Source organism: Triticum aestivum, chromosome 6B (assembly GCF_018294505.1).
Source record: "Triticum aestivum cultivar Chinese Spring chromosome 6B, IWGSC CS RefSeq v2.1, whole genome shotgun sequence".
NCBI lineage: Eukaryota > Viridiplantae > Streptophyta > Magnoliopsida > Poales > Poaceae > Triticum > Triticum aestivum.
This window is the reverse complement of record NC_057810.1, coordinates 489,347,898-489,556,922: the sequence shown is the minus strand read 5'-3', so window position 1 is coordinate 489,556,922 and position 209,025 is coordinate 489,347,898. Positions and strand designations below refer to the sequence as shown.

The 209,025-nt window shown below is 45.4% G+C and overlaps 1 protein-coding gene and 1 pseudogene across 1 annotated transcript; one reads left to right on the top strand and one right to left on the bottom strand.

Annotated features, from left to right (window-relative positions):
• Window positions 1–79,405: 79,405 nt before the first annotated feature.
• Window positions 79,406–203,030, bottom strand: LOC123139283 (uncharacterized; annotated as a pseudogene).
• On the top strand, window positions 86,851–93,475 carry LOC123137628 (bifunctional dTDP-4-dehydrorhamnose 3,5-epimerase/dTDP-4-dehydrorhamnose reductase). Its single transcript, XM_044557443.1, has 2 exons — window positions 86,851–87,501; window positions 92,691–93,475. Exons 1-2 carry the CDS (start codon window positions 87,052–87,054, stop codon window positions 93,141–93,143), a joined length of 903 nt encoding a protein of 300 aa, XP_044413378.1. The 5' UTR covers window positions 86,851–87,051; the 3' UTR covers window positions 93,144–93,475.
• Window positions 203,031–209,025: the final 5,995 nt, after the last annotated feature.

Below are 209,025 nucleotides of genomic sequence, written 5' to 3'. Positions count from 1 at the left end.
AGGATGCACATGAAGATGGTCAAGCTCCCAAGTCCATGGATGAAGAGAACCAACAGAACAAGACGAGGACAGCTTCCAGGCCCCGGATATCCGGCCCCTGGAGCATCTACCCCAGACGGAGCCCAGCCGAAGCTACAGGCCCCGGACATCCAGCGCACCGGGAACGTCCGGACATCCGGCTCACCCCCGAGTAATCTGGCGCACCATCATAAAAGCTGAACCCCTCCAGCCCAGACATCCGGCTCGACAGCCAGGACATCTGGTGCCTCACGAGAGCCCAGAAATCCGGCCCGACGCCCGGACATCCGGCATCCCCTGTCTGCGCACAGTGTAGGGCCGAGCCCATGTACCCCCTTCGCCTCCTAGACTATATAAACTTCTCCTCCACCCTCTTTCTAGGGATAGCATTGTGATAGCTCATACTTTGAGATAGAGCTTTGCTCATCCATCTGGATCTACTCCACCGCGAGGGACCGACACCTCTTCGGAGAAGATCCACTTTGGATTCAAGACCTCCTCTTGGAGAAGACCCACCTCAAGACCTCCTCATGGAGAAGAACCGGTTACCCTATGTATCATCCCTTGTTGGATTCGGATCTTGTATCTCTTTGTGTTTCGAGGATCTAGCATATGTGTGACCATATTCTCGTTGGTTGAGTGTTTTCTCTTGTGTTTCCCTTGTGTTCCCCTCTCGTGTTCTTCATGTTCTTGGTAGGATTCCCTCCAAACGTGAAAGATCGGGCATCTAGGGTTCTACCCTACATCATCTTGGTATCATGAGCCACATTGATCACGTTTTTGGAGCGCCTACCCTTTGTTTTCTATCTTGATTTTGTTGTTTTTCGTCCTAATCCGAAAATCCCCACAAAAAATAGACCCAATTTTTTTTGTGATTTGTTGGTGTGATGAAGTTTTGTTGATTTGATCCATGGATTTGCTTTGCCACGTGTGGATCTAACTTTCCCCCATCTTCTCCGCAATTTCCATCCATTAAATCATCCGAATTTTGCCCTGGAGTTGCCCTTTTCCCTGCGAAATTCATCGTGTTCGTCCACGGATCCACCGCCCGGACATCCGGCCCGTGACCCCCGGACATCCGGCTACCCCGGACATCCGGCTCCCAGGCCCGGACATCCGGCCCCTGACAGCAACAACTCCATCCACCGCCCCATTTTCTGCCAAACTTTCACCAAATTTTTCCCCGGTGCCCACACATATTTCCGCATACCACCATCACTTCCGCATACCACCACGGCTTTCCGCAAGCACCACCATCGCTTACCGCTATCACCTATAACAATTTTGACCCATCTTGGTCTTTGAGAATTTGAGTTGTGGTTCCCGTGTCCTATTGTGTTTCGGCTATATAGGTACGGTTCCGCATCAACATCACCATCGCTCATCTTCGCCAAGGACGGTAACCTTGACGACATCTTTGTCTATTCCATGCCATTTGCATTGATAACCACATAGCCTTACTTTTGCGTTGCTTACCCATCGAGACTAGCCTTTGAGTATTGCCGGCAACGTGACTTGTGCATGATACGTCTCCAACGTATCTATAATTTTTGATTGTTCCATGCTATTATACTACCCGTTTTGGATGTTTATGGGCTTTACTTTACACTTTTATATCATTTTTGGGACTAACCTACTAACCTAAGGCCCATGCCGAATTGCTGTTTTTTAGCCTATTTCAGTGTTTCGTAGACAAGGAATATAAAATGGAGTCCAAACGGAATGAAACCTTCGGGAGCGGTCTTTTTGGAACAAACGCAATCCAGGATACTTGGAGTGGACGTCAAGCTGCACACGAGGGTGCCCGGCACGCCCCCTGGGGGTGGGCGCGCCCCCACCCTTGTGGGACCCTCGTTGCTCCACCGACGTACTTCCTTCGCCTATATATAATCATGTACCCTGAAAACATCCAGGAGCACCATGAAAACCTAATTCCACCACCGCAACCTTCTATATCCACGAGATCCCATCTTGGAGCCTTCGCTAGCGCTCCTCCGGAGGGGGAATCAACCATGGAGGGCCTCTACATCATCTCCAAGGCCTCTTCGATGAGTTGTGAGTAGTTTACCACAAACCTTCGGGTCCATAGTTATTATCTAGATGGCTTCTTCTCTCTCTTCGAATCTCAATAGAAAGTTCTCCTCGATCTTCTTGGAGGTCTATTAGATGTAATTCTTTTTGTGGTGTGTTTATCGAGATCCGATGAATTGTGGGTTTATGATCAAGTTTATCTATGAGAAGTATTTGAATCTCCTCTGAATTTTTTTATGTATGATTGGTTATCTTTGCAAGTCTCTTCGAATTATCAGTTTGGTTTGGCCTACTAGATTGATCTTTCTTGCAATGGGAGAAGTGCTTAGCTTTGGGTTCAATCTTGCGGTGTCCTTTCCCAGTGACAGCAGGGGCAGCAAGGCACGTATTGTATTGTTGCCATCAAGGATAAAAAGATGGGGTTTATATCATATTGCATGAGTTTATCCCTCTACATCATGTCATCTTTCTTAATGCGTTACTCTGTTCTTATGAACTTAATACTCTAGATGCAGGCAGGAGTCAGTCGATGTGTGGAGTAATAGTAGTAGATGCAGAATCCTTTCGGTCTACTTTTCACAGACGTGATGCCTATATACATGATCATGCCTAGATATTCTCATAACTATGCACTTTTCTATCAATTGCTCGACAGTAATTTGTGCACCCATCGTAATACTTATGCTATCTTGAGAGAAGCCACTAGTGAAACCTATGGCCCCCGGGTCTATCTTTTATCATATAAGTTCTCCATCTACTTTTATTTGCATCTTTTACTTTCCAATCTATATCATAGAAATACCAAAAATATTTATCTTATCTTATTATCTCTATCAGATCTCACTTTTGCAAGTTACCGTGAAGGGATTGACAACCCCTTTATCACGTTGGTTGTGAGGTTCTTGTTTGTTTGTGTAGGTGCGTGGGACTTTTGAGGAGCCTCCTACTGGATTGATACCTTGGTTCTCAAAAACTGAGGGAAATACTTACGCTACTTTGCAGCATCACCCTTTCCTCTTCAAGGGAAAACCAACGCAGTGCTCAAGAGTTAGCAAGAAGGATTTTTGACGCCGTTGCCGGGGAGGTCTTCGCTCAAGTCAAGACATACCAAGTACCCATCACAAACTCATCTCCCTCGCATTACATTATTTGTCATTTGCCTCTCGTTTTCCTCTCCCCCACTTCACGCTTGCCATTTTATTCGCCCTCTCTTTCCCAATCTTCTCTCTTTTGCTTCTTCTCGTGTGCCTGTTTGCCCTTATGGCTTTGCTTAAGAACACCGACCTTCATCTTAGAAGGTTGGAAGAGATTGAATTAAACATTAGAAGCTTTATGACTTTACAATTTGAGCATAATAGTTTCTTTAGAAAAGAGATTAAAGAACAAAAAAGCTTTATGGAGTACATGAACAAAGAGCTTGATGATATGTCTAAGGAATTTTATGGTTCGAATTCTCAGATTCCTTGTCTTAAAAAATCAATAGCCCAAATTTCTGATAAGCAAGCCACCTTGGTCAATAAGATGGCTGCCAAACCAGAAGGGTTAGGGGAAAATAATGATGAAGATCTAAAAGTTATTGATCTATCCCCTATTAAATCCTTGTTTTGCAATATGAATCTTGATAATGATGGAACTGGAGATGAGTCAACTTTAGTTAAAAGGCATCCCAATGATTCGGAGTTTTTAGATCTTGATGCTAAAGTTGGTAAAAGTGGGATTGGAGAGGTCAAGACTTTACATAGCATTGAACCCACTATTATGGATTTCAAGGAATTTAATTATGATAATTGTTCTTTAATAGATTGTATTTCCTTGTTGCAATCCGTGTTGAATTCTCCTCATGCCGATAGTCAAAATAAAGATTTTACCAAACATATTGTTGATGCCTTGATGCAATCTTATGAGGAAAAACTTGAGTTGGAAGTTTCTATACCTAGAAAACTTTATGATGAGTGGGAACCTACTATAAAGATTAAAATTAAAGATCATGAGTGCTATGCTTTGTGTGATTTGGGTGCTAGTGTTTCCATGATTCCGAAAACTTTATGTGATGTGCTAGGTTTCCATGATTTTGATGATTGCTCTTTAAACTTGCACCTTGCGGATTCCACCATTAAGAAACCTATGGGAAGGATCAATGATGTTCTTATTGTTGCAAATAGGACTTATGTGCCTGTAGATTTTATCGTTCTTGATATAGATTGCAATCTTTCATGTCCTATTATTCTTGGTAGACCTTTCCTTAGAACGATTGGTGCAATTATTGATATGAAGGAAGGGAATATTAGATTCCAATTTCCATTAAGGAAAGGCATGGAACACTTTCCAAGAAAGTAAGTTAAATTACCTTATGAATCTATCATGTGAGCTACTTATGAATTGAATGCCAAAGATGACACTACTTAGATCTATTCTCGCTTTTATGCCTAGCTAGGGGCGTTAAACGATAGCGCTAGTTGGGAGGCAACCCAACTTTATTTTTGTTTCTTGCTTTTTGCTTATGTTTAGTAATAAATATTTCATCTAGCTTCTGTTTAGGTGTGTTTTCATGTTTTAATTAGTGTTTGTGAAAAGTAGAACCTATAGGATAACCTACGGTAATAGTTAATTTGATTCTGCTGAAAAACAGGAACTTTTGCACGCACGAAAATAATTTTATTAAATCACAGAAACGTGATTTTGCGTTGATTATTTTTCTGTAGATCAATAGACAAATTTCCCAGGACTTCCTATTTTGGTAGGATTTTTAGAGTTCCAGAAGTATTCGAAAGTTACAGATTGCTACAGACTGTTCTGTTTTTGACAGATTCTGTTTTTCGTGTGTTGTTTGCTTATTTTGATGCATCTATGGCTAGTATCGGGGGGTATGAACCATAGAGAAGTTGGAATACAGTAGGTTTAACACCAATATAAATAAATAATAAGTTCATTACAGTAACTTATGTGGTGGTTTTTATTTCTTGCACTAACGGAGCTTATGAGATTTCCTGTTGAGTTTTGTGTTGTGAAGTTTTCAAGTTTTGGGTAAAGATTTGATGGACTATGGAATAAGGAGTGGTAGGAGCCTAAGATTGGGTATGCCCATGGCACCCCAAGATATTCAAGGATAACCAAAACTCTAAGCTTGGGGATGCCCTGGAAGGCATCCCCTCTTTCGTCTTCGTCTATCGGTAACTTTACTTGGAGCTATATTTTTATTCACCACATGATATGTGTTTTGCTTGGAGAGTCTTGTATGATATGAGTCTTTGCTTTTTAGATTACCACAATCAGACTTGATGTACACACCTTTTTGGAGAAACCCACATGATTTGGAATTTATTAGAATACTCTATGTGCTTCACTTATATCTTTGGAGCTAGATAATTTTTGCTCTAGTGCTTCACTTATACCTTTTAGAGCACGGTGGTGGTTTAATTTTGTAGAAATTGTTGATCTCTCATGCTTCACTTATATTATTTTTGGAGTCCTTTAGAACAGCATGGTATTTGCTATGGTTATAAAATTGGTCCTAGAATGATGGGCATCCAAGTTGGGTATAATAAAAACTATCATAGGAAGTGAATTGGATGCTATGATCAATTTGATGCTTGATATTTGTTTTGAGATATGGAGGTGGTGATATTAGAGTCATGCTAGTTGGCTAATTGTGAATTTAAAGAATACTTGTGTTGAAGTTGGCAAGTCCCGTAGCATGCACGTATGGTAACCATTGTGTAACAAATTTGAAACATGAGGTGTTCTTAGATTGTCATCCTTATGAGTGGCGGTCGGGGACGAGCGATGGTCTTTTCCTACCAATCTATCCTCCTAGGAGCATGCGCGTAGTGCTTGGTTTTTGATGACTTGTAGATTTTGCAATAAGTATATGAGTCCTTTATTACTAATGTGAGTCCATGGATTATACGCACTTTTACCTTTCCATCATTGCTAGCCTCTTCGGTACCGTGCATTGCCCTTTCTCACCTTGAGAGTTGGTGCAAACTTCGCCGGTGCATCCAAACCCCGTGATACGATACGCCTCTATCACACATAAACCTCCTTATATCTTCCTCAAAACAGCCACCATACCTACCTATTATGGCATTTCCATAGCCATTCCGAGATATATTGCCATGCAACTTTCCACCGTTCCGTTCATCATGACACGCATCATCATTGTCATATTGCCTTGCATGATCATGTAGTTGACATCATATTGTGGCAAAGCCACCTTCATAATTTTTCATACATGTCACTCTTGATTCATTGCCCATCCTGGTACACCGCCGGAGGCATTCATATAGAGTCATATCTTGTTCTAGTTTTGAGTTGTAACTCATGAGTTGTAAATAAATAGAAGTGTGATGATCATCATTATTAGAGCATTGTCCCTTAAAAAAAGAGAAAGGACAAATAAAAAGGCCAAATAAAAAAAGGCCCAAAAAAGGGGGACAATGCTACTATCTTTTTACACACTTGTGCTTCAAAGTAGCACCATGTTCTTCATATAGAGAGTCTCATTTGTTGTCACTTTCATATACTAGTGGGAATTTTTCATTATAGAACTTGGCTTGTATATTCCAATGATGGGCTTCCTCAAAATGCCCTAGGTCTTCGTGAGCAAGAAAGTTGGATGCACACCCACTGTAGGTGTCAAAACCGGCGGATCTCGGGTAGGGGGTCCCGATCTGTGTGTCTTAGGCTAATGGTAACAGGAGGCAAGGGACACAATGTTTACCCAGGTTCGGGCCCTCTCGATGGAGGTAAAACCCTACTTCCTACTTGATTGATATTGATGATATGAGTAGTACAAGAGTTGATCTACCACGAGATCGTAGAGGCTAAACCCTAGAAGCTAGCCTATGCTGATTATGATTATGATCGTCCCTCTAAGGACCAAACTCTCCGGTTTATATAGATACTGGAGAGGGCTAGGGTTTACACGGAGTCGGTTACAAGGAAGGAAATATAATATCCGGATCACCAAGCTTGTCTTCCACGCAAAGGAGAGTCCCATCCGGACACGGAACAGAGTCTTGAGTCTTGTATCTTCACGCTCCAACAGTCCGGACAAAGTATGTAGTCTGGCTGTCCGGATACCCCCTAATCCAGGACTCCCTCAGTAGCCCCTAAACCAGGCTTCAATGATGATGAGTCTGGCGCGCAGTTTTGTCTTCGACATTGCAAGGCGGGTTCCATCTCTGAATACTCCAAAGTAACTATCAAACACTTAGACCATGTCCGGATCTGCAAGATGATCTTCACATACCACCTTAGGGAGCATAGAATAAATCTGATCTGCTGGCAATCTTTGTACGTCGTGCCCTTGCATCATGGCCTGGCCCAACATGAACCGGTTTTCCTTAGCCCACCTCGATACATGTTGCGAGGCGGTTTTACTAGCACGCCCTGCCAAAGCAGAGATCGTGTTCCCTTTATTACGAGATCTTCCATCAATACGGGCGTGCGCAACCCCACGACTGTTGGTATGACTCCGTGTTTTTAGATAAGTCTCAAGTGGTCACGCTAAGGACTCTTGATATTCACCCCCTTTATAAAGGGGCCGAGGCCTATACCTCTTTTCCACCACCCCTGCGCCTTTTCACCTCTCGAGTTCTAACACCCGAGACCCAAGCTCCAACACCCCGGATCTTCCACTATGTCCGGATCCAACCTTCAAGGCCGGTGGGTGGCCTCCTCGATCAAAGAGGAGGACATTGCGAGGCTTAGGGAGGTCAGATATCTGACTGCCGACATCCATCACAGACTTCCTGCTCTAGGGCAGGTCATCCCTAGTCCCGAGCCTAATGAGAGCATCGTATTTGTTCCTCACTTCCTCCGCGGCTTGGGCCTCACCCTTGATCCCTTTGTGAGGGGGCTCATGTTCTATTACGGTCTATCCTCCATATCTCGTCGTTCATCATTGTGTGCGAGGCTTTTCTCCACGTCACTTCACACTTCGGCTTATGGCTCAAGACCTTCAATGTGAAGCCGAAGATGATCGAGGGGCGACATGCGGAGTGCGGAGGAACGCCAATGCCCCATGGCCAGAGGGTTCTTTCCTAGAGGTATTCGATTTATGGCAGCGGAGGTGGTTTTACGTCACGGCTCCCAGAGGCACAAAGTGGGTGGCTGCCCCCGACGTCCGCTCAGGCCCTCCGTCACAACTGGCGTCATGGACCAACGTAGGACGGGATTGGGGGTCTGCTAGTGATGTACCAACACTGCAGAGCCGTATCCGGGAGCTTCTTGAGAGGGACATTAACCTCGTCAGCATAATTCAGGTCATGCTAGTCCGACGGATGTTGCCATGCAAACGCCGGCCTCTCCGGATGTGGGAGTTCAATCCAGAGGGTCCGCAGACTATTCCGCACTTCTTTGGCCTGACGCTCGAAGGGATGTGTAAATTATTCTTGGGACCACAAGTAAAGTGTCCGGACACCATCGAGGATGCGGGCCTAAGCTGCAATTGCCTAGATACCCAAGTAAGTAACCCCGAAACCGGACACTTCGTTTATATTTGTCATAATCATCATTCTAAAAATCCTCCGTGGCCAGGAATGGCTCAACAAGGCGGAGAGAATCAGGTGTCCGGCGCCACTTCCCGAAAGGTCGCCTAGTCCCACCATAGCCAAGATGCTTGGCCGGGTGCTTAGCAAAATGCCCTCAGGGAAAGACGAAGGGAAGAACAGAGAAGCCGAACTTCACACACTGTGCATCCAAACCGGGGGAATTGCTACCTCCCCAAAGGAGGATAGTCGGGGAGGGGAATCTAAGGCCTCCTCCCCGTGCGGGAAGAAGAGGGCCGCCTCCTAAGACTTGGAGACGGAGATGCCCAAACAGGGGAAGAAAGCGTCACCAGGGGGCCCTGCCCCGAAGGGCGCCCTCACCACGTCATGCCCGCCAACAAGCCAGCCCTCAACCGAGCTATAAGTTAACCGTAAACTCGAAGGTACTGCTTTTCTCCAAGTACAATAACTAGGATCCATTCTGTGCAGTCCAGCTAGTAGCTCTTCTCAACAGAGTTCGTCTTCAGGGGACCTCCCTCCGGAGATGATGGAGAGACCCCACCAACCTCTCCGCCTCATGAGGCGGGCGACCCCGAGGTGTCGTCACGGAGGAGTCTGGATCTGCCGAAGCCAGAGGCTAATCCTTCGGCCGCCCTGAGCCCGGAGCGTTCGGCTCCCACGGGGGCGATGAGAAGGGTCCGACACAGGTCGGTGTCTAGGAGGACACATTGACGGGCCTTCTGGAGCGAGCTGCTCTCTTGGAGGAGCACCGTTCATTAATGAGCACGGTGCTCAAGAAGATTTCATCTGCCACAAGCGGTTTGAATGAAGCATTTACGAGCCTGCTCAGAGGCTTTGAGGTATGTAATGAAAAATACATAATTTTTTGGCTATGAGGCACACGCTAGGTTTGCTCCCTATGGATAGTAGCCCCTGAGACTCTGGTTGCCCGCCCTAGGCGGCAAATGGAGGATCATATTATGTAAGTAATGATTGCGCTGTATATATGCGCAGGTGTCTAAGGATCCGGCAGCCGACCAGTCCGTTGAAGTTGCCGAACTGAGGAGGCAGATTGGAGTTATAGATGCCGACATCACGCTTGTGAACGAGCGGCTTAACGAGTCACAAGGTATGTGATCTGCTTTCCTTTATAGGAAAAAGTAAAATGAGTATAATATTGATGTGATATGTGTGGGCTGCAGATGGTGCTGCTGCCGTGGAAGCCCTGAGGGCGGAGCTTGCCCAGGCCAAGGAACAGGCTCAGGATAGTAATGCGGCTGCCCTAAAGGCGGCCGAAGAGTTGAGAGCCGAACAGGCTGCTCATCGCCGAAGCGAAGACAAGATAGCCGAAATGGCTGTGGAGTTAAAAAATGCCGCCGACCGGTATAAGCTCCTTGAGAAGGAGAATCGGGTTAATTCGGCTGACCTAAACAAGGCACTTAATGCGGCCAAGGAGATGCGGACCGAAATCAGGGATGTGCGGGAGGAGCTTCGACAGGCCGGGAAAATCGCGGCGGGGAACCCTACTTACTGCGGATGAAGTTTTTGGATCCGAAGTATGCTTCCCTAGATCGACGCTGGATCCTGCAGACGCGTATGCAGACTTGGCGAAGAGTACATCTGATGCGGCCAAGTTTTTCGAGGATCAAGGTGATAAAGAAGTGGAGAAGCTGTTCTGGTCGCAATTCAATGCTCCCGTGCGCCCATTGCCATTGAGTGAGAAGATGGCTGCTGTGGCTGAGCTTCATAGGTTGTCCGGGCTTGCAATGTGGTCTGTAATAGACCATCATTGGCCGAAGGGTCCTAAGCCGGACAGTTATTTTTGTTTGGTGCAACAATTCCTCAGTGCCATATCTCAGATTGATGCCATGAGGAGGTCAGCGTGTATAGAGGGTGCACAGATGGCACTTGCCCGTGTTAAAGCATATTGGACAGATATGGAGGCCACCATTATTGCGACCCAGAATCCGGCGGGAGGCCAGGATCCGGCCGAGCACTACTTGGAGCAGGTAACAGAAGGTGCTCGTTTGATAGAGGCTCTGTGCTCGAAGAATGTCATGTTCGAGTGACAAATCATGTCATTGTAGAAACAATGTTATTTTGATTATGAGGCTATATTTATACTTTGTGCCTGAAAGTATTATTGTGCCTCCTGTGCGGCCGTTTTTATGTATATGTGTAATCTGAAAGTTAGCAGTCGTTGGCTTCATCCCCCACGCATACAATGCGGGGGTGTTCACAAAAAATATGCGTAATCACACTTGATCCAACGTCTTGGTCCGTTAAGGAGGTGATCGCATGTCGAACTAGGCAACCGGACTATATAGCTGTAACACTTTCACTTAGCCATAGGAGTTTGACGGTGGGGCTACTATGTAGCCCCTGGTACCTTCGCGTGCATCCGAATACGGGCGCGTGTGTATATGATCGAGAAACGGTCCTTCGTTAATGCGGAGGAATCCTAAAGATTCCGATAGGTCTTCGAGTGGTTGAACAGTCTCTCGATATATCATGACAATCAGTTTTTGGCTTTCTCTACTGAGGTGCTCATCCAGAATAACCAGGGCACAATCGCAGTAGTTCTCCTTTTGCTGCCTTAGCCGATAAGAACGGAACGTAAGGCGGCAAACCCAGGAGCCGAGCAACCCCAACATTTGACCAAAGACATGATTCGGAGCTGATGCATATAAGGCCAAATTCACGACCCTGAACACTCCCGAAGGTATTCGGACTTTATGACATATAATGGGCTAAGTAACGCCCTTTATTATGAACCCTGTATTTCCAGGTACGTGCATTAGTCTGTCGTGGTGAAATGCCAATAACGGCAGTATCCTCTGTGGGTGTAGTACCCATGGGATGTATAAACAACAAGAGGCAATAAAAAAGGTTTACACAGGGGCTTAATCTAAAGAGAAACCTGTGAGCGGGGCCCTGCTGCACGTCTGCGCCTTTGTCTCCGTTGTGCCGTGTCCTGGAAGGGTATCACACGAATGGTGTCTCTAAAAAGAAAAACTCATGTAGAAGAGCATAACATAAGCGTGCGATGGATAGTAAAAGTGTAAGACATTGGCCTGTTAATAAGGTAAAGTCAACAGTGGGGTTGTATTAAATATCTATAGCCCCTGGTGTCCTCTATAGGATTACGTACATGGTGCCCTAGCTCAGGTTTATCCGGGCTGCCGGACTCGTCTAGCCATGTCCATGGTCTTAACGACCAGCCATGCTTTCTGGTATTGGAGGCTGCTTAGAGTCCGGCTGCTAGAGCCGTCGCGTATTCCTCCACGCGTGAGGAGCACTTTGTGTTTCCGTTAACGGTGATGACCACGCGTGGACCGGGCATCTTGAGTGTGAGGTAGGCGTAATGCGGTACTGCGTTGAAGCGGGCGAATGCCGTTCTCCCGAGCAATGCGTGATAGCCGCTTTGGAGGGGGCGATGGTGAAGAGTAGTTCTTCGCTTCTGGAGTTGTCGGGGGAACCGAGTGTTACCTCCAGTATGATGGAGCCCCTGCCGTGGGCTTCAATGCCTGGTATCACCCCTTCAAAGGCGGTGTTGCTTTGTCTGATTCTGGATGGGTCTATCCCCATCCTGCAGACAGTGTCCTGGTATATTAAATTGAGACTACTGCCGCCGTCCATGAGGACGCGAGTGAGATGGTATCAGTCGATTATTGGGTCGAGCACCAAGGCAGTCGATCCTCCGTGCCGCATACTAGTCGGGCAGTCCCTGTGATCGAAGGTGATCGGGCAGGCCGACCAGTGGTTAAGTTTGTGGGCGACGGGCCTTACAGTGTATGCATCTCTGAGTGCGCGTTCACGCCTTCTCGTGGGTGTGTGAGTCGCGTGGATCATATTTGCTATTTTTACCTCTGGTGGGAATTTTTTCTGTCCCCCAGTGTTCGGCTGGCGAGGTTCATCCTCGTCTTCACTTGGTGTTTCCCTTCCCTTGTGTTCGGCGTTTAATTTGCCGGCCTGCTTGAAGACCCAGCACTCTCTGTGAGTGTGGTTCGCAGGTTTGTCGGGGGTGCCATGAATTTGGCACAGTCTGTCCAGGACTTTGTTCAGGCCGGACGGTCCCTCTTTGCTGCCTTTAAATGGCTTTTTTTGACTGGGTCGAGAGCCCCTGAATCCTGCGTTGACCATTGTGTTGTTCGGACTCTCTTCCTTGTTTTTCCGTTTGTTTTTATTGCGCCGTGGCTTCCCGTTGCCATCCTTGATTTCGGATGTACTTGGGTCGCTGGTTCTTTTACGGGCCAACCAGCTATCTTCACCTGCGCAAAAGCGGGTCATAAGGCTTGTTAAGGCTGCCATTGTCCTCGGCTTTTCTTGGCCGAGATGTCTGGCGAGCCACTCGTCCCAGATGCTGTGTTTGAAGGCTACTAAGGCTTCGACATCCGGACAATCGACAATTTGATTCTTCTTAGTGAGGAATATGTTCCAAAGCTTGCGGGCGGACTCTCCGGGCTGTTGAATTATGTGACTTAAATCGTCCGCATCCAGAGGCCGGACATAGATCCCTTGAAAATTGGCCCTGAAAGCGTCCTCAAGCTCCTCCCAACTTCCAATTGAATTTTCAGGGAGGATTTTCAACCAGTGTCGAGCTGGTCCCTTCAACTTGAGGGGAAGGTATTTGATGGCGTGGAGGTTGTCCCCACGAGCCATGTGTATATGCAGGATAAAATCCTCGATCCAGACTCCTGGGTCTGTCGTTCCGTCATATGCCTCTATATTCACAGGTTTAAAACCCTATGGAAATTCATGGTCCAATACCTCTTCGGTGAAGCACATGGGGTGAGCAGCCCCTCTGTATCTGGACGCGCTATGGCATGCCATTGGTTGTTTTTGTGTTCGGTGCTGATTCCAAACAGGTATCCGATCGGTATGATCGTTTTGGTGACCATAGTCCTGCGCTGGGGTGTGTCCTTTAGATCCATAGATGGACCTAGCCGCGCTGGGTTTTTTATCCAGGAGCTCGCGTAGATCGTGTGCGGCATCGATAGCTGCTCTGTTGCGGTTATGAAGTGGTTTGTCTGGCCTACTGGCCGTGTTGTTATTTGGTGGAACGGCCTCATCGTTGAATTCTGGCAGTAGCTTGTGTTTTGGATAGCTCTTTGTGTGGCGATCGTCGCCGTACTTTTCTTCAGTGTCTAGCACTTTATTCCATCTGCGGTTGAGCATTTCCTGTGGGGTCTTTAGCCGTTGCTTCTGCTTCTTAGACTTCTCGTAGTGGCCATAAGCCTTCTGTGGAGGTTATCTCGTTCCAAGCGTGTTTCCGGGATGATGAATGCATCGTCATCCGGACTATGTTCTTATCCTGGGGTGGTTTGATGAATTCGACCCTCAGGATCATTGTGATCGGGCGTCTACTCCGAGCTGTGTTCGGTGTGACCTGGCTCATCCTGCTCCATTGCTGGGTCCATATGGTCGTTGTTGCCTTCAGAGTTGACTGGGGTGTCGATCTTTCTGGCGCTTTTATCGCTATTTTTACTGTTGTTGGACTTGGAGCAGCGTCTGCGCCGTCATTTTGGCTTTTGCCCGGGGGTTTTATCTTTCGGATTGTCGCCGTCCTCCTCCTTAGGCTTATCCACCATGTATATATCGTATGACGAGGTGGCAGCCAGTGCCCCGTTGATTCTGAATCGTCTCCTGTGCCGACGTCCATACCATCGGTATCATCTGAGTTGAAGTCAAGCATGTATGATACATCGTCGACAGTGGCTATGAAGTGGGTGGTGGGTGGGTAACGGGTTCCTTCTTCACCTTCTTCCCACTCAAGCCGGACATAGTTCGGCCGAGAGTCTCCTAACAAAGAGAGAGACTTTAGCGAGTTCAGCATGTCGCCCAAGGGCAAGTGCTGGAAGATATCCGCGGCGGTGAACTCCATTACCGGAGCCCAACCAGGTTCGACGGGCTCAGGAGTGCGCGTACTGGAACCTACAGCCGGATACGAGTCCGGGGATCTGATGTCACAGGCTTCTTTGGAGGTGAGGCTTGTGTTCGGCTCTACCGCCGATGAGTGTGCGGCCTGCGGGACGGGGTCCATCCACCCATCCTTCGGCAACGCAATCTTCTCCGAATTTAGCTCCGGGGCTACTGCAGGGGTGATATCCCAAGCATTGTCCGACAGCAGGTCTAAGCCGTGCTCATCGTGATTATCCGACGCTCCTGGCGCAGGCCCGAATCCTTTGAAGATCAAGTCTCTGCTGATATCAGCCATGCAGTTCAGGTTTCCAAACATGACCTAGTGGCCAGGGACGTAGCTGTCGATCTGCTCCAGTTGGCCAAGCGAATTGGCCCGCAGTGTGAAGCCGCCGAACACGAAGATCTGTCCGGGAAGAAAAGTCTCGCCCTGGACCGTGTTATTGACGATTGAAGGAGCCATCAAGCCTTGCAGCGACGACACAGAGGAACTCTCAATGAAAGCACCAATGTCGGTGTCAAAACCGGTGGATCTCGGGTAGGGGGTCCCGATCTGTGTGTCTGTAACGCCCTCGATGCGGCTATATCTCCCACGTGTCGAAGCACGACTTAGAGGCATAACCGCATTGAAAGCAATGTCGCAAGTGAGGTAATCTTCACACAACCCATGTAAAACATAAGGGAAAGAGATACATAGCTGGCTTACAATCGCCACTTCACACAATTACATGAATTAAGCATTACATCAACCAAATACAAACAAGGCCCGACTACGGAACCAAAATAAAAGAAGAACCCCAAATGCGACAAAGGTCCCCGATCGACCCCAACTGGGCTCCACTATTGATCAACTAGAACGGAAACAACATAAAGGACAAGATCTTCATCGAGCTCCTCCTGAGCTTGGTTGCGTCATCTGCACGGACTTAACGGCACCTGCAAGCTGGTTTTGGAAGTATCTGTGAGCCACGGGGACTCAGCAATCTCGCACCCGCGAGATCAAGACTATTTAAGCTTATAGGAAGGATGGAGTAATGAGGTGGAGCTGCAGCAAGCGACTAGCATATATGGTGGCTAACATACGCAAATGAGAGCGAGAAGAGAAGGCAAAGCACGGTCGATAAAAGTATGATCAAGAAGTGATCCTATAGCAACCTACGTCAAGCATAACTCCAACAACCATGTTCACTTCCCGGACCCCGCCGGAAAGAGACCATCACGGTTACACACGCGGTTGATGTATTTTAATTAAGGTCAACTTCGGGTTTTCTACAACCGGACGTTAACAAATTCCCATCTACCCATAACCGCGGGCACGGCTTTCGAAAGTTCAAATCCCTGCAGGGGTGTCCCAACTTAGCCCATCACAAGCTCTCACGGTCAACGAAGGAATAGACCTCCACCCGAGACATTCCGATCAGACTCGGTATCCCGGTACAACAAGACATTTCGACAGGGTAAAACTAAACCAGCAACACCGCCCGAATGTGCCGACAAATCCCGATAGGAGCTGCACATATCTCTTTCTCAGGGCACACTCAGATGAGCGCTCCGTACAACTAAAACCAAACCTCGAGTTTCCCCGAGGGGGCGCTGCACAGGACTCTAGTTTGGACCAACACTCAGAGGAGCACTGGCCCGGGGGTAAAATAATGATGACCCTCAGGAGCGCGACTCCCAAGAGAAAAGAAAAGGCTAGGTGGCAAATGGTAAAACCAATGTTGGGCATTGCTGGAAGAGCTTTACTTAAGGCGAACTGTCAAGGGGTTCCCATTATAGCCCAACCGCGTAAGGGACGCAAAATCCGGGAACATAACACCGATATGATGGAAACTAGGGCGGCAAGAGTGGAACAAAACACCAGGCATAAGGCCGAGCCTTCCACCCTTTACCAAGTATATAGATGCATTAATTAAATAAGATATATTGTGATATCCCAACAAGTAAATAAATATCCCAACAAGGAACAACATCTCCATGTTCCAACAAGGAACAAACTTCAATCTTCACCTGCAACTAACAACGCTATAAGAGGGGCTGAGCAAAGCGGTAACATAGCCAATCAACGGTTTGCTAGGACATGGTGGGTTAGAGGTTTGACATGGCAATTTGGGTGGCTGACAAGCAAATGGTAGGCATCGTAGCATTGGCATGGCAAAAGAGCGAGCAAACTAGCATAGCAAAGATAGTAGTGATTTCGAGGGTATGATCATCTTGCCTGAAATCCCGCAAGGAAGAAGAACGAGTCCATGAAGAAGACAAACGGACGTAGACGAATGGATCCTCACAACCTCGACGTTATCGGAACCAACCCGAAGAAGCAAACACCGGAAAAGAAGCACACAACATAGTAAACAACCACCACAACAACATGGCACGATGCACAATCGAGTATGATGCATGTCCGGTTTAATGAAGCATGGCATGGCAAAGTGCACAAGCAGTTCTACAAATTAAGTGGAGATCAATATGCAACGAGTTGCATATTGACGGAACACCACATCAATTATTTAGTTCACTCTCGGTTAGGTACTCAACAAAGTTAAATGTTGGTTAACATGGCAAGAGGTGAAACATAACAAAACTATACCATCTAAACAATTTAAATGGGGCCGGATATAATAAACAACAAATCCGGTAACTCCCCATATGCATTAGTAATTTAATGCAACAACAATTTAAACATTTTAATTGTTGTTATCATGATGCGGATGACATGAACAAGTTTATGCAAGTTTTTAAGAAAATGTTGATAAGAGCATATTATGTAGCATTTGCCACCGTGGTGGAAAGAAAAGGGGTGCCACGGCAACGAATCCGAAAATGATGCCACGGCAACATATCGGTTCCGGTAACTCGATTGAGATCCCGGTGCAAAAGAAAATGCGACGAGAGCGTGACATGCGATAGAATGCGGGGTGCTCTCGAATACCGAGTTCCCACATGTCGGTGGCAAGGCAAAAGAGGGGCGACGTTATCGAACAAGGGTGCATCTCATACAACATGCATCCATTTACGGGCATCGTCTCGGGGTTATACCTTTGAAGCGTGCATTATCGGAACGGGTCGAGTTCGATGGTAGGGGTACACTTGTTGTAGGGGTACTTGTCGGATCCACGGCGACGGTAGAGGTACAAATGTTCTCGCGGTACTTGTCGGTGCAGTCTTGGTGTAGATGTACATCGCAAACGTAGTGGTACTCGCGGACTTCGGCGCCGGTAGTCGTACACGGTTCGTAGGGGTACTTGGCGTTCTTGGTGATTCCGAAGAAGGCGGTAGATGTACTCGGCGAATCCACAAGGCGTGCACGGGTCGAAGTGGAACTCTTGACAAAATCCACGGGACTGACTTGGCATGCAACGAGCACGGCGCGATGGGCATGAAGGGCGGCGCTGGTTCTCTGCTCCAACGAAGCAGAACGACGGGCGAGCGGGCGGCCGACCTGGTGTCTTATAGCAGCGTGGAAAGGCGGTGGTGAGCGACCGGATCGGAGGCAGAGGAGGTCACGGGAAGCTGGTCCGGCGGGATCCGGGCGAAGGAGGGCCGACCTGGGCGCAGGTCGCCGGATCGGGAGGCGATGGGCCTCGGCAGACCCGAGCAGAGCCAGGAGGAGGAGGTCGCGGGCGACGAGAGGGTGCAGTAGTTGCTGTTGCTATCGGTGGCGACGAACTTGGAGGCGGGGGGCGTGCAGAGCTGCGTGAAGGAGAGGCGGGGCCATGGGCGTCATGGGGCGGCGCTTGGAGCTCGGGGCAGAGGAGGTAGAGTGCGTGACGGCGGCCTGGAGACGCGAGGGCGACCGGAGCAGAGGCGATAGTCAGCGCAGGGTCGAGGTTGCCGGGATCGAGTCGAGTTGGTGCATCCATGGCGTCCTGGTGGCTGCAGGCAAGGAAGCGCTCAAGGAGGCCTCTGGTTAGCTCGGTGGAGGAGAAGGTGAGGGAGAGAGACGAGGGGGAGGAAGAGAACGGGGGATCGGGTCGAGGGGAGAGGGATGGCAGCGCGCGTGAAAGAGAGATCGAGGGAGATGGCGGCGGCGCTGGGGATCGAGAGAGAGGGTGCGCGAGGGAGATGAGGGTCGGGGCCTAGGGTGCGGTCGGGCTAGGTTTAGGATGCTTAGGTGGGCTGCGGGAGGCCTTGGGCCAAACGGGCCAGCGCGGATGGAGCCGACTTGGCAGGTTGCAGCTGGGCTGGGGAGGCCCAGCCGGGCTCTTTCTCTCCCATCTCCTCTCTTTACAAAAACAAAGAAAAAAAATTAAGAGAAGGAAAAAAAAGAGAAGAGAAGGTTAGAGGAAGAATTTGGGCACAGGGATAATTTTCACGGACTCAGAAAAAAATGTGCACGATCCGGAAAAATAGAAAACAGGTCAAGTTGAAAGATTAAATTCAAATTCCTTTGAATTTAATTCAAAAGGTTTGAGCTAGGATAGGTTTTTCGAAGTGCCCAAAAATGTTGAGAAATTAGGTGGAGCTCCGGAAAATGATGAAATGACATATGGCAAAGTTAGAGGCCAAGAGTTGAAATAATAAAAGGCTTTGGGATTTTTGCAAGTGTGCTAAGGTAATTCCACATAATTGGAATAATTACTATAGCTCTCTAAATATCGAGAGGATAAGTTGTAAAGAGAATCACCATGTGAATTCCCTCGATTTAAATGGATCAAAGATCCATACCATTTGTTTAGTTGAGTTTTAAAACGGGTTGCATGATGACATGATGCAATGCACATGATGACATGATGAAATGCAACACACAAGCAAATGACCTGGCAACATCAGCGAATAACTGAACGACACCTGGCACAACGGTCTCGGGGCGTTACAACACTCCACCACTACGAGAGGATCTCGTCCCGAGATCTAGAATGGCACCGGAGGGAAAAACAGAGGAGAAAGAGAAGGGGAAAACTAAGTTGCTTCTTTGACAAACGAGTGAAACCAAAGAACCTTGCGAGGTTGAACTAATTTAAAGAAGAAAACAACAAAGATGGATGAAGTTGAAAACACTCCGTTAGAAAAGAGAAACAAGGAAGAACAAATTTGGACAGCACTCCGGTTGAAAAGATATACAAGACTTGATAAGGCGAAAAGAACTTGAGCAAAAAACGCACAACACTCCGGTTAAATGGATAAGCAAGAGAAGAGCACGATCCAAGATGATGAGAGAGAAGAGCAACATTACAATGGCTCCGGAACAAAAGAATAGAAGATAGATAATTGAAATAAAGGAATGGAGAAGAAAATGCCATCTTATGCCACAAAAGAGCTTGAAAAGGCATCTTTAGGAAAAGGGTCGAACGGAGTAGTTGGAACACCAACAACGAAAAGAATAAGCTTGATATGGTCTTGTGAAATGCATCTCAGCTTATGAGGTGACAACCTGCCACTCACGGGAAAAAGAATTGGATTGATAAGAACAAGGAGACGAGAAAGTATTTCACCGGGAGGATAAAAGAAGAACTTGGGTCATTTATAAGCACCATAATAACAACCATCCTTAGGGAGGGCTTAAGGTGAAATATAACCCAAGATAACTCCAAAGACGAGATTGATGGATTTGAAATATCTCATTCATGACAACATGTGAATCAAGAAACATGAATTCAAATTATCAAGGATGACATAATACCATCTCCAATGATATGGAAGAAAGAATTGCACTCCGGATTACAATATGAAGAAAGCTTGAGCTCCCTAGAAATGAATCTTGATGAAAACTTTGAGAAGGAATTAAATCCTCGATGAATCGTCCTGTAGAACATCCATGAAGAACTCTAGTAAACAAAAGGAATGAAAAGAAAGAGAAATTGAAAACACAAGGTGAATCCTTGCAATGATTTGGATGACGCTTAGCAACGAGATAAAGAGAAAACTTGGCACTCCGGTAAAGAAAGATGAACAAATGGAAACAAGAATTTGATGAACCTCCGGAATAGGAAATTAGACAGTTGGATGAAGCAAGAATAAGAATTACGTTATGTTTAACCTTCACCAATTAAATTGATGACAAAAAACGGATTTGGCACACTACTTATTCTCGTAGACAGGATTAAAATAGATATCGATAACTTGAGAAGATCTTGAACGACCCACCGGTAGAATAGAAACAATGAATAAATTGATAAGGAAGAGAAATGTTGAACGAACCACCATAAGAATTGAAAATGAACGAAGAGAAGATAAAGAAACACCGGGAAGAATTAGCAAATGGACGAAAATGCTTGAGAGAATTTAGATACATGAGAACGAAGAGATCACGAGCCGATTAAAGATCACTTGAACGAAGCACCGGTAAAATTGGAGAATGATAGCTGAAAGATGAGAATGAATAAACCTGACTTGATGGACTCCGGATAACAAACTGAGACGACTCTTAAATTGCTCCGGAAGGGTGAAAAGAATACTCACGATCGAAACAATTATGAGAGGATGGCAACGAGCTAGAATCACGAATCTTGAAGAGAATGAAGCAAGATTAAGGAGAAACTCTTCTTCGCTCTTCAAAATCCGAGAATGACGACGAGAACACCACCATGAATTATTTAGACACTCCGAAAGAATCAAAACGAAGAGGTTGAGCCAACGATGAAAATAATTGTGAAAGACCTAGGAGATGGCATTTGACTGATGATAACTCATTCTTACGTCAAACTTCGAAAAGAATTTTAAGGATATCTCCGGGAGAATTAGAAGAGTCAGGTAAGATCCTGGGAAAAGACCTGTGGGTTAGGACCCACTCAAAAGGAACACCGTTGAACGATTACTTGAGAAAGGAGATTGCACCGGTTGAATTTAATGGCTTGAATGAGATAAACAACCTCGAAATAGTTTGAATGAATGTAGAGTGGAAACACGAATCTTTGAGATATCTTGGGCACTCCGGAACAATAGAATAACGAGCGGTGAAAGATTATTAGGTGAACCGTTATGAGAAGGTATTTGAAAACGAGGAGAAGATATGATCAATAACGCTTGAATTTAAACCACCGGAGAAGAAAAATGAGTGAAGGTTGACGAACTTGAAGCTCCGTTAGAATCTTCCTGATAATCACCGGATAAGAATATTGATAGAAAAGAATGGAGCGACTTCACATCAATAATATGGATACTCGATTAAGAGATCTGAATCCTTGGAGAAAAACAAAGGGAGGGAGGGTGGGAAAAACAAAGACAATTTGGAGACGGATGAAACAAACACCGTTAAGAAGAACTGATACTTGATCTTGCGGTTGTTGAAATGATCGGATCCACTTGAAGAGAAGTACACCGGTGAAAAGGATTGACATGACAGTTTCGATGATCGAGAAGGATTAGTGTTCACATCGAGGTATGAGAACACCATTTAGAAAAGGTATGGATTCAACATTTGACATTGAAGCAACTCGAATACCACAACTCAAAACAAAAACAAAGGACTGGCTTGCAGAATAAGCCGGAACAAACATATGATAGAGATTTCGTCCGAAGTTTTCGTGGTGGGGCCTACACGGGCTCGATCGTACAGCACCATCATGTACAAGGCAGTGCACATGACATACGAAGCGTCCCCGAGTCGGCATAGCCAAGGACTCTTTAAGACACAACGAGACCACTGTAAAATTGACCGTGAATAGGCGGACCACTAGACGTCGAACCCCAATTTCATATCATACATCTGTCGAAAAGATATCCTAAGAGCTACTTGAATTCCCACCTATGAAACTCCCGAAATTTTCCGGTTATGCAATCAGGTGTTGGGGATACAGGGGAAGCATAATATCTCACCCAAACTAGCAAATCCTACATCCAGCTGTATCCATCCTTCAACACATAACCAAGAAACCTTCGGAAATCATCTACCTCAACCTTCGAAAATCATCCGTTATACAAGTTATGGCGATACTCCCGAACTCCCGCCCCAGTACTGGGTGGCGTCGAGGTTATCTCACCAACGAACTGCATAAAAGAGATTTTCGATGTCGGCGTACTAAACTCAGGTATTCCAGAATTGCAACGATAAAATTATGATGACAACACCTCAGAGCTCAACTCCCCGGGACACTTCCACTAAACCCCTGACAGGAGGCACCAAGACAATGTTCTCATCATAAAACCATCGGAACGATTCCAAGATACCCGCGTGATCCTAAAAATTTTTTTTAGTGAAATTTGAGAAGAGAAGAGTCAAAACTCTACGTCAGGATGCCTTACCAGAGCGATGAAGAGACTGGGGAGTAAAAAGAATTCCTAAACTCTCCGATATATAATTCCTAAATGACTCAAAACATTTTTTTTTCTAGACACAACTCGGCCGCTAAAAACGATCAAGCAATGGGGCTCCTAAGGTCGGGGAAGGCTCTGATTACCAACTTGTAACGCCCTCGATGCGGCTATATCTCCCACGTGTCGAAGCACGACTTAGAGGCATAACCGCATTGAAAGCAATGTCGCAAGTGAGGTAATCTTCACACAACCCATGTAAAACATAAGGGAAAGAGATACATAGCTGGCTTACAATCGCCACTTCACACAATTACATGAATTAAGCATTACATCAACCAAATACAAACAAGGCCCGACTACGGAACCAAAATAAAAGAAGAACCCCAAATGCGACAAAGGTCCCCGATCGACCCCAACTGGGCTCCACTATTGATCAACTAGAACGGAAACAACATAAAGGACAAGATCTTCATCGAGCTCCTCCTGAGCTTGGTTGCGTCATCTGCACGGACTTAACGGCACCTGCAAGCTGGTTTTGGAAGTATCTGTGAGCCACGGGGACTCAGCAATCTCGCACCCGCGAGATCAAGACTATTTAAGCTTATAGGAAGGATGGAGTAATGAGGTGGAGCTGCAGCAAGCGACTAGCATATATGGTGGCTAACATACGCAAATGAGAGCGAGAAGAGAAGGCAAAGCACGGTCGATAAAAGTATGATCAAGAAGTGATCCTATAGCAACCTACGTCAAGCATAACTCCAACAACCATGTTCACTTCCCGGACCCCGCCGGAAAGAGACCATCACGGTTACACACGCGGTTGATGTATTTTAATTAAGGTCAACTTCGGGTTTTCTACAACCGGACGTTAACAAATTCCCATCTACCCATAACCGCGGGCACGGCTTTCGAAAGTTCAAATCCCTGCAGGGGTGTCCCAACTTAGCCCATCACAAGCTCTCACGGTCAACGAAGGAATAGACCTCCACCCGAGACATTCCGATCAGACTCGGTATCCCGGTACAACAAGACATTTCGACAGGGTAAAACTAAACCAGCAACACCGCCCGAATGTGCCGACAAATCCCGATAGGAGCTGCACATATCTCTTTCTCAGGGCACACTCAGATGAGCGCTCCGTACAACTAAAACCAAACCTCGAGTTTCCCCGAGGGGGCGCTGCACAGGACTCTAGTTTGGACCAACACTCAGAGGAGCACTGGCCCGGGGGTAAAATAATGATGACCCTCAGGAGCGCGACTCCCAAGAGAAAAGAAAAGGCTAGGTGGCAAATGGTAAAACCAATGTTGGGCATTGCTGGAAGAGCTTTACTTAAGGCGAACTGTCAAGGGGTTCCCATTATAGCCCAACCGCGTAAGGGACGCAAAATCCGGGAACATAACACCGATATGATGGAAACTAGGGCGGCAAGAGTGGAACAAAACACCAGGCATAAGGCCGAGCCTTCCACCCTTTACCAAGTATATAGATGCATTAATTAAATAAGATATATTGTGATATCCCAACAAGTAAATAAATATCCCAACAAGGAACAACATCTCCATGTTCCAACAAGGAACAAACTTCAATCTTCACCTGCAACTAACAACGCTATAAGAGGGGCTGAGCAAAGCGGTAACATAGCCAATCAACGGTTTGCTAGGACATGGTGGGTTAGAGGTTTGACATGGCAATTTGGGTGGCTGACAAGCAAATGGTAGGCATCGTAGCATTGGCATGGCAAAAGAGCGAGCAAACTAGCATAGCAAAGATAGTAGTGATTTCGAGGGTATGATCATCTTGCCTGAAATCCCGCAAGGAAGAAGAACGAGTCCATGAAGAAGACAAACGGACGTAGACGAATGGATCCTCACAACCTCGACGTTATCGGAACCAACCCGAAGAAGCAAACACCGGAAAAGAAGCACACAGCATAGTAAACAACCACCACAACAACATGGCACGATGCACAATCGAGTATGATGCATGTCCGGTTTAATGAAGCATGGCATGGCAAAGTGCACAAGCAGTTCTACAAATTAAGTGGAGATCAATATGCAACGAGTTGCATATTGACGGAACACCACATCAATTATTTAGTTCACTCTCGGTTAGGTACTCAACAAAGTTAAATGTTGGTTAACATGGCAAGAGGTGAAACATAACAAAACTATACCATCTAAACAATTTAAATGGGGCCGGATATAATAAACAACAAATCCGGTAACTCCCCATATGCATTAGTAATTTAATGCAACAACAATTTAAACATTTTAATTGTTGTTATCATGATGCGGATGACATGAACAAGTTTATGCAAGTTTTTAAGAAAATGTTGATAAGAGCATATTATGTAGCATTTGCCACCGTGGTGGAAAGAAAAGGGGTGCCACGGCAACGAATCCGAAAATGATGCCACGACAACATATCGGTTCCGGTAACTCGATTGAGATCCCGGTGCAAAAGAAAATGCGACGAGAGCGTGACATGCGATAGAATGCGGGGTGCTCTCGAATACCGAGTTCCCACATGTCGGTGGCAAGGCAAAAGAGGGGCGACGTTATCGAACAAGGGTGCATCTCATACAACATGCATCCATTTACGGGCATCGTCTCGGGGTTATACCTTTGAAGCGTGCATTATCGGAACGGGTCGAGTTCGATGGTAGGGGTACACTTGTTGTAGGGGTACTTGTCGGATCCACGGCGACGGTAGAGGTACAAATGTTCTCGCGGTACTTGTCGGTGCAGTCTTGGTGTAGATGTACATCGCAAACGTAGTGGTACTCGCGGACTTCGGCGCCGGTAGTCGTACACGGTTCGTAGGGGTACTTGGCGTTCTTGGTGATTCCGAAGAAGGCGGTAGATGTACTCGGCGAATCCACAAGGCGTGCACGGGTCGAAGTGGAACTCTTGACAAAATCCACGGGACTGACTTGGCATGCAACGAGCACGGCGCGATGGGCATGAAGGGCGGCACTGGTTCTCTGCTCCAACGAAGCAGAACGACGGGCGAGCGGGCGGCCGACCTGGTGTCTTATAGCAGCGTGGAAAGGCGGTGGTGAGCGACCGGATCGGAGGCAGAGGAGGTCACGGGAAGCTGGTCCGGCGGGATCCGGGCGAAGGAGGGCCGACCTGGGCGCAGGTCGCCGGATCGGGAGGCGATGGGCCTCGGCAGACCCGAGCAGAGCCAGGAGGAGGAGGTCGCGGGCGACGAGAGGGTGCAGTAGTTGCTGTTGCTGTCGGTGGCGACGAACTTGGAGGCGGGGGGGCGTGCAGAGCTGCGTGAAGGAGAGGCGGGGCCATGGGCGTCATGGGGCGGCGCTTGGAGCTCGGGGCAGAGGAGGTAGAGTGCGTGACGGCGGCCTGGAGACGCGAGGGCGACCGGAGCAGAGGCGATAGTCAGCGCAGGGTCGAGGTTGCCGGGATCGAGTCGAGTTGGTGCATCCATGGCGTCCTGGTGGCTGCAGGCAAGGAAGCGCTCAAGGAGGCCTCTGGTTAGCTCGGTGGAGGAGAAGGTGAGGGAGAGAGACGAGGGGGAGGAAGAGAATGGGGGATCGGGTCGAGGGGAGAGGGATGGCAGCGCGCGTGAAAGAGAGATCGAGGGAGATGGCGGCGGCGCTGGGGATCGAGAGAGAGGGTGCGCGAGGGAGATGAGGGTCGGGGCCTAGGGTGCGGTCGGGCTAGGTTTAGGATGCTTAGGTGGGCTGCGGGAGGCCTTGGGCCAAACGGGCCAGCGCGGATGGAGCCGACTTGGCAGGTTGCAGCTGGGCTGGGGAGGCCCAACCGGGCTCTTTCTCTCCCATCTCCTCTCTTTACAAAAACAAAGAAAAAAAATTAAGAGAAGGAAAAAAAAGAGAAGAGAAGGTTAGAGGAAGAATTTGGGCACAGGGATAATTTTCACGGACTCAGAAAAAAATGTGCACGGTCCGGAAAAATAGAAAACAGGTCAAGTTGAAAGATTAAATTCAAATTCCTTTGAATTTAATTCAAAAGGTTTGAGCTAGGATAGGTTTTTCGAAGTGCCCAAAAATGTTGAGAAATTAGGTGGAGCTCCGGAAAATGATGAAATGACATATGGCAAAGTTAGAGGCCAAGAGTTGAAATAATAAAAGGCTTTGGGATTTTTGCAAGTGTGTTAAGGTAATTCCACATAATTGGAATAATTACTATAGCTCTCTAAATATCGAGAGGATAAGTTGTAAAGAGAATCACCATGTGAATTCCCTCGATTTAAATGGATCAAAGATCCATACCATTTGTTTAGTTGAGTTTTAAAACGGGTTGCATGATGACATGATGCAATGCACATGATGACATGATGAAATGCAACACACAAGCAAATGACCTGGCAACATCAGCGAATAACTGAACGACACCTGGCACAACGGTCTCGGGGCGTTACAGTGTCTTAGGCTAATGGTGACAGGAGGCAAGGGACACAATGTTTACCCAGGTTCGGGCCCTCTCGATGGAGGTAAAACCCTACTTCCTGCTTGATTGATATTGATGATATGAGTAGTACAAGAGTTGATCTACCATGAGATCCTAGAGGCTAAACCCTAGAAGCTAGCCTATGCTGATTATGATTATGATCGTCCCTCTAAGGACCAAACTCTCCGGTTTATATAGACACTGGAGAGGGCTAGGGTTTACACGGAGTTGGTTACAAGGAAGGAAATATAATATCAGGATCGCCAAGCTTGTCTTCCACGCAAAGGAGAGTCCCATCCGGACACGGGACGGAGTCTTGAGTCTTGTATCTTCACACTCCAACAGTTCGGACAAAGTATATAGTCCGGCTGTCCGGATACCCCCTAATCCAGGACTCCCTCACCCACTAGTTTCTTTTGTTGAGCTTTCATACATTTATAGCTCTAGTGCATCTGTTGCATGGCAATCCCTACTCCTCATGTTGACATCAATTGATGGGCATCTCCATAGCCCGTTGATTAGCCTCGTTAGCATGAGACTTTCTTCCTTTTTTGTCTTCTCCACACAACCTCCATCATCATATTCTATTCCACCCATAGTGCTATATCCATGGCTCACGCTCATGTATTGCGTGAAAGTTGAAAAAGTTTGAGATTACTTAAGTATGAAACAATTGCTTGGCTTGTCATTGGGGGTGTGCAAGATGAGAGCATTCTTGTGTGGCAAAAATGGAGCATGACCAAACTATATGATTTTGTAGGGATGAACTTTCTTTAGCCATGTTATTTTGAGAAGACATGATTGCTTTGTTAGTATGCTTGAAGTATTACTATTTCTTATGTCAATATGAACTTTTGAATCATTTGGATCTGAACGTTCATGCCACAATAAAGAAAATTACATTAAGGATTATGCTAGGTACCATTCCACATCAAAAATTCTGTTTTTATCATTTACCTACTCGAGGACGAGTAGGAATTAAGCTTGGGGATGCTTGATACGTCTCCAACATATCTATAATTTTTTATTGTTCCATGCTATTATATTACCCGTTTTGGATGTTTATGGGCTTTACTTTACACTTTTATATCATTTTTGGGACTAACCTACTAACCGGAGGCCCAAGCCGAATTGCTGTTTTTTTTGCCTATTTCAGTGTTTCGAAGAAAAGGAATATCAAACGGAGTCCAAACGGAATGAAACCTTTGGGAGCGGTCTTTTCTGAACAAACGCAATCCATGAGACTTGGAGTGGACGTCAAGCTGCAGACGAGGCGGCCACGAGGGTGCACGGCGTGCCCCCCACCCTCGTGGGCCCCTTGTTGCTCCACCGACGTACTTGTCGGTGTCAAAACCGGCGGATCTCGGGTAGGGGGCGGGGGACACAATGTTTACCCAGGTTCGGGCCCTCTCGATGGAGGTAATACCCTACTTCCTGCTTGATTGATCTTGATGATATGAGTATTACAAGAGTTGATCTACCATGAGATTAGAGGTTAAACCCTAGAAGCTAGCCTATGATTATGATTGTTGTTGTCCTACGGACTAAACCCTCCGGTTTATATAGACACTGGAGGGGGCTAGGGTTACACAGAGTCGGTTACAGAGAAGGAGATCTACATATCTAAATTGCCAAGCTTTCCTTCCACGCAAAGGAGAGTCCCACCCGGACACGGGACGAAGTCTTCAATCTTGTATCTTCATAGTCCAACAGTCTGGCATAAGTACATAGTCCGGCTGTCCGAGGACCCCCTAATCCAGGACTCCCTCAGTAGCCCCTGAACCAGGCATCAATGATGATGAGTCCGGCGCGCAGATTGTCTTCAGTATTGCAAGGCGGGTTCTTTCTCTGAATACTCTATAGAAGATTTTGAACACAAGGATCATGTCCGGCTCTGCAAAACAAATTCCACATACCACCGTAGAGAGTATAATATTCCACAAATCTAATCTGCTGACAACTTTTCACAGCGTGACATCACGCCACGGCCCGGTCATTATTCAAACCATTTTTCTCAACCAGCTGTTGCACATATTGCGAGGCGGTTTCCTTGGCACGTCTTGTCGAAGCAGAGATCGTGTCCCCTTATCACGGGATTCTCATCAATATGGGTGTGGGTAACCCAACCGCGCCATCAATCGTGACACTTGGGGAATAAGCGATTATACGGGGCAAGTGGGGAGGCGCATAGTTTCTACCGCCTTTATAAAGAGATAAGGATTCCTCTTTTTCACCCACGCCTTCTTCTTTCCCTGCTCATCCATTCTCGCACGCTCGAGCTACAGCACCCAAGTTCTCACCTTCTCCGTAAATCCATTCCAAACATGTCCGGAGCGGGAGGCGAGTGGATGGTTGCTACATCTCGAGCTAGCGTTGGTTTTCCCCGAAGAGGAGGGGGTGATGCAGCACAGTAGCATAAGTATTTCCCTCAGTTTTTGAGAACCAAGGTATCAATCCAGTAGGAGGTCACACACAAGTCCCTCGTACCTGCACAACACGATAACAACTCGCAACCAACGCTTAGGGGTTGTCAATCCCTTCACGGTTACTTACGAGAGTGAGATCTGATAGAGATAATATTTTTAGTATTTTTGATATAAAGATGCAAAGTAAAAAGTAAAGGCAAAGTAAAAACAAAGCAAATAAATAAAGTGATATAGATTGATATGATGAGAATAGACCCGGGGGCCATAGGTTTCACTAGTGGCTTCTCTCAAGAGCATAAGTATTCTACGATGGGTGAACAAATTACTGTTGAGCAATTGACAGAATTGAGCATAGTTATGAGTATATCTAGGCAATGATCATGTATATAGGCATCACGTCCATGACAAGTAGATCAAAACGATTCTGCATCTACTACTATTACTCCACTCATCGACCGCTATCCAGCATGCATCTAGAGTATTAAGTTAAAAACAGAGTAACGCCTTAAGCAAGATGACATGATGTAGAGGAATAAATTCATGCAATATGATAAATACCCCATCTTGTTATCCTTGATGGCAACAATACAATACGTGCCTTGCAACTCTTTCTGTCACTGAGTAAGGACACCGCAAGATTGAACCCAAAGCCATGCACTTCTCCCATTGCAAGAACTACCAATCTAGTTGGCCAAACCAAATGGATAATTCAAAGAGACTTGCAAAGATAACTCAATCATACATAAAAGAATTCAGAGAAGAATCAAATATTTTCCATAGATAAGTTGGATCATAAACCCACAATTCATCGGTCTCAACAAACACACCGCAAAAAGAAGATTACATTGAATAGATCTCCACGAGAGAGGGGGAGAACATTGTATTGAGATCCAAAAAGAGAGAAGAAGCCATCTAGATACTAGCTATGGACCCGAAGGTCTGAAGTAAACTACTCACACTTCATTGGAGGGGCTATGGTGTTGATGTAGAAGCCCTCCGTGGTGGATGCCCCCTCCAGCGGAGCTCCGAAACAGGCCCCAAGATGGGATCTCGTGGATACAGAAGGTTGTGGCAGTGGAATTAGGTTTTTGGCTCCTCCCTGATCATACGGGGATATGTAGGTATATATAGGAGGAAGGAGTACGTCGGTGGAGCTTCGAGGGGCCCACGAGGCAGGGGGCGCGCCCAGGGGGGAGGGCGCGCCCTCCACCCTCATGACCGCCTCGTGGCTTTCTTGACGGAGGGTCCAAGTCTCATGGATCTTATCTGATGAGAAAATCACGTTCCCGAAGGTTTCATTCCGTTTGGACTCCGTTTGATATTCCGTTTCTTCGAAATACTGAAATAGGCAAAAAAACAGCAATTCTGGGCTGGGCCTCCGGTTAATAGGTTAGTCCCAAAAATAATATAAAAGTGGAAAATAAAGCCCAATATAGTCCAAAACAGTAGATAAAGTAGCATGGAGGAATCAAAAATTATAGATACGTTGGAGACGTATCAAGCATCCCCAAGCTTAATTCCTGCTCGTCCTCGAGTAGGTAAATGATAAAAAAGAATTTTTGATGCAGAGTGATACTTTGGCATAATTTCAATGTAAATCTTCTTAATCATGGTATGAATATTCAGATCCAAAAGATTCAAGACAAAAGTTCATATTGACACAAAAATAATAATACTTCAAGCATACTAATCAAAGCAATCATGTCTTCTGAAAATAACATGGCAAAAGAAAGTTCATCCCTACAAAATCATATAGTTAGGCTATGCTTCATTTTCGTCACACAAAGATGTTCCCAACTTCTATACCCCCAATGACAATCCAAGCAATTGTTTCATACTTAAATAATCTCAAACTTTTTCAACCTTCACGCAATACATGAGCGTGAGCCATGGATATAACACTATGGGTGGAATAGAATATGATGATGGGGATTGTGTGGAGAAGACAAAAAAGGAGAAAGTCTCACATCAACTAGGTGTATCAATGGGCTATGGAGATGCCCATCAATAGATATCGATGTGAGCGAGTAGGGATTGCCATGCAACGGATGCACTAGAGCTATGAATGATCATCAAAAGAAAACTAGTGGGTGTGCATCCAACTTGCTTGCTCACGAAGACCTAGGACATTTGAGGAAGCCCATCGTAGGAATATACAAGCCAAGTTCTATAATGAAAAATTCCCACTAGTATAACCAAGACTACTTATGAGACTCACTATATGAAGAACATGGTGCTACTTTGAAGCACAATATATGAGACTCACTACATGAAGAACAAGGTGATACTTTGAAGCACAAGTGTGGAAAAAGAGATAGTAGCATTGCCCCCCCCCCTTTTTGGGCCTTTCTTTTTTTATGGCCTTTCTATTTTTTTTGGGGCATTGCTCTAATAATGATGATCATCACACTTCTATTGATTACAACACAAGGATTACAACTCGAAACTTAGAGCAAGATATGACTCTATATGAATGCCTCCGGCGGTGTACCGGGATGGTGCAATGAATCAAGAGTGACATGTATGAAAAATAATGTATGGTGGCTTTGCCACAAATACGATGTCAACTACATGATCATGCAATGGCAATATGACAAAAGTAAAGTATGTCATGATGATGATGGTGGAAGTTGCATGGCAATATATCTTGGAATGGCTATGGAAATGCCATGATAGGTAGGTATGGTGGCTGTTTTGAGGAAGATATAAGGAGGTTTATGTGTGATAGAGCGTATCGTATCACGGGGTTTGGATGCACCGGCGAAGTTTGCACCAACTCTCAAGGTGAGAAAGGGCAATGCACGGTACCGAAGAGGCTAGCAATGGCGGAAAGGTGAGAGTGCGTATAATCCATGGACTCAACATTAGTCAAAAGAACTCATATACTTATTGCAAAAATTTAGAAGTCATCAAAAATCAAGTACTACGCGCATGCTCCTAGGGGATAGATTGGTAGGAAAAGACCATCGCTCGTCCCCGACCTCCACTCATAAGGATGCACAAGCCAGGTACACTTCATGTTTCAAATTTGTTACACAACTTTAACCATACATGCATGCTACAGGATTTGCTAACTTCAACACAAGTATTTCTCAAATTCATAATCACCCAACTAGCATGACTTTGATATTATCACCTCCATATCTCAAAACAATTATCGAGCATCAAACTTATCTTAGTATTCAACGCACTCAAAAGAAAGTTTCACATATCTTGAATACCAAGTATATTAACATTAAGCAAATTACCATGCTATTAAAGACTCTCAAAATAATCTAAGTGAATCATGAGAGATCAAGTTTCTTTAAAACAAATCCACCACCGTGCTCTAAAAGATCTAAGTGAAGCACTAGAGCAAAAATTGTCACGCTCTAAAGATATAAGTGAAGCACATAGAGCAAAGCTATCAAGCTCAAAACATATAAGTGAAGCACATAGAGTATTCTAAAAAATTCCAAATCATGTATGGCTCTCTCAAAAGGTGTGTACAGCAAGGATGATTGTGGTATACTAACAAGCAAAGACACAAATAATACAAGACGCTCCAAGCAAAACACATATCATGTTGGTGAATAAAAATATAGCTCCAAGTAAATTACCGATGGAAGTGGACAAAAGAGGGGATGCCTTCCGGGGCATCCCCAAGCTTTGACTTTTTGGTATCCTTGGATTATCTTGGGGGTGCCATGGGCATTTCCAAGCTTAGGCTCTTGCCACTCCTTGTTCCATAATCCATCAAAAGAATTCACCCAAAACTTGAAAACTTCACAACACAAAACTCAACAGAAATCTCGTGAGCTCCGTTAGAGAAAGAAAACAAAAGACTACTTCAAGGTACTGTAATGAACTCATTCTTTATTTATATTGGTGTTAAACCTACTGTATTCCAACTTCTCTATGGTTTATAAACTAATTTACTAGCCATAGATTCACCAAAATAAGCAAACAACACATGCAAAACAGAATCTGTCAAAAACAGAACAGTTTGTAGTAATCTGTAACTAAAGCAAACTTCTGGAACTCTAAAACTTCTACCAAAATAGGAAGTCCTGGAAAATTTGTTTATTGTTCAGCAGCAAAAATAATCAACGCAAAAGCTCGTTCCTGTGATTTATCATAACTAAATTCGTGCGTGCAAAGTTTCTGTTTTTCAGCAGAATCAAATCAACTATCATCGTAGGTTATCCTATAGGTCTTACTTGGCACAAACACTAATTAAAACATAAAACCACATCCAAACAGAAGGTAGATGGATTATTTATTCCTAAATAGAACCAAAAACAAAAAACACAAAATAAAATTGGGTTGCCTCCCAACAAGCGCTATCGTTTAAGGCCCTTAGCTAGGCATTGATAATTTTAATGATGCTCACAAGAAAGACAAGAATTGAAGCGCAAAGAGAGCATCATGAAACACATGAAAAACACGTCTAAGTCTAACATACTTCCTATGCATAGGCATATTATAAGCAAACAAATTTGCAAGGCAAACAAAAACTAGCATATGCAAGGAATAAGAAAGAGACGATAGCAATCTCAACATGACGAGAGGTAATTTAGTAACATGAAAATTTCTACAACCATATTTTCCTCTCTCATAATAATTGTATGTAGGATCATAAGCAAATGCAACAATATAGCTATCACAAAACATATTCTTAACACGATCCACATGTATGCAAAGTTGACACTCTTTCAAAATAGTGGGATTAATATTAACTAAAGTCATGACCTCTCCAAACCCACTTTTATCAAAAATATCATAAGATTGAACATTATCCAAATATGTGGGATCTAAAGTTGACACTCTTCCAAACCCACTTTCAATAATATTGCAAACACTATTATTAATCTCATATTCATCATGGGGCTTAAATAAATTTTCAAGATTAAAAGAAGAAGCACCCCAATCATGATCATTGCAACAAGTAGTAGACATAGCAAAACTAGCATCCCCAAGCTTAGGGTTTTGAATATTATTAGCACAATTGTCATCAAGAGAACTTATAGTAAAATAATTGCAATCATGCTTTTTATCAAAGGAACTAGCAAGTATGGGTGCAATAGCAACGATATCATGTTTATCATACGGAACTATAGTAAATTCGTCTCCATAAATATTGGCATCATGGCCACAAGGATAGCAAGCATCATGTTCATTAAGGGATATTTCAATCAAATCATCGGAATCATCATTATCTATAGATTCATGCATATCATTATTTCCTTCCAAAGCAGCGGTCATTCTCTCAATAAATTCTTTGACACAGACATTATGAGCATAATTTTCATAGCAATATTTAAGTATGTCAAAATTTTCAGATTCGTAGAGAGTAATATCATACTTTTCAATCAAAGAAGCAACTTCATAAGCACCCTTAAAAGCAACAAATTCTTCAATTTGTTCGATATCATAGTAACTGTAAACACCCTTCACATAAGAAGATAAGATTTCATTTTCATTAAACTCACATTGGTAGGGAAGGTGTTTTTTAGGGTCTTCAGAGCAACAAGTAAAATCATATTCCCAACATAAATTCCAAGCATAGTATTGCAAACATTGAATTTGACTCCATAATAGTTTCCCTTTTTCAGATATATGGTGTCTCACATAACAAGCATGCTCATCTAAAGATCTACCCTCAACTAAGCTAGTTGGGGTTTCGGCACGAGCACATAGGGATCGAAGATGATCCAAGTAGAACACTTTAAGTGGACTCATATCAATAGATTTTCAGCGAGCGAAGATGCAAGCATATAGAAGTCACAAGGAAACACAAACAAAGATACATACGGGAAGAAGGCGAACAAAAAAGAGAGGGCGAATAAAACGGTAAGGGTGAAGTGGGGGAGAGGAAAACGAGAGGCAAATGGCAAATAATGTAATGCGAGAGATAGAAATTGTGATGGGTACTTGGTACGTTGACTTTTGCGTAAGCCTCCCCGGCAACGGCGCCAGAAATCCTTCCTGCTACGTCTCGAGCTAGCGTTGGTTTTCCCCGAAGAGGAGGGGGTGATGCAGCACAGTAGCATAAGTATTTCCCTTAGTTTTTGAGAACCAAGGTATCAATCTAGTAGGAGGTCACACACAAGTCCCTCGTACCTGCACAACACGATAGCAACTCGCAACCAACGCTTAGGGGTTGTCAATCCCTTCACGGTTACTTACGAGAGTGAGATCTGATAGAGATAATATTTTTGGTATTTTTGATATAAAGATGCAAAGTAAAAAGTAAAGGCAAAGTAAAAACAAAGCAAATAAATAAAGTGATATAGATTGATATGATGAGAATAGACACGGGGGCCATAGGTTTCACTAGTGGCTTCTCTCAAGAGCATAAGTATTTTACAGTGGGTGAACAAATTACTGTTGAGCAATTGACAGAATTGAGCATAGTTATGAGTATATCTAGGCAATGATCATGTATATAGGCATCACGTCCGTGACAAGTAGATCAAAACGATTCTGCATCTACTACTATTACTCCACTCATCGACCGCTATCCAGCATGCATCTAGAGTATTAAGTTAAAAACAGAGTAACGCCTTAAGCAAGATGACATGATGTAGAGGAATAAATTCATGCAATATGATAAATACCCCATCTTGTTATCCTCGATGGCAACAATACAATACGTGCCTTGCAACTCTTTCTGTCACTGAGTAAGGACACCGCAAGATTGAACCCAAAGCCATGCACTTCTCCCATTGCAAGAACTACCAATCTAGTTGGCCAAACCAAACGGATAATTCGAAGAGACTTGCAAAGATAACTCAATCATACATAAAAGAATTCAGAGAAGAATCAAATATTTTCCATAGATAAGTTGGATCATAAACCCACAATTCATCGGTCTCAACAAACACACCGCAAAAAGAAGATTACATTGAATAGATCTCCACGAGAGAGGGGGAGAACATTGTATTGAGATCCAAAAAGAGAGAAGAAGCCATCTAGCTACTAGCTATGGACCCGAAGGTCTGAAGTAAACTACTCACACTTCATTGGAGGGGCTATGGTGTTGACGTAGAAGCCCTCCGTGGTGGATGCCCCCTCCGGCGGAGCTCCGGAACACGCCCCAAGATGGGATCTCGTGGATACAGAAGGTTGCGACGGTGGAATTAGGTTTTTGGCTCCTCCCTGATCATACGGGGATACGTAGGTACATATAGGAGGAAGGAGTACGTCGGTGGAGCTTCGAGGGGCCCACAAGGCAGGGGGCGCGCCTAGGGGGGAGGGCGCGCCCTCCACCCTCGTGACCACCTCATGGCTTTCTTGACGGACGGTCCAAGTCTCCTGGATCTTATCTGATGAGAAAATCACGTTCCCAAAGGTTTCATTCCGTTTGGACTCCGTTTGATATTCCATTTCTTCGAAATACTGAAATAGGCAAAAAAACAGCAATTCTGGGCTGGGCCTCCGGTTAATAGGTTAGTCCCAAAAATAATATAAAAGTGGAAAATAAAGCCCAATATAGTCCAAAACAGTAGATAAAGTAGCATGGAGCAATCAAAAATTATAGATACGTTGGAGACGTATCAATGGTCTCCTCCGTTACAGTGGAGGACATTACAAAGCTCCGGGAAGCCGGATACCTGGCCGGAAACATCACGCACTGGCTCCCGGATGCAGGGCAGACCGTCCCTACTCCAGAACCCCACGAGAGGGTTGTATTCCTTGCTCACTTCGTCCGAGGACTGGGATTCCCCCTCCACCCATTTGTCTGCGGGCTCATGTTCTACTATGGGCTGGACTTCCATGATCTGGCCCCCAATTTCATCCTCAACATCTCGGTGTTTATCGTCGTGTGTGAGGCCTTCCTCCGCATCAAGCCCCACTTCGGCCTATGGCTGAAGACCTTCAACGTGAAGCCAAAGGTGGTGGTCGGCCAACAAGCGGAGTGTGGAGGTGCCATGGTGGGTAAGATGCCCAAGGTCACCTAGCCCGAAGGCTCCTATGTGGAGACCGTGAAGGGGTGGCAATCGGGGTGGTTCTATATCACCGAGCCACACGACGCCAACCAGGCGGCGGCCCCCGAATTTCGATCTGGCATCCCCAGGCAGCTCACCTCCTGGAAAGAGAAGGGCTTAGCCTGGGGTTCATCGGTAGAGCTGACCGAACTCTAGACCTGTATCAAAAATACGATAAGCAAGAAAATCAAGCTTGTCAACGTGGTCCAGGCCATGCCCTTCCGTCGGATCCTTCCATGTCAAAGACGGGCTTTCAATATGTGGGAGTTCGACCCGGCCGAACACCAGACGCTGCGAGATCTCTTCGAAATGATGCACAAGGACGTTTGGAAGGTGCTGTTCAAGGCCGCCGAGGTACCTCCTCCCATTACCGAGGATCGCGGACTCAGCGCAAAGCGCCCCGCCAATCTGGTAAGCTCTTTATATTTTACAAGATGTTCCTTTCCCCACTATATTCTTGGGAGGAATCTAAGCCTCCACGCCAATTTAATAGGACTGGGTAGCGACAGCGGAGCGGATCGACTGTCCAGCTCCACTACCTGAAGATCCAGCAACGGCTCTCTTAACGGAGATGCTGTTTCTGGCGCCCTATGAGGTGCCGGAGAAGAAGGCCAAGAAGAAGGCCGCGGGGACCAGGAAAGGTCTCCAGCGCAAGGTTGTATCGGACTCATCGTCCAAAGACACCAAGGCGCGCTCCTCCAACGAAAACGAGGAGGAGGAAGAGGAAAGTCCTCCCCCCCCAACCGGGGGGGGGGAGAAAAGGAAGGCCCCCCCGTCTGGGGAGGCCGAAGGGTCCAAGAAGGAAAAAACCCTCCCTCCGGACCACTCCACAACAGCCGCCTACAACGACGAGGAGTGGTTGCCCAGGGACAAGCCCCTGGCGAAGTCGTAAGTATCCGGACACTGTAATACTTATGGTATGTTTTGCTTTATTGCTTCTTATCATGTCAAATATGATCGTGCAGTCCGTCCAAAGCCCACATCAACGTATCCTCCTCGGATGGGTCTTCGGGCTAGTCGGCGATGAACAACGATTCACTCCTGACGGCCACCTCCCCTCGGCCCGCAGACGACACCGAGGTGTTGTCTCAGAGGATACCGGACCAAGGGGAGACAGTTTGTAGATGCCCCAAGGTGAAATCCCAGACGCCGGGCACATGGTGGGGGGGGGAAGACCGCCATGGATTCTGATGATGAGGGCTGCAACAAGTTTGGCCCCCAGTCGGATACCGCGCCGGAACCTCCAGTGGTTCTGGATTCAGGCAGGCAGCCCCTCACTAAGGGGGCGAGCCTCCTGTGCCGATGACCTCTGTCCATCCAGAGGCATCGGACAACTTGCTGGAAGCGCTTCAGGGCGCTTCCATTGATGAAGAACACCGTACTCTTATGAGTATGGTGATTGAGAAGGTCCGATCCGCCAAAAGTGGACTGACCGAAGCCTGCGCCAGCCTCCTAACAGGCTTTGAGGTAAAAATTGTAAGGAAGTGTCACAGTGTACACAGTAGCCCCTGATGCTCTGTTTGGTGTTCGGAAAGAAAGGCCGAACAGAGGATCAAATAACATACGCAAGAGTCTAATCAGAATATGTCTATGTGAATAAGCAGGCGTTGCTGCTGGCCGCTGCCGCTCGTACTGCGGAGGTCTTCGGACTAAAACGGGACCTGGAGCGGACCGAGGAAGAGCTCGGCCTCGTGAAGAGGCAGCTCGAGGAAAACAAAGGTACACAATACCCTGTCTGTATATTTATAAAGAAAAAATTGTTGACTCTAATAGGAGCGTCATGAATTTGAATAGGGGCCACGACCGAAGTGGCGGCCCTTAAGAAGGTGCTGACTGAGGCCGAAGACAAAGCGGCCAAGGAACGCGCCGAGCGCGAGAAACAAGAGGCTCGAGTCGACGAGGTCCAGCAAGAGCTCCAGGATTTCGTCAAAAAATACGAGTCCTTGGAGCGTGACTCTAAGATGCAAGAGTCCGAGCTTGCAAAGGCCCTCCAGAGCGCACAAGATGCCTAAGACAAAGTCCAAAAGGCCCTCCAGGAGATTCAGGCGGCCAAGAAGATAGTGGCAGGTGAGGCATTCATTATGCAAAGCAAGCATGTGAAGGAGACTTTCATTTTACTTACCCGAATTCGAAGCTCTCTAGGAGCGTTCGCAGATCTGCCGTGCAACATATCGGATGCCGCGGAGTTCTACCGGGCCGAAGAAGGGAGCTCGATGGAGAAGTTGTTCTGGTCTCAATATACTAGGACCGAACATCCGATGCCCTTGAGCGACCAGCTGAAGCAACTGGTCGAATTGCACAAGGCGGCCGAACTGGCCATGAAGGACCTTATAGTCCAGATGTGGGCTACCGAGCCCTTGCCCAGCTGCTACTTCAGCCTCATGAAGCAGCTTGTAAATGCCTGCCCGCGGCTTGAAGTCATAAAGCGGTCAGTCTGCATTGAAAGTGCGCGTAGAGCCTTCGCCCGCGTGAAAGTGCACTGGGCGAAGATGCATGCCGAGAGGCTGGTGACGGAGGGGCCGCCGAAGGGCAAGGAGCACCGCCACCCCGAAAAGTATTATGACGGTGTTCTGAAGGGCACCCGCCTTGTGGCACAGGAATGTGCTAAGGATGTAATGTTTGAATGAATGTGGTCATTTGATCCTGTAATATGAAAACGAGTTCATGTGCGCTATATAACGCTTGTTGATTTAAAATATTACCTTTTGTGCGGCCGTTTATAAAATCTGGGAGTTGGCCAGTCGTCGGCTTCTGCCACCATGTAACCAGTACTAGGGTGTTTGGGATAAATCTAAACACTCTTTATCCAAATTTTTGGTCCTTTAAGGAGGTGTTTAGCGCAACGAACAAGGCAATCAGACTATACAGCTTTATCACTCTCACTTAGCCATAGAAGTCTATAATTTTAAATTTTGGCATAGCCCTTGGTATTCAGAAGGCCGAACTTGGGGCGCTATACATGCCTAAATCGAACAAGGCCAATTCCTCGCCCAAAGCAGAAAAATCTTTAAGGATTTGAGACCTCTCGAACAGCGACCAGCTCTCGCCGCATCATGACAGTCAGTTTTCGGCTTTCTCTACTGAGGTGCTCGTCCGGAAGAACCGGGACACAATCGCAGTAGTTCTCCCTGTGCCACCTTAGCCGATCTAGTGGAACGTAAGGCAGCAAAACATGGGAGCCGGGCAAACCCAACTATTGACCCAAGATATGATTCGGAGCTGATGCATATAATGCTATAAGTTCGGGGTCCCGTACTGTTGAAAGTGTTCGGACTTTTCTTGCCGTGTTATGGGGTACACTGAAGCCCCTGGCGGTTTGAACATACCAGAATGTACGGGTGCAATTTGTAATAAATAAGCAGTCAAGGAAAAAGACAAAGAAATGTAATAATAAGCTGACGTTGTACATTATTTCCCATTGTTATTTGAATAATACGTCAAGGCGTAGGTATACGAGTAGTGCGATAAGCAAAATAGGACTATTTGACATGTCCTGACCAAAGGCAAGCTGTGTGTGGGTATGTAAAAATAGGTATAGCGATCATTATCAGATACCACCTGGGGATTTCCTTGTACGTTAAAGCTTCTTGCCTCCTTGGTGTTTCCGTCCCGTGATGGGTCCGATAATCGGATTATCGGAAGAGCCTCAAGAAGAGAAGGACCTGAAAGAAAGAAAAAGGGGGAAAGTGTATGGGTCCTAGGGCGGTTGAGCCGCATTGTAGTTGTGCCTCCGCCTATGCCCATGGTATTTTAAGTGCGTAATTATGTACGCGCGGTACAAATTTCACCGCTTGACTGGGACTAGGACGGAGGCCGGATTGCTAGGCGAGCTCCGGACAATCCTGCTGCAGAGTACTTCAGACTCGCTTGGCGGTGTCCGGGGGCTTTATTGCCGAGTAAGAGATCTGCCTAAGAAGGCTGCTCTGTACTTCTGCTGCGAGGGTCGCGGTGTGCTCCTCTGTACGGAGGGAGCGTTCTGTGTTTCCATTGACTGTTATAACCCCACGAGGTCCGGACATCTTGAGCTTGAGATAGGCGTAATGTGGCACCGCGTTGAATTGAGCAAATGCGGTTCGTCCTAGTAGTGCATGATAGCCACTACGGAAAGGGACGATATCGAAGATTAACTCCTCGCTTCGGAAGTTGTCCGGGGATCCGAAGACCACTTCTAGCGTGATTGAGCCTGTGCAACGGGCCTCTATACCTGGCATGACACCTTTAAAGGTGGTTTTGGTTGGTTTGATCCTTGAGGGGTTGATGCCCATTTTGCGCACTGTTTCCTGATAGAGCAGGTTCAGGCTGCTACCACCGTCCATAAGGACTCTTGTAAGGTGGAATCCGTCAATGATGGGGTTGAGGACCAACGCAGCCGAACCGCCATGACGGATACTGGTCGGATGGTCCCTGTGATCGAACGTGATCGGACAAGAAGACCATGGGTTGAACTTTGGGGCGACTGGCTCCATCGCGTAGACGTCCCTTAGTGCACGCTTCCGTTCCCGCTTGGGAATATGGGTTGCGTATATCATGCTTACCGTTTTCACTCGGGGAGGAAATTTCTTCTGTCCTCCTGTGTTCGGCGGTCGGGGGTCCTCGTCGTCATCACTATGTAGCCCCTTTTCTTTGTTTTTTGCATTCAACTTGCCGGCCTGTTTGAACACCCAGCATTCTCTATTGGTGTGGTTGGCTGGTTTATCGGGGGTGCCGTGAATTTGACACGAGCGATCGAGTACGCGGTCTAGACTAGATGGGCTCGGATTGTTTCTTTTGAATGGCTTTTTCCGCTGACCGGACCTAGAGCCACTGAATCGGCATTGACTGTCGTGTCTTCGGCGTTGTCGCCATTGTTGCGACGCTTATGTCTGTTGCGTCGGGGCTTGCCGTTGTTATCTCTGGCATTTGGAGTGCCAGGATTTCTTGATGTGCTATTGCTGCGAGCCAGCCAGCTGTCCTCGCCCGCACAAAAGCAGGTCATGAGTGTCGTGAGGGCTACCATGGACTTCGGCTTCTCTTGGCCGAGGTGTCGGGCGAGCCACTCGTCGCGGATGTTATGCTTAAAGGCCGCTAGGGCTACAGCATCGGGGCAGTCGACAATTTGGTTCTTTTTAGTTAGGAACCGAGTCCAGAATTTCCTGGCTGACTCTCCGGGCTGTTGGGTTATGTGACTTAAGTCATCAGCATTCGGGGGTTGCACATAAGTGCCCTAGAAGTTGTCAAGGAATGCGTCTTCCAAGTTCTCCCAACTGCCAATGGAGTTTGCCTGCAGGCTATTCAGCCAATGCCGATCCTGTCCTTTGAGTTTTAGTGGGAGGTACTTGATGGCATGTAGATCATCGTCGCGGGCCATGTGAATGTGGAGAAGGAAATCTTCAATCCATATCGCAGGGTTTGTTGTACCATCATATGATTCAATGTTCACTGGTTTAAACCTGTAACGCCCGGATAATCTTGCTACAGTAATCCCACGCTAATCATGGCACGTCATCCCGATTACTGTTGCTATCCTCGAAATAATTCGAGACCGTTCAAATTCAAAATTCAAATTGATGAAAACAATAAAAGTTTTCCAAATTTAAAATAAAATTGTTCGGTGGTTGACGAATATTACAAGGGTAATTATGATGCAACAAACAAATTTTTATTAAATGCCTAAGTGTTTATAGATAATTAAAAAACATAAAAGAAAATAAATAAAAGGAAAACAGAAAAACAATACAAAAAAAAGAGAAAAGAAACCCCCTGGGCTTCGGCCCAGCTGACCACAGGCCAACTGGGCCACCACCAGGGCCCAGCCGGCCACTCCCCCCCCCCCACCTTATCCACTACACCACCCCCGCCCACTCCACCGACACCCCCACAAACCCCCCCCCCCAAAATATCTCCCCCTCTCCCCGACCTGGATCGGGATCGAGGGAGGAGGCCCTCGCCACCCCCCCGGATCGCCGTCGCCTTCTCGCCCCCCTGGCCTCGCGCCCCCCCCCCCCGCCTGAGGACCCCGTCGCCCTCCGCCTCGCTTCCTCATCAACGCCGAACCGCCGTCGCCGCGCTCGCCTCGGACGCCGTCGTCTCCACCACCGCTGCCCTCTTCGTCACCGGACCCCACCTCGCCGGATCTGCGACGCCGGACGGCCGCCTCCCCGCCCTCCTCCTCATCGGTCTCCCCGACCGTCTCCGAGCACGCATCAGAGACCCCCCCCCCCCCCGTGAGCTCTCCCCCCCCCCCCCCGTCGCTCCCCTCTCCCCCCTCCCGAACGACGCCGCGCCCGGAGCCCCGTCGCCGGCTCCGCCCCGGCTCCGGCCACCCGCGGCCACGCCGCCGTCCCACCCCGGCCCCTCCCCGCTCCCCCGTGCGGCTTCCCCTGCCGCGGCCGCCGCGCCCTTTCCCCCCTGGTCGCCTCGGCCACGTGCACGGGCACCACCGTACCACGCCGGCCGCCCCGAGCCTCGACGCCTCCGCCCAGCGCCCTGCGCCCATTCTTGGCCGGCGCCGTGTCCCTCGCCGTGGCCACCGGCCTCCCTCGCTCCTCCTCCTCCCCTGAACCCCCATCACCTCGCCCCGACCTCGCTTCGCCCGCCCCGACGCACCGCCCGGCCACCACCGCCTCCTTCCCGCGGCTCCTGGCCGCGCCCGCCAGGGCCGTCGCCGTCCGGGGCCTTCCCTGCTCCCCGCCCCCTGCCGCTGTCGGGCGAGGCCGCCGACGCAGCTGGGCCTCGCGCCCTCGCTGCGGTGCCCTCGGGCACGGGTGCCCCAGTGCCCAGTCGGGCTCGCACCCGCACCCGCACCGCCCTGTGCCCGCTAAGGCCCCCGGGCCACTGACTAGGGGGCCCCACCCCAGAAAAAATAAAAAAAAATAAATAATAATAATAAAAATAATAAAAATAATAAATTAAATAAAAAACAATAAATATAACTAAAATTAAAATGATTTAATAAAATTATTAATTAATTAATTAATTAATTAAGTTAATTAATCCGGTTTAATTAAATTAATTAACTAGTTAAGTTTAATTAAACTGTAATTAGATTAACCTAAACCCTAATTAATTTAAATAGAGAATGACAGGTGGGTCCCACTGGACCCACATGTCAGGGTTGACTCAGTCAACCCCTGTTGACTGCTGACGTCAGCATGACATCATGCTGACGTCATAAATACATTTTTTTCGAATTAATTAAATAAATAATTAAATTCCAAAATTGTTAAAATCTTTTAAAAATCATATCTTTTAATCCGTAACTCGGATTAAAATATTTTCAACATGAAAGTTGCTCAGAACGACGAGACGAATCCGGATACGCAGTCCGTTCGTCCACCACACACCCCTAACCTATCGAACACGCAACTTTCCCCCTCCGGTTCCTCTGTCCGAAAACGCGAAACACCGGGAATACTTTCCCGGATGATTCCCCCCTTGACCGGTACCACCTTATACCACGTTAGGGCACGCCTAGCATCGCTTCTTGACATGTCATGCCTCGATATGCATCTGTTTACTTGGTATTCATTGTTTCTTCCCCCTCTTCTCTCCGGTAGACTACGAGACCGACGCTGCTGCTGCCCAGTTCGACTACGGAGTTGACGACCCCTCTCTCTTGCCAGAGCAACCAGGCAAGCCCCCCCCCCTTGATCACCAGATATCGCCTATTCTTCTCTATACTGCTTGCATTAGAGTAGTGTAGCATGTTACTGCTTTCTGTTGTACCTATTCTGATGCATAGCCTGACATTGTTGCTACACCTGTTGATACCTTACCTGCAATCCTAAATGCTTAGTATAGGATGCTAGTTTATCATCATTGGCCCTACATTCTTGTCAGTCTGCCTTGCTATACTATCGGGCCGTGATCACCTGGGAGGTGATCACGGGTATATACTATACATACTACATACTACACAGATGGTGACTAAAGTCGGGTCAGCTCGAAGAGTACCCGCGAGTGATTCACGGATTGGGGGCTGAAAGGACCTTTGTCCCGACGGCCCTCTGTGTGGATCTTTGTGGCGGAGCGGCAGGGCAGGTTGAGACCGCCTAGGAGAGAGGTGGGCCTGGCCCTGTTCGGCGTTCGCGGACACTTAACACGCTTAACGAGATCTTGGTATTTGATCTGAGTCTGGCTACGAGCCTATACGCACTAACCATCTACGTGGGAGTAGTTATGGGTATCCCGACGTCGTGGTATCAGCCGAAGCACTTCAGACGTCAGCGACGGAGCGGCGCGCGCCGAATTGGACTGGAACGCCACTAGGCTAGGTCTGCTTTCGGCCGCCCACGCAACGTGCAGGTGTGCTCAGGGCGATGGGCCCAGACCCCTGCGCGCTTAGGTTTAGACCGGCGTGCTGGCCTCTCTGTTTTGCCTAGGTGGGGCTGCGACGTGTTGATCTTCCGAGGCCGGGCATGACCCAGAAAGTGTGTCCGGCCAAATGGGATCGAGCGTGTTGGGCTATGTGGTGCACCCCTGCAGGGAAGTTAATCTATTCGAATAGCCGTGATCTTCGGTAACAGGACGACTTGGAGTTGTACCTTGACCTTATGACAACTAGAACCGGATACTTAATAAAACACACCCTTCCAAGTGCCAGATACAACCGGTGGTCGCTCTACCTCAGGGAATGAGGAGAGGATCGCCGGGTAGGATTATGCTATGCGATGCTACTTGGAGATGTTACTTGGAGATGCTACTTGGAGGACTTCAATCTACTCTCTTCTACTTGATGCAAGACGAAGGTGACCAGAAGCGTAGTCTTCGACAGGACTAGTTATCCCCCTCTTATTCTGGCATTCTGCAGTTCAGTCCACTGATATGGCCTCCTTACACATATACCCATGCATATGTAGTGTAGTTCCTTGCTTGCGAGTACTTTGGATGAGTACTCACGGTTGCTTTCTCCCCCCTTTTTCCCCTTTCCTTCTTCCTGGTTGTCGCAACCAGATGCTGGAGTCCAGGAGCCAGACGCCACCGTCGACGACGACCCCTACTACACCGGAGGTGCCTACTACTACGTGCTGCCCGCTAACGACGACCTGGAGTAGTTAGGAGGATCCCAGGCAGGAGGCCTGCGCCTCTTTCGATCTGTATCCCAGTTTGTGCTAGCCTTCTTAAGGCAAACTTGTTTAACTTATGTCTGTACTCAGATATTGTTGCTTCCGCTGACTCGTCTATGATCGAGCACTTGTATTCGAGCCCTCGAGGCCCCTGGCTTGTATTATGATGCTTGTATGACTTATTTTATTTGTAGAGTTGTGTTGTGATATCTTCCCGTGAGTCCCTGATCTTGATCGTACACATTTGCGTGCATGATTAGTGTACGATTGAATCGGGGGCGTCACAAGTTGGTATCAGAGCCGACTGCCTGTAGGAATCCCCCTTCCACACTCCTTGGCCGAAGTCGAGTCTAGACATTACAAAAACTTTTACTAACTTGGCTGTGTGCCTTACGGGCCCACGTCGCCATCGGGTGGTACTAGGATCTTTTACTCCTCGACCTTTACTCTGGGACTCTGAACTCTTTTCTACTCGGGTTAAACGAATTTACTAACTCTAACATTAGGATCCCGTTACCACGTTCACCCCGAAGTTGGATAAGACATAGTTATTCTGTAGGATAGCATTTTGAATAGTGCCCGTGTTGTCATTTGACTCCATTGAAACATCTTTGTTTTCAGATGGAACCCGCGAGGCAGGTCGTGCGCCACACTGCGGCCATTGGTGCCTCAGGATCACCTGCTGTGCTAGCTGATATGATGACCTATCTGGGTTATCGCTGGCACCCTGAGTACACCGTCTACGAGGAGTACCAGGACTTTAACCAGGAGCAGTACCGTGCCATCGTCCACCTCTACTCTCGGGAGTATGAGTCCACTACCGTGCTGCACACCGCTCATGGTGTTGGAGTGACCATCGAGATGGCAGTCCACGATGCGGCTCATGCTGCTCTGACACGTCTTCGTGGAGAGTATCAGGCATTGGACACTTCCCCTTTCAGGCACATTCCTATCGCATCTGACGTTGGTGCGGAGGGATACTACACTGCCGCCTACTCCACCGTCACCCGAGAGCCTTTCCACCATCAGCGCCTGGTTCTGCATGCTGATGGGCTGGACCGAGCTAACAGAGCTCTTCGCCACGAGTTGTACACCACTCGTCAGCACCTTTACAGGGCTCTGACGCGGTTGCACCCCTTTGTCCGGTCTGGACAGCTGCCGCGTTCTGCGATCTACCCAGCCAGGACCGTGATGCCCCACGGTGTCGGATGGCCAGAGGTGGGAGGCTACTCTCCCGCACTTGGTCCTCTTCTGCCACCTGAGCGTCGGGTTCTACACCAGAGTATCCGCGGCCCCCAGGCCACTGACGTGGAGGACTATCCGTTGCCTCACTACCAGCTGTCAGGTTACAGCTACCTTCACAGTACCTCCTGGGACTGATGTAGTCTTGCTCATTAGTCTTAGATGCACTCGCGAGCCTGCGTGCCGCCTATGATGACTTAATCTATGTACTGAACTCTGTGTACTGAACTCTATGTCCGACCCCTTTTGTAAGTTATGCCGACTATCTATGTGGTATCTGTCGTGCTCCTTTCATTATGCATGTTTCATCATGAATGACTCTTGTCTATGCAAATTTCTCAATACTGAACTACCCCTGTTATATATTAGCAGGATGGTTAGACCAGCTGGTCGTGGTCGTGGTGGCAACTTCCCACCACCGCCTGAGTACATGGCTGGTATGATCCAACAGCTTGAGATGAATCGCCAGTTCATGGAAAACATGATGGCTCAGTTTCCTCGCCCCAATATGAACCAGCATCCAAACACAACAACTCTGCAGGATTTCATACGCCTCAACCCAAGTGTGTACCGCAGCTCAACCCAGCCGCTGGATGCTGATGACTGGCTCCGTGACATCACCTATGAGATGGAGTCTGCTGATGTAGCCCCTGCCAGCTATGTCACTTTTGCTTCCTTCTTCCTGAAGGGACCCGCAGCTCAATGGTGGGACAGCCACAGGCGTACTCTGCCAGTTGGGACAATCATCTCCTGGCCAGACTTTCAGGCTGCCTTCCGTGCCCGCTTCATTCCTCAGGGAATCATGGACAGGAAGAAGCGTGAGTTTCGCAACCTCACCCAAGGCAACAAGACTGTTGAAGCTTATCAGCGGGAGTTTCTGGACTTATCCCGCTATGCTGAAGAAGACATTGCAACTGATGCTCGCAGACAGGAGAAGTTCCGTGAAGGCCTTCAAGCTGACATCAAGCTCACACTTCTAGTGCATGACTTTGCCGATTTCGCCACCTTGGTGAACAAGGCCATCAATGTCGAGACTGGTCTGCAAGAACACCAGAGCTCTCAAAGGCGCAACCGTGACACGGGCTCATCCTCGGGCCCGCCCTCGCAGAAGCGTAAGATATGGATCCCGAACAGCATGTACCGTCCAACTGCACCTGCCCCAAGGCAGTCTTATGCTGCACCTCGTCTGCCGGCTGCTCCAACTAGGCAGCCGAGGCTTCCAGCTCCACCACCCCAAGCTCCTGTTCCTACCCCCGAGAATGGGTTGTGCTTCAGGTGCGGACAACCAGGGCACCGTGCTAGGGAATGCAACCAGAGACAGAATCAACTGGCCCTTCCAGCAACTGGCCGTGGGAACAACCAGGCCCGCAACAACATTGCCAAGTCTTATGGCCGTGTTCATGCCAACCACATTGATCTGAATGAAGCTCAAGACCAGCCTGCTACTGTGATGGGTACACTCCTCGTAAATTCAGTACCAGCATCTGTTTTATTCGATACAGGTGCATCGCATTCATTCATGTCAGAAGATTTTGCATGCTTGCACGACATTAAATGTGAGGACATGAATGCTTCACTATTAGTGCACACCCCTGCGGGCCAATGTCGAACCTCCATGATTTGCAACGACGTCCCTGTAGAAATTGAAGGACTGGAATTCCTTGTCTCTCCCATCGTACTGAAGTCCTGTAGCATTGATCTCATTCTGGGAATGGATTGGTTAAAGGCGCATACCGCTTCTATCGTTTGCGCCACCAAGACCGTCCATCTGCTACACCCTTCTGATGAAATAATTAGCTACGATGCTCATCTGGTTCGGAATGTCGAGGCCAGGCTTTATGCCTTAAACGCATTGAACGCTACACCTCTCGAGGGCATTGAAAACATTCCCGTCGTGCGTGAATTCTTAGACGTCTTTCCTGAAGAACTCCCAGGGATTCCCCCTGCTAGAGCTGTCGAATTCGTCATCGACTTGAAACCAGGCACCACTCCTATAGCCAAGCGACCCTACAAGATGCCGCCGCATGAACTCCTTGAGCTTAAGGAGGAAATCGATAAATCTCTTCAAAGTGGTTTCATTCGCCCAAGTTGCTCTCCTTGGGGAGCACCTTCTCTCTTTGTCAAGAAGAAAGATGGGACAAACCGATTGGTCCAAGACTACCGTCCTATAAATCAAGCTACCATTCAGAATAAGTATCCTCTTCCTCGGATCAATGATCTGTATGATCAATTGGCTGGTTCATCAGTGTTCTCTAAACTCGACTTGAGGTTGGGTTACCACCAGATCCGTGTTCGTGAGGAAGATATCCCCAAGACCGCATTCGTGACTCGTTATGGTTCATACGAGTACACCGTCATGTCTTTCGGCTTAACCAATGCTCCAGCCACCTTCTCTCGCCTGATGAACTATATATTCATGGATTACCTCGACAAGTTCGTCGTGGTTTATCTGGATGATATTCTGGTATTTTCCAAGAACGAAGAGGAACATGCTGAACATCTTCGCCTCGTGCTGGAAAAGCTACGAGAGCATCAACTTTATGCCAAGTTCTCCAAATGTGAATTCTGGCTTCCCGAAGTAACCTATCTTGGGCATGTCATCTCTAAGGATGGTATTGCCGTCAACCCTGAACGAGTTCAGGCTATTCTCGATTGGACTCCTCCGAAGAACGTTAAGCAAGTCAGAAGTTTTCTCGGTCTCGCCAGCTACTGCCGTCGATTCGTCGAGAACTTCTCCAAGATTGCCAGGCCTCTGACTAACCTATTGCATAAGGGCGTCAAGTTCCAATGGACAGATAAATGTCAGGAAAGTTTCCAGGCACTCAAGGACAAGTTGACTTCTGCCCCAGTACTAGCTCCTCCTGATACTAAGAAGGACTTCGTCATTTACTGCGACGCTTCCCGTCAAGGACTAGGCTGTGTCCTAATGCAAGAGCGCAAAGTGGTTGCTTATGCCTCTCGGCAATTGCGCCCTCACGAGGAGAACTACCCAGTTCACGACCTCGAACTTGCTGCTGTCATTCATGCACTAAAACAGTGGCGACATTACCTACTCGGTAATCGTTGCGAGATCTTCACTGACCACCAAAGTCTGAAGTATCTGTTTACTCAGCCAGACCTGAACCTCCGTCAGCAGAGATGGATGGAGACTGTTGCAGACTTTGATTTGGGTATTTCCTATACACCAGGCAAGGCTAATGTAATGGCTGATGCCTTGAGCCGCAAGTCTTACTGCAACCACCTCCAGGTTCACAAAGTTCAGCCCTCACTCGTTGAAGAATTCAGAAAGCTGAACCTCCATATTGTTCCTCCGGGTGCACTCGCTCCCCCTCCCCCGGAGTTACGCAAGATGAACCTCCATGTTGTTTCCAGGGGTTCTCTCAATACCCTGGTTGCGAAACCAGATCTTGTGGACACCATCAAATGGATACAGAAATGTGACGATGAAGTCGAGAGGATTAAACGTTATCTCGCAGAAGGAAAGCCCTCATTCTTCACTGTGGATGACGCAGGCACCCTATTCTTCAAAGGTCGCCTAGTGGTACCGAGTAAGAGGGAAAACCTAAATCTGACTCCAAAAGTTATGAAAGAAGCTCATGATACGCCTCTTTGTATCCACCCTGGTAGTACAAAGATGTACCAAGACATCCGCCAGAGATTCTGGTGGTCTAATATGAAGCAAGACATTGCTCGTTATGTTGCTGAATGTGACGTTTGCCGTCGTATCAAAGCAGAACATCAAAGGCCTGCTGGAACTCTACAACCTATATCTATTCCTGAATGGAAATGGGACCATGTTGAAATGGACTTCGTCACTGGATTCCCCAAATCGCAGAAAGGCAATGATGCTATTCTTGTCGTCATTGACCGACTTTCTAAGGTTGCACATTTTCTGGCGGTCAAAGAAACGATCACTGCTAGTCAGCTTGCAACCTCTACATGACCAGAATTGTTTCGCTTCACGGTATTCCACTGGTTATCAGTTCAGACCGTGGCAGTTTATTCACTTCAAGATTCTGGGCAAGTTTCCAAGAAGCTATGGGCACTCATCTGTCTTTCAGCACTGCTTTTCATCCTCAGTCACAAGGGCAAGTTGAACGTGTCAACCAAGTTCTCGAGGACATGCTTCGAGCTTGTGTTATTTCCTTCGGCAAGAAATGGGAGGAATCTCTTCCGTATGCTGAGTTCTCTTATAATAATAGCTATCAAGCTAGTCTGAAGATGGCCCCCTTCGAAGTGTTATATGGACGAAAGTGCCGAACCCCTCTGAACTGGTCAGAAACTGGGGAACGTCCACTCTTCGGTCCGGATATTATCCAACATGCCGAAGAACAAGTCCGCATTATTCGCGAGAATCTCAAGACTGCTCAGTCCCGCCAAAAGAGTAATTATGACCGTCATCATAAAGACATGGTCTATCAACCTGGCGAAAAGGCCTATCTTCGCGTTACACCAATGAAGGGTGCTCACCGCTTCGGGATCAAGGGCAAGCTAGCTCCTCGCTATATTGGCCCATTCACTATTCTCGAGAGGCGTGGAAAAGTGGCATATCAACTGGAGCTTCCGTCGAACCTTTCTCAGGTTCACGATGTGTTCCATGTGTCACAACTCCGCCGCTGCTTCAAGGACCCAATCCGAGCTGTGGATCATGAAGTGCTCGAATTGCAACAGGACCTCTCCTATAAAGAGCATCCGGTCCGCATTCTCGACCAAGCTGAACGCCGCACACGCCAGAAGGCGATCAAGTTCCTCAAGGTCCAGTGGTCGAATCACTCTGAAGACGAAGCCACCTGGGAACGCGAGGATCGTCTGCGTGATGAATACCCCGCACTGTTTCCTTCTACCTCCTAAAATCTCGGGACGAGATTTCTTGTAGTGGAGGAGATTTGTAACGCCCGGATAATCTTGCTACAGTAATCCCACGCTAATCACGGCACGTCATCCCGATTACTGTTGCTATCCTCGAAATAATTCGAAACCGTTCAAATTCAAAATTCAAATTGATGAAAACAATAAAAGTTTTCAAAATTTAAAATAAAATTGTTCGGTGGTTGACGAATATTACAAGGGTAATTATGGTGCAACAAACAAATTTTTATTAAATGCCTAAGTGTTTATAGATAAATAAAAAAACATAAAAGAAAATAAATAAAAAGAAAACAGAAAACAATACAAAAAAAAGAGAAAAGAAACCCCCTGGGCTTCGGCCCAGCTGACCACAGGCCAACTGGGCCACCACCAGGCCCGGCCGGCCCCCACCCCTCTCCCCTTATCCCCCACGGCGGAAACCCTAGCCCACTCCCGATCCCCACTCTCCCCTCACTCCCCCGATCTGGATCGAGATCGGGGCGACCACGCCACCGCCCCGTCGCCGCCGGACGCCTCCCCGCCCTCCTCCTCGCCGGTCGTCCTCGACCTCCCCCGAGCACGCTGCCATTCCTCCTACGGCCTCAGTGAGCCCCGCCTCGCTCCCTCTCTCTCCCTCGCGCGCTCGCGCTAGTCGTCGCCGATCCCTTCCCGGGCGGCCGTGCCCGTGCCGGCCTCGTTCCGCACGGCCGCGCCCGCGTGCCCCCCTCCCCTCGCGCCTCCTCCGTTCGGCCGGGGCCTCTTCCCCCCTGCCGCGCCGGGCCGTCCTGCCCCCGACCTCTCCTCCCCTCCCCTGCTCGACGCACCACCGTGCGCGCCCGGCGCTCGTCGCCGCGGCCACGGCACGCGTGCGTCCTGGTGCGCCTCGTCTCCGCACTCCCCTCCCCCATCGGTCCCCTCTCTCCCCCTAGTCCCCTCCCGAACGCCACCGACGCCCCTGGCCTCCCCGTCGCCAGCTCCGGCCGCCCGCGCACCACCGCGGCCTCGCCTCGCTGAGGCCTCTCTGCCTCGCCCTCTCCCTTGCTCCCCGCGTCCTCGCCTCTGCTGCCGCGCCCTGGCGCCGTCCCGCCGTGGCCTCACCGCTGTCGCCTCCGGCGGCCGGCCTCGCCGTGCCCTGCTATCGCCGGCGCCCCCCTGGTGGCCCTGATGGGCGCGTGCCCGCACCCGCGCCCGACCCGCAAGGCCTCTGTGCCTATGACAAACGGGGCCCTCGCCCCAGAACATTAAAAAATAAATAAATAAATAATAAAATAAATAAAAACAATAAATATAATTAATAAAATTAAAATGATTTAATAATATTATTAATTAATTAATTAATTAATTAAGTTAATTAATCCGGTTTAATTAAATTAATTAACTAGTTAAGTTTAATTAAACTGTAATTAGATTAACCTAAACCCTAATTAACCTAAATAGAGAATGACAGGTGGGTCCCATTGGACCCACATGTCAGGGTTGACTCAGTCAACCCCTGTTGACTGCTGACATCAGCATGACATCATGCTGACGTCATAAATACATTTTTTCGAATTAATTAAATAAATAATTAAATTCCAAAATTGTTTAAATCTTTTAAAAATCATATCTTTTAATCCGTAACTCGGATTAAATTATTTTCAACATGAAAGTTGCTCAAAACGACGAGACGATTCCGGATACGCAGTCCGTTCGTCCACCACACCCCCCTAACCTATCGAACCCGCAACTTTCCCCCTTCGGCTCCTCTGCCCGAAAACACGAAACACCAGGAATACTTTCCCGGATGATTCCCCCTTGACCAGTACCACCTTATACCACGTTAGGGCACGCCTAGCATCGCTTCTTGACATGTCATGCCTCGATATGCATCTGTTTACTTGGTATTCATTGTTTCTTCCCCCTCTTCTCTCCGGTAGACTACGAGACCGACGCTGCTGCTGCCCAGTTCGACTACGGAGTTGACGACCCCTCTCTCTTGCCAGAGCAACCAGGCAAGCCCCTCCCCCCTTGATCACCAGATATCGCCTATTCTACTCTATACTGCTTGCATTAGAGTAGTGTAGCATGTTACTGCTTTCTGTTATACCTATTCTGATGCATAGCCTGACATTCATGCTACACCTGTTGATACCTTACCTGCAATCCTAAATGCTTAGTATAGGATGCTAGTTTATCATCATTGGCCCTACATTCTTGTCAGTCTGCCTTGCTATACTATCGGGCCGTGATCACCTGGGAGGTGATCACGGGTATACACTATACATACTACATACTACACAGATGGCGACTAAAGTCGGGTCAGCTCGAAGAGTACCCACGAGTGATTCACGGATTGGGGGCTGAAAGGACCTTTGTCCCGACGGCCCTCTGTGTGGATCTTTGTGGCGGAGCGGCAGGGCAGGTTGAGACCGCCTAGGAGAGAGGTGGGCCTGGCCCTGTTCGGCGTTCGCGGACACTTAACACGCTTAACGAGATCTTGGTATTTGATCTGAGTCTGGCTACGAGCCTATACGCACTAACCATCTACGTGGGAGTAGTTATGGGTATCCCGACGTCGTGGTATCAGCCGAAGCACTTCAGACGTCAGCGACGGAGCGGCGCGCGCCGAATTGGACTGGAACGCCACTAGGCTAGGTCTGCTTTCGGCCGCCCACGCAACGTGCAGGTGTGCTCAGGGCGATGGGCCCAGACCCCTGCGCGCTTAGGTTTAGACCGGCGTGCTGGCCTCTCTGTTGTGCCTAGGTGGGGCTGCGACGTGTTGATCTTCCGAGGCCGGGCATGACCCAGAAAAGTGTGTCCGGCCAAATGGGATCGAGCGTGTTGGGCTATGTGGTGCACCCCTGCAGGGAAGTTAATCTATTCGAATAGCCGTGATCTTCGGTAACAGGACGACTTGGAGTTGTACCTTGACCTTATGACAACTAGAACCGGATACTTAATAAAACACACCCTTCCAAGTGCCAGATACAACCGGTGGTCGCTCTACCTCAGGGAAATGAGGAGAGGATCGCCGGGTAGGATTATGCTATGCGATGCTACTTGAAGATGTTACTTGGAGATGCTACTTGGAGGACTTCAATCTACTCTCTTATACTTGATGCAAGACGAAGGTGACCAGAAGCGTAGTCTTCGACAGGATTAGTTATCCCCCTCTTATTCTGGCATTCTGCAGTTCAGTCCACTGATATGGCCTCCTTACACATATACCCATGCATATGTAGTGTAGTTCCTTGCTTGCGAGTACTTTGGATGAGTACTCACGGTTGCTTTCTCCCCCCTTTTTCCCCCTTTCCTTCTTCCTGGTTGTCGCAACCAGATGCTGGAGTCCAGGAGCCAGACGCCACCGTCGACGACGACCCCTACTACACCGGAGGTGCCTACTACTACGTGCTGCCCGCTGACGACGACCTGGAGTAGTTTAGGAGGATCCCAGGCAGGAGGCCTGCGCCTCTTTCGATCTGTACCCCAGTTTGTGTTAGCCTTCTTAAGGCAAACTTGTTTAACTTATGTCTGTACTCAGATATTGTTGCTTCCGCTGACTCGTCTATGATCGAGCACTTGTATTCGAGCCCTCGAGGCCCCTGGCTTGTATTATGATGCTTGTATGACTTATTTTATTTGTAGAGTTGTGTTGTGATATCTTCCCGTGAGTCCCTGATCTTGATCGTACACATTTGCGTGCATGATTAGTGTACGATTGAATCGGGGGCGTCACAAAACCCTTCTGGGAATTCATGATCCATTACTTCATCAGTGAAGCATAGGGGGTGTCCGGCCCCTCTATGTCGGGCTATATCACGACGCAGTTCTGGTCTGTTGTATTCGGCCCGGCCGGATTTGCTTTTAGTATATCCGGCGTGACGGTCATCGTCACGCGTTGGGGCGCGCCCCCGTGATCCGTAGATCGATATTGAGTGTCCTGCTTTGTTTTCCAATATGTCTCATAGGTCCTGCTTGTAGCCCGGGGCCTTAGTGTTTTTGTTTGATTGGCGACAGGGTACGGGCTGATACGCCGCTTTGTCTCGGCCACGAGGTGGCCGGTCAGCCGCATCCTACGCTGGTAGTGTAGGCTTTAATGCCTCCTCCTCAAGTTGAGGTAGCAACCTGCACTTTGGGTAACTTTTGGTTGGGCGCTCGAGTTCGTATTCCTCGGTTGCCAGGACCTCAGTCCATCTATCGGTTAGCAGATCTTGATCAGCTTGAAGCTGCTGCTGCTTTTTCTTTAGGCTTTTTGCAGTGGCTATAAGCCGGCGCTTGAAGCGCTCCTGCTCGACGGGATCCTCAGGCACGATCAACTCTTCGTCGCCGAGGCTCGCCTCGTCTTTGGAGAGGGGCATATAATTGTCATCCTCTGATTCTCCATCCATTGTCTGTTCCTTCAGGCTGGCTTGCCCATCCTCCCGTTCGGCCTACTCAAAGCCTGGCTGGGCGGGATTGTTTTCGTCCTCGGCATTATCCGGAGCGTTATTGTCTCTTGTGCCGGTATTTCTATTTTTGCTATGGCGAGGCTTAGAGCGGCGTCGATGACGCTGGTGCTTAGATTGCTTCTCAAGGGGATTATCCTATTTTGCCTCATCACCATCGCTTTCTTTGGGGGTGTCCACCATATATATATCGTATGATGAGGTGACTATCCAGCGCCCTACGGGCGGTGGTTCTTGTTCCTCTCCAGCATCGTCGTCCATACCGTCGATGTCTTCGGAGTTGAAATCAAGCATGTCGGTTAAGTCATCGACAATGTCTACCAAGTGGGTGGTGGGTGGGAAACGAATTTCTTCGTCATCCACTTCCCACTCAAGCCGGACATAGTTTGGCCAAGAGTCTCCTGACAAGGAGAGAGATTTCAGTGAATTTAGCACGTCACCCAAGGGTGAGTGCTGAAACATATCAGCGGAGGTAAATTCCATGATCGGTGCCCAATCAGATTCGATAGGCACGGATGCACGTGGTTCGGAACCTATGGCCGGAGACGAGTCTGAGGGCTCGATGACACAGATCTCTTTGGAGGTAAAGTCTGTGTTCGGCTCTAGCGTCGATGAGTGTGCGGCCTCCATGGCGGGGTCTATCCACCCGTCCTTGGATGGCGCGATTTGCTCTGGATCTAAGGCCAGGGCAGCTGCATGTGCGTTCTCCTGAACACCATCTGATGGCAGATCTAAGTCATGCTCATCGTGACTGTATGGCGTACCTGTCATGGGCTCGAATCCGTCGAATATAAAGTCTCCGCGGATGTCGGCAGTGTAGTTCAAGCTTCCAAACCTGACTTGATGGCCAGGGGCATAGCTATCGATCTGCTCCAAATGGCCAAGCGAGTTGGCCCGCAGTACCAAGCCGCCGAATACGAAGATCTGTCTGGGGAGGAAAACCTCACCCTGGATCGCATCGTTGTAGATGATTGAAGGAGCCATCAAGCCTTACCGTGACGGCATAGTGGAACTCTCAATGAAAGCACCAATGTCGGTGTCAAAACTGGCGGATCTTGGGTAGGGGGTCCCGAACTGTGCATCTAAGGCTAATGGTAACAGGAGGCGAGGACACAATGTTTACCCAGGTTTGGGCCCTCTCGATGGAGGTAATACCCTACTTCCTGCTTGATTGATCTTGATGATATGAGTATTACAAGAGTTGATCTACCACGAGATCGTAGAGGCTAAACCCTAGAAGCTAGCCTATGATTATGATTGTTGTTGTCCTATGGACTAAACCCTCTGGTTTATATAGACTCTGGAGGGGGCTAGGGTTACATAGAGTCGGTTACAGAGAAGGAGATCTACATATCCGAATTGCCAAGCTTGCCTTCCACACAAAGGAGAGTCCCACCCAGACACGGGACGAAGTCTTCAATCTTGTATCTTCATAGTCCAACAGTCCGGCTGTCTGAGGACCCCCTAATCCAGGACTCCCTCACTTCCTTCGCCTAAATATACTCCCGTACCCTGAAAACATCCAGGAGCACCATGAAAACTTAATTCCACCGCCACAACCTTCTATATCAGCGAGATACCATCTTGGAGCCTTCGTCGGCGCTCCGTCGGAGGGGGAATCGACCATGGAGGGCCTCTACATCATCTCTAAGGCCTCTCCGATGAGTTGTGAGTAGTTTACCACAGACCTTTGGGTCCGTAGTTATTAGCTAGATGGCTTCTTCTCTCTCTTTGAATCTCAATACAAAGTTCTCCTCGATCTTCTTGGAGATCTATTCGATGTAATTCTTTTTGCGGTGTGTTTGTCGAGATCCGATGAATTGTGGGTTTATGATCAAGTTTATCTATGAGAAGTATTTGAATCTCCTCTGAATTCTTTTATGTATGATTGGTTATCTTTGCAAGTCTCTTCGAATTATCAGTTTGGTTTGGCCTACTAGATTGATCTTTCTTGCAATGGGGGGAGGGCTTAGCTTTGGGTTCAATCTTGCGGTGTCCTTTCCCAGTGACAGCAGGGGCAGCAAGGCACGTATTATATTGTTGACATCGAGGATAAAAAGATGGGGTTTATATCATATTGCATGAGTTTATCCCTCTACATCATGTCATCTTTCTTAATGTGTTACTCTGTTCTTATGAACTTAATACTCTAGATGCAGGCAGGAGCCGGTCGATGTGTGGAGTAATAGTAGTAGATGCAGAATTGTTTCGGTCTACTTGTCACGGACATGATACCTATATACATGATCATGCCTAGATATTCTCATAACTATGCACTTTTCTATCAATTGCTCGACAGCAATTTGTTCACCCACCGTAATACTTATGCTATCTTGAGAGAAGCCACTAGTTAAACCTATGGCCCCGGGTCTATCTTTTATCATATAAGTTTTCCATCTACTTTTATTTGCATCTTTTACTTTCCAATCTATATCATAAAAATACCAAAAATATTTATCTTATCTTATTATCTCTATCAGATCTCACTTTCACAAGTTATCGTGAAGGGATTGACAACCCCTTTATCACGTTGGTTGCGAGGTTCTTGTTTGTTTGTGTAGGTGCGTGGGACTTTTGAGGAGCCTCCTACTGGATTGATACCTTGGTTCTAAAAAACTGAGGGAAATACTTATGCTACTGTGTTGCATCACCCTTTCCTCTTCAAGGGAAAACCAACGCAGTGCTCAAGAGGTAGCAGTGCACATTAGTAATCATACTCCATATAGCATACATACCATATCATAGTGGTGCATATCATTGGTATCATCTTTTGTGTCACAAAGTTGTCATGACATACACAATTGCTATCTTGGTTCGTGAAGTTTTGCATGCGAAAAGAGCTCAAAAGTGCAAGAGCCAAACAAGCTTTTAAGCAAGAAGGAAAGATAAGCAAAGAGCTTATAAGCATGAACCATAGTATCATACTACATTAAAATTCTCATATCCGATCATCTTGGATCATACCATCGAATACCATACATATAGCATACTTGGGATACAAGTCGTTGCATTTTGCCTAGTAGGTTGTGCACAAGTCCGTATCCACCTATTTTGCAATCGTGCTAGCGTTTCTCTAGTGTTGTGCAACAAGAGCATTTTCGTGGTCTCCACATTTTGGCTCATCCCTTGGTTGCACGACCCCACTTATCTATTTGCGTGTGTGTTTCCATGTACCATATCTTGCTATTGGTCTACTTGTTGCATTTGCAAATTTGTGAATCTTTTCCAACATTATTGAGGCTCACTAACAATTGCATCAAATTTTGTGCCACCATCCTAACCGAGCTCTACCATAAGCTTTTACTTGTGTAGGTGCGAGAACTGACAAGAATTGGTACCAATTGTGATATTTCCTTGTTCCACATTTGAGTGATCATTGATCCATCTTCAACATCGGTCAAGGTAAATTTGGTATAAGTCCTTCTCTTTCTTCCACTCACATATTTGCTTGGAATGATGGATAGGCCAAGTTCTTCTACCAACCCACTCTTCATCGAGCAAGACGACGACATGACATCCTATGTCACCAAGAGCCACCTCTTCGGTGCACAAAGAGCTTTGCACCAAGAATAACAAGCAATGAGTGACCGCATCGACAATCTTGCCGCCGACTTGCGACTCTCCGAGCAACGAACAAGAGACTACTTCGACAACAAGCTTGACACTCACAAACAAGAGAACTATGCAAGAATGGACGAGATTCGTGCTTTGTTGGTGAACCGCCATTCTTCCACTTCTTACTCAAGACAGAGCCATTCAAGTCGACACACCGATGACACCCTCTCCGACTCAAGTACACCGACATTGAATACTCTATGTCGAGCCGCACATCAAGACCGTCATGCATCTCACAATCCTCTACAGGGCAATCATCCACAAGAGCAAGTCGACGAGCAAGCACATCGTCACCGACAAAACTAAGTCCCTCTTGTACAAGCTCAAGAACGACAACGTCAACGTCACCAAGAGGAAGAGCGAGCGCGACAACATCAAGACGAACAAGACATCGAAGCTCAATGTCTTCAACACCAACAATGTGAAGCACAAGATCTTGAGGCGCAACGTGCCCTTCAAGAATCAAGTCGAGCCATTGCCAACCGCAACCGAGATAGGAGCAATCAAGAGGAAGCACTTCATGAAGAAATTCAAGAGCGAAACTACCAACCAAGAGTGCATCGTCAAGTTCCTAAAGCTCCTCCACAAGCTCGACAAGCTCCTCCACAACCTCAAGTTCAACAAGAGCAAGATGACTATGCAAATCCTCCATGCCAAGAGCAACATGAGGTTGATAATCGTCCATGTCAAGGGTGTCATCATCACCCTCGACCCCAACACAATGAAGAGCAACGCTATGGCAAGCTCAAGTTCACCATGCCCAAGTTCAATGTAAGCAGTGATCCCGAAGATTACCTTTTGTGGGCATTGAAGGTCAATAAGATCTTTCGTTTGCACAACTATGAGGAAGAGAAGAAGAAAGCTATGGCATCCCTTGAGTTCCAAGACTATGTGCTCATATGGTGGGAACAAGTCCTTGGGCGCCGAGAAGCAAGAGGTGAACCACCAATCACCACTTGGGCTCAAATGAAAGATGTCATGCGAGCACGCTTTGTGCCCACCTACTACAACCGCGACCTCTTCAAGAAACTCCAACTCCTCAAGCAAGGAACAAAGAGCGTTGAAGAATACTATGAGGAAATGGAGATTGCCATGATAAGAGCCAATGCACGGAAGATGATGAGAAAACTACGACCCATTTCTTGAATGGCCTCAATCATCCCATCAAGAAGATTGCCGACTTCCAACCCTACTCCAACCTCATTGAGCTCGTGCATCAAGCTACCAAAGCGGAACGTCAAGTGCAAGATGACTTCAAGTACACCAAGTATTCGTACAAGAGCTATGGCTTCTCCAACACCCAAGCTTCAACGACTCCAACATCTTCCACCTCAACCAAGCCATCTACAAGCAACAATGACAAGTCGAGTTACAAGAAAACTTCGACAACCTCAAGTCGTCCTCCTACTACAAGCAACTTCAAGACACGCGCTTCATCATCTACTCCAACCGATGAGACCGTCAAGACTAGTTCCTTCAAGTGTTTCACTTGCGGCGGCCGAGGCCACAAGTCCTTTGAGTGCACCAACAAGCGCACCATGATCCTTAACGACGACGGAACCTATGATTCCATGAGTGAAGAGGAAACGGAAGCCCTTGATCAAGTGGCCATGCACCGGCGCGTGAACGAAGATGAAGATGATCAAGTCTTTTGTGATGAGGATTCGAGCCCCGCTCTCGTTGTCTCCAAAGTCTTGACTCTTCAACATCAACAAGAGGAAGACCAAAGATGCCACATCTTCCACACCAAGGCCGACATCAATGGAAGGTCCGTCAAGGTCATCATTGATGGAGGTAGTTGTCACAACTTGGCAAGTGAAGAACTATGCTCCAAGCTCCAATTGGTCAAGATGAAGCACCCGCACCCCTACAAGGTCCAATGGCTAAGCGATTTCGGCACTATACAAGTTGAGCATACGATCAAAGTCTCCTTCAAAATTGGAGCACATGAAGACACTTTGGAGTGTGATGTCGTCCCGATGCCCGTTTGCCACCTCCTTCTTGGTCGGCCATGGAAATTTGACCGCATCGTCATCCACAACGGGCGTACCAATCATTATAGCTTCAAGATGAAAGGAAAGGAATATGTGCTACGACCTATGTCCCCAAGTCAAGTGACTGCTGATACGTCCATTTTGCATCATGCTTTTATATCAATATTTATTGCATTATGGGCTGTTATTACACATTATATCTCAATACTTATGGCTATTCTCTCTTATTTTACAAGGTTTACCATGAAGAGGGGGAATGCCGACAGCTGGAATTCTGGCTGGAAAAGGAGCAAACGTTGGAAACATATTCCGCACAACTCCAAAAGTCCTAAAACTCCACGAAACAACTTTTTGGATTTAATAAGAATTTATGAGCGAAAGAAATAGGCCAGGGGGCCCACACCCTGTCCAGGAGACAGGGGGCGCCCCCCCCTATAGGGCGCGCCCCCTATCTCCTGAGCCCCCTGGTGGGCCTCCGGCGTCCATCTTCTGCTATATCATCACTTTTACCCTGGAAAAAATCGGGGGCAAGCTTACGAGACGAAACTCCGCCGCCACGAGGCGGAACCTTGGCGGAATCAATCTAGGGCTCTGGTGGAGCTATTCTGCCGGGGACACTTCCCTCCGGGAGGGGGAAATCATCACCAACGTCATTACCAATGATCCTCTCATCGGGAGGGGGTCAATCTCCATCAACATCTTCACCAGCACCATCTCCTATCAAAACCCTAGTTCATCTCTTGTATCCAATCTTGTATCAAAACCACAAATTGGTACCTGTGGGCTGCTAGTAGTGTTGATTACTCCTTGTAGTTGATGCTAATTGGTTTACTTGGTGGAAGATCATATGTTCAAATCCTTTATGCATATTATTACTCCTCTAATTATGAACATTAATATGCTTTGTGAGTAGTTACGTTTGTTCCTGAGGACATGGGTGAAGTCTTGCTATTAGTAGTCATGTAAATTTGGTATTCGTTCGATATTTTGATGAGATGTATGTTGTCTTTCCTCTAGTGGTGTTATGTGAACGTCGACTACATGACACTTCACCATTATTTGGGCCCAGAGGAGGCATGGAGAAGTAATAAGTAGATGATGGGTCGCTAGAGTGACAGAAGCTTAAACCCTAGTTTATGCGTTGCTTCGTTAGGGGTTGATATGGACCCATATTTTTAATGTTGTGGTTAGGTTTACCTTAATACTCCTTTTGGTAGTTGCGGATGCTTGCAATAGGGGTTAATCATAAATGGGATGCTTGTCCAAGTTAGGGCAGTACCCAAGTACCGGTCCACCCACATATCAAATTATCAAAGTACCGAACGCGAATCTTATGAATGTGATGAAAACTAGCTTGACGATAATTCCCAATGTGTCCTCGGGAGCTCCTTCTTCATTATTAGAAATTGTCCAGGCTTATCCTTTGCTACATAAAGGATTGGGCCACCTTGCTGCACTTTATTTACTTTTTGCTCATTACTATTTATCTTATCATGAAACTATCTATTACCTACAATTTCAGTGCTTGCAGAGAAAACCTTACTGAAAACCGCTTATCATTTCCTTCTGCTCCTTGTTGGGTTCGACACTCTTACTTATCGAAAGGACTACGATAGATCCCCTACACTTGTGGGTCATCAAGACTCTTTTCTGGTGCCGTTGTCGAGGAGTGTAGCGCCTTTGGTGAGTGGAACTTGGTAAGGAAACATTTATATAGGGTGCTGAAATTTTCTGTTACTTGTCACTATGTAAACTAATCCTTTGAGGGGCTCGTTTGGGTATCTTCACCCCAACTAGAAGAGCAAAGAGATGCTCCTCACCCTACTGAACTTTATGAAAATATTCACTTTGAGATTCCTTTGGGTATGATAGAAAAACTGTTAGCTAATCCTTTTGCAGGAGACGAAACATTGCATCCCGATTTACACCTTATCTTTGTGGATGAAGTTTGTGGATTATTTAAGCTTGCAGGTATTCCCGATGATGTTGTCAAAAGGAAGGTCTTCCCTTTATCTTCGAAGTGAGATGCAATGACATGGTATAGGCTATGTGATGATACGAGATCTTGGAATTATAAGCGTTTGAAGTTGGAATTTCACTAGAAGTTTTATCCTATGCATCTTGTTCATCGTGACCGTAATTACATATATAATTTCTGGCCTCGCGAAGGAGAAAGCATCGCTCAAGCTTGGGGGAGGCTTAAGTCAATGTTGTATTCATGCCCCAATCATGAGCTTTCTCGGGAAATGATTATTCAGAATTTTTATGCTCGGCTTTCTCTCGATAATCGCAACCTGCTCGATACTTCCTGTGCTGGTTCTTATATGCTGAAGACTATTGATTTCAAATGGGACTTATTGGAAAGAATTAAATGCAACTCCGAAGATTGGGGTTCTGACGATGGTAAGGAGTCAGGTATGACACCTAAGTTCGATTGTGTTAAATCTTTTATGGATACTGATGCTTTCCATGGATTTAGCTCTAAGTATGGACTTGACTCTGAGATAGTAGCTACTTTTTGTGAATCTTTTGCTACTCACGTTGATCTCCCTAAAGAGAAGTGGTTTAAATATAATCCTCCAATTGAAGTGAAAGTAGTTGCACCTATTACAGTCGAAGAAAAGACTATTACATATAGTGATCCTATTGTTCCTACTGCTTATGTTGAAAAACCTCCTTTTCCTGTTAGGATAAAAGATCATGCTAAAGCTTTGACTGTTGTTCGTAAGAGTAATACTAGGACCTATACACCTCTTGAGCAAATTAATGTTGAACCTAGTATTGCTATGGTTAAAGATCTCTTGGATGAGGATTTAGATGGGCATGTTATTTCTTTCTTGGGTGAGACTGCTAATATTGCTAGACCTGATACTAAGACACGTAGACCTGTTGTAGGCATTCCTGTTATTTCTGTTAAAACAGGAGATCATTGTTATCATGGCCTATGTGATATGGGTGCTAGTGCTAGTGCGATACCTTATGATCTTTATAAAGAAATTATGCACGATATTGCACCTATTGAATTAGAAGACATTGATGTTACTATTAAGCTTGCTAATAGGGATACCATCAAACCTATTGGGATTGTGAGAGATGTTGAAGTTTTGTGTGGGAAGGTTAAATACCCTGCTGATTTTCTTGTTCTTGCTTCCCCACAAGATGATTTTTGTCCCATTATTTTTGGTAGACCCTTCTTGAATACTGCTAGTGCTAAGATTAATTGTGAAAAGAATATTGTCACCGTTGGCATAGATGGTATGTATCATGAGTTCAATTTTGCTAAGTTTAGTAGACAACCTCGTGAATGGGAACCACCTAGTAAGGATGAAATTATTGGTCTTGCTTCCATTGTTGTTTCTCCAACTGATCCGTTAGAACAATATTTGCTAGACCATGAAAACGATATGTTTATGAAGGAAAGGGAAGAAATAGATGAAGTATTCCTTAAACAGGAACCTATGCTAAAACATAACCTTCCCGTTGAAATTTTTGGGGATCCCCCTCCACCCAAGGGTGATCCCGTGTTTGAACTCAAACCCTTACCTGATAATCTTAAGTATGCTTATCTTGATGAAAAAGAAATATATCCTGTTATTATTAGTGCTAACCTTTCAGAGAAAGAAGAAGAAAGATTATTGAAAACTCTAAAGAAGCACCGAGCTGCTATTGGATATACTCTGGATGATCTTAAGGGCATTACTCCCACATTATGTCAACACAACATTTCAATGGAGAAAGATGCCAAACCAGTTAGAGATCCTCAAAAACGATTAAATCCCAAAATGAAGGAAGTGGTAAGAAAGGAGATACTAAAGCTCCTTGAGGCAGGTATTATTTATCCCGTTGCTGATAGTGAATGGGTAAGCCCTGTCCATTGTGTCCCTAAAAAGGGAGGTATTACCGTTGTTCCTAACGATAAAGATGAACTGATCCCGCAAAGAATTATTACAAGTTATAGGATGGTAATTGATTCCCGTAAGTTAAATAAAGCTACTAAGAAAGATCATTACCCTTTACCTTTTATTGATCAAATGCTAGAAAGGCTATCCAAACACACACATTTTTGCTTTCTAGATGGTTATTCTGGTTTCTCTCAAATACCTGTGTCAGCGAAGGATCAATCTAAAACCACTTTTACTTGCCCTTTTGGTACTTCTGCTTATAGATGTATGCCTTTTGGTTTATGTAATGCACCTGCTACCTTTCAAAGATGCATGATGGCTATATTCTCTGATTTTTGTGAAAAGATTTGTGAGGTATTCATGGATGACTTCTCCGTCTATGGATCCTCTTTTGATGATTGTTTGAGCAACCTTGATCGAGTTTTGCAGAGATGCGAAGACACTAGTCTCATCCTGAATTGGGAAAAGTGTCACTTTATGGTTAATGAAGGCATTGTCTTGGGGCATAAGATCTCCGAGAGAGGTATTGAAGTTGATAAAGCCAAAGTTGATGCTATTGAAAAGATGCCATGTCCCAAGGACATAAAAGGTATAAGAAGTTTCCTTGGTCACGCCGGCTTTTATAGGAGGTTCATTAAGGACTTTTCTAAAATCTCTAGGCCTCTGACTAATTCATTGCAAAAAGATATTCCTTTTGTCTTTGATGATGATTGTGTAGAAGCATTTGAAACACTTAAGAAAGCTTTGATCACTGCACCTATTGTTCAGCCACCTGATTGGAATTTACCTTTTCAAATTATGTGCGATGCTAGTGATTATGTTGTAGGTGTTGTTTTAGGGAAAAGAGTCGATAAGAAACTGAATGTTATCCAGTATGCTAGTAAGACTCTTGATACTGCCCAGAGAAATTATGCTACTACTGAAAAAGAGTTCTTAGCAGTTGTGTTTGCATGTGATAAGTTTAGACCTTATATTGTTGATTCCAAAGTTACTATTCACACTAATCATGTTGCTATTAAATATCTTATGGAAAAGAAAGATGCTAAGCCTAGACTCATTAGATGGGTTCTCTTGCTCCAAGAATTTGACTTGCATATTATTGATAGAAAGGGAGCTGAGAACCCCGTTGCAGATAACTTGTCTAGGTTAGAGAATGTGTTTGATGACCCACTGTCTATTAATGATAGCTTTCCTGATGAACAATTAGAGGTTGTCAATACTTCTCGTACTGCTCCTTGGTATGCTGATTATGCTAATTACATTGTTGCTAAATATATAGCGCCTAGTTTCACATACCAGCAAAACAAAAAGTTCTTTTATGATTTAAGACATTACTTTTGGGATGATCCACAACTTTATAAAGAAGGAGTAGATGGTGTTATTAGACATTGTGTGCCTGAGCATGAACATGAACAGATTCTACATAAGTGTCACTCTGAATCTTATGGAGGGCACCACGCTAGAGATAGAACTGCACACAAGGTACTACAATCTGGTTTTTATTGGCCTACTATCTTTAAAGATGCTCGTAAGTTTGTCTTATCTTGTGATGAATGTCAAAGAATAGGTAACATTAGTAGACGTCAAGAAATGCCTATGAATTATTCTCTTGTTATTGAACCGTTTGATGTTTGGGGCTTTGATTATATGGGACCTTTTCCTACCTCTAATGGTTATACACATATTTTAGTTGCTGTTGATTACGTTACTAAGTGGGTAGAAGCTATTCCAACTAGTAGTGCTGATCATAACACTTCTATTAAAATGCTAAAAGAAGTTATTTTTCCGAGGTGTGGAGTCCCTAGATATCTTATGACTGATGGTGGTTCACATTTTATTCATGGTGCTTTCCGTAAGATGCTCGCTAAGTATGATGTCAATCATAGAATAGCATCTCCTTATCACCCGCAGTCTAGTGGTCAAGTAGTTGAGCAATAGAGAGCTCAAATTAATTTTGCAAAAGACTGTGAATAGATCTAGAAAGAATTGGTCCAAAAAACTTGATGATGCATTATGGGCCTATCGAACTGCATACAAAAATCCTATGGGTATATCTCCATATAAGATGGTTTATGGAAAAGCTTGTCATTTACCTCTTGAAACTCGAACATAGGGCATATTGAGCAATCAAAGAGCTCAATTATGACTTCAAACTTGCCGGTGAGAAAAGGTTATTTGATATTAGCTTACTTGATGAATGGAGAACCCAAGCTTATGAGAATGCCAAGCTTTTCAAGGAAAAAGTCAAAAGCTGGCATGATAAGAGGATACAAAAGCGTGAGTTTAACGTAGGAGATTATGTGTTATTATTCAATTGTCGTTTAAGATTTTTTGCAGGAAAACTTCTCTCAAAATGGGAAGGTCCCTATGTTATCGAGGAGGTCTATCGTTCTCGTGCTATAAAAATCAACAACTTCGAAGGCACAAACCCGAGGGTGGTAAACGGTCAAAGAATTAAACATTATATTTCAGGTAATCCTATCAATGTTGAAACTAATATTATTGAAACCATAACCCCCGAGGAATACATAAGGGACACTTTCCAGAATGTTCCAGACTACGAAAAGGCATAGGTATGTGGTACGGTAAGTAAACCGACTCCAAAACAACTCTAATGGCAATTTTTATCAGTTTTGGATTATTTAAGAATTTTAGGAAGAAAGAAGTAGTCCGAAAGGGACACGAGGATCCCACGAGAGAGGAGGGCGCCCCCCCTGTAGGGCGCGCCCCCCTGTCTCGTGGACACCTTGTGTGTCTCCTGGACTCCGTTTTCTGGTATGTTACATATTTTGGTCGGTAAAAATTCATTATATATACATTCGAAGGTTTTGACCACCGTATCACGCAAATATCCTCTGTTTTTGTTTCAAGCTATTCCTGTTGCAGAATAAAGCAAGATGTCTTCTCAGGAGACTGTTGGGGAGAGCCGAGTGTCTCACCCAACGCCAGGTCCAGGAGCAAATAGCGATGCCTATCACTTTGGACCATCAACGGAGGATGAGATGGAGGCTGATTTGAAGAGGATAGATGCCATGGAGGAAGATCAAGAAGTTACCTCTCGTCTCCAAGGGGAACTCACTATGGGGGAACTACCTAGCCTGGCAGTCCCTGCTTCGGTCATCCCTTCCAACTCTAGATTTCTTTCTTATGAAAATATGAAAAAGAGTTTTATGTGTTCTCCAGAAGCTATGCAGCATCCTTGGGTTAAAGGAGCTTTGGCCGTTACGGGCAAGCTCCGTAAAGAAATTATGGACCTCAAACAACAAGTCAATAAGCTCGAGGAGGAGAACCATATCCTGAAGGGCATCATCGCCAAGAAGGTCATAACACCAATGGTGAGAGAAGGAGAAATAATCACATGGGTATGGGCACTCCCCTTGGCAACTGCCAAGCTTGGGGGAGGTGACCCGGTATCGTATCACCATCACACTCCTATCTTTACCGCTTTATTCAGTTCGATCCTTTAGTAGTATCTTGATCTAGTAGTTTGAAGTTTTGATATCAAGTAGTTTTTAGTTTTGCATTGTGACTTTATGTAATCGAGTCAGTGTGCTATCTATAATAAAGTTTAGTATTGAGTCAAGGGCTTTGCTTCGTTGCTATGATCTTGAGAAAGTAGAAAGAACAAAAGAGTTCATATTGATCTTATGGATAGTGATAACTTCACATATAGAAAGTATGAGGCATAAAAATTGTTGAGAGTTGATGAACGTATCCTTGGTCATCGTTGCAATTAATAGGAAGTGATAAGGAAAGAGGGGTTCACATATAAACATATTATCTTCGACATCTTTTATGATTGTGAATCACTCATTAAGTATGACATGCTAAAAGAGTTGACGTTGGACAAGGAAGACAACGTAATGGTTTATGTTTTCCGACATCTCAGTTAAAGTATATTATCATTGATCTTCCAAACATGTTGAGCTTACCTTTCCCCCTCTTGCTAACCAAATTCCTTGCACCAAGTAGAGATACTACTTGTGCTTCCAAATATCCTTCAACCCAGTTTTGCCATGAGAGTCCACCATACCTACCTATGGATTGAGTAAGATCCTTCAAGTAAGTTGTCATCGGTGCAAGCAATAAAAATTGCTCTCTAAATATGTATGACTTATTACTACAGAGAAAATAAACTTTGTACGAACTTGTTGTGGAAGTAATAAAAGCGACGGACTGCATAATAAAGGTCCACATACAAGGGGCAATATAAAGTGACGTTCTTTTGCATTAAGATTTCGTGCATCAACCCTAGACGCGCATGACAACCTCTGCTTCCCTCTGCGAAGGGCCTATCTTCTACTTTATGTTTTTACTTTATGCTTGAGTCAAGGTGATCCTCACCTTTCCCTTTTTCATTTTATCCTTTGGCAAGCTCTTCGTGTTTGAAAGATCATGATATATATATATCCAATTGGATGTAAGTTAGCATAGGCTATTATTGTTGACATCACCTAAAGGTGAATACGTTGGGAGGCAACACACTAAGCCCCTATCTTTCTTAGTGTCCGGCTGAAACTCTATAACCACAAGTATTGCGTGAGTGTTAGCAATTATAGGAGACTACGAGATAGTTGAGTATGTGAGCTTGTTGAAAAGCTCTATTATTGACTCTTTCTGATGTTACGATAAATTGCAATTGCTTCAATGACTGAGATTATAGTTTGTTAGTTCCCAATGAAGTTTTTGAACCATACTTGACATTGTGAATTGCTTATTACTTGAGCATAGGAAATCATATGACAAAATCTATATATGTTGCTGTTATTAGAATGATCATGATGCCCTCATGTCGGTATTTTATTTTTATCGACACCTCTATCTCTAAACATGTAGACATATTTTTTGATTTCGGCTTCTGCTTGAGGACAAGCGAGGTCTAAACTTGTGGGAGTTGATACATCCATTTTGCATCATGCTTTTATATCAATATTTATTGCATTATGGGCTGTTATTACACATTATATCTCAATACTTATGGCTATTCTCTCTTATTTTACAAGGTTTACCATGAAGAGGGGGAATGCCGACAGCTGGAATTCTGGCTGGAAAAGGAGCAAATGTTGGAAACCTATTCTGCACAACTCCAAAAGTCCTGAAACTCCACGAAACAACCTTTTGGATTTAATAAGAATTTATGAGCGAAAGAAATAGGCCAGGGGGCCCACACCCTGTCCAGGAGACAGGGCCCCCCCTTAGGGCGCGTCCCTATCTCCTGGGCCCCATGGTGGGCCTCCGGCGTCCATCTTCTGCCATATCATCACTTTTACCCTGGAAAAAATCGGGGGCAAGCTTACGGGACGAAACTCCGCCGCCACAAGGTGGAACCTTGGCGGAATCAATCTAGGGCTCTGGCGGAGCTGTTCTGCCGGGGACACTTCCCTCCGGGAGGGGGAAATCATCACCAATGTCATCACCAACGATCCTCTCATCGGGAGGGGGTCAATCTCCATCAACATCTTCACCAGCACCATCTCCTCTCAAAACCCTAGTTCATCTCTTGTATCCAATCTTGTATCAAAACCACAAATTGGTACCTGTGGGTTGCTAGTAGTGTTGATTACTCCTTGTAGTTGATGCTAATTGGTTTACTTGGTGGAAGATCATATGTTCAGATCCTTTATGCATACTATTACTCCTCTGATTATGAACATAAATATGCTTTGTGAGTAGTTACGTTTGTTCCTGAGGACATGGGTGAAGTCTTGCTATTAGTAGTCATGTAAATTTGGTATTCGTTTGATATTTTGATGAGATGTATGTTGTCTTTCCTCTAGTGGTGTTATGTGAACGTCGACTACATGACACTTCACCATTATTTGGGCCTAGAGGAAGGCATGGAGAAGTAATAAGTAGATGATGGGTTGCTAGAGTGACAGAAGCTTAAACCCTAGTTTATGCATGCTTCGTTAGGGGTTGATATGGACCCATATTTTTAATGTTGTGGTTAGGTTTACCTTAATACTCCTTTTGTAGTTGCGGATGCTTGCAATAGGGGTTAATCATAAGTGGGATGCTTGTCCAAGTTAGGGCAGTACCCAAGTACCGGTCCACCCACATATCAAATTATCAAAGTACCGAACGCGAATCTTATGAACGTGATGAAAACTAGCTTGACGATAATTCCCAATGTGTCCTCGGGAGCTCCTTCTTCAATATTAGAAATTGTACGGGCTTATCCTTTGCTACATAAAGGATTGGGCCACCTTGCTGCACTTTATTTACTTTATTTACTTTTTGCTTGTTACTATTTATCTTATCACGAAACTATCTATTACCTACAATTTCAGTGCTTGCAGAGAAAACCTAATTGAAAACCGCTTATCATTTCCTTCTGCTCCTCGTTGGGTTCGACACTCTTACTTATCGAAAGGACTACGATAGATGCCCTACACTTGTGGGTCATCAATCGCCGACAAGCAAGCCACCCATCATGGAGAGAAGAGTGAGAGAGTGATCCACCCAAAAGAGAGTGAGCGCCACAAGCCAAAATCGAGTGCCTCCATGATGAGCGATAAGAAAAACTTAGTCCTATTTGCCACCAAAAGTGAGATGAGAGAAGTGTGTGAGAACCCATCACGTGTTATGCACTATGTCCTTGTGTGCAAGGACGAGGCACCAAAAGCTAACACCTCTCACGATCTACCTTTAGTGTTATCTTCTCTTTTGCAGCAATTCCAAGATGTTTTCCCCGATGAGCTACCTCCGGGTCTACCTCCACTATGAGGCATTGAGCACCAAATCGACCTCATCCCTGGAGCACCTCTACCTAACAAGGCTCCCTACCACGTCAACCCCAAGGAAACTGAGGAGATCCAATGGCAAGTACAACAACTCATCGACAACGGCCAAGTACGTGAAAGTTTGAGTCCTTGTGCCATTCCGGTCATACTTGTTCAAAAGAAAGACAACACTTATCGCCTGGTTTCCGATTGCCGTCCCATTAATGCTATCACCGTTAGATATCGTTATCCTATTCCGCTCCTAGATGATATGCTTGATGAGCTTAGCGGAGCCACCATTTTCTCTAAGATTGATCTTAAAAGTGGCTACTACCAAATACGCATCCAAGAAGGTGATGAATGGAAAACAGACCAAATTTGGCTTATATGAGTGGCTAGTTATGCCAATGGGTTTATCCGAAGCACCCGGTACTTTCATGCGAGTCATGCACTTTGTTCTTCATCCCTATATTAGTGTAGTTGTATTGGTCTATTTTGATGATATTCTTGTCTTTAGCAAATCCCTCAAAGAGCATGTCACCCATCTTAGAACCGTGTTTGCAAACCCTTAGGAAAGAGCGACTTTATGCTAATATGGACAAATGCCTTTTTGGTGTTGATAAGCTTGTTTTGTTGGGTTTTGTTGTGTCTTCTAAGGGTGTTCGTGTAGATGAATCTACGATCAATGCTATTAAAACTTGGCCCCAACCAACTAATTTGCAACAAGTGCATAGTTTTCTTGGTTTAGCCAGTTTCTATTGATGCTTTGTGAAGGATTTTAGCACCATTGCTTCACCTTTACATTCTTTGAGTAAGAAAAAAGCACCATTTGTTTGGGGACCATCACAAGATATCGCATTTAATGATCTTAAGAATTTGCTTACTCATGCTCCCATGCTTGCATTACCCAACTTTGACAAACCTTTTGAGATTCATTGTGATGCTAGTGGTCATGGAATAGGAGGTGTGTTAACGCAAGAGAAGCACCCCATAGCATACTTAAGTGAGAAACTTTCCGGAGCGCAACTCAATTACCCCATCTATGACAAAGAGCTATATGCTTTAGTGCGAGTTTTGCGTGAATGGGAACATTACCTTCGCCCTCATGAATTTATCATTCATACCGATCATGAAACGCTTAAGTACTTAAAGGGCCAAACTAAGTTGAACAAGCATCATGCTAAATGGAGTGAATTCATAGAGTCTTTTCCTTATGTCATCAAGTACATCAAGGGTAAGGAAAATGTAGTGGCAGATGCCCTCTCTCGCATATGCATGCTTGTCACTAAACTTGAATTGGATGTCATTGACTTTTAGCACATAAAAGACTTGTATGCACATGATACTACTTTTGCTATTCCTTATGCCAAGTGTTTGACGCATACATCTTGGGAACGATATTACATCAAGGATGATTATCTTATGAGAGCTAACAAACTTTGCATTCCCGAGTCTTCTCTTCGTTTGCTCCTTTTGCAAGAGGCTCATGGAGGCGGACTCATGGGATACTTTGGACGCGACAAGACATTCGCCACGCTCTCCAAGAACTACTTTTGGACCAAGATGTTTCGCGACGTCTCACGCTTCACCAACCGATGCTCTACATGTCACAAAGCTAAGTCAAAAGCTCAATCCCATGGTCTTTACATGCCTCTTCCTATTCCTTATCAAACTTGGAAAGACATTAGCATGGACGTTGTACTTGGTTTGCCTAGTACTCAAAATGGAAAGGATTTCATGTTTGTTGTTGTGGACCGATTCTCTAAAATGGCTCATTTTATCCCATGCAACAAGATAGATGATGCTTCACATATTGCGAATGTCTTTTGTAGGGAAATCTTGCTTCTAAATGGAGTGCCCAAAACGATTGCCTCGGACCGCTACGTCAAGTCCTTGAGTTACTTTTGGAAGACTCTATGCGCCAAGCTCAGAATCAATCTTGTTCTCTTCGGCACACCATCCTAAAACCGACGGCCAAACGGAGGTGACGAACCGAACACTCTCCACTCTACTATGCGTGTTGATCAAGAGGAACATCAAGGAGTGGGAGGAGTGCCTACCCATCACCGAGTATGCCTACAACCGCGCAAGACATTTGACTACTGGCAAATCCCCCTTCGAGGTCGTCTACGGCTTCAACCCGTTGTCCCCATTGGACATTCCACCTCTTCGACTACAAGAGTGCACCAACATGGACGCGAGTGCACGAGCAAGCTACCTCAAGAAGATGCACGAAGATACGAGACTCACAATCGAGCGCCAAGTACACCGACTCGCGACCAAGCTCAACATCAACAAGCAACCCATGATATTCAACATTGGAGATCTTGTGTGGCTACACCTTCCCAAGGAGCGCTTCCCCAACGAACGCAAGTCCAAACTACTACCATGAGTCGATGGACCCTTCAAGGTGCTTGAACGCTATAACAACAACGCCTGCAAGATCGACATTCCACGCGACAAATACTCCATGAGCGACATCTTCAACGTCAATGATCTCTCCCCGTACCATGGCGATGAGGATTTCGATCCGAGGTTGGATGTTTCCCAAGGGAGGGGAGATGTTGCAGAGCATCCTTCAGTCATCCCCATGGACCTACTATCGTCTCACCAAGTGCCAAGAGGACCCATGACACAAGCTAGAGCTAGAGCTCTCGAGACCGAGGTGACTTCTCTCCTTAGTGATATCCCGTATGATCCGCTCGAGACATGGTTGCTACCTAAGTTCGGAATGTTGTGGATGATTAGGTACCGAGAGAACCCCCCCCCCCCCCCCGAGGATGCATATGAAGATGGTCAAGCTCCCAAGTCCACGGATGAAGAGAACCAACAGAAGAAGACGAGGACAGCTTCCAGGCCCCGGACATCCAGCCCCTGGAGCATCTACCCTAGACGCAGCCTAGCCGAAGCTACAGGCCCCGGACATCTGATGCACGGTGAACGGCTGGACATCGGGCTCACTCCCGGGAAATACGGCGCACCATCACAGAAGCTGAACCCCTCCAGCTCGGACATCTGGCTCATCCCCCTAGAAATCCGGTGCCTCATCACAGAAGCTGAACCCCTCCAGCCCGGACATTCGGCCCGACAGCCCAGACATCTGGCTCGACGCCCGGACATCCGGCCTCCCCTATCTGCGCACAGTGTAGGGTCGAGCCCATGTACCCCCCTTCGCCTCTTAGACTATATAAACTCCTCCTCCACCCTCTTTCTAGGGTTAGCATTGTGACATCTCATACTTTGAGATAGAGCTTTGCTCATCCATCCCGATCTACTCCACCGCGAGGGACCGACACCTCTTCGGAGAAGATCCACTTTGGATTCAAGACCTCCTCTCGGAGAAGACCCACCTCAAGACCTCCTCACGGAGAAGAACCGGTTACCCTATGTATCGTCCCTTGTTGGATTCGGATCTTGTATCTCTTTGTGTTTCGAGGATCTAGCATATGTGTGGCCATATTCTCATTGGTTGAGTGTTTTCTCTTGTGTTTCCCTCGTGTTCCCCTCGTTTCCCCTCTCATGTTCTTCATGTTCTTGGTAGGATTCCCTCCAAACGTGAATGATCGAGCGTCTAGGGTTCTACCCTACATCATAGGGGCTTATAGTTTCGCCTCCTAACGTATTCACCTCAAGGGTGATGTCACCAATAATAACTCATGCTCACCCATATACAACTGGATATATGTGCCTAGATCTTTCCTCACCACATGATGCTTGCCAAAAGAGAAAATAAAAAGGAATGGGCAAGAATACTTTGACTCTTGCATAAAGTAAATACATAAAAGTAAAAGATAGGCCCTTCGCAAAGGGAAGCAGAGGTTGTCATGCACTTATTGTTTGTATGCCGAATCCCTTAATGCAAGAGAACGTCACGTTATATTTCCCCTTATGATAGCAACCTTTATTATGCAGTCCGTCGCTTTTATTACTTTGCCATCACAAGTTCGTATAACACTCAACTTCTCTTACACTAAATGATCCAACACATTTAGAAGCAATTTTTATTGCCTTATTGCACCGATGACAAATTACTTGAAGGATCTTACTCAATCCATAGGTAGGTATGGTGGACTCTCAAATAAGATTTTGGGTTAAAGGGTTTTTGGATGCACAAGTAGTATCTCTACTTAGTGAGGAATTTTTGGCTAGAAAATATATTGAGCAAGCACCACATTAGAAGGATCTATGACAATATAACTTCTTTGCGAATATGAAGGACCATAAATCATTATGTTGTCTTCCTTGTCCAATGTCAACAATTTTGTCATATAATATTTAATGGGGGGCTCACAATCATAAAAGATGTCCAAGATAGTATATTTGCATGTGAATCTTCTCTTCCCTTATTATTTCTTTCATGAGTTGCATCATTGACCAATGCTATGTTTGTCAATCTCCAACAAATTTTACCTCTTATACTTTTCCTTATGTGATATCATTACTTACCATAAGATTAGCATATGATTTTTTTTTCCATTTATTTTTATTTGATTGCAACAAAGAAGTAAAGAAAAAAAAACTCAAACTAAACTTTATTATATATCTCGCACATGATTACAAAGATAGATAGATAGATCACTAAGCAAGCACTTTAAAGCAGATCGAACTAAACTTTATTCAACTAAATCAAAGGATAACTAAAGATCGAACTAAAATAGGTAAAGGCAAAGATAGTGGTGGTGATACGATACCGGGGCACCTCCCCCAAGCTTGGCACAAGCCAAGGGGAGTGCCCGTACCATGAACTCAAGTCTCCTTTGGTGGGGAAGATGATGATGATGGTGGTGATGAGGTAGTAGCGAGCTTATCCTTCGGCTTCCACGGTAGCGGTTCACCATCATAAGAGGAAGTGCGAGTCTCACGAGTCCTGCCACTGGCAGCTAACTCATACCTTTAAATCTCGCCTCATATTCAAATACTTGATCTTGGAGATTCATAGATTTGGCTTTGCAGAAAATTGATTTGCTCGTTGAGGGTGAAGAAAATGTCCTTCATGGGCCAACCATCCACCTTGTGATCACGGGTGAACTCCATAATCATGAGGTGATTGGCGCTGAGCCCATGTTCCACCATCCCCTTGCACTTGAAGACCTCCTGCTCCATGTCTTCGAGTCTGGCCTCCATGGTTCCCGTCTTCTTGGGCCCTTGGACATCGCAGATATGGAGCACCCCCTCACGCATCTCAATGGCTTGAGGGTGCTGCATCACCTCCCGCAAATACGGGTTGATGACCTTCTCAAAGAACTTGTCCTTGGAGGAGTTCAGAGCGGCCATGGCGATCCAGATCTGTCAGAAAATAGCAAGAAAGAAGAACATAAGATTTATTTGCGATATGGTGGTCAATATGTTCGGGGGGGTATATAAAGATTTTTTTATCTTGGAAAAAAGCAAACGGGAGGAAAACAGAGTCAGGAAGGTTCCTGAGGTGGGCACAACCCATCTGGGTGCGCTAGGCAAGGCAGGCGTGGCCTGGTGTCTTGTACCCTCCTTGGTTGCCTTCTTGGTTGTTTCTTATTTTCCTAATTTTTGTAATATTCCAAAACTGTGAAAATATATTTTTACGGATTTTTCGGCGTCCGTTTACTTACCGTATCATGTACCTCCTATTTTTAGGATTTTGGAGTATTCCGGAAAGTTTCTTTTATGTGTTCCTCCGGTGTCATGGTTTGGATAATATTGCTTTCAAGATTATAGGCGTACCTGAGATATAGTGCTTAATTCTTTGCCCATTGACTACCTTCGGATAACCTCCTCGATGATATATTGTCCTTCCCATTTAGAGACAAGTTTTCCTGCAAAGAATCTGAAACGAGAGTTGTACAAGAGGACATATTCTCCCATCTTGAATTCCCACTTTTGGATTCTTTTATCATGCCATCTTTTAAATTTTTCTTTAAATATTTTGCATTCTCATAAGCTTGGGATCTCCATTCATCTAATGAGCTAATATCAAATAATCTCTTCACCGGCAAGTTTGAAATCATAGTTGAGTTCTTTAATTGCCCAATATGCTTTATGTTCTAACTCAAGAGGCAAATGACAAGCTTTTCCATAAACCATTTTATAGGGATACATACCCATAGGATTTTTATATGTTGTTCTGTAGGACCAAAGTGCATCACCCAATTTCTTAGACCAATTCTTTCGGGGCCTATTAACAGTTTTATGTAGTATTAGTGTTATTTATCTATTGCTAAGTTCAACTTGACCACTAGTTTGAGGATGATAAGATGATGCAATTCTATGGTTAACATCATATCTAGCAAGCATTTTACGGAAAACACCATGAATAAAGTGTGAACCACCATCAGTCATTAAATATCTAGGGACTCCAAACCTTGGAAAGATAACCTCTTTAAGCATTTTTAATGGAAGTGTTATGATCAAAACTACTGGTTGGAATAGCTTCTACCGACTTAGTAACATAATCAACAACAACAAAAATATGAGTATACCCATTAGAGGAAGGAAAAGGTCCCATGTAATCAAAACCTCAAACATCAAATGGTTCAACATCAAGTGAATAATTCATAGGCATTTCTTGACGCTTACCGATATTTCCAATTCTTTGGCATTCATCACAAGATTAAAAAAACTCACGAGCATCCTTGAAGAGAGTAGGCCAGATTGCAATACCTTGTGAGCAGTTCTATCTCCCGCATGATGTCCTCCATAAGCTTCGAAGTGACATTTCCTAGGATTTGTTCCTGTTCATGCTCAGGTACACAATGTCTAATAATACCATCTACTCCTTCTTTACAAAGATGTGGGTCATCCCAAAAGTAATGTCTTAAATCATAGAAGAATTTTTTTTCTTCTGTTGGTATGTAAAACTAGGTGGTATATATTTAGTGACAATGTAATTAACATAGTCAACATACCAAGGAGTATTATGAGAAGCATTTATTGCAGCTAGTTGTTCATCAGGAAAGCTATCATTAACAGGTAGTGGGTCATCAAGAATATTTTCTAACCTAGACAAGTTATCAACTACGGGGTTCTCAACTCCTTTCCTATCAGTGATATGTAAATCAAATTCTTGTAGCAAGAGAACCCGCCTAATGAGTGTAGGTTTAGCATCTTTCTTTTCCATAAGGTATTTTATAGCAGCATGATCAGTATGGACAATTACTTTGGAATCAACAATATAAGATCTGAATTTATCACAAGCAAACACAACCGCTAAAAATTCTTTTTCAGTAGTAGCATAATTTCTATGGGCACTGCCTAGAGTTTTGCTAGCATAATGAATAACATTTAATTTCTTGCCAACTCTTTGTCCTAGAACAGCACCAACAACATAATCACTATCATCACACATAATTTCAAAAGGCAAGTTCCAATCAGGTGGTTGGACAATAGGTGCAGAAGTTAAGGCTTTCTTAAGTGTGTCAAAGGCTTCTACACAATCATTATCAAAAACAAACGGAACATCCTTTTATAAAAGATTAGTAAGAGGCCTAAATTTTTTAGAGAAGTCTTTAATAAACCTCCTATAGAAACCAGCCTGACAAGGGAAACTTCAAATACCTTTAATATCTTTAGGACATGGCAATTTCTCAATTGCATCAACTTTAGCTTTATCCACCTAAATACCTCATTCAGAAATTGTATACCCCAAGACAATGCCTTCATTAACCATAATGTGACACTTCTCCCAATTCAAAACATGATTAATTTGCTCACATCTCTGCAAAACTCGATCAAGGTTGCTCAAGCAATCATCAAAATAAGTTCCATAAACAGAAAAATCATCCATGAAAACCTCAACAATCTTTTCACAAAAATCAGAGAATATAGTAGTCATACATCTTTGAAAAGTAGCAGGTGTATTACATAAGCCAAAAGGCATACGTCTATAAGCATAAGTTCCAAAAAGGACAAGTAAAGGTAGTTTTATCTTGATCAGGTTGTGAAATAGGTATTTGAGAAAAACCAGAATATCCTTTAAGAAAGCAAAAGTGTCTATGCTTAAATAATATTTCCAACATTTGATCAATAGAAGGCAGAGGGTAATGATCTTTTCTAGTTGCTTTATTTAGTTTTCTAAAACCAATTACCATTCTATAGCCAGTAACAATTCTTTGTGCAATAAGTTCATTTTTATCATTAGGAACAACATTAATACCACCCTTCTTAGGGACACAATGAACAAGACTCACCCATCTACTATCAGCTATGAGATATATTATACCTGCTTCCAGAAGCTTTAGTATTTCAGTTCTTACCACTTCTTTCATCTTAGGATTGAAACGATGCTGATGATCAACAACGGGTTTAGCATCAGGTTCCATATTAATCTTATGCTAACAGAGAGTGGGACTAATGCCCTTAAGATCATCAAGAGTATATCCAATAGCAGCACGGTGCTTCTTCAGATTTTTTAATAATTTTTCTTCTTCATGTTCTGAAAGGTTAGCACTAATAATAACATGATATATCTTTTTCTCATCAACATAAGCATATTTCAAAGTGTCAGGCAATTGTTTCAATTCAAACACATGATCACCTTTAGGTGGAGGAGAACCTCCTAGAGTTTCAATAGGCAAACTATGTTTGAGCAGGGGTCGTTGTTCAAAGAAAATTTTATCTATTTCATTTCTTTCATGCATATGCATATCATTTTCATGGTCTAGCAAATATTGTTCTAGTGATCAGCACGAGGCACGACAATAGAAGCAAGACCAATTATTTCATCCTTACTAGGCAATTCTTTCCTACGGGGTTGTCTATTAAACTTGAAAAAATTAAACTCATGAGAGTCATCACCAAAGCTAACACCGATAGTTTGTTTTTCACAATCTATTTTAGCATTAACGGTGTTCAAGAAAGGTCTACCAAAGATAATGGGACAAAAATCGTCTTGTGGGGAACCAAGAACTAGAAAATTAGTAGGATATCACACATGACTTCAACATCTCTAACAATCCCAAGCGGTGTGATGTTGTCTCTATTAGCAAGTTTAATAGTAACATTTATGTCTTCCATTTTAGCAGGTGCTATGTCATTCACAATTTCTTGGTAAAGAGTAAAAGGAATAGCAGTTACACTAGCACCCAAATCACATAAACCATGATAGCAATCATCTCCAATTTTAACTGAGACAATAGGCATGTCAACTACAGGTCTATGTTTATCTTTTTCATCGGGTTTGGCAATTCTAGCAGCTTTGTCATAGAAGTAAATAACATGCCCATCTATATTTTCTACCAGGAGATCTTTAACCATAGCAACACTAGGTTCCACTTTAATTTGTTCAGCAGGTTTAGGTGCTCTAATATGACTTTTGCGAACCACAGTTGAAACCTTAGCATGTTCCTTTATCCTAACAGGGAAAGGTGGTTTTTGGATATAAGTAGTAGGCACAACTGGATCAACATTATAGATAATAGTTTCATCTTTTGCTATGATCGGTTCTTTAATTTCTTCTTTAATAGGTGGGGTGATATTTAAACCACTTCTCCTTAGGGAGATCAACATGAGTAGCAAATGATTCACAAAAAGAGGCTACCATCTCATAGTCAAGTCCATATTTAGGGCTAAACTTTTGAAAAGCATCAGTATTCATAAAGGATTCAACACAATCAAACTTAAGCTTAATACCTGACTCTTTACCTTCGTCGAGTTCCCAATCTTCAGAGTTGGATTTAATTTTTTCTAAAAGATCGCACCTGAATTCAATAGTCTTCTTCATAAAAGAACTAGTACAGGAAGTATCGAGCATGGATTGATCATCACGATAAAGCCGGGCATAAAAATTCTGAATGATAATTTCTCTCGAGAGCTCATGATTGGGGCATGAATATAACATTGACTTAAGCCTCCCCCAAGCTAGAGCGATACTTTCTCCTTTGATGCAAAAAATTATATATGTAAATCCGATCACGATGAATGCATAGGATAATTCTTTTGGTGAAATTCCAATTTCAATCGATTCAAGTTCCAAGATCCTATACCATGTCAATGCTTTTACCTTAAAAGATAAAGGGAAATCCTTCTTATTAGCTTCACCTCCGGGCAAACCTGTAAGCTTAAATAATCCACAAATTTCATCCACATAGATCAAGTGCATATCAGGATGTTCAGTTCCATCTCTTGCATAAGGATTAGCTACAGTTTTTCTATCACACACGAAGGAATTTCATAACCAATATTTTCTTTAGATAAAGTAGGTTGAGGGGAAACTAATTGTGCTTCCGGTCGAGGTGAAGATACCCCGAACGAACCCCTCAAAGGATTGTTTTCCATAGTAACAAGTAACAATAAATTTCAGCACACTACATAAAATTTTCCTTACCGATTTCCACTTACCAAGAGCGCTTCACTCCCCGACAACGGTGCCAGAAAAGAGCCTTGATGACCCACAAGTACAGGGGATCAATCGTAGTCCTTTTTATAAGTAAGAGTGTCGAACCAAACGAGGATCAGAAGGAAATGACAACTGGTTTTTAGCAAGGTATTCTCTGTGAGCATTGAAATAGCCGGTAACAGGTAGTTCGATAGCAAGATAATTTGTAACGGACAAGTAACGGTAACGGTAAATAAAGTGCATCAAGGTATCCCAATCCTTTTGTGGCAAAGGATAGGCCAAAATGGTCTCTTATAATAAGCAAAGCGTTCTTGAGGGTACACAGGAATTTCACCATGTCAGTTTCATCATGTTGGTTTGATTCATGTTCTCTAATTTGATAATTTGATATGTGGATGGACCGGTGCTTAGGTGATGTTCCTACTTTAACAAACCTCCTACTTATGATTAACCCCCTCGCAAGCATCCGCAACTACGAGAAAAGTATTAAGATAAAAATCTAACCATAGCATTAAACTTTGGATCCAAATCGTTCCCTTAGAAGTAGCGCATAAACTAGGGTTTAAGCTTCTGTCACTCTAGCAACCCATCATCTAATAACTACCCCATAATGCATTCGCTTAGGCCCAAATATGGTGAACTGCCATGTAGTCGACGTTCACATGACACCACTAAGGGAATCACAACATACATATCATAAAAATATTGAACACATATCAAGTTCACATGATTACTTGCAACATGACTTCTCCCGTGACCTCAAGAACAAAAGTAACTACTCACAAATTATAATCATGCTCAAAATCAGAGGGGTATTAAATAGCATAATGGATATGAACAAATAACCTTCCACCAAATAAACCATATACTAATCAACTACAAGATGTAATCAGCACTACTAGTCACCCACATGCACCAATCTAAGGTTCCGGTAAAAAGATTGAACACAAGTGATGAACTAGGGTTTGAGAGGAGGTGGTGCTGTTGAAGATGTTGATGCAGATGGCCCTCCTAGAGATGAGAGGGTTTTTGGTGATGACGATGGCTTCTATTTCCCCCTCCGGGAGGGAAGTTCCCCCGGCAGGATAGCTCCGCCGGAGGGAAAAAGCGCTCCTGCCCAAGTTCCACCTCGAGACAGTGGCGCTTCGTCCTGAAAGTCCCCTGCTAATTTTTTCTAGGTCAAAGTGACCTATATACCAGAGATGGGCACCGGAGGTGGGCTGGGATGAGCACAACCCACCAGGGCGCGCCTGCGGGGGCCTGGCGCGCCCTTGTGTCTTGTGCTCACCAGGTGCCCCCCTCCGGCAGTTATTTGCGCCATTATTTTTTATATATTTCAACATAATTCTCCGTGAAGTTTTAAATCATTTGGAGATGTGCAGAATAGGTAACTCTGGCGTAGCTTTTTCAGGTCCAGAATTCCAGCTGTCGGCATTCTTCCTCTTTGTGTGAACCTTGCATATTAGGAGAGAAAAGGCATTAGAATTACTCCAAAAAGCATTATTATGCATAAAAACATTATAAATAACAGTAGGAAATCATGATGCAAAGTGGACGTATCAGAGACCTCCTCCTACATCTCGCGAGCAGTAGAAGCATGCATGGGCGGCATCCCGAGAAGGGCCGGACAGGGGAAGCGTGCTCGGCCTGCCGGGGAACCTGAGCCTGCTCCGTGCAGGTGCTCAACCCGCCGAGGAACCTGAACTTGCTCACGCCAGTGCTCGTCTCGTTGGGGGACCTTTCCCTGCTCCATGTCGGTGCTCGTCCTGCCGGGGGACCTTTCCCTGCTCAGCGCCGCGAGTAGGAGGGGCGTGGCATCAGGAGGAAGAGGGTGTGGAGGCAGAGTAACACGACCACCCAGGAGAGTAGACTTGGCCAGTGCCTGCAGTGCATGAGTGTTAGCCGGTGGAGAGCCATGCGTGCCGACAGAGGCGAAGGACCCAATTGCAATCTTTATTTTGCTTGTAGGGGGCTTTATGCTATTTTGCAGGGACCTTATTGTAAATTCTACTACTGACTATTGGGCTCCACATTGAACCTGAAACGATTTGTACGGGGTTTGTTCTGCCGACACACACGTCATCGTGTAAAAGCATTGTAAAAACGTTTTACGGTATCCCCTAAAACGATTTTACAAGACAAACTTTTATGGAATCTGCTAGAGATGCTTTGAGTGAGGAAGGGACCGGTTAAAAAGCGATGCGAGGCCGGGCTGTCGTGTCAACATGGCGAACGTCCATACTCCTTTTATTTCACCCTTTCATTTAAGCCTGGTCTGGAGGATTTGGGATATTCAAACATGTCTGGCCTAACGTTGGGGTTCACGCCCTTAGGCCTCTGATCGAGGACATATGCCCAAGACGCCTCCAGGAGCTGCTTCTCGTACTCGAGAACGGGCTACGAGGAGCGGGGCGGCAGGTCATCCTCCTCCTGCAGGAGCTAGTCGCAGTTGGGATCGGATCTGTTGCCCTCTTCATCGGCACGATCCTTCTTGGTGACAGACGATGCAATGAACGACGAGGGCTCTGACAACGTGGCGGCGACATGTCTCCACTTCAGCCGGGTTGGAGCCCCAGCTCTTGTCGGATCCGTCATTGCGATAGGGTTGTAGCACGTCAGAGCAATAGCTACCGAGATACCACATCATCCGGCTACTCGCGCTCTTCCTTCGTCATCTTCTTGTCCATCATGGCGAGGTGGCAGGCGGTGACGGTGGAATGGGCAATGGGGGTAGCGGCTAGAGTTTTTGAAGTGGAGCGAAGGAAGAGCGAGTAGGGAAGGACCAGTTAAAAAACGATGTGGGGCCGGACATCGGGGACTACGTGGTAGTTGTTCGAACTCCCCCACTCTACCCCTTGATTTGAGATGGCCGGGGTAAGGCCTAAAGTAGGGATCTGTGGCAGTTGTCCAAAATTTTCTACTCCATCCTTCAGTTTGAGACGGCCAAACACGTCTGGCCTAAAGCAGGGATTTGTAACAGATGTCCAAACTCCCCTACTCGACCCCTCAAATTAAAACGGCGAGACACGTCTCACCTAAAGTAGGGATCCGCGACGGATGTCCAAACTCCCCTGCTCTATCCCTCAAATTGAGACGGCCGGACACGTCTCGTCTAAAGTAGGGATCCGCGCCCTCCCATTAGGCCTCCCCTCCAACCACAAAATCACGTGGGCAATACAAAAACCGAAGAAGCTTAATTAGCAGTTTAACTCACTCAAACAGCCTGTCGTCGTCGGTGGATGGCATCCCCCCTTGCAATGCGAAGCGAATGCACAACCCAGTAGGGATCACGGTGGACCGGACAGCGCTGCAGCGTCACCGTCGGTGCTCCGTCACCCGGGATCACCCGCGGGGACAGAGAATATCAGCCCGCCTCCCTATTATAATCCCGCCCCAATCTCGTCTCCATCTCGATCTCGCCACCACTCCCCCATTTCCACTCCCCTCCCGGATCTCGCCAATTCGCCATGGCGGTCTCCACCAACGGCTCCTCGCCGCCGGCGCTCAAGTTCCTCATCTACGGCCGCACCGGCTGGATCGGGGGCCTCCTCGGCAAGCTCTGCACCGCGCAGGGCATCCCCTTCGCCTACGGCGCCGGCCGGCTCGAGAACCGCGCCCAGCTCGAGGCCGACATCGACGAGGTCGCGCCCACCCACGTCTTCAATGCCGCGGGCGTCACCGGCCGCCCCAACGTCGACTGGTGCGAGACCCACCGCGTCGAGACCATCCGCGCCAACGTCTGCGGCACGCTCACGCTCGCCGACGTCTGCCGCGCCCGGGGCCTCGTGCTCATCAACTACGCCACGGGCTGCATCTTCGAGTACGACGCGGGCCACCCGCTCGGCTCGGGGGTCGGGTTCAAGGAGGAGGACACCCCCAACTTCGTTGGATCGTTCTACTCCAAAACCAAGGCCATGGTATGCCACGTACCCATTCTCCCTTGCTTTAAGCTCCGGTTGTCCGAAGAATTCTCTCTAGAATGGCAAAGTGGAAGTAGATCGGAACCGCTTTGCTCGATTTATAATGTTAATGCCTGATTGCACGCTGAAACTTTGAAATGAGGGGTGTGATCATGGAGGGAAATGTGGCTCGCCAGTGATTGAGATTCCATTGATCTGTATGTAGTTAAGAAGGCCTTAAGAGAGATTTGGAAATTTGCAGGGACCATCGTTTGGTTAGATCCGCCATGCTTTGCTGAATACCCCTAATTTATTGGTCATCGTCACGTTGGAGATGTGATCATGGTGTTAGCTTGGGTTGTCTTAATTTAAATAAAGTCAATGAAATCATGCTTACTTATACCGAAAAAGGCTCGCGCCCCGCTTTATATATAAAGCAAATGCCAAAGCCAACATCCAACAAGGTTCACACAAACACAAAGCCCACACGCACACAAAGTCCAAGCACAAGCAAGCAACAAGGTTTACTGCTGAGGGCATAGCTCAACAAGCCCAACACACACACACACAAAAAGGCACAAGCGCCAGGAGGGAAACAACTGCTAGTCGGGCTCCGGTGGTGGCGGCGGGAGCGGAGGCGCCAGGCGAAAGGCCAACGAACGGAGGTCGGTGAGGAGTCTGTCGATGGCGTCCCGGTCCTGCGGGCGGCTAAGCGGCCGCCAGAGCTGCAAGTAACCACACATTTTAAAGATGGAGTCAGTCGCACGCCGAAGGGGCACCTTCTGAATGACAAGCTTATTGCGAACCGTCCACAGGGTCCAGGCTAGAACCCCGACGCACAGCCATCTAATATGTCTGTAGCGAGGGGGGGAGGCTTGAATTTCCGCAAGCAGGTCAGGGAAGTTGGTGTTGCACCACTGTCCCCCAACCGTTTCGCGGAAACACGACCAAAGGAACTGTGCCGTGTAGCACAAGAAGATGTGATTAGCGTCCTCTACCGTGCCACACAGGGGGCACATTCCATCGCCAGACCATGGCGCTTAAGAACCTCAACGCCGGTCGGGAGGCGGCCGCGGATCCATTGCCAAAGAAAGATCCGAATCTTAAGTGGGAGGCGGATGTCCCAGATAAGACCAAAGGGCTCCGGGGCTGACGAAGGGGCAATGGCCGCGTAGAGGGATTTGGTGGAGAAGCGGCCGGAGGGGTCTAGGCGCCAGGAGATGGAGTCCGGAGAATCTGCCACGTCCATAGGTAGCAGGGCGATGTCCTGGAGGAGGACATCCCAGGCAGCCACCTCAGCGGGGCCAAAAGGGCGGCGGAACGCGAGGCGCCCTAAGTCAATAAGGGCCGCCTCGACTGAGACCCGAGGGTCAACTACAATGTCGAAGAGGATGGGGAACCGGGCGGCTAGAGGGGAGCCTCCGAGCCACCTGTCCAGCCAGAACAAGGTCGAAGCTCCAGAGCCCACAGAGATGGAAGTGCCTATACGTAAGACCGGAAGCAGCCGGACGACGGCCTGCCAAAACTGGGAACCGCCCGAGCGTTGGCAGAACGCCAGTGGCTGTCCACGCAGGTACTTGTTCTGGATGATAGTAAGCCAGAGGCCACCGTCCCCATTGGCGATGCGCCAGAGCCAGCGGGTCAAGAGGGCGATGTTCATGCGCCGAGAGGACAGAATCCCAAGACCGCCCTGGTCTTTGGGTTTGCAGATGTCTGGCCAGCTGACCATGTGGTATTTCTGCTTGCCCTCCTCCCCAGCCCAGAAGAATCTGGACTGGTATTTGGCGACCTCCTGATGGAGCGTTTCATGAAGGCTATAGAAGCTCATAAGGAACCACAGGAGGCTGGCTAGCGATGAGTTGATAAGGATCACGCGCGCCGCCTTCGATAGCCAACGCCCTTTCCAGGGCTCTACGCGATGTTGCATACGGGTCACCGTGGGGCGGAGGTCCGCCACGGTGAGGCGCGAGTCACTAATGGGGATCCCCAGATAGGTCGTGGGGAAAGAACCCAGCCGACAGTTAAGCCGGTCGGCAATGGACTGTGCGTCCTCAGAGGGGTAACCGAGCACCATCACTTCGCTCTTATCAAAGTTGATGGTGAGGCCCGACATTTGTTGGAAGCACAGAAGAAGGAACTTCAGGTTGGAGATCTCTAAGGCAGACCCCTCGACCATAATAATGGTGTCATCCGCGTATTGTAGAAGGGAGACCCCTCCCCCTCCAACAAGGTGCGGGACAAGGCCTCTAATATGCCCAGCAGCCTTGGCCTTATCCAAGATGGCGGCCAAGGCATCCACAACCATGTTGAACAAGAACGGCGAGAAGGGATCTCCCTGCCGGACCCCGCAGAGGGTAGGGAAGAAGGGCCCAATGTCGCCGTTGATGTTCACCGCAGTCCGACCACAAGAGACGAGCTGCATGACTCGGGTCACCCAACGGTCATCGAAGCCCTTGCGAAGAAGGACTTCCCTCAGGAACGGCCAGTGCACCGTGTCGTAGGCTTTGTGGAAGTCCAACTTGAGAAAGACCGCCCTATGGCGCTTCAGGCGGACCTCGTGGAGCACTTCGTGGAACACCAACACCCCATCCAGGATAAATCGGCCTTGAATGAAGGCGGATTGGTTCGGGTGGGTGATAGTGTCCGCAAGGAGGGTCACCCTATTGGCGTACCCCTTAGCCAGGATCCGAAAAATCACATTAATCACTGTGATGGGGCGGAACTGACGAATATCGGAGGCGCCCGGGACCTTGGGGATGAGGGTCACCACCCCATAATTAAGGTGACCCAGGTCCATGGAGCCCGAGTAGAATTCCTCAAAGAGAGCCATGACCTCCAGCTTGATGGTCGGCCAGAACGTCTTGAAGAAAGCCACTGGAAGACCGTCAGGTCCCGGGGCCGAGGAGGGGTTCATCCCCTTAATGGCAGCGTGGACCTCCTCCTCGCTGAAGGGGGCAACCAAAGCCGCATTGGCTTCAGCCGAGACTACGTGCGCACCCGACCAAATGTCGGGGGCGAGACTAGCCCCACCGCGCGGGGTGGGGGTAAATAAGGCCATCATCATGCTTACTTATGGGATCAAGTTATAGGGTCTAATTGAATTGTCGGAGTACTCTAATTGGTTTTGCCCATCCATGCACGCTAGTTCCGTGTTTTGATAATTGCATGCTTCTTTGAATTTGTGCCGCCCACTTCCTAGAGCTTTACCAATTTTTATTATGCAAAGAAATTAGCAACTTCCGTCGTATAAACGTCCTGCATTGATTATTTCTGTTACTAGATCTTTGTCATGTTTTGTGCTCAGGTGATTGTTGACAAAGTCATTTCATCTTATTTTAGAATGTTTGCTGTAAGCCTGTAATAGTGTTGTAAATTTGTCATTTAAATTCTTGAATCGCAATTTAAGTATAATACACTCAAAACCAACATGATCTGATATAACTTAGCACATTTTATGGAGAATGGTCCATTGTGCTACTGCTACCCTGGTTGGATAAAAGGACAAACATGGACTACTATAGATTAAAAAATTGCAATAAAAATGGACCAACTGAATTTTTACGCTGGGCGAAAATTGCACTCCCTCCGTCCCAAAATAAGTGTCGCTGGTTTAGTATAAATTTGTACTAATTAGTGTCGCTGGTTTGGTACAAATTTAGTATTAATTTGTACTAATTAGTACAAATTTATACATGATAGTAACGAAATGAGTGATGTTAGGCCCGGGCAACTAAAAGAGTGATGTTAGGCCCAAGCAAGAGTCTAGTTATTGGGCATAACCTCATGTTTTATTGTTTGCGGTGTGCTTTTGGCCTGTAGGTAATTAAAGTTAAGACACTTGGGCTTGCAGTACGGAAGTGTGGTTATTATCCAAGAGAGTTCACAAAATGACAAGTATGTCTTCTGTGAACTGCTTGAATGCCATGAGCACCTATCTTGGAAAGCAGGTGCTTATTTGGAAAGCGAAAGATGCCCTTGTTAGCCGGCCCTTGTAAAACTGGATTCCTTTATTTTTACTTGATAGTGCCACACAAAATATAAGCAGTTCAAGTATTTGCACTTGAATGTACATCGTTTGGATAGACTGGTTATGTTCTGGAACTTAAGGAAAGAACTAAACAGCAATGTAGGCATGCAATTGTAGATATTATTCGAGAAACTCTGTTTCTTTCATGTTGCTTTCTTTCAGTGTTTTCTTTTGTGCTACATCATCTTCATATGGACGAGTGGATCGTTCATTTTGTTTTGATAGTGGCTGAAATTTAATGTGGTGACATATATATAACGTCATATAACACCACAGGTGATATTCGCAGAGGACAATTGTTAAGATACCATTGCTATTAAAGGAACTAACTGGAGTGGGAGAATGCTTCATATGATAAACAGACAGTATGTTTTTCAGAGATGATGTCTTTTGGTGTCACATGGGTGCATAACAATTACTCCCTCTGTCCCATAATGTAAGACGTTTTTCGGCACTAGCATAGTGTCAAAAAACATCTTACATCATGGGACGGAGGGAGTAGTTCAAAACAACTAAAATTGCACCGGTTAGACTTCATAGCTTAAAATCGATAGTTTCATCACATATGCACACGGACGAATCATGAAGTCTAACCGAATGTATACCTTATTTCTCAATCATCGTATAAATAACAAAACCCGTCAAAATCAAATTCAAAATTTGACAAAATTTTAGTGTCATATAGATTCAGATTTTCGAAAAGAGTGATAACTATCCAATATATGGCCATTGCATTAGCCAGCCATACTAATCTTCTTGTTTGGCATCAACTGTAACATGAAAAGACTGTTAATATTCTGCATTCTACTTAGCCAAATTCATCCTTGATTAATCATCATGATTTACCAATAGGTCTTACTTCCAAAGAAATTAGCGTTGGACCTTAAAATGCTCAACTTACTATCCGTTGAATATTATCATAGGTATTTATGAATATTATCATAGGTATTTATGTTAACGAAAAGTTTCTACATAGGCAAAGCTCGAATAGGCAGATCTACAACTCAAAAGAACACCTGATATAATCTCACAGCAAGCAGATTTTGGTGAAAATAACGCGGTTAATTGTGCCATTGTCCATATGTGTGCGCATTACCATTATTTTCATGATAGTTTGCTACTTTTAATTATGTTATTAGAAGAAGTATTTCACGGTGAAGCTAACATTTACCTCTAATAGGTTGAAGAACTGCTGAAAAACTACGAAAACGTGTGCACCCTTCGTGTAAGGATGCCTATTTCATCTGATCTGTCCAATCCCCGCAATTTCATCACAAAGATCACCCGGTATGATAAGGTTGTGGATATCCCAAATTCAATGACAATATTGGATGAACTTCTTCCCATCTCAATCGAGATGGCGAAGAGAAACCTCACCGGAATCTGGAACTTCACTAATCCTGGTGTGGTGAGCCACAATGAGATACTGGAGATGTACAGAGATTACATCGACCCGAACTTCTCCTGGAAGAACTTCAACTTGGAGGAGCAAGCCAAGGTCATAGTAGCACCGAGGAGCAACAATGAACTTGACACTGTTAAATTGAAGACGGAGTTCCCAGAACTTTTGTCAATCAAGGATTCGCTGATCAAAAACGTTTTCAAACCAAATCAGAAGACATCCAAGGCTTGACAAACGAAGCAGTCTGCACAGAGCCTTATGTTGATGTTATTTGTTCGACATACATTTATATCGCTCTCCGGTGCTAATCCAATAAGCATGCATGGTGTTTTATTCCGCCCCTGTCCGCGCGCAGGCATTGTTGTAGTTTCTCGTAGGAAGTCACACCCATTGTCATTATCAGATTGTTACACAGAACACTCTACATGGGGTTACTATTGTATCCTATGAATACGGTGGGAAATGGACCAAGTGAGGAGCAAGTTCCTCTGTTGTATTGTATCACATAACTGGAGTATATCATTTTTATAAAGTTCAGTAGGAGATTGCTTTGGACCCTGCAATATGTTGTTGCCTGCTAGTTCGTTCCTAATAAATTGAGGCCTTCTTTGGTTCGTACGAATTTTGTAGGGATTCTAGAGGATAGGAATTTTGGAGGGGAAAAAACTATGCTTTGAAGCCCCTTGGTTTGTAGGAATGAATTCCTATTCCTATCATATGCATTAAATGACACGTCTTTCTCAGTTTGTATGGTTTTTTTCTAGAGTTAAATACACTACAGGTGCCCTAACTTTGTCCGGCGCGGTCATTTTGGTGCCTAAACTTGAAAAATACACAAAAATGATGCTGTAACTTGTTTGGACGTTCAAATACGGTGCCTCTAGAGGTATGCCGCCGTATCAAGTGCCCGTGGGGCATGTCAGCGTGTCGCTGGGCCACATGTCAGTGGTTGCCTACGCGCGCTGTGAGCTATGCATGTTTTTTTTTACAGGAATGCCTCTGAATTTTAATTAATTCTCGCAAAATATACCCCTTGATTTTAATTAATACTCACAAAAAATACCAGGAAGTCAGCGTATAAGGACTTCGAACATGGGTTATGTCGTTGCCTGACAATCGAGCGGACCAGGCGGCCACGGTCTGATTTGCGCTTAATTATCAGCAAGCAGTTTATATAGATGATTGCACGTATCACTCTGCATATGCTTTTACTGGAGCAATTTTCTTTTTATTTATTCCAAGTTACTATCTTGTCTTTCTTCGAGTGATGTTTCTGTTTAGTTTTCATGATACATAAATTTTTCCATGTGAAAAAATAAAATAATTATCAATATATAATTTTGTTTATTTGTATCTCTATTCTATTTCCATTATAGTGTACTTTCAAGAGATAAACACAATTTTTTTCTAAAATTGATGTGGAATAAAAGAGTTGAACGTATATTAAAAACATGGTGAGCATATTTTGAAAGACACGTTCACGTTCATGTTCATTTTTCATTTTCATATTATTTTAGAAAATGTTCACCGTGTTTTCTGAAAATGTTGAATGCGTATTAAAAAATATTGTGTAATATTATTCTTAAATTTCTACAAACACGCTCATGTTAGTACATTTCTGGAATTTATTATTGTCACACAATAATATTTAATACACGTTGAACAGTTTTTAAAATACAATATTGTCAATTTTCAATAATTGTGTATTTTAAAAATAGAATGAAGATACACAATAATTGTCCGTGCTTATGGTCCTCAATGAAGATGCATAAATTCACACAATAATTTTTAATATATGTTCAACTTTTTATGTCCACATAAATTTTAGAAAATTTTCATGTTTATCTCTTCAAGGTACACAATAATGAAAATAGAGGAAAGATATAAAATAAACAATAATTGCAGATTGATAATTATTTTATTTTTCCATATAGGAAAATTTATGTATCATGAAAATTGAATAGAAACTTCACTCGAAAAATATGTGCAAAGCGATACGCGAAATCGTGCATATAAGTTGCTAACTAGCAGTTAAATGTAAACCAAAGTGTGGCCTCTTGGTCCACTTGTTTGCTAGGCAAGCAGGATGTCCGTGGTTTGAATTCTCTTCATGCCGGCTTGTGTTTATATTTTTGTGAGAATTAATTAGAGTACAAACGTGTTTCCGTAAAAAAAAACACCTTGCGTACAGCATGAGTAACAATTTTTTTTTAAGAATTAACTAAAGTCCAGGGGCATTTCTGTAAAAAAAACTACACGCACAGCTCACAACACGCCCGCAGCCACTGACATGTGGCCCAGCGATACGCCGACATGCCCCACGGGCACTTGATACGGCGGCATACGTCTAGAGGCACCATATTTGAACGCCTAGACAAGTTACAGCATCATTTTTGTGTATTTTTCAAGTTTAGGCATCAAACTGACCGTGCCGAACAAGTTAAGACACCTGTAGTGTATTTAACTCTTTTTTCTATTCCTATGATATTCCTACATCCTATGAACAAAAGAGGCCTGAAGTTTTTTCCAACATGGGATGGTATTGACCGTCGACATTTGGGGGATGTGCATGCATCCATTAGTCAGCTGCAGGAACAATTGTTGCGTAGAAGGATCAAATATAATGTCCCGTCATCTTTGTCGGCACCGAGAAGTTAGCAACCTGTACGTGCCAAAGGATGGTTTGGTAGGCTGCATCAGGTCCAGCCAGGCCGCGCGAAAGGAAATCGGTATGTCTGATTGCCTAGGCTGCATCTAAAACCTGACCCACATGAACCTCAAAGCCGGTCTGGGCCCGGCTCTTGAGGAACGGCTGAATCGGCTGTTTTTTGCAAGCGCGGGAGACGCGGGACGTCTCATAACTCCCTCGCTCCTTACCATCACCACCCTTGACAGTTCACACGCACTCTCTCCCCCTTCCCTCACGTCTCGTTCGGTTTCTTCGATGGCAGAACCATCGTCTAGCCGCGCCCCACCCACTCCGGTCATCATCGGCAGCAATCGCATCCAGGAGAGGTGGATAGCTGGCCTCGCCGCCTTCGGACGGGATCTCGTGGCGGCAATCCGTGTGGCCTCTCTGTTCTGCACCATGCCGCCGCCATAGACTAATGCAGCGCTGTTGCTCACTCCGGCTCCGCCACCGGAGCCGGAGCTCCTCTTCTCTGGCTCAATGACGGCGAGTATTCAATACTCGCCGGCTTCGTCATTTGCCGGCCCCTCTTATGGGGGGTATTTTTACCCCCATTCGAGGGTTTTCTCCCCTGCGTCCGGTGCAAGGGGAGGGGAGCTCGAGGACGCCGGGCTCCTCGTCCAGCCAACGCGCGAGAGGTCGACGACAGCGGCCATCGGAATGGCCGATTCTTCTTCTTCTTCGGCGTTGACACCCCTCTTCCCGTCGGGGTTTTCTCCACGGCCAGTGTACACTCCACTGGCACCCCCACGGTAAGCTCCCCTGATCTCTCCCTTGCTTTGTAGTTAGGGTTCTTAGGGTAGATTAGATTGTGGATAGTGGATTCCATCCGATTCGATTTGATTCGAGCGGATTCGATCCGAATCCACTGTTTTGGGGATGAATTTGTGTGCATGCCTATCATGTTGATGCTGTTCTTGCTGTTAGTATTGAATGCTAGTGTCTGATTAGATTGATGACGGCGGATGCTACTTTGTTCACTCCAAATGGTACTGTTCATGTTGTTCATGTTGTTCTTGCTGCTGTTCTTAGCATTGATCTTGCTAGTGTTAGTTTTTCTTGCCACATTGTTAGTTTGTTCACTCCACATTGTTGATGCTGTTGTTCTTAGCATTGCTCTTTTTGTGTAATGATGTTCTCCATAGGATGATCAACATATACTTGTGTAGTGATGCTGCTGTTCTTACCATAGTGTGTATGATGTGCAAGTGTGTTGTTGGATATGTTCTTGCTGTTCTTAGGCTATGAATGCATGATCAACATAGGACATTGCATGTGCATGGTAGTAGGACATACCTGAATGCCAAAAATAGTAGTAGGACACACATGATCAAAGTAGGACAATGCATGTGCATGTGCATTTGGAATGATATGATAGCACTAACCATTACTTGCTCTGATCGTTGTTGGCTCTAATTATTGGTAGCTTTGATCAATGTTAGCATTGATCTTTGCTAGCACTGATCAGTGTTAGCATTGATCATTTTGCTAGCACTGATCGTTGTTAGCATTTATCATTGCTAGCATTGATCATTGTTAGCTTTGATCAGTGTTAGCATTGATTAGTGTTGGCAATGATCTAACACTGATCAGTGATCACTGATGATTGCTAGCTATGATCATTGGCATTTGCACTACCAATGATCATCTTTCATTGTTGCTAATTGTCATCCACCTTGCTGGCAAGATAATCAAGACAGAGTGGGACAAAGCCGACGGAGGAGCTCCGATTGTCGTCGATGCAGAGGGTGCGGAGGACCTCAGCCAGTGGCTAAAGAGGGCGGTGGTGCCTGTAAGGGTGGAGTACATGAGCATGCCGCTCGGTGCTGACACTAGGCCAAGGACGGGCCACAAGGAGGGTGCACGAGAACCTATCAGGTTCTACATGCAGATCCATGACCAAGAGGACATCGCCATGCTCGTCATCTCGCCTGCCTTCAAGCTGGTGATGAAGCAAAGAACTTTCGTTACTTTAGGTGGATGCAACATTATTGTACAAACTAAAATCCACCGCCCTAACAAGTCACTAATGGGAAAATAAATTTTTGAGTCTCTCGCGACTTGATGTTTCAAAAAAAAATCAGCTTCTGCGGAGACTTTGTCATTTAGGCTTAGACGCTTGTGGTGATCAGCACGCCATTCATTGTTGCGCTAGAGAACGTCAGACCTCATTACCTTGAGAACACTTGCCTCCTGAACAAAGAACCCGACCAATTTAATCTCAGATGTGCTGCCTCAGTAGTCGATCATATCAATTTCTGTACGATGGAGATCAAGGTATTCGAATAAGATTGTTATAGTGCAACACATTTTTCACTTTCAGGTCTTTTTTATCTACAAAAGAAGAGAACATATTAGAGCAGCTGGTTGTATAAGATTGTCGTGTCATCAAGAGGCACCAATATCATTCGCTCATATGATAGGGTTGGCTATAGGGTTGGCTCTAAGGCTATTGATATTTTTTCACACACTCTCTCTCTTTCTCTTTCCTCTCATTTACCTAGGAGCACGTGAAGAGTTTGGGCATTTGTTGCCTTCCACTATGTGGCCAATGCCATATTTCTCAAAAGTATGCCACATAATACACGTCGATGTAAAATTAAAAGATTTTGGCACCGCTCTAGCGATGTGAGAGAGTTGGCACCGCAGTGCACACAGACCCACATGTATAACAAATCAATCAAACCAACTACACCAGCCTCTCCCTCTCCCAAACAAGTGTTTTTATTGCCTCAGTCCTCTCCCTCTCCACGCAAGTGTTTTTTCATCCCTTGAGTTAATTTTGCACCGGAACAAAGTAGGTGGTCCAGATTGGGGCATCATGTGAGAAATGGAGGGGCCTCGATGCCAAATGCATCAGAAGTGAATTTGGCACATGTTTGGCCTACATAGTGGAGGGCCGTTATAGCGCACTTTGTACTAACTCGTATTTAATGTAAAATCTTGACCATAGATTTACCTAAGAAAATGCCAATGCATGTCACCAAAAAATATACCATTTGAAATTATGTTCAAATACGAATCCAACGATATAGTTTTTAGTGACATGCATTAATATTTTGTTAGTTAAATCTATGGTCAAATTTTGATACTACAAAATACGAAGAGTAAACCAGGGAGGTAGTACTTGCTCTTAGGCTAACCATAGAGTTACCAGTCTAAGTTACTTGCGACTATGACTAGCCTAGGCTACTAGTAGTACAACAAAAAAACGATGCAGGTGATCACGTGAGAAAAAATAGCAAAAAGATTTCTTTCGGTGCAGTGCGTAGATGCAGTTTTGAATACTACACTTGTCATCATAATTTGGGAAAATTACGAAAAATTGAGTTACGTTGTGATTACCGTTTACTAATAGGAAAGAAGTTTCACATCGATGAGTAGCTTCTCCGTGCACGTAAAGCATGTAAGGAATCCAACAACTTGATCCAGATTGGGGCCGATAGATTTTATTGCCAAGATCTTCATTATGCGCACAGACTGGGTCAAACTTGTGAGAATCATTTTCTGGATGACAGTCGTAAATACATCAAGAAGAAATTTAAAAAAGTGAATTTCAAGAAGACGGAGAAGAAGATGAGTGTTGTACCTGAACGATTACAGATCCAATAAAGTGTTCGGGGATTTTGGCAAACGAGTACACCAACGCTGTCAATTTCGGCACGTCAATGACCTTGATTTTTTGGACTTTCTAGATCAGATACAAGCAATCTCTCAAGGAAAGGCACATTCTCAATGACCATAACATGGAGTAGCTGGAGTGGTCTCTTCCCAATTGATGTCTTATTACGGGGCCAGCAAGACACATAAATCCATTAGAGATTCGTCGAGGCGATGTGGAGGCTAATGAACCCGTGGATCTGCCGAAGACGAAGGTACTCGAGTGCAGTATAGCTGCGGAGCAGATGCTCCATAGCCTTCTTCGAGATGCCAACGTCGAAGAGGTCGAGCTGCTTGAGTTGAGGGAGAAGAAGGCAGGCTCGACATTAATCTGGGGAAAATAGCAGGAGCTGAAGTTGGCGCGACGCAACGTTGGCGTGAGGCGGAGCGCAGACAGCGGCAGAGAGCAACATCGTCCAGCTTAAAACCTGAGCTCCTCGAGCTGATCTAGGGCGAGGGATAAGAACCACTCATCGAACTTGGCTTGGACCTTGCAGTTGGTACTGAATATGCGGATGTCAAGGCGTCTGGCTGGCCTAGGGTGCGATGAAAGGATCTTGGAGACTACGGCCATGCGTTTGCAACCCTCGTCGTAGAGGCAGCTGTCGACGGTGAGGTTCAGGGGGACACGGTGCCAGAGGGGGTGCCACCACCGAGAGAGCAGGATGGTCCACATGGTAGATTTTGTGGGGAGGAGGCCAATGATGACGAGCATGATGTCGTCAGGGAGGCTGCTGATGAAGTCCAGGCTCGCCGGATGTGGTTTTGGCTCGAGCCGCCTCCGCTTGTTGGCTGCCTCGCTGTCCATCTCAGTTGGCAGCGACGCCAGTGTACATGTGTGCTGGGTGTGCGCGAGTGCGTCCTTGTGTGCATGCTGCCGCGCAGTGGTGAAGTGTGCGCGAGTGCATCCTTCATGCGGAAGAAGTGGGCCCTCAATTTACTAGCATCCGGGGTGCTACCGCGAGTGGTTTCAAGTTTGTTTACTTCACCGCGTATCAGATGTGCCTCTAGTTTACTTATTTTCACCTACTGCCACATGGGCTAACACACAAAGATAGAGAACGCGAGCTGACAAGGCAACATGTGGACTGGTTGACCGGTCAACTAAACAATATACAGAGCTATACACTGACACAATGGCTGTATAATCCCTTGATATAGAGAGATCGAGTGAGAGGGGAGGCCCGTGAGAGATATATAGTAGAGAGAGAGAGAAGAGCTACTCCCTCCGTTCAATAATGTAGTGCCTATATTTTTTTAAAGTCAAACTTTTGAAACTTTGACCAAGTTTATAAAGAAATTACTTATATCTACAATGCCAAAGATAAATGATAGTATGGAGTAAGTACATGTTGTGATGCATCTAATGATGGTTCAAGATGTAAATGTTTTTCTCCACATATACCTGGTCAAACTTTTCTGAGGTTTGACTTTCCAAAACATCCATATGTTTATGGACGTGAGAGAGTACCTAACTAGAGAGAGATTGTGTGTGAAATAGAAAGAGTGAGTGAAAAAAGTGTGTGTGCGTGTGTGAAAGAGACAAGGACAACACACGATAAAGTAGAGAAAAAGCGTGTGTGTCTTATGCAAACATATCACACATGCATCTTCGACAGTGGAAGTGGGGTGAGGAGATAGTGTTTGGTTGTTTGCAACCGAGAGAGAAAGACCCCTAGCACGTGGCCAAGAGAGGTCTGGCAAACAAGGGAGAGAGGTCGAGAGAGACGTGTGGAGAAAATGCAGATATGGGGAGGAGAGAGTGTATGTTTGTGACAGAGAGATCCCCTGGAGATCGTGATGGGACTACATGGGTGGGAGATCGAGTGACAAGGTGTGTGCATGATAGAAGATACCCCGATGGATATCGAGATAGATGTATGGATGGAAGGAGACAATACGTGTATTCTTGACGGCTAGTGAGAGATAGTCATACTTAGGGGGGGAGTGTGTGTGCCTATGATGGAGTGAGGGATTATGGTACTTAGGGGGGTGCGTGTCACATAGAGAGATAACAAGGGCGGAGAGTGTGAGATGGGTCTATGTAGCGCGAGCGAGATATGTGTATGTGTGAACCAGGGAGATATAAAGTTTGAGAGAGATAGAGGAGCCCCGATACGGCTGAGTGGTGCATCAGAGAGCTGAGAGGGGGAAATAGATACTCCATCCATTCGATAATGCAATACATATAATTTTTTTATAAGTCAAACTTTGGAAACTTTGACCAGGTTTACACAAATATTATTTATATCTACAATACCAAAGATACATCATACGAAACTACATCTCATGATGAATCTAATGATATATGTTTTCCGTTCTAGATGTAAATGTTTTTCTCCACGTACGTGGTCAAACTTTGTGATGTTTGACTTTTCAATAAATCTATATGCTATGGACCAAAGAGAATGCCTAAGTCGAGAGAGATCAAGTGTGTGTGAAGGATAATGAGTGAGTGTGCAGAGAGAGAGAGAGAGAGAGTGAAAGAGAAAGGGACAACAAACAATAAATTAGAGAGAGTGTGTGTGTTCGTTTCTTATGCAAACATATCATGCATGCATCTCCGAGATAGAAAAGCGAGGTGAGGGGATACACGAAGATAGCTAGTGTGTGATTGTTTGCAACGAAGAGAGACACCCCTATAGCACATGTCCAATAGAGGTCTGGCCAACAAGGGGCAAAGGTCGAGAGGGACACATGGAGAATATGGATGCATGGGGAGGGAGAGAGGGTGTGTTTGTGATAAAGAGATCCCCTCGAGATCGTGAGGGGACTATATGGGTGGGAGATCGAGGGACGAGGTGTGTGTGCGATAGAAAGATGCCCCAAGAGAAATCGAGATAGACCAAGTGAGGGGAAGAGACAATGCACATGTTTGTGATGGAGACTAAGAATTAGTCATATACATATAGGGGGGGGGGCTATGTGTGTGTGCCTACAACTGAGTGAGAGACAATCATACTTGGATAGGCATGAGATTATGTGTGTGTGCGTGTGAGATGGAGAGAGAACGAGGGAGAGAAAGAGTTTTAGATGGGTCTATCGAGTGCGAGTGAGATATGCATGTGTATGTGTGACCCAGGGAGATGGAGAGAGAGAGAGGGAGGGAGAGAGAGAGAGGGAGAGAGAGAGAGAGAGGGAAGAGCTCTGAGACAACAGAGTGGTGCGTGAAAGAGATACGGGCAACGAGCCAGGCAATTTGTGTGCGTACGATGAGTGCACCCAAGATATTTAGCTTGGACTAGAGAATCATACATAGTGTGCCAGAGAGACCTACACATGGAGTGTGCATGCGAACTAGAAGCCCCCCACACAGAGAGAGAGAGGGACCGACAAGGTTTGTGTTCGGATGCGTGCGATAGAATTGAAGATTGTCGGAGAGAGAGAGAGAGAGAACAAGAGTCCAGGAGAGGGGGAGGTCGCGTTTATGCATCAAAGACTGATATAAACCATGTTTCGATATAAATTTTCATTCAAATATTTGAACTGGATAACATGTTGTCTGCAATCCACACATGAACAGAGATATGCGTATCAAACAAGTTCATTAATTTAACTTTCAACATGTTCATGGAGTATTATAATACTGTACAACATGCTACTCAATTGAGGTGTTCAATTTTGGATTTGTTCACTATTTTGACCTGGTGAAAGGGCTATTTCATTGAATCGAGATATTTCATTTTGGGCTTGATTCCCGTTTTTGGGTGGGTCAACTATTTGTCATATAGTAAATCGTTAGCAACGAGCATGTAAAAACACATTAGTCCTGAGCATCATCTCACCATCTAAAAAAGAAGTGGCAAGGTAATATTTCAAAATTTCATTCGAATTGACTTGGTAAGGTAGACGTGGATGCTCGTTCTCCCAAAATTTGAACGAACTGCTAAACACCCTCTGCTCGGTGGAATTCGCCCGAGCAAATAAATGGGAGACGCAAAATTACCGGCCTATGTGGGACACGCATCAATTGGCCCGTTCTACATTGAGGGTAGATTCGTAACTTCATCCAAACGCGCCTTCTCCTCGGCCGACATGACAGGTGCCGAATAATTCATAAACCATGGGCGGCAAAACACCCTCTTCTTGCCCGAAATCGCTCGCGCCGACTATTTCAAAACACGCCCTCCTCGCCCGAAATCGCTCGCGCCCACTATTTCAAAACACGCCCTCCTCGCCCAAAATCGCTCGCGCTCACTATTTCAAAACACGCCTTCCCCGCCCGAAATCGCTCGCGCCCACTATTTCAAAACACGCCCTCCTCGCCCGTAATCGCTCGCGCCCACTATTTGGGAGAAGCAAAGTTACTCCACTATCGCCGCCCATCAGTACACAGACCCAAGCCCAGAAGCCTAAAGGCAGGGGTAGAACTATAACTTCCCCCACATTTTGGTCAAATGCGTCCGTAAGACATGGTCCCCCCTCCCAATTCCCTATTTATACATCGTGGGCGCCAAATCACCTTCTCCCAGGAAGCTCCCTTCTCCCCAGACGCAAAACCTCAGCCCCTCCTCCATGGCGCCCCCCACCGCACCAAATTCACCGCCGCCCTCCTCCCAAATGCAGGAGACGTTGTCTGTTTGCCGTCGTGCACTGGGCCGTGTGCCTCTTACTCCGTGTTGCCGGAGCTGCCTCGACGACGGCCGCGTGAACCGTACTGGAGCCGATTCACCCCCGCCGTTGTGCACGACGCTGATGACCCACAAATGTAGGGGATCTATCGTAGTCCTTTCGATAAGTAAGAGTGTCGAACCCAACGAGGAGCAGAAGGAAATGATAAGCGGTTTTCAGTAAGGTTTTCTCTGCAAGCACTGAAATTGTAGGTAATAGATAGTTTGGTGATAAGATAAATAGTAACGAGTAACAAGTAAATAAAGTAAATAAAGTGCAGCAAGGTGGCTCAATCCCTTATGTAGCAAAGGATAAGCCTGGACAATTTCTAATAACGAGAAAGGAGCTCCCGAGGACACATGGGAATTATCGTCAAGCTAGTTTTCTTCACGTTCATATGATTCACGTTCGGTACTTTGATAATTTGATATGTGGGTGGACCAGTGCTTGGGTACTGCCCTTACTTGGACAAGCATCCCACTTATGATTAACCCCTATTGCAAGCGTCCGCAACTACAAAAGAAGTATTAAGGTAAAGCTAACCACACCATTAAACATATGGATCCATATCAGCCCCTAACGAAGCAACGTATAAACTAGGGTTTAAGCTTCTACCACTGTAGCAACCCATCATCTACTTATTACTTCCCCATGCCTTCCTCTAGGCCCAAATAATGGTGAAGTGTCATGTAGTCGACGTTCACATAACACCACTAGAAGAAAAGACAACATACATCTCATCAAAATATCGAACGAATACCAAATTCACATGACTACTAATAGCAAGACTTCACCCATGTCCTCAGGAACAAACATAACTACTCAAAAAGCATATTCATGTTCATAATCAGAGGGGTAATAATATGCATTAAGGATCTAAACATATGATCTTCCACCAAGTAAACCAATTAGCATCAACTACAAGGAGTAATCAACACTACTAGCAACCCACAGGTACCAATTTGTGGTTTTGATATAAGATTGGATACAAGAGATGAACTAGGGTTTTGAGAGGAGATGGTGCTGGTGAAGATGTTGATGGAGATTGACCCCCTCCCAATGAGAGGATAATTGGTGATGACGTTGGTGATGATTTTGTTGGAAATATGCCCTAGAGGCAATAATAAAAGTATTATTATATTTCATTGTTCATGATAATTGTCTTTTATTCATTCTATAACTGTATTATCCGGAAATCATAATACACGTGTGAATACTTAGACCACACTATGTCCCTGGTAAGCCTCTAGTTGACCAGCTCGTTGTGATCAACAGATAGTCATGGTTTCCTGACTATGGACATTGGATGTCGTTGATAACGGGATCACATCATTAGGAGAAAGATGTGATGGACAAGACCCAATCCTAAGCATAGCATAAAAGATCGTGTAGTTCGTTTTGCTAGAGCTTTGCAAGTGTCAAGTATCTCTTCCTTCGACCATGAGATCGTGTAACTCCCGGATACCGTAAGAGTTCCTTGGGTGTATCAAACGTCACAACGTAACTAGGTGACTATAAAGGTGCATTACAGGTATCTCCGAAAGTAGCTGTTGGGTTGACACGGATCGAGACTGGGATTTGTCACTCCGTATGACGGAGAGGTATCTCTGGGCCCACTCGGTAATGCATCATCATATTGAGCTCAATGTGACCAAGGTGTTGGACACGGGATCATGCATTACGGTACGAGTAAAGTGACTTGCCGGTAACGAGACTGAACAATGTATTGGGATACCGACGATCGAGTCTCGGGCAAGTAACGTACCGATTGACAAAGGGAATTGCATACAGGGTTTGATCGAATCCTCGACATCGTGGTTCATCCGATGACAACATCGAGGAGCATGTGGGAGCCATCATGGGTATCCAGATCCCGCTGATGGTTATTGACTGAGAGCGTCTCGGTCATGTCTGCATGTCTCCCGAACCCGTAGGGTCTACACACTTAAGGTTCGGTGACGCTAGGGTTATGAAGATATGGATATGCAGAAACCCGAATGTTGTTCGGAGTCCCGGATGAGATCCCGGACGTCACGAGGAGTTCCAGAATGGTCCGGAGGTAAAGAATTATATATAGGAAGTGCTATTTCGGGCATCGGGACAAGTTTCGGGGTTATCGGTATTGTACCGGGACCACCGGAAGGGTCCCGAGGGTCCACCGGGTGGGGCCACCTGTCCCGGGGGGCCACATGGGCTGTAGGGGGTGCGCCTTGGCCATCATGGGCCAAGGGCACCAGCCCCTATAGGCCCATGCGCCTAGGGTTTCCCCCTAGGAGGAGTCCTAGTGGTGGAAGGCACCCCTAGGTGCCTTGGGGGGGGGGAGGGAAACCTCCCCTAGGCCGCCGCCCCCCTAGTAGATCTCATCTACTAGGGCCGGCGCCCCCCCTGGCACCCCTATATATAGTGGGGGAGAGGAGGGACTTCATACACCAGCCCCTGGCGCCTCCACCTCCCCCCGTTACGTCTCTCCCTCGTAGTCTCGGCGAAGCCCTGCTGCTATGACGCCCTGCATCCACCACCACACCGTCGTGCTGCTGGATCTTCATCAACCTCTCCTTCCCCCTTGCTGGATCAAGAAGGAGGAGACGTCTCCCGTCCCGTACGTGTGTTGAACGCGGAGGTGCCGTCCGTTCGGCGCTGGTCATCGGTGATTTGGATCACGTCGAGTACGACTACATCATCACCTTGCAAGCTTCCGCACGCGATCTACAAGTGGTATGTAGATGCAAACTCTCTCCCTAGACTCGTTGCTTAGATGAACTCATAGATGGATCTTGGTGAAACCGTAGGAAAAATTTTAATTTTCTGCAACGTTCCCCAACAGTGGTATCAGAGCTAGGTCTATGCGTAGTTCTCTTTGCACGAGTAGAACACAACTTTGTTGTGGGCGTGGATTTTGTCATCTTACTTGCCTCTACTAGTCTTTTCTTGCTCAACGGTATTGTGGGATGAAGCGGCCCGGACCAACCTTACACGTACTCTTACGTGAGACCGGTTCCACCGACTGACATGCACAAGTTGCATAAGGTGGCTGGCGGGTGTCTGTCTCTCCCACCTTAGTTGGAGCGGAATCGATGAACAGGGCCCTTATGAAGGGTAAATAGAAGTTGACAAAATCACGTTGTGGTGATTCGTAGGTAAGAAAACGTTCTTGCTAGAACCCAATTGCAGCCACGTAAAAGATGCAACAACAATTAGAGGACGTCTAACTTGTTTTTGCAGCGATTGATCATGTGATGTGATATGGCCAGAAGTTGTGATGAATGATGAATTGTGATGTATGAGATCATGTTCTTTGTAATAGGATTCACGACTTGCATGTCCATGAGTATGACAACCGGCAGGAGCCATAGGAGTTGTTATTATTTTTTGTATGACCTGCGTGTCATTGAATAACGTCATGTAAACTACTTTACTTTATTGCTAAACGTTAGTCATAGAAGTAGAAGTAGTCGTTGGCGTGACAACTTCATGAGGACACGATGATAGAGATCATGATGATGGAGATCATGGTGTCAAGCCGGTGACAAGATGATCATGGAGCCCCGAAGATGAAGATCAATGGAGCTATATGATATTGGCCATATCATGTCACAACTATATAATTGCATGTGATGTTTATTATGTATTATGCATCTTGTTTACTTAGGACGACGGTAGTAAATAAGATGATCCCTTATAAAATTTCAAGAAGTGTTCTCCCCTAACTGTGCACCGTTGCTACAGTTCGTCGTTTCTAAGCACCACGTGATGATCGGGTGTGATGGATTCTTACGTTCACATACAACGGGTGTAAGACAGTTTTACACAGCGAAAACACTTAGGGTTAACTTGACGAGCCTAGCATGTGCAGACATGGCCTCGGAACACGGAGACCGAAAGGTCGAACATGAGTCGTATGGAAGATACGATCAACATGAAAATGTTCACCGACGATGACTAGTCCGTCTCACGTGATGATCGGACACGGGCTAGTCGACTCGGATCGTGTAACACTTAGATGCCTAAAGGGATGTCTAATCTAAGTGGGAGTTCATAATTTGATTAGAACTTTATTATCATGAACTTAGTCTAAAACCTTTGCAAATATGTCTTGTAGATCAATGGCCAACGCTAATGTCAACATGAACTTCAACGCGTTCCTAGAGAAAACCAAGCTGAAAGATGATGGCAGCAACTATACGGACTGGGTCCGGAACCTGAGGATCATCCTCATAGCTGCCAGGAAACAATATGTCCTAGAAGGACCGCTAGGTGACACTCCCGTCCCAGAGAACCAAGACATTATGAATGCTTGGCAGTCTCGCGCTGATGATTACTCCCTCGTTCAGTGCGGCATGCTTTACAGCTTAGAACCGGGGATCCAAAAGCGTTTTGAGCATCACGGAGCATATGAGATGTTCGAAGAGCTGAAACTAGTTTTTCAAGCTCATGCCCGGGTCGAGAGATATGATGTCTCCGACAAGTTCTACAGTTGTAAGATGGAGGAGAACAGTTCTGTCAGTGAGCACATCCTGAAGATGTCTGGGTTGCACAACCGTATGACCCAGCTGAACATTAACCTCCCAGATGAGGCGGTCATTGACAGAATCCTCCAGTCGCTCCCACCAAGCTACAAGAGCTTTGTGATGAACTACAACATGCAGGGAATGGAAAAGACCATTCCTGAAGTGTTCTCGATGCTGAAGTCAGCAGAGGCTGAAATCAAGAAAGAACATCAAGTGTTGATGGTCAATAAGACCACTAAGTTCAAGAAGGGCAAGGGTAAGAAGAACTTCAAGAATGACGGCAAAGATGTTGCCGCGCCTGGTAAGCCAGTTACCGGGAAGAAGTCAAAGAATGGACCCAAGCCTGAGACTGAGTGCTTTTATTGCAAGGGGAAGGGTCACTGGAAGCGGAACTGCCCCAAATACTTAGCGGATAAGAAGGCCGGCAACACCAAAGGTATATTTGATATACATGTGATTGATGTGTACCTTACCAGTACTCGTAGTAACTCCTGGGTATTTGATACCGGTGCCGTTGCTCATATTTGTAACTCACAGCAGGAGCTGCGGAATAAACAGAGACTGGCGAAGGACGAGGTGACGATGCGCGTCGGGAATGGTTCCAGAGTCGATGTGATCGCCGTCGGCATGCTGCCTCTACATTTACCTACGGGATTAGTTTTGAACCTTAATAATTGTTATTTAGTGCCAAGTTTGAGCATGAACATTGTATCAGGATCTCGTTTGATACGAGATGGCTACTCATTTAAGTCTGAGAATAATGGTTGTTCGATTTATATGAGAGATATGTTTTATGGTCATGCTCCGATGGTCAATGGTTTATTCTTAATGAATCTCGAGCGTAATATTACACATGTTCATAGTGTAGATGCCAAAAGATTTAAAGTTGATAACGATAGTCCCACATACTTGTGGCACTGCCGCCTTGGTCACATTGGTGTCAAGCGCATGAAGAAGCTCCATGCCGATGGACTTTTAGAGTCTCTTGATTATGAATCGTTTGACACATGCGAACCATGCCTCTTGGGCAAAATGACCAAGACTCCGTTCTCCGGAACAATAGAGCGAGCAACCAACTTGTTGAAAATCATACATACCGATGTGTGCGGTCCAATGAGCGTTGAGGCTCGCGGAGGATATCGTTATGTTCTCACTCTCACAGATGACTTGAGTAGATATGGGTTTGTCTACTTAATGAAACACAAGTCTGAGACCTTTGAAAAGTTCAAGGAATTTCAGAATGAGGTGGAGAATCAACGTGACCGAAAGATAAAATTCTTACGATCAGATCGTGGAGGAGAATACTTAAGTCACGAATTTGGTACACACTTAAAGAAATGTGGAATCGTTTCACAGCTCACGCCGCCTGGAACACCTCAGCGAAACGGTGTGTCCGAACGTCGTAATCGCACTCTATTGGATATGGTGCGGTCTATGATGTCTCTTACCGATTTACCGCTATCATTTTGGGGATACGCTCTAGAGACAGCTACATTCACTTTAAATAGGGCACCGTCTAAATCCGTTGAGACGACACCGTATGAATTATGGTTTGGAAAGAAACCTAAGCTGTCGTTTCTAAAAGTTTGGGGATGCGAAGCTTATGTCAAGAAACTTCAACCTGAAAAGCTCGAACCCAAGTCGGAAAAATGCGTATTCATAGGATACCCTAAGGAAACTGTAGGGTATACCTTCTACTTAAGATCCGAAGGCAAGGTCTTTGTTGCCAAGAACGGATGCTTTCTGGAAAAAGAGTTTCTCTCGAAAGAAGTAAGTGGGAGGAAAGTAGAACTCGATGAAGTACTACCTCTTGAGCGGGATAGTGATGCAGCACAGGAAACCGTTCCTGTGATGCCCACACCAACTGAAGAGGAAAACCATGATAATGATCAAGGTACTTCGGATCAAGTTACTGCTGAACTTCGTAGGTCCACAAGGACACGTTCCGCACCAGAGTGGTACGGCAACCCTATCCTGGAAATCATGTTGTTAGACAACAATGAACCTTCGAACTATGAAGAAGCAATGGCGGGCCCGAATTCCAACAAATGGCTTGAAGCCATGAAATCCGAGATAGAATCCATGTATGAAAACAAAGTATGGACTTTGACAGACTTGCCCGATGATCGGCGAGCGATAGAAAACAAATGGATCTTTAAGAAGAAGACGGACGCGGATGGTAATGTTACCATCTATAAAGCTCGACTTGTCGCTAAGGGTTATCGACAGGTTCAAGGGATTGACTACGACGAGACATTCTCTCCCGTAGCGAAGCTAAAGTCCGTCCGAATCATGTTAGCAATTGCCGCATACTATGATTATGAGATATGGCAGATGGACGTCAAAACAGCATTCCTTAACGGGCATCTTAAGGAAGAACTGTATATGATGCAGCCGGAAGGTTTTGTCGATCCTCTGAATGCTAACAAAGTATGCAAGCTCCAGCGATCCATTTATGGACTGGTGCAAGCATCTCGGAGTTGGAACATTCGCTTTGATGAGATGATCAAAGCGTTTGGGTTTATGCAGACTTATGGAGAAGCCTGCGTTTACAAGAAAGTGAGTGGGAGCTCTGTAGCATTTCTCATATTATATGTAGATGACATACTCCTGATGGGAAATAATATAGAATTTCTGGACAGCATTAAGGCCTACTTGAATAAGTGTTTTTCAATGAAGGACCTTGGAGAAGCTGCTTATATATTAGGCATCAAGATCTATAGAGATAGATCGAGACGCCTCATAGGTCTTTCACAAAGCACATACCTTGATAAGATTTTGAAGAGATTTAGAATGGATCAGTCCAAGAAGGGGTTCTTGCCTATGTTACAAGGTATGAGACTGAGCTCAGCTCAGTCACCGACCACGGCAAAAGATAAAGAAGAGATGAGTGTCATCCCCTATGCTTCAGCCATAGGATCTATTATGTATGCCATGCTGTGTACCAGACCTGATGTAAACCTTGCCGTAAGTTTGGTAGCAAGATACCAAAGTAATCCCGGCAAGGAACACTGGACAGCGGTCAAGAATATCCTGAAGTACCTGAAAAGGACAAAGGACATGTTTCTCGTTTATGGAGGAGACGAAGAGCTCGTCGTAAAGGGTTACGTCGACGCTAGCTTCGACTCAGATCTGGATGACTCTAAGTCACAAACCGGATACGTGTATATGTTGAATGGTGGAGCAGTAAGCTGGTGCAGCTGCAAGCAGAGCGTCGTGGCGGGATCTACGTGTGAAGTGGAGTACATGGCAGCCTCGGAGGCAGCACATGAAGTGATTTGGGTGAAGGAGTTCATCACCAACCTAGGAGTCATACCCAATGCGTCGGGGCCGATCAAACTCTTCTGTGACAACACTGGAGCTATTGCCCTCGCAAAGGAGCCCAGGTTTCACAAGAAGACCAGGCACATCAAGCGTCGTTTCAACTCCATCCGTGAAAATGTTCAAGATGGAGACATAGAGATTTGCAAAGTGCACACGGATCTGAATGTCGCAGATCCGCTGACTAAACCTCTCTCGCGTGCAAAACATGATCAACACCAAAACTCTATGGGTGTTCGATTCATCACAATGTAACTAGATTGGTGACTCTAGTGCAAGTGGGAGACTGTTGGAAATATGCCCTAGAGGCAATAATAAAAGTATTATTATATTTCATTGTTCATGATAATTGTCTTTTATTCATGCTATAACTGTATTATCCGGAAATCATAATACATGTGTGAATACTTAGACCACACTATGTCCCTGGTAAGCCTCTAGTTGACCAGCTCGTTGTGATCAACAGATAGTCATGGTTTCCTGACTATGGACATTGGATGTCGTTGATAACGGGATCACATCATTAGGAGAATGATGTGATGGACAAGACCCAATCCTAAGCATAGCATAAAAGATCGTGTAGTTCGTTTTGCTAGAGCTTTGCAAGTGTCAAGTATCTCTTCCTTCGACCATGAGATCGTGTAACTCCCGGATACCGTAAGAGTGCCTTGGGTGTATCAAACGTCACAACGTAACTGGGTGAATATAAAGGTGCATTACAGGTATCTCCGAAAGTAGTTGTTGGGTTGACACGGATCGAGACTGGGATTTGTCACTCCGTATGACGGAGAGGTATCTCTGGGCCCACTCGGTAATGCATCATCATATTGAGCTCAATGTGACCAAGGTGTTGGACACGGGATCATGCATTACGGTACGAGTAAAGTGACTTGCCGGTAACGAGACTGAACAAGGTATTGGGATACCGACGATCGAGTCTCGGGCAAGTAACGTACCGATTGACAAAGGGAATTGCATACAGGGTTTGATCGAATCCTCGACATCGTGGTTCATCCGATGACAACATCGAGGAGCATGTGGGAGCCATCATGGGTATCCAGATCCCGCTGATGGTTATTGACTGAGAGCGTCTCGGTCATGTCTGCATGTCTCCCGAACCCGTAGGGTCTACACACTTAAGGTTCGGTGACGCTAGGGTTATGAAGATATGGATATGCAGAAACCCGAATGTTGTTCGGAGTCCCGGATGAGATCCCGGACGTCACGAGGAGTTCCGGAATGGTCCGGAGGTAAAGAATTATATATAGGAAGTGCTATTTCGGGCATCGGGACAAGTTTCGGGGTTATCGGTATTGTATCGGGACCACCGGAAGGGTCCCGGGGGTCCACCGGGTGGGGCCACCTGTCCTGGGGGGCCACATGGGCTGTAGGGGGTGCGCCTTGGCCATCATGGGCCAAGGGCACCAGCCCCTATAGGCCCATGCGCCTAGGGTTTCCCCCTAGGAGGAGTCCTAGTGGTGGAAGGCACCCCTAGGTGCCTTGGGGGGGAGGGAAACCTCCCCTAGGCCGCCGCCCCCCCTAGTAGATCTCATCTACTAGGGCCGGCGCCCCCCCTGGCACCCCTATATATAGTGGGGGAGAGGAGGGACTTCATACACCAGCCCCTGGCGCCTCCACCTCCCCCCGTTACGTCTCTCCCTCGTAGTCTCGGCGAAGCCCTGCTGCTGTGACGCCCTGCATCCACCACCACGCCGTCGTGCTGCTGGATCTTCATCAACCTCTCCTTCCCCCTTGCTGGATCAAGAAGGAGGAGACGTCTCCCGTCCCGTACGTGTGTTGAACGCGGAGGTGCCGTCCGTTCGGCGCTGGTCATCGGTGATTTGGATCACGTCGAGTACAACTACATCATCACCTTGCAAGCTTCCGCACGCGATCTACAAGTGGTATGTAGATGCAAACTCTCTCCCTAGACTCGTTGCTTAGATGAACTCATAGATGGATCTTGGTGAAACCGTAGGAAATTTTTTAATTTTCTGCAACATTCCCCAACAGATTTCCCCCTCCCGAAGGGAAGTGTCCCCAGCAGAACAGCTCCGCCGGAGCCCTAGATTGATTCCGCCAAGGTTCCGCCTCATGGCGGTGGAGTTTCGTCCCGTAAGCTTGCCCACGATTTTTTCCAGGGTAAAATCTCTAATATAGCAGAAGATGGACACCGGAGGCCCACCAGGGGGTTCAGGACACAGGGGGCGCGCCCAGTAGGGGGGGGGGCGCCCTCCACTCTCCTGGATAGGGTGTGGGCCCCCTGGTGTATTTCTTTCGCCCAATAATTCTTATTAATTCCAAAAACATGTTTCGTGGAGTTTCAGGATTTTTGGAGCAGTGCAGAATAGGTTTCCCATGTTTGCTCCTTTTCCAGCCAGAATTCCAGCTGTTGGCATTCCCCCTCTTCATGATAAACCTTGTAAAATAAGAGAGAATAGCCATAAGTATTGAGATATAATGTGTAATAACAACCCATAATGCAATAAATATTGATATAAAAGCATGATGCAAAATGGACGTATCAACTCCCCCAAGCTTAGACCTCGCTTGTCCTCAAGCTGAAGCCGATATCGAAAAATATGTCCACGTGTTTAGAGATAGAGGTGTCGATAAAAATAAAATACGAACATGAGGGCATCATGATCATTCTTATAACAGCAACATATATAGATTTTATCATATGATTTCTTATGCTCAGGTAACAATCAATTCACAATGTCAAGTATGGTTCAAAAACTTCATTGAGAACTAACAAACTATAATCTCAGTCATTGAAGCACTTGCAATTTATCATAACATCGGAAAGAGTCAACAAAAGAGCTTTTCAGCAAATTCACATACTCAACTATCTTGTAGTCTTCAATAATTGCTAACACTCACGCAATACTTGTGGTTATGGAGTTTCAGCCGGACACTGATAAAGATAGGGGCTTATTGTGTTTCCTCCCAACGTATTCACCTTTAGGTGATGTCAACAATAATAGCCCATGCTAACTAACATCCAATTGGATATAAATATCACGATCTTTCAAACACGAGGAGCTTGCCAAAGGATAAAATGAAAAAGAGAAAGGTGAGGATCACCTTGACTCAAGCATAAAGTAAAAACATAAAGTAAAAGATAGGCCCTTCATAGAGGGAAGCAGAGGTTGTCATGTGCGTTTAGGGTTGATGCACAAAATCTTAATGCAAAAGAATGTCACTTTATATTGCCCTTGTATGTGGACCTTTATTATGAAGTCCGTCGCTTTTATTACTTCCACAACAAGATCGTACAAAGCTTATTTTCTCTGCACTAATAAGTCATACATATTTAGATAGCAATTTTTATTGCTTGCAACATGACAACTTACTTGAAGGATCTTACTCAATCCATAGGTAGGTATGGTGGACTCTCATGGCAAAACTGGGTTTAAGGATATTTGGAAGCACAAGTAGTATCTCTACTTGGTGCAAGGAATTTGGCTAGCATGAGGGGGAAAGGCAAACTCAACATATTTGGAAGGTCAATGACAATATACTCTGACTGAGATGCGCGAAAACATAAACCATTACGTTGTCTTCCTTGTCCAACGTCAACTCTTTTAGCATGTCATACTTAATGAGTGCTCCCAATTATAAAAGGTGTCCAAGATAATATATTTGTATGTGAACCCCTCTTTCCTTATCACTTCCTATTAATTGCAACGATGACCAAAACTACGTTCATCAACTCTCAACAACTTTTATGCCTCATACTTTCTATGTGTGAAGTCATCACTATCCATAAGATCAATATGAACTCTTTTATTCTTTCTACTTTCTCAAGATCATAGCAACTTAGCAAAGCCCCTGACTCAACACTAATCTTTATTATAGATAGCTCACGGACTCGATTTCAAAAAGAGATCACAATGCAAAACTCAAAACTACTTAATATCAAAACTTCAATCTACTAGATCAGGATACTACTAAAAGGATCGAACTAAATAAAATGGTAAAGATAGGAGTGTGATGGTGATACGATACCGGGGCACCTCCCCCAAGCTTGGCAGTTGCCAAGGGGAGTGCCCATAACCATGTGATTATGTCCTCGGAGGTGATGGAGGTGGTGATGATGACGGTGGATAATCGCACATTGAGCGTAAAAGCTCCTCCAACTTGCGGATAATGCCCTTGAGTCCGGCGACATGATCCTTCAACAGAATATTCTCCTGTGTGAGATACTTGTTCTGTATGCGAGCTAACTCAATCATCTTGAAAGCTTCAATCTCTGTTGGAGTAAAGATGTTAGGTAAAGGTTGAGGGATGTCTTCTTCTTTCACCACCGGAGCTTGGATCTCCATGACCTTTTTGATCCCTTCATCCTTGTTGATCTTATCCGGTTCTTCTCTTTTTAGCTCTATCTTCAATGGCCAAGCATCCTTGTCTTCGTTGTTGGAGGAGGGTGACGTCATAGTGCTCGAACTCTGCAACAGAAATAGCTCGAAACGAAAACAAAGGATAATTGCGTGATACGGTGGTCATAACCTTCGGGAGTATATATAAGGAATTTTTACCGACCAAAATATGTAACATGCAAGAAAATAGAGTCCAGGAGGCACACGAGGTGCCCACGAGACAGGGGGGCGCGCCCAGTAAGGGTGGGCACGCCCTCCACTCTCGTGGGGGCCTCGTGTCCCTTTCGGACTACTTCTTTCTTCCTAAAATTCTTAAATATTCCAAAACTGATAAAAATTGCCATTGGAGTTCTTTTGGAGTTGGTTTACTTACCGTACCACATACCTATTCCTTTTCGGAGTCTGGAACGTTCTGGAAAGTGTCCCTTATGTATTCCTCCGGGGTTTTCAATAATATTAGTTTCAACATTGATAGGATTACCTGAAATATGATGTTTAATTATTTGACCATTTACCACCCTCGGACTCGTGCCTTCGAAGTTGTTGATTTTTATGGCACCAGAACGATAGACCTCCTCAATAATGTAAGGACCTTCCCATTTTGAGAGAAGTTTCCTGCAAAAAATCTTAAACGAGAGTTGAATAATAACACATAATCTCCTACGTTAAACTCACACTTTTGTATCCTTTTATCATGCTAGCGTTTGACTTTTTCTTTGAATAACTTGGCATTCTCATAGGCTTGGGTTCTCCATTCATCAAGTGAGCTAATATCAAACAACCTCTTCTCACCGGCAAGTTTGAAGTCATAGTTGAGCTCTTTAATAGCCCAATATGCTTTATGTTCAAGTTCAAGAGGTAAATGACACGCTTTTCCATAAACCATCTTATATGGAGACATACCCATAGGATTTTTGTACGCGGTTCTATAGGCCCATAATGCATCATCAAGTTTTTTGGACCAATTCTTTCTAGATCTATTCACAGTCTTTTGCAAAATAAATTTGAGCTCTCTATTGCTCAATTCTACTTGACCACTAGACTGCGGATGATAAGGAGATGCGATTCTATGATTGACATCATACTTAGCAACATTTTACAGAAAGCACCATGAATAAAATGTGAACCACCATCAGTCATAAGATATCTAGGGACTCCAAACCTCGGAAAAATAACTTCTTTAAGCATTTTAATAGAAGTGTTATGATCAGCACTACTAGTTGGAATAGCTTCTACCCACTTAGTAACGTAATCAATAGCAACTAAAATATGTGTATAACCGTTAGAGACAGGAAAAGGCCCCATATAATCAAAGCCCCAAACATCAAACGGTTCAATAACAAGAGAGTAATTCATAGGCATTTCTTGACGTCTACTAATGTTACCTATTCTTTGGCATTCATCACAAGATAAGACAAACTTACGAGCATCCTTGAAGAGAGTAGGCCAATAAAAACCAGATTGTAGTACCTTGTGTGCGGTTCTATCTCCAGCGTGGTGTCCTCCATAGGATTCAGAGTGACACTTGCGTAGGATCTGTTCCTGTTCATGCTCAGGCACACAACGTCTAATAACACCATCTACTCCTTCTTTATATAAGTGTGGGTCATCCCAGAAGTAATGTCTTAAATCATAAAAGAACTTTTTTTGCTGGTATGTGAAACTAGGCGGTATAAATTTAGCAACAATGTAATTAGCATAATCAGCATACCAAGGAGCAGTACGAGAAGCATTAACGACCGCTAATTGTTCATCAGGAAAGCTATCATCAATAGGCAGTGGGTCATCAAGAACATTCTCTAACCTAAACAAGTTGTCTGGAATGGGGTTCTCAGCTCCCTTTCTATCAATAATATGCAAATCAAATTCTTGGAGCAAGAGAACCCATCTAATGAGTCTAGGCTTAGCATCTTTCTTTTCCATAAGATATTTAATAGCAGCATGATTGGTGTGAATAGTAACTTTGGAATGAACAATATAAGGTCTAAACTTATCACATGCAAACACAACTGCTAAGAATTCTTTTTCAGTAGTAGCATAATTTCTCAGGGCAGTATCAAGAGTCTTACTAGCATACTGGATAACATTCAATTTCTTATCGACTCTTTGCCCTAGAACAGCACCTACAACATAATCACTAGCATCGCACATAATTTCAAATGGTAAATTCCAATCAGGTGGCTGAACAATAGGTGCAGTGATCAAAGCTTTCTTAAGTATTTCAATTGCTTCTACACAATCATCATCAAAGACAAAAGGAATATCTTTTTGCAATAAATTAGTTAGAGGCCTAGAGATTTTAGAAAAGTCCTTAATGAACCTCATATAAGAACCTACATGACCAAGGAAACTTCTTATACCTTTTATGTCCTTGGGACATGGCATCTTTTCAATATCATCAACTTTGGCTTTGTCAACTTCAATACCTCTCTTAGAAATCTTATGCCCCAAGACAATGCCTTCATTAACCATAAAGTGACACTTTTCCCAATTCAGGACGAGACTAGTGTCTTCGCATATCTTCAAAACTCGATCAAGGTTGCTCAAACAATCATCAAAAGAGGATCCATAAACGAAGAAATCATCCATGAATACCTCACAAATCTTTTCAAAAAATCAGAGAATATAGCCATCATGCATCTTTGAAAGGTAGCAGGTGCATTACATAAACCAAAAGGCATACGTCTATAAGCAAAAGTACCAAAAGGGCAAGTAAAAGTAGTTTTAGATTGATCCTTCGCTGACAGAGGTATCTGAGAGAAACCAGAATAACCATCTAGAAAGCAGAAATGTGTGTGTTTAGATAGTCTTTCTAGCATTCGATCAATAAAAGGTAAAGGGTAATGATCTTTCTTAGTGGCTTTATTTAACTTACGGAAATCAATTACCATCCTATAACCTGTAATAATTCTTTGCGGGATCAATTCATCTTTATCATTAGGAACAACGGTAATACCTCCCTTTTTAGGAACACAATGGATAGGGCTTACCCATTCACTATCAGCAACCGAATAAATAATACCTGCCTCAAGGAGCTTTAGTATCTCCTTTCTTACCACTTCTTTCATCTTGGGATTTAATCGTCACTGAGGATCTCTAACTGGTTTGGCATCTTTTTCCACTGTAATTTTGTGTTGGCATAATGTGGGACTAATGCCCTTGAGATCATCCAGAGTATATCCAATAGCTGCTCGGTGTTTCTTCAGAGTTTTCAATAATCTTTCTTCTTCTTGCTTTGAAAGGTTAGGACTAATACTAACAGGATATATTTCCTTTTCATCAAGATAAGCATACTTAAGACTATCAGGTAATGGTTTGAGTTCAAACATGGGATCACCCTTGGGTGGAGGGGGATCCCCAAGAATTTCAATGGGAAGGTTATGTTTCAGCATAGGTTCCTGTTTAAGGAACACTTCATCTATTTCCCTTATTTCCTTCATAAACATATCGTTTTCATGGTCTAGCAAATATTATTCTAACGGATCAGTAGGAGGAACAGCAATGGAAGCAAGACCAATAATCTCATCCTTACTAGGTGGTTCCCTATCACGAGGTTGTCTACAAACCTTAGCAAAATTAAACTCATGAGACGTACCATCTATGCCAACGGTGACAATATCTTTTTCACAATAAATTTTAGCACTAGCTGTATTCAAGAAGGGTCTACCAAAAATAATGGGACAAAAATCATCTTGTGGGGAACCAAGAACAAGAAAATCAGTAGGGTATTTAACCTTCCCACACAAGACTTCAACATCTCTAACAATCCCAACAGGTTTAATGGTATCCCTATTAGCAAGCTTAATAGTAACATCAATGTCTTCTAATTTAATGGGTGCAATGTCGTGCATAATTTCTTTATATAGATCATAGGGTATCGCACTAGCACTAGCACCCATATCACATAAGCCATGATAACAATGATCTCCTATTTTAACAGAAATAACAGGCATGCCTATGACAGGTCTATGTATCTTAGTGTCTGGTCTAGCAATATTAGCAGTCTCACCACAGAAATAAATAACATGCCCATCTAAATCATCGTCCAAGAGATCTTTAACCACAATAATACTAGGTTCAACATTAATTTGCTCAGGAGGTGTATAAGTCCTAGTATTACTCTTACGAACAATAGTCGAAGCTTTAGCATGATCTTTTATGCTAACAGGAAATGGGGGTTTCTCAACATAAGTAGTAGGAACAATAGGATCACTATAGGTGATAGTCTTTTCTTCAACTGTAATAGGTGCAACTACTTTCACTTCAACAGGAGGATTATATTTAAACCACTTCTCTTTAGGGAGATCAACATGAGTAGCAAAAGATTCACAGAAAGAAGCTACTATCTCAGAGTCAAGTCCATACTTAGCGCTAAATCCACGAAAAGCATCAGTATCCATAAAAGATTTAACACAATCGAACTTAGGTGTCATACCTGACTCCTTACCATCATCGGAACCCCAATCTTCAGAGTTGTGTTTAACTCTTTCCAATAAGTCCCATTTGAAATCAATAGTCTTCAGCATATAAGAACCAGCACAGGAAGTATCGAGCAGGTTGCGATTATCAAGAGAAAGCCGAGCATAAAAGTTCTGAATAATCATTTCCTGAGAGAGCTCATGATTGGGGCATGAATATAACATTGACTTAAGCCTCCCCCAAGCATGAGAAATGCTTTCTCCTTCGCGAGGCCAGAAATTATATATGTAATTACGATCACGATGAACAAGATGCATAGGATAGAACTTTTGGTGAAATTCCAATTTCAATTTCTTATAATTCCAAGATCTCGTATCATCACATAGCCTATACCATGTCAATGCATCTCCCTTCAAAGATAAAGGGAAGACCTTCCTTTTGACAACATCATCGGGAATACCTGCAAGCTTAAATAATCCAGAAAGATAAGGTGTAAATCGGGATGCAATGTTCCATCTCCTGCAAATGGATTAGCTAGCGGTTTCTCTATCATACCCGAAGGAATCTCAAAGTAAATATTTTCATAAAGTTTAGTAGGTTGAGGAGCAACTCTTTGCTCTTCTGGTCGGGGTGAAGATACCCCGACCAAGTTCCACACACCAAAAGCGCTACACTCCCCGGCAATGGCGCTAGAAAAGAGTCTTGATGACCCACAAGTGTAGGGGATCTATCATAGTCCTTTCGATAAGTAAGAGTGTCGAACCCAACGAGGAGCAGAAGGAAATGATAAGCGGTTTTCAGTAAGGTTTTCTCTGCAAGCACTGAAATTGTAGGTAATAGATAGTTTTGTGATAAGATAAATAGTAACGAGTAACAAGTAAATAAAGTAAATAAATGCAGCAAGGTGGCCCAATCCCTTATGTAGCAAAGGATAAGCCTGGACAATTTCTAATAATGAGAAAGGAGCTCCCAAGGACACATGGGAATTATCGTCAAGCTAGTTTTCTTCACGTTCATATGATTCGCGTTCGGTACTTTAATAATTTGATATGTGGGTGGACCAGTGCTTGGGTACTACCCTTACTTGGAAAAGCATCCCACTTATGATTAACACCTATTGCAAGCGTCCGCCACTACAAAAGAAGTATTAAGGTAAATCTAACCACAACATTAAACATATGGATCCATATCAGCCCCTAACGAAGCATTGCATAAACTAGGGTTTAAGCTTCTGCCACTGTAGCAACCCATCATCTACTTATTACTTCCCCATGCCTTCCTCTAGGCCCAAATAATGGTGAAGTGTCATGTAGTCGACATTCACATAACACCACTAGAGGAAAAGACAACATACATCTCATCAAAATATCGAACGAATACCAAATTCACATGATTACTAATAGCAAGACTTCACCCATGTCCTCAGGAACAAACGTAACTACTCACAAAGCATATTCATGTTCATAATCAAAGGGGTAATAATATGCATTAAGGATCTGAACATATGATCTTCCACCAAGTAAACCAATTAGTATCAACTACAAGGAGTAATCAACACTACTAGCAACCCACAGGTACCAATTTGTGGTTTAGATACAAGATTGGATACAAGAGATGAACTAGGGTTTTGAGAGGAGATGGTGCTGGTGAAGATGTTGATGGAGATTGACCCCCTCCCGATGAGAGGATCGTTGGTGATGACGTTGGTGATGATTTCCCCCTCCCAGAGGGAAGTGTCCCCGGCAAAACAGCTCCGCCGGAGCCCTAGATTGATTCCGCCAAGGTTCCGCCTCGAGGTGGCGGAGTTTCGTCCCGTAAGCTTGCCCACAATTTTTTCCAGGGTAAAAGCTCTAATATAGCAGAAGATGGACACTGGAGGCCCACCAGGGGGTCCAGGAGACAGGGGGCGCACCCAGTAGGGGGGGGGGCGCCCTCCACTCTCCTGGATAGGGTGTGGGCCCCCTGGTGTATTTCTTTTGCCCAATAATTCTTATTAATTCCAAAAACATGTTTCGTGGAGTTTCAGGATTTTTGGAGCAGTGCAGAATAGGTTTCCCATGTTTGCTCCTTTTCCAGCCAGAATTCCAGCTGCCAGCATTCCCCCTCTTCATGATAAACCTTGTAAAATAAGAGAGAATATCCATAAGTATTGACATATAATGTGTAATAACAACCCATAATGCAATAAATATTGATATAAAAGCATGATGCAAAATGGACGTATCAGGCGCCATAGTGGCTCCAACTTCGGATGCGTCCAGGGCCCTGGCGCTGCTTCCCATAGCCGTCGACCATCGTGACATCTCTGTTTTCTTGCCGCCGATAGCCACTGCAACTACACCGGCTGTCGGTGTCAAAACCGGCGGATCTCGGGTAGGGGGTCCCGAACTGTGCGTCTAGGCAGATGGTAACAGGAGACAAGGGACACGATGTTTACCCAGGTTCGGGCCCTCTTGATGGAGGTAAAACCCTACGTCCCGCTTGATTAATATTGATGATGTGTGTTACAAGAGTGGATCTACCACGAGATCAAGGAGGCTAAACCCTAGAAGCTAGCTTATGGTATGATTGTTGTTTGTCCTATGGACTAAAGCCATCCGGTTTATATAGACACCGGAGAGGGCTAGGGTTACACAAAGTCGGTTACAATGGTAGGAGATTTACATATCCGTATCGCCAAGCTTGCCTTCCACGCCAAGGAAAGTCCCATCCGGACACGGGACGAAGTCTTCAATCTTGTATCTTCATAGTCTTGGAGTCCGGCCGACCATGATAGTTCGGCTATCCGGACACCCCCTAGTCCGGGACTCCCTCAGTAGCCCCCGAACCGGGCTTCAGCGACGACGAGTCCGGCGCGTATATTGTCTTCGGCGTTGCAAGGCGGGTTCTCCTTCAAACTTCATGTTCCTATCAAATAGTGTTCGGCTTCCTTATAAATGTTGCGCTCCTTGTCTTCTACGCCCAATAATGGCCTTCTTCCACGTGTCGTATGAATGCGAAAGGCTGGGGTATTTTTACATTTTACCCCCTAGCCGTGCGAATGAGCCGCCTATAAGAGAGGCGAGGATCTAGATCCAGCTCACACCATCCTCCATCCACAAGTTCTCATTGAAGTGCCTCTGACAAAAATCCATTCTACCATGGATAGTCGACGCGGCTCCTCCTCTCGCGCTCCCAGGCCTAAGCCAGGAGATTGGGGGAGATGCTCAGTTCCACACAGCGAGCTAGTGGTGCTCCAAACTGAGGGATATCTTCCCCCAGCTTTCATGGTCCCGGTTCGAGCCGGACTGGCCACCCTTAGGGGTGGAAAGCAGGCGGAGAGCGTCCCCAACCCTTCCAAAGGAGAGCGGGTATGCTTTGTCCCTTATCTAATAAGGGGACTCGGATTTCCCATACATCCGTTTCTCCGGGGGCTCCTGGAGTTCTACGGACTCCAGCTTCACCACCTCACACCTGCCTCCATTTTGCACATCGCGGGCTTCGTAGCTCTTTGCGAGCTGTTCCTGGGCATCGAGCCCCATTTTGCACTGTGGAAGAGATTGTTTTGCCTCGTACCCCATTCTCACGAGGGGTCGATATATCAAGTGGGCGGAGCCGAAATATGGCGCATCGCCGGGACCGGATATCTACCCGGCACCCCGAAGAAGGTGTCCGAAGACTGGCCTTCGGAATGGTTCTACATGGAGGACGCCCCTCTGCCGGATCCAGTTTGGATCGGCCTCCCCGAGTTCAGCAATGCTCCCTTGAAGAAACGCCTGAGTTGGCGCCCGCGGAGCCCTCAACGGGAAGATGATGGGAGCATCCATTATCTGATGGGTCGGATTAGGTTACTGGCCCACTCCGGATTGACCATGATTGGAATCATGGCCACGTGCATTATGCGAGGGGTGCAGCCACTCCAATATAGGGGCCACCCTATGTGGGATTTCAACGGGGAAGATGACGCCATCCGTCAGGGCCGCAAAGGGCCAGGCTCGGCAGCCGATCTGGCAAAGATCCTGTCCAGCTTGTACAAGGGAGAGGAGGAGGACTTCCTCCGCACGAATCCATTGAATGGATTCTCTATGAATAACCCTCGGAGCTGGGTAAGCAGATGTTCATCTACCCGATCCATACTTTCAAAGTCAGGTATCTTAATCTGTGATTTCGACGCAGGAGCTGCGCCGGGACGTGGAGGGCATACGAAGCCTAACTCCACAGCCCGAGGATCCGGAACGATCCCTTAATCCGACCTCCGAAGAGGATCCGAACATAAAGGTGGAGCTGATTGACGGGGTGTTCCACCAACTTAGCATGGACAATGCCCTAGTCGCCATTACGGCTTACCACCCCGGTTTGTTTCCGGCCTCCCAGGTGACTACGACCGAGGTCTTGACACCATCATTTGATCCGCGCTCAATTTTGACCATCCTATACTGATGGTGCATCACAGGAGGTGCCTTTAAGGCGGGAAGCTGAACCCGCGGCGGCTGACCAACAAGGGTCAGTTCGGCCAAGCAGGCGGAAGAGGAGTGCGATGCGAACCGAAACGTCGCCGCAACGGTACGGAGCACAGCTATTTTTAAGGGAAGGATCCCTAGGAGGTATATTAATGCTCATAACTTTTCCAGAAAGAGCGCTCGCCGGACAGTGTCCGGAGAGGTTGCCAATCAAGCCTCCGCCAGCCATGCTCCAACGCATGGTCCGGAAGGGGAGGCGAATACAAGGCATGAGCCGGACGCTCCTCCGACGGAGGATGCCGACAGGCTGTCCGCCACCCGGTCTGAGGTGGAGAGCGCCATGAATCACAGGCGTCGCTGGACAGTTCTTCGTGACGTGTGTTTCTCCCTGGAGGCATTAAATGCCTTTGATGCGGGAAACACGCACCTCTGTGCCGCTCAATATGGGTTAACCAGAGCCATGGAGCAGTATGTGGAAGACATACGGGTAAGTAATTTTAATAGTTATATATGCAAGTAGCCCCCGAGACTTAAAATAGTTAAAATAACTGATTTAAGGATCATTTATTATGCAAGATCTTACAGAGAAGAATACCCACCTGTCCCAGGAGCTCCAAGAGTGCAAGGCCCAACTTGAGGCCGCACTGGCCGCCACAGGGGGAGCCACAGAGACCCCCGCTGGTAAGACGTACTTCGAAAAGATAAGTAATGAACAAAGTGCGACGTGTGCGTAAATCTGACAATAATATTGCAGAGGGCGCCGGACTAGATCCGGACAAGCAACAGCTACTGAGTCAGCTAAAGGCCGGCGAGAGGGTGCTTATGAAGGTGCAGCAGGAGAGGAACAAGCTCCAAGGTGCCCACATCCAGCTAGGAGAAGAGCTGAAAGATGTTCGGGCCTAGCTGTCTGGCTCCATGAAGGAGAATCAGCGGCTTCGTCGCGGCATTTATAGTAAGTGCTTGAGCAAATTCCTTTGAAAAGAAGAATTCGGCGAGGAAGTCGATTGACAGAAATGTGTCTTTAGATGTGCTCACAGGTCGCCCTGCGGAGGAAATGCCTGGTTCAACGGGTGACCAACTTCCCGAGCTGGTGCAACTGCTCGAACGTGTTCGGCAGGCGATGAGTGGCATCGTTCAGGCTTTATGGCCTTCCGTCTCCCTACCCGAGGGCCTTGGAGGGCTTGCTGAGAAGCTTCAGGGAGCACAGCGACGCCTCCATCTGTGGAAAATATCGGCCTGCCGTCAAGGCGCCAGGGAGGCCTGGGGCATGGTGAAGACGCGGTACCCGAAGGCTGACCCAAACCACATGGCCGAGGTCGGACCTGCGGGGCCTGATGGGAAGGAGATCCCTGTGAGCTTGATGTACGGCCAAGTAGAACTGGCCGCGAAATATTCCCAACAGGACTGTAAATTAGACAGCCTGTTAGATGGGATTGAAGAGGAGTACAATCAGTCAGTTTGACGATGTAATTTGAAATGACATGTAAAATGCCTTCTAGCCGGATTGTAGATCGTTTGTCTTTGAGGACCTTTTCGCTTCAACCTCGGGACCCAACAGTCCGGAGTGTGTCCGAATACCCTTACAGTTATAGAAGAACCGGGGCATGCATGGAGACAAGGCGTCAGGGTCATAATTGCTTTATCAGACAAGTGCCCAACTAGCTATGTTATATTACATGGTTAGTAAGAAACATCTTCCAGGGAGAATAGTTCCGTTAAGGGTTCCTTTCCCTGGGAGGCATGCCCTAAAGTGCATGTCCGGTCTGCGAAAATAGCAGAAAAAGCATCTGGGGGCAGATAAATAAGTAAGTAATAAATCATCTTTCAAGTCACCGACCGAATATTCTCTTAAGAACGCTAGCTTTCGGCTTCACCCAGTCTGAGGTACACATCCGGCTGACCCGACAGTAAGAATCGCAGAGGTGCTCCCTTTACCTCCTAGCCGAACAATCGGGAACATAGGGGTAAGCACAGGAGCCAGGCAACCTAGCTTGGCCAAAGCTTAAGTCATATGATGCATATAATGGTGAATAAAAGGTACATGCGGAAGTATGACACATGTGTTGGGCATGAAGCCCGTATGAATAAGCTTCTGTTAAAGAAGCCCCCAGGTATAATGAGTGCTAGGAGCACATCAAGTGTGTGCGAACAATGCGCAAATCAGCCTATAAAAGGTATTGAAAAGAAAAAAAGTGGGAAGAAGGAGGGAAACAAGAGATAGTGAAAATGTAAAAAGGTGGACGGAGGAGTGAGACGAACTCTGAGTCCGGCGTTAGGCGTAGAATCTTCGGAGACGGGCTGTGTTCCATGGGTTCGGCTCGAGTCGGTTGTCAGAGGCGTTACGTAGACGGTATGCTCCGCCGGTCAGGACTTGGTCAATGATGAAGGGGCCTTCCCACTTGGGCTTAAGTTTGTCCTTTTTCTTGTCCGGCAGGCGTAGAACAAGTTCGCCAACATTGTAAGTTTTGGCCCGTACTTCTCTGCTTTGATGTCTTCGAGCCTGTTGCTGATAAAATGCGGAACGAGCTTTTGCCACGTCCCGCTCCTCCTCTAAGGCGTCCAAACTGTCCTGTCGATCCAACTCGGCTTCTCTTTCTTCGTACATGCGCATGCGAGGTGAGTCATGAATTATATCGCAGGGCAGAACTGCCTCTGCGCCGTATACCATGAAAAATGGTGTGAATCCGGTAGTTCGGTTTGGCGTGGTCCGCAGCCCCCAGAGTACGGAGTCGAGCTCCTCTACCCAGTGCGTGTTAGATTCCTTGAGGGACCGCACTAGTCTTGGTTTGATGCCGCTCATGATTAGACCATTTGCTCGCTCGACTTGACCATTGGTTTGGGGGTGATAGACTGAAGCGTAGTCGAGCTTGATGCCCATGTTTTTGCACCAGAGTTTAACCTCGTCGGCCGTGAAATTCGTGCCGTTATCCGTGATGATGCTGTGGGGGACGCCAAAACGGTGTACTACCCCGGATATGAAGTCTATCACAGGTCCGGATTCTGCCGTTTTAACCGGCTTGGCCTCAATCCATTTGGTGAATTTGTCCACCATGACCAATAAGTATTTGTGCTTGTGGGTTCCTCCTTTAAGGGGTCCAACCATGTCAAGCCCCCAGACCGCAAATGGCCAGGTGATGGGTATAGTTTTGAGGGAGGTGGGTGGCATGTGGCTCTGGTTAGCAAAGAGCTGGCAACCGACGCATCGTTGGACTAAGTCCTGAGCATCTGCCCGGGCTGTTGGCCAATAAAATCCTGTACGGAAGGCCTTGCCTACAAGGGCCCGGGCTGCAGCATGGTGCCCGCCGAGTCCGGCGTGAATTTCAGCCAGGAGATTTCTCCCTTCCTCTTCGGAGATACACCTTTGAAGGACTCCGGTTGTGCTTTTCTTATAAAGTTCTCCCTCATGGACCTTGTAGGCTTTAGATCGCCGAACTATGCAGCGAGCCTCATTTTGGTCTTCGGGAAGTTCCTGCTTGATTAGGTTGGCTAGGAATGGTTCCGTCCACGGGGCAATTACTGCCATTATTTCGTGGGCTGAAGGTGTTATTTCATTGGCTGAGCCGCTAATTGTGTCAGAATTGTCTGAGTTAGGTGCTGCAGCTGGTTCCAGATTGTTATTTCCGGACTCCTCTTCCCATAATATGGATGGCTTAAAGAGCCATTCCAGGAAGATGTTTGGAGGGACGGCATCGCGTTTTGCACCGATGCGTGCCAACACGTCTGCTGCCTGGTTGTTATCCCGGGCTACATGGTGGAATTCGAGTCCTTCGAACCGAGCTGACATTTTTAGGACGGCGTTGCGGTAAGCTGCCATTTTTGGATCTTTACCGTCAAAGTCTCCATTTACTTGGGATATTGCGAGGTTTGAATCCCCGCGCAACTCGAGGCGTTGAATGCCCATGGAGATTTCCATCCGGAGACCGTGTAGAAGGGCCTCGTATTCGGCTGCGTTGTTGGAGTCCATGTACATTATTTGAAGTACATATTGGACTATGTCTCCAGTTGGGGACGTCAAGACGACGCCAGCCCCCAAGCTAGCCAACATTTTGGATCCGTCGAAATGCATGATCCAATTGGAGTATGCGCCGTACTCTTTAGGGAGTTCGGCTTCGGTCCATTCGGCGACGAAGTCAGCCAGAACTTGCGATTTTATAGCCCGCCATGGTTTGTAGGTTATGTCAAATGGTAAGAGCTCAATGGCCCATTTTGCAATCCTGCCCGTTGCGTCGTGATTGTTTATAATATTGTTGAGAGGTACTTCGGAACACTCTTGAAAGTAGTGTCGCAGCTTCCGGGATGCCATGAACACCGCATACGCTATATTTTGATAATGTGGGTACGGGGACTTGCATGGAGTTAGGACAGTGGATACGTAGTACACTGGTTTTTGGAGAGGGAATCTGTGCCCTTCTGTTTCTCGTTCGACGATGAGTACCGCGCTGACAACTTGATGTGTTGCTGTGATATATAATAACATAGGTTCGCCCAGGTTGGGCACAGCCAGGACCGGATTTGTTGCCAGTATGGCTTTTATTTCTTTGAGTCTGGCTGTGGCAGCATCCGTCCATTCGAAATGTTCGGTGCGCCGGAGGAGGCGATAGAGGGGCAGAGCCTTTTCTCCCAAACGGGAGATGAAGCGACTTAAAGCCTCTACGCATCCGGTTAGTTTTTGTATTTTCTTGAAGTCTTTTGGAATATCCAATTGTGACAGAGCTCGGATTTTGGCTGGGTTTGCTTCAATTCCTCTACCGGATACAATGAAGCCCAAGAGCTTTCCGGCTGGTACTCCGAAGACGCATTTTTCCGGGTTGAGCGTAATGTCATATGCTCGGAGGTTGTCAAATGTCACCCTCAAGTCTTGGACTAGAGTTTCGACGTGTTTGGTCTTGACAACCACATCGTCTACGTATGCCTCTACTGTTTTGCCTATCTGGGTAGCCAGACAAGTCTGAATCATGCGCTGATATGTTGCGCCGGTGTTTTTGAGTCCGAAGGGCATTGTGTTGAAGCAGAATGGCCCGTATGGAGTAATGAATGCCGTTGCAGCCTGGTCTTTCTCTGCCATCTTGATTTGATGGTATCCGGAGTATGCGTCGAGGAAGCACAATGAATCGTGCCCTGCAGTAGCATTGATGATTTGGTCGATGCGAGGGAGAGGGAAAGGATCCTTTGGACAGGCCTTGTTAAGGTCCTTGAAATCGACACAGAGGCGCCAGGATTTGTCCTTTTTGGGTACCATTACTAGATTGGCTAGCCAGTCCGGATGTTTTATATCCCTGATGAATCCGGCTTCTAAGAGTTTGGCTAGCTCCTCTCCCATTGCCTATCTTTTGGGTTCGGAAAATCGCCGAAGAGCTTGTTTGACTGGCTTGAATCCTTTTAGGATATTTAGGCTGTGCTCTGCCAGCCTGCGTGGGATTCCTGGCATGTCTGAAGGGTGCCAGGCAAAAATGTCCCAATTTTCCCGAAGGAATTCTCGTAGTGCGGCTTCGACATCAGGACTTAATTGTGCCCCAATGGAGGCCGTCTTTGTGGGGTCCGTTGGATGGACATGAAATTTGACTATTTCGTCTGCTGGTTTAAAAGAGGTGGACTTGGACCTCTTATCGAGTATCACATCGTCCCTATCCACCGTGGAGCGCAGCGTGGTTAGTTCCTCTGCGGCTAGGGCTTCGGACAATGCCTCGAGGCCAGTGCGGCTATCTTATTTTCAGCGCGGAGTGCTGTATCTGGATCGCTTGTGAGAGTGATTATTCCATTGGGTCAGGGCATTTTGAGCTTCATGTACCCGTAATGGGGTATAGCTTGGAAGCTTGTGAATGCCTCTGGCCCTAACAAAGCGTGATATCCGCTGCCGAATGGGGCCACTTGGAACGTGACCTCTTCGGACCTGTAATTTTCCGGTGAGCCGAACACTACATCAAGTGTAATTTTTCCTATGCAGCGTACTTCTTGACTAGGAATTATTCCCCTGAAGGTTGTGCTGCTTCGCTCAATGCGGCTCCAGTCAATTTCCATTTTTTGAAGGGTTTCCTCGTAGATGAGGTTTAATCCGCTGCCACCATCCATGAGTACCTTAGTAAGACGAAAACCGTCCACTATCGGACTAAGGACCAATGCGGCTGGTGCTCTAGCTGTTCGGAATTTAGGTTCGTCGCTGGCATTGAAGGTGATAGCCGTGTCGCTCCATGGATTTGTTGTTGCTACTTGGTATACTTCAGCGAGGCTACGGATTGTTTGTTTCTGCATGTTATTTGATGCGAAAGTCTCGAAGACTGTTAATACCATACTGGTACTGCTGGGTTGGTTTCCCGGGGCTAAAAAGCCTTCGCCACTTTTGGCCACCTGCCGTAGTATCCAACATGCTCGAAGGCTATGTGTTGGAGTGGCGCCCTCCGTACTGTGGATTTTGCAGGGTCCGTTAAGCATCCCTCCAGTACGGTTCCGTACCCTTTAGGGTTTTTTTGCTTTTTGGTTTTTAACCCAGGTGCTTGTATATGACGCACCCTTTTATTTCGGACTGGGGTTGTATTCAGGGCCGGATTGTCCCAAAACCTAGTTTCGGTTTTCCAGGCACTCTCCATCGCACAGTATTTTTGTACAATGGTCGCTAGGTCGGTGAAGCGTGTAACTTCGCGACGACTGATGGCGTTTATGATTCCCTTGTCCATGCAGTTGTTGCAGAAGATTGAAATCGCGCTCTCTTCACGGCAGTCCTGTATCCTATTCATAACCAGGAGGAATCTGGCCCAGTAATGATGTACTGCTTCATCGGGCTCTTGCCGTATTTGAGATAGATTGCTTATGTTTGGGTGGGTGGGTGGAATTAAGTCCGGAACCCCGCCCGATCTGAGGCTCAAAGGCCAAGAGGCTTCCGGATTCGGAAGCTTGGTTTGCTGAACGCTTTCCAACAAATCTGGTCTAATGCCTGACTTTAGGTTCAGCATTTGATTAGCATCCATCCCTCCACGGAAATCCGGCATGGAGGGATCGGGAATCCGGACATAGTTGGTTTTTAACATAGAAGAAGAGTCGCCGCATTGTTCCTCTACCACAACAACGTGGTGGGTAACCTGGGGAGAGTTAATTTCTCTCAGATCGGTTTTAAGCCCGATCTGATCGTAGTTGGTAGCGACTCCCAGGGCAGCGATGCGATCTGAGAGCCCGTTTACCGAGGAGAGCTCGATCGGATCTAGCTGCTCGGCGAATTCCGAGCTGACGTGAAGATCGCTTTTAATGACCTGAGAGGTCATTGTCGGAGCGGTGGCTGAACAGGCGGTCATAAGAAAACCGCCTAGCCAGATAGTCTGGCCGGCGGCCAAAGCTCCCTTGACGACGGTGTCGTCTTTAAAGACGGGAAAAGGCATCCTTCCTGATGGTGACGGCACAGAGGAACTCTCAATGAAAGCACCAATGTCGGTGTCAAAACCGGCGGATCTCAGGTAGGGGGTCCCGAACTGTGCGTCTAGGCGGATGGTAATAGGAGACAAGGGACACAATGTTTACCCAGGTTTGGGCCCTCTTGATGGAGGTAAAACCCTACGTCCTGCTTGATTAATATTGATGATGTGTGTTACAAGAGTGGATCTACCACGAGATCAAGGAGGCTAAACCCTAGAAGCTAGCCTATGGTATGATTGTTGTTTGTCCTATGGACTAAAGCCATCCGGTTTATATAGACACCGGAGAGGGCTAGGGTTACACAAAGTCGGTTACAATGGTAGGAGATCTACATATCCGTATCGCCAAGCTTGCCTTCCATGCCAAGGAAAGTCCCATCCGGACACGGGACGAAGTCTTCAATCTTGTATCTTCATAGTCTTGGAGTCCGGCCGACCATGATAGTTCGGCTATCCGGACACCCCCTAGTCCGGGACTCCCTCACCGGCCTCACCGACTCGACAGCTGGAGCTGCCTACTTCACCGGGCTGCAACATATGCCATACACTCATCTCAAATCACTTTATTTAGGCGTTAGTTGTCTGAATTTTTATTCTGTGCCTATCAATTCCCAATGGGAAGTAGCACCCCTCAAGGTGGTGGAGCTCCTAGGCTGCCGGTTGGCTGGTGTCTAACATAAGGGTGCGGGGGTGCAAGTTCATCGCGGAAGCAGTGCTTAGGTGGCTATCTTAGAGTTGCGTGGGTTGAAGGTACTGCCGCCGCCGGATCTGGATGACAGCGAGTCTTTGTGGATTAGCCAGGGGCGGTGCAACCATGGCAGTGTGGTGGGGCGGGGAGCGGGGTTTTGGTCAGAGCTCTCGCGGCCAGGGATGGCGGAGGCAGACTGCTTTGCCAATGGTCGCTGGCTCTTCTGGGAAGATTTTGAACAGTGTCAGCCGAGAGGCACCAGACGACCATCAAGCCATCCGGCGTAGAACGGGCAGTAGCAAAATAAAATAAAATCATGTGACCCCAATTTAGTTTTCAGTCAATAGACATGTGACCACTCTTGTACCTTACTGTTGATCTCTTACGGTATTTCTTCAGATCAGAGATATCTATCGTTCTTAACATTTTGAGTTCTGCATCTTCAGCCACACCGTCTTCCTTCTCAACGCAGCTACTCCAACAAGGGAAGCATACACCAGAAGGGAGATATAGTCCCCACTCAATAGTTCCCTACATCAAATGTGCATGCCCAACATGGACAACCACCACAACTGCAGGGCCATCAACAAGTCAGAACATGATGCTCACTCCTATGGATGGCGGCCAGATAGGTTGTACCCTCATCTTACTTGTGTGCAACATTTATGGCTTTGTTATTCATCTAAGCATGGAAAATAGTGATGACCCACAAGTATAGGGGATCTATCGTAGTCCTTTTGATAAGTAAGAGTGTCGAACCCAACGAGGAGCTGAAGGAAATGATAAGCGGTTTTCAGCAAGGTATTCTCTGCAAGTACTGAAATAAGTGGTAACAGATGGTTTTGTGATAAGATAAATTGTAACGAGCAATAATTAACTAAAGTAAATAAAGTACAGCAAGGTGGCCCAATCCTTTTTGTAGCAAATGACAAGCCTAGACAAACTCTTATAATAGGAAAAGCACTCCCGAGGACACATGGGAATATCGTCAAGCTAGTTTTCATCACGCTCATATGATTCGCGTTCAGTACTTTGATAATTTGATATGTGGGTGGACCGGTGCTTGGGTACTGCCCTTACTTGGACAAGTATCCCACTTATGATTAACCTCTATTGCAAGCATCCGCAACTACAACAAAAGTATTAAGGTAAACCTAACCATAGCATGAAACATATGGATCCAAATCAGCCCCTCACGAAGCAACACATAAACTAGGGTTTAAGCTTCTGTCACTCTAGCAACCCATCATCTACTTATTACTTCCCAATGCCTTCCTCTAGGCCCAAATAATGGTGAAGTATTATGTAGTCGACGTTCACATAACACCACTAGAGGTTAGACAACATACATCTTATCAAAATATCGAACGAATACCAAATTCACATGACTACTAATAGCAAGACTTCTCCCTTGTACTCAGGAACAAACGTAATTACTCACAAAGCATATTCATGTTCATAATCAGAGGGGTAAAAATATGCATAAAGGATCTAAACATATGATCTTCCACCAAATAAACCAACTAGCATCAACTACAAGGAGTAATCAACACTACTAGCAACCTACTAGCACCAATCCCGGACTTGGAGACAAGAATTGTATACAAGAGATGAGCTAGGGTTTGGAGATGAGATGGTGCTGGTGAAGATGTTGATGGAGATTGCCCCCCTCCCGATGAGAGGAGCGTTGGTGATGACGATGGTGATGATTTCCCCCTCTCGGAGGGAAGTGTCCCCGGCAGAACAGCTCTGCCGGAGCCCTAGATTGGTTCCGCCAAGATTCCGCCTCGTGGCGGCGGAGTCTCGTCCTGAAAGGTTCTCTCCTATTTTTTTTCTCATCGGAAGACTTCATATAGGAGAAGATGGACGTCGGAGAGCCACCAGGGGGCCCACGAGGTAGGGGGCGCGCCCAGGGGGGGCACCACCACCCTCATGAGCAGGGTGTGGGCCCCCTGGCCTTCATCTTTGGCGAAGATTTTTCTTTATTTATTTTATGGTATTCCGTGGGGTTTCAGGACTTTTGGAGTTACGCAGAATAGTCCTTCAATATTTGCTCCTTTTCCAGCCCAGAATTCCAGCTGCCGGCATTCTCCCTCTTTCATGTAAACCTTGTAAAATAAGAGAGAATAGCCATACGTATTATGACATAACGTGAAATAACATCCCATAATGCAATAAATATTGATATAAAAGCATGATGCAAAATGGACGTATCAACTCCCCCAAGCTTAGACCTCGCTTGTCCTCAAGCGAAAAGCCGATAACAATAAATATGTCCTCATGTTTAGAGGTAGAGGTGTAGATAAAAATAAAATACGGACATGAAGGCATCATGATTATTTCATAACCGCAACATAAATAGATTTTGTCATATGATTACTCATGTTCAAGTGATGATCTTTTCAAAAAGCCAAAGTATGAATCAGAAACCTTATTAGGCACCAACAAATTATACCCTCAGTCATTGAAGCAATTGCAATTTAGCATAACATCGGAAAGAGTCTATGTCAGAGCTTAAAAGCAAGTCCACATACTCAACTATCACTTAGTCCTTTATAATTGCTAACACTCACGCAATACTTGTGGTTATGGAGTTTCAACCGGACACAGAGAAAGATAGGGGCTTATAGTTTTGCCCCACAACCTTTTACCTCAAGGGTAATGTCAACAATAATAATTCATGCTCCCCCACATCCAGTTAGATATATATATATATATATATATATATATATATATATATATCATGTTCTTTCCAACATGCTGAGCTTGCCAAAAGATAAAATAAAAAGGATAAGGTGAAGATCACCGTGACTCTTGCATAGGGTAAAGAATAATAATAAAAGATAGGCCCTTCGCAGTGGGAAGCAGAGGTTGTCATGCGCGTTTAGGGTTGATGCACAAAATCTTAATGCAAAAGAACGTCACTTTATATTGCCCCTTGTATGTGAACCTTTATTATGCAGTCCGTTGCTTTTATTGCGTCCACAACAAGTTCATACAAAGCTTATTTCTCTACACTAATAAGTCATGCATATTTAAAGAGCAACTTTTTATTGCTTGCACCAATGACAACTTACTTGAAGGATCTTACTCAATCCATAGGTAGATAGGGTGGACTCTCATGGCAAAACTGGTTTAAGGTTTTTGGAAGCACAAGTAGTATTTCTACTTGGTGCTGAGAATTTGGCTAGCATGAGGGGGAAAGGCAAGATCAACACGGTAGAGGATCCATGACAACATACTTTATCTCAGATATAAGAAAACATAACTCATTATGTTGTCTTCCTTGTCCAACCTCAACTCTTTAGCATGTCATATTTTAATGAGTGCTCCCAATCATAAAAGATGTCAATGATAATATATCTATATGTGAAACCTCTCCTTCCTTATTACTTCCTATTAATTGCAATGATGACCAAAGCTATATTTACCAACTCCCAACAACTTTTAATCATCATACTCTTTCTATGTGGAGTCATTACGTTCACTAAGATCAATATGAACTCTTTGATTCTTTTTATTCTTTTTCTTCTAATCACCCAAGATGATGGCAAAATACTCAAGCCCTTGACTCAACACTAATCTTTATTATATAGCTCACGGACTCGATTACAAAGAAGGATCATAAAGTAAAACTCAAAACTAGATCATGCCATGACTTTATTTTACTAAATCAAGATACTACTAATAGGACTGACCTAAGAAAAGCAGTAAAGATAGGAGTTGTGATGGTGATACGATACCAGGGCACCTCCCCCAAGCTTGGAAGTTGCCAAGGGGAGTGCCCATACTGTAGGACCTTGAAGTATGTCTAGAGGGGGGGGGTGATTAGACTACTTGACCAATTAAAAACTTAACCTTTTCCCAATTTTAGAGTTTGGCAGATTTTAGCTATCTTGGGACAAGTCAAGCAATCATCACACAATTCAAGCAAGCATGCAAAGAGTATATAGGCAGCGGAAATAAAAGCATGCAACTTGCAAGAAAGTAAAGGGAAGGGTTTGGAGGATTCAAACGCAATTGGAGACACGGATGTTTTTGGCGTGGTTCCGATAGGTGGTGCTATCGTACATCCACGTTGATGGAGACATCAACCCACGAAGGGTAACGGTTATGCGAGTCCATGGAGGGCTCCACCCATGAAGGGTCCACGAAGAAGCAACCTTGTCTAACCCACCATGGTCGTCGCCCACGAAGGACTTGCCTCACTAGCGGTAGATCTTCACGAAGTAGGCGATCTCCTTGCCCTTACAAACTCCTTGGTTCAACTCCACAATCTTGTCGGAGGCTCCCAAGTGACACCTAGCCAATCTAGGAGACACCACTCTCCAAGAAGTAACAAATGGTGCGTTGATGATGAACTCCTTGCTCTTGTGCTTCAAATGATAGTCTCCCCAACACTCAACTCTCTCTCATAGGATTTGGATCTGGTGGAAAGAAGATTTGAGTGGAAAGCAACTCGGGGAAGGCTAGAGATCAAGATTCATATGGTAGGAATGGAATATCTTGGCCTCAACACATGAGTAGGTGGTTCTCTCTTAGAAATGGTAAGTTGGAAGTGTAGGTTTGTTCTGATGGCTCTCTCCATGAATGAAGAGGAGGTGGAGGGGTATATATAGCCTCCACACAAAATCTAACCGTTACACACAATTTACCAAACTCGGTGGGACTGATTCAACAGACTCGGTCGGACCGATTTAGTAAACCTAGTGACCGTTAGGATTTTCGGTGGGACCGACATGCAACTTGGTAAGACCGATTTGGTTAGGGTTAGGGCATAATGTAATCTCGGTAAGACCGATCACACAAACTCGGTGAGACCGATTTTGGTAATAAGCTTTCCAGAGAGTTGGTCAGGTAAACTCGGTGGGACCGATTTGCTCTTTTCGGTGAGACCGAAATGTTACAAAAGGGAAATAGAGAGTTTACATTGCAATCTCGGTGGGATCGATCGCTCACATTCGGTTAGACCGAAATGTTACGAAGGGAAACAGAGAGATTACAAATCCATCTCGGTGAGACCGAGATCCCTATGAGTAGGACCGATTTGCCTAGGGTTTGTGGCAGTGGCTATGACATCAGAACTCGGTGGCGTCGGATAGAAAGAATCGGTGTGACCGATTTTGGCTTTAGGTTTAGGTCATTTGCGGATGTGAGAAAGTAGTTGAGGGTTTTTGGAGCATTTCACCAAGCACATGAAGCAAGAGGCTCATTAAGAACCTCATCCCTCCTTGATAGTATTGGCTTTTCCTATAGACTCAATGTGATCTTGGATCACTAAAATGTAAAATGAAGAGTCTTGAGCTTTTGAGCTTGAGCCAATCCTTTGTCATTAGTATTTTGAGGGATCCACTTTCATCATCCATGCCATGCCATTCATTGAGCTTTCCTGAAATAATAGTCTTGGAATAGCATTAGCTCAATGAGCTATATGTTGTTATGAATTACCAAAACCACCTAGGGATAGTTGCACTTTCAATCTACCCCTTTTTGGTAATTGATGACAACATATAGATCAAAGCTTCGACAAATGATAATATGATTGAAAAACATCGTCGCTTTGAGAAGTATGTGATAAGTAAGAGCTGCCCCTAAATTTGTGCATAGTTTAGGATTTGCTTTGGACTGCAAATGCACAAGGAATTAGGCTCATGGGTTACTCTTCCATGTCACATACATCTTGGTGGAGCGCTCAAAATGATAAAGATTGAATACATGCACTCATCACCAAGCAAAGTGAATGATCACATATGGATAGGTAAGATAATATCATCAAACATGCATAAGTGTAGCTTATGATCAAACACATGATCATCAATGTCTCACAAAAACAGCATAGTATCTCAAGCATTCAAAAGCAAACAAAGTTTAACCACCAAAGCAAGAGAGAACAAAAGCAACACACACTCTCTCTCGAAGCCTATGATCTATACATTTTTCTCCCCCTTTGGCAACAAGTTACCAAAAAGTTCATAGAAAATGCATAGTGCTAGATCGACTCTCAGGCTTGATCTTCAGGTGGTGGTGTAGAGATGGCTCCTTGGACGAAGGCTTCAGTTGAAGTGGATGGAGCTGGAGGAGTTGGTGCTGGAGCTGGTTGCACTGGAGATGTAGGAGCTGTAGCTGGTGCAGATGATGTGGCTCTGGTGTCTGTCACAGGCACTGCAGCTGACCTCTGAGCTCTAGGCACTCTGGCAAATACATTAGTGGTGTCTTGCCCTTCCTCTCCTGCATGTCATCCTGTAGCTGCTCCACAACTGACTGAATCTCAGTTACTTTGACATCTAGATCATAGAATTTTTGTTCCATGATTCTTTCCAAGCTCTCATGATTTTGAGTGAGGGTGGCCAATCCCTTCTCAATCCTCAGTGTTGATGCTATCAAGTAACCAAGCTGCTCCTGCCTGTTCTTCAAAAAGTACTCAGATGCTTCCTCTTGAGTTGGCATCTTGGTAGCCTTCTCTTTCCTTGTCTTCTCCTTCTTCTCTTGAGCTTGTACTGATGATGGTTCATTCTCATTCATGACAACCTGATTGTCCTCAAATTCTAGATAGAGAACAAAATGTTCCTTATCCAATAGATATATTCCTGTGCCCATCTTTGAGTTAATCAACTCCTGAATCTGAGGGGCATATCCACAACTTCTCTTCTGGTCTGCAGCAGTCCTCTTAATGGTCTCAACCATAAGGCTCATGACCTTGAATTTCTGTGGCACATCAAACAAATGCAACATGTTGATTGCATGACCTCTAATCATGTTGTGGTCACCAGACTTGGGCAACAAAGTGTGCCTTAGGATCCAGTTGATTGTTGGAAGCCCTGACAGAAGAAAGTGGACTGACCCAAACTTATGTGTCTAAATAGCTTTGTCTAGGATCTCCTTGTACATGTGTTCCATGGAATTGTGGTCCATCTTCTTCTTGGCATAGACATGCAAGTCATCTTCACTCTCCTTTGGGGCATTGATCAGTTTTGCCCATTCCTCAACGGTTGACTGGTACCTTGTACCTTCAGACATCCAAACTATCCTCCCATCTGGATAGAAGTGTGCCGTGGAGTATAATTGCATAATGAGTTCATCATTCCAGTTGGTGAGCTTTTGCCCAACCAAATCTGCAAGTCCACAAGCAACAAAACTGTCTTGCACTCCAGGATAGTGTTCTTCATTTTCTTTCATGTAGGTCCAGTCGACCCACCTCATATCACACACTATGGGCTTCTTGTCCAACAAGATTGTCTCATAGAAATCCTGCTGTTCCTTTGTGTGGAACCTGTAGTCAACAGCAGTCCTTCTCCTTGTGGCATATGGATCTGTCATCCTCCATAGCCTCAACCCTGAGTCTCTTCTGATGTTCATGTCCTCAGCCACAGGATGGGCATCATTATGGTCTGGTATCTTGGGCTTGAGCTTCCTCAGGACTTGTCCTTCTTCATCTTCCTCATCAGCAACTTCAGGCACTGGGGCCTTGTTCTTTTCAGCAGCTGAAATACTCCTGGTATTCCTCTTTGGTGTAAGCTTGGGCTTGGGGGCAGCTTTGGGTGCTTCCTTGGGCTTTGAGGTTGCAGCCCCTGACTTAATAGCATCACCAATAAGCTTTTGTGCCTTGGGTGCTGGTGTAGCAACCTCTTCTTTCTCTTCAGAGTCTCTCCTCATTGAGGGATTTCCAAGAACCTGGGCAGTAGTGGTTCTGGCTCTCTTCTTCTTCTTATCCTGAGCAGCAGCTTCATCTTCTGATTCAATGGTAAACTTCATAGTTTCTCCAGTGGGAACTTTCTTGGGTTTGGAAGTTGTGACTCTCTTTGCAGGTGCCTCTTTGGGTTCAGTCTTTTCAGGCACTTGAGTAGATCCTCTGACCTTCAGCATAGGTGTCCTCTTGGCAGGAACCTTCCTATTGAGTCCAGGTTTAGTGTTCTTTGCCGAGGCATACTCCTTTTTGAGCACTACCTTCTTCGAGGTAGCCTCATCCTTTTCTGCTCTATAATCCTCATCCTCAGAATCTGAGGTTCTCTTCTTCCTTGTCCTGGTGGCAGCTTTAGGCAGATTGCTTGGGGTGCTCCTGCTGCCTTCATCTGAAGTGCTAGAGGGACTAGTTCCCTCACTCATGTGATTGTGCTCTTCTGACCTGTTCTGACTATCACTTTGGTCTGACATGCTGCAAATCACTGACTGCTGACCCTGTGAAGAGTTATAGATGAGATAGAGTGGATGAGCATCACAAAATGCAGAGATTTTTGCAAAAGAATGATTCAAAAATTTAGTTTTAGTTTTCCACAGAAAGCATTTCGGATCAACAAATTTTCAAACTCGGTGATACCGAAGCAGTTTTGGAACCTAAACTGATGAACTCCGTTGGACCGAGTCACAGTTCGGTGGCACCGAGACTGCTAGGGTTTCACAAAGTCCTAAAATCGGTCTCACCGATTAGCAATTCTTGGTCAGACCGAGAGTTACTAGTGCAATGGCGTTAGCCAAATCGGTGGGACCGAGTTTTTCAACTCGGTGGGTCCGAGATGGTTTCGGCGGAAACCTAACCCCAAATTTTCGAATCCCATCTAATCTAAGGATTGCATTGACTAGATAGGAGTGTTTCAATCGTGGCAAGAATCATTAAGAACACAATGTGCTAGGAATCGGACAAGGATAGCACTGTGATCGAGTCCATACCCTAGCTTGGCGATGAACTCGCTACGGCGGCAATGGCGGGGGTGAATTCCATTGACGGTGGCGGAGACCAGCAACAGGAGGCGGCTGGCGACGAGGAGACGATCTGGAGACCCTGATGGCAGAGCGAGCTATTGCGCGGGCGAAGAGGTTCGGAGAAATTTCCAAATTTTTGCCCGTGAGTATATATAGCCCGACCCTGTCGGTGTGACCGAGTGGAACAACTCGGTGGCACCGAGATGCATAACTGTGTACAGTTACAGCAACTCGGTGTGACCGAAAAGTTCAAATCGGTTGCACCAAGATTGAAAACCTAGATCGACTTAGTGATCTTGGTAGGGCCGAAATGGAGGAATCGGTCAGACCGAGAATCACAAAGAAGTTTTGGAAGTTTAAGTCTATGACGAATCGGGGACTCCAAGTGCTCCTCACACAGAGTGGTTCGAATCTGACTTGATCAAATTTTGTGATGTAGCATGAATAGAGTTTGAGACGAGAAAAGCATAGATAGCTAGAGAAGGTTCTTAGGCATTCTTGTCCATCCACTTGGCAAAAAGAAAAGGAAGCCAATCACTCAAAACAACAAGTGGATGTTCTTGAATGAGTAAAATATGCACCAACATGCTCACACAATAAGATGGCAAATGAAATATGTGGCAAAACATGCACAACCAATTCTAGCATCTATCAAACAATTGGCGATGACTAGGTCATCTATATATGAGTATATTGACTTAGGAGTCAAATGAAAACATTTGATCATAGGTCATACTCATCGTTTAAGGTCAAGTGGGGTTACCACTTTTACATAATGTATTGATGTGTTCACACCATTAGAGTTGCTTTGACTCAATTCTTAGAGTTAAGCTCCCCTAGATGTGAGATCCCCTTTTAGAGGGATGAACTAACCTTGGGTTTTGTCGATGATGACTTCATGTAGGTGTTGAAGATGTGGATGCTCAATGTTGATGTAGATCATTTGGAGTAATCCTTTGGAGTGAGTTGCACTTTCAACTTACCTACATGGGTTAGTCCCACAAGGAACAAACAAGAATATCCATAGACATAGAGTGAAGCATACACAAGATGATGTCCATGAAATCATTAGGTTACCTTGTCCCTTGCCTTACCAACATGAGGGTTTGTGACTCCTTGAACTAGTGCATGATGTGAAAGTTGATTGCACTTGTCGTTGCCAAAAAGATATGAGTGAAGAATGTTGGCGGAGTCACCCTCAAGAACTCTCTAGTTCTTCTTCTTCGGGATCCACATCATCTTGATGGGAATACTTGGAGTTGTAGTTGTACTTGATGAAGTAGAACTTGACGTAGTCTTGGGAACCCACTTGACCGATGCCTTAGGTGCTTCTTCAAATGCATCAATCTCTTCTTGAAGCTTGTCCTTGCCTTTGTTCTTGTGGTCTTGTGGTGGAAGATCATCTTGTGCTTGTGTTCCTTTGAAGGAAGTAGGGTCATACTTCTCTTGTTGAGGAACAAACTTCGTCTTGGGGTATTGATCTTCTTCCCACTCAACTCCATTGGCATTGAACTTTCGTTCAAAACCAACACCTTGATTCTTCCGATGCCTTCCTTGCTTGTGTACAATTTCCTCGAATTGCTTACTCCCGGCAAGGCTCTTGTAAACACCTTTCTCTATAATTCCCTTCAATAAGCTATTTTCTTGCTCAAGTGTAACTTGGCTAAGAGAATCATTAGTGGAGTCAAGAGAACTACTAGAAGCAACAATATTGGATTTGACATTATTATTGTTACTACTAGAGGAAGGATCTTTCTTGTACTTGTTACTAGACTTGACTTGAGGCATGTAAGTAGATAAGAGTAAACGCTTGGCAATGTAAGAAGAACTTTTCTTACGTAGATCATCATTAATTGCTTTTAAGAACTCATGCTCTTGCTCAAGATTGAGCTTTTCAAAGCGTAACTTCTCATGAGCCCTTAAAAGTTCTCGATGATCTTCGAAGATAGTTTCATGAGCTAACTTAAGAGTGTTTAGTTCTTTACTTAGAATCTCAATCTTCTCCTTATCATTGTTATTCGTTTTATCTTGATTAGCATGATTAATTGACGTTTCATGATAGTATTCATCACTAGAGTTGCCAACAAGTAAATCATCATCCACAAGTAAGTCATCTTCATCACTATTGAAATCAACATACTCGGGATGTGTTACCTTTGGACCTTTGGCCATGAAGCATCTTCCAATTCCTTCATTTTGTGAATCAAATATGTCGTAGGAGTTGGTTGACACAAGTGCTAGACCGACAACACCTTCATCTTGAGTATATTCGGAGTCAGAGTGATAGCTTCTCTCGGAGTGATTGTCGGAGTCGGAGTCGGATACCCATTCACCAACATGAGCTTGATGTCTTCGCTTTGTGTAGCTCCTTGATGACTTGTCCTTCCTTTCCGAATCCTTGCTTCTCCGTGAGGGTCTTCGTTCATAACGATCACCTCTACTCCTCCTCTCTCTCGGTGGTGATTCTTCTCTTTTGCTTCTTCTTTTTGGAGAATCTTCTCTTCTTTTGTAGGGTGCCGTACACTCATTGGAATAGTGTTCGGGTCTCCCACAATTGTAGCAATTTCGCTCTCAACTAGAAGATCTTTTGTCATTGTAAGACCTTGACTTGGAGCTTCTTTCCTTGCTTCTACTCTTGTAGAATTTGTTGAAGTTCTTCACCATTAAGCTTAATTCTTCATTAAAGTTTTATTTCTCACTTGATGATGTGGGGGCTTCACTTGAGGCTTTGTAAGAACCACTTGACTTGTTGTGAAGTTCCTCCTTATCCTTGAGTGACATCTCATGAGCGACTATTCTTCCGATGACTTCCGTTGGCTTGAGATCTTTGTAGTTTGGCATCACTTGGATCAATGTGCACATGGTATCATACTTTCCATCCAATGCTCTTAGGATCTTCTTGATGATGAATCTGTCGGTCATCTCTTCACTCCCTAAGCCGGCAATCTCATTTGTGATAAGTGCAAGCCTAGAGTACATTTCAGCGACACCTTCACCATCCTTCATTTTGAACTTGTCAAGCTAACTTTGGAGCACATCCAACTTGGATTCCTTGACGGAGTCGGTACCTTCATGCATATCAATCAAAGTATCCCAAATTTCCTTTGCATTCTCAAGACGGCTGATTTTCTTGAATTCTTTGGGGCACAATCCGTTGAAGATGATATCACAAGCTTGAGCGTTGTATTGCAGCATCTTCAATTCTTCCGCATTAGCTTCACGGTTCGGCTCTCTCCCATCAAAGAATTCACCTTGCAAGCCAATACAAATAATTGCCCAAACGGCGGGGTTATGTTCGAGAATATGCATTTTCATCTTATGCTTCCAACTAGCAAAATTAGTACCATCAAAGTAAGGACCTCTACGGTGATAATTTCCCTCGCTAGACGCCATACTCTCCTAGGTTGTGAAACCAAGGCTATGACCACCAAAAGCTATGGAAATCAAAGCAAATGGAGACCAAAGCTCTGATACCACTTGTAGGACCTTGAAGTATGTCTAGAGGGGGGGGGGTGATTAGACTACTTGACCAATTAAAAACTTAACCTTTTCCCAATTTTAGAGTTTGGCAGATTTTAGCTATCTTGGGACAAGTCAAGCAATCATCACACAATTCAAGCAAGCATGCAAAGAGTATATAGGCAGCGGAAATTAAAGCATGCAACTTGCAAGAAAGTAAAGGGAAGGGTTTGGAGGATTCAAACGCAATTGGAGACACGGATGTTTTTGGCATGGTTCCGATAGGTGGTGCTATCGTACATCCACATTGATGGAGACTTCAACCCACGAAGGGTAACGGTTGTGCAAGTCCATGGAGGGCTCCACCCATGAAGGGTCCACGAAGAAGCAACCTTGTCTATCCCACCATGGTCGTCGCCCACGAAGGACTTGCCTCACTAGCGGTAGATCTTCATGAAGTAGGCGATCTCCTTGCCCTGACAAACTCCTTGGTTCAACTCCACAATCTTGTCAGAGGCTCCCAAGTGACACCTAGCCAATCTAGGAGACACCACTCTCCAAGAAGTAACAAATGGTGCGTTGATGATGAACTCCTTGCTCTTGTGCTTCAAATGATAGTCTCCCCAACAGTCAACTCTCTCTCATAGGATTTGGATCTGGTGGAAAGAAGATTTGAGTGGAAAGCAACTCGGGGAAGGCTAGAGATCAAGATTCATATGGTAGGAATGGAATATCTTGGCCTCAACACATGAGTAGGTGGTTCTCTCTCAGAAATGGTAAGTTGAAAGTGTAGGTTTGTTCTGATGGCTCTCTCCATGAATGAAGAGGATGTGGAGGGGTATATATAGCCTCCACACAAAATCTAACCGTTACACACAATTTACCAAACTCGGTGGGACCGATTCAACAGACTCGGTCGGACCGATTTAGTAAACCTAGTGACCGTTAGGATTTTCGGTGGGACTGACATGCAACTCGGTAAGACCGATTTGGTTAGGGTTAGGGCATAACGTAATCTCGGTAAGACCGATCACACAAACTCGGTGAGACCGATTTTGGTAATAAGCTTTCCAGAGAGTTGGTCAAGTAAACTCGGTGGGACTGATTTGCTCTTTTCGGTGAGACTGAAATGTTACAAAAGGGAAACAGAGAGTTTACATTGCAATCTCGTTGGGACCGATCGCTCACTTCGGTTAGACCAAAACGTTACGAAGGGAAATAGAGATATTACAAACCCATCTCGGTGAGACCGAGATCCCTATGAGTAGGACCGATTTGCCTAGGGTTTGTGGCAGTGGCTATGACATTAGAACTCGGTGGCGCCGGATAGAAAGAATCGGTGTGACCGATTTTGGCTTTAGGTTTAGGTCATTTGTGGATGTGAGAAAGTAGTTGAGGGTTTTTGGAGCATATCACCAAGCACATGAAGCAAGAGGCTCATTAAGCAACACCTCATCCCTCCTTGATAGTATTGGCTTTTCCTATAAACTCAATGTGATCTTGGATCACTAAAATGTAAAATGAAGAGTCTTGAGCTTTTGAGCTTGAGCCAATCCTTTGTCATTAGTATTTTGAGGGATCCACTTTCATCATCCATGCCATGCCATTCATTGAGCTTTCCTGAAATAATAGTCTTGGAATAGCATTAGCTCAATGAGCTATATGTTGTTATGAATTACCAAAACCACCTAGGGATAGTTGCACTTTCACATACCCATGTGATTATGCCTCCTTCTTTGTTGTTGGCGGTGGAGGTGTTGATGATGATGCAAGCTTGTCGTCCACCTTCCATGGCATAGGCTCACCATCATAGAAGGATGATCGAGTCTCCGGGATCCTCAAATCTGCAGCCAAACTCATCCTTTTGAATCTATCTTCATACTCACAGGTTTGGTTTTGCAGATCATAGATTTGGGCTTGAAGGTGCTCGATCTTCTCATGTAGCTTGAAGATGGCTTCCTCGGTATTTTTGGCATCCGGCTCATAGTTGTTGGTGAACTCCGCGAGCATCTTGTGGGTAGCGTTGATTCCACGCTCCACCATCCCCTGGCACTTGAAAACTTGTTGCTCCATTGCTTCGAGCCTCAACTCCACGCTTCCGGTTCCCTTTGGTCCCTCAACATCGGGATGTGCAGCAACCCATCATGCATCTCAATGGTTTGAGGGTGTCGCAGCACCTCCGCGAGGTAAGGGTTGATCACCTTCTCGAAGAACTTGTCCTTGGAAGCACTTGGGGTCGTCATGATCTAGACCTGTCAGAAAAACAGCTTGAAACAAGAACAGGGGAGATTTGCGTGATACGAGAGTCAAGACCTTCGGGAGTATATATAATGAATTTTTACCGACCAAAATACGTATCGTGCAAGGAAAACGGAGTCCGGAGGGCACACAAGGTGCTCACGAGGTAGGGGGCGCCTAGGGGGTAGGGCGCGCCCTCCACCCTCGTGGAGGCCTCGTGTCCTCCCTGGACTGCTACTTATTTTTCTATTTTTCTAGATATTCCAAAACGGAGAAATATTGCCTAAAAAAATTGTTTTGGAGTCGGTTTACTTACCGTACCACATACCTATTCATTTTCGGAGTCTGGAACATTCTGGAAAGTGTCCCATATGTACTCCTCCAGGGTTATGGTTCAATAATATTAGTTTCAACATTTATAGGATTACCTGAGATATAGTGTTTGATCCTTTGACCGTTTACACCTTCGGATTTGTGCCTGCGAAATTGTTGATTTTTATGGCACCGGAACAATAGACCTCCTCGATAACGTAAGGACCTTCCCATTCGGAGAGAAGTTTTCCTGCAAAAAATCTTAAACGAGAGTTGTATAGCAATACATAATCACCTACATTAAGCTCACGCTTTTGTATTCTTTTGTCATGCCATCTTTTAACCTTTTCTTTAAACAACTTGGCATTTTCATAAGCTTGGGTTCTCCATTCATCAAGTGAGCTAATATAAAATAACCTCTTCTCACTGGCAAGTTTGAAATCATAGTTGAGCTCTTTAACAGCCCAGTATGCCTTATGTTCTAGTTCGAGAGGTAAGTGACAAGCTTTTCCATAAACCATTTTATACGGAGGCATACCCATAGGATTTTTGTATGCAGTTCTATAGGCCCATAATGCGTCATTCAGTTTCTTGGACCAATTCTTTCTAGACCTATTGACAGTCTTTTGCAAAATTAATTTGAGCTCTCTATTGCTCAATTCTACCTGACCACTAGACTGAGGGTGATATGGAGATGCAATTCTATGATTAACATCGTATTTAGCAAGCATCTTACGGAAAGCACCATGAATAAAGTGTGAACCACCATCAGTCATTAAATATCTAGGGACTCCAAACCTCGGAAAAATAACTTCCTTAAGCATTTTAATAGAAGTGTTATGATCAACACTACTAGTTGGAATAGCTTCTACCCACTTAGTAACATAATCAACAACAACTAAAATATGAGTATATCCATTAGAGGCAGGAAAAGGTCCCATATAATCAAAGCCCCAAACATCAAATGGTTCAATAACAAGTGAATAATTCATAGGCATTTCTTGACGTCTACTAATATTACTAATTCTTTGACATTCATCGCAAGACAAAACAAACTTACGGGCATCCTTGAAGAGAGTAGGCCAATAAAAACCGGATTGCAATACCTTATGTGCAGTTCTATCTCCAGCGTGGTGTCCTCCATAAGCCTTGGAGTGACACTTGCGTAGGATCTGTTCCTGTTCATGCTCAGGTACACAACATCTAATAACACCATCTACTCCTTCTTTATAAAGATGTGGGTCATCCCAAAAGTAATGTCGCAAGTCATAGAAAAACTTTCTCTTTTGTTGGTATGTGAAGCTAGGCGGTATAAATTTGGCAATAATATAATTAGCATAATCAGCATATCATGGAGTGCTACGAGAAGTACTTATGACATTTAATTGTTCATCGGGAAAGCTATCATCAATAGGTAGTGGGTCGTCAAGAACATTCTCTAACCTAGAAAAGTTGTCTGCAATGGGGTTCTCAGCTCCTTTTCTATCAACAATATGTAAATCAAATTCTTGCAGCAGGAGAACCCATCTAATAAGTCTAGGTTTTGCATCTTTATTTTCCATAAGATATTTAATAGCAACATGATCTGTGTGAATAGTAACTTTAGAATCAACAATATAGGGTCTGAATTTATCATAAGCAAATACAACTACTAAAAGTTCCTTTCCGGTAGTAGCATAATTTCTTTGAGCATTGCCTAGAGTCTTACTAGCATAATGGATAACATTTAATTTCTTATCGACTCTTTGCCCTAGAACAGCACCTACAACATAATCACTAGCATCACACATAATTTCAAAGGGTAAATTCCAATCAGGTGGCTGAACAACAGGTGTAGAGACTAGTGCTTTCTTAAGTATTTCAAATGCTTTTACGCAATCATCATCAAAGACAAATGGTACATCTCTTTGTAATAAATTAGTCAGAGGCCGAGAGATTTTTGAGAAGTCCTTAATGAACCTCCTATAAAATCCGGCGTGACCCAGGAAACTTCTTATACCTTTGATGTCCTTGGGACATGGCATCTTTTCAATAGCATCAACCTTGACTTTATCAACTTCAATACCTCTTTCAGAAACTTTGTGCCCCAAGACAATACCTTCATTAACCATAAAGTGGCACTTTTCCCAATTCAAGACAAGATTAGTTTCTTCACATCTCTGCAAAACTCGAGCAAAATTGCTCAAGCAATCATCAAAAGAGGAACCATAGACGGAAAAGTCATCCATGAAAACCTCACAAATTTTCTCACAAAAGTCAGAGAATATAGCCATCATGCATCTTTGAAAGGTAGCAGGTGCATTACATAAACCGAAAGGCATACGTCTATAAGCAAAAGTACCAAAAGGGCATGTAAAAGTAGTCTTTGATTGATCCTTAGCCGACACAGGTATTTGAGAACAACCGGAATAACCATCTGGAAAGCAATAGTGTGTATGTTTGCATAATCTTTCTAACATTTGATCAATAAAAGGTAAGGGCTAATGATCTTTCTTAGTAGCCTTATTTAATTTGCAGAAATCAATTACCATCCCATAACCTGTGATAATTCTTTGCGGAATCAATTCATCTTTGTCATTAGGGACAACAGTAATACCTCCCTTCTTAGGGACACAATGGACATGACTTACCCACTGACTATCAACAACGGGATAAATTATACCTGCCTCCAGAAGCTTTCTTACCACTTCTTTCATTTTAGGGTTCAAACGTCGTTGAGGATCACAAACTGGTTTGGCATCAGCTTCCAAATTTATTTTATGTTGACATAGAGTGGGACTGATGCCCTTAAGATCATCCAGAGTATATCCAATAGTGGCACGGTGCTTTTTTAGAGTTTTCAATAATCTTTCTTCTTCATGCTCTGAAAGGTTAGCACTAATAATGACATGATATATTTTCTTTTCATCAAGATAAGCATATTTAAGATTATTAGGCAATGGTTTAAGCTCAAACACGGGATCACCCTTGGGTGGAGGAGGATCCCCTAGGATTTCAACAGGCAAATTGTGTTGCAGAATAGGTTCCTGTTTAAAGAATACTACATCTATTTCCCTTCTTTCATTCATGAACATATCATTTTCATGGTCTAGCAAATAGTGTTCTAAAGGATCACTAGGAGGTACAACAATAGAAGAAAGACCAATAATTTCATCCTTACTAGGCAATTCTTCCTCACGATGTTGTTTACTAAATTTAGAGAAATTAAACTCATGAACCATATCATCCAAACCAACAGTAACAACATTCTTTTTGCAGTCTATCGTAGCATTAACAGTATTCAAGAAGGGTCTACCAAATATAACGGGACAAAAGCTATCTTGTGGAGAACCAAGAACAAGAAAATCAGCAGGATATTTGGTTTTCCCACACAAGACTTCAACATCTCTAACAATCCCCATTGGTGAAATAGTATCTCTATTGGCAGGTTTAGTTGTGACATCAATTTCTTCTAACTCAGCCGGTGCAATTTCATGCATAATTCCTTTGTATCAGTCAATGGGTATAACACTAGCACTAGCACCCATATCACATAAGCCATGATAACAATGATCTCCTATTTTAACAGAAATAACGGGCACGCCTACCACAGGTCTATGTTTATCTCTATCACAGGGTTTAGCAATTCTAGCAGTTTCACCAAAGAATTGAATAACATGCCCATCAATATTATCAGACAAGAGATCTTTAACAATAGCAATATTGGGTTCTACTTTGACTTGCTCAGGAGGTGTATAAGTCCTAGTATTGCTTTTATGAACAACAGTTGAAGCTTTAGCATGATCCTTCATTCTAACAGGGAAAGGTGGTTTCTCAGCATAAGAAGTAGGAACAATAGGATCATTATAAATGACAATCTTTTCTTCAACTTTAATAGGTGCAGCTACTTTTACTTCTATGGGAGGATGATATTTAAACCACTTCTCCTTGGGGAGATCAACATAAGTAGCAAAAGATTCACAGAAAGAAGCTACTATCTCAGAGTCAAGTCCATATTTAGTGCTAAACTTATGGAAAATATTGGTATCCATAAAAGATTTAACACAATCAAACTTAGGTGTCATACCTGACTCCTTACCTTCGTCGAGGTCCCAATCTTCAGAGTTGCGTTTAATTCTATCCAATAAATTCCATCTAAATTCAATAGGCTTCATCATAAAAGAGCCAGCACAAGAATTATCGAGCATGGTGCGATTGTTACCAGAAAGCCGAGCATAAAAACTTTGCATAATCACTTCTTTTGCGAGCTCGTGATTGGGGCATGAATATAACATTGATTTAAGCCTCCCCCAAGCTTGAGCGATGCTTTCTCCTTCGCGAGGCCAAAAATTATATATATAATTGCGATCATGATGAACAAGATGCATAGGGTAATACTTTTGATGGAATTCCAATTTCAATCTTTTATAGTTCCATGATCTCATGTCATCACATAGCCTATACCATGTCAATGCGTCTCCCTCCAAAGATAAAGGGAAAGCCTTCTTCTTAACAACATCATCGGGTATACCCGCAAGCTTAAATAGTCCACAAATATCATCCACATAGCGTAGATGTTCGTCAGGATGCTTTGTTCCATCTCCTGCAAAAGTGTTAGCTAGCAGTTTTTCTATCATACCCGAAGGAATCTGAAAAGGAGTTTCATTTTCACTAGGTTCAGTAGGTTCAGTAGGTTGAGGAGCAACTCTTGGCTCAACTGGACGGGGTGAAGATACTCCTAACAAGCCCCTCAAGCAATTACTTTCCATAGTAACAAGTGACAGAAAATTTCAGCACACTAAATAAAATTTTCCTTACCAAATTCCACCTACCAAAGGCGCTTCACTCCCCGGCAACGGCGCCAGAAAAGAGTCCTGATGACCCACAAGTATAGGGGATCTATCGTAGTCCTTTCGATAAGTAAGAGTGTCGAACCCAACGAGGAGCAGAAGGAAATGATAAGCGGTTTTCAGCAAGGTATTCTCTGCAAGTACTGAAATAAGTGGTAATAGATGGTTTTGTGATAAGATAAATTGTAACGAGCAACAAGTAACTAAAGTAAATAAAGTGCAGCAAGGTGTCCCAATCCTTTTTGTAGCAAAGGACAAGCCTGAAAAAACTCTTATAATAGGAAAAGCGCTCCCGAGGACACATGGGAATATCGTCAAGCTAGTTTTCATCACGCTCATATGATTCGAGTTCGGTACTTTGATAATTTGATATGTGGGTGGACCGGTGCTTGGGTACTGCCCTTACTTGGACAAGCATCCCACTTATGATTAACCTCTGTTGCAAGCATCCGCAACTACAATAAAAGTATTAAGGTAAACCTAACCATAGCTTGAAACATATGGATCCAAATCAGCCCCTTACGAAGCAACGCATAAACTAGGGTTTAAGCTTCTGCCACTCTAGCAACCCATCATCTACTTATTACTTCCCAATGCCTTCCTCTAGGCCCAAATAATGGTGAAGTGTTATGTAGTCGACGTTCACATAACACCACTAGAGGTTAGACACCATACATCTTATCAAAATATCGAACAAATACCAAATTCACATGACTACTAATAGCAAGACTTCTCCCTTGTCCTCAGGAACAAACGTAATTATTCACAAAGCATATTCATGTTCATAATCAGAGGGGTAATAATATGCATAAAGGATCTGAACATATGATCTTCCACCAAATAAACCAACTAGCATCAACTACAAGGAGTAATCAACACTACTGGCAACCTACTAGCACCAATCCCGGACTTGGAGACTAGAATTGGATACAAGAGATGAACTAGGGTTTGGAGATGAGATGGTGCTGGTGAAGATGTTGATGGAGATTGCCCCCCTCCCGATGAGAGGAGCGTTGGTGATGACGATGGTGATGATTTCCCCCTCCCGGAGGGAAGTGTCCCCGGCAGAACAGCTCTGCCGGAGCCCTAGATTGGTTCCGCCAAGGTTCCGCCTCGTGGCAACGGAGTCTCGTCCCGAAAGGTTCTCTCCTATTTTTTTCTCATCGAAAGACTTCATATAGGAGAAGATGGACGTCGAAGAGCCACCAGGGGGCCCACGAGGTAGGGGGCGCGCCCAGGGGGGCACCCCCACCCTCGTGAGTAGGGTGTGGGCCCCCTGGCCTTCATCTTTGGCGACGATTTTTCTTTATTTATTTTAAGGTATTTCGTGGGGTTTCAGGACTTTTGGAGTTGCGCAGAATAGTCCTTCAATATTTGCTCCTTTTCTAGCCCAGAATTCCAGCTGACGGCATTCTCCCTCTTTCATGTAAACCTTGTAAAATAAGAGAGAATAGCCATAAGTATTATGACATAACGTGAAATAACAGCCCATAATGCAATAAATATTGATATAAATGCATGATGCAAAATGGACGTATCAAATAGATTATCACATTTCACTGTATATTCATGCTAATCTCTTATGAGTCTTGTCCAGGCGTTAACGTTGTTCCATAGTTCAGATAAGAGACTTGTTCTTTAGGTAACGTTATTCCATAATTATCACCCATCAGCCAATGTTATCCCACAGGCTGGTGATTATGCCATTTCTAGTATTACCTATGTTGTTCTTTAATACTTTTGTGTGCCATCTAGTTAATCTCGAGTACAAATGATACATATTCTGTAGCTTTCATCTGCGTTCTTCCTTTAGTTTTTAAGACCTGTTTGCTAGTTAAGCCCAGTCCTACTATTTATGTTGTCTCCTACAGGCACTCATTACATAAATCTAACTACTAGTTGTCTTCCATGCATGTCAGATATAATTGCACACACTCATATATCCACAATAACCTCATGGAGCAATGTAATGGCCAACAAACTTGATGTCAATGATACCCAATATGATGGAACATGTAAAGGCAATTCTTCAGAAGACTTGCAGAAAGATGATGGATCCTATTCACCCCACAAGGTCCTTGCTCTAACTTGGCCCGTGATATGGGTACAACCTGCATATAATTTCCTAGAGTGCATCTACTCTATTACAATGCCATGTGCTTAGCCTGCTGATCATGCTTGTAGATATGTCATGCCTTACCTATTCCATTCATGATAACATATTTTCAAATTCAAGTACTGTCATTCTACTCTGTCGCAATGCCATCTGGTTAGTTTGGACATCATGCTTCTGAATATCTTATGCATTGTTATTCATCAGTTCATCTGTCTATTCATCAGTTCATCTGTCTACCATACCATATTTTTTTACATTGAAGTGCTGTTCTAGTGGTCTGTTGCAATGCCATCTTAGTTTCCCTATCATACAAGCATATGTTGCCTAGTGTTTTTCTTTATGTATTCCTTTATCGTATAGTTTTACATTCAAAGTGTTTTTTACTCTGTTGTCCTGTCGTATTCCTAGCTCTTACATCATACTCCCTCCGTCCGGATTACATGTCGTAGAAATGGATAAAAATGGATGTATCTAGAACTAAAATATGCCTAGACACATCCATTTATCTCCGGATGGAGGGAACACATGTCAATATGTCATGCCTTTCTATTCTTCAGTACCTATTCCATCTCTCTGTCGTAGCATGTTTTATAATTGAAGCACCATTCTTCTATATAAGGCATGCAAGGGGAAGATGACTATCTTAGAATCTGAAGGGTTACAAACAAGTTCTTTGCAAAAGATTGAAACACCAGGAGACAGTAAACCAACTCCAGTGTTCATAGATACTTCTCCAGCACAGAGAAACCAATTCCTACTGATAATAAGCAGATTCAAGTGGCCAAAGAATTAGTCCGCTCCAATCCAGCAAAAATATGTCAACTCCATTATAAAAAATGTGTGCGTATCCTCACATATGAAATTTTATAGCATTCAGATCATATTTTCTACATGTTTCTTACCCACCTCTCTTTTAGAAAATAAGCTTAAAATATAGAATACTTTCTAAATTGGGATCATGTTCGCGAAAAGTATCTTGGGGGAATTCTCTGTGCTCCAATGCGGATGTAAGTACCTGTTGTATATCACTAAATTTTTACATCAACATGTATTTTGTTAATTAGCGTGAATCCAACCTTTATCTGATCTAAATTTACTTGTAGCAAAATGTATAATTAAAGGTGATGACGTTGATTTTTGTAAGGAAAACTGCATGGTAGTTTTGCATACTGAGCTGCATGAGTGTGCTATCTCATATCATGCACATTACTAAATTGTAGTGTTGTTCTGATTGCCAATCATTCATTGTGTTAATGTTGCTTTCCTGTTACCTTACCTCGCTGATGATAGCTGTGCCATATCGTGTTAATTTGGTGTAGGCTGGTGTGGTCTGGTTGCCTAAGTGTTCATTGTGTCAATGTTGCCTTCCTATTATCTAGCCTGGCCAATGATAGAAATGCTGGTGTGTTAATTTGGTGCAGGCTGTTGAAGATAAGAAGACAAACTCTAAAAACGGCAAGGCAACCCCATTGTTTCTTTCCAATAAATCTAGGTCGGGTAATATGGCAATAACTCTTGATTAATCTGTTCGGTTCCCCTCCTAATTTATGTTATGATGCAGTGGTCGAGACACTCTCCACTATCAATAATACAAGCCTGCCAAAATCGTCATACGAATCTATTGAGTTTCCTTTGTCTCAAATCCAACGGGAAAATGTATGTTTGTGAACGAATTACTGGCTAAAGTAATCATGGAAATTGTGGAGGAATCAGAGGTGCACATTCTTGCACAACAACAACTGATCAATGTTTTCAGAGACTGTGTAGCAAAGAAGGAAGAACTTGCTCACATGCTTATGAGCGTCATCCATGTTGAGGTTGCAAATCGTGAGGTTGTAGATCATTAAGTTCTGTTCATTTATTTGCACTGGCATCAATCTTTGATTGCCCAGTGGATGTAATTTCCTGTAATATATGCTGGATGTGCAACTTTTTTCCTTGTATGCCGTGCGTTTGCTTAGCTCGCCTCGTGTTCCAGCTAACTGGTCGGTAGGAAGGCAAAAAATAGTGAAATTATTAGCTAGCACAAACAGTTGTGTGCCCAAATAAAGGAAGTGGCCCACTGCCCTTAACGGACTTCCCTAATGTGCTCGCATGGGCCAAAATTCTCATAGGACATTGATTGATCGGTTTTTGTCCTGTCCATAATTGCTAGTCGTAATGGGCTCCAATTATAGCTGGGCCAGCATCGACGTTATCTAATTGGGCCTACAGACATGATCGAACTCTACTAGGCCCATTATGTTAATGGGCCGTAACCAGGCCGGAAACTCTATTGGGCCGCTATAATTGAAACGAGCCAACAGTTAATGCTCGGCCATGTTACCTCCCAGGTCATTAACAGGTCGACATCGAAGCGAGCAATAAGTGGGACCATTTGATTTCATGGGTTGTTAACACACCGATACTAAGGTCGAGCTATATATGGCCTAACTATATTGTGGGCCTTTAGAAGGCCAAAAGTGAAAGCGGGCTCGTACTTGAGCATGAAGAGCATGGGCCGCTAAGAGCCCGAAAGTCAGGTCGGACTGCATATGGCCCAAATTTGTTGTGGGCCTTTAGTAGGCCGAAAGCGAAACTAGGTTGGTATTGGTCATGAAGAGCATGGGCCGTTAAGAGGCCAAAACCCTGGTCCAACTGCAAATGGCCCAACTCATTTATGGGCCGTTAACTAGCCGAAAGATACACCAGACTGGAAATTGGCCCAACACTTAAATGGGTCGCTAAAAGGCCGAAAGACGTACATCCTGAAAATTGGCTCATCCCTTGAATGGGCCGTTAACAGGCCGAAACCACATGGGGTCGATATTGAGCCCAAATATATAGCGGCCATTAATAGGCTCGAACTGACGATGGGTTGCAATGGAGTCAAATAGTTAATGGGCCATTGACAGGCCGAATTGGCACATCTCATATGGGTCGTGGGCTTAAATGGACCAGACACCAATAGGCCCTATATGGGCCGGCTTGCTAATTTTGACTGGGTCGGCCTCTTTCACATAAATGGGCCATTGTTGGGCCTTGCCACGTGCCAACGTATCATAGGTGCTTCCTGTACAATGAGTGGATGAATGTCCCAATGATGAGCTGACACATGGATCATCCGGCGAATGAGAATTTTACACGTGGAAAATCCCCATTGGTCCGGGCTGTTAACGGGTTATCATATCCAAACTGGAACCCGATAGCTTAATGGCGACCCTTTACAGTGGATGCTAGGTGTCGGTTACCCTTGACGAAAACACTTCCATGACGAGCCATTTATTGTCAATGAAGTGGACACTTCCGTGATGATAATTTTGGTATTGTCATGGAACACTTCTACGACAACACATGTATGACTATCTTGATTCTGTCATAAAATCATCATGGATGTACATGCATGACAGAAAACGTGAGCTACTGTGACAAACACGTATCATGACTGAAGTATATTTTTTGTAGTGTCTCCTCCTTCTCCTCATATCAAGACCTCCTCGATCTTTGAACACTTCACCCACACAAAACTTAACAGAAAACTCGATGAGATCCATTAGTATAATAATGCAAATCACTACTTTAAGTACTATTGCAAACCCATTCATTTTTTTGCATTATAGCTATTGTATTATAACTTCTCCATGGCTTATACCACCGATACAATCGATAGTTTCATCAAAACAAGCAAAACAGTGCATCAAAAACTGAATCTGTCAAAACAGGACAGTCTATAGCAATCTGGACATTGACCATACTTTTCTAACTCCAAAAATTCTGAAACATTAGGAAAATAATAATTTGCATAGCAGTACTGTGTAAAAATTTCAGAAACTTTTGACATTCCAGTAAAAAATGAAAATTCACGCACTACAGCCAAAGTTTCCATTTTTGCACCGCACATACCAACAAGCAATCTAATCATCCTAAAGGCAAATCTTGGCACATTATTTTTATAATACAATGGATTTGTACAAGGGGATAATCATTTATGTTGAAAAGTTTTTGTAATCGAGATTCACAAAGTTTCCATGGGCATGAACAAAGTTTAAGGACGTCCCCCACTTCAACGGTGTTCGTCTTTTTCACTTCCACTTTTTTTAGAAGTTTTAGCTTCCCCTCTATTTTTTAAAAAACTTTATAAAAGCACACAATTAGAATAAAATGACTCTCTAAAACTTCCGGGTTGTCTCCCTGGCAGCGCTTTCTTTAAAGCCATAAAGCTAGGCATAAAGTGCTCAAGTAATGGATCCATCCGGATCCCAAGGTATATCAAAGCCATTTTAATCAACAATGATTTATAATTTAGTAGTGAGCACAAAGCAACATATATCATGCAATGATGAAGTCTAACTCTCTTCCTATGCATCGGCATGACATAAAAGAACATTCATGCACATCAGTAAAGGCCAATACATAGCATAAGCAATTTCTTGCAATTTTATAGTATTGGAAACATAGAGAGGCGGATATGCAGTTCCTATCTAATAATAATTGCAAGTAGGAGTAGCAAGCACATGCATATTATATTCATCAAAATCATCATGGGCAACGGTAAAAGGCTACCAATCAATGTAATCCTTAATAAGAGCAAACTTCTCTGCTATAGTGTAGTTGGGAGAATTCAAAAGGATAATAGGACTATCTTGTGTGGGTGCAATAGCAACAATTTCATTCTTATCATAAGGAACTATAGCAAGTTCATCTCAAAAGCATAATTCATATTGGCGTCTTGGCCACAACCATAACAAGCATCAAGTTCATCAAAAAGGGATATTTCAAAAGAATCAATGGGATCATAGCAATCATCATAGCATTCATCCTTCGGTAAGCATGAAGGAAAACTAAATAATGTATGAGTTGAAGAGTTACTCTCATTAGAAGCCGGGCAAGGGTAGCTAATCTGCTCTTCCTCCTTTTGTTGTTCACTCTCTTCATCATCTTTTTCATCCAATGAGCTCACAGTTTCAGCAATTTCGTCTTCCATAGATTCCTGCAAAATATTAATCTCTTCTTGGACAGCAGAGACTTCCTCAATAAACTCATTAATATCGGCATTATATTCATAATTTTCATAGCAATATTTAAATATAGCAAAATTTTCAGGTCTATAAACATTATCATCAAAATCTTCATACTTTTTAAACAAAGATTCAATTTCATAAGCACCCTTAAAAGCAACAAATTCTTCTATTCATTCCACATCATAGTAATCATATCTACCATAAGAAGCCAAGGTTTCATTATCGCTAAATTTGCATGAAAAGGGAAGGTGTGGAGCCTTCATCCTAGAGCAACAAGTATAATCATATCTCAAGCATAGACCCCGAGCATACCAATGCAACATAGGAATTTGATCCCATAATAGTTTCCCTTTTTGAGTCGAGCGATAATCCCTATAGTATACACGTTGATCCAATGTGTCTCCCATTTTTTAGAGGGTTAAGACGTAGGAAAGGCTCCTACTGCATATATATTAAGGTAAAGAGGAGCAGTTACATGGTGGTAATTACAATGGGGGTGAGTGGGTCTAGGCTAAGAAGCACAACCACTAAGTATCCCGAAGTAGGTTTTGTAAGAAGGAAGAGACAGCATGTCTCTTATGTTCTAGCAATCTATATTGAATGTTGCTAAAGTCACACTTGAACCTACAAACCAGGAAGCCATGGAAGGCATGACGTGTCTAAAGTAGTTATTGTTGCGCTCCTTCTAAAGACTCCAAGCTGCTGTCAGGAAGATCTCCATGACCATTTTACGAGGATGCTGTGTCTTCAGATGCTCAACTCGATCCAACCTAGTCCCATCAGCAGCCCAAGTGATGTTCAATCTCTGCCATCATTCTTTACTGAAAGTACAATGGAAGAAGAGATGTTCCACTGTTTCTTCAACGTGTAGACCACAAAGCAAGCAGTCAAGGTTGGAGCCAATGTTGTAATGCCTCCTTTTTAACATGTTCCGTGTATTGAGGCGATCCGATGGTAGGAACCATCCAAACACCTTGATCTTTGGAGTATATTTGGTGCGCCAGAGCCAACGGAAGGCCACGTGTGCCACCATATCACGGAAGAAAAATTGGTAGTACGTAGCAGTCTTGAACATGGTTGACCCCCAATAGTAGGACCAAACATCTTCCTGATCTTCCAAAGCCATAGCTGCCACGTCTAGCTGGAGGAGCTTGAGTTCATCATGGGCTTGTATGGAAAGCGGGAGCTGAAAGGTTTCATGCAGAGTGGTGGCCGTCAAAAAATCACGGACTGACAAATCTTCATCATGGACATATGAGAAAGCTCTCGGGTATTTATCAGCGAATATAACGTGATTCAAGTTGTCTTTCCAGAAAAGTGCAGAGGTACCTTTTTTTATTTGAACTTGCGTGATACCACGATAGATCGGCATGAGGTGCACAAGATCGTGCCACCAAAAGGAGCCGCACACATCTGTTGCATGGGGTAGTTGGCGAGCGAGGTAATGAGCGAGTTAAGTAGAGCCAACTTTCCAGCATGGGACCTGAGGGACATAGCTGACATGATCTTCCTCTCGGCTTTGCACACAAATGGTGTCATATCAAGAACCGAAGGCCGGGTGGTCCCTAGAGGCAAACCAAGGTAAGTAAACGGCATGCTGGCTTGTGTACAACCGAAAAGATTGGCCATGTCATTACATTTGCTAGCCGGCATGTTGATGGGAACAAGCGTGGACTTGTGAAAATTGATCTTGAGGCCAATGGAGGTGGCATAGTTCTCGAGAATTTGTTTTATATTGGCCGCTTGGTCTAGACATGCAGGCAAGACGATGATAGTATCGTCCGCGTACTGGATCACCGGATGCTTTGCATCACCTTTGGGTGGGATATGGTGTCTGATCAGGCCTTGTTTGAGCGCCTCATTGATTGCAGTCTGCAAAAGGTCGGCTACAATAACAAATATGAGGGGAGACATGGGGTCACCCTGGCGTACTCCACACTTACAATGAAATTGCCCACCAGGCACACCATTCAGAAGCACCAAAGATTTGCCAGAAGAAAAGATACTCTCCATCCAAGCAAGCCATTTGGGTGGAAATCCCATTTTCTTCATGATTAGGAGCATTGTAGAGTGTTCAATGGTATCGAAAGCTTTGGCAAAGTCCAGTTTAAGAAGGATAATTTCTTTCTTGGAGGCCTGACACTAGTGGATGTATTGGAAAGCCCAAGCTAAGCAGTCATGAATGGATCTTCCACGAAGAAAGCCATATTGGTTCTTATGCACCACTTGTAGTATAATTTTCTGTAGACGGTTGGCCAGAATTTTAGTGATCAACTTCAGACAACAGTTGAGGAGAGTGATAGTCCGAAAGTCATTAACAGTTTTAGGTGAGTTAGTCTTCGGTATCACCGTGATATACCCTGTATTGATGCTCTCCAAGTTAAGACCACCTTGGTGAAATTCCTCGCAGAGAAGATAGAAATCCTGTTTGAGGATGGGCCAACACGCTTTCAAAAAAGCACCATTAAAACCGTCGGGGCCCGGGGCTCGATCATGTGGCATTTCAGCCACCGCGTCATCAATTTCTTTATGTGTGAATGGTGCGACAAGATTATCAAAGATCACATCCTCCCTGAGTAGGTTGTCTAAATTGAATTGCATAGTCAGAGGGTTGGCTTGCCCCATCCTGGCTTTAAAAGCCTTGAAGATGATGGATTCTTTTCCAGCATGATCATCTACTGTCCCCCATCGACAGTTTTCAGAGAGCTGATACAATTCTTTCTGTAACGTTCAGTGGCTACAGTCTGAAAAAACTTTGAGTTTTCATCGCCAAACTGAATCCATCTAATCGTGCATCTTTTCCTCCAATAGTCTTTCTAGTACTGTAGAAGTCGTACGATGTGCTTTTTGAGGATATTATGAAAATTTCTTTCTGGAGTGCGAAGGGGCCGGCGATCTTCAATATTATCAAGTTCCAGAAGGGCTTTGTTAGTGTTTTCAATGGCAATATTTAGGCGGGAGATTTTCTTGCTCCAAAGCTTGAGTGCATATCGAACAACCTTGAGTTTTTGCCCAATTCTTGCAGCAGAGTTGGAGTTTCTATTCAATTTAATGGGTTTGTTCCAGGCTTGTTCCACCACCTCCATGAACCCATGATGAGCAATCGAAAATGATTCAAACCTGAAGAGTTTACTTTTTGGGATCGTTGTTTGAATGATCACAGAGCAAGGTGTATGATCAGAGACTGGCTTCCCTAACGGATTCACCATTGTATTAGGGAACGAAGTAGTCCAGTTGAGCATGGTGAAAAACCAATCGAGTTGTTCAAGAAGTGGTTGTTGTTGCATATTTGACCAAGTGTACGCTCTGCCCTTGATGGTCAATTCAGTAAGATTTTGTTCACGAATGAAATCATCAAAAGTGAAGATATCTTGGACACTTCCACCCAGTTTGTTGCGATTATCAGACGAACGAATGTAATTAAAATCGCCAAGTATAAGCCAATCTTCAGAGGGAGGGATATTCAAATCAAATAACCAGTTTGTAAAAGTAGCTTGAGGCTCACCTTGACAAGGACCATAGACAATGACTAGCTTCCAACAGTGATTAGATTGCGTGGAGGTTAAGTCAACTCCTAACCAAATTGTTCGGATAAAAAGACCATGCCCTTGAAAATGCTACTATTCCATATCGTGATGATGCTACCAGAAGCACCGTGCGAAGCAATGAAAGCAAACTGATAAAAACGTCGAGGGCATAAAGATTTCAAGGTAGTAGCATCAAAGGAGGGCATCTTAGAATCTTGTAAGCATATCATAGCACAACCACTAGAATTGATCGCATTTCCGAGTGCTAAGTGTTTATCAGGCGCATTAAGACCGCGAACATTCCAGCAAAGTACGTTCCATTTTTGCAAAAGCATCAAGAAAATAAAGTTCAGATAATGCAAGCAGCAATAAAAGAAGCCCGCCTACTCTTCAGACACAGCCGAAGTGGTGAGCTCTTCAGTAGGTATCGTGCAAAGGTTTGTTCCAATCGCCCGTAGAGTGGGGATGGGTGTTGGTGGAGGTAGGGCAAGAGCTGCATCAGCAGCGCTGAATGTGTCTCCCATTATCAAGTTGAACGAGGTTTTCTCAGGATTATCAAAGTAGTGTTTAATATTTTCCACATAACGAGCATCGAGGGTTTTAGGAGGTTCCCCATCTCCATGAGTAGAAAGTACAACTATTTTTTTGGTATTTCGTGTTCCATAGCCATAACTAGACATAGCGAACAACTTATAACAGAAAATAAAAACTACTTAGTGATAAAGCAAACAAGCACACACGAGAATATTCACCCCACGCTATTGCTCCCCGGCAATGGCGCCAGAAAAAAGTCTAGATAACCCACAAGTATAGGGGATCATTTGTAGCCTTTTTTGATAAATAAGAGTGTCGAACCCAACGAGGAGCTAAAGGTAGAATAAATATTCCCTCAAGTTCTATCGACCACCGATACAACTCCACACACACTTGATGTTTGCTGTACTTAAAACAAGAATAAAACTAGAAGTACTTTGCGAGAATAAAATTACGAATAAATTGCAAGATAATAAAAGTAGTAGCTTTTATCACACAAGAAAGTCATTTGTCCCTAGGTGATCAATAACTAGACCGACAATCATTGTTGCAATTTTATATGAGGGAGAGGCATGAGCTAACATACTTTATCTACTTGGATCATATGCACTTATGATTGGAACTCTAGAAAGCATCCGCAACTACCAAAGATCATTAAGGTAAAACCCTACCAAAACATTAAGTATTGATACGTCTCCAATGCATCTATAATTTTTGATTGTTCCATGCTATTATATTATCTGTTTTGGATGTTTTATATGCATTAATATGCTATTTTATATTATTTTTTGAGACTAATTATTTGACCGAGAGCCTAGTACCAGTTTCTGTTTTTTCCTTGTTTTTGAGTTTTACAGAAAAGGAATATCAAGCGGAGTCCAAACGGAATAAAACTTTTGCGATGATTTTTCTTGGACTAGAAGACATCTAGAGGACTTGGAGTCCAAGTCAAAAGATCCCCGAGGAGGCGACAAGCCACAGGGGCGCGCCCCTGTGCTTGTGGCCCCCTCAAAGACCCCCAGACCCTGTTCCTTGGCCTATAAATTCACGAATACTCCCAAACCAACCGGGGCATCCACCAAAATACTTTTCCGCCGTAGCAAGCCTCTGACCTCGTGAGATCCCATCTTGGGACCTTTTCCGGCACCCTTTCGGAGGGAGATTCCATCACGAAGGGCTTCTACATCAACTCTACTGCTCTTCCGATGAAGTGTGAGTAGTTTACCTCAAACCTACGGGTCCATAGCTAGTAGCTATATGGCTTCTTCTCTCTCTTTGATCTTAAATACAATGTTCTCCTTGATGTTTTTGGAGATCTATCTGATGTAATATTCTTTTGCCGTGTGTTTATCAAGATCCAATGAATTGTGGATTTATGATCTGATTATCTATGAATATTATTTGAATCTTCTATGAATTCTTATATGCATGATTTGATATCTTTGTATTTATCTTCGAATTATCAGTTTGGTTTGGCCAACTAGATTGGTTCTTCTTGCAATGGGAGAGATGCTTACTTTTGGATTCAATCTTGCGGTGTCCTCACCCAGTGACAAAGTAGGGGTAGCAAGGCACGTATTGTATGATTTCTATCAAGGGTAAAAGGATGGGGTTTTCCTCATATTCCTTGAGTTTATCCCTCTACATCATGCCATCTTACTTAAAGCGTTACTCTGTTCTCTTGAACTTAATACTCTAGATGCAGGTAGGAGTCTATCAACGAAGTAATAGTAGTAGATGCAGGCAGGAGTCAGTCTACTTGACACGAACGTGATGCCTATATTCATAATCATTGCCTTGGATATCATCGTAACTTTGCGCTTTTCTATCAGTTGCTCGAGAGTAATTTATTCACACACCGTATTATTTTCTTTCAAGAGAGAAGCCTCTAGTGAAACCTATGGCCCCCGGGTCTATTTTCCATCATATATTTTCAGATCTATAAACCAAAAAACCCAAAAATACCTCACTGAGGTTTATTTACTTTTATTTTGTTTTACATTTTAGTAATCTTTTATATCTATGCCTATCAGATCTCATCCTTGCAAGTGACCGTGAAGGGATTGACAACCCCTTTATCGTGTTGGGTGCAAGTGTTCGATTGTTTGTGCAGGTGCATAGATTGGGGACTTGCATGTACCTCGTACTGGATTGATACCTTGGTTCTCAAACTTAGGGAAATACTTATCTCTACTTTGCTGCATCACCCTTTCCTCTTCAAGGGAAAAACCAACGTAAGTTGGAGAAGTAGCAGGAACAATTTCTGGCGCCATTGTCGAGGAGGATCTACATCAAGCCGACCAAGTATCCATCATAAACTCTCATCTCTTGCATTACATTATTTGCCATTTGCCTCTCGTTTTCCTCTTCCCCACTTCTAAAACGATTTTAGAAAAGCACAAAAATATTTTCCTTTTTATTCGCCCTTCTTCCATTCGTCTTTTCGTTTGTTTTTTGGTTTCTCATTTGCTAGATCGCTTGTTTCCACCATGCATGAATAAGAGGAGTTTATCATTGAAAAAGATAGCAATAATCTTGAGGAAGGTTTTAGTGATTTTGCTAATAATGATCCTCATGAAGAACCCACTACTATCTATACTAAAAAACTCTGTGTGGGTAGCGGTAATATTTTTGGGAAAGGGGTGATTCAAGATTTCTTTACTTGTGCCGGTACGCTACCTACGCTAGGAGGATCTATCCTTAACAAAACTAATAGCCTTGCGGATGCAATAACTTTGCTTATAATTGAACTTGGAAGACAATTTTTTCATATGCATCCATGTATACAAAGGATTCTTCTAGAGTTCTCCAATATTCAGCATTCTTCTGTTAAGCATGCCGCCACTATATTTCTAGCTCACGGGTTTAGATTCATTATGAAAGAAGGTAGTGAAATTTTTCCGCATTATAAAATAAATGGTGGTTGTCCCCCCATAAAGGAGATCCTTTTTAACCAAGAGGAAATAATGAGATTGCAGTCTCCTAACTATGTTGCTTATAATGAAAATTTGAGAAAGAGAGTCCCCACCAAGGTTTTGGTTGATTAGATTTCCGAACACAATGATAATTTTTCTATACAAAACAATGGATTAGGGTTCGTGTTAAGAGATAGTCTTATGACGTTCCACCAAAGGAACGCTTATAATGATGAGTTGATTATAAAATACAAGGGGCCAAAGGAGGAACCTATTCCTCCCAAACTAGATCTTAGGGGTCCCTATCCTATTAAATTTAGCCTTTTTGATTATTTTTGCTTACGGCAAAGGAAACTTTCCACCGAAAGAAGGGAGTATGAGATGAGCATGGATGATCTCCCTTATTATTATGACAATACCTTGATCTATGTTTTATGCCTAGCTAGGGGCATTAAACAATAGCGCTTGTTGGGAGGCAACCCAATTTTATTTTTGTTTCTACTTTTTTTGTTGCTGTTTTCCAATAAATTTATCATCTAGCCTCTGGTTAGATGTGTTTTCATGTTTTAGTTTAGTGTTTGTGCCAAGTAAGACCTTTGGGATAGTTTGGAAGATTCTTGATTTGATTTTGCTGAAAAACAGAAACTTTTACGTCCAGTAAAACAATTTTGTTAATTCATAGGGACGTGATATGGTTCTGAATGTTTTACACCAGATTTATATACAAATTTCCCAAGTTTTCCTATTTTTTCAGAATTTTTGGAGTTACAAATTTATATGAAGTTTTCTGATTACTACAGACTGTTCTGTTTTAGCCAGATTCTGTTTTTATTGTGTTCTTTGCTTATTTTGATGAATCTATGGGTAGTATCGGGGGGTATAAACCATGGAGAATTTGGAATATAGTATATTTAACACCATATTAAATAAAGAATGAGTTCACAACAGTAACAAAAAGTGGTGATTTATTTTCTTGTAATAACGGATCTCATGAGTTTTCTGTTGAGTTTTGTGTTGTGAAGTTTTCAAGTTTTGGGTAAAGATTTGATGGACTATGGAATAAGGAGTGGCAAGAGACTAAGATCTGGGATGCCCAAGACACCCCAAGGTAGAATTCAAGGACAACCAAGCATCTAAGCTTGGGGATGCCACGGATGGCATCCCCTCTTTCGTCTTCAATCCATCGGTAAATTTCCTTGAGGCTATATTTTTATTCACCACATGATAAGTATTTTACTTGGAGCGTCTTGTATGATATGAGTCTTTGCTTCTATTTTTCCACAATCATACTTTATGCACACACCTTTTGAGAGGGACACGCATGAATCATGATTTATTACAATATTGTATGTGCTTCACTTATATCTTTTGAGTTAGGCAGTTTTTGCTCTAGTACTTCACTTATATCTTTTTAGAGCACGGCGGTGGCTATATTTTATAGAAATTTATGAACTCTAATGCTTCACTTATATTATTTTGAGAGTCTCTAAACAGCATGGTAATTGGCTTAGGTTATGAATTTTAGTCCTAATATGATGGGCATCCAAGAGGGATATAATAAAAACTTTCATATAAAGAGCATTGAATACTATGAGAAGTTTGATTCCTTGCATTTATTTTGAGATATAAAGATGGTGATATTAGAGTCATGCTAGTGATTAATTGTGGATTGCTAGAACTTGTGTTAAAAGTTTGTGATTCTTGTAGCATGGACGTATGGTGAACCGTTATGTAATGAAGTTGGAGCATGATTTATTTATTGATTGTCTTCCTTTGTGTGGAGGTCGGGATCGCACGATGATTAACTCCTACCAACCCTTCCCTAGGAGCATGCGTGTAGTACTTTGTTTCGATAGCTAATAAATTTTTGCAATAAGTGTCGGTGTCAAAACCGGTGGATCTCGGGTAGGGGGTCCCGAACTGTGCGTCTAAGGTCGATGGTAACAGGAGGCGGGGGACACGATATTTACCCAGGTTCGGGCCCTCTCTATGGAGGTAATACCCTACTTCCTTCTTGATTGATCTTGATGAATATGAGTATTACAAGAGTTGATCTACCACGAGATCGTAATGGCTAAAACCCTAGAAGTCTAGCCTATATGATTATGATTGTGATTGCCTCTACGGACTAAACCCTCCGGTTTATATAGACACCGGAGGGGACTAGGGTTATACAAAGTCAGTTACAGAGAAAGGAATCTACATATCCAAACGCCAAGCTTGCCATCCACGCAAAGGAGAGTCCCCTCCGAACACGGGAAGAAGTCTTCTATCTTGTATCTTCATAGCCCAACAGTCCGGCCCATGTAAATAGTCCGGCCGTCCGAGTACCCCTTAATCCAGGACTCCCTCAGTAGCCCCTGAACCAGGCTTCAATGACGAGGTGTCCGGCGTGCAGATTGTCTTCGGCATTGCAAGGCGGGTTCCTCTTCCGAATACTCCAAAATAGTCTCCGAACACAAGAATCGTGTCCGTCTCTGCAAAACAAATCCCACACACAACCTTAGAGAGTACAATATTTCACGAGTCCAATCCGCTGACAACTTTTTGTAGTGTGACATCACATCGCCGCCCGGTCATTATTCGAACAGTTTTTAGCCTGCCGCTCCATATTTCGAGATGCGGTTTCATTGGCATGTCTTGTCAAATCGGAGATCATGTCCCCTTATTGCAGGATTCTCATCAATATGGGCATGGGTAACCCAACCGTGCCATCTGCACGGCCCATGGCGAATAGGTGAGTTTTAAGGTGAGTGGGGAGGCGCTTGATATTCACTGCCTTTATAAAGAGATAAGGATTCACCTTTTTCACCCACGCCTTCTTTTTCTCTGCCCATCCATTTTCGAGCTCCAGCGCCCAAGCTCTCATCTTCTCCGCCCAAAAAAGCACTCCAACCATGTCCGGATCCGGATTGCAGGGCAAATGGATGGCCTCCTCCGTCAAGGAGAAGGACATTACGAAGCTCCGGGAGGCCGGGTACTTGGCTAAGGAAATCGTCCATCAGCTTCCGGCCAAGGGACAGATCGTCCCTACCCCGGAGCCCCATGAGAGGGTGGTATTCATCTCCCACTTCGTTCGCGGGCTGGGATTCCCTCTCCACCCGTTCGTCCGCGGAGTCATGTTCTACTATAGGCTGGACTTCCATGATCTAGCCCCCAACTCCATCCTCAACATCTCGGCATTTATTGTTGTGTGTGAGGCCTTCCTCCGCATCCCACCTCACTTCGGATTATGGCTAAAGATCTTCAATGTGAAGCCGAAGGTGGTGAGTGGTCAACATGCAGAGTGCGGAGGCGCCATGGTGAGCAAGATGCCCAACGTCACATGGCCCGAAGGCTCCTTCGTGGAGACTGGCAAAGGGTGGCAGTCGAAGTGGTTCTACGTCACAGAGCCGCGCGGCACCACCTGGGACGTGGCTCCCGCATTCCGGTCCGGAGCCCCGATGCGGCTCACCTCCTGGCCAGAGAAGGGCCTGGACTGGTCTTTGCTGGACGAGCTGACAATGCTTTAGACGCGCATACAGAACATGATAAACAAGACTGTCAAACTCGTCAGTGTGATCTAGGTGATGCTTATTCGACGGATCCTACCGTGCCAACGCCGTACTTGCCATTTATGGGAGTTCATTCCGGCCAAGCACCAGACCTTGCTGTAGTTCTTCGACACTACGCACGAAGACATTTGGAAGGTGCTTGTCAAGTCCAGCAAGACGCGGCCGGCCACGACCGAGGAGCGTGGGCAAGACTAGGCCCATCCTGCTAGTCCGGTAAGTTTTTTCATGTTTTCAAGTTGTATCCTTTACTTGCATATTCGAGGAAGACGCCTAAGCCTCCCTATTAATTCTTTGAGGGCTGGACGAAGAAGGCGAAGCAGATTCAATGTCCGGCTCCGCTACCCGAAGATCCAGAAATTCCACTTCTAACGAAGATGCTGGTTCCGGCGCCCTACCAAGCACCTGAGAAGAAGGCCGAGAAGAAGGCCAAGGGGACCAAAGGTGGCCTCCGTAAGAAGGGCACTTCGGACATGACGTCCGAAGACGCCGAGACTCATTCCTCCGCCGCCGAGGGCGACGAGGAAGAAGAGGAAGATTAAAAAGCCATTCCCCCCTGAGGGGGAAGAAAGAAAAGGATGGACTCCACGCGTTTGGAGGCCGAAGCATCCAAGAAGGGGAAAGCTTCCCTTCTGGACAGCTCCAGCGCGGCCACCGACAGCAGCTCGGAGTGGCGGCCCAGGGACAATCCCCTGGCCAAATCGTGAGTACCCGGACACATTCATACATCCGGCCTCTCTACTTCATTGTTTTAACGTGTTGAATCATGTATTTGCAGTCCGGCTCGGTCCAATCTCGAGTGATCCTCATCTTCGGGGGATTCACTGGACCCGGAGGTGATGGACAGCGGGACCCTTCCAGCGGCCTCCTCTCCCAAGGCCATGGATAACACCAAGGTGTTGTCCCGAAGGATCCCAGGCCAGGGAGAGACTCAGGAGGCCATCAGGGAAGCGTCGGAGGGTCAAGCCTCGGCTACCGGACACATGGGGAGCAAACCCCCATGGATACTGACGATGGGGGCCATATCCAATTCGGCCCCCAGCTGAATATAATTCCGGAGACCCACACGGCTCCGGAATCAGGCGAGCCTCCTCTTTCGAAAGAAGGAGGTGAGCCTATTTCGCTGGTGACCTCTATCCATCTAGAGGCACCGGATAATTTGTTGGAAGCGCTGCGAGGCACTTCCATTGTTGAAGAACACCGTACCCTTATGGGTACGATGATTGAGAGGATCCAATCTGCAAAGAGCAGACTGACCGAAGCCTGCACAAGCCTTCTAACAGGCTTTGAGGTAAGCAACGCAATTATAAAAATAATGTCACAGTATAGACAGTAGACCCTAATACTCTGTTCGGTGTTCGGAAAAAAAGTCGAATAGAGGATCAAATAATTTTCACAGGAGTCTAACATAACATGTCTATGTGAACAAGCATGCGTCGCTGCTGGCTGCGACCTCTCATACTGCTGAGGTCTCTGGACTGACACAGAGTCTGGAGTGGACCGAGGAGGAACTCAGCCGTGTGAAGAAGCAGCTGGAAGATAGTCAAGGTATGCAATAACCTGTATATATTCAGGAAGGATGAATGATTTGTGCTAACTAAAGTGCCATTTTTTTGTTAGGAGCGGCGGCCGAGGTGGAGACCCTCAAGAAGGTGCTGGCCGAGGCCGAGGAGAAAGCAGCCAAGGAAAAGGTCGTCCGTGAAATGCATGAGGCCAGGGTCAGTGAGGTCCAGCAGGAGCTCCAGGATGTCGTGAAGAAATGCGAGTCCTTGGAGTGCAACCTTGCAGATCAAGAGTCCGAACTTGACAAGGCCCGCCAAAATGCACACGATGCCTGGGTTGAAGCACAAGGCACCCTCCAGGAAATCCAGGAGGCCAGAAAAACCGCGGCGGGTAAGGCCTTTATTATGCAGAGAAAATATGTGAAGAAAAGGTTCCTATTACTGACCCGGATTTGGAGTTCTCAAGGGGCATTTGCGGATCTGCCGCGAAGTGTTTCAGACGCTGCGGAATTCTTCCAAGCTCAAGAGGGGAGCTGAGGGAGTCCCGGACTAGGGGGTGTCCGGATAGCCGAACTATCATCATCGGCCGGACTCCAAGACTATGAAGATACAAGATTGAAGACTTCGTCCCGTCTCCGGATGGGACTTTCCTTGGCGTGGAAGGCAAGCTTGGCGATACGGATATGTAGATCTCCTACCTTTGTAACCAACTTTGTGTAACCCTAGCCCTCTCTGGTGTCTATATAAACCGGATGGCCTTAGTCCATAGGACGAACAACAATCATACCATAGGCTAGCTTCTAGGGTTTAGCCTCCTTGATCTCGTGGTAGATCTACTCTTGTAACCCACATCATCAATATTAATCAAGCAGGACGTAGGGTTTTACCTCCATCAAGAGGGCCCGAACCTGGGTAAAAACATCGTGTCCCTCGTCTCTTGTTACCATCCGCCTAGACGCACAGTTCAGGACCCCCTACCCGAGATCCGCCGGTTTTGACACCGACATTGGTGCTTTCATTGAGAGTTCCTCTGTGCCGTCGCGATCAGGAAGGATGCCTTCTCCCGTCTTTAAAGATGGCACCATCGTCAAGAGAGCTTTGGCCGTCGGCCAAACTGTCTGGCTAGGTGGTTTTCTTATGACCGCCTGTTCGGCCACCGCTCCGACGATGACCTCTCAGGTCATCAAAAGCGATCTTCACGTCATCCCGGAATTCGCCGAGCAGTTAGATCCGATTGAGCTCTCCTCCGTAAACGAGCTCTTGGATCGCATCACCGCCCTGGGAGTCACTACAGACTACGATCAGATTGGGCTTAAACCCGATCTGAGAGAGATTAACTCTCCTCAGGCCACCCACCACATTGTCGTGGTAGAGGAACAATGCGGCAACCCTTCTTCTACGTTGAAAACCAACTATGTCCGGATTCCCGATCCCTCCAAGCCGGATTCCCGCGAAGGGACGGACTCTAATCAAATACTGAACTTAGAGTCAGGCATCGGACTAGATTCATTGGAAAGCATCCAGCAAGTCAAGCTTCCAAATCCGGAAACTTCTTGGCCTTTGAGCCTCAGATCGGGCAGGGTTCCGAACTTGATTCCACCCGCCCACCCAAACATAAGCGATCTATCTCGAATATGGCAAGAGCCCGATGAAACAGTACATCATTACTGGGCCAGATTCCTCCCGGTTATGAACAGGATAAAGGACTGCTGCGAAGAAAGCGCGATTTCAATTTTCGGCAACAATTGCACGGACAAGGGAATCATGAACGCCATAAGTCGTCGCGAAGTTACACGCTTCATCGACCTAGCGACTATCGTACAAAAATAATGTGCGGTAGAGAGTGCCAGGAACACCGAAACTAGGTTTTGGGACAGTCCGGCCTTGACCACAACCCTAGTCCGAAGTAAAAGGGTGCGCCATACTCAAGCACCCGGGTTAAAAACCAAAAAGCAAAGACCCCCCTAAAGGGCATGGAACCGTACTAGAGGGCTGGCTCAACGGAACCTGCAAAATCCATAGTACGGAGGGCGCCACTCCAACACACAGCCTTCGAGCATGTTGGATACTACGGCAGGTGGCCAAAAGTGGCGAAGGCTTTTTAGCCCCGGGCAAACAGCCCAGCAGTACCGGTACGGTATTAACAGTCTTCGAGACTTTTGCATCAAATAACATGCGAAAACGAAAAATCCGCGGCCTCGCCGAAGTCTACCAAGTAGCAACAGCAAATCCATGGAGTGACATGGCTATCACCTTCAACGCCAGCGACGAACCTAAATTCGAAACAGCTAGAGCACCAGCCGCATTGGTCCTCAGTCCGATAGTGGACGGCTTTCGCCTTACCAAGGTACTCATGGATGGCGGCAGCGGATTAAACCTCATCTACAAGGAAACCTTTCAAAAAATGGATATTGACTGGAGCCGCATCGAGCGAAGCAGCACAACCTTCATAGGGATAGTCCCTAGTCGAGAAGTACGTTGCACAGGAAAAATCACACTAGATGTAGTGTTCGGCTCACTGGACAATTACAGGTCCGAGGAGGTCACGTTCCAAGTGGCCCCATTCGGCAGCGGATATCACGCTTTGTTAGGGCGAGAGGCATTCACAATATTCCAAGCTATACCCCACTATGGGTACATGAAGCTCAAAATGCCCGGACCCAATGGGATAATCACTCTTGCCAGTGATCCAGATACAGCACTCCGCGCTGAAAATGAGACAGCCGCACTGGCCCTAGAGGCATTGTGCGAAGCCCTAGCGGCAGAGGAACTAACTACGCTGCGCTCCATGGTGGATAGGGACGATGTGATACTCGATAAGAGGTCCAAGTCCACCTCTTTTAAACCAGCAGACGAAATAGTCAAATTTCAGGTCCATCCAATGGACCCCACAAAGACGGCCTCCATTGGGGCACAATTAAGTCCTGATGTTGAAGCCGCACTACGAGAATTCCTTCGGGAAAATTGGGACATTTTTGCCTGACACCCTTCAGACATGCCAGGAATCCCACCCAGGCAGGCAGAGCACAGCCTAAACATCCTAAAAGGATTCAAGCCGGTCAAACAAGCTCTTCGGCGATTTTCCGAACCCAAAAGACAGGCAATGGGAGAAGAGCTAGCCAAACTCTTAGAAGCTGGATTCATCAGAGATATAAAACATCCGGACTGGCTAGCCAATCTAGTAATGGTACCAAAAAAGGACAAATCCTGGCGCCTCTGCGTCGATTTTAAAGACCTTAACAAGGCCTGTCCAAAGGACCCTTTCCCCCTCCCTCGCATCGACCAAATCATCGATGCTACCGCAGGGCACGATTCATTGTGCTTCCTCGACGCATACTCCGGATACCATCAAATCAAGATGGCAGAGAAAGACCAGGCCGCAACGGCATTCATTACTCCATATGGGCCATTCTGCTTCAACACAATGCCCTTCGGACTCAAAAACGCCGGCGCAACATATCAGCGCATGATTCAAACATGTCTGGCTACCCAGATAGGCAAAACAGTAGAGGCATACGTAGACGATGTGGTCGTCAAGACCAAACACGTCGAAACTCTAGTAGAAGACTTGAGGGTGACATTCGACAACCTCCGAGCATATGACATTAAGCTCAATCCGAAAAAATGCGTCTTCGGCGTACCAGCCGGAAAGCTCTTGGGCTTCATCGTATTCGGTAGAGGAATTGAAGCAAACCCGGCCAAAATCCGAGCTCTGTCACAATTGGATATTCCAAAAGACCTCCAGCAAATACAAAAACTAACCGGATGCGTAGCGGCCTTAAGTCGCTTCATCTCCCGTTTGGGAGAAAAGGCTCTGCCCCTCTACCGCCTCCTCCGGCGCACCGAACATTTCGAATGGACGGATGCTGCCACAACCGGACTCGAAGAAATAAAGGCCATACTGGCAACAAATCCGGTCCTGGCCGCGCCCAACCTGGGCGAACCTATGTTATTATATATCGCAGCAACACATCAAGTCGTCAGCGCGGTACTCGTCGTCGAGCGAGAGACAGAAGGGCACAGATTTCCTCTTCAAAAACCAGTGTACTACGTATCCACTGTTCTAACTCCATGCAAGTCCCGGTACCCACATTATCAAAAGATAGCATATGCGGTGTTCATGGCATCCCAGAAGCTGCGACACTACTTTCAAGAGTGTTCCATAACGGTGGCCTCCGAAGTACCTCTCAACAATATTATAAACAATCGCGACGCAACGGGCAGGATTGCAAAATGGGCTATTGAGCTCTTACCATTTGACATAACCTATAAACCACAGCGAGCTATAAAGTCGCAGGTTCTGGCCGACTTCGTCGCCGAATGGACCGAAGCCGAACTCCCTAAAGAGTACGGCGCATACTCCAATTGGATCATGCATTTCGACGGATCCAAAATGTTGGCTGGCTTGGGGGCTGGCGTCGTCCTGACGTCCCCAACTGGAGACACAATCCAATACGTGCTTCAAATAATGTACATGGACTCCAATAACGCAGCCGAATACGAGGCCCTTCTACATGGCCTCCGGATGGCAATCTCCATGGGCATTCAATGCCTAGAGGTGCGCGGGGATTCAAACCTTGCAATATCCCAAGTAAATGGAGACTTTGATGCCAAAGATGCAAAAATGGAAGCTTACCGCAACGCCGTCCTAAAAATGTCAGCTCGGTTCGAAGGACTCGAATTCCACCATGTAGCCCGGGATAATAACCAGGCAGCAGACGTGTTAGCACGCATAGGCGCGAAACGAGACGCCGTCCCTCCAAACATCTTCCTGGAACGGCTCTTCAAGCCATCCGTGTTACGGGAAGAGGAGTCCGAAAATAACAATCCGGAGCCAGCTGCATCACCGAACTCAGACCATTCTGACACAATCGGCGGCTCAGCCAACGAAATAACACCTTCAGCTCACGAAATAATGGCAATAATTGCCCCGTGTACAGAACCATTCCTAGCCTACTTAATTCGGCAGGAACTTCCCGAAGACCAAAATGAGGCCTGCTGCATAGTTCGGTGATCTAAAGCCTACAAGGTCCATGAGGGAGAACTTTATAAGAAAAGCACAACCGGAGTCCTTCAAAGGTGTATCTCCGAAGAGGAGGGGCGGAATCTCCTGGGTGAAATTCACGCCGGACTCGGCGGGCACCACGCTGCAGCCCGGACACTCATAGGCAAGGCCTTCCGTACAAGATTTTATTGGCCGACAGCCCGGGCAGATGCTCAGGACTTAGTCCAACGATGCGTCGGTTGCCAGCTCTTTGCTAATCAGAGCCACATGCCACCCACCGCCCTCAAAACTATACCCATTACCTGGCTGTTCACGGTCTGGGGGCTTGACATGGTTGGACCCCTTAAAGGGGGAACCCACAAGCACAAATACTTATTGGTCATGGTGGACAAATTCACCAAATGGATTAAGGCCAAGCCGGTTAAAACGGCAGAATCCGGACCGGTGATAGACTTCCTATCCGAGGTAGTACACTGTTTTGGCGTCCCCCACAACATCATCACTGATAACGGCACAAACTTCACTGCCGACGAGGTTAAACTCTGGTGCAAAAACATGGGCATCAAGCTCGATTACGCTTCAGTCTATCACCCCCAAACTAACGGTCAAGTCAAGCGAGCAAATGGTCTAATCATGAGCGGCATCAAACCCAGACTAGTGCGGTCCCTCAAGGAATCTAACACGCACTGGGTAGAGGAGCTCGACTCTGTACTCTGGGGGCTGCGGACCATGCCAAACCAAACTACTGGATTCACACCATTTTTCATGGTGGATGGCGCAGAGGCAGTTCTGCCTTGCGATATAATTCATGACTCACCTCGTGTGCGCATGTACGAAGAAAGAGAAGCCGAGTTGGATCGGCAGCACAGTTTGGACGCCTTAGAGGAGGAGCGGGACATGGCAAAGGCTCGTTCCGCATTCTATTAGCAGCAGGCTCGAAGATATCAAAGCAGAGAAGTACGGGCCAAAACTTACAACGTCGGCGAACTCGTTCTACGCCTGCCGGACAAGAAAAAGGACAAACTTAAGCCCAAGTGGGAAGGTCCCTTCATCATCGACCAAGTCCTGACCGGCGGAGCATACCGTCTACGTAAAGCATCTGACAACCGACTTGAGCCGAACCCATGGAACACAGCCCGTCTCCGAAGATTCTACGCCTAAACACCGGACTCAGAGTTTGTCTCACTCCCCCGTCCACCTTTTTATATTTTTTACTGTCTCTTGTCCCCCTCCTTCTTCCCACTTTTTTTTCAATACCTTTTATAGGCTGATTTGCGCTTTGTTCGCACACACTTGATGTGCTCCTAGCACTCATTATACCTGGGGGCTTTTTTACCAGAAGCTTATTAATATGGGCTTCACGCCCAATACATGTGTCATACTTCCGCATGTACCTTTTATTCACCATTATATGCATCGATATGACTTAAGTTTTGGCCAAGCTGGGTTGCCTAGCTCCTGTGCTTACCCCTACGTTCCCGATTGTTCGGCTAGGAGGTAAAGGGAGCACCTCTGCGATTGTTACTGCCGGTTCAGCCGGATGTGTACCTCAGACTGGGTGAAGCCGAAAGCTAGCGTTCTTAAGAGAATATTCGGTCGGTGACTTGAAAGATGATTTATTACTTACTTATTTAGAAGCCCCCAGATGCTTTTTCTGCTATTTTCGCAGTCCGACATTGCACCTTAGGGCATGCCTCCCAGGGAAAGGAACCCTTAACGGAACTATTCTCATTGGAAGATGTTTCTTACTAACCATGTAATATAACATAACTAGTTGGGCACTTGTCTGATAAAGCAATTATGACCCCGACGCCTTGTCTCCATGCATGCCCCAGTTCTTTTATAACCGTAGGGGTATTCAGACACACTCCGGACTGTTGGGTCCCGAGGTTGAAGCGAAACGGTCCGCAAAGACAAACGATCTACAATCCGGCTAGAAGGCATCTTACATGTCATTTCAAATTACATCGTCAAACCGACTGATTATACTCCTCCTCAATCACATCTAACAGGCTGTCTAATTTACAGTCCTGTTGGGAATATTTCGCGGCTAGTTCTACTTGGCCATACATCAAGCTCACAGGGATCTCCTTCCCATCAGGCCCCGCAGGTCCGACCTCGGCCATGTGGTTTGGGTCAGCCTTCGGGTAGCGCGTCTTCACCATGGCCCAGGCCTCCCTGGCGCCCTGATGGCAGGCCGATATCTTCCACAAATGGAGGCGTCGCCGTGCTCCCTGGAGCTTCTCAGCAAGCTCACCAAGGCCCTCGGGTAGGGAGACGGATGGCCATAAAGCCTGAACGACGCCACTCATCGCCTGCCGAACACGTTCGAACAATTGCACCAACTCGGGAAGTTGGTCACCTGTTAACCCAGGCATTTCCTCCGCAGGGCAACCTGTGAGCACACCTAAAGACATATTTCTGTCAAACGACTTCCTCGCTGAATTCTTCTTTTCAAAGGAATTTGCTCAAGCACTTACTATAAATGCCGCGACGAAGTCGCTGATTCTCCTTCAAGGAGCCAGACAGCTGGGCCCGAACACCTTTCAGCTCTTCTCCTAGCTGGGTGTGGGCATCTTGGAGCTTGTTTCTCTCCTGCTGCACCTTCATAAGCACCCTCTCGCCAGCCTTTAGCTGACGCAGTAGCTGTTACTTGTTCGGATCTAGTCCGGCGCCCTCTGCAATATTATTGTCAGATTCACGCCGCACTTTGTTAATTAATTATCTTTTCAAAGTACGTCTTACCAGCGGGGGTCTCTGTGGCTCCCCCTGTGGCGGCCAGTGCGGCCTCAAGTTGGGCCTTGCACTCTTGGAGCTCCTGGGACAGATGGGTATTCTTCTCCGTAAGATCCTGCATAAAAATTGATCCTTAAATCAGTTATTTTAACCATTTTAAGTCTCGGGGGCTACTAGCATATATAACTATTAAAATTACTTACACGTATGTCTTTCACATACTGCTCCGTGGCTCTGGTTAACCCATCTTGAGTGGCACGGAGGTGCGCGTTTCCCGCATCAAAGGCATTTAACGCCTCCGGGGAGAAACACGCGTCACGAAGAACTGTCCGGCGACGCCTGTTATTCATGGTGCTCTCCACCTCAGACCGGGTGGCGGACAGCCTGTCGGCATCCTCCATTGGGGGAGCGTCCGACTCATGCCTTGTATTCGCCTCCCCTTCCGGGCCATGCGTTGGAGCATGGCTGGCGGAGGCTTGATTGGCAACCTCTCCGGACACTGTCCAGCGAGTGCTCTTTCTGGAAAAGTTATGAGCATTAATATACCTCCGGGGAATCCTTCCCTTAAAAAATAGCAGTGCTCCATACCGTTGCGGCGACGTTTCAGTTTGCGTTGCACTCCTCTTCCGCCTGCTGGGCCGGACTGACCCTTGTCGGCCAATCGCCGCGGGCTCGACTTCCTGCAGTAAAGGCGCTTCCTGTCGAACACCATTGGTGCACGGTGGTCAGAACTAAGCATTAAAGAAGTAACGGCGCCAGGACTTTGGTCGTACTCACCGGGGAAGTCGGACACAAACCGGGGTAGTCAGCCATAATGGCGACTAAAGTATTATCTATGCTGAGCTGGTGGTACACCCCGTCGATCAGTTCCACCGCTAAGTCTGGATCCTCTTCGGAGGCTGGATCAAGGGACCTTTCTGGGTCTTCGGGTTGTGGGGCTGGGCTTTTTATGCCCTCCACATCCCGACGCAGTTCCTGTGTCAAAATCATACAATAAGACAATTGCCTTTAAAGGCACGGTTCAGATATGCATGCGACCGCTTACCCAGCTCTGAGGGTTGTTCATGGAAAATCCGTTCAGAGGATTCGTGCGGAGGAAGTCCTCCTTCTCCCCCTTGTACAAGCCGGACAGGATCTTCACCAGATCGTCGGCTGAGCCAGGTCCCTTGCGGCCGTGACGGGTGGTGTCGTCGTCTTTGTTGAAGTCCCACATGGGGTGCCCCTATATTGGAGCGGCTGCACCCCACGCATAATGCATGTGACCATGACTCCGATCATGGTTAATCCGGAATGGGCTAGCAGCCGTATCCGGCCCATCAAGTAATGGACGCTACTATCATCTTCTCGTCGAGGGCTCCGTGGGCGCCAACTTAGGCGTTTCTCCAGGGGAGCGTTGCTGAACTCCGGAAGGCCAATCCGGACTGGATCCGGCAGCGGAGCGTCCTCCATATAAAACCACTCCGAAGGCCAATCTTCGGACGCCTTCTTCGGGGTCCCGGGCAGTTATCCGGTCCCGGCGATACGCCATATTTCGACTCCGCCCACTTGATATATCGACCCCTCGTGAGAGTGGGGTACGAGGCAGAACAACCTCTTCCACAACTCAAAATGGGGCTCAATGCTCAAGAACAGCTCACATAGAGCTACGAAGCCCGCGATGTGCAAAATGGAGGCAGGTGTAAGGTGATGAAGCTGGAGTCCGTAGAACTCCAGGAGCCCCCGGAGAAACGGATGTATAGGAAATCCGAGTCCCCTTATTAAGTAGGAGACGAAGCACACCCGCTCTCCTTTGGAGGGATTGGGGGCGCTCTCCGCCTGCTTCCCACATTTGTAGGTGGCCAGTCCGGCTCAAACCGGAACCATGAAGCCCGGGGGAAGATATCCCTCTGCTTGGAGCGTCACTAACTCGCTGTGCGGGACTGAGCATCTCCTCCAATCTCCTGGCTTAGGGTTTGGTGTCAGATGCGCCTCGATGAGTGCTTGCGGAAGGAGGATGATGTGATTTGGATCTGGATCCTCGCCTCTCTTATAGGCAGCTTATTTGCGCAGCTAGGGGGTAAAACATAAAAATACCCTGGCTTTTCGCATTCGTGCGACGCGTGGAAGAAGACCATTATTAGACGCGGAAGCCAAGGAGCGCAGCATTTATGAAGCAACCAGACACTATCCGGCAAACACATGGAGCATGAAGAAGAACCCGCCTTGCAAACACCGAAGACAACATACGCGCCGGATTCGTCGTTATTGAAGCCTGGTTCGGGGGCTACTGAGGGAGTCCCAGACTATGGGGTGTCCGGATAGCCGAACTATCATCATCGGCCGGACTCCAAGACTATGAAGGTACAAGATTGAAGACTTCGTCCCGTGTCCGGATGGGAGTTTCCTTGGCGTGGAAGGCAAGATTGGCGATACGGATATGTAGATCTCCTACCTTTGTAACCGACTCTGTGTAACCCTAGCCCTCTCCGGTGTCTATATAAACCGGATGGCCTTAGTCCATAGGACGAACAACAATCATACCATAGGCTAGCTTCTAGGGTTTAGCCTCCTTGATCTCGTGGTAGATCTACTCTTGTAACCCACATCATCAATATTAATCAAGCAGGACGTAGGGTTTTACCTCCATCAAGAGGGCCCGAACCTGGGTAAAAACATCGTGTCCCTCGTCTCCTATTACCATTCGCCTAGACGCACAGTTCGGGACCCCCTACCCGAGATCCGCCGGTTTTCACACCGACAGGAGCTCTACGGAGAAACTATTTTGGTCGCAATACCTTGCGCCAGAATATCCGGTGCCCTTTAGCGATCAGCTAAAACAGCTGGTAAAACTGCATAGGGTGGCCGAACTAGCCATGAAGGATTTAATAACCTGGCTATGGCCTACCGAAGCTATGCCCAACAGCTACTTCGGGCTCGTGAAGCGGCTGGTCAATGCATGCCCCTGGCTTGATGCCATCAAGTGGTCGGTCTGCATCGAAGGCGCGCACATGGCCTTCGCCTGAGTCAAGATGCATTGGGTGAAGATGGACATCGTGAAGGTTGCGACCGAGGGACCGCCCGCGCGCAAGGAGCACCGCATGCCCGAGCTGTATTTTGACAGTGTCCTGGACGGATCCCGCCTTGTGGCGGAGCAATGCGCTAAGGATGTTATCTTTGAATGAATACATTCATGTTATCCTGTCATGTACTATGAAACAAGATCATTATGTAATATAGTGCTTGTTATTTAAAATTTTACCTCCTGTGCGGCCGTGTTGTTAAATCTGAGAGTTGGCCAGTCATCGGCTTCCGCCCCCCACGTAGGTAGTACGGGGGTGTTCGGGATAAATCGAAACACTCTTTACTCCAAAGTTTGGTCCTTAAAGGAGGTGTTTAGCGCAACAAACCAGGCAATCGGACTATATGGCTTTATCACCCTCACTTAGCCATGGGAGTTTGACAATAAAAATTTAGGCGCTACCCCTAGTATTCGTAAGTCCGAACTTGGGATGCTCTAAACACCTGATCGGATAAAACTGATTCATCACATAATGCGGAAAAAATCGCAAAAGATTTGAAACCACTCAAACAGCTGACCGGCTCACGCCGCATCATGACAGTCAAATTTCGGCTTTCTCTACTGAGGTGCTCATCCGGATGAACCAGGACGCAATCGTAGTAGTTCTCCCTTTACTACCCTAGCCGATATAGTGGAATGTAAGGTAGTATGCACAGGAGCCGGGCAACCCAACTATTGACCAAAGACATGACTCGGAGCCAATGCATATAATGTTATAAGTTCGGGGTGCCGAACTATACTGTAAAAAAGTGCTCGGACTTTGTTGCCGTATTACGGGGCGTAATGAAGCCCCTAGCCAATTAAGGCGTATCAAAGTGTACGGGTGCAATTGATAACAATAAAAAAGAAAAAATAAGCAATAGGCTAATGCCACAGAGTTTGGGCTATTTTCCATTATATTTTGATTAATACATTAATGTGTATTTGTACAACTAGTGCGATAAGCAACAGGGCTATTTAACATGCCACAACCAAGGGAGAGCTGCATGTGGGTTCTTAAAAACAGGCATAACGATCGTTTAAAGAGACCACGTGGAAATTCCCTTATACGTCAATGCTTCTTGTGGTCTTCGTGTATTTGTCCCTTGATAGGTCCAACAATCAGGCCAAAAGAAACCTGAAAATAAAAAGGAAAAGTGAAAGTATGTGGGTCTAGGACAGGTTGAGCCATACTATGGACCACGATCTAGCTGTGCCTCCATCTATGCCAATGGTATTTTGAGTGCGTAGTTATGTACGCGTGGTACAAATGACGCAGTTTGATCGGGACTGGGACGGAGGCTGAATTGCTAGTCAAGCTCTTGACGAGATGGACTGTCCTGCTGCAGAGTAGTCCAGACTCGTTTGACAGTGTCCGGGAGCTTGGCCACCGAATTAAGGTTCTGCCTAAAAAGGCTGCTCTGTGCTTCTGCTGCAAGGGCAGCGGTGTGCTCCTCAGTACAGAGGGAGCGTTCCATGTTTCCATTAACTGTTATGACACTGCATGGTCCGGGCATCCTGAGCTTGAGATAAGCATAGTGTGGCACCGCATTGAATCGAGTGAATGCCTTTCATCCGAGCAGTGCGTGATAGCCGCTGCGGAAGGGGACGATATCAAAGATCAACTCTTCGCTTCGGAAGTTGTCCGGGGATCCGAAGACCACCTTGTCGGTGTCAAAACCGGTGGATCTCGGGTAGGGGGTCCTGAACTGTGCGTCTAAGGTTGATGGTAACAGGAGGCGGGGGACACGATGTTTACCCATGTTCGGGCCCTCTCTATGGAGGTAATACCCTACTTCCTGCTAGATTGATCTTGATGAATATGAGTATTAGAAGAGTTGATTTACCACGAGATCGTAATGGCTAAACCCTAGAAGTCTAGCCTATGAGGTTGTGATTGATGTGTCTCTCCCTAGAAGTCTAAACCCTCTGGTTTATATAGATACCGGGGGGGACTAGGGTTGTACAAAGTCGGTTACAGAGGAAGGAATCTACATATCCGAATCGCCAAGCTTGCCTTCCACACCAAGGAGATCCCCATCCGGACACGGGACGAAGTCTTCTATCTTGTATCTTCATAGCCCAACAGTCCGGACCAAGCATATAGTCCAGCTGTCCGAGGACCCCTTAGTCCAGGACTTCCTCAGTATCCCCTAACCCAGGCTTCAATGACAATGAGTCCGGCGCGCATATTGTCTTCGTCATTGCAACGCGGGTTCCTTCTCCGAATACTCCAACATAGTCTTCCGAACACAGGAAATGTGTCCGGCTCTGCAAAACAAGTACCACACACAACCGTATAGAGTATAATATTTCACGATTCTAATCCGCTGACAACTTTTGGTAGCGTGACATCATGCCACTGCCCAGTCATTATTCGAACCGTTTTTTAGCCTACCGCCCCGTATTTCAAGGTGCGGTTTCACTGGCACGTCTTGTCAAAGCAGAGATCATGTCCCCTTATCACGGGATTCTCATAAATACGGGCATGGGTAACCCAACTGTATCATCTGCATGGTGCTTGGGGAATAGGCAGATTTTAAGGCGAGCAGGGAGGCGCATAACTTTCACTGCCTTTATAAGGGGATAAGGATTCATCCTCATTCACCCACGCCTTCTCCTTCCTCTGCCCATCCATTCTCAAGCTCCAGCACCCAAGTTCTTGCCTTCTCTGCCCAAAAAAGCACTCCAAACATGTCTGGATCAGGGGTTGGAGGCAAGTGGATGGCCTCTTCTGTCAAGAAGAAGGACATCAAGGGGCTCCGGGAGGCCGGTTACCTGGCCAAGGAAATCGTTCATCGACTTCCGGCTAAGGGATAGATCGTCCCTACCCTAGAGCCCCATGAGAGGGTTGTGTTCCTCACACACTTCGTCCGCGGGCTGGGATTCCCTCTCCACCCGTTTGTCTGCGGACTAATGTTTTACTATGGGCTGGACCTCCATGATTTGGCCCACAACTCTATCCTCAACATCTCGGCATTCATTGTCGTGTGCAAGGCCTTTCTCCGCATCCCACCTCACTTCGGCCTGTGGCTGAAGACCTTCAATGTGAAGCCCAAGGTGGTGAGCGTCCAACAAGCCGAGTGCGGGGGCGCCATGGTGGGCAAGATGCCCAATGTCACCTGGCCCGAGGGCTCCTTTGTGGAGACAGTGAAGTGGTGGCAGTCGGGATGGTTCTACATCACCAAGCCGCGTGACACCAACTAGGCGGCGGCCCCTGAATTCCGATCCGCAGTCCCGACGAGGCTCACCTCCTGGCAAGAGAAGGGCCTACCCTGGGGCTCTCCGAACGAGCTGACAGCGCTCTGGACGCGCGTCCAGCATATGATAATCAAGAAAGTCAAGCTCGTCGACGTGGTCCAGGTCATGCTCGTCCACCGGATTCTTCCATGCCAACGCCGGACTTGCCTCCTGTGGGAGGATGACCCGGCCAAGCACCAGACTCTATTAGAACTCTTCGGTACGACGCACGAAGATATATGGAAGGTGATCTTCAAGGCTAACGAGGTGTCGCCGGCCACGGACGAGGATCGTGGGCACGACCTAACCCATCCTGCAAATCCGGTAAGCCCTTTCATGTTTTCAAGGTGTTCCCTTTACTCGCGCATGAGAGGAAGGCATCTAAGTCTCTCTATCGATTATTTCAGGATTGGACAGAGATGGCGGAACAGATTGACTGTCCGGCCCCACTGCCCGAAGGCCCAGAGATCCCGCTCCTGATGAAGATGCTGATTTCGGCGCCTTACAAGGTGCCGGAGAAGAAGGCCAAGAAGAAGGCAAAGGGGACCAGAAGTGGTCTCCGCCATAGGGGTACTCCGGACGTGACATCCGAAGACGCCGAGGCCGCTCCTCCGCCGAAGACGATGAAGAAGAGGAGGAAGAGGAAGAAATCCACTCCCCTTCCGCAGGAAAAAAAAGAGAAAAGGACGCCCCCCATGCATCCGGAGGCCGGTGCGTCCAAGAAAGGGAAGGCTTCCTTTTTGGATAGCTCCACAGCAGCCACCAACAGGAGCTGGGAGTGGCTGCCCAGGGAGAAGCCCCTGGCCGACTCGTAAATGTCCGGAAACGTACTCGTATCTGGATTCTTTACTCTATTATTTTAACATGCTTACATTATGCACTTGCAGTCTGGCTCAGTCTCGCCTTGATCGGTCCTCATCAGAGGATTTGCTGGACCCAGCGGTGATGAACAGCGAGACCCTTCCGTCGGCTACCTCTCCCCGGGACCTAGATGGCGCCGAAGCATCATCCCGAAGGATCCCCGTCCTGGGATGGAATCTGGTGGCCGTACAGGAGGTGCCATAGGGTGAAGCCTCGGCTGCTGAACACATGGGGGTGCAGACCCCTATGGACACTGACGATGGGGCCGCATTCAATTTGGCCCTCATCCGAATACAATTCCGGAGACCCCTAAAGTTCTGGAATCAGGCGAGCAACCCCCTTCAAAGGGAAGGGGCACGCCTATGACGCCAGTGACCTCTGTCCAACCAGAGGCACCGGACAAGTTGCTGGAAGCGCTGAAAGGCGCTTCCATGGTTGATGAACACCGTACCCTAATGGGTGCGGAGATTGGGAAGGTCCAGGCAGCGAAAAGTGGATTGACCGAAGCCTGCACTAGCCTTCTAACAGGCTTTGAGGTAAGTAATATAAGTATAAAAGAATATCACAGTGTACACAGTAGCCCCTGATGCTCTGTGCGGTGTTCGGAAAGAAAAGCCGAACAGAGGATCAAAATAATTTTTGCAGGAGTCTAACATAATATGTCTATGATAATAAGCAGGCATCGCTACTAGTTGCTGCTGCTCATACTGTGGAGGTCCCCGGACTAAAGCAAAACCTGGAGTGGGCCAAGGAAGAGCTCGGCCTCGTGAGGAAGCAGATTGAAGAAAGCAAAGGTATGTAGTAACCTGCGTGTATAGTCAGGAAGGATGAAAGGTTCGTGCTGACTAAAGTGTCATGAACTTCATTAGGGGCCACGACCAAGGTGGCGGCACTCAAGAAGGCATTGGCCGATGCTAAGGACAGAGCGGCCAAGGAATGCGCCGCGCGCGAGAAGCAGGAGGCTCGGGTCAGCGAGGTCCAGCAAGAGCTCCAGGATGTCGTCAAGAAGTACGAGTCCTTGGAGCATGATTATAAGACTCGAGAGTCTAAACTTGCCAAGGCCCGCCAGAGCGCACAAGATGCCCGGGCCGAAGCCTAGAGCACCCTCCAGGGAATCTAGTTGGCCAAGAAGATCGTGGTGGGTAAGGCTTTCATTATGCAAAGCAAGTATGTGAAGGATACATTCCTTTTACTTACCCGAATTTGGAGCTCTCCAGGGGCGTTCACGGATTTGCCGCGCAGCATATCAGATGCTGCTGAGTTTTATCGAGCCGAAGAAGGGATCTCTATGGAGAAGCTGTTCTAGTCGCAATACTGTGGGCCAGAACATCTGGTGCCCTTTAGAGACTAGTTGAAACAACTGGTCGAACTGCACAAGGCAGCCGAACTAGCCATGAAGGACCTAATAGTCCGGCTATGGCCTGCCGAGCCCATGCCCAACAGCTACTTCGGACTCGTAAAGCGGCTTGTGAGTGCCTGCCCACAGCTTGAAGTTATAAAGCGGTCGGTCTACATTGAAGGTGCACGGATGGCCTTTGCCCACGCCAAGATGCACTGGGCGAAGATGGATGCCACGAAGCTGGTGACCGATGGGCCGCCTGAGGGCAAGGAGCACCGCTGACCTGAACTATATTTTGATAGTGTCCTGGAGGGATCCCGCCTTGTGGCGGAGCAGTGTGCCAAGGATATTATATTCCCATGAAAATATTCATGTTATCCTATCTTGTAATATAAAACAAGTTCTTTATGTAATATAATGCTTGCTTGTTTTAAAGTTTTACCTCCTGTGCGGCCGTTTATGAAATCTGAGAGTTGGCCAGTCGTCGGCTTCTGCCCCCATGTAGATAGTATGGGGGTGTTCAGGATAAGTATAAACACTCTTTACTCCAACTTTTGGTCCTTAAAGGAGGTGTTTAACGCAACGACCAAGGCAATCGGACTATATGACTTTATCACCCTCACTTAGCCATAGGAGTTTAACAATGAAAATTTTGGCGAAGCCCCTGGTATTCGGAAGACCGAAGCTGGGGCGCTATACACGCCTAATCGGATAAGAACCAATTCCTCGCATAAAGCGGAAAAAATCTCTAAGGATTTGAAGACCTCTCAAACAGCGGACCAGCTCTCGCCGCATCATGACAGTCAGTTTTCGGCTTTCTCTACTGAGGTGCTCGTCCGGAAGAACCGGGACACAATCGCAATAGTTCTCCCTTTACTACCCTAGCTGATATAGCGAAACGTAAGGTAGTAAGCACAGGAGCCGGGCAACCCAACTATTGACCAAAGACATGATTCGGAGCCGATGCATATAATGCTATAAGTTTGGGGTGCCGAACTATACTACAAAAGTGTTCGGACTTTATTGCCTTATTGCGGGGCGCGATGAAGCCCCTGGCGAAGTAATGCGTACCAGAGCGTACGGGTGCAATAAAATATACAAAGACGAGGAAAAAATGAAGTAATAAGCTGACGCTGGGAATTATTTTCCATATTAATTTGATTAATACGTCGAGACGTACTTGTACAAGTAATGCGATAAGCAAGTAAGGCTATTTAATATGCCATGACCAAGAGTGGGCTGCATACGGGTATGTAAAACAGGTATAGCGATCATTAGCAGAGACCACCTGGGGATTCCCTTTGTACGTCAAAGCTCCTTGCATCCTTGGTGTATTCATCCCGTGATGGGTACGATTATCAGGTTATCAGAAAAAGCCTCAAGAAGAGAAAAACCTGAAATAACTAAAAAATAAACGGTGAAGGTATGTGGATCCAGGTGTGGTTGAGCCGCATTGTGGACCATGGTCTAGCTATGCCTCTATCCTTGCCCATGGTACTTTGAGTGTGTAGTAATGTACGCGTGGCACAAATTTCACCGCTTTATTGGGACTGGGACGGAGGCCGAATTGCTAGCTGAGCTCTGGACGAGCTGGACGGTCCCGCTACAGAGTAGTTCAGACTCGCCTGACGGTGTGTGGGGGCTTTACTGCCGAATTGAGGTTCTGCCTAAGAAGGCTACTCTGTACTTCTGCTGGAAGGGCCGCGGTGTGCTCCTCAGTATGCAGGGAGCGCTCCGTATTTCCATTGACTGTTATAACACCGCGAGGTCCGAGCATCTTGAGCTTGAGGTAGGCGTAGTGCGGTACCACATTGAATCGAGAAAATGCGGTTCGTCCGAGAGTGCATGATGGCCACTGCGGAAGGGGACGATATCAAAGATTAACTCTTCGCTTCGGAAATAATCTGGGGATCCGAAGACCACTTCCAGTGTGATTGAGCCCGTACAACAGGCCTCTACACCTGGTATGACACCTTTAAAGGTGGTTTTTGTGGGCTTGATCCTTGAGCGATCGATACCCATTTTGTGCACTGTATCCTGATAGAGCAGGTTCAGGCTGCTGCCACCATCCATGAGGACTCACGTGAGATGTAATCCTTCAATAATTGGGTCAAGGACCAGTGCGGCTGAACCGCCATGACAGATACTGGTTGGATGGTCCCTGCGATCGAAGGTGATCGGACAGGAGGACCATGGGTTAAATTTTGGGGCGACTGGCTCCATCGCGTAGACGTCCCAGAGTGCATGCTTGCGCTCCTTCTTGGGGATATGGGTGGCGTATATAATGTTCACCATTTTAACTTAGGGGGGAAATTTCTTCTGTCCCCCTGTGTTCGTTGGTCGGGATTCCTCGTCATCGTCCTTGCTTTGCAACCCTTTCTCCTTATTCTCGGCATTTAACTTGCCGTCCTGTTTGAAAACCCAACATTCCCTGTTGGTATGATTGGCTGGTTTATCCGGAGTGCCATGGATTTGGCATGATCGATCTAGTATGCAGTCCAGACCGGACGGGCCCGGTTGTTCCTTTTAAATGGCTTCTTCCGCTGACCAGACTTAGAGCCGCTGAATCCGGCGTTGACCGCCGTGTCTTCGGTACTATCACTGTTGTTTCGACGCTTATGTCTATTGCTTCGGGGCTTGCCATTGTTGTTTCTGGCTTCAGAAGTGCCAGGTTTGCTTTGTGTTGTTGTTGCTACGGGCTAGCCAGCTGTCTTCGCCCGCACAAAAGCGGGTCATGAGTGCCGTGAGGGCTGACATGGAATTCAGATTTACTGGCCCACATGTCTGGCCAGCCATTCATCGCGGATGGTGTGCTTAAAGGCCGCTAGGGCTTTGGCTTCCGGGCAATCGATGATCCGGTTCTTTTTAGTTAGGAACCGAGTCCAGAATTTCCTGGCTGACTCTCCGGGCTGTTGGATTATATGAGTTAGGTCATCGGCATCCGGAGGTCGTACATATGTGGCTTGGAAGTTGTCGAGGAAGGCGTCCTCCAATTCCTCCCAGCTGCCAATGGAGTTTTCGGGCAGACTGTTTAACTAGTATCTAGCTGGTCCCTTGAGTTTGAGCGGGAGGTATTTGATGGCGTGAAGATCATCACCGCAGGCCATATGAATGTGGAGAAGAAAATCCTCAATCCACACCGCGGGGTCTGTTGTGCCATCGTATGATTCGATGTTTACGGGTTTAAACCCTTTTGGGAAATCATGTCCCATTACTTTGTCAGTGAAGCAGAGGGGGTGTGCGGCGCCCCTATATCGGGCCAAGTCGTGACGTAGTTCGGATGGAGCTCGTCTGTGGTTTTCGGCCCGGACGTGGTTATGTTTCTCACGTTCCGCCAGATGGCCGTTGTCGCGCGTCGAGGCGCACCCCCGTGATCCATAGATTGATCTTGTTTGACCTGCTCCCTTTTCCAAATCGCGTTGCAGGTCATGTGTATATCCCCGAGCTGTTGTATTTCTGTTTGTTCAGCGAGGTAGTGCGGGCTGGTATTCAGCTTGAGGTGCCGCTTTGTCCCGGCCACGTGGTGGTCGGTCAGCCATATTGTACCTTGGTAGGACGGGCTCCAGCGCCTCGTTGTCAAACTGTGGTAACAGTTTGCGCTTCAGGTAGCTTTTGGTTGGGCGCTCGAGGCCATTTTCCTCGGCTTCCAGGATGTCAGTCCATCTTTCATTGAGCAGATTTTGATCAGCTTGAAGCTGCTGCTGCTTTTTTCAGGCTTCTTGCAGTGGCAATTAGCTGACGCTTAAAGTGTTCCTATTTGGCGGGCTCTTCATGCACGATGAAATCTTTGTCACCGAGGCTAACCTCGTCCTCAGAGAGCGGAAGGTAGTTGCTATCCTCTGAGTCTTCGTTCATGGCTTGTTCGCCAGGGCTGACTCGCCCATCATCCCATTCCTCCTGTTCGGAGGTTGGCTCAACGGGGTCTTCATTGTTTTCGGCACCGTCCGGAGTGTTGTCCTCTTCTATGACGGTGTTGCTATTTTTACACGGCGTGCCTTAGAGCGGCGCCACTGACGTTGCTGCTTCGGCTGTATCTCAGGAGGTTTGTCCTCGACTAGATTTTTATCGCCGCCGTTATTTTCTTTGGGTGTATCCACCAAGTATATGTCGTACAAGGAGGTGGCTATCCAACACCCTGTAGGCAGTGGTTCCTAATCGTCTCTGGCATCGTCGTCCGTACCGTCGATGTCTTCGGAGTCATATTCAAGCATGTCGGTTAAGTCGTCGATAGTGGCTATAAAGTGGGTGGTGGGTGGGGAACGAATTTCTCCATCATCCGCTTCCCATTTGAGCCGGACATAGTTCGGCCAAGAATCCCCTGACAGGGAGAGAGATTTCAATGAATTTAACACGTCGCCAAAAGGCGAGTGCTAGAAGATGTCCGCGGAGCTGAACTCCAAGACCGGGGCCCAATTAGGTTCAGTAGACGCGCATGCACGCGGTCCAGAATCGATGGCCGGAGACAAGTTCGGGGTTCCGGTGACACAAGCCCTGGTCGATGTTGAGTCTATGTGTGGCTCGAGCGCCGCCGAGTCTATGGCCTCTGTGGCGGGGTTAAGCTTCTCGTCCTCGGACGACATAGTCCGCTCCGGCTCTAGGGCCAGGGTGGTCACAGGTGCTATATCCTGCGTGTGGCGCGATGACAGATCTAGGTCATGTTCATCGTAGTGGCCGAGGACTGCCGTCATGGGCTCGAATTCATCGAAGTGCAAGTCTCCGCGGACATCAGCACAAAATTCAGCCTTCCAAATCTGACCTGATGGCCAGGGGTGTAGCTATCGATCTGCTCTAGATGGCCAATCGAGGTGGCCCGTAGTGCGAAGCCGCCGAATACGAAGATCTGTCCAGGGAGGAAGATTTCCCCCTGGACTCCATTGTTGTAGATGATTGATGGAGCCATCAAGCCTATCTTCGACGACACAGTGGAACTCTCAATGAAAGCACCAATGTCGGTATCAAAACCGGCGGATCTCGGGTAGGGGTCCCGAACTGTGCGTCTAAGGTCGATGGCAACAGGAGGCGGGGGACACGATGTTTACCCAGGTTCGGGCCCTCTCCATGGAGGTAATACCCTACTTCCTGCTTGATTGATCTTGATGAATATGAGTATTACAAGAGTTGATCTACCATGATATCGTAATGGCTAAACCCTAGAAGTCTAGCCTATGAGGTTATGATTGATGTGTCTCTCCCTAGAAGTCGGGGGGACTAGGGTTGTACAAAGTCGGTTACAGAGGAAGGAATCTACATATCAGAATCGCCAAGCTTGCCTTCCACGTCAAGGAGAGTCCCATTCGGACACGGGACGAAGTCTTCTATCTTGTATCTTCGTAGCCCAACAGTCCGGCCCAAGCATATAGTCCGGCTGTCCGAGGACCCCTTAGTCCAGGACTCCCTCACTCCTCCAGTGTGATTGAGCCTGTACAGCGGGCCTCTACACTTGGTATGACACCTTTAAAGGTGGTTTTTGTGGGCTTGATCCTTGAGGGATCAATACCCATTTTGTGCACTGTATCCTGATAGAGCAGGTTTAGGCTGCTGCCGCCGTCCATGAGTACTCGTGTAAGATGGAATCCATCAATGATTGGGCCGAGAACTAGTGCGGCTGAACCGCCATGACGGATACAGGTCGGATGGTCCCTGCGATCGAATGTGATCGGGCAAGACGACCATGGATTGAACTTTGGGGCGACTGGCTCTATCGCGTAGACGTCCCTGAGCGCGCGCTTGCGCTCCCTCTTAGGGATATGGGTAGAGTATATCATGTTCACCGTTTTAACTTGGGGGGGACTTCTTCTGTCCCCCTGTGTTCAGTGGCCGGGGCTCCTCGTCGTCGTCCTTGCTTTGCGACCCCTTCTCCTTGTTCTCGGCATTTAACTTGCCGGCCTGTTTAAAAACCCAACATTCTCTGTTGGTATGATTGGCTGGTTTATCAGGAGTTCCGTGGATTTGACATGGACGATCGAGTATGCGGTCCAAACTGGACGGGCCCGGATTGTTTCTTTTATATGGCTTCTTTCGCTGACCGGATTTAGAGCCACTGAATCCGACGTTGACTGCCGTGACTTCGGTGTTGTCACCGTTGCTTCGACGCTTGTGTCTGTTGCGTCGGGGCTTGCCGTTGCTGTTTCTGGCTTTAGAAGTGCCAGGTTTGCTTGTGTTGTTATTGCTATGGGCTAGCCAGCTATCTTCGCCCGCACAGAAGCGAGTCATGAGTGCCGTGAGGGTTGCCATGGACTTCGGCTTTTCTTGGACGAGGTGTCGGGCGAGCCATTCGTCACGGATGCTATGTTTAAAGTCCGCTAGGGCTTCGGCATCCGGACAGTCGACGATTTGGTTCTTTTTAGTTAAGAACCTAGTCCAGAATTTCTTGGCTGCCTCTCCGAGATGTTGAACTATGTGACTTAAGTCATTGGCATCCGGAGGTCGGACATATGTAACTTGGAAGTTGTCGAGGAAGGCATCTTCCAAGTCCTCCCAGCTGCCAATGGAGTTTTTGGGCAGGCTGTTCAACTAGTGCCGAGCTGGTCCCTTTAGTTTTAGCGGGAGGTATTTGATGGCATGAAGATCATCACTGCGGGCCATGTGAATATGGAGAAGAAAATCCTCAATCCATACCGCGGGGTCTGTTGTCCCATCATATGATTTGATGTTCACGGGTTTAAACCATTCTAGGAATTCATGTTCCATTACTTCATCAGTGAAGCAGAGGGGGTGTGCGGCTCCTCTATATCGAGCCAAGTTGTGACGTAGCTCGGATGGGGTTTGTCTACGGTTTTCGGCCCAGACGTGGTTATACTTGCCACGTTCGGCCGGGTGGCTATCCTCGGGTGTCAGGGCATGTCCCCCCGATCCGTAGATCGATCTGGTCTGACATCCACGGTTTCCCACGTCATGCCGCAAATCATATGTGTATCCCCGAGCTGTTGTGTCTCTGTTTTTACGGCGAGGTAGCGCGGGCTGGTGTTCGGCTTGAGTTGGCGCTTTGTCCCGGCCACGTGGTGGTTGGTCAGCCGCATTACATGCTGGTAGGACGGGTTCCAGTGCCTCCCTCATCGAATTGGGGTAGCAATTTGTGCTTCGGGTAACTTTTGGTTGGGCGCTCGAGGCCGTATTCTCCGGCTGCTAGGACATTAGTCCATCTATCGTTGAGCAAATCTTGATCAGCTTGAAGCTGTTGCTGCTTCTTTTTCAAGCTCCTTGCAGTGGCTATTAGCCGGTGCTTGAAGCACTCCTGGTCTACGGGCTCCTAGGGCACGATAAAGTCTTCATCACCGAGTCTCACCTCGTCCTCGGAGAGCGGAAGGTAGTTACTGTCCTCCGAGTCTTCATGCATGGCCTGTTCATCAGGGCTAACTCGCCCATCCTCCCGTTTGTCCTGCTCGGAAGTTGGCTCAATGGGGTCTTCATTGTCTTCGGCATCGTCCAGAGTATTATTTTCTCATGTGTCGGTATTGTTGCTTTTTCCATGGCGTGGTTTAGAGCAGCGCCGCTGATGTCGGCACTTTGGCTATATCTCAGGAGCTTTATCCTCGACTAGATCCTTCTCATTGTTGTCGTTGTTCTCTTTGGGTGTATCCACCATGTATACATCATGCAAGGAGGTGGCTGTCCAGCGCCCTGTAAGCGGTGGTTTCTGTTCCTGCTCCTCTCCGTCATCATCGTCCATACTGTCGATGTCTTCGGAGTCGTAATCAAGCATGTCGGTTAAGTCTTCGATAGTGGCTATGCAGTGGGTGGTGGGTGGGAAGCGAAATTCTCCATCATCAAATTCCAATTCAAGCCGGATATAGTTCGGCTGAGAGCCCCCAGATAAGAAGAGGGCTTTTAATGAGTTTAGCACATCACCAAAAGGTGAGTGCCGAAAGATGTCCGCGGAGTTGAACTCCATGATCGGCGCTTGATCAGGTTCGATGGGCACGGATGTACGCGGTTCGGAACCTATGGACGGAGACGAATCCGAGGTTCCGATGACACAGGGCCCACTCGAGGTTGGATCTGTGTGCGGCTCTAACGCAACAAAGTCTGCGGCTTCCGCAGCGGGGTTAAGCTTCCCCTCCTCGGTCGGTGCTATCTGCTCCGGATCTAGGGCCAGAGCAGTTATAGGCGCTATTTCCTGGGCACGGTCCGATGACAGATTTAGGTCATGTTCATCGTGGCGGCAGGGAGCGGCTGTCATGGGCTCGAATCCATCGAAGGTCAAGTCTCCGCGGATATCGACAATGTAATTCAGGCTTCCAAACCTGACCTGATGGCCAGGGGCATAGCTGTCGATCTACTCCAGATGGCCAAGCGAGTTGGCCCGCAGTGCAAAGCCGCCGAATACAAAGATCTGTCCTGGGAGGAGGACCTCCCCCTGGACCACATTGTTGTGGATGATTGAAGGGGCCATCAAACCTTTTGGCACCAATGTCGGTGTCAAAACCGGTGGATCTCAGGTAGGGGGTCCCGAACTGTGCATCTAAGGTCGATGGTAATAGGAGACAGGGGACACGATGTTTACCCAGGTTCAGGCCCTCTCTATGGAGGTAATACCCTACTTCCTGCTTGATTGATATTGATGAATATGAGTATTACAAGAGTTGATCTACCAAGAGATCGTAATGGCTAAAACCTGATTATGATTGTGATTGCCTCTATGGACTAAACCCTTCGGTTTATATAGACACCGGAGGGGACTAGGGTTATACAAAGTTGGTTACAGAGAAAGGAATCTACATTTCCGAACGCCAAGCTTGCCATCCACGCAAAGGAGAGTCCCATCCAGACACGGGAAGAAGTCTTCTATCTTGTATCTTCATAGCCCAACAGTCATTGCTAGCCTCTCTAGTACCGCACAATTCTCACCAGTGCATTAAGCCCACCATTACTTTCCTCAAAAATGCCACATACCTAGCTATTATGGCATTCCCATAGCCATTCCGAGATATATTGCCATGCAACTTCCACCGTTCCATTTATTATGACATGCACCATCGTTGTCATGTTGTTCTCATATGCATGATGCATTCCTATAGAGTCATAACTTATTCTAGAATTGAGTTGTAATTCTTGAGTTGTAAGTAAATAAAAGTGTGATGATAATCATTATTAGAGCATTGTCCCATGTGAGTAAAGGATGATGGAAGCTATGATTGCCTCACAAGTTGGGATGAGTCTCCGGACTTTTCAAAAAATAGAAGTGGCCAAAGAAGCCCAAATAAAAAAAAGAGGCCAAAAGAAACCGACACAAAAAATGAGAGAAAAGAGAGAAGGGGCAATGCTACTATCCTTTTACCACACGTGTGGTTCAAAGTAGCACCATGATCTTCATGATAGAGAGTCTCCTAAGTTGTCACTTTCATATACTAGTGGGAATTTCTCATTATAGAACTTGGCTTGTATATTCCAATGATGGACTTCCTCAAATTGCCCTAGGTCTTCGTGAGCAAGCAAGTTGGATGCACACCCACTTAGTTTGTTTTTGAGCTTTCATACCCTTATATCTCTAGTGCATCTGTTGCATGGCAATCCCTACTCATTTACATTGATATATTGATGGGCATCTCCATAGTCCATTAATATGCCTAGTTGATGTGAGACTATCTCATTCTTATTGTCTTCTCCACAACCACCATATTCTATTCCATCTATAGTGCTATATCCATGGCTCACGCTCATGCATTACGTGAAAGTGGAAAAAGTTTGAGAATACTAAAGTATGAAACAATTGCTTTATTAAGACCGGGGTTGTGCATGATTTAATACTTTGTGTGACGAAGATGGAGCATAGCTAGACTGTATGATTTTGTAGGATAACTTTCTTTGGCCATGTTATTTTGAGAAGACATGATTTCTTCATTAGTATGCTTGAAGTATTATTGTTTTTATGTCAATATTGAACTTTTGTTTTGAATCTTACGGATCTGAATATTCATGCCACAATAAAGAAAATTACATGGATAAATATGTTAGGTAGCATTCCACATCAAAAATTCTATTTTTATCATTTACCTACTCGAGGACAAACGGGAATTAAGCTTGGGGATGCTTGATACGTCTCTAATGCATCTATATTTTTTATTGTTCCACGCTATTATATTGTCTGTTTTGGATGTTTTATATGCATTAATATGTTATTTTATATTATTTTTGGGACTAACTTATTGACCTATAGCCCAGTGCCAGTTTCTGTTTTTTGCTTGTTTATGAGTTTTACAGACAATGAATTCAAACGGAGTCCAAACAGAACAAAACTTTCGTGATAATTTTTCTTGGACCAGAAGACATCCAGAGGACTTGGAGTCCATGTCAGAAGATCCCTGAGGAGGCGACAAGACACAGGGGCGCGCCCTAGGAGGAATGCATGATGACCCACAAGTATATGGGATCAATTGTAGCATTTTCGATAAGTAAGAGTGTCGAACCCAACGAGGAGCAGAAGGAAATGATAAGTGCTTTCAACAAGGTAATGTCTGCAAGTGCTGAAATTGTAAGTAGAAGTGTAGTTTGATAGCAAGGTAATTTGTAACGAGCAAGTAACAGTAGAAGTAACAAAAGTGCAACAAGGTATCCCAATCCTTTTGAGGCAAAGGACAGACCAAAGTGGTCTCTATGATAAGCAAAGTCTTCTTGAGGGTACACGGGAATTTCATCTAGTCAATTTCATCATGCTGGTTCAATTCGTGTTCGCTTCTTTGATAATTTGGTATGTGGGTGGACCGGTGCTTAGGTGCTGTTTTTACTTGAACAAACCGCCTACTTATGATTAACCCCCTCGCAAGCATCCGTAACTACGAGAAAACTATTAAGAATAAATTCTAACCATAGCATTAAACTTTTGGATCCAATTGGTCCCTTATGGAATAGCGCATAAACTATGGTTTAAGCTTCTGTCACTCTCGCAGCCAATCATCTAATAACTACTCCACAATGCATTCTCTTAGCCCTAAATATGGGGAAGTGTCATGTAGTCGAGGTTCACATGACACCACTAAGGGAATCACAACATACATATCATCAAAATATCGAACACATATCAAGTTCACATGATTACTTGCAACATGATTTCTCCCATGACATCAAGAACAAAAGTAACTACTCACAAATGATAATCATGCTCAAGATCATAGGGGTATTAAATAACATAATGGATCTGAACATATAATCTTCCACCAAATAAACCATATAGTAATCAACTACAAGATGTAATCAACACTACTAGTCACCCACAAGCACCAATCTATAGTTCCGGTGCAAAGATTGAACACAAGAGATGAACTAGGGTTTGAGACGAGATGGTGATGTTGAAGATGTTGATGGAGATATCCCTCCCCAAGATGGGAGAGTTGTTGGTGATGATGATGATGATGATGATGATTTCCCCCTCTGGGAGGGAAGTTCCCCCGGCATCGGACGACAAAAGTACTCTTGCCAGGTTCCACCTCAAGAAAGCGGCGCTTCTTCCCGAAAGTCCTTCTTTATTTTTTGTAGCTCAAAATGACTTATGTACCAGAAGAGGGGCACCGGAGGTGGGCCGAGGTGAGCACAACCCACCAGGTCGCGCCTGGGCTCCCTAGCGCGCCCAGGTGGGTTGTGCCCACCTGGTGGGCCCTTTCTGGTACTTATTTGCTCCAAAAATACTCATTTATTCCATAAAAAATCCTCATGAAGTTTCAGCTCATTTGGAGTTGTGCAGAATAGGTAGCCTGGTGTAGCTTTTTCAGGTCCAGATTTCCAGTTGCCGGAATTCTCCCCCTTTGTCTGTACCTTGCATATTATGAGAGAAAATGAATTAGAATTACTCCAAAAAGCAGTACTATGCAATAAAACAACATAAATAATAGTAGGTAAACATGATGCAAAATGGACGTATCAACTCCCCCAAGCTTAGGCCTCGCTTGTACTCAAGTGAAAACCAAAATCAAAAAACATGTCCACATGCTTAGAGAGAGAGAGAGAGAGGTGTCGATATAAACAAAATACGGACATAGAAGCATCATGTAACTTATTATAACAGCAACAACCTTTAACATAAAACTTTTATAATAGAACTTTTATCATAAAGTTCTCATGAATAAGTAACAATTCATCACAACATCGAAGTATCAAGCATAAACTCTATTGGAAAGCAACAAACTATATTATCAGTCAACTTTGCAACTACAACTCTTCATCTTTTCAGGAAGGGTCACATATCGGAGCCTTTAGGCAAGTCCACATACTCAACCATCATATAGTCTTCTATGATTGTTTACACTCACCGCATATACATGAGCAAAACGTTTCACCCGAACACATAGAAAGATAGAGGCGTATAGTTTCGCCTCCCAACGTACTCACCTCAAGCGTGATGTCAACAATAATAACTCATGGTACCCATATTCAACTAGATATATGTGCCTAGATCTTTCCTCACCACATGATGCTTGCCAAAAGAGAAAATAAAAAGGAATAGAGAGAAGAAATTTGACTCTTGCATGAAAGTAAATACATAAAAGTAAAAGATAGGCCCTTCGCAGAGGGAAGCAGAGGTTGCCATGCGGTTTTTGTTTGTATGCTCAACACTTAGTGCAGGATAACGTCACGTCATATTGCCCCTTATGATGGAAACCTTTATTATGCAGTCTGTCGCTTTTATTCTTCACCATCACAAGTTCGTACAACGCTCTATTTTCTCTTACACTAAATGATCTAACACTTTTAGAAGCAATCTTTAGTGCCTTATTGCACTGATGACAACTTACTTGAAGGATCTTGCTCAATCCATAGGTAGGTATGGTGGATTCTCAAAACAAGATTTGTGTTTACGGGTTTTTGGATGCACACGTAGTATCTCTACTTGGTGCGGAATTTTTGGCTAGCAAAGATAGGGGGCAAACACCAAATGTTGAAGGATCTTCTATAGGAATATGAACAAACATAAGTCATTACACTGTCTTCCTTGTCCAACGTCAACAATTTTGTCATATAATATTTTGATGGGTGCTCACAATCACAAAAGATTTCTAGGATAGTGTATTTGCATGTGAATCTTCTCTTCCCTTATTAATTCTTTTATGAGTTGCATCATTAACCAATGCTTTGTTTGTCAATCTACAACAAAATTTTCTACTTATACTTTTCCTTATGTGATGTCATTACTTACCATAAGATTAGCATATGATCTTTTGCATTTATTTCCTTTCTTTTATCAAAACATGAAAGTAAAAGAAGCAAAACTCAAACTAAACTTTATTATATATCTCGCACACGATTACAAAGATAGATCACTAAGCAAACTCTCAAAAAGAAAGGATTGAACTAAGAAAAGTAAAGGCAAAAGATAGTGGAGGTCATACGATACTGGGGCACCTCCCCCAAGCATGGCAAAAGCCAAGCGGAGTGCCCATACCCAATACTTAATTTTCTTTTGGTGATGAAGAAGGAGGTGGTGGTGATGAAGTAGCGCCGATCCTGTCCTCGGGTTTCCATGGCAGAGGCTAACCGTCATAAGAGGAAGAGTGAGTCTCTCGGATCCTGTAACTAGCAGCCAAACTCATACCTTTAAACCTTGCCTCATATTCAAATACTTTATTTTGAAGGTCCTAGATCTAGCTCTGGAGGAAGTTGATTTGCTCATTGAAGGAGAAGACGATGTCCTTCATGGACTTGCCATCCACCTTGAGATCACGGATGTAGTCCGCGATCATGAGGTGATTGGCATTGAGTCCAAGTTCCACCATCCCCTTGCACCGGAAGACTTCCTGCTCCATAGCTTCAAGCCTGGCCTCCACGGACCCAGTCCCCTTGGGGCCTTGCACATCGCGCATGTGGAGCACCCCATCACGCATCTGGATAGCTTGAGGGTGCTGCATCACCTCCCGTAGATACGGGTTGATGACGTTCTCAAAGAACTTGTCCTTCGAGGAGCTTGAAAAGGCCATGGTGGATTAGATCTGATAGAAAACAACAAGAAAAGAAAATAGGAGATTTCTCCGCGATACGGAGGTCAACAAGTTTGGGGAGTATATAAAGATTTTTTATCTTGGAAAACAAGCAAACGGAAGAAAAACGGAGTCCGGAAGGTACCCGAGGTGGGCACAACCCACCTGGGCGCGCCTGGCGCCAGGCACACGCCCTGGTGTATTGTGCCCACCAGGGTCACCTTCCTGGTAGTTTCTTATTTTCCTAATTTTCTAAATATTCCAAAACTGACAAAAACATTTTTGCTGATTTTTCGGAGTCCATTTACTTACCGTATCACGTACCTCCTTTTTTCATGATTCTGGAGTGGTTCCGGAAGGTTTCTTTTATGTCTTCTTCCGGTGTCATAGTTTGGATAATACTGCTTTAAACATTAATGGGTGTACCTAAGATATTATGTTTTATTCATTTCCCATTAACAACCTTCGGGTTAGTGCCTTCGGCATTATTTATTTTGATAACTCCTGATCGATAGACCTCCTCGATAACATAAGGTCCAACCCATTTAGAGAGGAGTTTTCCTGCAATGAATCTGAAACGAGAGTTGTACAAAAGAACATATTCTCCAACCTTGAACTTGCGCTTTTGGGTTCTTTTATCATGCCATCTTTTAACTTTTTCTTTGAATAACTTTGCATTTTCATAAGCCTGGGTTCTCCATTCATCTAATGAGCTAATATCAAATAACCTCTTTTCACCAGCAAGTTTGAAATCATAGTTGAGTTCTTTAATTGCCCAACATACTTTATGTTCTAACTAAAGAGGCAAATGACAAGCTTTTCTATAAACCATTTTATAAGGAGACATACCCATAGGATTTTGATATGCTATTCTATAAGCCCAAAGTACATCATCTGGTTTATTAGACCAATTCCTTTCAGGACCTATTGACTGTCTTTTGTAAAATTAGTTTTATTTCTCTATTACTAAGTTCAACTTGACCACTAGACCGAGGATGATAAGGTGATGCAATTCTATGGTTAACATCATACTTGGCAAGCATTTTACGGAAAACAACATGAATAAAGTGTGAACCACCATCAGTCATTAAATATCTAGGGACTCCAAACCTAGGGAAAATAACTTCCTTAAGCATTTTAATAGAGGTGTTGTGGTCGGCACTACTAGTTGGGATAGCTTCTACCCACTTAGTAACATAATCAATAGCAGCCAAAATATGAGTATACCCATTAGAGGAAGAAAAAGGTCCCATGAAATCCAACCCCCAAACATCAAATGGTTCGACAGCAAGTGAATAATTCATAGGCATTTCTTGACGCTTACCGATATTACCTATTATTTGACATTCATCACAAGATAAGACGAACTTACGGGCATCCTTGAAGAGAGTAGGCCAATAAAACCCATATTGCAATACCTTATGAGTGGTTCTGTCTCCCGCGTGATGTCCTCCATAAGCTTTGGAGTGACATTTCCGTAGGATTTGTTCCTGTTCATGCTCAGGTACATAACGTCTAATAATACCATCTAATTCTTCTTTATAAAGATGTGGGTCATCCCAAAAGTAATGTCTTAAATCATAGAAGAATTTTTTTCTTTTGTTGGTAAGTGAAGCTAGGTGGTATGTATTTAGCAACAATATAATTAGCATAGTGAGCATACCAAGGTGTGCTATTAGAAACATTTATTGCAGCTAACTGCTTATCAAGAAAGTTAACATCAATAGGTTGTGGGTCATAAAGATTATTTTCAAGCCTAGACAAGTTATCAGCTACGGGTTCTCTGCTCCTTTTCTATCAGTGATATGCAAATGAAATTCTTGTAGCAGAAAAAACCCACATAACGAGTCTTGGTTTAGCATCTTTCTTTTCCATAAGATATTTTATAGCAGCATGATCAGTGTGAACGGTCACTTTGGAATCAACAATGTAGGATCCAAATTTATCACAAGCAAACACCACTGCTAAGAATTCCTTTTAAGTAGTAGCATAATTTCGTTGAGCACTGTCTAGAGTTTTACTAGCATAGTGGATAGCATTTAATTTCTTATCAACTCTTTGTCCTAGAACAGCACCAACAGCATAATCACTAGCATCAATCTCAAAAGGCAAGTTCCAATCAGGTGGTTGAACAATAGGTGCAGATATTAAGGCTTTCTTGAGTGTTTCGAAGGCTTCCAAATAATCATCATCAAAAACAAAAGGAATATTCTTTTGCAAAAGATTTGTAATAGGCCTAGAAATTTTAGAGAAGTCATTGATAAATCTCCTATAGAAACTAGCATGACCAAGGAAACTACGAATACCTTTGATATCTTTAGAACATGGCATTTTCTCAATTGCATCAACCTTGGCTTTGTCCACTTCAATACCTCTTTCAAAAAATTTATTGCCCAAAACAATACCTTCGTCAACCGTAAAGTGGCACTTGTCCCAATTCAAGACCAGGTTTGTTTGCTCACATCTCTGCAAAACTCGATCAAGATTGCTTAAACAATCATCAAAAGACTTCCCATAAACAGAAAATTCATCCATGAAAACCTCAACAATCTTTTCACAAAAATCAGAGAATATAGCAGACATACATCTTTGAAAGGTAGTAGGTGCATTGCATAAACCAAAAGGCATACGTCTATAAGCATAAGTTCTAAAAGGACAAGTAAAAGTAGTCTTTTCTTGATCATGTTGAGAAACATGTATATGTGAAAAACCAGAATATCCATCAAGGAAGCAAAAATGCGTGTGCTTAGATAATATTTCTAGCATTTGATCAATAAAAGGCAGAGGGTAATGATCTTTTCTAGTTGCCTTGTTTAATTTTCTAAAATCAATTACCATTATATAGCTTGTGACAATTCTTTGTGGAATAAGTTCATTCTTATCATTAGTAACAACAGTTATACCTCCCTTCTTAGGGACACAATGAATAGAACTTACCCATCTACTATCAGCTATAGGATAGATTATACCTACTTCCAGAAGTTTCAATATTTCCGTTCTTACCACTTCTTTCATCTTCGGATTTAACCGACATTGGTGATCAACAACGGGTTTAGCATCAGGTTCCATATTAATCTTGTGTTGGCATAAGGTGGGACTAATGCCCTTAAGATCATCAATAGTATATCCAATAGCAGCTCGGTGCTTCCTTAGAACTTTCAATAATCTTTCTTCTTCATGTTCTGAAAGGTTAGCACTAATAATAACATGATATATCTTTTTATCATCAAGATAAGCATATTTCAAAGTGTGTGGCAATTGTTCTAATTCATACACAGGATCACCTTTAGGTGGAGGAGGACCTCCTAGAGTTTTAATAGGAAGATTGTGTTTAAGCAGAGGTTGTTGTTCGAACAAGATTCTATCAATTTCATTTCTTTCATGCATATTCAAATCATTTTCATGGTCTAGCAAAAATTGTTCTAAGGGATCAGTAGGAGGTACAACAATAGAAGCAAGACCAATAATTTCATCCTTACTAGGAAAATATTTCTTATGGGGTGTTGTACTAAACTTTGAAAAATTAAACTCATGAGATTCATCACCAAAACTAACACCGACAGTTTGTTTCTCACAATCTGTTTTAGCATTAACGGTGTCCAAGAAAGGTCTACCAAAGATAATGTGACAAAAGTCATCTTCTGGGGAACCAAGAACAAGAAAATCAGCAGGGTATTTTATTTTCCCACACAAGACATCAACATCTCTAACAATCCTAATTGGTGATATAGTATCTCTATTAGCAAGCTTAATAGTAACATCTGTGTCTTCTATTTCAGCGGGTGCTATACCATTCATAATTTCTTGATATAAGGTAAAAGGAATAGCACTCACACTTGCACCAATGTCACATAAACCATGATAACAGTGATCTCCTATCTTAACTAAGACAACAGGCATGCCAACAACAAGTCTATGTTTATCTTTTTCATCGGGTTTGGCAATTCTAGCAGCTTCAGCACAGAAGTAAATAACATGCCCATCAATATTATCAACCACGAGATCTTTAACCATAGCAACACTAGGTTCTACTTTGATTTGTTCAGCTAGTTTAGGTGTTCTAATATAACTTTTGTTGACCACGGTTGAAACTTTAGCATGTTCCTTCATCCTACAAGGAAATGTGGCTTTTCAATATAAGTAGTGGGAACAACTGGGTCAACATTATAAATGATAGTTTCTTCTTTAGCTTTTACCGGTTCTTTAATTTCTTCTTTAATTGGTGGGTGATATTTGAATCACTTCTATTTAGGAAGATCAACATGAGTACCAAAAGATTCACAAAAGGAAGCTACTATCTTAGATCCAAGTCCATATTTGGTGCTAAACTTTTGGAAAGCATCGACATTCATAAAAGATTTAACACAATCAAAATTAGGGCCAATACCTGACTCTTTACCTTCATCGAGTTCACAATCTTCAGAGCTGCATTCAATTCTTTCTAAAAGATCACACCGGAATTCAATAGTCTTCTTCATAAAAGAACTAGTACAAGAAGTATCGAGCATGAATTGATCATTACGAGAAAGCCGAGCATAAAAATTCTAAATAATAATTTCTCTTGAGAGCTCATGATTGGGGCGTGAATATAACATTGACTGAAGCCTCCCCCAAGCTAGAGCGATACTTTCTCCTTCATGAGGCCAATAATTATATATATAATTCTGATCAAGATGAACTAGATACATAGGGTAATTTGTATGATGGAATTCTCATTTCAACCGATTCTAGTTCCAAGACCAATATCATCGCATAGCCTATACCATGTCAATGCCTTTCCCTTCAAATACAAAGGGAAAACCTTCTTCTTAGCTTCATCTCTAGGTAAACCTGCAAGCTTAAACAATAAACAAATTTCATCCACATATATCAAGTGCATATCAGGATGTTCGGTTCCATCTCCTGCATAACGATTAGCTAGCAGTTGTTCTACCATACCAGAAGGAATTTCATATTCAATATTTTCAGTAGGTGCAATAGGTTGAGGGGTAAATAATTGTGGTTCTAGTTGAGGTGAAGATACCCCGAACAAACCCCTCAAAGGATTGTTTTCCATAGTAACAAGTGACAGTAAATTTCAGCACATAGTAATAATTTTTTCCTTACCAATTTCCACTTACCAAGAGAGCTTCACTACCCGGCAACGGCGCCCGAAAAGAGCCTTGATGACCCACAAGTACATGGGATCAATTGTTGCCTTTTTGATAAGTAAGAGTGTCGGACCCAACGAAGAGCAGAAGGAAATGACAAGTGGTTTTCAGCAAGGTAATGTCTGCAAGTGCTGAAATTGTAAGTAACAGTGTACTTTGATAGCAAGGTAATTTGTAACGAGCAAGTAATGGTAGTAGTAAAAAAGTGCAGCAAGGTATCCCAATCCTTTTGAGCCAAAGGACAGGCCAAACCGGTCTCTTATGATAAGCAAAGTGTTCTTGAGGGTACACGGGAATTTCATCTAGTCACTTTCATCATGTTGGTTCGATTCGTGTTGGCTACTTTGATAATTTGGTATGTGGGTGGACCGGTGCCTAGGTGCTATTCTTACTTGATCAAACCTCCTACTTATGATTAACCCCCTCGCAAGCATCCGCAACTACGAGAAAAGTATTAAGAATAAATTCTAACCATAGCATCAAACTTTTGGATCCAATCGGTCCCTTACGGAATAGCGCATAAACTATGGTTTAAGCTTCTGTCACTCTTGCAACCCATCATCTAATAACTACTCCACAATGCATCCCTTAGGACCAAATATGGTGAAGTGTCATGTAGTCGATGTTCACATGACACCACTAAGGGAATCACAACATACATATCATCAAAATATCAAACACATATCAAGTTCACATGATTACTTGCAACATGATTTCTCCCGTGACCTCAAGAACAAAAGTAACTACTCACAAATGATAGTCATGCTCAAGATCATAGGGGTATTAAATAGCATAATGGATCTGAACATATAATCTTCCACCAAATAAACCATATAGTAATCAACTACAAGATGTAATCAACACTACTAGTCACCCACAAGCACCAATCTATAGTTTCGGTGCAAAGATTGAACACAAGAGATGAACTAGGGTTTGAGAGGAGATGGTGTTGTTGAAGATGTTGATGGAGATAGCCCTTCCCAAGATGAGAGAGTTGTTGGTGACGATGATGACGATGATTTCCCCCTCCGGGAGGGAGGTTCCCCCGACAGAATCGCTCGCCGGAGGGCAAAGTGCTCCTGCCCAGGTTCCTCCTCGAGACGGCGGTGTTTCATCCCGAAGGTCCTATCTTTATTTTTTTTCTAGGTCAAAATGACTTATGTAACAGAAGAGGGGCACCGGAGGTGGGCCGAGGTGAGCACAACCCACCAGGGCACGCCTGGGCTCCCTGGCGCACCCAGGTGGGTTGTGCCCACGTGGTGGGCCCCCTCTGGTACTTATTTGCTTCAAAAATCCTCATTTTTCCATAAAACATCCTCGTGAAGTTTCAACTCATTTGGAGTTGTGGAGAATAGGTAGCCTGACGTAGCTTTTCCAGGTCCAGATTTCTAGCTGCCAGAGAAGGAACCATCACACGATCATAGCTCCAGTGAGGTCCCTGAAGAACCTGCCAGGTATTGTCAAGCCCGCCCTCCGACGCAACCATGAGCGACGGACGTGCTTGTCCTCCTCGCTGACACAGTGACGTACCACCTCCGTGGTGTCCGAAAGCCTCGGCACCGTCACTAGCCCACGCGACCGCCACCAAACAAGGTTCGGGTCAACGATGGGCTGGCTCCTCACCAAGCTGCGCCCCCGAAAGTTAGAACCTCCCAGTACCAGCCCTACAGAGCCTAGTCTCGGACATGGCCCCTCTGATCGAGCAGGCCTCCTCCACCGAGTCGATGACAAGGATGCAGGATAGGCATCGTCGACGTCGATGCAGGAATAAATGCTTTAACTAAAAATATAACAAAAAATTTCACATGTTCAAAATAAACCAGAAACTTAACCTAAACTAAACTAATGTAAACCTAAACTAAACTAACTAAACTAAACATAAACTAAACTAACTAAACTAAACCTAAGATAAACCAGAAACTTAACCTAACCTAAACTAAACTAAACCTAAACTCAACTAACTAAACTAAACTAAACCTGAACTAAATTATACTAAACCTAACTAAACTAAATCTAAAATAACAGGAAAAAAAGTCTCACCTTG

Coding starts and splice junctions, on each gene's coding strand:
- LOC123137628 (XM_044557443.1), top strand. CDS start 87,052: ATGGCGGTCTCCACCAACGGCTCCTCGCCGCCGGCGCTCAAGTTCCTC. Junction 87,502..92,690: donor ACTCCAAAACCAAGGCCATG/GTATGCCACGTA, acceptor TACCTCTAATAG/GTTGAAGAACTGCTGAAAAA.